This window comes from Puma concolor, chromosome D1, assembly GCF_028749965.1.
Source record: "Puma concolor isolate L17-30 chromosome D1, mPumCon1.1.hap2, whole genome shotgun sequence".
NCBI lineage: Eukaryota > Metazoa > Chordata > Mammalia > Carnivora > Felidae > Puma > Puma concolor.
The window spans coordinates 77,270,117-77,552,101 of NC_141676.1; the positions used below are offsets into that span (position 1 = coordinate 77,270,117).

Genomic DNA, 281,985 nt, shown 5'->3' on the forward strand with positions numbered 1-281,985 from the left:
GGTCAGAAGTCAACACGGGCAGCAGTAAGCCTGCGAGGTGAGAGCCTTTAGAAGGAAGCTATAGTGCACACGAGTCCTTGTCGTGTTAGGGAGGAGGCTGCACGTAGCAACTTCACAGTCCGTTAGAACATGAGCTTAAAATGTATGCGGGCTTCTTCTAAAAGAATAAAGACTTCATTACCCTGAATCAGTAGAAGGGAAGAAAAGAGGATAGATGATACTATCGATTCAGTAAAGATCAGGAAAAGAGAAGAGGACGGAGTAAAGAAAAAATGAACAGGCTGAATAGACACATCAGATAAGAAAGGTGCATATAGGGTGGCTCAGTTGGCTGAGCACCCGACTTCAGCTCAGAAGCCGTGAGTTCAAGCCCCACTTCGGGCTCTGCTGTCAGTGCAGAGCCCACTTCAGATCCTCTGTCTCCCTCTCTCTCTGCTCCTCCCCTGCTTGCACTCTCTCTCTCTCTCACAAAAATAAATAAACATTAAAAACACAATGGTGTATTTGGGATGAGCACTGGGTGTTGTATGGAAACCAATTTGACAATAAATTTCATATATTAAAAAAATAAATAAAAAAACAATGGTGCATATACACTAAAAACATAATTCATCTTAACATAATTTATGTAAGAATGTAGTTTCATTCATTATTGGAGATAAAAAATGTATGGTAGAGATTTCAAAATATCATGTGAGTATTATAATACTCTTAAGCCAATCATTATGGAATTTTAAGAGAAAGGTATAATTTTCTAGGAATATGTAAATTAACATACAATTTACCCAAAATGAAATAGAGAAATTTACTATACTCTAGTGGTTAAGAGCATAGATTCTGCAGCCAGACTGCCTGGGTTTGATTTTGGCTCTGCCTTTACTGTGTGAGCTTGAGCAAACTACCTAACCCCTCTTTGCCTCAGTTTCTTCATAAGTAAAATGGGAATAATAATTGTAGCTAGGTCATAAGACTGTTGATTAAATAAGAATTAGTTGTCGAAAGGCAAGGATGAGAACAGGGGGCTCGCACTGTGTGTTACCTGCTGCTAATATGGGAATAGCAAAATAATGAGATTGCATCAGCGGTAAAAAATATCTTCCCTAAAAAGAAAACAGAGCCAGAAAGATTTCTAGCTGAGTATTATTATGATCACTAAGGAACAGATAATTCGTATCTTATACACACTGTTCCAGAGAATAGACAAAGAAAAAAAGGCATTCAATTTATTTCATGAGACAATCTGAGTCCAAAATGTGTTAAAGACAGTATAATCCAGAAAACTACATGCCAAACTCACTTATAGATATAGATGTAAAAACTCCAAGTAAAAGACTAACAAATCCAGTTTAGGACCAGAGAAGAATATGTTTTAAAAATAAGACCAAGCCTGTTTACCCCAGGAATGCACAGAAGTTTTAACTGAAGACAATCTATCAGTGTCATTTACCAAGTAGCAGATTGAAAGAGGCAACCCACGTGCTTCCTGCAATAGATGCATTCCAAGCATTCAGGAAAATTTACAACCCATCCGTGACTTACAAAGACAGTTCTTAACAGTTTAAGTACAAGGGAAGCTGAACACACTGGACTTTAAAAGAAAAAAGGCATCTAACAAAAATCTCTATCATATCAAAATACATTTTGTCAAAGATCCTAAAATAAGTATTTAGTCAGTAAGTATGAAAGTCAAGAACAGGACAAAGACGGGGCGCCTGGGTGGCTTGGTCGGTTGAGCGTCCGACTTCAGCTCAGGTCATGATCTCACGGTCCGTGGTTTCGAACCCCGCATCGGGCTCTGTGCTGACAGCTCAGAGCCTGGAGCCTGTTTCAGATTCTGTGTTTCCCTCTCTCTGTGATCTCCCCCATTCATGCTCTGTCTCTGTCTCAAAAATAAACGTTAAAAAAAAAAATTAAAAAAAAAAAAGAACAAGACAAAGATATCCACTACCCACTGGTGATACAGTTATCAGCACTGCAGTAGAACTTCTAGCCAATAAGGCAATGGAGAAACATGGATCTAAAAGGAAGCGACAGGGGCTCCTGGGTGGCTCACTCCATTAAAAATCTAACTTCAGCTCAGGTCACGATCTCACGGTTGGTGGGTTTAAACTCTGCGTCGGGCTCTGTGCTGACAGCTCAGAGCCTGGAGCCTGGAGCCTGTTTCAGATTCTGTGTCTCCCTCTCTCTCTCCCCCTCCCGCACTCATGCTCTGTTTCTCTCTGTCTCAAAAATAAGTAAACATTGGGGTGCCTGGGTGGCTGAGTCGATTAAGTGCCTGACTTTGGCTCAGATCATGATCCCGCGGTTCGTAAGTTCAAGCCCCGCATTGGGCTCTGTGCTGACAGCTCAGAGCCTGGAGCCTGTTTCAGATTCTGTGTCTCCCTCTCTCTCTGCCCCTCCCCTGCTCACACTCTGTCTCTCTCTCTCTCTTTCAAAAATAAACTTAAAAAAATTTTAAATAAATAAATAAACATAAAAATTAAATAAATAAAAGGAAGAGACAAATTATCATTATTTGTGTGGTATGATGGTCTATTTAGAAAATCTAAGAAATCCTACAGAACTAATAAAATTATTCAACAAGATGGATCATATAAAGCTGCCTTCAAAAACAAATGGAATTCTTACAAGCTAATATTTGCACAAAGAAATTTAAAAAATCTAATGTAGCAATAAAAGTAACTTGATGCCTAAGAATAAATAAAACAAAAAAAGTAAGATTTTTTTTGCTGAGAAAATTTCAAAACCTGTATTGAAAACGTATCTTAAAAAAGAAACTGTCTCATGAATAGAAAGGTTCAGTATGGTAACGATGGTGATCTTCCCCCAAGTAGATCTGACACTAGTGCAATTCCAATGAAAACTCTAACACGGTTTTCTACAAAACTTTGCAAAGTTGTTTTAAAATTCACCTGGTAGAAGAAAGTGCAAAAAAATCCAAAGAATTCTGAAAAAGAATAACAAGAAGGGAATGCTGATTTTACCGGGCTTCGGAGTTTATTATGAATAACTACTAAATAAGTACCACAGTGTGGCTTTGGCTGATCCATAGATAAGAGTTGAGCAGATTAGAAGTTCCAAAATAGGTCACTGCATATATGGACACTGACATTTTTTTTTTCAACGTTTATTTATTTTTGGGACAGAGAGAGACAGAGCATGAACGGGGGAGGGGCAGAGAGAGAGGGAGACACAGAATCGGAAACAGGCTCCAGGCTCTGAGCCATCAGCCCAGAGCCTGACGCGGGGCTCGAACTCACGGACCGCGAGATCGTGACCTGGCTGAAGTCGGACGCTTAACCGACTGCGCCACCCAGGCGCCCCATGGACACTGACATTTAATGGAGCTGGCATTACAGTTCAGAGAGGGAAGGATAAACTACTCGATAAAAGGTCCTGGGCAGCTGGGCTTCCTGCAGAAAGAAAATTAGATCTCTATCTTATGCAGAAAAAAGAAAAGGAATTTCATGTAGGTTAAAGACCTACCAATTAAAAACATAGAAAAAATTATAGCAACTAGAAGAAAATAGAGAATATTTTTAGGATATTAGGGTAGGAAAAAACTTCTTAAGCAGTAGGATACAAAAAGCATAAATTATACAGGGATAGAATGATAATTTTGATTATGTCAAAATGTCAGATTCTGAATGACAAGATCATCGTAATACTAAAAGACAAACAGCAGACTAGAATAATGCATTTGTAACATATACAAGAGGAAGGGATTATTACCCAAAATAAGTTTTTAAAAATAATTCTGGGTTGAGGCTTTGTGCATGTTCAAACTCTAGTCTAATTTGATGTTTTCTCATATTATAAATTGATACATGCCGGACATCAGGGACATTATCAAGACCTGGTGTTGTTTGTTCCTATCTGCACTTGGGAATTATTGGGCCCATCCTCCTAACACCTGTTTCCTAGATTTGCCTGAGGTGCTGGCTGAAAGTGCGAACTCTAAGCTCTCTGCTAGGAATTTCTGGGAAAGAAGCTTGAGAATTTCTTTTTTTTTTTTCATTTTAAAAAATGTTTATATATTTTTGAGAGAGAGACAGAGTATGAGTAACTAAGGAAATCTAGATAAAATATGGATTTTGTTAACAATAATGGATCAATACTGGTACATTAATTGTGACAAATGGGAAGCTGGGTGTGGGGTCTATGGGAACTCTTTGTACCAACTGTTATTTAAATCTAAAATTACTCTAAAATGAAAAATCTTATTTAATAAACACAATAGGTTACAGAATCCTCCCAATTTTGTGTGAGTATGTGAGTGTGTGTGTGTGTGTGTGTGTAAAAACAGGAAGACAAGCAAAATATTTAGCAGAACTATCAGATAGTGATTAGGTCTGGATGGTGGGACTGTGGGTGGCTTTCACTTTCTCCTTCATTGTTTTATTTTTCTTTATTTTCTCATTTTTCTAACTAGTTTTGATATCAAAAAATATCTATACATTTTCAAATTCCTGCCATCTATTATATTGCAGTCATGATAAATTGATACATGCCAGACATCAGGGACATTATCAAGACCTGGTGTTGTTTGTTCCTATCTGCACTTGGGAATTATTGGGCCCATCCTCCTAACACCTGTTTCCTAGATTTGCCTGAGGTGCTGGCTGAAAGTGCGAACTCTAAGCTCTCTGCTAGGAATTTCTGGGAAAGAAGCTTGAGAATTTCTTTTTTTTTTTTAAATTTTTTTTTTTCAACGTTTATTTATTTTTGGGACAGAGAGAGACAGAGCATGAATGGGGGAGGGGCAGAGAGAGGGAGACACAGAATCGGAAACAGGCTCCAGGCTCTGAGCCATCAGCCCAGAGCCTGACGCGGGGCTCGAACTCACGGACTGCGAGATCGTGACCTGGCTGAAGTCGGACGCTTAACTGACTGCGCCACCCAGGCGCCCCTTTTTTTTTCTTTTTAAAAAATGTTTATATATTTTTGAGAGAGAGACAGAGTATGAGTGGGGAAGTGGCAGAGAGAGAGGGAAACACAGAATCCAGAGCAGGCTCCAGGCTCTGAGCTGTCAGCACAGAGCCCGACGCGGGGCTTGAACCCATGAACCGTGAGATCATGACCTGAGCCGAAGTCAGACGCTTAACCAACTGAGCCACCCAGGCGCCCCCGAGAATTTTTTTTAACAAGCCTCCAGATGATTTTTTTGTGGTGGCTGTTCGGATGAGTTTAGGAAACAGACTCAGCTAGTTCTCAAACTGTAAAACTCTGCTCAGCTGGGCTCGGCTCTGCTGACAAGCTTTCTCTACCCATGAGAGGCACTTAACGACCTCCCCTCTCTGGGGCCTCACTGTACCGCACACAGAGATCCGTCCTCGCCCTCCCTGCAATGTACCGCAGTTAGCTGATTACACATTTGTGGCTCCGGCTGTTCTGCTGTTTTTTTATTTCTGTGAGAGCTTACGGTAGGCTGTCAATATGTGTTGGATGCATCCATGGAAGGATAGGTCGATGAATGGCTGCTTTTAAATTGGGCAAGTCTGAGAACTTCACCAGCATCCGCCTTAGGCCCTGGCATCCCTAGTTGCTTTGTGATGGGTGGGATCTGTCTCTTCTATCACTCTGCAGAGCGAAGCATGGTAATATTTACTTTATTCTATTCCATTCTATACTGCTTTAGACTTGGGTAACAGAGACACTTGGAGGCATAAACATGTTTCTGCATATCTGGGAAATTATCCAAACCCGAGCTCCCATTTGGTGAGTAGAGCTTACGTGGGGGCAGGCTAGTCAGTGCTTAGAGCGCACTATTCAATATGGCAGCCTCTGGCCACACGTGGCCTCTGAAATTTGAATGTGAAGTGATTAACACTAAATGAAATTTAAAAATTTGCTTCCATGGTCACACATTCTCAAGTGCTCAAAGGTCACATGCGGTAGTGGCTACTGTGTTGGAAAGGGCAGGTATAAGACATTTCCGTGATCACAGGAAGTTCTGTAGGAGAGGGTTGACAGAATATTCCTCTTCATCCTTCAAAATCCAAATTAGAGGCCTTTCCTCATCCCTCCAAGCAAAGTTCTGTTTGCTGTACAGTTCCAGGCATGTACTTGGCACTGGGAATTCAGAGATAAAGACAACATGGGTGCTGCCTTGCAAGATCTTAAAGCAGGGCTTCTTAGCTGGGGACTTTTGTTGCCCAGGGCACATCTGGGCCCAGAGATATTCCTGGTTGTCATCACTGGCGCAAGTTGTGTGTGTATGTATGTAGGCATGTGTGTGTGTGTGCGTGATACTGGCAGGTAGAACATAGAGCCCAGGGATGCTGTTAAACATTCTGTAATGCACAAGACAGGCCCCTCTCCCATCAAAAATATATCCGGTACAAAAGGTCAATAGTGCTGACGTTGAGAAACCCTGGCTTAAAGCCTTGTTGTGGGGAGAGACCCCAGAGCAGACAGTGCCAAGTAATGTGAAAAGGGAAGAGAGAGGGGAGGTTACGGAAATGGGGTCAGGATGATTCCAGAACTGAGTCTGGAAGGAGCTAGATGGTTAGTCGGTCCTTGTTCTACGATCCCATAACGCTTTGCGTGTTCCTCCGAACAGCACTGAACACCGCACTGTACTTTAACCGTTGGTTCGCACATACTTCTCCCTGTCGCACTGTGCATTCTTCAAGAGCAGGCCCTGTGTCTAATCCACTGACGTGTACCCATGGTCTTGCTGAATGACTGGGCCACGGAGGAGAAACCTGAGAAAATTTGCACAGGTGAACAAATGGTAGGTGGGTACGGTCTCCCACACCTCTCCCCAGACAGAAGTGCTCACACAAATCATTGTGCTGCCTGTAAAAAGCATTATCTAAAGCAAGGTGCAGCACTCCGTTGAGTAAAAATTGTCATCAGAGCTTATGTTTTCAGAAAGAACCCTGTCCTCAGGCAGTTGTGCCTGAGAGAGGAGTTGGGGGATTTAGTTCACATAGTTTAGCGGCTTAAAATGCTGCACATATCCGCCTCCCTGACAATGTCAATTCATCATGCAGTACATTGTCAAGTCAGAACAGCCAACGCTGAAAACAGCAATTCCATCTCATGATGCAGTCCATGTGGAGCCAGGGGACAAGGGGACAGCAACTCCGAGGAGAAGACGAGCCTTAACTTAATGTAGCCCCTTTGAATTTTATACACGTTTCTGTTAATCTCCAGTACTGTAGGGGGAAAATATCCCCAAGTGAGCAAGTACAGCCTTGCCTTTGGTTGGTCTTTTCCTTTTCTTTGAGGATGATTAGGCGTATTCGGATATTTATAAAACCTCATCCCAAGCTGGTGAGAGTTAGGTTACAAATCACATTTTATGCAAAAGTCTAACATCTGGAATAAACATACAGGCTTACGAATCATAAAGGAAAAGAGAAACAATTCAATAAAATGTAGGCAAAGGATGCAGATCGGCAATTCACAGAAGGGGAAACCCAATGGCCAATAAATATCTGAAAAAGATACTTGCCTTCATTAGTGATCCCCAAATGCCAACTAACGCGATAGGATGATACAATTTCACACACATTCTGTTGGCGAAAATTAAAATCTGAAACACTGAGAGTTGGTGAGGCTAAGAAATAGCAACTCTTGTGTGTTGTTGGTAAAAATATAAATTAGTACAACCGCCCTGGAGAGTAATTTGGCAATTTCTAGTAAAGCTGAGAATGTTTAAACCCTGTGAGCCAGGGCGTAAAATTGCTCATTGCAGCACTGATTGAATAGGGAATATTGAAAACAATGTAAATATCCATCAGCAGGAGAACAGATAGAGTGGAACACTATTCAGCAATTAAGATGAACGGAACATATTGATATGTACTGACATGCGCATATCTTCAAAACACTCCACCGAATGAAAAAAGGGAACTATATGGGGGCGCCTGCGCGGCTCAGTTGGTTAAGTGTCTGAGTTTGGCTCAGGTCACGATCTCATGGTTCGTGGGGTCAAGCCCAACATCAGCCTCTCTGCTGTCACCATGGAGCCTGCTTCAGATCCTCTGTCTCCCTTTCTCTCTCTGCCCCTACCCCTCTCACACTCTCTCTCAAAAGTAAATAAACATTAAGAAAAGTGAATTATATGTAGAGCATGAAAACATTTATACAAATTTTAAGATGTCAACATAATGCTATCCAGTGTTTATTTTTATATAAGTCACAGAAGTAAAACAAAACCAAAAACAGAACATGGCCACAAAGGGCATATGCCAAATTTATAACATTGGTTATCTTCGATGAGGGAGGGGAGTGGAATGGTGGGGTGAACCAAGGAGACTTTCAACTCTATCTGTAAAGTTCTATTTATTTATTTTTACATGAGAAGCAAAAATAACAAGCTGTCACCACTTCTTAACTCCAGATGAGGGGTTATGTGGGCATTCTCTGCCCTCAAGAAGCACGCTTACCTTCCTCTTCTACCTACTGTGGCCCTGGGGGCTGCCCTCTCTGCTCGGCTGCCCAGCCCTGCAGCTCCCACTGAGTTTAACCAGTTGGGAACGGGGCAGAGATGGAAGGGAGAAGTGAGAGAGACTCTGGGTATTTATTCGCCCAGTCCCCTCCCGCTCTGTGGAAATGGAGGCTCCTTTCAGGAAGTTCTATCTTGTCAAATTCTTGACGGCTCTCAACCTTGCCCCTTAGAGATGCTAAGGCTCCTGAACGTGGGGGTACGACACTATCTCTTGTGGGTTTCCTACACCTCGCTCATTCCTTTGCCATATATTTCCCATCAGGACCCTTCTTGATGCAGGGTGTAAAGTGTTTGCTAGTTCTCTGCAATTTTTGCATTTCTAAAACACACAAAAAAGAAAAGTATTAGAGATGTAAGGAATTGAGAGGGAAGAAGCCCAAGAGTATGAGAAGCTGCCCAAGAACCCGGCGTGCCTTGAAAAACTAGGCATTAGTGGAAATAAGACCCTTTCGTGCTTGTGCTTTAGGTGAATCGTTCCCCACACCACCCCCTCCCTGCCCCATCCACCAGATGTGCCACACAAGAGTCCTGCCCTCCTTCAGAGACACAGCCTGGGACATTTGCCCCCACCCTGTCGTCAACTTGACACGTAACAGATATTGCAATAAGCCAGCAGTTTCCTCTCCCTGTTTGGTTTTGTTCAACAAACATGACTGAGCATCTCTGTTCTGTCAACCAATGGGCCAGATGCTGCAGGTGCAGAGTTATCACAGCTGTCCCTGCTCTCCAGGGCTTTACTGCCTGCTGGCAGAACATTGCCCTGAAGGATGGCCATTTCAATATGAAGCAGAAACTTCTATTTTATTTTGTTATTTTATTTTATTTTATTTTATTTATTTTATTTTTATCATGGTATGAACACTTAACATGAGTTCTACCCACAACAAATTTTTAAGTACCCAATGCATAATTTTACTCCATAGGTACGATGTTGTACAGAAGCTCCCTAGAGTTTATTCACTTTGATTAATTGAGATTTTATGCCCATTGATTAGTAACTCCTCTTTTCCCCTTCCTCCCAGGCCCAGCAACCACCATTCTGTTCTCTGATTGTATAAATGGAACTATGTTAGGTCCCTTATGTAAGTAAAATCATGAGGTATCTGTCTTTCTGTGACCTATTTCAATGAAGTCCTCTAGGTTCATCCATACTATTTTATGTGACAGAATTTCCTTTTTTTTTTTAGTGTTTATTTACCTTTGAGAGAGAGAGAGAGAGAGAGCGGGAGTGGGGGAGGGGCAAAGAGAGAGGGAGACACAGAATCTGAAGCAGGCTCCAGACTCTCAGCTTGTCAACCCAGAGCCCGACGCGGGGCTCGAACTCATGAACTGTGAGATCATGACCTGAGGCAAAGTTGGATGCTCAACCGACTGAGCCTCCCAGTTGCCCCCAGAATTTCCTCTCTTAAAAAAGACTGAATAGTGTTCCATTGCATGCGTATATCACATTTTACAAAATCTATTCATCTGTTGATAGACATTTAGATTGTTTCCACACCTTCGATATAAGTGAATAGGGCTGGAATGAACATAGGAGAACTAATTATCTCTTCAAGATCCTGATTTCAATTCTTTTGAATAAGTGCCCATAAGTGGGATTGATGGATCATCTGGTAGTTCTATTTTTAACTTTATGAGGATCCTCCATGTTTTTCATAGCAGGAACTATTTTGTAAGGGTTCCAATTTTTTCACATACTCACCAGTGCTTATTATATTTTTGTTTTCTTTTTTTTGTTTTTCTGAATTTTAATTTTTGACTTTTATTTATTTTAATTCCAGTACAGTTAACATGCGGTGTTCTATTAGTTTCAGGTGTATAATACAGCGATTCAACAATTCTATTTATTACTCATTGCTCATCACCATAAATGTACTCTTAATCCCCTTCACCTGTTTCACACCACCACCCCCCCCGCCCCGCCTCCTCTCTGGTAACCATCAGTTTCTCTCTACAGTTAAGAGTCTGGTTCTTGGTTTGTATCTCTTTCCCCTTTGTTTGTGTTTTGTTTCTTAAATGCCACACATGAGTAGAATCACATGGTATTTGTCTTTCTCTGACTGGCTTATTTCGCTTGGCATTACACACTCTGGATCCATCCATTTTGTTGCAAATGGCAAGATTTCATTTTTTTATGGCTAAATAATATTTCATTATACATATAATAAAAAGATGTGAGACATCGATATGTATATCATCTATATCTATATCTATCTCACATCTTTTTTATCCATTCATCCATCATGGACATTTGGACTGCATCCAAACTTTGGCTATTGTAAACAATAGTGCAATGAACATAAGCATGCATATGTCCCTTCAAACTAGTGTTTTCATGCTCTTGGAGTAGATACCTAGTAGTGTGATTATGGACAATATGGTAGCTCTATTTTTAATTTTTTGAAGAACTTCCATGCTGTCTTCCATAGTGGCTGCACCGCTTTGCATTCCCAGCAACACTGCACAAGTGTTCCCTTTTCTCTACATCCTTGCCAACTCCTGATGCCTCTTATGTTTTTTTTATTTTGGCCATTCCGACAGGTGTGAGATGATATTGCATGTGGTTTTGATTTGCATTTCCCTGATGATGAGTGACACATCTTCTCATGTGTCTGTTGGCCATATGTATGTCTTCTTTGCAGAAATGTCTGTCCATGTCTTCTGCCCATTTTTTAATTGGATTATTTGTGTTATTTGGTGTTGAGTTGTGTAAGTTCTTCATATATTTTGAATACTAAACCTTTATTGGATGTGTCATTTGTAAATATCTCCTCCCATTCAGTAGGTTGCCTTTTAGTTTTGTTGTTGTTTCCTGTGCTATGCAGCAGCTTTCTGTTTTGATGTAGGCCCAATAGTTTATTTTTGCTTTTGTTTCTCCTGCCTCAGGAAAGATTTCTAGAAAATGTTGCTATGGCCTGTGTCAGAGAGATTATTGCCTTTGCTCTGTTCTAGGATTTCTATGGTCTCAAGTCTCACATTTAGGTCTTTAATCCATTTTGAGTTTATTTTTGCATGTGGTGTAAGAAAAATGGCCCAGTTTCATTGTTTTGCACGTAGCTGTCCAGTTTTGTCAACACCATTTGTTGAAGAGACTTTTTTCCATTGCATATTCCTGCTTCTGTTGTCAAAGATTAATTGGTCATATAATCATGGGTTGTTTCTGGGCTTTCTATTTTGTTCCATTGACTTATGTGTCTATTTTTGTGCCAGACCATACTCTTTTGATTACTACAGCTTTTTAATATAATTTGAAGTATGGAATTCGGATACCTCCAGCTTTGTTCTTCTTTTTCTTTTTTTTTTAAAAATTTTTTTTTCAACGTTTATTTATTTTTGGGACAGAGAGAGACAGAGAATGAACGGGGGAGGGGCAGAGAGAGAGGGAGACACAGAATCGGAAACAGGCTCCAGGCTCTGAGCCATCAGCCCAGAGCCTGACGCGGGGCTCGAACTCACGGACCGCGAGATCGTGACCTGGCTGAAGTCGGACGCCTAACCGACTGCGCCACCCAGGCGCCCCTGTTCTTCTTTTTCAAGATGGCTTTGGCTATTTGGGGTCTTTTGTGGTTCCATACAAATTTTAGGATTGTTGGTTCTAGTTCTGTGAAAAATGCTGTTGGTATTTTGATAAGGATTACATTGAATCTGTAGATTGCTTTGGGTAGTATGGACATTTTAACAATATTGGTTCTTCCAGTCCATGAGCATGGAATATCTTTCCATTCGTTTGTGTCATATTTAATTTCTTTCATCAATATTTTATGGTTTTCAGAGTGCAAGTCTTTCACTTCCTTGATTAAGTTTATTCCTAGGTTGTTGTTTTTTTTTTTTGATGCAATTGTAAATGGGATTATTTTGTTAATTTCTCTTTCTGCTGCTTCATTATTATCATATGGAAATGCAATAGATTTCTGTACATTGATTTTGTATCCTGCAAACTTAACTGAATTCATTTATCAGTTCCAATAGATTTTTGGTGGAATCTTTGGGGTTTTCTATATAGAGTATTATGTCACCTGCAAATAGTGAAAGTTTTACTTCTTCCTTACCAGTTTGGATGCCTTTTATTCCTTTTTCTTATCTGATTGCTGTGGCTAGGACTTCCAGTACTATGGTGAATAAAAGTGGTGAGAGTGGACATCCTTGTCTTTTTCCCGACCTTAGAGAAAAAGCTCTTGGCTTTTTACCCTTGAGTATAATGTTAGCTGTTGATTTCTCATAGATGGCTTTTAGTATGTTGAGGTATGTTCCCTCTAATCCTACTTTGCTGAGGGTTTTTTATTATGAATGGATGTTGTACTTTGTCAAATGCTTTTTCTGCATCTATTGAAAAAAATAATAATATGGTTTTTATCCTTTCGCTTATTGATGTGGTGCATCACATTGATTGATTTGCAAATATTGAACTACCCTTGCATCCTGGGAATAAATCTTATTTGATCCTGTTGAATGACTTTTTAAAATGTGTTGTCGGATTCACTTTTCTAATATTTTGTAAGGATTTTTGCATCTATGTTCATCAGAGATATTGCCCTGTAGTTCTCTCTCTCTCTCTTTTGTAGTTTTTTTTTTTTTTTAATTTTTTTTTCAACGTTTTTATTTATTTTTGGGACAGAGAGAGAGCATGAACGGGGGAGGGGCAGAGAGAGAGGGAGACACAATCAGAAACAGGCTCCAGGCTCTGAGCCATCAGCCCAGAGCCTGACGCGGGGCTCGAACTCACGGACCGCGAGATCGTGACCTGGCTGAAGTCGGACGCTTAACCGACTGCGCCACCCAGGCGCCCCTGTAGTTTCTTTATCTGATTTTGGTATTAGAGTAATGCTGGCCTCATAGAATGAATTTAGAAGTTTTCCTTCCTCTTTTATTTTTTGTAATAGTTTGAGGAGAATAGGTATATTAGCTCTTCTTTAACTGGTAGCATTCACCTATGAAGCTGTTGCTTCCCAGATTTTTGTTTATTGGGAGTTTTTTGATTACTCATTCAATTCCATCGCTATTAATGAGTCTATTCAAATTTTCTATTTCTTTGTGATTTCAGTATTGGGAGGTTATATGTTTCTAGGAATTTATTGATTTTTCAAGGTTGTCTAATTTGTTGCTATATAATTTTTCATAATATTCTCTTACAATCTTTTTATTTCTGTAGTTTCAATTGTTATTTCTTCTCTTTCATTTGTGGTTTTGTTTGAGTTGTCTCTCTCTCTTTTGATTAGTCTGGCTAATTTTATCAATTTTGTTGATCTTTTCAGAGAACCAGCTCCTGGTTTCATTGATCTGTTCTACTGTTTTCATTGATCTTTTCTAATGTTTCTATATAATTTATTTCTGCTCTAATGTTTATTCTTTCCTTCCTTCTACTGGGCTGGGTTTTTGTTTGTTCTTCTTTTTCTACCTACCTTAGGTGTAAAGTTAATTTGTTTATTTGAGATTTTTCTTTCTTCTTGAGGTAGACCTGTATTGCTATAAACTTCCCTCTTAGATCCACTTGCTGCATCCCATAAGATTTTGAACCACTGTGTTTTCAATTTAATTTGTCTCCATGTGTTTTTTCTTTCCTCTTTGATTTCCTGGTTGACCCTTTCATTGTTTAGTAGCATGGTACTTAACTTCCATGTATTTGTGCTTTTTCCAAATTGTTTTCTTGTGGTTAATTTCTAGTTTCATAGCATTATGATCAGAAAAGATGCATGGAATGATTTTGATCTTTTTGAATTTGTTGAGACTTGCTTTGTAGCCTAAAATGTGATCTGTTCTGGAGAACGTTCGTGTGCACTTGAAAAGAACATGTATTCTGCTGCTTTAGGATAGAATGTTAAGACTATATCTGTTAAATCCTTCTTGTCCAGTGTGTTATTAAAAGCCACTGTTCCTTGTTGATGTTCTGTTTGGATAATCTATCCATTGATGTCAGTGTTAAAGCCCCCTACTATTAATGTATTACTATCAACTGGTACCTTTATGTTTGTTATTAACTGTTTTATGTATTTGGGTGCCTCCATGTTTGCTGCATAAATATTTGCAATTGTTATATCTTCCTGTTGGATTGTTCCCTTTATGACAATACAGTGTCCTTCTTTGTTTCTTGCTATAGTCTTTGTTTTAAAATCTATTTGGTCCCATATAAGTATCACTACCCTGGCTTTCTTTTCACTCCCATTTGCATGATAGATGCTTCTCCATACCTTCACTTTCAATCAGTAAGTGTCATTAGATCTGAAATGAGTCTCTTGTAGGCAGCATATAGATGGGTCTTATTTTTTTTTTTTTTTTTTTTTTTTACCCATTCCATTATCCTATGTTTTTTGATTGGAGCAATTAGTCCATTTACATACAAAGTAATTATTGATAGATGTGTGTTTATTGCCATTTTGTTGCTTGTTTTATGGTGGTTTTTGTAGTTTTTCTCTGTTCCTTTCTTCCCTTGCTCTCTTCTCTCATGATTAGTCGACTTTCTTTAGTGATATGCTTGGATTCCTTGATTTTTTGCCTATCCATCGCTGGTTTTTGATTTGTGGTTACCATTTAGTCTGTATGTAACATCTTCTGCACAGAGCAGTCTATATTAACTTGATGATCACTTAAGTATGAACCCGTTTTTTACCCCTCTCTCCCCCACGTTTTAGGTATATGGTGTCATATTTTACATCCTTTTATTTTGTGAGTTCCTGGACTGATTTTTACAGGTACCCTTAGTTTTACTGCTTTTGTGCTTCCTACTTTTCTTGCTCTTACTTGTGGTCTTTTCTTTCCACTCAGAGTCCCCTTTAACATTTCTGGTAGTGCTGGTTTAGTGGTCATGAATTCCTTTAACTTTTGTTTGGCTGAGAATCTCTATCTCTATTTCTATTCTGAATATTAACCTTGCTGGATAGGATACTCTTGGCTGCAGGATGTTTTCCTTGCAGCGCTTTGAATATATCATGCCACTTCCTTCTAGCTTGGAAAGTTTCTGCTAAAAAATCAACTTTATGGGGCGCCTGGGTGGCGCAGTCGGTTAAGCGTCCGACTTCAGCCAGGTCACGATTTCGCGGTCCGTGAGTTCGAGCCCCGCGTCGGGCTCTGGGCTGATGGCTCAGAGCCTGGAGCCTGTTTCCGATTCTGTGTCTCCCTCTCTCTCTGCCCCTCCCTGTTCATGCTCTGTCTCTCTGTCCCACAAATAAATAAACGTTGAAAAACAAAAATTTTAAAAAAAATAAAAAAAATAAAAAAAAATAAAAAAAAAAAAAATCAACTTTATGAGGTTTCCCCTATGTGTAACTGTTTTCTTTTCTCTTGCTGCTTTACATTTTTCTCCTTATAATTATTTTTTGCTATTTTAATTACTATGTGTCTTGGGTGGACCTCCTTGGGTTGACTTTACTGGGCGGCTCTCTGCCTTCTGGATCTGAATTTCTGTTTCCTTCCCAGCTTTGGGAATTTTCAGCTATTATTTCTTTGAATACATTTTCTGCCTTCCTTTCTCTTTCTTCTCCTTCTAGGTTTCCCATATTGCAAGGGTTATTATACTTGATGATGTCACTGAGTTCCATAAGTCCATTCTCATTTTTATAATTTTTTTTTTTTAAAGATTTTTTTTTTTTTATTTTTCAACGTTTATTTATTTTTGGGACAGAGAGAGACAGAGCATGAACGGGGGAGGGGCAGAGAGAGAGGGAGACACAGAATCGGAAACAGGCTCCAGGCTCCGAGCCATCAGCCCAGAGCCTGACGCGGGGCTCGAACTCACAGACCGCGAGATCGTGACCTGGCTGAAGTCGGACGCTTAACCGACTGCGCCACCCAGGCGCCCCTTTATAATTTTTTAAAATTTCATTTATTGTGTTCTTCATCTCTCATTGGTTCTCTTTTTATTTCTTTGGTAAAGGTCTTACTGATGCCTTCCATTCTTTTCTCCAGTCCAGTGAGTATCTTTATGATCACTACTTTAAATTTTCTATTAGGCATATTACCGAGTTCTGTTTCGTGTAGTTCTCTTGCTGTGATTTTTGTCCTGTTCTTTCACTTGGGACATACTCTTCTGTCTCCTCATTTTGTCTAACACTCTGTGTCTTTTTCTATGTTAGGAAAGTCAGCTATGTGTCCTGCTCTTGAAAGTAGTGGCCTCATGAAGAAGAGTCCCGTAATGTCCTGTGGTGCAATGTCCTCTGTTCACCAGAAACTGGGCTTCAGGGGTGTCTCCTATGTGTGTCGCATACACTCTGCTCTTGTGACTGAGTCACTTTTTCCTTCCATCCAGTCATCTGCGGTGGCTTTCTTTGCCTGTCACGGGCAGTGTTTCATCTTTTGATGTTAGTGGGCCAGTCTGGGCCGCCTGGGGCTCGACTTGAGCCAGACCAGACCATTTGTGACATGCCGTAGCACCAAACTCCAGGGTGCCTTCCCTGTGTTGTCACCTGAGAAGCTCTTATTGGCGGGCAGGACCTACCGTCAGACTGCAGCCCCAGCGGTGGGCTGGGGCAGACAGCTAGTTCTGACTGGTCTGTATGGTTAACTTCCCTCTCTCTGGGGCAGGAGTCTCTTTGGAGTGGTGCTGGCCCCTGTTGGGGCTGCTTGCACTCTGCCAGGCTTGTGGTACACTTTGGAAGGTCTCCAACCAAGAGCATATTGCAGGGGTCAGATCTGCAGTGTGTGCAGGGGGCAAGAGGCACAGTATTTGCAATGTTTATGCACTGGTCCTCTGTGACAGGGGACATGCAGTGCCAGGACTGAGATAGGCCTGGCTAGAGGAGGTGGATCTGCCAAAGCTTGAGGAGCCAGATACTCCGTGTTAGCAACTTAGGTAGTGAGTGTCCGTGCTGCACTGGTTCCTGCAGGTGGTTGTGTGTTTATGCTGGGTGTGGGGGGGGGGGGGGCGGGTGGGGGAGGAAAATGGCGCCTGCCACCTCCTTTGTTCTTGGAGAAGTCCCCCAACAGTCTCTGTCCCTCCAGGATACATTCTAAGATGGGTAAATAACTTTCCTTCCCATATGCCCCAGGTGTTTTTCAAACTGCTATTTCTCTGCTGCATTTCCGCAGGCTATTTATTGTGTTGTCTCTTTAAGGGCAGGGACTCAGGTTCCTCTTGCCCTCTTAGCTCTCCCAGAACAGAGTTCGTTGACTTTTAAAATTCCAGGTTTTAAATCCCACTGGTTGCAAGAACTCCTAAAATTCAGCCCCTCTGTTTTTTTTTTTTTAATAATTTATTTACTTTTTAATTTACACCCAAGTTAGCATATAGTGCAACAATGATTTCAGGAGTAGATTCCTTAGTGCCCCTTCCCCATTTAGCCCATCCCCCCTCCCACACCCCCTCCAGTAACCCTCTGTTTGTTCTCCATATTTAAGAGTCCCCCTCTCTGTTTTTATATTATTTTTGCTTCCCTTCCCTTTTGTTCATCTGTTTTGTATCTTAAAGTCCTCATATGAGTGAAGTCATATGATACTTGTCTTTCTCTGACTAATTTTGCTTAGCATAATACCCTCCAGTTCCATCCAAGTAGTTGCAAATGGCAAGATTTTCATTCTTTTTGATTGCTGGGTAATACTCCATTGTATATATATATATACCACATCTTCTTTATCCATTCATCCATCGATGGACATTTGGTTCTTTCCATACTTTGGCTATTGTCGATAGTGCTGCTCTAAACGTGGGGGTGCATGTGTCCCTTTGAAACAGCACACCTGTATCCCGTGGATAAATGCCTAGTAGTGCAATTGCTGGGTCGTAAGGTAGTTCTATTTTTAATTTTTTGAGGAACCTCCATACTGTTTTCCAGAGTGGCTGCACCAGTTTGCATTCCCACCAGCAGTGAAAAAAAGATCCTCTTTCTCCGCATCCTCGCCAACATTTGTTGTTGTCTGAGTTGTTAATGTTAGCCATTCAGACAGGTGGGAGGTGGTATCTCATTGTGGTTTTGATTTGTATTTCCCCGATGATGAGTGATGCTGAGCATTTTTTCATGTGTCAGTTGGCCATCTGGATGTCTTCTTTGGAGAAGTGTCTATTCATGTCTTTTGCCCATTTCTTCACTGGATTATTTGTTTTTTGGGTGTGTTGAGTTTGATAAGTTCTTTATAGATTTTGGATACTACCCCTTTATTTGATATGTCGTTTGCAAATAACTTCTCCCATTCCATTGGTTGCCTTTTAGTTTTGATGATTGTTTCCTTCACTGTGCAGAAGCTTTTTATTTTGATGAGATCCCAGTAGTTCGTTTTTGAGCCCCTCTGGTTTTCAAAGCCCAATGTTATGGGGATTCATCTTCCCTATATAAGCTCCTCAGTATGATATTCTGTTTGTATCCTCATTCTGTACCTTTGGGTCCTTCCCTCCTGTGGATACCTGTGGGCAGTGCCACAGGTTTAGCTCTCAACCACATCTCCACCCTTCCTATCCTCTCCAATGTGGCCTCTTCTCTACATTTAGTTGTGGAGTCTGTTCTGCCAGGCTTTGGGTCATTTTCTGGGTTATTTACACTGATGTGAGTATTATCTAGTTGTATCTATGAGACAAAGTGAGCTTAGGGTCCTCCTACTCTGTCTTCATCCCAGTAGTCTTATCTTTGTTTTCTTGATAATGACCGTTTTGATGGGTGTGGGGTGACATTTCATTGTGAGTTTGATTTGCAGTTCCCTGATGATTGGTGACGTTGAGCATTTTTTTCATGTACTTGTTGGCCATTTGTATGTCTTCTTTAGAAAAATGTCTGTTCAAGTCTCTAGCCCATTTTTAAACTGTGTTATTAGGTGTTTTTTTGTTTTTGTTTTTTTGTTTTTTGTTTTTTGTTTTTACTATTGAGTTGTAGAAATTGCTTATATATTTTGGAGATTAACCCATTATCAGATCACATGTAGTTGCAAGCCAGGTATACAATTTGCAGATATTTTCTCCTGTTCTATAGGTTGCCTTTTCACTCTGTTAAATGTTTCCTTTGCTGTACAGAGCTTTAGTTTGACATAGTTTGATGTTTAGTTTGGTTTACTTCATTTTGATGTTGAATTTGATGAGACAGAGTTTTGTCCCAGTCTCAGGAACCCTAGAGTAGAACTCGGTGAAGACTTCCATGCAGAAATGAAGACTAGGCTGAGATTTACCAGGAGAGTATAATTGTCATTAGTTTAAGAAGTAGTTCTTGAACACAATGTTGTATAATCTTAATACAGTTTCTCTGAGGGGTACTGATGAAGTTTCCACCTTCCAGAGCAGCACTGTTCCAAAGAACTTGTAATGACGATGGGAAAATTTTTCTTTGGCACCATTAGCCACATGTGCTTATTGAGCACTCGAAATGTAGCTATTGTGATGAAAGAACCGAATTTTTAATTTTATTTGATTTGAATTAATTTAAACATTTTATTAATGTTTATTTATTTTTGAGAGACACAGAGTGTGAGCGGGGGAGGGGCAGAGAGAGAGAGAGAGACACAGAATCCGAAGCAGGCCCCAGGCCCTGAGCTGTCGTTACAGAGCCCTATGTGGGGCTTGAACTCACAAGCAGTGAGATCATGACCTGAGCCCAAGTCGGATGCTTAACCGACTGAGCCACCCAGGCACCCCAATTTGAATTGATTTAAATTTAAATTTGAAGAGCTATATGTGGCTAGTGGCAACCATATTGGACAGTGCACTTCTAAGGGAATTTTTTTCATATTTATTTATTTATTTTGAGAGAGAGTGAACGTGCAAGTGGGGGATAGGCAGAGAGAGGGGGGCAAAGAGAATCCCAAGCAGGCTCTGTGCTGTCAATGCAGAGCCTGACATGGGGCTCTCTCCCGCACCATGAGATCATGACTTGAGCCAAATCAAGACTTGGACGCTTAACTGACTGAGCCACCCAGGTGCCCCCGGAAGTGCATTTCTAGAGGGTCACGATCTATTAGGACAGATAGCAGGCGATAATTATAGTTATTATAGGACATGGAAATTATAAGTAATATTTTTCATTCAACAAACAATTTCTGAGAACCTAATATGTGCTGACATCACAATATGGAGATGACTAGGCCTTGATTTTGTCGCTAAGATGTGCCCAATATAGATACAGGAGTACTGATGCATAGGGGCACTTGTACCCCAATGTTTATAGCAGCACTCTCAACAATAGCTACATTATAGAAAGAGCCTAAATGTCCATCAACTGATGAATGGAGAAAGAAATTGTAGTTTATATACACAATGGAATACTATGTGGCAATGAGAAAGAATGAAATATGGCCTTTTGTAGCAACGTGGATGGAACTGGAGAGTGTTATGCTAAGTGAAATAAGCCATACAGAGAAAGACAGATACCATATGTTTTCACTCTTATGTGGATCCTGAGAAACTTAACAGAAGACCGTGGGGGAGGGGAAGAAAAAAAAATGGTTAGAGAGGGAGGGAGCCAAAACATAAGAGACTCCTAAAAACTGAGAACAAGCTGAGGGTTGATGGGGGGTGGGAGGGAGGGAAGGGTGGGTGATGGGCACTGAGGAGGGCACCTGTTGGGATGAGCACTGGGTGTTGTATGGAAACCAATTTGACAATAAATTTCATAATAAAAAAATTAAATTAAAAAAAAAAAAAAGATGTGCCCAATATAGTGGGACTCTAACACCGTCAGATCAAATCCCCACTTGAGAATTTTTTTTGTGGCATGTAGAATACCTCGCTGAAATAAGCCTCACTGAAACCAAGGTCTTTCAAGGACATGGGGCTGGGAGTATTTACCTGATTTGGCCTACTCTGAGCGTCAGAATCTTGAACTATGATCATCAGTAGAGACCATCTGGTCCAGGTGTCCACATTTACACAAATCTGACAACACTGAAAATGGTCTTTAACTTTGACTATAGTACAGCCACGGAAGAATTTGATGGTAACGCACCTACGTCCTAGGGTGAAAACGCACACCCAGTTTACGCATCACTGCATACATTTAAATAAGACAACTGTAAGACCCACAAGGGATTCTGATACCAATTCCTTATAAATACAATCTGGTAAGAGATCTTGAAGAGTGTGGCTGAGTTTTAACTACTGGCCCTGTCTGGATTATCTTCTGTGTGTTTCACTGTGTTCTTATCAGAACATAAGCAATACAGTCTGTGCTGGAACATTCAGGGCTTTTGCTTACCCAGACCTCTTTTGCTTTATGCACTTACTCGAAACATGCTCTTCCTCAGCCATTTCTAGAGGAGGTTTTGCAAGATGCTGCCGTACTTCTGTCTCTAAATTGGGCCCTCTGCTGCTCTACCTGAGTTCTCTGTGGCCGCTGAATTCTTTTGGGGGAAGACCCTGCTTCGAAGTGCCGTGGGGATGGGAGCGTAGTTTCAAACCCATTTTGACAGGAAAAGTCACTTCTGGCTGAAAACACGTCCCTGATTATACAGCACATGGCACCATCTGTGGGACACCACCAAACGTATCTCATTCTGTTCCCCCCACTGCTAACTGAAGGGCTTTGCTGCTAAACCGCATACAAGATGGTGTGGAGGATGCACATTCTGGCCACTGACGATGATGCCTTACACTGCGCAGTGGACGTCTCTTGGGACTTCACCCTCTTTCTAGGATAACTAGCTCCCCCCACCCCCCCACTACATGGTCATCATGAGTGGTAACTATGCTTGTAGCATGTGTCTTTCCCATTCTTCCAGAGATGACTGCACTAGAGATGAACACCTGGTCCAAGATTCCTTCTCTGAGAGTTTAGAACTGTGTGAGAGAGAGAGAGAGAGAGAGAGAGAGAGAGAGAGAGACTGATTCTATCTGAGACAGCATGTGGCTGGAAATGTAGAGCAGTAATTGCAGATCAGGTAAGGTTGATCCACAGATACAATGATGAAGCAAATGCTTTGGTCCCCAAGACATCCTTATTTCCTTAAAACAAATTTTTCTGAGTTTGCTTAGGTGAGTTGGAACAAATTGATTTTTGCTTACACACACACACACACACACACACACACACACACACACACAGTAGTGGCTCAGCAAATGCAAAGTGTGGCAGGCAGAATTTTAAGATGGCCTTGGTGACTCCTATCCATGCTTTTGTATAATCTTTCCCCTTAGGTTGTGGGAGGGAACTGTAACTTGCTTCTGATCCATAGAGCATAGTAAAGTGAAGGGAATTTTCAATCATTAGTCACTTGACTTTAATAACCAAACAAGAGATTATCTCGGGCTGATCCAACCTAATCAAATTTTTTTTTTTTCAACGTTTATTTATTTTTGGGACAGAGAGAGACAGAGCATGAACGGGGGAGGGGCAGAGAGAGAGGGAGACACAGAATCGGAAACAGGCTCCAGGCTCTGAGCCATCAGCCCAGAGCCTGACGCGGGGCTCGAACTCCTGGACCGCGAGATCGTGACCTGGCTGAAGTCGGACGCTTAACCGACTGCACCACCCAGGCGCCCCTGATCCAACCTAATCAGGTGAGACTCTGAAAGAGGGTCTAGAGGTCAGAGATTCAGTCTTTCCTGCTGGCCTTGGAGAAACAAGATACATGAGTTCTGCCTGCACCTGCAAAGAACTGAATTTTGCTGACAACTGCAGTAGCTTGGACAATGACCTGGAGTCTGACTTGACCCCGGGTGGCTGACATATCGATTATATCTTCATGAAACCCTAAAAAGAGGACTCAATTATATCATGCTTGGACTTCTGATGTACGGAAACTATAAGGTTTAGCCTGTTTGTGGTAATTTGTTATACAGCAATAGAAAAACCATAGAGAAGGTGCATGAATAGCTGTGTTGTTTATTATTCAAGCTCCCACCCTAACTCCTTTAGATAATAACTGACATTCTCTTTCAGATCTGATCTGTAATGACTCCAGTCCACTCACATAGATGGACCCTACAAGGTCAATTAGCTGTATTCCTACTTCTCACTGTTTATCCTTTGGCCTTTTATCCCCACAAAATCTTGTGAAAACCATCGCTCAGCTCTGATTTCCATGGGATTGGTGACTTGTTATAAAGAATAGCTCAGCCACTGCCACAGTGAGGACAGAGGTGGAGAGGGAGACTTATAGGCATGCCTGGCCCCAAGGACAAAGCACGTGTGAAACTGCACTGGCTCTGACATGAAATGTAAGCACAAGGCTCACTAATGGAACTTTCCTCATCTCTATGTGGACATGGGCCTCTCAGGAGGAAACCTGGCAGAGATTCTGCTTTGGCAGGAAGCACCCAGCTCGCTTCCCTGTTGGCCAGAGTCCACAAGTTTAGGCATCAGCAGGCCCCTGGCCATTCAGAACTTTTCTGGAAAAATCGAAAGCGAAGATGCTTGAGATTTGGGTGCTGGGCTCTTGAGTCATCCAGTAAACAACCCAATTATAAAAGAGTAATCATATACGGCATCCACATAACATTTTGTAGGTTCAAGGTTGCTCTAAGCTCTATTTATCATCTGGTTCTCTCGATAGTCCTGGAAACAAAGCAGTTGTCATCATTCCTGTTTTGCAGATGTGAAAATTAATACAGGGAAACCTCACTAAAATGGAGTGGAGGGGTTTGACAGGGGGAGCTCCCATGTCCTACTTCTTGAGGTCAATTGCAAATCCCATAGGAAGAGACAGACCTCCCATCAGGAGGAAGAAAGGCCCTCGCAACAGTCCAGCCATTGGGAGAGAGCCACAGCTCAGCCAATGAGAAGCCACTATACTTCCAACTTCCGGTTCACTCCAATGGACTTTTTGTTTATAACAGCCTTTTAAACTCCCTCCTTTCCTCTATAAAAGAGTGTGACTCTCCTTTGTTCTTGGGACTTGCCTACAGTTTTGCTGTTATTTTGCTTGTCCCAGATTGACTCCTCTATTATTGCCGGGGCGGGGGGGCGGGGGGGCGGGGGCATCTTTTGCTGGTAAAATAACGGGTAGTTTTATTTTTTTTAATTTATTTTTTATTTTTTTAATGTTTGTTTTATTTTATTTATTTATTTTTTTTAAGAGAGAGAGTGAGACAGAGCACGAGCGGGGAAGGTCAGAGAGAGATGGAAACAAAGCATCTGAAGCAGGCTCCAGGGCTCGAACTCACAAACCATGAGATCATGACCTGAGCTGAAGTCGGATGCTTAACCATCTGAACCACCCGGGTGCCCTGTAACTGGCAGTTTTATTTTTGAGGTTAACACTGATGAGGAAACTGAGGCTCAGAGAGATTAAATGCCCTGCCCAACATCCCATAGCTCAGCGAGTGGCGGAACCAGGCCTGGAAGCCAGTCCTTCCTCTCAGCAAGTCCCTCGCTCATTCTTTCCTTCCATAAAGATATTTCCAGAGTACTTCTAGGTGCCAGGCACTGTAATGTGCCCTGTGGTGAACAGGGCAGGTGACCCTGAGCCATCAGCTAAACAACCCCAGAAATAATTGGTGAAAATGTGATTGTAATGGAGATATGCAAGGTTCTAGGAGAGTTTGTTACAGGGTTCTCTAACATAGCTTGGAGAGTTGGGAACTTTTCTTCTGAAGGAGTAATATTTAAGCTGGCATCTAAAAGCCAAAAGTTTTGTTGATCAGGAGAAGGTCGGCAGCATTTAGAAAGATATGTTCATATGGCTGCATATGAACATAAGGGAGGATTGGGCAAGATGGGACTGGGAAGTCTGGCAGGGGCCAGACCACTAAGTGCCTTAGAGTTCTGGTTAAAGATTTTTGTAGTGATTCAAAGAGCAATAGGAAGCCTTGACGGTGTTTTGTTGTTGTTGTTGTTTGTTTATTTATTTATTTTGAAAGAGAGTGGGGCGGGGCAGCGAGAGAGGGAGAGAGAACCCCAAGGAAGCTCCCCGCTGTCAGCCCAGAGCCCAGCATGGGGCTCGACCTCCTGGACTGTGAGATCACGACCTGAGCTGAGATCAAGAGCCAGAGGCTTAATCCTCTGAGCCACCCAGGTGCCCCACAAGCCTGGATAGTGTTTCACCTTGGGAAGTGCACATTCAGAGTCGTGTTTTCAAAATATCACTCTGCCTGCCACGTAGGACACCGGCTGGAGGTGGAGGAGGGCAAGAGTGGAAACAGAGAGACAAAAAGAGGAGGTCACGGCCACAGAGCCAGCAGAGGATCTGGTGAGTGTGGCGGTGGGGATGCAGGAAAGTGGACGGGTTTCATGACTGGATGTGGTGGTAGTGAGGCAGGAAGAGGGGTCAAAGACCTCCCTCTTTCCATGGTGTTCATTATCTCCCAGGCTTAGGCTTCTTGTGTTTGCTTTCCTTCTTATGGAACAAAGACAAAGCCAGGGGCTTCCACACCGCAGCCGGCACACAAAGGAAGGCCAGCCAGGCCTCAACGAAGTCAAAAGCTCTTAGAAATAACTCAGCTTGGAAGAACTCCCCAAATATCGCATTGTTAGGGATTCCCACAGGATCAGGAAAGCGGGCAAAACGTTCCCACTCGATACTCACCTGTTGGATCAGACTTTTTAAAGAAGGCATTGAACTTCTCCCCAGGGAGGAAAAATAAATAACTTGTCAGATAACACGAATGGGTGAATGTCGTGTTACATAAAATCTTCCAAGTACTATATTGAGGTTTAAGCCCGTTGGGTTACCACAGTTTCTGAAGCCCAAGATGGCGGCTCTGGACCATGATTTGTCCAGAGATTTGTTTAGAATTTAAAAAAAAAATTGTTCTTAAATTTTCTCCTCAAAATCCTGAGGGGAGGGAGTGTTTATAAACAAATAGAGGACGCTACGGAGAGTGACAGACAGGAAAGAAGAGAATTCTGTGATATTCAATTCATGGCTGGTGTCTTGCCATGTGTTGAAAAGGGTAGTAGAAAACACGCGGGCTTTGGAATCTGAGCTGGGCTCAGAACCTGCTTAGTTCATTTCTCAGCTGCGTGGTGTTGCATATCTGAGTCACCCCTTCTGTATCATACGGTTATTACGAAAAGTAACGCCATGCGTTCAAAACCAACGCAGAACCCGGCACAGGGTAAACGTTCAGTAAGGCTAGTGGCCGTGTCGTCCGGGGGCCTGTTACTCAAAACCCATTTTTCGGCACGTCTGGGGACTCTGACACTGAATGAACCATTCTTCACTCTCAGTAGCAATAACGGAATTTGAATTTTTTCAATTTGAAATCGAGGGCTCCTAAAAGAAGTAGCCTGATTTAAGAAAAAAATCACCAAATTTTGCCTGAGTACTATGTGCCAATCATTTTGCAAGGTGATGTGAGAGACCTAAAGAGGTGTAAGACACAAATGTACAGACTTGGGGGGGTGAGACACACGAAAGACCTAGAAAGGAAGCCAATCAGGCTTGGGTCAGCTGAGCTGCGGGTGAGGACAAAGAGGCTGTATGCTCTCATAAACGGGATTGCTGCCTGGCAAGGGTAGCCGGGCTGGGACAACGGCTGGCAGGGTCTAGATGACCAGACCCACTCTCCTCATGTCTGAATGCAATCCCTAACTGCTGGTTCAGAAAGAGTAAGAAAGAACATTTTTTTTTTCCCCAAGCAATTCAGAGTTGGTGTGGAATGGGTCTGAATAAAACATGGTGGCTTCCCCATGTGTGAGATGACTGCCCTGACACTTACCTGCAAAGCCAGCATCATTTGTCCTATATCCAAATGACGGTCAATGGATAACTCAAGGAGTTTTCAACAACAAAAATCTGCTTTCAAAATTGCTGCCAGAGGAAGACCGTCCCCACCGGGAGAGATTTGAGGGCGCCAGCCAATTTTCAACCCAATTCAAAATCACGAGTATTTTCTGAATATCTACTTTGTGCCAGTCCTGTGGGCCACAATGCTCTGTTGACCGTCTCACAGACTAGTGGAGGAGACAGGCATGTGAACAAATACATTATGAAACAGCATCCTGAGTACAGGGGTAGAGATGTGCTTTGGGTTCAGAAGTCCTCCGGAGGAAGGACGATGTCTGAGGAGGGGGAGTGGGATGTCTGAGCTGGGGTTGAAGGGTGAACAAACAGTAGGATTCAACAGAAGGGTGTGGGAGCGTGGAGGGGTGAAATGGCTTTCAGGGTATCATAGGCTGGGAACTCTAAATGGGTCTCACCTCGGGGCGGGCCCGGCTGACAAGTGAAGAAATCCGTGGCCAACGTTTCATGCTTTTTGGTTTACAGAACATCGGCCCACCTCTGTCCCAGATACCTCCTCGCCATTGTTCAATGCATCTACTTTTAGCTTAAAGTTTTGATCCTTGTTCAAAAACACAGACATATTTTAGGTTGTTGCTATTCATTTATACTTGAACGAGGATGAGTTCCGTGTGCTTTATCGAGAGATGGTTTAAGATATTTAAAGAACAAGACTGTTTGAGTGCCCAAGTAGAAACCTGGTTATGTTCAGCAGCTCCCTCGCCCTCAATCCCATTGGCTTCAAAGCCTTTGTCCGCAAGGCCAGCTACTGATGACTTATATATTTGAAGACCTACAAATATGCTGGCTTTTAGTGATGCTAACTTCTCTATGTTGGTACATTTTATTTTTCTAGGATACATCAGTGAGAACCTCTGGCAAGTATCAAGATGGGTCGCCTCCTCTTAATATTAGCCACAAGTCGGCCTTTAGCTACAATCTGCTCCTTCCATTCAGGTACAGCATTCTGAGAAAGATGAAGAAAAAGACTTCTTTCTTCCTTTTCTTTCCTTTAATTAAACTTACCTGGAAATGCCCAAACCGTGCTCCAATTCCTCCCGTGGCTCGGGCCCAGATCCTCAGAGGAGAGTGTGCGTCTGTCTCTATTAATTGCTTATGTTCCCGTGTGAGTCCCCAGGCCATTCCCCTGGCCGTGAAATACACATTCTGTGGACTTGCCAGGTATCGTCAGATATTGTTCTTGGCAAAATACTTTGTTCCGTTATTTTCCTGCCTAGAGGCAGAGAGGAGAGAAGAGCCTCTAGAAGGTCAGCCTGGAATTCTCTTGCTCCACATAATGGTGGGAGGTTCTGGGAGTAGGTAAAGCGTGTAATCAAAATTGCACCTTCCCTAAGACGTTCAGCGGAAACCAAGTCCTGAAGTTCTCGGGAGACAGGAATCTTGGGATGCCGAAATCTCAGCAAGCATGACTATGTCTAGGAAGTGACTGACGCCAGTGTTGCCAGCTTGAGACGGGGGCACAGAGAAGGGACCGTAAGCTGGCCTTCGGTGACTCGAAATATGGCCATGCATTTGTCTAATAATGGGAAGAGTCAGAACATAACTGAGATTTGGCAGAAGAGGAAAGGGGCAAGACCCAGGGGAACTGACCTTTAATAGAAGGTCCAGAGGGTCTAGGGCAATTTATTAGGCCAAGGGCAGTGCACCTCTGTTTTCAGCAGTGGCCTGCTGAGGAAAGGGCAGCAGGAACAGCTTTGTCTCTCTCTGGGACTAAAGAAGGTACCAGAATGCCCATATAGAGGGGCAGGGCCTCTGACAGACACACACTTGACCCCAAAGCTGCTGCTCTTTGCATTCCATAACACCTCATCCTGGGAGGAATGATTTCAAGATGATTGTACTCTTTGAACCCTAAGAAGAGTCCTTTTGGGGGTCGTGATCCTCACCCAGCGGTCTCTAGTGACAGGTACAGCATGCCTAGACGGGGGGTTGGAGAGGAGAAGGTATCCATCATGTCATCTGTTACTCCAGGTGGCGTCACTGACTTCGGAAAAACTGTCACCATTATTTGGGGTTGGGGGGAAATCATTGAATACCGACGAGTAAGATTAAGGAAATCTCGCAGGGTAATTCCGGTGGTCTCAGAGTATGTGGAAAGAACAAGAACAACATAAAAGAACAACACAGTGGGAAGAGGATAGAGCGATGACATTTGAAACCGGGAAATGTTTTCAAGTGTATGACAGAAGAATATCAGCGTGACATCCATGGAGATTGAAGAAGAATGGAATATGTCACCCCCAGAGAACTGGAATTGATGTCAGCAGCCTTTGGTCCCACTGTCCTCCCCTCTCTAGACCATCTCACGGTCTGCCGTCCAGGATACCAATCCGGACATGCCGCTTCCTACACAAAGCTCTTCAGTGGTTCTGGTCACTTCCATTCAGGAAAGCTCACCCCTTGGCGCTACCCTCAGGCCCTCACTGATGGTGTCGCTGCCTTATTCGCTCACTTTGACCTCTTCCTCATTACCCACTGCCCCCTCCCCACCCTGGTCCTTTTGCCCTCTTCTTTGTTCTGCATGTACTGCTGTGTAAGTACCGCACGCTAACGCTAACCGAGTGCGCGACTGGAGCTCCACCCTCTTCTTTGTTCTTAATGAACTATTTACCCACAAACGCCCTGCTCTTTAAAGCCTGTTCACTTGCACATGCTGTTCTCTTGGCCTGGAGTATCTTTTCTTTTCTTTTTTTTTTTTTTTTAAGTCATCAATACTAAATGCAAGAGTCTTCTGGGAGAACCCACTCAAGGAGAATTAATTGCTATACCCCTCTCCCTATTTGCTCCTTTTTGCCACCAATGTACGCAGTGTCACTGATCCTTATTAATAACCGCAGATGCAAATTCCACGGGTTTCCACTGCTGTCAAACAATTGGAACGTCCCTGACATGTAAGAATTTGTCGACTTTCCTGAGGCTCCAGTCTGTATCGCGCGTGCTGGGAGGCACGTTTCGCGAAAGTAAGCGACTAGCTCGTGAGGGAATTTCGTCAATCGCCCAGCGTTTCCCTCTCGGAGTGACTTGTGTCTTCCTTGCCTTTGGTCATGCAGTCAGTAATTTCACGCAGTCAGTTTTTCATGAAAAACTTTGCTTATCCCTACCAACAATGTCACCTACTCAGTGTTACACAAACATCTTCTGACTTAACCCTTAACAAAACTCCCATGAGTTCTTACTAGAATTCCCATCTTACAGGTAAGGAAATTGAGACTTGAGTGGAGCAATTTCCCCACATTTACACAGCTAGCGAGTGAAGTCAGGAATCAGTCTCAGGTGCAAAATCAACAGAATGGAACAGAAAACACGACGAGCACCCCTACTTTCGGCCGTTGGTGAAAAGGGACAAAAAGACTCTGAAGAAATTTAAGAATGTGCTTATTCTTGGCTTTAAAAAAGTTTTGAACGAATTAAACAGGGAGGAAAATTATGTGAGAGAAGAATTTGCAAATTCCAGGATTCTTCATGGTATCATGACAGATTTTCTGGACACAAATCTTTAGGCATACCCCTTAAGTTAAGGATCTCTTAAGAATTCATCACTCTAGGGGCGCCTGGGTGGCGCAGTCGGTTAAGCGTCCGACTTCAGCCAGGTCACGATCTCGCGGTCCGTGGGTTCGAGCCCCGCGTCGGGCTCTGGGCTGATGGCTCGGAGCCTGGAGCCTGTTTCCGATGCTGTGTCTCCCTCTCTCTCTGCCCCTCCCCCGTTCATGCTCTGTTTCTCTCTGTCCCAAAAATAAATAAAAAACGTTGAAAAAAAAATTAAAAAAAAAAAAAAAGAATTCATCACTCTACTATGGCCTCTGCAGTGCTAAATTCAAAATTCAATCCACAGACTTCTAGAGCATTTTGATTTTTTTTTTTAACGTGTATTTATTTTTGAAAGAGAGAGAACATTGAGAGCACCCTGGCAGAGTAAGTCACATTTCCTCCTTTTTTGGCCTTGCTTCTGGGTCACAGGCTCACCTGGGTCTCCTCCCCCCCTCACTGGCAACTCCTCAGTTCCCTTTGCTGGTTCCTTCTCATCTCTCCAGCCTCCAAATGTCAGAGTGCGTGGACACTCCTTGGGTCTATTCTCATCTACATTTATATCCTCCTGATGATTGTATCCAGTCTCCTGACTTCAAATTTCGTCCATATGCTGACAACTTCCTTTGAACTTTAGACATCTCCACGTGGGTAGGTAGAAGACATCTCAAACATGAAAGGTCTCCAAATGTTCCTCTTCTCCTTCAACCCTGATCCATTTGTAGTCTTGTACATCTTGGTTGATGACAACGCTTTCTAGTTGTTTAGGACAGAAACCTTGGAGTCATCATTGATTCCTTTCTTTCCCTTGTGCCTCACATCCAATCTATCAAGAAACTTGCGTTAGCTCTGACTTCAACACGGACCACGGCCACTGCTCATGGCCCCCATTCCCGCCACTCCGGCCTAAGTCATCCTCCCGTGTCTCTTAGATATACAAGATCTTTCGGTTCCTTTTTGTCTACTCTTGCCACACCCTGCCAACCTGCACTTACTCTCAAGACCCTGAGAAGGGGTGTTGGTAGTGGAAGGAGAGCCTGGTGTCTGTGGGGCCGTGAAGAGCCTTGGGTCTCCTGCTTCTAGAAGAGCTTCTTCTTCTTGGTAAAAATGGGTTCATAGCATCTGTGTCAACAGGGTGGTTGAGAGTATCTGAGAAAGTTAGTTTATATCAAAGTGATTTGCAAAGTATAACGTGATGTCTAAATGTTGGTCTCCGGCTAAGCCGTAAAACATTTTCATAAATCAAGATGCCCCATAATCCTCTCAGAACTTACCTCCCTCGTGAGTTTGGATTTCACGTGCTAATCTGGGTTAAATTTTTGCTCATGTTTTATTTTTGTTTATCGCCACTTCAGTTGTGAACACTGAAGTTGTGTCTAGGCAGCTCATCATTTGGCTTGATCGGTTTATTCAAAGAATCAGGTGTTTTAGGTCACCAAGTGTTTAGACCGATGGCTTTGTGAATGGCCCAAGGGCTTCATCAAATTGCAGTTGAAAATCGCTCACATTGGCTAGTTGTATGGGTCGAATTGTGTCCCCCGAAAAGATACGTTGAAGCCTGAACCCATAGTCCCTGTGTGACTCTATTTGGAAACAAGGTCTTTGCAGATGTAATCCGGTTAGGATGAGGTTGTCAGGTGGGCCCTAAATCAATGTGGCCACTGTCCTTACAAGAAGAGGAGAGACACAGTCATGGAGGAAAGACCAGGTGACCACAAAGATTGGGGTTATGTGTTTATAAGCCAAGAAATGCCAAGGCTTGCCAGCAACAGCAGAAGCTAAGAGACAGGCATGGAACAGAACGTCTCCTGGAGCCTTCAGAGAAAGCCTGGTCCTGCCGACACTTTGATTTTGGACTTCTGATCTCCAGACCTGTGAGGGAATCCATTTCTCTTGTTTCAAGGCTCCCAGCTTATGGTACTTGGCTATGGTGGTTGATTAGCAAACTAATGACAGCCAGGTACCCCACAGGCGCATTTGAGATAGGCCTGGTCACTGCAATGAGGACCATGACTTATTTTTCTCTCTACATTTGGTAAATGAGCTGCCACCCACCCACAGGGTTGGTAAAACACCAGTGTGAAATAAAAGAAGTGGTCGGGTGTGACGATTCCATCCATGTGTGTGCCTGAAGGAGCAGGCAGCAGCTAACTGTGGGTATGGAAACAAAACCCTTGTTGTTCCCACCCCCCTCCCCCCCCCCCCCCCCCCCGCCTTCCCGCCCAACACTTTCTTTCTGGTTCATTTGTGATGGCTTGAAAAAAAAAAGCAACCGCTGTTTTTCATTTTTTGTATGATATTAACGTTTTATTAGTGAAAGCGAAATGAGAGGGAAAGCTCTATCAGGCTTATCTCAACCTGCAAGGTGTACTGCCAGAGAAGAACGCGGAAAGTGACTTAGCGACCTCCTGGTCCAGCAGTCCGCAGTCCTGGCTGTGCTTCCTGGTTAGCTGGGGGCCTTTGAAAGTAGCATCATTCGATTCCCACCCCTAGTGATTCTGATGTAATTGACACAGGGTGGGGCTTAGGCTTTGGTGTTTCGCTCTGTGCCCCAGATGGTTGTAACCTGTAGCCAGAGGGCTGGTCCGACCTTCTCATTTTACAGAAGAGAATATTAAGGCCGAGGCAGGTTAGTGACTTGCCCAGGATCAAAAAGCCAAGCGTCTTGCCACCGCGTGTGCCCCCAGAGCGTCCTGTCCTTCCTTCACCTGGATCATGCCTGGTTACTTACCAAGGCTTAGCTCAAGTGGTGACTTCTTTTTGGGGCCTCTCTCCTGTTCCTTAGCCCTCCTAGTCTCTGCCCTTATCACGCATACTGATTCAGGGGGCCTTCTCCTCCACTACTCAGCTCCTGGTGGTTTCCCACCAGGAAATAGCCAGGTGGGAGAAAAATCCTAAAAACTTGTTCCAACGTCAAACAAAGCAGGATTCTAAATTACTTGCAGTGCCCTAATTTGTACATAATTCTTACTGTCAAATTCATCAGCGATCACTATTAATTTCTCTTGCTCTCTTGCCTGTGCTTGTAGTTGACCCTCGAACAGCAGGGGTTTGAAGTGTGCGGGTCCACTTACAGGTCGATTTTTTGCGGTAAATACAGTGTAGTACTATAAATGTATTTTCTCTTCCATGTGATTTCTTCATAAAATTTTTCTTTTCTCCGGCTTCCTGTATCGTAAGAATACAGTATACAATACATATAACATACAAATTATATGTTAATTGGCTGTTTATGTTATCGGTAAGGCTTCCAATCAATAGTACGCTATTAGGAGGTTTGGGGAAGTCAAAAGTTATATGCGAATTTTTGATGGTGCGGGGGTTGGCACCCCTAACCCCCATATTGTTCAAGGTAATTACTAACTTTTATTGGATAGTTCCTAATTTTTATGATGGTTAGAAATTTGGAAATCATTCACAATTACGTAGATTAATTAAAATTCACAATTACGTAGATTAAAATTCACAATTACGTAGATTAAATAAAATTCCCACAGAATCACTACCTGAAGGCTGGTTGTTGATATGATTTCTCAATTAATCAAGCATTAATTGAGTACCTATTACATGTTATTTGGTGTCAGAACACCTAGGTTCAAGCCAGCCCTCAGCCTCTGTGTCATCACTTTCTTTCTTTCTTTTTTTTTTTTTTTAATAAAATGTGCTTTATTTGTAAAATGATCATTCTCACAACAGTTCCATAAATTATTATATTCCCACGTGAACAAACTGAGGCTTAAAGAGATTTTCTACATTTCTTAGTTTATAAGTGCCAGCCCTGGGATTAGCACCTAGATCAGGCCGACTCAAAGCCCATGCCTTCTCCTCTATTACTATTCAGTTGCTAAGCTCTTACTGCTTGCTCAGTTCAAGCAAGCAGTGAAATTCTGAGCTCTATTAGTTACCATAAAAACACGTTATTAAGAATGTGTAACCAGGGCCGTCAGGGACAGCTGCACAGGTTACGCACTGTCAAACCAGGACGTGTCATTCACATTACAGTCCAGGATGAACAGATGTTCCAGGCATTGTGTGGTGACGTGTACTCAGGGGCTGAGGGTCAGCACTGCACACAGGCCTGTGCCCCTGGGCTGAGCCTGGAGCGTCTGCGGGTTGTGGAGGATGGTCAAGCCACATTGCACGCCGAGCCACAGAAGTGCAATGCCACACTCACAGAGGCCTTCCAAAATGTTCTCTGAAATGACCTCAGTGAAGCACAGCAAGAGGAAGAGGGCTGGACAGTGAGCTCTGCGTAGCAAGTCAAAAGCCATGTTTACTGATCCTGGGGAAAAGCGCTTCCTCTGAGAGCAAAGTGAGACTTGTTAACGGGTAGCTTGCAGGAGAAAGACTCTGGGGCCGGGCCAAGAAAGCACAGTGGGGACTGCTCCCCGGCCAGTCCACTGGCAGCAGATCCTTCAAGGCCAAACCGAGGGCTGCTTGGGAAACGTCCAAGCTGCTTCCTGGGCATCTTGGGAAAGTGAACAAAGGTGACCCAGCTTTCTTCTCAGCAGAGGAGGTGGGGGGGGGGGGGGGGCGTGTCTCTACTGAACCTCAGAGCAAGAGACTAAGGAGTCTCCCACAGCTCAGAGAAACCACAAGGAGGAGAGGTACAGGTGGTGGGAGGAGAAACCAGACAAGCCTGTAGGAGAGGCAGGGTGCAGAGTATCAATCAGCAGTGTCACCACGGGGCAAACCCTGGCATTTCTGGGGCACCTGCAGAGCATTTTCGTATGCGTGTTCCCATTTGGTCCTCACAGCCGCCCTGACAGCTCGTTGTCATCACCATTTCACTAGTGAGGAAACTGAGGCTCAGAGAGACCTACGATCCAGCCCGTATCTGCTGAGTGGACTTGACCTCTGCCTGTAGCCGGGGCTCCTGATGATGAATCTGAGCTCCCTTGGTAGGGAAAAGCTTCAAAACCATGGGAAGATGTCCTCGCTTGCCTCTGGGAGGAATAGTTAGGAAGATGCTGTAGGGGAGGACCGGTGACTCTCGGCAGTCTGGTCCACTTTAGTCTTGCAGGGGGCGGCCTCTGCCTACCCTCCAGTCTTTACCCTCTGTTGCCTCTTGTCTTTGGCACTCCTGACTCCCCCCATGCTTAGCCATTAGGAGCTGCTTCTCTGCTCCGCTGGTATGGAAGTAATTCTTCCAGCTCTTCCCCCGACTACTTCCTTTTCAGCAGTTGCCTCTTCCAGGAAGCCCGCCCTGATCCACAGACTGAGCACCCCTGCTTATCTCACAGCAGAGATCGATTGACTATTTTCTTAGCTATCCCGGTAATTCTGTCAATGGCCGCCCTACTCCCGCCTGGCCCTTGCAATGACAAAGCCTGGCGTCTCCTGTGTCAACGCCTGTCCACCTTAAGCCACAAGCACCCATCCGTCTCCTTTCTACACTGCCCACTGGGCCGGGCAGCATTGAATTCTGCTGCACGAAACCTTGGAAAAGGAGGACACCCACACACGCATACATATTCCAGAAAAAGAGAAGAAAATGGGCCAGGAGATCACTCCAGGCTCTTGCTCCAAGAGAACAGTTTCTTCCCCCTTAGAAAAAAATGTACTCACCAAGGCACAAAGCAGAAGGAGCCTGGCAATTCCATTTGAAATGAAATCCTTCTCCTAAATTATCATATTTCAGATTGGAACCACATCCTCCCCCCATCAGCCCCTGCCCCATTGCTCTTTAGTCTGTGTGGAGACGCGGTGGGGAAATGTGAATTCTGCTGATTAAAAGGAGCCTGTGACAGGCCTGCCACCAGCCAGTTCAGAAGAGACACATCCAATTAAAACAGACAACATTTTCAGAGACCCCAGGCGGGCATTTCATCTTCTCAGTACTTTCTCCAACGTGTCAGTGTTACCTGAGGCAGTTCTTCCTCTTTTTTTTTTCCTCCCCCACTATGAAATTTAGGTCAGTAACTGCATAATCCACGAAAACAACCCTGGCTGCCTCCTCGCCTCCTCCCCCTCCTCCCCCCGCTGGGGCTGTTTGGAAATACATAATTGGGCCCAAATGCTTCCCCCAGCTGACTTCAGTGTTCGGGGCGAGGACTGGGCTGCGACCGCCCAGGTGCTGCTGGCCCCGCTGCACCTGCACGCAGGACCCGCGATGACAGAGGAGTTGAGGGTTGGCTACGTGATTCCATAGTGGAATCGAGCTGAGCTCTCGGCCCGGGGGGCCGGCCGAGATGTCTGGCCGTGCCATCGAACTCCATGCCCTGCCCCGAAAATCAACAATGTGGCCTCAGGAGAGCGACCGACTCTTGGGGTCCAGCCTTTCATCCCTAAAAGGACGTGAGCCGGCTGGATGTCTATCCCGCCTCTCGCTCTCGTGCTAACACGTACCGGCTCCCGCCGAGCCTTTTCGAGGGAGGTGCTGTCTCAGGAGGTGCAGGTCTGAGCGTGCATCTGTGTCCACTTGTTTCTCTGGATGCCTTTGGGAGAATGCCCAGATCCCAGGGAGATGGGGAGGTGGGTGTCTGCAAAGACCATCCCCACTCAGCCAAATGAGGCGAGGGAACCGGCTTCCTTCCCACACTTTAGCTGGGACACGCATTGTGCTTGCCACAGAGACAAAACTGTGTGCTGAAACAGGAAAGCAAATTCTGTGCTTGGAGAAGCAGGAGACAGAGTAGGCTGGCCAAGCCGGGCCCAGCAGAGGACGACCTAAAAGAGCAGTTCCTCACGTTCCCGTCTCTGGCCGGCCTGGCCTGTATAAGACTTCTGGCGTTTGCCGGGTGAGCTCGGAAAACCGTTTTCACCCTACATGTTTCCATGGGACAAAACAGGGACACAGACATACGAACAGCCGCTTTGGTCTTGTCTGACAGACCTTCTGCAGGGTACTGCGGTCCTGAAAAGGCACACGGGGACCTTTGGGGTGAGCTGTGGTCATCCATCCTCTGTGGGGCCATACTTGGCTGCAGGGACATCTCACTGGAAGGAGCCTTACGTGTATCTAGTCCAGCGTGTTCAATCCGCAGAGGAGAAAACCGACCCAGACAGGGGAGGTGGCCTGCCACACTCACTCAGAGAGATGCCCGCAGAGTTGGTGGGCCGGGGACCCCTGACTGCCAGGCTGAACGCAGCCCTGGCATCTTATGGTCTTCCTCCTGTCCTAGCTTTCTTCTTCCCTGTTTGAAAAATAACTCAGGGGCGCCTGGGTGGCTCAGTCAGTTAAGTGCCTGACTCTTGGTTTCGGCTCGGGTCATGATCTCAAGGTTCGTGAGTTCGAGCCCCACATCCGGCTCTGCGCTGACAGAGCGGAGCCTGCTTGGGATTCTCTCTCTCCCTCTCTTCCTGCCCCTCCCCTGCTTGCTCTCTCTTGCTCTCAATAAAAGACAATCATTTTTTAAAAAAAGGAAAATAATTCAACACAGTCCAGCAGGTGATCAGAAAATCTTCCTTGTTCCAGGCACTGTGCTGGGCACTGGACATAGAGAAGTGAGGTAAGCCACCTGATGAAATTCACCATGTGGTGGAGGAGAAATTTCTGCAGGCAAGGAAGTAGAGGCCAGCCCAAGATGATCTTACCTGAGTTCCTGGAGCACCTGTACCCCCTCCCCAGCCCCCCCAGGAGTGGTACTGACTACAACGAATCATCAGTGACGTCTACTCAATACTGAGATTTGGAAGGACAAGGACTAGCTGATTGACTTTGTATCCCCAGCGCCCAAGACAGTGTATAATACATGGTGAGTGCCTCGTAAATATTTCTTTAGGGGCACCTGGGTGGCTCAGTCGGTTGAGCATCTGACTTCAGCTCAGGTCATGATCTCACAGTTTGTGGGTTCGAGCCCCGCATCAGGCTATGTGCTGACTGCTTGCTCAGACCCTGGAGCCTGCTTCGGATTCTGTGTCTCCTTCTCTCTCTGCCCCTCCCCCGCTCACGCTTTGTCTCACTGTTTCTCAAAAATAAATAAATGTAAAAAAAAATTTTTTTTAATATTTCTTTAAATAAATGAGTAAATATTTCACTTAAACATAGTAAATGGACAAGTTATTCCTATGCCTCAGTTTCCTCATGTGTTAAATAGGGATAAGTACTTTAGATTTCCAACTCTGGCAGACTAGCTCGTACGGCTGTCCCCCAATTATCCAGTGGTTTGCTTTTCTCAGTTACACATGGTCAACCGAAATATGTCTATTTAAGAGTACATATATAAATATATATATGTACATAAATATGTAAATATATACTTTAAAAATAGTATATCTAATATATATTTATAAATATATAAAAATTATATATAATTGTACATATAATTATGTATTACAGTATATTATATACTTTTAAAGTATATATAATTACATATACTATATATATATGTTATATATATAATTTTTAAAAGATATTGACAGGAATAGGAAAGTGAGGACTTGAATGGTCAAAATCCCCAAAGAGAAGGAAAAAGAGAATTTGGTCTTATATTTGGGGTCAGTTTTCCCTTCCAGATATTTTCCAGATATCTGCCAAGAAGCTGAGCAGAGCTGCAGTAGTTACTTCGATAAAGAAAGTTAAAAATTGGAATTAAGAGCCCATCGGGGTAGAAGGACCCTGATAAACACACTGAGAAGCAACACACTAGGAGCAAAGATGAACTGGAAACACTCGTCATCACAGACTGAGGCACATTTCAGATCAGCTTAATCTTTTTTTTTTTAATTAAAAAAATGTTTAATGTCTATTTATTTTTTGGAGAGAAAGAGAAACAGAGCGTGAACAGGGGAGGAGTAGAGAGAGAGAGGCACAGAATCAGAAGCAGGCTCCAGGCTCTGAGCTGTCAGCACAGAGCCCGACACGGGGCTAGAACCCACGAACCGCGAGATCATGACCTGAGCCAAAGTCGGACGCTTAACCGACTGAGCCACCCAGGTGCCCCTTAATTTTTTTTAATGTTTATTTATTTTTGAGAGAGAGAGGCAGAGAGAGCGAGCAGGGGAGGGGCAGAGAGAGACAGAGACACAGGATCCAAAGCAAGCTCTGGGCTCAGATGCTCAGCTGACTGAGTCACCAGGGCGCCCCAGATCAGCTTAATCTCGTAATCGATTAACCTGATCTGTTTCTCTCTTAGCTGCCTTCAGAAGCAGAAGCAAGTCCTCTCTGGAGAATGATAACATCATCTAGCACCTTGAAATTCCTCTACCAATCATTGTCCACACACAATTACTAGCATTCAATCCAAAATCATCAGACAGACCAAGAGGAAAGAACAAAAACGGTCAAAGCCAAGAGAAAAATTGACAGAAGTAAACCAGTAGGAAACCCAACTATTGGAGTTATCAGACATGGACTTTAATATATAAAATAGGGGTAATAATAGTACCTACTGAATGAGTTTGTACATGTTTAGCGTTCAGAATAATGCTTGGTGCGTAGTAAGCTTAATATAGCTGCTTGTTAAATATTAAAGAAATATTTAGGAATCATGGGGTTTCTGTAGGGGGAAAATATCAGTCATCCATTCAGCAGACACTTCATCAGGTAAGGACTGTGCTAGGTTCTATGGATGCAGATAGGAAGAAGACCCTGACCTCAAGATGCTCACAGTTAGATGAAGATAGAAATTTCTCAGCGTGGGAGGATCTTATAAGGCTGCTCTAATGAAAAGAGGGAAAAGAAAAATCATAGTATAGGGGACAAATGGATCTCAATAACTGGAATATAGAGGTAAATAATGTGGTAGGCACCGGGGCCAGGGAAATGGCCAGCTGCAGTGTGATGCCTCCCCAAAGACTTTGGGCATCATCTCCCATTCTTTTTTTTTTTAATTTTTATTTTTTTAACGTTTATTTATTTTTGGGACAGAGAGAGACAGAGCATGAACGGGGGAGGGGCAGAGAGAGAGGGAGACACAGAATCGGAAGCAGGCTCCAGGCTCCGAGCCATCGGCCCAGAGCCCGACGCGGGGCTCGAACTCCCGGACCGCGAGATCGTGAGCTGAGCTGAAGTCGGACGCTCAACCGACTGCGCCACCCAGGCGCCCCTATCATCTCTCATTCTTGAGGCAGCTATGACAGTTATGGCAGAAAACAGAGGCCCACAGAGGTTAGGGGATTTGCGCCGGGTCAAAGAAGAGTTGGGATTGGGATCAGGATAGCCTCCCGAGTGCTCTGTTCCTTTCTCCATTATGGTACTCTTGCAGAATATGGGACTCAGGTCAAAGTGAAGGAAAGACGCATATAGCAAGAATCTCTCCAATTGTTTTCTCCTCTATTGCCCCGGCATCCCAGACCCAGCTCCTGAAAGGCTAGGACCCAGACTTCTTCCCAGTTGAGGGTCCGCATACGTGAGGATCCCTGCCTGAGCCTCCTTCCGAGCAGGAACCTCTCGGACGGGACCCACAGCTATGTTCCAGGAGGCCAGGTGTCAGAGCCGTTGACCCTCTGCAGCTCGCTTCAGTTTCACAGAACGTTCCCGCAGTCCGGTGGCTATTGGAACACAGACCTGGGCCCCTGGATCTTTCCCTACTAGTTTGCCGCTCGAAGGAATGGCCAGACTGCAGCTGCCAATTTGTGGCCTCCGAGGCCCGGAGACTCCTTTCTTCCCGGCCCACGTGACCTTTCCCATATCTGTCTCCACTTGCTCTTGGCTTCTTCCCTTGGAAAAAAAGGGGAAAAAAAGAAAGAAAAAAACAAAGGAAAAAAAGGAAAGGAACAGGAAAGGAACAAAGGAAAGAAAAAAACAAAGCTGCCCAGGGAACTCCGCTCCAAAGGAGGACAGGACAGCTCACCACGGCACCACGGCGCACCTGGCCAGGGTAAGAACAACACGCCCCCAGAGTGGCACTGGTAGAAAGTTAAGCCTATTTTGAGTAGATGCCTGCCGTACCTATGAGATAATCTTCCCCCGTGGGGCCAATGCCAACCCCTTCCAGGTAGCGAAATGTCAGCCAGAGGGCTGAGCTGGGGGAAGCTCTCCTCGGATGGCAGGCGGGAGGTGGCTCCAGGGTGGGCGGATGGAAAGGAAGAGTCATCTCGCCTCTATTTAGGATACGACAGTAATATGAGCCAGAGGGACAGAAGAAATGCCGTGTGAGGTCACACACATGACCCACCTATACCAGCCTCTCTGACATCTGTTCCTAGGGACTTGCTGGCCACGAGCCGTGTCATGAGTCAGTGGTGCTTTCCCACACAACCTGGGGGACTCCAGGCTTCGAATCCCATCCTCACTGCTTCCCTGCTCCCCGGCATGAGTCCTGACCTCTCTGAGGTTCAATTTCCATCCTGTGAAATGAATATTAAGATACTTGCCCTGCTGACTTGATAAGATTTTTCTGAGGGCCAAAAACCCCTTGAGTTTGTATGAAGGCCCTCGGGAAACTGGGAAGCAGTGATCTGGGTGGTAGACCAGCTGCCCGTCTACAAACTGTCTGTTGCTGAGTCCACGGAGGAGCTTGTGCCAAAATGTAAATCAGTGCTCACTAAACACACGGTTTAGATCGGAGGACAGTTTGTTTACAGAAAGACTTCCTCACCGAAGGAGGCAGTGCTGGGAGAGTTTTTTATCTCACTGTGGATCTGCACTTTGACTAGAACTGCTGTGAGCACTGTATGTGTGGCTATGTCTCCCCTCAAATGCCCTTGTCCCACTGCCCAGCTCTCTCCTGGCCCCATAGCCTCGCCCCCCATCAAAAGCCTGTTCAGTTTTCAAGACGCGGCTCCAGCATCCCCCATGCAGATCCCCACAACAGAGCCTGTCCCCTCTTCCTTGGGCCTCCACTGGATGGCAATTATGAAGGCAAGATCTGTTCCCCCATGCGGCTGGGACATTCTTGAGGTCACGTTCATCTCTAAGACTGGGGCACCGTGTATTTGTCAAGTAAAAAAGGTTAAAAAAAAAAAACATGAGGGGCACCTGGGTGACCTAGTCGGTTAAGCGTCCGACTTCGGCTCAGGTCGTGATCTCACGGTTCGTGAGTTCGAGCCCCGTGTTGGCCTCTGTGCTGACAGCTCGGAGCCTGGAGCCTGCTCCGGATTCTGTGTCTCCCTCTCTCTCTGCCCCTCCCCTGCTCATGTTCTGTCTCTGTCTCTCTCAAAAATAACTAAACATTTAAAAACAAACAAAACAAAACAAACAAAAAAACATGAGGTGTAGCTGCCTCTCTGCCCGTTTCGTAGGTGGGTGCCATTAAATCTGTTCAAGAGTCTCAACAGGCGCCAGGTGTGGTGGTTGAGATGCAGTCCCCCCCGGAGGCTGAAAAATACATGAGGCAGTGACCTTTGAAATGGAAAGATTCTGTGGAGCTTTATTCAGTCCATACACAGTTACTCGTCACCTGCCATGGCGTAGGCATTGGAGATACAACTATGAACTAAATGCAGCATCTGCCCTCTAGAACCTGCAGTACATAGTCTAGATAGGTTGGTACTAGCTTGTGGAATTTGGAGTAAGGCCTGTCTTTGGTGCCTGGAAGCCCATCACTGGCGCATCCACCCTCGATGTCAAGCTAGCCCGCCTCTCTGTAGGCTGAGTGTTAATAGCACGGTGTTGATCCGAGTCTTGCTTTCCGAAGAATCCCTCAGGGGCTCACCTGCAGGTGAGAAAGAGGATTGCTATTTAGAAAGGAGGGAAGGGCGCCTGGGTGGCGCAGTCGGTTAAGCGTCCGACTTCAGCCAGGTCACGGTCTCGCGGTCCGTGAGTTCGAGCCCCGCGTCGGGCTCTGGGCTGATGGCTCAGAGCCTGGAGCCTGTTTCCGATGCTGTGTCTCCCTCTCTCTCTGCCCCTCCCCCATTCATGCTCTGTCTCTCTCTGTCCCAAAAATAAATAAAAAACGTTGAAAAAAAAAATTTTAGAAAGGAGGGAAGGCAGAGGTAAGGGTCAGGGAAGGGAAAAGAAAAAAGGCAGAGTGGAAGGGGAGCAGCCTGACTTTCTCAAGCCACTTTCCCTCGATCTACTTGGTACCCCGTGTCCTATCTCTAGAAGCAGCCTCTGTACTTTTTGGTCCCTCCCTCCTTTGGGCCACCTCCCTCTGCATACAGTTGAGGTCACTACGGCACCTACCGAGCTCCTTTATAATTGTTTATACGTCTGCTCCTCCTCCCGAGCTGTGAGCAAGTCCCATTCTTTTTATCTTTTGCCCAGAATGTTTGTTTCTTGAGTAAATGAACACATTATCTCCATTTAGACAAATGAAGGCCCAGGTTCAGAAACACAGTGTCCTGCCTACTGTCACAGGCAGAGCTAAGGCACAGCTAAACCTTCTGTCTCCAGCCCTGGGCTCTCTCCCTGAGGCCCAGCCACACCAGCAGGATGGCCCTGGGGACTATAATTAGAAAGTCACTTCTCTAGATCAACTTTCCTGTTCCGAGAAGTAGAAGCAGAGACCTAAAGGGGACAGGGCCTGTGTTCCGGAAGTTGGAAAATAATGGCACCGTGGGGGCCTGGGTGGAGTTCTCCAGCCTCCGGGTCAGCAGATCTGAAGTCACTCTTGACATCTTCTTCCCCTTCGCAAGTCACCCAGTTTCGAATTATTACGGAAGCCAATGGATTCTGCCTCCTTAATACTTCGGATTTGTCCCAATTGCCATCGTCACCGAATCCATTCAGTCTTCTAACTACTCGTCCTCCCCACTAATGACCTCCGCTGCGTATCCTCCATGCTGCAGCCAGACTGTTCTTTCTAGAACGCACGGGCCGTCAGGCTCCTTCCCTCACTGAAACCTTCCCGTGGTTCCCAGTGTCCCAGCAAGGAATCTGTGTCTTTCGCTTCTGACTCCTCACCTTTTTTTACCTCTTGCTCCTGCTCTCAGGGAGTTCCCCAGGCTACTCTCTTCATGACCAACTGCAGCCTGGAAAATCCTCTCACTCTGCTCTAGGGGTCCCCAGCTTCAGTCCTTAGGCCTTGGAACCAGATCAGTCCCTCCGAGCTGATGAACTGGCTGCACATCTGGCTTTGGTTGTCATTGCTGACTCTCCCTGTTGCCTCTGACAACCCCTGTGGGTGGTCCAACAGCGTCCCCATCCCTACCTTCATCCCCACCCCACTCTGGCCCTCAAGTTGCTGGTCTGGGTCTGAACGTTTCAGCTCCCACTGGTCTGGAAGGGTAATCGGAATGAATGAATGAGTGAATGAATGAATGAGTGAATTTCCATACTTCTACTTTTTGCTCAGACACCCAGGGTCCTCGTCCTATGCTGTGGTTCTCAGACACGTCCTGGTGCACTTTCCCTGACCCCAGGCCTCATCTCCCCGAAGTGGCTTGTTCTCCAAAATAATCTCAGCCTTCCTTTCTCTATCCCCCAAACCAAAATTTCTCTCCCCATCAGGGTGGCCGACATGGAGAAAGGGTATAATCATGGGCCTCAGCAGGCATGGAGTTCGGTCATCTCTTCACATCTCTTAACCCCGTCTCTCAACTCCTTGTAGCTCGTCAGTTAATGGTTTCTCCCTTCCAGAGCTGTGTGAAGCCAGGTGAGGTCATAAATGTAACAGCCCTCTGTATAAAAGCTCAAGGCCCAGAGAAAAGCTGAAATTGTGGGAGATGGCATTTCCGAGCAAGACTTTCCTCCATCCGGATGCCCTAGACCCTCCTGTCTTCCTGAATTGAAGACCACCGGCCCACTGCTTCTTTTCTGCTTTTCTCAATCCCTATGCCCAAACTGGGATTCGTAATATAGCCATCCCCATCAGAGCTGCTGATGGAGCGGGTCCTCGCGGCAAGGCTGTCCTAGGCTTACACTAAGGCACTTGGCCTTAATGTCTCCTACGTGATCCTTGGAACATCTTTCGGAGTCAGGCAGAGCAAGTGTTGATATCCCCATTCTACGGCTAAGGACACCAAGTTCAGAAATGTGGAAATACTTGTTCATGATCACAGAACTGAATGGCGGAATCAGGGTTCAATGCCAGGTTTCTTGAGCCTAAAACCATGTCGTTGCCCCCTTGTAGAAGGTAATGTAATGGGCCAGGGGCCCTTATACCGTCACTGATTCCCTTCCTTCCTTCCTTCTTTCCATTTATTGGAATGCTGGGAATACAAAGGGACAGGCTTGGAGGCATGGGACTTAATCCAAGGTGAGAAGAGCTGTCATTGATGGAGACACAGACCACACAAAGGACTTCTGGGTCCCAGGGCAGGGAGCTGGCATTCTACTGTGTCTGGAGACAGAAACGTGCATCTTTCAAATAGACACATAAGCCTTATCCAAATAAACAATAAATGTGCAAGGGGAGGGAAGCAATCATCACCTCTAGAGGAGAACGTGCTTCAATTTGCCTGTCTTGTATTAGACGCTGTTCAAACTCAACGTGGAAAGCTCCTGGGGGTGAAAAAGACAGCAGGTGCCCACTTCCAGTACTTTCTCCCCAGGCCTGTCGGCAATAGCATTGGAGGATGAGTGACATCGCTCCCGTGGGCTAACCGGAGGGGTCTAGACCTGTCCCAACAGCGCCTGCAGAAGAGACTGGGGTAGGCTTGTGCAGACACATTCAGGCCGGCTCCAGGCACCTCTTAACGATGAGTCCTCCAGGCACCAAAGGGAGGGACCAGCTCAGAAGTTCTCCTTTTCCGAGGGATCTCCCCAGCACCACCTCAGCCCCGGCCCCCTCCACACTCACTCTCCTGCAGCCCTGAGAGCCGCCCCCACTTGGCTGGCTGGCTGGGAGGCTGACGTGGAGCCCTCAGCCTGTGTAAGCCAGTGTCCCCTGTCTCCTTTTATGCTCGGATCTAAGGGGCCCCGGGAAGAGCAGCACTAGCCCCGGACCAGTCACGCACCAGCTTCACTTCGCTGCACTGGCCTCCGTTTCCCCAGCTGTAAACTCACGGAAAGGCTAAGCCTACCCAGCCGGTCTCCCCGGGCTGTGGTGAAGCTGAGGTGAGATCATGCAAGTGACAGAGTTGTGCAAATTCTGGGTCTACGCTGTCGCTGCTTATCGGTATTATGGCGCTCACTGCCCGGTTTGGGCCAGGAGACCCAGGGGATACATGCGGGTGGAGTGTGGAGACAATTTGCAGGAAATAAGCCATAAGGGTCATCCGGATGCAAGGATGAAAATGTCCCTGACTGCCATCTCGGGGAGAGAGGGAACAGGTGGGTGTCCTCTCAGAGACGTATGCAATAGAGCATTTCCAGCCGCCCTTTCTGGAGGAAGAGAGATGTCATAGAAGCCCCGCGGTAACCAGCTCCCTGCCCGCCCGCATGCTGCCAAGTGCAGTCCATGTGCCCAGGAACAGCACCTGCACTCCCAGCTGACACCAATCAGTTCTCAACCCAAGTTTGGCAGCTCAGCACAATCACTGAATGGCTGGGACGAGCTCATGTTTCCGAGCCTCCCGGAAGGGGACTCACAAAGGGAAGGAGGCTAAGAACCATTCCCATGCCCCTGGGTTTCCATTTCCAGGGCTGGGCCCACCTTACCTACTAGAATAGGGTCCGTCTATACAGTAGGTAAGGCCCCCCAGTGTAAGAGGACCTAGAAATATCAGCTAATTCCATAGGTCGTGGGGCCAGCTTTATGAGCCACGCCAAAGTGGATGGATCCAAGGACCAACTCAAAGCAGGCTTACGTTCAAATACAAGTAGGATCTCCTAGAAAAGCAGGCTCGGTATTCAGGCTCTAGGGTAACATACGCTTGGACTCAAATTCTAAGCCATCGATTCCCAGTTCGGGGGATCTAGAGCCATTTTTCCATCTGCCAAAGAGTAAAAGTAGTACTACTAACCCTTTGGGCTGTTGGGAAGAATGAATGAAATGATGGAGGTACCTGGCAAGTAGCTGGTATTCAGTAAAATCACGTGGTTGTAAAATCCTTGATGCTTTCACTCTAGAAAGGAGATTAAACCAGGCCCAAGAGTGTAATCATTTCTCATAAGAACATTCATCCAATTGCCCAAGCTAGAGTCCCAGGCATCACCCTTGACCTCTCCCTCATTCTCATCCACCAAGGCCACTTTGCTGGGTCTAGCTCCCAAAGGTCTTTCCTATCTGTTCCCTTTTCAAGACCTCAAACCAATTCAAGCCATTACTGTGCCACCTATATGGCAAGATCAGCCTCTTTGTTGATTAGTTTATTCATCAAAGGCAGGTGCCCTTAACAATGAGAGTTCGTGATATGAGGGAAGCAGTGTTCCCAGAGCGAACAAAACGATGCGGTCCTAGGGCAGCACTGCCCTAGGTAAATGCACCATCTCAAGTAGACTTGTTGAAATTGCTGACCATGGCTTGAGGTCTCCTTAACTTCTGGGATAAGAGGCTCTTTATGGTCTGGTTCCTGCTTGTCTCTCTGGTTTTCCCTCTTGAGTCTCCCAACGTGATACATCGGCACGAAACAGAATTATTTTCTCCTTGCTGGACAAGCCATGCTCTCTCTCTTTATACGTGTTCCCTCAACTTTTACTACCTTTCACTTCTTCACCTGGGAAAGCCTACTCATCCTTTGGGCTCAGCTGAGGAGTCACTTCCTCTGGGAAGCTCCCTTTGGCTTCACCTACCCTTTTCACCCCCCACCTCAAGGATAGGTGAGGTACCCTTCTCCTCAGCTACCAGGACATCCCTTTAAATATTTTATAACCCTTGTCACACTCGGTGGCCATTAACTTTTTGCTTGTCGGTCTCCTGCTATAGACGGTGAGCCCCCTGAGAACAGGGATACATCTTATTAATCCTGGTTTGTGTACCACCCTCAGGGGGGTGGGACAGGTGCCGCTAACCGTGTCTCATGAAATCGCTAAGTTTGGGGAAAAGCACAACAGTTCTTTTAGAATTCCTGCCAAGGGCTGCCTTCTTGAGGTGCCTTAGAGCCTCTGCTTATTTTTGTAACGAGAGGTCAGTGGGCAACAGTGACCCACTGTGAGCTTATAGCCCAAATGACTTCTCTAGAATAGTCTAGACAGAGATTGGACGGATTCGAGGCTCCATTTCAGCTTTGTAACGTTGGGTCTATTTCTAATTTGCCCTTCTTTCTAGGCCATGGCTGTGGAAATGGCAAATGGAAGCCTACGGTGTTTCACAGGTTCCCTTCTCCTCAGCATGGCAAGATTGTTGAGGTCTGCTCAAGTTCTCAGCGCCTGAGGATGCTTTCTCCTGGCGATCAGCATGACTCCATGCTATTCAGAAGTAGACAAGTGCTTTGAGAAGCACTTCCCTGTGTTCCCTTCTCTTTTCGTCCTCTGTTCCTGGCTCCCTCGGTGGCCTCAAACTTCCATTTATGCTAGAATCTCTACTCAGCCACAGCTTTCCACGTGGTTTCTCCGTCTTTCATCTCAAAATGGTTATGAGCTGGAAAATTCCTTGAGGGGGAAAAGCAGCCTAAAGCGTCAGGCTCACCTTAATGAGTTTCCTTTCTCCTCAGAGACCTTGGCGCCTCAAGTCCAGCTCCCCAGATAACACTCTAATGCCTTCTACCAGTTTTAAAGTCTGGCTTTTCTGTCATCTATTTGTCTTTCAGTGGCGGGGGGGGGGGGGGGGGTGGGGGCGGTTGGTCTGCTGGCAATTATTCTGTGTTTTTTTCTTTTTTTAATTTGTCTTAAAGATGGTTTTCACCTGAAGAGAAATTCGGGCTGGGTTTCAAGATGATCACCATTTATCTGAATGATTATATAGTAAAGGTTCATTATGAAGCACATCCAGCCATCTTTACTTGAGGTTGGAGCAAGAAAGCAACCACTTAACTATTGTGGGTAATTCTGCTTCACGAACATCCTGCTCAGTAGAGCTGTGTTCTAGAAGGAACGTGAGGTGGGGGACGAGGATCTCATGGTCAGCTTCAGCGAGAGCTACTTGGTACTGAATGGGATTGTAGAATAAAGGAGACGGCACGATGTTTGTGCAGCATGGCCCCTAAAAGCCAGCGGCCTTAGCTGAAGAAATGGTGGTACAGATTGCGACCGTCACCTTTGGCTTATCGAGAAACAGTGTGTCAGTCTCCAAAATGATACCTTTATAGGAGATTTTCTAGGCTGTTTTTTTTTTTTTTAATTTTTTTTTTTTCAACGTTTATTTATTTTTGGGACAGAGAGAGACAGAGCATGAACGCGGAAGGGGCAGAGAGAGAGGGAGACACAGAATCGGAAACAGGCTCCAGGCTCCGAGCCATCAGCCCAGAGCCTGACGCGGGGCTGGAACTCCCGGACCGCGAGATCGTGACCTGGCTGAAGTCGGAGGCTTAACCGACTGCGCCACCCAGGCGCCCCTAGGCTGTTTTGAATGCTATGCAATTTTCACATCTCATGCTACCTCTCAAGGCCCATCTCTGTGTCAAATTTAACTCCACTCACGGGGCACCCATTTTTCTGCTCGAATTGCTTCACGGGCCCCGTGCTGGCGAAAAGAACCTTTATGGGCGAGGGGTCAAATGCCTTTTTAGAAGTCTGTGAGGTGTCAGCCACCCTCAGGAATAAGGGGAGAAGACAAAAGTCCAGAGGCACTTTCTGTTCTCATGTCAACATGGCGTCAGGAGCTGAAAAAAGCCTCTGAAAGATACCTTAATCTTTGTTAATTCCCCACATTTCTCTTCAGCCTGTTTTCCTTGGGTGATGAAAATGAAACGGGCTTCTCTGGATGAAAGAAGAACCTCAAGGTTGGCAAGTGGCAACGCTGAAGAGCAAGGGCAACGCGCTGAGCGTCTGGGACCCACTGTGAGACGGAAGGAAGGGAAGGAAGCGTCAGCAGGAAGCCTGGGCTTCATCACGATCTCCCCTGGAGATTTGTGGATTACACTTTTATAAAAGCGTACTTAAAAAATAACATTTTATAAGCTGTTTCAGATGGGAAGGAGACCCTTACGCATCATACAAGAAGATAAATTTGCCTTTCTCTGAGGGAGGTGGGGGAGAATGAGGGGGGCAAAAAGAGACAGCAAAGCGGAGAGAGCCTGGGACCAGGAAGGTGGAAAATTCTGGGCTACTCCATGCTGGGGATGCTGAAGGAGGCTTTGTAATATTCCCTTTAAAACCTTTGTATTAGGGGCACCTGGGTGGCTCAGTCGGTTGAGCATCTGACTTCAGCTCAGGTCGTGATCTCACAGTTCGTGGGTTCCATCCCCGCATTGGGCTCTGTGCTGACAGCTCAGAACCTGGAGCCTGCTTTGGATTCTGTGTCTCCCTGTCTCTCTGCCCCTCCCCCACTCATTCTCTCTCTCTCTCTCTCTCTCTCTCTGTCTCAAAAATAAACATTCAAAACATTTTAAACCCCTGTATTAGTTTGCTAGGACTGCCATCACAAAGTTTAAGGTGGCTTAAACAGAAATGTCTTATCTCTCTGTTCTGGAGTCTACAAGTCCAAGACCAAGGTGTTGGGGGAGGGGTTGGTTCCTTCTGAAGATTGTGGAGAGACTGTTTCCTCTCCTCTAGCTTCTACTGATTTGCCGGAAATCTTTGGCCTTCCTTAGCTTGTAGATGCATCACCCTGATCTCTCTCTTCATCTTCACATGACCTCTCCTCCCTGTGTGTAAGTTTGCCTCCAAATTTCCCCTTTTTATAAGGACACTAGTCATGTTAGATAAGGACCCACTCTACTGACCTCATTTTAACTATCTCAGTAAAGAACCTATCTCCAACTGAGATAGCAAGGGTTGGGACTTCAGCATATGTTATGGTGGATGGGAGACACGATTCAACCCATACAGGCTTCCTCTTACTCCTTACAAGTTGCAAGGGCTGTGAGAATTGGATTTTGGCAGAACTCCCATGGTGAGGGCCGTGTGCAGCTGGAGAGGATACGGGCATAAACGGGAGCTTGGGGACAAAAGAGCCATGGACTCGCAGAAAATGAGGAAGGCTTCCCATGCCTTTTGACCACCCGCTCTGGGGGTTACAGACAACTTTTGAGAAAATTCGGTTGAAGGCACCTGTCAATGTTTGACTACAATCTTGCTGCAAGTGAAAAGGCTTCCAGCAGTCTCAAAGATTCACTGCTGGTAGGGACATCTTGCAGGAAAAGAGATCAGTTAGCTCATTATTAGCCTAAGATACAGAAAGAAAAGGGATCGGCTGCTTAAACAATTGACTGACCACTGAGGCAGTTGACCGACAGCAGGTAGAGGGCTTCGGGCGATTAGATTCCCAGAACAGAGCTTAATCTCTTTAAAGTTGCTCAGAAAATGGATTGGTTGATCATTTCATCAGGAATGCTCATTTCGTCCCAGAAGTCGGTTTTGAATTACATCGGTCAAAAAAGGCTCTGTCCTAGACCAGATTTAAAATGGACTTTTCTCGGGGCGCCTGGGTGGTGCAGTCGGTTAAGCGTCCGACTTCAGCCAGGTCACGATCTCGCGGTCCGGGAGTTCGAGCCCCGCGTCAGGCTCTGGGCTGATGGCTCAGAGCCTGGAGCCTGTTTCCGATTCTGTGTCTCCCTCTCTCTCTGCCCCTCCCCCATTCATGCTCTGTCTCTCTCTGTCCCAAAAATAAATAAACGTTGAAAAAAAAAATTAAAAAAAAAAATAAATAAATAAATAAAATGGACTTTTCTCTTATGAGGGCTCCCACCTATCTGGCCCCGGCTGGCATCTGGGCTGCATTCTAAGGATCCGTGTCCCGAGGGCTCCCGAATCTCAGACCCTTCACCTGGTCTGCCCTCACAGTTGGCCCCACACTTAGGACCCCCATGTCAGCGGCTCCTGCCCTGCCTGGCCTCGACTCCAACAGATGGAAATCACTCTCCCCTTAGAAAATTCAGCCTCATCCTCGAGGCCTTGTGCGTTCCTGCCTCCCCCTGCCCAGCACCACCCCCCCCCCCCACCTTATTGCAGTCCCCCTCCTCTGGGTTCACTGTCCTCCATCCACGCTGCTCTCCTTCCTGTTCTTCAGACTGGGCAAGCTCCTCGCTGTTTGGGGGCTCTTAGTTCTTGCTGTTCCCTCTGCCTGGAATGTTCTTCAGAACTCCTTCTCACCAGTCAGGACTGAGTGCCAACGACACCTTCTCACAGAAGCTTTCCCTGTCCAAATCAGTCTCCATCCTCTTGTCTTGTTGGTACTCCTCACAGCACCTAGCACCCTCCGTCTTTACAGCGTCCTCTTCTCCACTCTGCCTCCCCACCAGGTGAGAAGCTTGTCTGTTCACTCCAGTATCCAGGTGGCTGGTGCATGCAGTGGGTGCTCAACACATTGTTGGTGAAGGTTGAATAAATTCATGTTCGTGAGTGGGGAGTGAACATGGGGGGGGCGGAGACTGTGGCTTAGAGTAATCAAGTCACTTGCGCGAGATCACGCAGCATTACAATTTCTGTTTTTTAAGTTTTTATTTATTTGACAGAAAGTGCGAGCAGGGGAGGGGCAGAGAGAATCCCAAGCAGGCTCCGTGCTGTCACCACAGAGCCCGACGCGGGGCTCGAGACGGTAAACAGTGAGATCATGACCTGAGCAGAAATCAAGAGTACGATGCGCAACTGACCGAGCCACCCAGGTGCCCCCGAGATCATACAGCATTAAGTGGTGGAATGGGGAACTAGTTTAACTCACTCCAAACTGTCTTCACTACTCCTCTTTGTCTTGTTTATCTCTTAATGGGGCGGTGGCCGTGGCGGGGGGGGGGGGGGGGGGGGGTTCCTGGTTCAGCCCTTCTTTGTTGTTAGTCTATAGTCCTGATCACAGAAGAGCTAATTTGCCTCTTATCTTTCCTTGACCCGGAGGATACAAATCCCTTCAGTTGCTGTGGGGCTGGTTTACACCCAATGTGAGTTAGTTGCCCTTCCTTCCAAAGCACAAGATACTCACTGGGCATCCTCAATGCATCTGCTCTCGACCTCAGAAGCCTTTCATTCCGCGCTCATGCAATAAGCGGTCATTAACCCACCCACTCTGGGCCAGGCCTGTTCTGGGAGCTTCCATGCCATCCCCGCTTCCCTCAACCAGGATGTCACCACACAGCTCCGTCTCCTTTCCTTCTCAGCTCCTCTAAAACACAAATACATCAATAACCGCGTCTATCTTTTCATAAGCCTCTTTCCTGCAGAGTCTCAGGCCCAGGGCTCTGCTCACACCTGTCTGATCCTGTCCCCGAGGTAAACACTAGCTAATAATCCAACCTAGCTCAGTACAGACATTAGCATATCAAAAACTGTGATTTATATTGTGGTTGCTCCCACTCAGCACGGCACCTGAGGCACAAATCCAAATAGATTTTGAGGCAAATAGTTTAATACATTTCCAAATATAGGAAAAGGCTCCTGGCATGATACAGGTACACAAACCCCGTGGCAAAAGCTCCCTAACCCTTCTCTGTAAACTCCAACCCAGATATTAAGGGGCAGGTTGGACTTGGTTGGCCTCGCCTTTTCTCGGATGTTAAGCCAGGACAAGGCTAAAATTAGCCCCACCCCCTCCTGGTGCTAACACCCAGCTGGAGCAACGTGGGGCCAGTTGCTTTTAGAAACCATCCCTTTGGGGCTTATTGCTGAACAACAGAAACAGGTGATGGAAACTGGGCCCGGAACCTGCAAGGCAGGAAAGAAGAGCCGGATCAAGTTCAGACGCTGGGCTCAGAATGCCAGATCCAGGGACCGAGGCTGCGAATCCAGACCAACATCATGGTCACGGTCAGATCAAGGAGAAATAGCACAAAACCAAGCCAGAGCTTGCCCATAGCTCCTATGGCAATGCTAAGGTGGGGTGACAGCGAGGGGTGCAGGGAGGGAAAGGAGTCGAAGTTTACTAGGTACACGTTGTGTGCCGGTTCCTTTGTACGTGGTGCCTCATTGAGTCTCAGTGGTGGGTTCTATTATTTCACCTCTTTTGCCGTTTAATTACATGGAATGTCAGATGTGTTCAGTGACTTGGTCAATGTCGCCTAGCTAGTAAATGGCAAAGCAGGGGGTCAAACCCTAGCCTATTTAACATAAGGTCTGGCACTTTCCTCTATGCTGCCTCCAGAGTAGTAGGAAGGGAGATTTCAAACCCACTCATAACCCATGAGAATGGACGACCAAGTTGCTTCATTGGTATTTCCTACCCTGAGTCAAATCCTAATTTTCTTTTTTTTTTTAATTTTTTTTAGCATTTATTTTTGAGAGACACAGAGAGACAGAGCGTGAGCAGGGGGGGAGCAGAGAGAGAGGGAGACACAGAATCTGAAGCAGGCTCCAGGATCCGAGCTGTCAGCACAGAGCCCGACGCGGGGCTCGAACCCGTGAACTGTGAGATCATGACCTGAGCTGAAGTCAGTTGCTTAACTGACTGAGCCACCCAGGCGCCCCTCAAATCCTAATTTTCTGGGGAGCTTTCACAAACATACCAGTGCTCGGGCACTGCCACCCAGAGGTTCTGTGTTCATGGTTCTTGGGTGGGACCCAAGAATAGGTACTTCACAATCCCTTGGGAACTTCTGTCGTGCTGCCTACGTCAAAAACTAGGCTCTTTGCTTTGTTTCTGATCAGTTCCCCTGGGGTGAGCTGGAGAAATAGGGTGGTGATAGATGTTAATGTCCAACTCACCCAGGTTCCTCACCAGACAGGCAGGCCACCTGGCCAGCAATGGCACATTCCCATAGAAGATTTTCTGGTCGAAGGTGGTCTTCTCAAGTTCTGAAGTCAGGTAAAGAATTAAAACGGCATTCCCACAAAGAGAAGGCAGAGGCCAGGAGCCTGGGGACTTAGCTGGCATATTTAACTTCAGCTTCCATGCATCTTGTCTCTTGACTACATATGTTTGGTGTCCTTTTGATTTTTTTTTTATGTTTATTTTTATTTTTGAGAGACAGAGCACGAGCAGGGGCAGAGAGGGAGAGAGAGAGAATTCCAAGCAGGCTCTGTGCTGTCAGCGGAGAGCCGACGCAGAGCTCACACTCATGAACCATGAGATCATGACCTGAGTCAAAGTCAGACACTTAACCAATTGAGCCACCCAATGTGCCCCCATGTGTCTTTTTGATTTCTAATTGTTTCATGTTTAATTGCTTCAAGCCCTGCCCTCTCTGAACTCTCATAGAAGGCAAGGACTATGTTATCTAGGGGACAGAAAACAACATCTGAAAAAACCTCTGATAGGCTGGGACATCTTTAGGTCTTCTGACTGCATATTGGCATCATCTCTGGAATTTTAGAATGCTAATGTCAAGGTCAATCCCTGAGACTGTGAATAAATTGGTCTGGGGTGTGGCATGAACAGACTTTTCAAATCTGCTCAGATAATTCTAATAAGCACCCAAGGTTGAGAATAAAAATTTGAAGGGTAACAAAAAGCCTTGTGAAAAAAAATGCAATAATGGTTATGTCTAGGGGGAAAATTAGGCGATTTGACTTATTTTATTTCTGCAAATCTGTGTTCTCTATTTCTTTCTTCACATTGATTACATAATTTTGAAAAGTAAATCTCAAACAAACATTAAACTGGATTCTCATTCACTCACCAAATATTTATTGAGAGCCTGCCATCTCACATGATAGACACTGGACATAGGAGAGTAAATTTCACAGACACATTTCCTGCTCTCATGAAGTTTACATCTAAAGAAGAAGATTAACTATCAGACAAACAAATATGGTACTCTGATTTAGGGAGGTGTTCTAGCAGGCATAAATTGCTGAGTGTTATGCATTGTTTTGTAAATAACTGTATCAGAAATGACAAATATTGGGTTTACACCTCCCCTCCTATGTCAAAGGCAGACATTGCTTGTTGTCTTTTCTGCTGAAGCTCAGTATCTTCTCAACATTGCCAATCAATCTGAGGTGGTGCTTGAAATGAAACATATTTAGTATCCTAAGAAAGAGCTATGAATTATCATGTTGAGGGTCAGCTAAATGACTCAAAAGGTAACTGAAGCCTTCTGGTATGGCCAAGTAGCTCCTATCGGACCATACCTGTTATAGGTAGTAACTATAAACTCTGGACAAAATATAAGAACAATTAGTTTCAACTGGTACTGCAAAGAGAACAAAAACTGAAAGAAGCCAGAGGAGAGCGAACCACTGGAAGAAGAGACAGACATGGGATGAGTTTCCTGATTTATAGCTTTTGTCCTCAGAGTAGGGCCCTGTCTATGAATATGCAGAGCAGAGGGGAAGCCCTATAGCTCTATGTATAAACTCTACCCAGATCTCTGGTTGACCTTTGAACTACCTATGCAAGAGGCAGATTTTAAAAATCCCAGCTACAGCTGAAAGAGCTGACCTGAAATTCTAGATGCTACACGGGAAGATAAGGTCACAATTTGAATTCAGCCACTTTTTTTTTTTTTAATTTTTTTTTTTTAACGTTTTATTTTTGAGACAGAGAGAGACAGAGCATGAACGGGGGAGGGGCAGAGAGAGAGGGAGACACAGAATCGGAAGCAGGCTCCAGGCTCTGAGCCATCAGCCCAGAGCCCGACGCGGGGCTCGAACTCACGGACCGGACCGTGAGATCATGACCTGAGCTGAAGTCGGAGGCTTAACCGACTGCGCCACCCAGGCGCCCCAGAATTCAGCCACTTTTAAGGGCTTAAGTAAAGAAAAGTCAATACTTCTCAGAAGAGCAGAATAGAATCCAGATTTTCTGCAACATACCATTCATAATGACCAGGATACATTCCAAAATTATTCAACATACAACAAAATGGGAAAACATGACTACTTTTAAAGAGAAAAGACAATTCACAGAGACCAGCCCTAAGATGATCTAGATGATGGAATTAGCAGACAAAAACTTTATGGAAGTTACTGAAGCTATGCTCATGTACGTAAAGGAAAATATATTTGTAATGAATGAAAGTATAGAAAATCTTAGCAGATAAATAGGAACTATAAAAATGAATTAAATGAAAATGTAAGAACTGAAAAATAAACATCTTAAATAAAATTTACTGGATGTTTTTAAAAGCACAGGGAGATAAAAGAAGAAAAAGTCAATGAACTAGAAGATAGATCAATGGAAATGATCCAGATTGAGGAGGAGAGATTTAATAAGTGTTCATAGGCTCATAGATCTTTGCAACAATATCAAAAGGTCTAATATACATATAACTAGAGTCCTAGAAAGAGAAGAGAGAGAGAAAGAATGAACCAGAAACTTATTTAGATAAATAATGGATGAAAAGTTCATAAATTTGGCAAAAGACGTATATTTATAGACTTTAAAACCCTAGTAAACACCAAGCAAGATTAATATTAAGAAAAAAAAAAAAAAGACACAACAAAACAGGGGCACCTGAGTGGCTTAGTCGGTTGAATGTCCGGTTCTTGATTTCAGCCCAGGTCATGATCCCAGGGTTGTGGGGTTGAGCCCCACATTGGGCTCCATGTTGAGCATGGAGTCTGCTTAAGATTCTCTGTCTCTCTCTCTGCCCCCCTCCCTGCTCACGTGCTCTAAAAAAAAAAAAAAAAAAAAAAAAAAAAAATCCCAAAAACAAAAAACAAAGAAACCCAACAACAACACTTAGGCAAACCGTAGTCAAACTGCGAAAATCAATGACAAAGAGAAAATCAATAAAAACAATGCTGTGAGAAAATTGAAGATGTAAAAAGTGGCAAGATACACCAGGTTAATGGATTGAAAGACTCAGGGTTGTTAAAATGGTAATCACCAACCTTTTCTATGGACTCAGAACAATCCTAATCCTATGATGCTTTTTAGTCAAAATTGACAAACAGATACTAAAATTTCTGTACACCTGCACGGAACTTAGAATATTGAAAGAAGTAGTGAAAAAAGAAGTCAAAGTTACTTCAGCACTTTACTTCAAGACTTACCCTAAAGCTACAGTAATCGAGACAGCGGGATACTGGCACAACGATCGACAAACTGATTGGTAGGACAGAATAAACACCCCAGGCAGAAATTGACTCATGCTTCTATATTTATTTTGTTTTTCACAAAGTTTTCAAAGAAACCCAATTGGGAGAGGAAAGGTTTTCAACAAAGGGTGTTGAAATAACCACATATTCATATGGAAACAAGTCAACCTTGCCCTAAATCGTACCATCCACAAAAATCAATTTGTTATGGACCGTAGGCATAAACATTCTAGAAGAAAACATAGGAGAATATCTTCATGACTTGGGGGAAGACAAAAACCAAAAAAAGAAAATAAATCAACTGAGTCAAAACTAAATACCTATCCACCAGAAGAAATGTCCTCAAGAAAATGTACATAGGGCAGGAGAAAATATTTGGGAAATGTCTCTGTCAGATAATTGGTATCCTGGATATATCAAGAACTCTTAAAACTCCTTAATCAAAAGACAAACACCTCAATTTAAGACACTTCGCAAAGGACGGTAAAAGCATGGCCCATAAGCATGCGAAAAAACATTCAACAGCTTTAGTCAACAAGGAGATGCAAATTAGAACCACAATGAGATACCACTCCACATTCATGGGCATGGCTAAAGTTTCACTGATAGCACCACATGTTGTCAGAAGTATACAAAGCAACTAAAACTCTTATACATTGTTGGTAGGAGAAGAAAATGGTATGAGAACATTGGAAAAGATCTTTTAATTCCTTACAAATTAAATACCCACCTACCTTAAGGCCCACCAACTCCACTCCTAGGTATTTACCCAATGGTTATGAGAATGCATATCCACAAAAGTATGTGTCCAAAAATGTTCATATTAGCTCTATTCCTAATAGCCTTAAACTAGACGATCAGGTGTCCATCACTAGAAGACTGGATAAACAAACTGTGGCATATCCATATAGGAAAATACTACTCATCAATGAAAAGAAACCGACTACTGATAGAAGCAACAACACGGGTGGGTGAATCCTAAAAACCTGCCGGATGAACAAAAATTTCCACAAAAGAACACAAGTTTTATGATTCTATTTATATGAAGCACCAGAATAAGTGAAACTGCACCATGGTGAAAAAAAATCAGAAGATTCATTCTCTTTAGGAATGCTGAACCAGGAGTTTGCTGGGAAGGGACATGGGGAAACTTTCTAGGGTAATGATTATGTTCCGTCCCTTGACAGGGGTTTGAACTGCACATATATATGTATTTATAGGAACTCATCAAAATGCTATGCTGACGACTTCTGCATTGCACTGTATATGAATTTTATCTGAAGAGAAATTGTAAACAAATGTTGGAATTGTCAACAAATATTGAATTTTTGTTAGTCATATTGAAGTATTTGGGGGCATGTATCGATATCTGCAACTTTGGAATGCCATAAAAATGAGTTGCTGGATGGATAGAGGAATGGATAGAGAATCAATATATGATAAAGCAAATATAGTAAAATGTCAATTGAAGGAACTACGTTTGAAAATTGTATGAAAGAATGTTGAGAACAAAAGAGAGTTGAGGCTAATTGGCAGGCTGCCTATAAGAGGGAGTCCCGGGCCTGGACACTAGAATATCGCTGATATATAAGGGACAGTGTGGGCAAAGGAGGCTGCTGGTTCCATTTGGCTTTCTTTGTTCTATTCTGACTTTGGCAATGAACCTAGGAGCTGAAGCAAAACAAACGACCCAGTTCGTCTTGCATTCCCTAAGACCCACTGGCTCATACTCTCAGCAGCTGCCTAGCTTACCAGACGGTGACTTTAAGAGTTCTCAACAGATCTGTTCTAGAAATCTGGAACAGAGAGGGGTTGTCCGACACCATGTACTATCTACTGAGTACCTACTGTGTGTTAGTCTGTGTGCTAGGCTTTAAGGATACTAGGATGAACTGAATACCAATGGATCCTGCCCCCCCCTTTTTTTTTCATCTTACTATTGATAAAAACTCTGCTCCTTTTCTACTTCTATCATTATTTACACCCCGACCCGAATACTTGCAAATTCCTTTCATAAGCCTTATTGGCATTTCTTAAATCTCTCAGATCAAAAACCCCTTTCTAATGTTGGCCCTGAGCACCTCTAGCTAAACAGAAAGAGATCTCTTCTTGTTTGACTCTCTCGGGAGTGAAACCTAACACAAGAAGAGATCTCCAAAGCCTCAAAATAGCTCAGCAAAAAGTTGGACACATGCTGAGTGACCCAACGTCACCTTCCACTCTCCTGAAGTAGCGGTGTGAGAGAGAAAAGGTAGCTGGCTGCTAAGCACGATCCTCTGCCCCCCTTCTTCCAACAGAAGTCACCCCCACTACCATTCCTTGCCCCGACACCAAGGCCCGAAGTCCTGCCCAAGGTTTGGCCTGAGGACACGGCCTCAAGGAGAAGTGACTGGCCTCCTCAGTAGCTTGACATGACCTTGAATCCCATGGTACAAATCTGATCCCTCCAGCCTTACCTTTAACATACAAAAGAGAAAATCCCTCACTTAAACACCTCTTTTCCCAAATCTTCTTGGTGGAATGTGGGCACGTTTTGAGTTATTTATGTTAGCAATGACCCCAAATTGGTTGAGTGGTACCATATGCGATAAAAAGTAAATACAACTTGGTTGCCTTCATTAGAAAGGCTGTCACACTTTCTTTCCATGCAGTGACTCATTCCTTTGCATAACTGAATACTTTCCCCTCTGCGAAGTCCAGACTAGCATTTGTCACCTTTATGTGCTTACAAATCCACCAGCTCTGAAAACCTCTTAGCAAGGTGACCATTTCCAGCTTTCGCCCTGCCCCTCCTCCTGACTGAAATATCTTTGTTTTTTTTCTCTCTCCCTTCCGTCCCCGGGAATTTTTACCTCTCCGAAGCTTAAATATCTCTTTTTCCTTCCCTAGAACGCTATTTTTCAGACAGCTGGATCCTTGGGGAGATAATGATACGACTCAGGGAAATAAGTGCATGGTTTCCGTATCCCTGGTGCCAGCTAAGGTGATTGGTGTTCAGGACTTTCGGAAGCTCTTTGAAAACAACAGGGCTAGTCAGATTCCAGCAATTTACCTTCTGAAGGCTGAGCGTGTCTGGGCAGTGGCTGCATAATTTGGATGGAGTCATCACCGATGAGACAGACTTGGCTCAGCCAGGGAGCACTCGTCGCTCTTTTAAACTCCACGGCACCAGGGATGAAGTCACCTTTCTTCTTTTAAAACCAACAGATTTGCCCTGTAAGTCCCTGTCGCTTCTGTTAGGACTTGGTGGTTTTTTCTACTGCCGGTCGCCGGGACCTTCTCTCAGGTAAGGAAGCTCTTCTTTTGTGGGTTTCCATCCAGGAGGGCTTGACTGGAGGGGGATTTGGGAGGGGATCCCTGGGTAGAGCTGGAGTCAGGTCAAGGGACGCTCTGAGTGAGGAGGACGGCTGGTTCCCAGCCAGCTGGTCTCCACCTGGTGGGCTGGCAGGCCCTGGGCTGGACGAGCAGAACCCCACTCAGGCTCAGGGTTGCAGCGTCAGGTTCTCAGAGTGGGCATGGAAATCTAATCCTGGCTTGGTTTCGGGGGCCTATTCTAGTAGTTGTATAACGAACACGTTGGTGAAACACTTACAAGTGATCTCCTTCGGTCTGGGGCTGTCCTAACTTCTTTGCCGTCCTTACAGCTGGCATTGTGTTTTGGGTAGAACCCTTGTAGGGTCTCATGATAAAAGCTGATGTGCAGGAAAGCTGCAGCTCTCTGGCGAGCCTTCATTGGCTCCAACGCTTCCCTTCTTCCTTAGAATACAGCTGGAGACAAAGAGGCCCGGGCTCCTTGTTGTAACACGCAGGGACCTCGTGTAAACAACGGCCGTGCTGCTGTGTGCGGCAGAAGCGTGCAAACACGTCTTAGTGCCTGTCCGTACGAATTCTAAGAAAATCAGCAGGAGTTTTGACGTGTGCGTGTGTGCAGGCAGACCTGGGGTCCTAAGGACCCCTGAAATTTCCCTGTAGCACTTCTATGAGTTATATGAGGCACAGTCACCGATTGAATCATACAGCTCTTATTAGCTTTGGAAGTCTCAATAAAGACATCTCGATTATGACAGAGGTGCCTGCAGGGTGATAAATGGCTTTTGGAGAAGGGGTCGAAGCACTGTGAAGTGAAAACATGGAGAATTACAGAGCCCCTCTATTACTTGGCACAGAACTCTGCCACGCATTTGGGTATTTGGGTATTTGGGGCGTCCATCTAGCACCTTCGAAGGGGGCCAAGAATCTCATTTAGATAAGAGATGCTTGTTTTGTTTTAAATGCAATTGCACACTGGCTGCCAGCACTTGCTTACATGTTCGCCTCAAACTTGGCATGTCCCGAATTCATCCTTATCTGAAATCTGCTCCCCTTTCTGTGTCCCCTAGCTCAGCCAAAAGCACCTGGTTTTCCATGACAGATTTCTGGACTTTGTCCTTGACCCCTCCTTCATCCTCACATTCCCACATCTAGTTTGGCAATACATCCAGCAGATCCTACCTCCATTTTATCTCTCAAAGCCATCCGTTCTCCTACTTCCGTGGCTCTTTTCCTAGTCTAAGCCATTACCACCTCCTTCCAGGAATATGGAAACCTCCCATCCAGGCTTCCCCTCTCTTCTCACCTTTCTGGTGCAGCCAGCGTGATTCTGCAATGGTTGATCCGCACCTGCTCAATCCAGTCAATCATTAGTCTGGTGATCCTGTCTTCTTTTGAGAAAGAGAGAGAGAGAGAGAGAGAGGGAGAAGGGGAAGGGCAGAGAAAGAGGGAAAGAGAAAGAATCCCAAGCAGGCCCTGGGCTGTCAGCACAGAGTGCGACTCAGGGCTTGAACTCATAAACCATGAGATCACAACCTGAGCCGAAATCAGATGCTTAACTGACTAGCCACTCGGGCGCCCCTGGTGATCCTGTCTTCTTCATATCCCTCAAAATTGTTCATGTCTTTCCCTCTCGCCACCACTACCTTGGTCCAACCCACCAACACCCTTTGCCTGAGTTATTATGTTTGTCTCCTGCTGACAGGTTCACTCCCTTCCCAGTGGAAGACACTTCACGCTTTTTGTGTTTTCAAGCTTTTAAAGGCTATTTCAAGAGTGGAACTTGAAATAGTTATTACTCTGTCTGAGGTTTGAAAACATCAGCATCTGTATGACTTTTGTAGATGCTTCAAGGAAGGAGGCAGTGAGAAGGGGGGAAGGTAGGGGGTGTATGTTGCGGTGAGATGATGGCCTGAAGAATACATAAAGCTCATACATTTGAATCCCATCTCCTCTTCCTAGTGTGGACTGGGCCAAACTGGTAAACCTTCTTGAGACTCATTTTCCTCAACTGTGAAATGGAATGGAATAAGGCCAGCATCACTAGGTGAATGGAAGAGTTAAAGGAGAAGGCTGTGCAACGTAGCAATGAAGAATTCTTAGTTCCTTTTCCTCTTTCCATTCCTTTTAAGGCTTATAATCTCTCACTATCATGTATCTTGTAAGTATTCATGTGTATGCATACGTGTAATTATCTGTTTGGGGCACGGTAGAAAGGAGGAATAACAAAGAAACACACAAGAACTCTCTTAAAAGAATTTGCAGTTTACTTAGGGAGGAAGCAAAGCAAACCTCAATGGTATAAAAACATCTATAAAACAAGCATTCTGCGATTGACATGTGTACAATACAGTTGAGTACATAAGCGCAGAGGGCTTGTGGAAACGGGTCCGTGAGTACCTGTGGACCGAGTGTAAGTAGACCTATGTCAAGCGATTTTTAGATTTAGGTTCTTTGGGGACTTAAAAAAAGCATTGGCCTCTCTGATGTTGAAGCAAGACTTCCCAGGAGACTTTATACTTTTTGAGTGATTTTAAGGGCATAGAGATTAAGTGACACACTCATGTAAGTGACTTTACTCATTCATATATTCATCAAACACTTATTGAGCACCTACCCTGTGCCAGATCCTGTATTGTACAATTTCTTTGCAACTCCGCCACGGGACACGGATGGTAATCCTCTTGAATCACAGCCAGCCTCCGGGAATTGTTTGGCCAATAAAATGAGAAGAGAGTGACGTTGGGGACATCCATGACTAGATTCTAAGAAGCCTTGCAGCTTCCTCCTAGGTTTCTTGGCTTAGCCTGGGGGAAGCCAACCATTATGTAAAGTCGTGTGCTGGTAACCTGGCTCTTGGGGACGGGGTGGGGGTAACCCTGACTTTGTAGTGTTTTTTCTAGATAAGTACTCCCTCCCACCGTGGCCGGTTGCAAGCTACCAAAGTGACAGCACTGGATGCAGCACTGGAAAGAAATACACAGAATCGCCTCGTACAAGTTGGTACGAGCCAGCCCCAGGGCATGGCTGCTAGTTCCTCTGAGACTGCCATGCTGCGTGACAGCGAGCTAGGTGGACAGGCCACGTGGAGAGAAGCCCAACCAGCCCCAGATTCCCCAGCCATTTGAATTTAGGCTCCAGGAATGGAGCCTTCGGGCGACCCCAGACCCAGCCACTAGCTAAGTGCAGCCGTATGAAAGACCCTGAGCAGGGACTGCTCAGCTCAGCCCCGGCAATCCACAGAGCCCTGAGAGATAATAACAATTTATACTGTCTAAGTCTAGAGGTGGCTGTCACACAGCGAAAGATAACTGGAACAAGGTGGTAGTCTTGTTTCTGCAAAAGCCAGCCTGGGGATGAAGCACCCCAGGAGAGTGTGGAGGAGTAGAAGAGTCTATCCGGAGAAGTCTTTGTTTGTGCCTAGTGTCAGGCCTCACAACACAGAGGAGAAAATGTTTTGGTTAAAAAGGCCCGGAAAAGAGGCTCATATACTTTACCAACTGGTTTTACTGTTATAACTGAAAACAATTCTCTTACTCGCGCGCACACACACACACACACACGTGCACGCACACACACTTGCGCGCACACAGGCTTCCTTCCATCACTGTCCAAAGCTCTGACAGAAGATCACTAGCTGCTCTTTTGGCTCTGGTCCGTCCTCCGCATGGGATCCGGGGAGCGGGAAGAGGGAAGCAGGCAGAACAGAACAAACAAGAAGTCAAGGAAATGCCCAAGCCCTGAGGTCTGGTAGAGAGCCACTGAGACCTCTAGAAAAGACCAGAAAAAAAAAAAAAAAAAGAAAACAGGAGGCTTGGGGAAGACACAGGGATTAGTGGTTAAAGCACGAATTTTGAAACCAAGTGACCTCGATTCCAATCTGGATGCTGACATTTTCTAGTTGGTTGACCTTGGAAAGTATCTCACCATCCCTGTTCTCAATTTCTTCATCTTTAAAATCTGGATAATAATAATGCCATGTCACTAAGTCCTCGTGGAGATTAAATGAGATGATGTTTGTAGAGTGCTCAACCCAGTACCTAAGGATGTTGCACTTAGTAGCAGTAGGAGTCACACTGGCGGTGTTATTGTCACAAATTCCAAAGCCACAGGCTCCTTGGTAAGCCTTGAGCTTCAGCTTGTCAGTCACACAACAGGTGCCCGAGGTAAGTGTTCAACAAATACTCAAATTAGACTGAATATCTATATTTGAAATATTCTACCACGATTTTTTTTCTTACTGTCTCCCGGATAAATTTCCAAGGGCTTAAAAAACTTAAGTGGACATTATTTCTCCTTTCGGTGTGCCGTACGAACCAAGACCCTATTTTCTCATTTCTCGTGAGTCCTCGTCATACCTTCTGTTCAGTAGTTTATTGCTCAAAACATTTAAACTATTACTATTTTAAAAACTCTATTTAAGGGGCGCCTGGGTGGCGCAGTCGGTTAAGCGTCCGACTTCAGCCAGGTCGCGATCTCGCGGTCTGGGAGTTCGAGCCCCGCGTCAGGCTCTGGGCTGATGGCTCAGAGCCTGGAGCCTGTTTCCGATTCTGTGTCTCCCTCTCTCTCTGTCCCTCCCCCGTTCATGCTCTGTCTCTCTCTCTCCCAAAAATAAATAAACGTTGAAAAAAAAAAAATTAAAAAAAAAAAAAAAACTCTATTTAAGGAGAAATTGAGGTCGGGTGACTTATGCTGGGATCCTGAGCCCAGGGTGCCCCAGAAATCTTAACGTTACCAGTTTACAGATGTCACCGCTTTGGTAGGACAGTCAGGGTGAAGGATACATGATTCTTGAGAGCAAAATGTGAGTGTTAAGTTCTCTTGCTTTATTTATGCTTTGTGAATGAGAGTTATTAAAACTTTAATCTAGGAACTGACATTAGGCAGACGTGTCTCGTGAAATTTATGGTTTGTCTAGTCACATGGATTTTTAAAACAAAGAATAATGCAGACATTCCATTAAAAACAGCTGAGTTGTATGTTTTTTAAAAAAAACTTGTATTATGAAATATTTATAGATTCATGAATGTGTGCCTGCTCACCCAGCCTTTCCCAAAGTTAACATTTTGCATAATTATAGCACAATATCAAAACTAGGTGACAATGGTACATTCCATAGACCATATCAGTTAGATTTTATCCATTAGACATGTACTCACTTGTGTGTATGTATGTAATTGTACGTAATTTTTATCATGTTAACTTCACGTAAGTACCACCACAGTCAAGATACAAAACTATATCATCACCACTTGTATACCTCCGTGGAATCCACCTCCCATCCCTAACCCTTTGTGGCCATTAGTCTGTTGTCCATCTACGTAAGAATTTTATTTCAGGAGCATTATATAAATAGAATCATATGCAGCACTTACATGCATGAGATTGACTTTTTCCACTCAGCATAATTTCCCTGAGATCCATCCAGGTTGTTGCACGTATCAATCGTTGGTTCTTTTTTATTGCTGAGTGGTATTCCACAGTATGGAGGCACCATGGTGCGTTGAATCAGTCATCCATTGGAGGACATTAGGGTAGTTTCCAGCTTGGGGCTGCCACAAACAAAGCTGCCATGAGCATCTGTATGAAGTTTCGGCATGAACATAAATTGTCATCTCTGGCATAAATGCCTGAGAGGGCAGTACCTGGGTCTTACGGGAGTCCATTTACAGTTTGAAAATGAATTGCCCAGCATTTTTCTAGAGTGGCCATATGTTTTGTGTCACCACCAGCAACGTATGAGTCACGGAGTTTTTCTGCATCCTTGTCAGCATTTGGTGTTATCACTATATTTAAACCACTCTAATAGGTGGGTAGTGGGATCTCATTGTGATTTCAATTTGCATTTTGCTAATGGGTAATGGGGTGGAACATCTTTTCGTGTGCTTATTTGCCATCTATGTGTCTTCTTCAGTGAAATGTCTCTTAATTTTTTTGCTCATGTTCTGATTGGATTGTTTTTTTTACTGTTGAGCTTTGGGAGTTCTAGAGATATGTCCCTTTTCAGATGTGCAGTTTGCAGATATTTTCTCCCTCTCTATAAATAGGATTTTTCATAGAGCAAAAGTTTTTAAAAAATATTTATTTATTTTTTGAGAGAGAGAGAGAGAGAGCATGCACGAGCAAGGGAGGGGCAGAGAGAGAGAGGGACAGAGGATCTGAAGCTGGCTCTGTGCTTACAGCAGAGAGCCTGATGAGGGAACTCACAAACCATGAGATCATGACCTAAGCCAAAACCAGATGCTTAACTGACTGAGCCACTCAGGTGCCCCCATAGAGCAAAAATTTTTAATTTTAATGAAGTCCTACTTATCAATTTTTCCTTATATGGGTTGTTCTTTTACTGCAAAGTGTAAGAACTTTAGCCTGGTCCCAGTCCTCAAAGATTTTATCCCATTTTTTCCCCCTAAAAGCTTTATAGTTTTACCTTTAAGTGTGTTATCTGATTTAAGACAAGTTTTGTATATGGCGTCAGGTTTAGTTTGAAGCATGGTACCAAACCCAAACACTATATAGGAAAAGACTGGAACATTTACACATAAAATCTTTGCTTTTCATTTGTTTAATGTTTATTTATTTTTGAGAGAGAGAGAGAATGTGAGTGGAGAGGCAGAGAGTAAGGGAGACACAGATTCCAAACCAGGCTCTAGGCTCTGAGCTGTCAGCACAGAGCCCAACTGGGGGCTCAAACTCACGAATGGTGAAATCATGACCTGAGCTGAAGTGTGACGCTTAACCGACTGAGCCACCCAGGCATCCCAATACATAAAATCTTATATAAATGAAAACCGTATAAATGAAATCAAAATACAAATGGCAGATAGAAAAGTTATTTTTAGTATCTATGTAACATAGTAAAATATATTTTCCTAAATGTAAGTTTCCTAAAATTTCAATAGTACATTCCAACCGAGTAAACATGGACCGAGTACATGAACAGGCTGTTCAGAAGAAAAGAAATACAAATGGCCAAAAAACTTAAGAAGGAAGAAAAGCCCCCAATTTAACAAGCAAAATTAAAAGTGAGAAAACTTGCTTCTTTTTATTATTTAAAGAGTTACAAAATTAGCACGCGTTGTAAAAAAGGCAAAAAGCATTAAAAGTATATAATGTTAAGTGACTCTTTCCTTCAGAGCCTCATTATACCCTCCCAAGCCTGAAATCTTTGTTTCTTCTTTCCCTAGAAATAATCTCTATTAAAAGTTTGCTATTACTTTGAGCCTTTTCTCTATATGATTAGAAGTGTGCTTGTGTGTATGGGTGTGTATAGTGTATGTGTGTGTATTTCTTTTTTATGCATATGGATCCTATTTACAAATTGTTCTGCACCTGGCTTTCTACAACTCACATCATCACCATGACTTTTCATATTGATTATTATAGTCACCTTATTTGTTTAAGTGGCTGCATAGGATTTACAGTATAATTATACCTTATTTTATTTAAGTCTTTATGAAGAGGCATTTAAAGGTTTCCTTTCTTCTTTCATTACAAGGAATGCCACACTGGATACATCTTTGTGTTCACCTGTTTTACAATCGTGTTCTGTAGAATAGATACTCTGAAGTGAGATTGCTGGATCAAAGGACATGGCAATTTTATATTAGACAATATGCCAAATTGCCATGTTTTAAAAAGTTTATTTATTTTGAGAGAAAAGAGACAGAGACGGGGGCGGGGGGGGGGGCGGAGAGAATCCCAAGCAGGCTATGCACTGCCAGCTCAGAGCCCAATGTGGGGCTTGAACCCATGAACCACGAGACCATGACCTGAGAGGAAATTAAAGTCTGCTGTTCGACTCACTGAGCCACCCGGGCACCCTGCCAAATTGCCATTTTAAAAGCTGTATCAATTGATTCATCTACCAAAATGTGAGAATACCTATTTTTCCAAAAAGTCACCATTTCTTGATATTAACCAATGTTTTCTAAAAAAGATTTAATTAATTAATTAATTAATTAATTAACTGTGTGTGTGTGTGTGTGTGAGAGAGAGAGAGAGAGAGAGAGAGAGAGAGAATGCATGTGCAGGAGGGGCAGAGGGAAAGGGAGGTCGAGAGTCTTAGGCATGGAGCCTGACTCGGGTCTTGACCTGAGCCAAAATCAAGATTTGGATGCTCAACCAACCTAGCCACCCAGGTGCCCTTTAAGCAGTGTTTTAAAACACTCATGGGGCACCTGGGTGGCTCAGTCAGTTAAGCATCTGACTTCAGCTCAGGTCATGATCTCACGGTTTGTGGGTTTGAGCCCCCCATGGGGCTCCATGCTGACAGCTCAGGGCCTGGAGACTCCTTCGGATTTAGTGTCTCCCCCCTCTCTCTCTCTCTCTCTCTCTCTGCTCCTCTCCTGCTTGTGCTCCTGCTCTCTCTCAAAAATAAATAAATAAACATTTAAAAACCTAAAAATAAAAAAAATAAAACACTTTGACAATGTGATGAGTAAAAAAAAAAAAGCCTGCTTTATTCCAAACTGCATTGAGTATTGAGACTGAACATGTTTTTATACATTTATAGTTCATGTTTGTGACTCTGGTAATTGTCAGTTTATAGCTTTGCCCATCTCTCTGTTGATTGTCATTCTCTTATTGCTATGTGAAGCTTTTTTATAGTCTGGATATTAATCTTTTTATACATGTTGTAAATATTGTTTTCCTTCACTCGTTTTTATTTTGCTTTTCTTTATTGTGTCTTTCTTTTTAGAGAAGTTTTAATTTTATGTAGTGCAATCTGTCTATCCTTTATTTTATGACTTCTAGACTTCATATATTAGCAAAGTTTTCCCACACCAGGATAAAATTATTTCTTCTAATATGCTTAGGGATTTGTTTTTATTGTTTAGATCTTTTATTTATCTTGAATTTATATATACTGTGAAATAGGAATCCACCTTAAAAAATAGCCAATTTGGGGCACCTGGGTGGCGCAGTCGGTTAAGCATCCGACTTCAGCCAGGTCACGATCTCGCGGTCCATGAGTTCGAGCCCCGCGTCAGGCTCTGGGCTGATAGCTCAGAGCCTGGAGCCTGTTTCCGATTCTGTGTCTCCCTCTCTCTCTGCCCCTCCCCCGTTCATGCTCTGTCTCTCTGTCTCCAAAAATAAATTAAAAAAAACGTTTAAAAAAAAAAAAAGCCAATTAGCCCAATACTCTTTATTGAATAGTCTGTCTTTTCCCCACTGGATTGAAGTGCTAATTTTTTCATATACCAAATCAATTTCATTGATTATTTTTAAACATTTTTTATCCTATTCAAATAAATAACTTATCTGTTCCAACAACAAAATCACGTCGTTTTAGTTACTTTAGCTTTATAATTTGCTGTATTATGGAAAGGAGTTATCCTGTCAAATCCTGTCATAATTTTTCTATATCAGAAATGTCTAGGTTAGGGGTGCCTCTCTCTCACTGTCATGCCCATGCACTCGGGTATGTGCTCTCTCTCTAAAAAATAAATAAATTTTAAAAAATAAATAAAAGTAAATATCTAGGTTAACAACCAAGGTATGTTAGTAAGAGAAAGATACACAGGAAGAAAAGATACATGTGTGTGTGTGTGTGTGTGTGTGTGTGTGTGTGTGTATTCATATGCATGTGTGTCTATATATAAGCACATTCATAAAAATATATGTATACACATGTAAGTATATATGAAAACATGTGCATACGTATATACATGTGTATACTTGTACACATACATATTTGTGCATAGGCACAGATAATTCTTGGTAGGGCACACCCAAAACTATAATAATTACCTCTAGGGAGTGGGACTTTTGGAGATTCTATTGATGAATGAGGTTTACTTTTCAGTGTGTATCATTCCCTACTTTTCACGTATCCTTAAAAAAATTTGCTTTTCTTTTATAATTAAAAACAGTATATGATTTCTCTGCCAGAAACCCAAGCCTGAACAAGGGCATGTTCTGTATATCAGTGTTTCTCAGTAAAAGCTACATAGTAGAGTGACTTGGGGAGCTTTTAAACAGCACAGATGCCCAGACACCTGCCCCCAGAGGTTCTGTGTTCATAGGTTTGGGAGAGGGCCTGGGCATCAGCATATTTTAATAGTGCTCCAGGGGGTTCCGATATGCAGTCACGGTTGAGAACCAGTGTTGTAGATGATGTGAGGCCTAAAAGGGTCCCCAGAAGGCCACTGTGATGAGGTCTTTTCAGAATATGATTACTTGGGAATGCAACCCAAAGTAATCCATCACTTCTCTGTCAGGCTAAGTGTTGGCGTGAGACTGAATACAAACAGGTCCACAGGGGAGGGTGGAAAAGAGCGTTCTGGCATGTGTGTGAAGGCATCCGTCTCTGTGGTAGTCCTTTTTGTTGAAAGGTTTAGACTCATTCGGGCTTCCTCAACACATAAGGGATTCTTTGAAAATAATCATGACCATAAAAGATACAGGAATCTCATGGAAAACCAAACACAGCAAAACAGCTGTGCCTCATGAGCCCAGAATGTGGTTGGTACTGGAAGGTTCCAAGAGAGCTCCAGGAGCTAGGGTTACTTGGAGACCCTCCCATAGGAGACTTTCAGGATTCTTTCATCTGGAGAATTGCTTTGTTAAAATGAAATGGTTTTTGGAAGCCTAATCTGGAAAACAGATCAAAGAGGAAATTAAAGAAGCCTAAGGATTGACTGGAAACCCATATCACTGTAGCTCTTCTTCTTCCATGTGTGTCTTCCTCTGATGCTTCTCCCCATCCGTTGTCTGATTCTGCCTCTGTCTTCCTGACAGAGGATCTGACTGGCCCAGTTAGTCCACAATGGCCTGTGCCTGGTTGGATGGGCTCTTCCATACAAAGATGGCCTCCAAGTGGTTCATGGAGTCATGTGCTCACCCCTGGTCACCCAAGCCAGAGAGGGCATGGGGAGGAACAGTGAGTGCATGAAACTGCCTTGGGGTTGCAGGGGGAAGGGGGGCGAGGCAGTTTCCCTTAGAATGAGAGAGTGGATAGAACATGGATTGTGATTGACAGGCCACACGCTGAGTCCTCAGTGAACGTGGAATTGGAGGATGGTTTCCAACAGGGTGTGAAGCTGCTTAAATTCAAGCCAAGATGCAAAGAAAAAAATCCGTCAGGAATGTATAGATGGTCCTTGCACTCTGAACATCTCTAAAGGTCTTTTTTAGCTCCACTTATTTGGGCTTTTAAAAGATCTTACCAGCCTAGGAATTCAGGAGAAGGCAATTCATCTTCCAGTGGAATTAGGTCTGTGCCCTACATGGCTGTGGAGAACTTTAGGTGCGACTAGTGCAAATTGGCATCTGCTCTAAGTCAAAACACACACTGCATTCTGCAGGCTTTGTATGAAAAAAAAGAAGTCTAATATTGCTATTAACACTTTTTTATATTGATTGCAGGTTGAAATACTATTTTGAATAGAGCAGATTAAATAAATACATCATTTAAATTAATTTCCCCTGTATTGCTTTTATTAATGGGGTATTAGAAAAAAAATTTTTTTAGTTGCACATGGGGCTCACATTTTCTTTCTAATGAACACTTGGATTAGAGATGGTGACTCTGATGTTTTCCCCTGCACAAGTGTGTAAAGATCTGTAGATGGACAACAGCCCTTTGCTGTGGGGCCCACTTCAATACACAGTTCTTTTATTATTATTATTATTATTATTGCTCATAGACTTATTCAGAACAGTTTTAGATTTATAGAAAAAAATTGCAAAGACAGTACACAAAGTCCCCATATGCCCCACACTCAGTTTCCTTTAGTATTGACATCTTATGTTAGTAAAGTAGATTTGTTATAATTAATGAATATTGATACAGTACGTTATTATGAACTGAAGTCTATACTGTATTCACATTTCCTTACCTTTTACCAAATGGCCTTTTTCTGTTCCAGGATCTGTCTAGGATACCACATTATACCTAATCTTTATGTCTTCTTAGAATTCTCTTGGTTCTGACAGGTGTTTTCTGTAAATATTAAATGATTTAATTTCCTTAAATATATTCTTTTTACATTTAAATCCAAGTTAGTTAACATATAGTGTAGTAATGGTTTCAGTAGAATTTAGTCATTCATCACTTACAGGTAACACCCAGTGCTCATCCCAACAAGTGCCCTCCTTAGTGGCCATCAGCCATTTAACCCATTCCCCAACCCAACACCCTGGCAGCAGCCTTCAGTAGGTTCTCTGTCAATACCCTGTTCTCGATCAGAGCTGTGGCACTTTGGTTCATTATCAGAGCTTTGGTCACTTGTCTTATTCTGGCTCTTTGTCTCTGCCTCATAGAGTGCAGTTCAATTCCTGTTCTGAAATAGAACCACTTAATCCTCTCCTGTGGTTTCACAATATCCCACGCGCAGACGACATCGTTTATGGCTCTGCCTCAGCAAGTCCTTACGGAACTTTTCTCTGCCTCTTTGTCTCTCTTGCTCCTTCCTGCTTAGCCCCCTTCCTTTCTAGGACTGGCACACAGCCCATGTTTCACATGTGTACTGGAGGCCACTTTTTACACATGTCCTTTTCTTGGAAGTGGGGTCCAGCCAGCAGCCTTGCTCCAGGGACAGATGACTGCTTTCTAATGCTCCATCACAGTTTTCCCCATGGAATGGACTTTGCAGGTGGGACTAAGTCACTTGCAGAAGTATATCTACTCCAGGAGTTAATAATGATTTTAATAAAAACAACTACTATCGGGTGCCTGGGTGGCTCCGTTGGTTTAAGCGTCCGACTTTGGCTCAGGTCATGATCTTGCGGTTGGGGAGTTCGAGTCCCACGTCAGCCTCTGTGCTGAAAGCTCAGGGCCTGGAGACTGCTTCATATTCTGTGTCTCCCTCTCTCTCTGCCTCTCCCCCTCCCCCACTCATGCTCTGTCTCTCTCTTTGTCTCTCTCTCTCTCTCTCAAAAATAAATATTAAACAACAAGTACTATCACCATTTATTGAGTTGTATTACCAGCTAGGATCTATATGAGGTACATTACAGATATGTCTCATTTCATTGTTACAGCAACCCCACAAAGTGTGTGCTGTGATCCCCTGTTAGGGGGAAAATGAGGCTCAGCAAGGTTATACGCTTCGCTCTTGGATCACTGCTAGGAAATGGTGGACCTGGGATTTGAATCTAGATCTGTCCCCAAAGTCCTTGCTCTCACCCAAATTTAGACTGTACATTTATACTGCCTCCCACATGCTATGTCAACTACAAGTTGGAATAGCAACTTGGGCAACTACAAGTTGGAATTCAATGCTGCATAGCAGGTGATATCTCTCAGCAAATTTGCTGAATGATGACAGTGCTATGTGTTTGTATACTGTTGTGATGATTCTCCAGTTGACATATGATTTTCACAAAACTCTGTTAAAGATAGAATAATGGACTTTATAAGCTCTATTTCATACACTAGAAAAACTGAGAGCTCCAGGGAGATGAAGTGATTCGTCCAGGGTCACATGAGAACCCAGTTTTCTTGAAGTATTTATCTTCCTTTTCCCAACTTCATCAGCATGGGCTTAGGCATTGTGCTGCCTGGATGGCAGAATATGATGACAAATCTTTTGCTGTGATTGCTGGTGGAACCCTGAGTTATGTGAAGAGTTTGCAGGTACAGACTCATTGAAGTCTCTGCTGTAGGTACGTCAGTCTCATTCATCCAACAAGCATTGCCTAACCCCACTTCCAGCCAGATGTAGGGCTACTGGGCTAATGGTGGCAATGGAAGGGTGGATAGGATATAACTTTGTCCTGAGGAGACCGCCTCCCACTGAGCATGACAATCATCTTGTAAAGAGAGTACTATCATCCAATGGAAAAGCATTGTCCTAATGGAATACAAAAAGTTCTGCAAAGCACAGAGAAGGAAATAACTGCCTGGGAAGGTTTCATGGCAGATGGGACTTCTAAGCTCCGTCTCAATGGACTGACTTTAGAGATGAAAAGTCTGAGTCACTGAGAGTTCTGCAAGGAACCTCACAATTTTATAACTTCATTAGGTTTCCTAAAAATATGCTTGTTGCCATAGCTCCTTAGAGTAGTAGCATAAATTATTTATTGGAGTACTTAAAATATTAACATCAATAAACTACACAGTACCTTCACAAATACTCTGCTTAGTTGGATGAGCCTATTTGAAATAATGGTTTTTGAGTTACTCAAACTTTCCAATTCTACAAAGCTGGTAAGAATACTTTGGAACAAATAAGAATCCCAGAAGAATCATGGCAACTCTAAATATCAGCCATTTCAGACAGAGGAAGACTCTGCCTCTAGCATTTCATGTCCCTTTATTCACGTGAAGAGGTATTTTCTTACACAGGATACTTAAGAGCATTCTACTCCTCTTTTTCCCAGCTTAAGAGTCTTGTCTTGTATGTGTTGCTGAATTTTATCACTTGAATACTAGGAGCCCAAATGTAGACTCTGATGTGCTTGGTTTATCTGGAGATGGAAAGAAAACAATCTTCCAAATTTAGAAACTGAAACTCATCGGAGCCAAACTCTTGGGGCAGCCCAAGAGGATACTGCCCTCTGTGCTACCCTGGTCCACAAGGTTGCTGGTGATTGGATTTCTCTGATAGATGATACTAGTACAAGAGACCGAATATTTGTGTCCCTCAAAATCCGTATATTGAAGTCCTAACCCCCCAATGTGATGGTATCAGGAGGATCTTTGGGTGCGATTAGGCCATGAGGGTGGAGCCCTCATACAAGGGATTAATGCCCTCGTAAACAGGACCCCAGTGAACTCTCTAGCCCCTTCTGCCATGTGAAGATGCGATGAGAAGTCAGCAGTGTACAACCAAAAGAGGGTCCTCCCCAGAACCTGACCATGCTGGCAGCCTCATCTTGGACTTTCAGCCTCAAGAACTATAAGAAATAAATTTCTGGTTTTTATAAGCCACCCAGTCTATGGTACTTTGTTACAGCATCCCATACTGACTAAGATACCTAGAGCCCAGGTAATGCAGGTGCTAGCCAGAAGTTCCTAGTTGAGAAGAAGATCCCATCATGGAACCTCTTCCCTCTTGCGCTGTAACTTAGCTGTTTGGCCTGTTTTCTGGGTGTGACAAGATAGATTTATACCTTCTACTCAGAACCAATATGGAACACTCCTTCTGATTCCTGACTTGTTGAAGAAGGAGGTTCAGATCTGCAAGACTCGGAGAACATCAGAACTAGGGTCAATTTTTGATATTCCTGGAAAAGTATCACATCTTTAAGCAGCCTTTGAAGAACAGAACAAGGGGTAGGAGTCCTAAAATAGCTCAGCACCAATATTTATTGTTGGTAAATATCAATATATGAAGAATTTTAAAATGAGGTGCTTGACCAAAGTGTTCACAAATATCACGGGCTGCCTGGAGAGAAAGGGAGGTCCTTCCCACTGATAGTATTTAAGTTTAAGCCAGGTAGGCATATACTGGAGAGGTTATACTCATGCATAAGGCAAGGGTTGGACTAAAGGCCCTAAGATTCCTACCAAATTCTAGATTTTATTATTTGCTGATCTTTGATTTACCTTGTGCGTGCCTCTATGCTTGCACTTAGTACGTTATTCTGTAATGATATGTCTAGATATCTGTCTCCCAGACAAGGTTGAAAACTCCTTGAAGAAAGAAAGACATTTACCCTGTTCTATCCCAAGCATTTAGCACAGTAACTAAAACATAGGAGATACCAAGTAAATATTTATCAAATGAATAGATTTTGTATAACTATATTAATATCTCTATATACATCTTGATTCATGGTATAAGTTATGTATATTTTGATTTGTAGTATAAGTAATCAGCAAATGGACTTCCTTGCTGTGAGGGTGTTCATATTCTTTACAACCCCTTGTTGCTCGAATACCTAGATGATGCAATATACCACATGATTCCCCACATACGGCACGTCTACATAATTTATTCCTTCTCTACAGTTGGAACTATATTATGGCAGTAAAGGCAGAGTCAAGGTTATGGCCAGGGGTTTTCTGAATTTGTATTTCTAGATCTAGCCCCACTGGCAGAAAAGACTCCAGAGATATTGGTTAGAGGTCTAGGTGTGATTCGGCTGTATTAGGTGGGCAGGTATCTCCTGTGGATAGTCACGTGTAGTTTCATCCCAAGCTTGGAGAGGGAGGCAGGTGTGTGAAGGGCAGGGGCTCTAGTGGCATGCTGGGCAGAGGAACAGGTATGCAGACTGAAGTGGGAGTATAAGTGGGAGAATCTCAGCAGGTTAGACTGGATGAGAAGGTCAGGATGGGGCCAGGAAGCAGAGGCAGATAAGGTGTGGCTTTTAAGTGGAGAAATTTCCAAAGAAGCAGAGGAGGTGGGTGAGGTTGCAAAGAGAATACTTTCCAAAGGAACATGCTAAAGATGCTTGTGCCAAGCACCACCATTCATTCATTCATTCATTCATTCAACAGATATAGGTTGAGTGCTTACCTTGAGTCAGCCCCTGTACAAATGCCAGGGGTACAAATAAGTAGGATCTCTGTTCTCAAGGACATAAATTATGAACTAAACTCTACATATTAACAGACATTTACAGTACAGTGTGAAACACGTAATGAGGTAAGGACAGGGAAGTCTGTGGGAACATACAACCATCTCTAAGATGAGATGTGAAGGATAAGTTGCAGTTAGCAAGGTGAGGCAGGAAGGCAGTCTTGCTAGAGCTCTAGAATGGCCGGATGAATACACAAAAGACCAAAGAAGGCTGCTTATTCAGAGACTGTAAATACTTTGCTATAGTTGGGCCTTATGTATGAAATGGTCCAGACTTTTCCCTGAGAATAATGAATCACTGAAGTATTTTAATCGAGGAGTGACGTGATCAGATGTATGTTTTAAAAATGTTAATACAACTGGGACGCCCAGGTGGCTCAGTCAGTTAAGCGTCCAACTCTTGATTTTTGGCTCAGGTCATGATCTCATGGTCATGAGATCAAGCCCCAGTTTGGGCTCCACGCTGACAGCGTGGAGCCTGCTTGCGATTCTCTCTCTCTCCCTCGCTGCCCCTCTCCCCCATTTGTGTGCGCCCTCTCTCAAAATAAATAAACAAAAAATTTTACAAAGAAATTTAAAAAATATACTACACAACAAAGTGTGGAGACTGGGTTGGAGGAAAGGAAGGCCAGGGACCCACTGAAATTGCTGTAGTATTTCAATGGAAGATGGTAGTGGCTGAACTGAGAACAGAGGGAAGCAAATGTATTCTTGAGACACCTGAAAGTTAGAATGGACACAATGTGGTGATTGATCAGATGTGCGATGTGATCAATCAATCAAGGATAGTCTGTTTCTGGCTCAGGCAGCTGGGAGGATGGCTTGCTCTGGAGACAGCTCTGAAAAGAGAGGAGGACATGTCTGTTTAGGTTGAGTTCTGGTCGTCAGGGAGTCAGAGTTAACTTCCTCAAGTCCAAAGGTCCATTGGGCCCCATACCACTCTCTTGGAGCAGGAAGGTTTCCTTTGCCAGCTTAACAGTAGCTGATATCTGACTAGGGTCCTTACAAACACTGGTCATTATCATTTATGCGTCTGTTCAATCAACCAATGTTTATGAAAGATCAATTATGTATTCACAGTATCCTGCATCCCATACACCCCAGTGTCCAACGATGCAGGTGGCTTAGTGCTCCTCTTTATTTTTCCTATGTTATTTTTTCAGCTTTATTGACGTTTAATCGACAAATAGTATCGAAAGATATTTAGGGTATACACTGGCGATTTGATGTATGTGTACGTTGTGAAATGATTCTTCCCATCTAGTTAGCATATCCATTACCTTACATATTTACCTATGGGGGACAACGCTCAAGTTCCACTCTTTTAACAAATGTCACTTATACAATACAGGGTTATCAGCTAGAGTCACTGGGCTGTACATTAGACCCTCAGACCTTATTCGTCTTACAGCTGAAAGTTTGCACCCTTTTACCAACCTCTCCCTATATTGTCCAACTTCCTGCCCCTGGCAACCACTTTCCTATTCTCTTTATCTAAGAGTTCTACCTTTTTTCTTTATAGATTCCACATGTAAGTGATATCAGGCAGTATTTACTGTCTCCCTCTTTGGCTTCTTTCACTTAGCATAATGCCCTCCAGATCTACTATGTGATTGTGTATGTTTAAGTAAAACATCTTAATCCAATCAGTCATTCATTAATAAGACACCTTGTTTCCATATCTTGGCTACTGTAAATAATGCTTCAATGAACGTGGGAATACAGATAGCTCTTTTTTTTTTTTAACATTTATTTATTTATTTTTTTAACATGAAATTTATTGTCAGATTGGTTTCCATACCACACCCAGTGCTCATCCCAACAGGTGCCCTCCTCAATGCCCATCACCCACTTTCCCTTCCCTCCCACCCCCATCAACCCTCAGTTTAGTCGCAGTTTTTAAGAGTTTCTTATGGTTTGCCGCCCTCCCTCTCTAACTTTTTTTTCCCCTTTCCCTCCCCCATGGTCTTCTGTTAAGTTTCTCAGGATCCACATAAGAGTGAAAACATATGGTGTCTGTCTTTCTCTGTATGACTTATTTCACTTAGCATTAACACTCTCCAGTTCCATCCACATTGCTACAAAAGGCCGTAATTCATTCTTTCTCGTTGCCAAGTAGTATTCCATTGTGTATATAAACCACAATTTCTTTACTCATTCATCAGTTGATGGACATTTAGGCTCTTTCCATAATTTGGAATGGGAAAAGATATTTGCAAATGACATATCAGACAAAGGGCTAGTATCCAAAATCTATAAAGAACTCACCAAACTCCACACCCAAAAAACAAATAATCCAGTGAAGAAATGGGCAGAAAACATGAATAGATGCTTCTCTAAAGAAGACATCCAGATGGCCAACAGGCACATGAAAAGGTGCTCAACGTCACTCCTCATCAAGGAAATACAAATCAAAACCACACTGAGATACCACCTCATGCCAGTCAGAGTGGCTAAAATGAACAAATCAGGAGACTATAGATGCTGGAGAGGATGTGGAGAAACGGGAACCCTCTTGCATTGTTGGCGGGAATGCAAACTGGTGCAGCCACTCTGGAAAACGGTGTGGAGGTTCCTCAAAAAATTAAAAATAGATCTACCCTATGACCCAGCAATAGCACTGCTAGGAATTTACCCAAGGGATACAGGAGTGCTGATGCATAGGGGTACTTGTACCCCAATGTTTATAGCAGCACTTTCAACAGATAGCTCTTTGAAAAATGCTTCTCAAAGTCAGTTACAACTGTAGGATTTGAACAGGCTTTCCCACTCACGCCACCCCACCTTATCCTTTAAAGTATTTCCTCACTCCCCGTTCCCAAGGTTGCATTAATTTTGTCTTTTAGGAGCACTTGGGTGGCTCAGTCGGTTAAGCGTTGGACTCTTGGTTCCAGCTCAGGTCATCATATCTGATATCTGCTATCATGATATCTCATGATTCATGAGTTCAAGCCCTGGGTTGGGCTCCATGCTGATAGTGCAGAGCCTCCTTGGGATTTGCTCTCTCTCCCCCTCTGTCTCTCCCTTGCTCTCTCTCACTCTCTCTCAAAAATAAATAAACTTTAAAGATTTTTTGCATGTTTTAGTTTCTTCTGTGCAGACTTAGTCTTTGAGACATGGATAGAGGTTCACCACTCTATAGAAAACCTTGAATAAATTATGGCCAGAGGCCTGGAAAATGTTTCCTAGGCTCCACAGTTTCACGAGCAACGCTGGGCCTTCCCGTGACTGAAGTGATAGTGTTAGGGTGTCAGTAACAGATGGGATTGATCAAAGTCTTCCTCGAAATACTTGTGCTTGATGCAATTTCAGTTCACATTTTGTGTGTGGCTTTCCCAAGCTGGGGTGTGAAATTCAAGCATCAGAGAAACCAGCGGGGTTTGTAGGTTGAAGTTAATAAAACAATGTGAGCCTATGTAGCTCAGATTAATAAAATAAATACACAGATGTGAGAATCTAACCTCACACATCCAGGAGAGATCATCCTACAAATCTGGTTCCTTGGTGGGGCAGGGGGTGCCTAGATCACTGGGCCAAGAGCAATGAGGAAAACTACTGTCCAAGTAATCAATAAAGCTCGATTTTTGCCAAATAAAGCTATTAGAATCTCCAACTCCTCAAAGATACTGCAAGAATTAATGACGAAATGGTTTTGAATGGCCAGTCTACTGTAAATAAAAGTTGCTTTTTAAGGATGTTATTATTAATGTTATTTCATGACCGGTGAAGGTACAAGATGTTGAATACTTAGGTCGTTTGATTAAATGACGATGCCGGCGTGATCACGGCTCAGGATTGGATTTCTATTCCAGACATGTTTTTAGTTTTGCACAGAGAGCATGTCTTGTTCTGATGGCAGATTATCTCTAGCCTTGATCAGCCACCTCTCATGTGCTCAGGCTGATGTCTCAGTTTGCTAATGGATAAATAACACAGCTTTCTCCACCCACTGATGTGGGTGGATAGGTCGCCTTTGTATGTAAAGCATATTATTATAAGCTGCAAGTTTTGGAAGACTGAACAAGCCTTTGCCAACATCTGGTCCTAATTCCTTCATTTAAAGTTGGGGAGATCAAGCCAGAGACAGTAAGTGGTTTGCCCCAAATCACTCCGTTGTGCCAGAGCCAGGGCTAAAATCTGGATCTATTCGTAAGTCCAATGTTTTTGCTGCGTCATTGTGCTGTATCCCCTCTGGTCTAGGATTCCCTTCTAAAACTTTTGGGTGCTTGGATTGAAAACAAATCCCTAGGGAGCCAGTACCCAGTAAAGTACAGCACAATCTTTGGTACCACCTGGTATTTTACGAGAGATTTTTCGTTATTCGTTGCAATTTCCAAGAGCACCAGACTTCGCCAGGCAGACAGCCAAAAGACAACAAGTCAATGTGCCGTGCCTGCAGGAAACTTCAAGGCAACTTTCGACAGTGTTCTAGAGATCAAAGCAAGCCAGCTGGTCTGATTGCGACAACTGATAATTGGTGGCCATCCCAGTTAGGCTGACAGGGTTTCTGACATGGTGGATAGCCTACGCACTGCATTTCTAGATTAAGTCAATCAGTCACGTCCAATTATTCGGCCACGTCGATTTGAGAACCTGCTACATGCAGAGCTTTATGAAAACCTCTTTGAAATGAAAAAGCAAAAGATTGGCCATGAGTTGTAATCTTCCCAGGTACAGGTAGAGATTCCCCAGGCTGGACTTCTCAGAGGTACCTGGTGAGGTGACCTTTTCGTGAAAGCCAGGACCCCTCGTGACATGTGACTTTCTGTCATGGTTTTCAAGGGGAAATGAAAAATTGGTCTCCATGATCCTTCTTAGCCCTGGTATTTTTCTCTCAAATGACACTTACTGTATACATTTTTCAGACAATCAGAGTAATGCACGTTTATTGTGGAAATACAGAAAATTACACAGAAAATAAGCACTCATAATTCCAATGTATTAGTAGCTGCCTCCAATTTTCTGGTTCAAAATTTTTCCAGTCCGTGTTTTAAGCATATATAGAAGTATATACCGATTATTTTTATGAAATTGAGATTCTACTGTATCCTACCCTGAAATTCTAGAAGTCTATATTATGTGCAGATCTCAACACAGTAAGTTTCTCGCTCAAAGCCTGGCATGTAATGGTTCCTCCATAAACATCTGTTAACTGAGTGGGGAGGGAAACCATGGTTTGCAGATCTGAGTAGCCTCATTGGAAGATCTCATATTTGGGCCGTGCCCAGATCTTGACCACAATCTCTGCATGCTAAAGAAACATACTGAACTGGAAATGACGACTTTCCTACCAGAAGGCTTCTCTGTCCCAGGAGAGCATCAGTGGTAATTCATCTCCCTTTTTTTGTGCTCATTATTTATTTCAGGAGATTCCAAGAGCTGCACATACAAAAGAGCTGTTGGAAACATGGACCTCGGTGAAAAATGGCCCTTGGAGGAAGGAACCTGGTTGTCTCATGCTGGAATTCATCACTTTGCCAACACCAGAGGGGGTATGGCTGCTTTTGATGTCCCTGATACACGTGGTACTCTTCAACTCCTGCATTCATTGTGTCAACCCAGCTGTGCTCAGTACGTGCCCAGTGCTGTTTGTCTTTTCAAAAAAAGCCAGGAGGAGAGGAGAGGAATGGACTTTGGAGTCAGGCAGACCTGGGTTCAGATCCTGAATTTCCTACTTATAAGCCACGTGGCCTGCGAAAGCCTATCGTATTCTCAGCTCTAACATGAGAGTAAGAATGCTTACTTCGTAGGGCTGTGATAAGGACTATGAGTAATGCGAGCTGTCATTTACTGAGCCCTTACCCTAGCTAGGGAGGAAGTGAGTCACACATCTCTGGGCACCTAACATGTGTCAGGTACTGTATTCCTGCTTATCTTGTCTCCTCTCCTCTCAACAGCCCTGCAAAGACTGGCATTGAGGATAATGCAACCAGTAGAAACAGAGTAGGTCAGCTCACTTTCTCTTCTTTTTTTCTTGCCTGACATCTGATTAATGCAAGTCAGTGTTAAGTGATGGGGATGCTGTAAGTTTCCTGGAGTGGCGCATACAAATGTAACCCTCACACAGACTTGTGGGCCTCTTTCAGGTCTAAGAACCACCCCCCGCCCCATCCTCCAAATCTAATGGAGATCTACTTTGGTGGTAGGAACCATTCTGTGGATAAGGAGATAAAGGCCCCTAATGCACTCACATGAGGTTTTTAGTAAGGTTATTGTCCCATTGTCCCATTGTCGTTTATACATTCGTCCAACCAGGATTGAGTATCTACTATGTGCCAAGCACTGGGAACACAAGGGAGAAAGATGGTCGGGGAGATCACCAGACCACACTCTGCTGCACCCCGTCTCTAAAATGGGTAACTTATAGAGCTCTGCCCCAGGGTATATCTTCCGACAGGGCCTACCACACGCAATGGGAGACTGCCCAAAGGGAAGGTCAAAACTTTGAGAAAACTTGGATGTTCAGCCAGAAGCCAACGGCTGTTCCCTCCTGTGCCCTGTCACGCCTCCACCTAACCACTTGTTAGAGGTTCTTATGCCGGTGTCTCCTCACGGCCCATGAAATACAGTTGAACCTCCCTTGCTCAACACACAGCCTTCCCTGATCAGACCTCTGCCTGTCTCTCTAGACTCATCTCCTGCTGTTCATTACTAAAAGCAAACCCCTTCTGTTGATGCACTGACCGGTCTCTGGATCCTTGGACATGTCATGCTCTCACACACCGTGAGCCTCTGCACGGGCTGTTACTACTATTTGCCTTCCGCCCGGCAGGTTCCCACGCATCAGTGAAGCCTCAGCCTAAGTCATCTATTCTGGATCTCTCCCTGCTGCCACCTACCACTCCACCCTGGTCTGACCGAGAGGTCTGACCTCAGCGCGGCCACGGAACTTACAGGTTCCCGTGTCCGGCGCCTGCCTTACCGTGTTGTGACGGTGCATAGCTTGGGCAGCCTCTGGGCTTCCTGAGGCCTTGCTTCATTGGCCTTTGCATCCCTTTCACAAGCAGCCTAGCGAATACTTGATGCATATACATCCAATGGCAGGCTGGCTGCCTGGCTCAGCGAATGAATAAATGGGTAGGACCGCATCCTGTGGGCATCTCTCCTTCGCTGAGAGCCACCTTTGACTGTGGTGACCCAGCTGGTCTGTGCACACCTCTCCCGGCACCATGGCACCACTTCATGGTACTGTGAGCACACCCATAGCATTCCATTCACCGCTCCAGGCTCGTTCACCAAAGTCTGAAGTCAGAGGAGAGAAAGGAAGTAGATGTGCTTTGTCTGCCGGTGCTTTTGTAACCTAGGCAATAGAATCACCTGTCACAGAATTTTAGAAGCTTTCAGGGCCATTGTGACAAGCCGGTGGCTAAAAACTGCTTGTTGCCACCAACTCCACAAATGACCACATCCCGCTATGAGTTGACCCTGCCGTGGATCTCCCATCTTCAGGGCACGGCTGGCTAGTAGGAAGGGAAACCAGACCGGTGTCTTAGAACTGCCTAATGGGGAGGCATTGGTCTCAGGTAATTGATAAGCTTCGGGGGCTGATGGAGGAGTTTAACTCTAGTGGGCAACAGATACCGGATATGTGGTCCCAGTTCGGACCCTCAGTAGGTGATGATGGAGGTGTCCAAGGCAAAGGATGGCAGTGGTGTGGTATGTGGGTGAAACACAGTGACAAAGAATCAAGGGAGCTGAAATCTAGAAATCCTTATGGGCAGCTAGTATTAGGGTGGTTCTCAGAGGCCTGGGCTGTGGTTCAGGGAAAGGGCTCAGGTCTTAAGAGGACTAGAGAGGTGGTCAGAATGGGAACTTGCACTCAGAAATAAAGTGGAAGCCCCGCTGGGCCAAAGCTAAGTCACAATTGGTGTCATCACCAAAATAAATAAAGAGCAGTCATTCACTGGGTATATACATTGCACCAGACATGATGCCGAGCCTTTTTTATATAGATATAGATGATCTCAATTCATTCTCACAACCTTCTTCTCATTTTATGAATGGAGAAACTGAGCCCGAAGAGGCTGACAAGAGGCTTGTGCAAGATCCTTCAGCTGGGAAGTGGCAGAGTGGGTATTTGAACTTCGATCTGCCTGACCCCGAGCCACTCTATGGCTATCGCTCCTCGCTTTACCCTCCAACACCCCCTTCTCAGTTTAGGCCTCTGGTGGGCCAGTTTCAGACGTTTATTGCCAGTCATTTCATTGTCATGGAAGAAAAGAGCCGTAGCTCGGAGCAGGGCCAGAAAACCAACAGTGCTGTTGCAACGTGTGGATTATCATCCAAGACCCTCCCACGGCCACTTCAGCTAATGCATTGCCTAGGCCTTGACCCACCTGCTTCTGAGCATCTTTCCTCCATGCCCTGACCCCTGTCCCATCTCTCCCACCCATTGTGGGATGCCCATTGTGGGCTAACAGAGTTTCCATTTCTAGTGAAGTACCAGGGAAAGTCCTGGAGTGTCCAGGCCTTCGGGTTTTGTTCTTGGCTTCATGGAATCCTCTGAGAACCGTGTTATCTGCCAGGGAGGCTCCGTCATCCCGGTGAGTCATCGGCCTTGGGGCAGGGCCAGATCCACGCAACATCTGCCTCTGTGTTATCGTCAGGGCGTCGCGGGCGGCCATTAGAGTAGGAACAGCCTTCAGGAAGCTGGCAAGGAGAACCCAGGATGTCTGGGGGTGAAATGAAGTTTCTGGAGGAAAGTCCCTCTGCCACTCTTGCTTCCTCCACTGCTAAAAACGCCCTCGAGGACCTGGGCCGGTGGTTTTTCCAACTTATTTGAAAGGGCTGGAACCCATTTTCCAAACGAAGCTGTCTGCAGTGCCTGACGCATCAGACAGAAGGGACCAGCATTTGGCCAGAGCTGTTTCCGATCGCTGCGTCACAGGCTGATGTGGCTGCTCCTTGGATTTGCCAGCTAGCACACCACACATGTGGGGATTTGGTGCAGGAGGGGCGGCCTCCGCAGCCCTCCTCGGCGAATCTCCAAATCCTGTTACAAATGCGTTCGCTCAGCCCTTCGGGAACCCTATTGTCCCTTCTTCCCAGTGGAATCCACCTGCTTATGTGTCTCCTCAGGGGAGAGCCAGGAAGTTTGGGAACCCTAACCCGGTAGGCCAGGCCAGGTGTGCGACAGAAATGCCGCGGTGCTGTCTCCATTATGGTTATAAAAACAGGAAGGAGCAGATTTCCCTTCCGGTTTCTCTCAAGGTCAGGGAGAGTTTTCACATCAGGCAGGAAGGAAAGGAGGAACGTTTTCTGAGAGCGCTGTGTGCGCTGAACGCTGCTGCGGGCGTTTTTCTATCTCCTATCGATTCTCACTGAAATCCCAACAAGGAGTTATTTGCATCATCCGCATTTTGCAGACGAGGAAACGGAGCCTTGGAGCGGCGAGATGGCGAAGCCAAGGTCGTACGGCTAAATGCCAGCAGAGCTCACGTTCGAACTCGGGCCTTTATCCCGCTGGGCTATGCGGTGTCCATTTTACTTCTTTGTTCGGTTTCAAAGGACATCGCTGTGTGGCATCTCCACCTTTCTGTGAGGCTTGTTTCTTTTTTGCACGTTTCTCTTGCATATGGCGCGGTAAAAAGACTAACACGATGGAATCTGTTATCCACAGTCCTCTGCTGGCACTTAAAAAAAGGGTTTTTTTTTTTTTTTTTTTTAATGTTTATTTATTTTGGGGAGAGTGCAAGCCGGAGAGGGGCAGAGAGGTGGGGGACAGAGGATCTGAAGCAGGCTCTGCGCTGACAGGCTGACTGCATGCAGTGAGCCCGATGTGAGGCTCGAACTCACCAACCGCGAGGTCATGACCTGAGCCAAAGTCGGTTTCTCAACTGACTGAGCCACCCAGGTGCCTCGATTTTTAATGTTTGTTTATTTTTCTGAGGCGGGGGAGGGGCAGTGAGAGGGAGACAGAATCTGAAGCAGCCTTCAGCACAGAGTCTGACGCGGGCCTCAAACTCTACGAACTGTGAAATCGTGATCTGAGTGGAAGTTGGACACCCTACCCCTGAGCCACCCAGGCGCCCCCTCTCCTGGCATTTGTTTTAACAAGTTCCATAAATGTCTTTTCGTGTTACAGAAGAGTTCACGGTCTGGGCAGGTTTGGACACTTCCCAAAGACTAGTGGCAAGACCAGAGCTCGCACCTTGGCCTCTACTGTTCCTTCCAGTACCTATGCTGTGTTGACTGCCAGGGCCATATCCTCTTGGAAATGCCATTCCAGTGTGAAAGGCAAGAGGCCTCAGGCAGGCTGAGAGGATTCTCTGCAGTCTCTGAGAGAAGAGAGTTCCTCTCAGGCCACAGTCCAGGATGCTTGGGTGGAAAATTCAAGATCAGGGCAGGTCTCCGCATCTCAGCGGAGACTCACATGCATCCTACGGATTTCTTTTGTCGCAGTTTGGTCACAGACTTCAATTGCAGCAAATGTTTTTGCCCTTAATCTCAACACAGGGTATTTTGTCTGATTTCACCCGGTAGATCCAACTGGGTGTGAGTTGGAAGTGTGTGATTTTCCCCTGCAGGGACCTTCTTCTGTGTGTATTTTTGGAATGGTTTTTTATTCTGATTCATGTCCACATACACCTTCCAGTAGCTTCTTGGCTCAGCCAGAGTTTATCTCCTTTGATATGATGTTGAGTGAGGAGTCTTTTAAATCTTCATCTCTGTTCCATACTTAGTAATAGGAACCCTAGCGGGCTGGATGAATACAATTGGCTTATGCATTTTGTGAAACACCTTGCTTTTGTTAGTAGCACCTACTGCATTGGTATTTGGATTTTTCGGAGAACATATTTAGCATTTTTAGAAAATGAATCCTTGGCTTCCTGGCAGACTTAGCAGCATCTCATCTCTTGGTTTGTATTGTTTCTGCTGAGGATGATGACTTTTTTCCAGGTGTGAGATAGTTGCTTTTCTTGTAGAGCCCATTTCTTTCTTTTGGAAGTTATAGAACGCCTTTTTTAGAACAGTTGTCCGAAGTTTTGATTTTTGTTTAAGGGAAATAAGGCAACTATGTATGTTTATATACATATATACTAAATATATGTACAAATATTAAACCCTAGGAGGAGGGGAGATGGCCTTTGCGCCAGTTCGGCCCTGGAGCTAATGCTGTGACCAATTAAGTGCCAGCTTCTTTCTGGTGAAACCTTACGGGTGGGCATACATTTGTCCTTGGTTGGCCTGTCCTAAGAGGACACAGATAAGAGACTGTATAACAGAAGAGAATCGTGCTGTGCTCAGGCAGCCACGGCCCGCTCTCTCCCCCTAAATCCAGTCCTGCCCATGCTCCCCAGGGAGAAGGGGGGTGGGGAAGGGGGGCGGGCATTGCTGCTCTGCTGTTAACTAGCAGAGAGCCTCCGGGAGACAGAAGGCTACCTGCAGAGAAGATGAGCAAAGGGCAAGGCCGGCGAGGAGAGGAAGGCAGAGGGAGGGCTCAGCCCACTTCTTTCTGTCTTTCATGCTTGAAATCGGTGTCCTTCCAAGGCCCGGGGTTGGGAAGGCTGTGGACAGATCCTAGTGGCCTCTGGCTATTGCTCAAACTTGGTTTTGTTGAATTGGTGCAGCTCTTCCTTGCAAAGGTAATTGATAACATACTTCAGCTGCAAATCAGTCTCCCCACGTGGCATTCAGCCCCTCGTGCATTTCTTAGAGGAAGAAGCTGTGTCTGTATAAGACTCTCATCTCCTCCTCTTCTCCACTGACCGAGCAGCTGTGTAGACCCTGGGGACCCCAGAGTCAGAGCAGCCCATAAAAGGCAGGCTGGAGACAGCAACAGGGTCCCACCCTGTGGCCTTTGCCCCAAATGGAGCCTGCAGTCCAGGCCGGCCTGCCGCCTGGACAGCAGAGTAGGCCAGGGGATGAAGGCATTCCCAGACTGCAGCAGGCATAGCCCTGGCCACCGCTGTATCCCCTGCACCCTCAGCAGGCTATCCGTGATGGCCACTGTGCTCCAAGCACTGTGCTAGCCACCCCACAAGCTTCTGCAGTGTGCTCTTAGCTCGAGAGATGGGGCTAAGAATTCCTCTGATCCTAGAGTTATAGCCAGTGGTGCCATTTGGCCACACTTCATTCACCAAGGAGTGAGGAGTCTCATGGAGCTTCCCAGATAGCCAAAGTATCGTCCTTCCAAAGTCTACATGTTGTTCAAAGTTTTACTGTTTTCCACTAGTAGATAAGACCTTTTATCCGTGGTTTCTGCACGCTTCCTTGCCCCAGCTTATGATTGGAGCTGGACCAAAAGTTCACTTAGAAACTTATTGCCTTTAGTTTGGAATCTGGAGTATGATATGTAACTTTTTAAAACAGTTCATATACCCATTTGAATATGCCTAAAATAATCTCTCCCAGGACGCCCAAGAAGCTGTGGATGGTGTTTCAGTCTAGGGATGGGGACTGGGATAGGATGGGAAAGAGGAACTCATTTTATAGTTTATACTCATCTGTACTAAATAATTTTTCCTTTACCTTGAACATGTATTATTTGTTTATATAGTAACATGTAATTTATATATATGAATAGAGGTAGAGACAGAGATAGAGATTTAGATATAGATATTTAAGAAAGAGGTCGGATTCCCAGACTAGCTCCCAAACCCCATTCAACTCATGATGTAGCAAGCAATAGTAATAGTGGACATTATTAGCCCGCTGTGTCATCTGTTTCTATGGAAAACCCGAGTTCTAGAAATAGTTCACCCTGAGCCCCAGAAATATCTCCTCCCTGCCACTTTCTCTCCACATGTCCCACCCTCTAATAAATGCTGCCACAGAAACAGAAGGAAGAGCTCCTTCTTCCTGTCTGCAGGTGCCACGGCACAGAAGGATCACTCTCCTCCTAGCGGACTCTGGCATGGTCGGGCCCTCTATGTGGGAGAGAAGTTACACTTACTAAGCATCCACTGTGCCAGGCACACTGTGCGGTCTGTCTCATACTTTACCTACTCTGCTACTGTCAGGAAACCCAGGTGCTGAGAGGTTTAGTATCATCCTGAGAGTGCTTTCTAAAAATGGACAGAGCTCAGCTTCCAACTGATAAGCTTGTGCACTGTCCTTTATAGATCAGTGACCCTCCAGCAGCACCATTTCTTTATAAGAGGCCTGTAAAGGTCAAGCCTAGGTAGGCACGTTGGACACTGCCTGAGGTTCAGTAAGATCCTCTGTCACGGAATCCCTTATTAGACAGTAAGTGACCGGAGGGCAGGAGTCTGTCCTGACCACCTTTGTATCTGCAGTGCTTAGCACAGTCCTGGAAGTATGGTAAATTCCCCATAAATGTTTGTTTGGTGAACAGGAAATACTATTGTTTGTTCTGCTCTGCTTCCTAAGATAGGAAATTGGAATCATATATTTAATTGTTTTCAACAGCAAATGATGAAATAAAAAATATTTTCTCATTAACCTTCGGGTGATTAAGAAATTCAAATAACTGAAGTGCTATAAGGAAATTTTTTGGCTTACAAGGCATCCATTTATAGGTACAAATTGAAGGGATACCATTGTGAGTTAGAACAATCTGGCAGGCTCCAGAACCCAGTCGTCAAGTAGAACATTTGTATTGCTCTTCCCTTGGGGAAAACCTTCTCCCAACTCCATGTAACCAATCTCCAAGCCAATTCTTTTAGAACACAACCAAAAGTCAGGGCAATGTGACATTGCCCTTAATTTGAAGCATATTCTGTGGCTGGTGACTCCTTTCAGTAACTCAAAGTTGTTAAAAGAAAGAAAAGAGCCCATTTTTTTCTCAGCTGTAAAGGAACTGGCCATCCCATAATAACTAATTTTACCTGATTTTCACAATGTGACAGTCTCTCTTCTGGGGGGGTCTACGTGCATTAGTTTACTGCACTCTGAACACAACCTTATGAGTTAAGTATGATTATTTTCTCCATTTTTAAAGGAACTGAAGCTTGCAGAAATGAAACTACTAATTAGTAGCAGAACAGATATTAGAACCAAGGTCTGGCGGACCCCAAAGCACTCATAGATGGCCTCCCTTACAACACAAAGACTAATTGCTTCTCAATAAGATGAGGAGAGGGAGGAGACTAATCCCGCAGACAGTCTACACGAGTCCATCCACACACGGGATCGGTGGATCAACAGTTGCTATTAGAACCACTGGAATTGGCAATAGCAAAGCCAGTCTTGACCACGGCAAGAGCTACTTTGGAAGAGTGATGAACAGAAGTTTGTTTGCCTTTAAAAACAAAAGGAAGAAGTGGACACAATGAGTGTAGACAATTCTTTTGATGAATTTCGTTGTAAAGGGCAGCTGAGAACTGGCGGGAGTTGGGGAGAGAGGTGGGGGGAAGAGATGTCATGAGATAAGCAAATCATAGGTGCTGCTAAGGTCAGAGAGCCATTGGATTAAGATAACAGAGTAGACTGGAAAAGTAGGAGGTGGTGGGTGGAGGGTAGAATGTTTGACATCGAAATTATGGATGATGTCATTGTGAAAGCAGGGAGCCTGGAGAGTTGGACGAGGTCAAGGAAAGGAGAGGACGCCGAAGAGCTGAGAGACCAGAGGACAAGAAGAATCCACTGTGTAGATTCAGAAATGAGAATTATAACAGGACTGGTATTGGGGAGAGTGACAGTGATCCAAGTACCCACATCTTCAAGGAATGAGTTGGAATAACCCAAGGGTCTATAGACGGCTACAATAAGTAGGAGTGGTGGTGATGAGCCATGAATTCCTGAGGGCAGATGGGGGGATTCTAGGAAGTGGGAGGGCTTGGAGTGACACATGCAAACATTCACCCAAGCATGTTCCCTTCATGCACTTGGGAGCTCCCGTTGTCAGGAGTGGGGGGAAAAGAGGAGGACAGAGAGACAGGCCAGGCCGCTTATGGATGAAGCCCCAACCTGCTGCTCCAGCATTCCTGCGTAAGCAATGCTGGCCACAGTGGCTTCTTTCTGTCCTCCCAGGTAATTTGTAAACCAAAAGCTGACAGTGGAAAACCCAGAGATGGCTGAGTGTTTATAGAATTAGAGCACACTGGCACAGATCCAGGGGCCCTCCAGCTGCTGCAGCTGGTGAGCTGGTTGCTCTGAGACTGTAGACGGCTCCCAGGAGGTTGCCCAGACTGCGGACTCCCACTGTCAGTCTCCAAGGCCGGGGACAGGAGAAGGGACAACCATTTTCTCAGTTTTCTCCTTCTTTCCTCTTAACTCCTTCTGGCATCCATGCGGGCTGGCTCTCTGGAGCACATCCCCAAAGCCCAGGGCCCTCCCAGGCAGAGCAGTCAGGAAGTCCTGGGGGGGAAATACAAAATGCATCTGCCCAAGTTATTCAGGCCAGTGACACGGAGAGGGAAGTTCCTGCAATCTAACATGAACTGCTTTAGGACCTACAACATGGACTCTGAGACCATAACTTCTGAATCTACATTCTGTATTTGAAACCACTCAACTTTTTATGTAGAAGCAGCTCTGCTCTGCTCTCCTTAGACGGTCACACACACACACACACCTCACAGTGCTGTGCAGTCATCCCTAAGTTACTTAACTTCGGAGGCTCAGTCTCACTACCTGTGAAATGGAGACCTACTAACCTTCACCATTCGAACCAGGTGGTCTCTTAAGGGGAGGAAATATTGTTTGAACTGCAGTTAGAATTCCTGTTCAAAAGGAAGGAGGGGTTGGGGGCACACGAAGCTACTTCTCCCCTGGTGCAGGACATATTCAAGCTCTGAAAATCCGGCATCTCCTCGTGAGAAGCACGGAACAAACGATTTCCCAAGCATCGGGGTAGGGCAGACGTAATACAAGAAGGCAGGGATCGTTTTAGAACTGGTTATGCTCCAGTTTTTAATAAACGGCCAAAGGGGTGGGGGCGGGGGAGGACACCCTCCAACAGGGAGTTGGGAGGCAGCGCGCGCGCCGCTGCCGAGCGTGACGGCCACGGTCGCCTAGCAACGGGCGGCGGGGATGCGCGCGGGGCGCCCGGCCTGGTGGGCGCGGGGAGCTCGCCGCCGCCACCGCCGCCGCGCGCCCGCGGGCCTCCGGTACCCGCCGCGAAACTTTGGGGCTTCTCGGCGCCGGGGCGTCGACGTGAGCCCGGGGGACGCAGCAATGCGCCTCGCGGGCTGAGGGCGACAGGATGAGGTCGCGGCCCGGCGCGCCGGGCCCGGGGATCCGCGGGGTCGCACCCGCGGAAAGTTGGCGCGCACCTGCCCGAGCCTGGGAGGCGCGCGGTCCCGGGTACGAATTGGCCCGGCAAGTTTCTTTGGCAATTTCTTACCCCCTTTGGATCCGGTGTACCGAACCCCGCCTGGCCCCCGGGTTTACGGACTCCGATCTCTGCGAGAGAGAAACCCGCGCTTTTCTAGGGTACCTGCGCGGTAGCAGATGCTTGATCGATTTGCCCTGAGTGATTGCGATTCTGTTTTTGTTTTCTGTTTTGTCTTTTTTTTTTCCCTCTTACTCCAGACAGTGAGTTTGTGGAAGCCTCTCCCGAGCCCTACAGCCCGGAGGAGTTAGGTAAGTCTAGCCCTTTGCCTCTTCTCAGAATTCCGCCCAAGAACGGAGAGTCTGGGGGTGCCAGGACTGAATCAGCTGGAGGGGAGGAGGGATAGGGTCAGGAGGCACCCCCCAGGAGTGCTTGGGGGTGACAGGGGAAGTGTCAGATGTGGCATGGGGGGGGGGCGGTGGCGAGGAGCGAGGCTTAGCAAACTTCCCGACCTGGGGCCTCTGGAAGCAGCTGGACTCATCCTACCTGTAAGGACACATTGGTGGCTGTCTCTGCCCAACCAAGGACCTTGCCCGATTAGGACCTCGTGAGGGTAGTCCATTACTGAATTGAGTTGAGCGCCCCCAAGGGCGGTCTAGTCACCACCTGGGAGCTGTGTCCCTCCCTGTAGGTGTCTGGGAACCGGGGGCATTTCGTCCTCCTGTGCCTGAACCTGTAAGTGTAGACTTGTGGTGGGTGAACTGCGACCCTCCTGTCACAGACAGACTTCCTTGTGCGGAGAGAAGGAAATTTGCATTGTCAGGATCCCTCTCAATATTCCTGCCACCCAGTCTCACTTTGGTGGCTCAGCGATGGGTTCCCTTTTCTTTCTTTTGGTCCTTACCAAATCCCACTCCACCTGAAATAAAACTCCACCTCAGCGATGACTCTCATGCACCCAAAATAGGTCTGCATGGAGGATGGCATTCCGAGACAGGGGAGAGTGCCTTGTTTTATTCAGAAGGTGTGTGTCTGACAAGTTGCGAGGCCATCATTATCTCTGTAAATGGAATCGCAGATTAAATGCATAAACAAAACTAGCTTTTAAAGGCTCACTATAGTGAATCCTTTTATGGAATGAAAATGACATCTACACCACAGGTTTGCATGAAGTGATTTATTAAGAGGGCGGATATGCGGTGAAGGGCTCTGCTCGTGTGTAATTGTGTATTAATGACACCAGCCCTGGCACTCCACAGTGTGACAGAAGCTATTTGGTTCTCTTAAATTATAGATCAGCATAAGCATTCTATATGGGCTGAGCATTCCTTGCTCTGAGAAACCTCCTGTATACCTACTAAATTGTTTGCAGTCACGGAATGATTTAGGCACCAGAAAGGGCCCGGGTGTTTGACCCTCTTTTGTCTCCATATCTACTTCCGGCAGCAACAGACTGGACTGCCCTCGGTGCTGAGGCACTGATATGTAAGGGGAGCCCTTCAAATTAGCAGTAGAGGATAAGGAAGCAACCTTATTTCTCTTCAGCTTCCCTGGGGGAAAAGCGCAATTTCTCATGAGGAGATATAGGAGCCATGGGGTTTCCTCCTGGGCTCTGAGATTGCAGGGTGACTGAGAATAGAAAACACAAGTCTGAGAGCCTGAGACCAGGGTTCTTGATAAATATGTTAACTAGCCTGTTTTCTCATCTTTGGAAAGCTGGGGTTGTGGCAGGTGACCCCTAAGGTGTCATCCAGCTCCAGTATCCTGAGATGCTGCCAGGAGCCTTGAGCCAAAGGAAGTACACAGCTATGGGTGTTTATTATTGATATTCATGGGCCATGCTATTTGCGTGCATGGTGTCTCCAAAGGGTTATTCTCTCCCTGTCAGAGCAGCTCACTGGATGGGACTGCGTTGCTTCCTTGCTGCTCAGATCAAAGACGAAGCTGGCATTTCTCCCTTGGAAAGAGTCATGATAGTTTTTGGTGCTTTTGTTAGACACACAGTGGGAAAAATGCCTCTTACGGCAGTTGATGAGCTTGTCAAGAAGCCATTCTTTCTGGAACACAGATGAGCACAGATTCAACCCCTGGCCTGCAGATGAGGGACCTGAAGAAGAGGTAGAGGGAAGTCATAAAAACTTCGTTTGAATTCTATCATTGCATTTACTTGTGACTTTGGGAAGGTGGCTGAACCACTCGGAGCCTTGGTTATCTCCTTGGCCCAACTGGAGACCTTGCATGGATGTCATAGATGGTGTATGGAAAGCCCTAGTACCTGAGTTGTATACTCAGGTCTTCAGGGAGTGCTCACTGTTACTATTATTCATTTGAAAGGTACTTATTTCCTGTGCGTGAAGGATGGAATGGCTCTTGTCAATTGTCCCACCTATTAACCGATACCATTTTTATTTCTAGAAATTTCTCTGCAACTTACCCAGTCTCCAAAAACAGATGGTCAGGGATGCTGATCCGGTCAATTGAGTTATTTAGTGATTTGTCCCTGCAGTAGCACATGGAATGGTTTTCCATCTGAGATCTTTGGTGACAGTCCCATTGCTTTCTTGTGGCACGATTGGTAGTCTGTTTCACCTCCAAATTCTCATCTGAGTCTCCAAGTGCACTGCACTGGCCCTTAGCATTTTATCCTCAGTGTTGCAGCAAGATCATGTAATGAAATTAAGTTACAAAAAAAGGAGGTTTTGAAAAGACAGTAGAAATAAGAGTCTTATCTCTAGACGAATGCTGTATTGAAGGCTGCCTGTGATGGAGAATCCAGAAATAAGCCCTCTCTCTCTGGTGGTGCCATTTTCTTCTTTCTTTCTTTCTTTCTTTCTTTCTTTCTTTCTTTCTTTCTTTCTTTCTTTCTTTCTTTTTAGGATTTTTTAAAAGTTTCTTTATTTTGAGAGAGAGAGAGAGAGAGAATGAGCAGGGGAGGGGCAGAGAGAGAGAGGGAGAGCGAGAAACCCAAGCAGGCTCTGCACTGTCAGTACAGTGAGCCTGATGTGGGGCTCAAACTCATGAACCTTGAGATCATGACCTGAGCCGGAACCCAGAGTTGGACACTTAACCGACTGAGCCACCCAGGCGCCCCCGTGGTTCCATTTCCTAAGGAGGCAAAGCCCACACCTCTTCATAGCCTTTCTATAGTCCCATCCCTAGGCAGAAGTGATAGCTCTCTAAACCCAGAGGTGACCATGTCTGCCCCTGTCTAGTAACTTTTACTGACTCCCTACTACTTGGAGGATGGATGTTTGGTTAGGCATGGGAAGACCTCCATGATCTGCATCACCCCCACCCACTATAACTTTGTAGTTGTATTTGAGCCATGTGGCAGTCCTCTAAATTCAGCCCTGTTCCCCGTGCCTACGTGCCCTCCCTCCCTCCTTTCCTCCTTTTCTTCCTGGCTGGCTCCTACCCTTCGTTCAACACTAAGCCTAAGTGTCCTGTCGTCCTAGTGGTTCTCAACCCTGCACGTCAGAATCAGGGTTGCTGTTAAAAGTCCTGAAACCGGGGTGCCTGGGTGACTCAGATGGTTAAGCGTCCAACTCTTGATTTCTGCTCGGGTCGTGATCTCACGGTTTGTGTGTTTGAGCCCTGCATAGGGGTCCCGCTTGGTATTCTCTCTCTCCGTCTCTCTGCCCCTCCCCTGCCCATGCTCTCCCCCCCCCCCAAAATAAATTTTAAGAACTTAAAAAAATAAAAACGAAAGTCCTGAAACCAAGCCTTCACCCTGACCAAGGACATCAGAATTTCTAGAATGTGGCCCCAGGCGGCAGTGTGCTTTTAAAAATCACATTTCCAGTGATTCCAGTGTGTAGCCAGGTTGTGAGTTACTGGCCCAGATGGTGGCCACCTCATTCTCTGTAAATCTAGCAGCCAGCACAGAGCCTGGCATCAGTAAATGCTTGTTGAACGAGTGAGTGATGGCGGACCCTGGGATACTGTGTCTTTTCAGATACCTGTCTCTAAGATTGGATCCTCTGCTTGTTATCACCATGCCTTGGGGACCGAATCCTTTGACCTGTGCCTAGATCTCTCTCCTTTGTTCATTCGTTAGGCTTATCCAGTTTATTTTCTACCTTTCTTAAAAATTGAAGTTTTAAAAACATTTTTTAGTATAAAGGTAACACCTGTTTATTTTAGGAAATTTGGACATTATAAAGAGTGGGGGGAAGTCCCCTCCTACCACCCAAAAGCAGACAGATCCCACATTCCCTTCACTTTTCCTGATGTGCTGCCCTTTGGGATTGCTTGACCCTCTGGCGTGCCTCATTGAGCTCAGTTGTTGCTGTCTGTGCTCAGACCCTGCGAACTTTCCTCTGAGTCCCTAAAGGAGTGCCCTTGAAGATGGCATTCTTGGAGGGTACCTGGGTAGCTTAGTCGGTTAAGTGACCGACTCTTGATTTTGGCTCAGGTTATGATCTCACAGTTCATGGGATCGAGGCCCACATTGGGCTCTGGGCTGAAAGCACAGGGCCTGCTTGGGATTCTCTCTCTCTCTCTCTCTCTCTCTGTCTCTCTCAAAATAAGTAAATTAAAAAAAAATTATGTATAAAAAAAGAAAATACCATTCTTGGGAGCCATGCTGCTGAGGGCTGATATACCATGAGAAGGAGTTTTCCTTGTGCAATTCTTATTCTCCTCATTCAAGCAGGATGTATGGGCTCTATTAGAATAAATGATGACATTTGTGTAACGTCTTTAAAATGATAACTTAAATGTTTACCAGCCTCCCCCCTTTCCTTCCTAAAATAGGAGATGAGTTCACAGCTCTGGATAATATAGTATTTCTGTCTGTCAGAGTACAGCAGCTTGTTCAGTATAAAATTAGTCAGGATGGGCTAACTGCTGTAACAAACACACACACATGTCAGTGGCTTAACATGATAAAGTCAGTGTTTCTTGTTTGTGTTACAGTCATGTTGACTTGTCTCAACCTGGAGGTAACATACTCACTTTTCATATTCCCAAGGTGAGAACTGGGCCCGTAGCCTCACCTAGAAGGAAGGAGGCTAGGCAGTGGAGTCTAGTAATATTCCAAGAAGGAGAGAACACATACACTGGGATCATCAGCAGTCTCTGCCAGTCATATTGCTTCAGCCACGATGGCTGAGCCATATCCTGGCCATGTAGGTGCCAGGTCTTTGTATTATTTAGGATACTGGTTTGGCTGTTATAACAAAAGCTAAAAGGACAGTGACTTAAATAAGAAACAAGTTAGTTTCTTTTTCACTTAGAACATAGGCAGGTACTGTTATGGTGGCTTCTCTGTGCTCCGACATCTTGAAATATTGCTTCCACGCAGTTCAGGGTGGCTGCTTCAGGCCCCACCATCACATCCACATTCCGGCCCATCGGGAAGACAGAAAGGAAACGGAGGGCACAGCCTGAAAGCTGCACACATCATTTCACCTACGTTCCTTTGGCCTGAGCTTTAGTCCCATGGCCATACCTAGCTCTAAGGAGGCTGGGAAATTTGGGTGGGCATAAGGTGGAGTCCATCAACAGCAGAATGATTGGGTAGGGGGCAGACAGAAAGAGGTGCTGGATAATTAGTAATCTTTTAAATGAATTATAGGAAGCATGCGTTAGTGGTTAAGAACATGTACTTTGAGTCGTACTGTGTGGGTTTAAATTTTACTTTCTTCCTGACCTTGAGCAAATTACTTAATCTATAGCTTCATTTCCTAGTCTCTAAAATCCTGTGTCATCTATTTTCTGATGCTCTGCCAGACCCAATACCATCTTTGCCACTCTGCTGTGTGCCCTGGAAAACGTACCTTTCGGAATATATCGTCTGGAATATATCCAGTTGGATTCGGCAGGATAGGGGCGGGTGGAAAGAAAAAGAGCCAGGGCACTTATTCCCTTCCTGGCAGGCTGTGCTGGTCCAGGCCACAGCTCCTCCAGAGTCCCCCTCTCTTGTAGCATCACATCATGCTGGATTCTGGAGTCCTCTCTTCTGACCCAGGGTGGCAGCAGTTCCCCACTTTGCCTCTAGGGGGCTTCCTCACCAGTTTTCCCTTAACCCTGCTCGGCACACTTGAATCAGCGGTGCCTTCATCAGACTCTCTTCTGGAACCATCTGGGCACACCATCCATTTCCTGCTCGCACCCTGGCTGACACGATGGGGATGCTAATAGGACGTGCTCCGACCATGGGGGTGGGAAGTAAATGCGTTGTAGGACTGACGCTCAAATGTAGCAGCCGTCCTTAAATGTTTACTGTTTTCACGTCCCTAGGCAATTGCTCTGATACCTTCAAGCGTGGTCAGAACCTTCTGAAAGATTTCATTTTTGGCATATGAACCAAATAACACTGCCACTCATCTCCCCTCCCCCACCCTATGTGAGGAGGATACGGCAAGACTCGAAAGTTGGGAGCAAATCCGTTCCAAGTCAAATGTCTCCTGCATCCAAAGTTTCTTCCTTCCTGTTATATGGGGGTGAAAACCAAGAAAGATGTTGCGCTGATTATTCACCTACTGTGATGGGTGCTTTACATACACAAACTGTCTACCCAGCTTCCCAGCTTGGAGTTTGAATCATTCACCCACATTGATACCCTCAAATATAAAGACTTCTGAGGATTTGACTGTCCATATTATACACAGATTAAGTCTTTCTCTAAAGCTACCCTCAGTTTATGTCCAGGAATTCTCAGGAGTTCTTATTTGCAGCCCGAGTCCGTTCTGGCGGCTCTAGCCCTTTGCCAGGGGATCTAGAATTCAGATACACCTCACTGAGGCCAGTGGACACCATGATGTCTGCTCTGTGTCCTCGGAAACCGGTGGCCACACGACGCTGGCCATGGCTGCTGCTGCCCTTGTCTCCTGCTCATACCAGAACCTGGAGGCTTGGCATTCACTTGCTGCAAGCCTGGTTGGTTTCCCAGCATCCTACCCTCTGTTGCCCGGGGGGTTGAGGGTACCACGCTTCTCTATGCCGTTTTAGCCTCCAAGTGGGCCTGGGTCCTTCTCATTACTGTACAAACCCAGACCCATCGAGGGGCTGGCATCAGATTGGCTACCTGCCCCACTCTGGCTGGCCTCCAAAACAGCTAAGGCGATTCACCCCAGCCTGGGATCCAGCCAAGATCTCTGACCCTTGGAATCCTATCCAGTCCGGCCTTCCTCCTACCTAAACCCCAAACATAGCTGCTGAGAGAGAGGGAGTGCTCACCCTGTTTTAGCTTTCTCAGGATGACTGACATCGGGAAATTCAATTCCCTTCACAGGAAACCTCACCCTGCCGCAGGGTGTGGTCAGGCCTCCTGGCTCCCAGACAACGGCCACGGAAGATTCGTCAGCAGTGTAGTGCCCTAAATCTGGGCAACTCAGTGTCTTCCATGATTGATCTGGTTGGGGATATCAGCTCATTTCCTCCTCAGAACAACTCCATGAGCAGAAGGAATTATTTTCACATTATGGAGGAGGAAACAGAGGCTCTCACTGGTTAAATTATCTTCCCCAAATCACACAGCTAGTTAGAGGCAAACCTTAGACTGAAAAGATCATCTTTGGCTCCAGAGCCAATGTCAGTTTCCTGGGGAGGAGACTACACAAGTTGCCCTCCTCCCAGGGGAATTTGGTTGCGGGTGTAATACAATAAATTATGTAAAAGTAACCAGCACAGGGCTTGGCAATACAGTATATGGCTGTTGCATGCATATTTGTTGAATAAATGCATGAATGGTAGGTGCTCTTAACCATATACATACCATATACACACACACACACATATACATATACATAATATATAGACTATATATATAAACAAACATATATGTATATGTTTGTTTGAGACCAACAAATAACGATCAGTATGCTCCAAAGGAATTTTCCATAATAGGATCTGAAGCAACAACCAGAAAAACGCCTCCTAGCTTCCTTCATTCGCTTCCTGCTCTTCCTGCTCTGTATTACAGCCTAGCGTCCCTGGGACAGGAAACCTCTTATGGTTTCCCGATGGTGCTCACGCTATTTCGAAAGGAAATTAGACCTTTGCAGCCGCAGGATTTGGAGCAGGACAGTAGGAGCTTGGAGAGGAATCTGAAAATGGAACTAAAGGCAGGTGGACTCAGGCTCAAGTAGAAAATTCATCACCATGTTCCTGATGTTCGTTTGCGAAACGATACTGTGCTTTGCCAGGGAGATGAAGCTTTACCTCAGGGTGTTCTAGTTCGGAGAGAGAGGGAGCAGGAAAGGGAAAATGACAATAAATTCTGGGGGATAAATGGTTATCTACCTTGGCCAAACAGAAGAAAGGGCGAGGAAGGAGATCTAGAATAAGGGGATAGAACACACACACACACACACACACACCACAAGAATATGGAAAAGGCATTTTCCTTGCCAGCAAGATGTTTTTACTAGAAATATATAGGCCTGTGTTCACTTATTCCTGAATATTAAACACAACCTGACTACTTATAAGCAATGATATTTCATCAATTGTTAAGTGCTCCTGGAGTCTAGAGAGTGTAAATAACCAGCTTGGTCTGTTCAGGAATCCTGTGGTTATGATTTCTGGGTCACGTTCCTACTGGGTGATCGTTCTGGAGTATGTTCTTTGTGTTTTTCTCAAATCAGGTTTGCTCAGGGCTCAGGCACATTAAAATCATTTGGTGTCCCTTGTGTGCTCTCTTTCTCTCTGTGTTCCTCCTGCCCCCTTCCTCCTTTCTCCCTTCTCACTCTCTGTCTCTCTCTCTCCCCAGCCTCATCTCTACCCGTTTCCCTATGTCTGTCTCTTCCCCCTTCCTTCTCTTGTTCCCTCCTTCCTTTTCCCATCTTAAGTTGGAATATGGACAGAAAAAGCAGTGCTTGCCTTCATAGGGCCCTCTGCCAGAGAATGGAACAGGTCAAATTATAAAAGAGGATTAAAAAAAAAGAAAGAGTGCTCTTTGGCAAAATGGGGGAAACAGATGTTCAGGGGCGATGTTGCTGTCCCTAGCTGCTGCCTGCGGAAACACACTCCTTAAAGGCTTGCTAGTTATGGACGTTCGTCATGGCACACATGTGCGGTTAGTTTCATGTCAAATATGCATGTGTATTTATCTCTGCTTAATTTGTCTCTCTCTGTGACCTCTGTACCCCCAAATCCGGAGTTGGCAAGATCACTGACCACCTGGTAGCAAGATTTATTTTCAAACTCAGAGGTTTGGGAACCGTGGACGCTATAGCTGCTTTCAGGTCCCTGTTTAACGGTAAACACTTGATGGAAACTTCGGGTTTTGAGGAGAAGAGGGAAGGACCTGTGGGTGCAGAACCTGGTCTGAAATGAACGCTACAGAAAGTCTGGGGTTGGAGGGGAGCTGAATGATGAAAGTCTCCTGCTGAGATTTGTAACCTGCCAGGGCATTTGTGTTTCTGTCTCTCACACTATTCGTTGGCTCTTGACCAAAAAGAAAAGTCCATTATTGTAGCTTTTGTGGTTGTCCAGCCAGAGAACTTGAGACTATCTCCTTAGCAAAAAAATATTTCCCTTTTGGCTCTAAGAGCCATTTTCTCCCCACTCTCAAAAGAGGGATTCCAGATTCCAAACATTTGCTATGGACTAAGGGGTATTCCAGGTGATTTTTTGGTCCTGTGGGACCCTTGTGTGGGTTAACCTCATGTGACCACCTGCTTCCTTCACTCCAGTGGTTCTCCTGGTCGTATAGGAATATAACGAGATCAAATGAGTTAGCACATCTAAAACACTTAGGGCAGTGCCTGACAAATGACCAGCATTTAATAAGTGTTGCTCTTTTTTGCTGCTTCTGCCGTACCCCCATCTCCCTCATCACTTTCAGGTATCTCTTCCTTCTGAACTCCATTCTGTTTCTCCTCTCTTATTCTGCTCATCTAGTGACAGTGAAAGAAGATAAAAGGGAAAACAATCAACCACAAAAGTATGAAGTTAAAGCCACCACAAGCTCAAACAGTGCCTTTGAGCAAATTAGAAAAAAACTAACCCCTCCAAGTACATGAAGAGCAGAGCCAGTATTCCCAATTTAGTGGGCAGAGTGCAAGCTGGATTTCAGCCCTCCACCTCTGCCTCATTCACTCCCTCAGCCTGGCACCCTTGTGCAGTGAACAGCCCACACAACGGAACATGGTAGCCCGGATTCCACACTCCCAGTGTGACCTTCTCGTGGATATTTCTTTCTTTTTCTGGGAAGTCTTCTAGTGTTGTGTACATACTAAAAAGACTAAACTCTCCTTTGATGAATTCTTTAAAAATAAGTCTCCCCCATGGGGCGCCTGGGTGGCGCAGTCGGTTAAGCGTCCGACTTCAGCCAGGTCACGATCTCGCGGTCCGTGAGTTCGAGCCCCGCGTCAGGCTCTGGGCTGATGGCTCAGAGCCTGGAGCCTGTTTCCGATTCTGTGTCTCCCTCTCTCTCTGCCCCTCCCCCGTTCATGCTCTGTCTCTCTCTGTCCCAGAAATAAATAAACGTTGAAAAAAAAATTTAAAAATAAGTCTCCCCCAAATTACTTACACGATGGGGTTTATTTTTCCCAAGTTCGGATCTCCTGAATAAAAACTATATCTAAAACGTGCAATACTTATGCTAGGGGTTAACCAAAATTTATTTACTCTGGTTCAAATGGCAGCTTTAAATGCACTATAATAGGGGCTCCTGACTCAGTGACTCAGTCAGTTAGGCATCGACTCATGATCAGGCCCTGATCTCACGGTTCATGAGATCGAGTCCCGCATGGGGCTCTGTGTGGATACAGTGCAGCCTGCTTGGGATCCTCTCTTTGCCCTTCCCCCACTTGCATGTGCACTCATGCCTGCACACTCTCTCTCTTCTCCCTCAAAATAAGTAAACATTTTTTAAAACTGCACTATATTAAAGGGAGCTGATGTCTGTTGAGTGCTTTCCACGTATTAGGTATCTTGCTAAGACATTTATGTCAGCCATCTTAAAACAATCCTGAGAGGCAGGTACTATTATTTCCCTCCTTTAACAGATAGGAACGGAAGCTTAGACAAGTTCAATAACTTGCCAGATCACACCTGGTGAGTGGTAGAAATCAGAGCTTGAGTCCGGCTCTGTTGTTTACTGCTAAGGTTCTTACCCACCGCCTTCAATCCCAGAGTAAGCTATAAGATCCCAGACTTCTGATTCTCAGTGGCAGATCCATGGCAGGACTGTGATTTGCACCTCGGTCTATCTGACTGTAAACATACGGGCTTCCCTGGTTTATAATACTGCCTACAACTTGCTACACACTGCAGGCTACGCCTGGGGACACGAGGGGGAAATGACACAATTCTTCCCTCAAAGAAGTGATGGTCTAAGTGGGGGAGAAAGCCCAATCAACAGAAAATTCACAGTGTGGAGTTCTGGCTCCTCCAAGCCCATGGGTACTTACTGACTGGGGAGCTTGAGCAGGTTATCTACATTCTCTAGGCCTCGGTTTACTCATCTGTGACATGGGAGTGCAAAACACCGGCTTCATAGGCTAATTGGGAGGGATTAAATAAGATAGTGTATGCAAAGTACTTAGCACATAGTCGGCACTCTGTGTGGGGTTGTAATTATTATTATCACGGTAAGTAGGAAAAGGGAAGTACACAAGGAGAGCATGGGACCCCGGGGAAGAGGAATCTGACTCAGTCATGGGGGTTGAGGGGAGGCCAACCAGGCTTCCTGGAAGAGATCCGTTCTTCACAGCAGGATCTGCTAGAGCAATGGTACCGGGCATGAACAGCATCACATCTGCCTTAGAATAACGAGCCAGCCACAGTCTGCTCCTCCTGTAGGGATCGCGTTCCAGAGTGCTGGGTAACAGCGGATGAACGAAGCTGAATCTTCTCCCTCATCCCAGCCTGAGGTTTAGCGTGGACACTCTACAGAGTAGGACTGGAACCCCATCCACTCCTTCCGCAAATGTGCGCGCGTCCTGATGCCTCATGGAGTCTGTCCCGCTCTCAAAAGGCTCTTACGTTTGGCTCTGTGGGGCTCAGCTAACACCAGGTTCATGTGAATTTCACTCCTTTTGTGATTTTTCGCATCATTATTGCTTTTTGCCACCATCACCTCCTTGGTGCCGACATCTGCACTGTTTACCAAATGAGAGACTGAAGAATCCTCTAAGGCAGATAGATACAGAGACATAACCCAGGGTAGGTAGGGATTTGTCAGAATTAGCAAACAAGAATACAGGATCTCCACTTAACATTTAATTTTAGGTAAACAGAATACGATTTTAAAAGTATATGCGTGTCCTCTGCAATATTTGAGACATACTATACTGGACAAATTCTGCTGCTTTCCTGAGGTTCAAATCCGACTGGTGTCACGTGTTTTATCTGGCAGCTCTAGGTGTGGGAGCAGTGCCTGGGGACTCTCTGTTCTTTGCATTGGATCTTAGCCTGCTCTGGTAGGAGGTGTGATAAAACACAGCTCAGCTCCTATCACCAGGTACTCAATCCCCATGGGACTCCACTTAGGGGCTTCCATCAATGAGGCCTGATTGCTGATGTCTGAGTTGTTTTATCACCTCAATTAGAAAAGGATGTTTTGGAAATTAATCCTACAGTAGAAAACCTAAACAACTTCAGGGAATGGATGCGTGCTCCGTCTGTGTAATATATCAACACAGAGCAACTCCTTCTCCTAGAGAGGCTGGATGGCGTCTGCAGTCTGGATGTTAAGGTTTTGATGTTCGCCATTCTCTCTTGTAACAGAAGCTCAGGTCCGATCTCATTCCCTTTTGGAGAGTCAGCAGATCTTAGTGTCCACACAGGAGTAAGACCCAGGGCCCTCCTTCTATAATGCATCGTCACTCAGCCTGTGTTAGATCATCGCCAGAGGGGTGATATAGGTGTGGGGGTCCCACCACCTGAGAAAATCTGGTTTCTAGTGCTTTGTGGTAAGCATTATTCTAACAGCTTCCTTGGAGGGAGCAAAAACCTGATTTTCTGCCTCTTGTACCTAGTGGTCTGTGTTTTGTCGTCTAGAGTTTTCAACGTTTTTTCCTACTGTGACCCAGTATCAGGATACATTTTACATTTAGACTCACACATACAAATGTTTGTACCTTAATATTCTCCACGCAAGGTACTGTCCTGAATGCTCTCTGGTTTCTCCATGCCATCCTGTCCGACATCTGCTGAGTGCTTTCTAGTGGCGGAACGTTTCACTGTAACCTGGCTTTGAAGGGCAGCGAGGCGCATGGCCTCACATACAGCCTGCGCAGTGCAGACCCCTTGACCTCAACCTCCCATCCACGGTACGATCACTCCATTCATCAATACTCATTGTGTGTATACTTACTGAATATTCGTAATTTACCGAAAATACCGACTCTAGCCCATTTTTTTTTCATTTGGTCTGTAATCTGGAGGTATTTTCCCTAATTGTGGCAGAGGGGGCTCAAATTAAGATGCCCTGGGTCTTAAGATCTCCTGGATCTACCAATGAAATATTCCCAAACTCAAAAAACTTAAACGAAAAGAAACTGTGTGTCTAGCACAACAAAAAATGAAATCTCCTCTTCAAATGACCGTATTTTGAAAGAAAATGGATGACGGGTTAGTAATAACAAGCTAAGAATTATGGAGTATGTGCCACTTGCTAGGCACGGGCTGAGAGTTTTACAGTTTACATGCAACTGACTCATGGATTTCTCATAACGCTTTGAGGTGGATGCTATTGTAATTACTACTTATTAAAAGAAGAAACACTGAACTTTCATGAAGTCAAGTAATTTTAGTTCAAGACAGAACTCTGGGTTTCGATGGTTCTTTTACAACAGGCAAGAGGCCTGTTCCCTCATTTAGGCTGGGATTCGGAGTGCATAGAGACATGGGGCCCCAAAGGTCTGAGACCAGTGGCTCTCAAAGTGTGGTCCACAGACCAGCAGCATCAGCATCATCTGGGAACTTGTTAGAAATGCAATTCTTGGGCCCACCCTGACCTACTGAATCAGAATATGCGGGGTGGGACCCAGCAGTCTGTTTTAACAAGCTCTTCAGGTGATTATGATGCAGCTAAAAGTTCAGAACCACTGCCCTGCTGGCACTGAAGATCCTGGGTCTGTCCCCGTTTTCAGCGGGATTCAATCGAAGCCTCTGGAGAGACGGCACCTCTCGTGCAGATACTGTGACCAAATACACAGACCGTGGATTTCACTTTCAGGTTATTTCCATTTGTTTGTTTCCTTATTGTTTGTCCCAAGTTGTTCATTTTCTGATGTTCCTTGTCTCTCCCACTTAAGTTGAAACTCATATTGTACATACCTTATGTCCTAAGGGTTGAAGAGCAAGGTACTCTTCGCAGACACTGGGTGAGGGAGACTGGTGACATTCCTATGGAACTCTTCCAGGGCCCGTCCCTACAGGCCCTCTCCTCCCTTTGTCTCCTTCCCGTCCTTCCCTCTCACCGAGCTCTTCTCCGCTTCCGCTTACGAATGTTTGCAGGTGCTGTTTTTTCCCAGCCGGGGCGCTCCCCGCCTCTTCTGCCACCACCTTGGAGATGCCTTCCCTTTCCAGCCCTCTAAGTAGCCACCTTCTCCCTCGTTAGCCTCTGTTACTGTGCCCCACTCCCATTCTTCATCACACATAGACCAGTGTGTAAGTACAGATGTATTTGTATACACGTTAGTAGGACAGAGCCCATGCCGCAGTCTTCACGCACCTAGCAGAGTGTGGCTTATTAGTCAATGCGATCAACAATAGGTTTTGAATGAACAAACGAACGAACGCACCATCGCAGCTCTCAGTGGCTTGGCCTTCTGTCAAACGCTAGTGCGATTTCAGTTAATCCTTTCAGTTGGTCCTTCTGTTAAGGTGTTAATTGTTTCTAGTTATTTCTAATTATTTCCCTTTCTACCTTCAACTTTTCTAAAGACTCTGTTCTGCTTAGAGTGATACTGGCTTTATCGCGGACACACACAAAATACTCTCTGATTTCTGGATGGATAACTCATCAGGTAAGATGTGAATTTTAGGGGCACCTGGGTGGCTCAGTTGGTTGAGCGTCCAGCTCTTGATCTCAGCTCAGGTCGTGATCTCACCGTTCGGGGGATTCAGCCCTGTGTTAGGTTCTGCACTGACTGCAGGGAGCCTGCTTGGGATTCTCTCTCAATCTCTCACTCTCTCTCTGCCCTTCCCCTGCTTATGCTCTCTCTGTCTCTCTCTCTCTGTCTAAAAAATAAACTTAAAAAAAAGATGTGAGTTTTAACTTTCCGCCAAGTCTGATTTCATGCTGTAGAATGATATTTTTCTCCTAAATTGAACCACCCAGAATGGCTGAAGCCATTAGGAATGGTGAGAGCATCCATACTTCTCTGTCTTTGGCATTTAAAGTAAGGCATGCCATCTTGAGTGCATATTCTAGAAGGAAAAGAACCAGAACTGCTGTATGGGTTGTGGAGGGACCATCCTTCTCACTGTCGTTTGTAGCTAAGGACATGTTTGCAGAATAAAACACCCAAACATCCTTTTCAGAATGGTGACTACGCACCATCTGGAAGACAGACATTCTGACCTAAGTTATCTCTAGTTACTCTCACAATCCTTGTTTTTACTAGTGATTTTATGTTGCTGTCGTTTTAGAAACTCAGTGTGATTCCAGTTTTAGGGAGGAACATCCCAAATGTGTCTACATCATCATTGGAAATAGAGAAAAACATACCTAGTTTCTTGTTCATGAAAAGAGGAAGAAATTGCCATATTATGATATGTTCCTTGGATGAACAGAACTGAGGCTGCTTCCTATTCGTCTGAAGTTGGATTCCCCCAACAATTCAACAGAATGATCGATACGGTTAGAAGCTTGGGAGCCTGAAAACTGGGCACCATTAGTTACTCAACTCATTCAGTGGTTTCTTAACTGGGGGCAATTTTACCCCACAGGAGACATTTGGCAATGAGTGGAGACATTATTAGCTGCCACCACCTGGGGTGAGGTGTGGTTGCTCCTGGCATCTGCAGAACAGAGGCCAGGGATGCTGCTAGAAACACCCTACAATGCCCAGGACGGCCCTTAACAACAAAGACTTATTGGGTCCAAAATGTCAGTAGCACTGCCCCTGAGAAACCCTGGAAAGAACCCCAACCAACCAAAAAGTATGAGCTTTCATACTCCTAAGATTTCTATACTAAGCGTAGCGATTAATAATTAAAATGATTACTATTCATTAAATACCTGCTACTTGCCAGCCTCTTTATAAAGAATTCCTAGCTACTGAGTCAGGATCTGACCCCAGGTTTGTTTGAGGCCATTGTCTCCATTCTTCCTCCTTAGCTATTTCGTGTAAGTGCATTTTCCCTGGACATGCTTGTTGTGTTTTATATGGATCAAATTATGTGTTTAGCGCATACTCACTAATATACTCACAGGAGAAAGCCACGGGCAAGAAGAGACTGGTGTCACTATGGGTGGTGAAGCTAAAAGCATCCAGACAGACAGGCCTCAGATCTGTAACTTACTAAACGAGCCTAACGCCCAGGTAGGATGGCAGGCAGTACAGAGCCTGGCCCTTAGTAGGTACTTAATAAATATTTGTAGGGAAATTTTTTCATCACCAGCAGAGTCCTTGGGTAAGCTTCAAATGGAGCAGGGCTTCCAAATGACCTGTTCTGTTATATAACTTTGAGTTTCTCCGAGGAGCCGTTCCCTCATCTCTAAGGCACCTGGTATTCCCAGAACTTCAGAGGTGCTTCAGCTTGTGTATCTTCCTCTTCTTTGTTCTTCGCTCTTCCATTCTTAGTCAGTCTGGCCTGGCAGGGGCTCATCCCTTGACCCCTCCCTGTCTGCACACAATATTCCTCTGCCCCTCTACTTGAGGCCCTCCCAACAGTCTCCTCATTTTGTTCCTGCCAACAGTTTGCAAGATGGGGGCAGGGCAAGTGTCAGAATCTCTGGAGGAAGCGTGTGCCATGTGAGAAAGCTTATTCGAGAACATGATTTTATATTTGGAAACAAGCAGGGGAAAAAATTACAACTATTGTCTTCGTAAAACAGAGAACTGAAAGAAAAGCTTGGAAGAAATCCTCTTGCCTGGCGATAATATGGCGATCATCATATCTGGGGGTGGGGGCATGACCATTTATGTTTATGAAAAGAGGAAGAGGTTCAAAGGAAAGGTGCTGGGAAGCACGACAATGTGTGCTTTCCTTTCCTGTGTCCATAACTATGTTAGTAGTGTCCTCGTTCTCAGCACTTGGATTTCTCCGAACCCACCCTTTGCCTACTGTACAGAATCAAGTCACTCCATTGTGCTCCCATAATGCTTTACTTTTATCCCCTGATATGTCACCCATCATCCTTTACCTTTATCATACTAAGCTCTGATGTAGGGGTGCATGCTTCTGAAGGAGAACCATGAGAGTACCATGACCCCAAGGAGCCAGTCGGAGACCGTTGTTCATGGCCCTCAAACTTCAGTGTGCCGGGCATTAGAGTGAATTCTAGGACGTCACCCTTGGAGATCCTGAATCTCTAGAATTTGGAGGTGGGGGGCATCAGAAATTTAAACGTATACATCTCTGGGTTATAAGTCACACCTTGGGAAGTACTACAGAACTTGGGCTTAAAAAATGTCCTTACATGTTCTTCAAGCAAAACAGGCATTTTGCTAAGGACAGCCTGGCTACATTCAGCCATTGGTTTGTGCACTCACCAGGCACTGATTGAGAACTGTGGAATGTAGCGTCATCTGTTGTAGGGGATGCTGTGCAGTAGCGGTCTCTTTTGTGGTCATGACCACTCTCCTTTTGCCGTCTGTTGTTTCCCTGCGAGTAAGCTCAGGACCATTTGTGGGGCACATCCTAGCCAACGTGGTAGTTGATAAGGACTTTAAAGGGTGTTTGGAGGGTGCAGAGAAGAAGCGTGAGGGGAATGGAGGTTTGCATTTTAATAGAGAATTTCAATCCCTTGGTATTTCAAATCACTGGAGGAAAAGAAGAAGGGTTTCTTTTCCTGAATTTCTTATTATGTGTCCAGCCCTTGACATGTATTACCTAATTTATTTAAAAAATATATTTTTTTTAGTATTTATTTATTTCTTGGGAGGCAGAGAGACAGAGTGCAAGCAGGGGAGGGGCAGAGAGAGAGGGAGACACGGGATCTGAAGCAGGCTCCAGGCTCTGAGATGTCAGCACAGAGCCTGACCTGGGGCTTGAACCCACGAAATGCGGGATCATGACCTGAGCCAAAGTCGGACGCCTAACTGACTGAGCCACCCAGGCGCCCCCATGTATTACCTAATTTAATCCTCATAATCAGCCAATGAGGGAAGTGTAATTATTCCCATTTTACAGAGGAGGAAGCTGAGGCTCATGTTACGTTACTCTCCCTAGCTGGAAATAGGTGGACACAGGACTAGAACTCGGGCCTCACTCTCAAGACCGTGTTTATTCTCCTCTCCCTGGATGCCTCTGTCACCTCATTCTTCTGCCAGTCTCTGTGCTGGTCTGGAACATCCCAGTACGTGCCCTGTTTGGCGTTAAAGACTGTCCTTTGAGCTGTCCCTAAGAGTGCTGAAATTGTTCCATCGCCTTTTTTTTTTTTTAATTTTTTTTTTCAACGTTTTTATTTATTTTTGGGACAGAGAGAGACAGAGCATGAATGGGGGAGGGGCAGAGAGAGAGGGAGACACAGAATCGGAAACAGGCTCCAGGCTCCGAGCCATCAGCCCAGAGCCCGACGCGGGGCTGGAACTCACGGACCGCGAGATCGTGACCTGGCTGAAGTCGGACGCTTAACCGACTGCGCCACCCAGGCGCCCCTCTATCGCCTTCTTAACTTTCCTAGGAGTGAGTAAAAGACAACTGGGTCACTTTAGAAAGAACGCTGACCTTTAAGTGGGTATACAGATCCAAAGAAAATACAGACGCCTCCTGGTTTGCAACCTTACTGCGAGTAAAGCTGCCTTCACTTTTTTCTTCAGGTTTTGTTGTCGATATACCTTGTTTCTATTTGCTCCCAACCACATGTAGGAATCTGCAGCCAAATCTAGTGTAAAATGTTATCGATGACCTCTTGCTGGTCCAATTTAAGTCTTTTTCTCCGGGCTTAGTTCCTGAACAACAGATTCAGCTATGTCTATGTTTTTCATATTTGATATGGAAGATTATTCATTTTTTGTATTTGATGTGGCGATTATTAATCGTTGAGGAAATTAAGGTGCATGGAGGGGACAAATTGGCCTGCCATGCATTTGACCCTGGTATTATTACTTGGTATCAATTTGAAGAGCCCAGGCTGGGTCCAGTCACTCCAGTCAGCAGATTGTCGAGCCCGCAAGTGGTGGCCTGCCATTCCACGGGAAGTCTGGGAATCTGTAGCCCTTGATAGAGGGACCATCTCACAACTTCCTCTGGCTTCCATGCCTTCTAACCTTCCCACTCTTCTACTTGTCCGGCCTTTCCTCTTCTTCCTCCTCCTTTCCCTATTTTTTGCCCTGGACATTGTCCAAGTAAACCGATCTTCATAGCTTCATTTCTGTTTTTCTCTACACCTCTGTTCTCCGCTTCTTCCCCAGTTTCTTGTTCCATATTTCCTCTTGCCCAGAGGACAGTAAGTCTTTGAACATCTTTCTCAAACCAGTCCCCCCTCCTAACTCAGCTTCTCCCAGCATTCGTCCAGTGACCCATTGGCCATTCTTCCTATGACCCAGGCTCAAAACCTGGGTTAACTTGCTTACTTTGTTCTTCCTCCTATCTAGTCACTGGAAAAAGTAAAATCTTGCTTCAAAGATTTGGTATCTTCCCTGTATTTGGAATCTTCAAAGACTTGGTATCTACATGGTATCTCTCTTCCTTTCCATCCCCTTTGCTCCAGCTTCACATGTCATTGATTCCTGTGACCATTTCCCAGATTGGCTCCCTATTTCACAGGGCTATCGAAGGGTTGCTGGAATTAATAACAGCAAGTATATGTTCAGCACTTCTATGCATTATGCTAAGTAGTTTACATTTTTACTTCATTCCATCCTTACTGCCACCGTGTGTGATGGCTATTTCTATTGCCTTGCAAATGAAACTGAAGTTTTGTGAAGTAAATGACTTGCCCAAGGTCACACAGCAAGCAGGTGAGCTATAACTCAACCCATATCTGTTTTGCTCCAGTGGATGCTTATAACTATTGAATTTCGCTGCCTCCTAGGGTATAGTGTGTTATCTAATGGGGGCGATTAGTGTTAGCTTCCTTCCTTCTTTCCCTCCCTTTTCCATCTATTATCTCTTCCTCAGACTATACTAAATTCCTACACATGCTACCTCTGTCTGAAACCCACCACCCTTCAAGGCTCTCCTTTCTCCTGCACGTAGTCAGTTTTCTCCACACTTTTCAGGCTTCTCCAGCGCTTTCCGGTTTTCTGGTTGCGTATCTTATGTAAATAAATCCTTAAAAGGCCAGTTAGCTGTTGTTTCTTTTTGTTCCATTTATGTGCTATCAAGTCCTGGGATAGCTGACTTTAAACGAAGTAGGTATCTGGTAAATGATTGTTAACCTACTGCATTTGGGTTTTATCTTGAAAGTAGAGGTTAGTGAGCCATCAGAGGAATCAGAATAGTCTGGAATCAGGATATATAATCCAGCAGAATTGACTGGAAAGGTAGGGCTGCTCCAGACTAGTTGGGTAATTGCCACAATCCAGGCAGGAATCCCGGAAGAAATCCTGGTCTAGTGACCGGGCAAAGAGAGGAGACACGCGCCAGGTAAGAGGCGTGCTATGCACTGACTGTCCAGGTAACGTCTTCCACAACAACTATTCTATTCCCTGGCTTCCTCACCTCCAGAGTAGCAGAGCTAGTCCCTGAGAGCTTCGGAGAAATGTCATGGTCCTGTGGTTCCAGGTCCCCGGATCCAGGCTCCAGAGGTCTGCCCAGGATAACTGAGTGTAATGGGATGGGTGAGTAGGATTTCTTAGCACAGCCTGATTTAAGAGGTGTGGCAGAATCGGCACCAGTTTTCCAGAGTTACTTTCTGTGCCTCCACTGGGGCAGCCTGTGGGTTTGTGACCACAGGATGTACAGTCTGCCAACACATTTACCTTCTGAGGCTGTAAGATCTGTTTTGGCCCTTCTGCCGGTCAACAGAGTCGAATGTAGCTGCTGGCCGCCCAATCCCAGTGCGTGATCGACGCACCAGGGCCTGGGGAATGCACAGAGAATGTGGCCGCTTTTCACCTGGAAATTCCACTTCAGGAGAAAAAAAAAAAAAATCCTAAACATAACCTATCTGGACTTTGAGAGCAGACCGGGAAACCGATTTCTGCCCGAGTTGGCCTGGTGGGAAGGAAGAGAAAGCCGAAGGAGGGAGAACTGTTGAGTCTGACATTAATTAAACCGCGGCAGGGAACGCTGCGACGGCGGCTGTCGCCCTCCTAAACTCCGAGGGAGACACGTCAGCTTGAGCTCGGGGCAATTTCAGAGGGCGACGTCCCGGCCCGGGAGGGGTGGCGGGCGGCTGCAGACGGGCTCTAGGGCCCAGCGGCCGGGCGCCGGGGCGGGGGTGGAGTGTAGGGTTACAGTGACGGGCGGGACGACCCTCCCCGGCCCGAGCGCGGGGAGCGGGGAGCCGGGAGCCGGGAGCGCGGGCGGCGGCGGAGCGCGCGGGACGCTCTAGGACCCAGCAGCGGCTGTCGGCTTCGGGGCTGGAGGTGAAGCCCTGGCGTTTCTCTCCTTCCTGTGTGAATGGGGCTGACTGTCGGGCGCCGCTTCCCCGCGCTGCCCCACGCCATGCCCTGCACGCTGCCCGGCGGCCGCCTTCCCCAGCCGCGCCACTGAGCTAGCCATGGTCGCCTCATGTGGAGGGCAAAGTTGCGCCGGGGAACTTGTGAGTCTGCCGTGAAAGGTAACCAGTGCCCGCTCCGGGCGCGGGGAGGGCGCCCCCGAGTCTCCCACGCGAGGGACCCAGCCGACCGGTACTCCTCCACCCCTTGCTGCCCCGGGCACGGGTCTCCTTCTCGGGGCCCCGGGGCTGAGATCGGCCCCGCTCCCCAGCGACTCGGGCAGCCGATTGGGCGCCGGTGGCCCGGAGTGTCCGCCACCGCAATCTTGCTCTCCCTCACCCAGATATGTTTTTTTTTTTTTTTTTTTTTTTTAAAGAAAGAAAGCAGAACTCTGTTTCCGAGCCTCCCTGCAGGCCCCCGGTGCCGGCGGGCCGGATCGCCGCGCCGTCCCGCGCCCCATCCGAGCCCGGGAAGTTGTGTGGGCCCGCCGGGCCGGGGCCCCGGGGTGCGGATGCGCCCCCCGAAGCGAGGCTGGCCTTACCGGAGGGGCGCTGCCATATGGCTGCACTCTCCGAGACGCGCCCGCGCGCGGGTCCCCCGGCCGCCGAGGGAGGGGGCGGAAGCGGGTGGCCGGTGACCGCTACCCTCAGCGCGAGACAAAGGCGCGCGCCAGGGCCCGCCCCACGGGATGCGGCGCCCCGGCGGGACCCGTGCTCCTCGCGGGGAAGTCTCGGCTCTGGCGGGTGGGGGCGGCGAAGGGGTCGCGCCCCAGACCCCGGGGCTCGGATCGCGTTAGCTGCTCCTCCTTTGTTCTCCCCAGACAAGTTTCTTCGACAGAAACTGGGGAGTTAGACTTAGCTCTCCCTTGCTGTTAGTGCTGCCTTGAAAAGAATCTGGTTTCATGGGGGAGAAATTAAACTTTCCAAGTGGAACTGGTTTTTCTTGGAATGTGACATTTGTGGCAGGAGGGAGATTGGCACGTCGGCCGATGACAGCCAAGCGGAGCCGGGCGCCCTGCGCTGGGGCAGGGGCCGAATCTGCTCCGTAGGCTGCAGGGCTGGAGGACCAGGCAGCGGAACGCACGACGCAGCGCGCACCCACCTCCAGGGCCTCAGCCTCCAGGACTGAGCTCGCGGCGACGTTTCCAAGTTTCCCCCTTAGGAGCCCAGGCCGAGAATCCCGGCTCCCCACCCGCAGCTCCCGCGCCGCGCCACGCCACGCCCTGCTCTGTAGTGTGTTGATTGGTGGCGGGCAAGACTTTCCCTTTCCATTTTTGTTTGAAGGTTTTTTGCTATTTTGGCTTGGGTGTTGGTTTACTGTCTTCAGATGGCAAGTGCTTTGGAAAATGCCCGGCTAGTGTACGGGATCACCTACCTGGACTGGGGCTTCAGTAGACGGGCGCCCTGATCGTGCGGCCTCCTGAGGCTTTGCGCTTGGGACCGAACATTTTGTGTCCTTGGTGCCTCATCTCCTTTGCTCAGCCCTGATAAAGTGCGGACATGGTTGCCCATTTCCTTCTTTTGAGGCATGTTAGGAGAATCGAGCTTTTGTACTGCCTATCAAGTCCTTGGTGACGGCGTGGGTAGGCGGTCGCGAGAGTCAGTTGTGTTACCCGAAGATGCTCTTTGGAACACCCCAAACAATAACGTTACTTGCCATAAGCGAGTAAAACCAGAATAGAGGAATATTAATAGCTACTATTCCAAAAAACTTCCTTCCTTTTCGGGAAGTGAAAAGTCAAGGCTTGAAATGTTGAACAGACATGGGTCGGTCCCTGCCAAACTGACTTAAGATTTCCCCTGGCTGCCCCCCCACTGCTGGCTGTCCCCAACTGCTGACTGCCCCCCCACTCCTGGCTGTCCCCAACTGCTGACTGCCCCCCCACTCCTGGCTGTCCCCAACTGCTGACTGCCCCCCCACTCCTGGCTGTCCCCAACTGCTGACTGCCCCCCCCCTCCCCTTCCCCCCCCCACAACCCTGGCTGCCCTCCCACTCCTGGCTGTCCCCAACTGCTGACTGCCCCCCTACTCCTGGCTGCCCCCCCCACTGCTGGCTGTCCCCCACTCCTGGCTGCCCCCCCCACTCCTAGCTGCCCCCCATTCCTGACTGCCCACGGCTGCTGGACCCCAGTAGCTCTCTGTAGATGTCAGATCCAGGGTAAGGATTAAGGGAGCTCTCTGGATTGCAAGTTCTTGAAGAATCTAGACCAATGTGAAATTTATTTCCCAGGATGGGGTTCTGAGCATTGTAGTGCATCTACTACGACCATTCTTTATGGGAATTGTGTGGTAACAATATTTGAATACATTTTGAGCTGTTTTGCAGAGGAGTAAAGGGTTGGAAACCACTGATTTGACCACAGTGAAGAGGAGGAAGATGTCCAGCAGAGGTTTTAGAGATGCCTCCACTCTCCCTGGTGGGGTCTGGGGGGATGTTTAGTTTTTGGATGGGTATAGTTTGGCTTTTGTGAGATACATTTCTCAAGATAAATAAGGAAACCTGGTAAACCCTGCAAAGGGGATAGGAGGGCGAGAAGGTGCTGCACTTATAATTATTCTCCCTCCCTCTTCTTTTTAAAATGCACAGAAGTCTTGGTCTTTTAGGTTCTGTGCTGATGGTGGAGAGCGAAGAATACTAATGTACCGAAGGGCATGTGGAGATCAAAGCATTTAAAAATACATCTTTTCATGGAGGCTAATGGAGGACTTTCAGTTTAAATGAGATTTAAAAGTGCTGTCGTTAAGAAAAGCACATGAATGCAGAAATGTGAGTAATTTTATGAGAAGGCACTCTGCTGATTAGACTTGAGAGTGTCTGCCCTTGGCCAGTGAGTCCGGAGGCTTCTCTGGGTAGAACTATGCTTTCCTTTTTTTTTTTTTTTTTTGATATCTGCCCCTGTGGAGAAGAGCGGACCCAGGGCCTAGGGGAAAGATGGCCGAACTAATTGAAATTGGAAGGCAGCCTGGCTGGTGAGCGTTTAGCGGAAAAGTGCAGCCCCTAGGTACCAGTGTTGTTTTTCTCCATAGTAATTTGTGGAGCTGCTTTGAAAACGATAAAGTACTGTATCACGTAAGGCTTTTATTTTCATTTTTTTAAAAAAATAATGACTTCTGAAATAAGGGACTTGCTAGTGAAAATTGTAAAAATCTGAAAGCTTTTCCAGGCCAATCAAATAAAAGGAAGTTAACTCCATAAGACCTGTTAGTAGTTCTGATATGCAAAATTCTCCCCAAGTAGCACCCCCGCCCCCCCCAAACCTCCCTGTGGCTATCTGCATTTCAAATGCATACGGAAGCAGCTCTGGTCAGGAAATTCTCCAGCGTTTTGAATAATTTTTCTCCTCCCATCTTTTCATTAATTTTGGTAGGCTCTTGTGTCCCAGAATTCACTAGGCAATAGAATACTTGAAAAGCAAGGGGTATTTTGGAGGTCAACCAAGGGGACATATTTAATTATAAGGTTGGTTGGAAATAGTCTGAGGTTGTTGAGGTTTTTGTTTGTTTGCTTAGTGATTTTTTTTTTAAATTTTATTTTGTTGGTTTGACTTTGTTTTGTCTTGGAAGAAAGGCAAAATTTAAATCTTGGCCATTGTGGGTAGGTCAGTACTGTAGTTTTGCTGAAGGAAGCCACGCCTGGGCTTGTGTGTTGGCACCCTGCCGGGTTTTCTAAATTGTGAGGCCCTTGGCCTCTGTTCTTGTGAAACAAGGCCTGTTCATTCCAGGACAGGATAGGACTCCTGGTTTCCCAAAGGGGTTCACACATCAGGCTTTTTTTTTTTTTTTTTTTTTCCTTTTTAAAAATTATTTTACTTTATTTTATGAGGGGGATAGGGAGGTAGCTCTAAGGTGTTAGGAAACGTATCCCTGTTAAGACTGTGGAGAATTGGATTTGACTTCAAAAAAAAAATGAAGTCACATAGTCCTACTGTGTGCGTTTAAATCTGTGTTTGGAATCTCACTGGCCAGTCCACCTCTTTTTCTGTCATTTGGTTTTGCTTTTAAGTTAAATGCCTGTAGTTCACTTTGTTTAAAAAAAAAAACAAACTTGTGGGGCGCCTGGGTGGCGCAATCGGTTAAGCGTCCGACTTCAGCCAGGTCACGATCTCGCGGTCCGTGAGTTCGAGCCCCGCGTCAGTCTCTGGGCTGATGGCTCGGAGCCTGGAGCCTGTTTCCGATTCTGTGTCTCCCTCTCTCTCTGCCCCTCCCCCGTTCATGCTCTGTCTCTCTCTGTCCCAAAAATAAATAAACGTTGAAAAAAAAAAATTAAAAAAAAAAAAAAAAACTTGTAACTTTGAAATGATTATAGCTTTATGGAAAGTTGCAAAAATAGTAGAGAGGTCCTGTGTCCTCTTCACCCACTTTCCTCCATTGGTAGCAGCTTACATAACCACAGTACAGTAGAACTGGGAAATTGACATTGGTACAATCCACAGAGCATCGTCAGATTTCACTGGTTTTACATGCACGCGTTTGTGTTTGTGCGTATGTCCTTCTAAGCAATTGTTTCACACGTGTAGATTCCGGTAACCACCATCACGGTCAAGATACAGAACTATCTCATCACCTCAAGGATGTTCCTTGTGCCACTCCTTCATGGTGGCATCCACTCTCTCCTCCCCGCACCCATCTCTAAACCCCGATAACCACTAATCTCTTCTCCATCTCTATCTATCATTTTGAGAGTGTTACATAAATAAAATCATGTGGGGAGCGCCTAGGTGGCTTAGTCAGTTGGGTATCCGACTCTTGATTTTGGCTCATGTCATGAGCCCAGGGTCATGGGATTGAGCCCCGTGTTGGGCTCTGCGCCGAGCATGGAGGCTGCTTGGGATTTTCCTTCTCTCTCCCCCTCTCTCTGCTCCTCCCCCCTGCTTGTGCTCTCTTCCTTTCTCTCTAAAAAAGAAAAAAACATAAGTTAATAAAATCATGTGGCATATGACCTTTTGAGATGAGGGTTTTCACTCAACAGAACACCCTTGAGATCCACTCAAGCTGTCACATTATCAAGAGTCTGTTCCCTTTTATTGCTGAGTAGTATTCCATGGTATGGTTATACCACAGCTCGCTTAACCGTTCACCTACCGAAGGACATTTAGGTTGTTTCCAGCTTTGGGCTCTTACAATTAAGAGTTGCTATGAACATGTGTGCACCGGGTTTTGTACAGACATGTTTTCCTTCCTGCGAGATCAATGCCCAGGAGTGTGATTTCTGGATTTTGAATGGTTAAGTGTATATTTTGTGTTCTCAGAAACTGCCAAACTTTTCCAGAGTGGCTGTACGATTTTACATTCCCCCCAGCCATGTAGGAGAGATTGGGTTTCTCTGCAACCTCACCAGCATTGGTTTATTATTGTAGCTGTCCCAACAAGTGTTCTAGTCTCATCCTGGCTTTAATTTGCATTCCCTAATGGCTAATGATGTTGAACATCTTCTCATGTGTTTATTTCCCATCTGTATCTCCTCTTTGGTGAAATGTCTGCTCATGTTCTAACTGGATTGTTTTTTTCTTGTTGTTGTTGGTTTCTTTTTTACAGTTGAGCTTGGAGAGTTCTTCATATATTCTAAATATGAATCCTTTGCCATATATATGGCTTGTATATATATATATATATTTTTTTCCCCAGTATGTAGTTTGCCTTTTTTATCTTTTTAACAGGATCTTTTGTAGGGCAAATGTTTTTAATTTTGATGAAGTCCCACGTATTGTTTGTTTTTGTTTTTGTTTTTTTCCTTTTATGGGTTGTGATTTTGGTGTCAAATCTAAGAACATTTTGCCTCGGCCTCCATCCCAAAGATTTTCTCCTACGTTTTCTTTTTTTGTTTCATAGTTTTATATAGTGTATTTAAACTGTAGTTCACTTTTACCCCCTCTTAAGAATGTGTATGTCCTGCTGCCCTTCTTGAAAACCATCCCTTAGGTGTTTATTATGTATTTAGCGTTCTAGAAGCACACAGTTGAATCAGGCATGTTCCCACTCTTAAGAGCTCACCCCTTAGTGCAGTCATTGTGTGGACATTTCCATGTATTATGTACAGTAAAGGAGATAAGCATGCTGTGCCGTGGAGCACTGAGCTGAGAGGACTCGCTTTGATCGGGGGGTCAGGGCTTTCCTGGGCACGTTGCCCAAGCATGGTGGGAATGAAATCGATTCTTGCCTTTGATCCAGTTTTTGGATGTCTGTGTTGCCATGAATTCTTCAGTGTGAGTTACCCCGGTTCTTGAGCACACACTGAAGGACTTGGGGTAAACTGGGCGGTTGAGGGCTTTTTTGAACTGTACGTGGCATAACAGCTTAAAAAAATAATAACGATCCAGCACTGACAACTCACTAACATAAAGAGTCTGAATGAAGTTAAACAGCTTCAAAATCAGAATGTGTTAAAATGGAAAAGGAGGTAGTATTTTGGATTGTTTAGGAACAGTAGACCTGGCTTGCTTCCTGACCCTCCTTCCTCCTTGCTGTGTAATCTCAGGGCATTTGACCTGTTAAAGCCTCATGGATGAAATGGAAACAGTTGCCTCCTGGAGTTGCAGGAGAAACAGTGCCTATATACCATGTTGGGCGAATTGAAAGCATTCAGTAAACATTTGCTGCTATGATGATGATGATGATGATGATGATGATGATTATTACAGACCCATGGCTTTATGATGTTATGTGTATTTTCATCTATCTCCTTTTTCCGAGAAACTGGAATCCCAGTTTTTACTCATAGAAACGTAGCTCTTCACAGTTGGGAACATTGTTATTGTGTACCAAATATTATTTATTGAATGAGGTTAGAAGGTAGGGTACTCTATGCCCGATCTAGTACTGGCTATAAAATAGACCTTTTTTTCCTGCCTATAAACCCAAACTTTTGAGTAAAGAACAGTTTTCTCTCTGCCCCAGCCACGGGAGGTGGCAGGAGGTCTGTGTGCTGGCTGGAGTTCACAGTGCCTGTTAGCCTAGGTGTATGTTAGGTCAGGGCTGATGTCACCAGGATGCTTCACACCCGGCAGCTCCCTTTCCTTTCCCTTGATGGCCATGTTGTTTGTTTCCCAGAGGAAATGGAATGGACCTTAGATACACACTTCTAGAGCAATGGCTCTGAAATGGGGGTGATGAGGTGATGCTGTGTTTGAACAAAACAGTCTGTGAGCCCCGCCCCCAGAGTTTTGTTTCGGTTAGCTCTTGGAGGGGCCTGAGAATCTGAATTTCTCACAAGTTTCCAGGTGATGCTGTTCCTGCTGGTCCCGGGACCACACTTTGGGAACCAGTATTTTAGAGCATAGTCTCCTTTTCATTGGACCTCGACTGAGGTGCTTAACTCTTTGGAACTGCATGTGTTCATGTTTAAACGACGGAGACTGAGCTAGATTGATTTCTAAGGTGATGAATTGATCTGCATAACCAAATGCTCGGCTCTAATCATTCTTCTGTGCCTTCCCCCTTTCCAGGCCGACTTTTCCTTCCCTCTGTTGTCTTTTATCCTCCTCGGTCCTCGGGAGATATTCCAAGTTACCGTGTATTGTTACCATCCACAAGCCATATTGCCTTGGCTAAGTCACTTAACCTCTGTAAAGTGAATGTGCTGACTCAGTACTTCCATCGAAAGGTAATTGTGAGGCTTCAGTGAGATAACACATACGAAAGGACTAAATACAAGGTAGAGCATGGTTCAGAATTCATTTGTTACTTGGAGCGTCCTTGATTGCCCTTCAGGACAGTATCCTTGGACGTGGGGATGAACTGCTTCTCTTGATGCTGAATTTCACTGCTGCTGCGGGGCTTGTAAAGACCGCAGGAAATCCGCAGGGCCTTCGTGGAGAAGGTTCCCGCAGTAAACGGAAGGTGGGGGTAGGGTCTCTGAGGGCCTTCAAAATAGATACTTGATGTGTGGACGTGGTAATGACCAAAGAAGGGTTCAGTGCTGGAAAATAGCTTGAACAGATGCTGGACTGTTAAGAGTCCACTTCTTCACGGTAGAGAAATACAATTCCATGAAGTTTTGTTTTTTTTTTTTTTTTCCTGGCATCCTTGGAAGATGTGATCTGTCCCCCGTCTGTTTCTTGTTTTTTTGTTTTTTGTCTTTTTTGAGGGGGCGTGGATAGGGAGAGGGCAGAGAGAGAGGGAGAGAAAAATCTTAAACCCGGATGTGGGGCTCCATCCCATGAACCACGAGATCATGACCTGAGCTGAAATCAAGAGCCAGACCCTTAACCGACGGAGTCACCCAGGTGCCCCTGACCCCCGTCTATTTTTATTTTGGGTTCTGGGTCTACACTGTCCACAGTAACCACTAGCCACATGTTGGCCATCAAAGTTAATTAAAAGTAAATGAACTAAAAATCCTCAGTCCTGTTAGGCACAGTTCATATGCCAGCAGCTATTTCTGTCCTTGCAGTGAGTTCCACTGGTCAGTGCTGTGCTAGAGACATGATAGTCCCGGTTTGATTGACAGCAACATTATGGGGCTTCATAGGATGGGAAGGTGACACAGTTTTGACTGAAATGAATCACTTCCCCGTTGAAGTCCTGTGTGGACTGAATGGGAGAAAAGACCACAGGGCAAACCCTCTGCCAACCTGAACCTCGTATTTGTTTTTTGTTTTTTTGTTTTTTTTTTTAAATATTTATTTTTGAGAGAAAGAGAAAGAGAGACAGAGTGTGAGTGGGCAAGGCGTAGAGAGGGAGACACAGAATCCGAAGCAGGCTCCAGGCTCTGAGCTGTCAGCACAGAGCCCGACGCAGGGCTTGAACCCACGAACCGTCAGATAATGACCTGAGCTGAAGCTGGATGCTTAACCAGCTGAGCCACCCAGGCGCCCCTGAACCTCATCTCTGGAGGCTCATTTCATTTGGAGGGTGGGTCAGCGAGGCATTTGGGGTATGCCGGGAGTAGGTAGAGTTTACCAGGTTAGGAGGCTCTTACAGGAGGCTGTTCCCAGGGATGTTTGTGGCCTTGATTCCGTTCCTGGGATTCTCCCAGGTCCTTGAGAGAAGCAAATGGAAACGCCAGTGCAGAGTTAGCACTGAGAGGTTCTCCTGGGGAGATCTCGAGCCAGCCTGGACTCCTCCGCCTTGGGTCTGTTCCACTGTTGAACCAGCCTTTGTCAGTGCAAGGGGAAGGGGGGGGGGGTGTGGCGGGCCTTTGCTCATCCCCGCCGGTGTCTGGGCTTGCTCAGATACCGTTCCACACTGCATCATCCTAACTGTTGCCTCCTTCGAAAGTTCTGTACACTGTAAGGTTCCTTTCCCTGCCTCACATCCGGGTCCCTGTGGTCGGCTTCCCAAATCCGTCTGGCGTGCCTCACCTTCCTTTGCACATCTACACCCCAGCTAGTGAGGCACTCATTACCCGGGAACCCGTGCTTGCCACACAGCAGGTCTTCCTGCTTCTGTTGTTTCGCACCTCTTCTCATCTACCCTGTCTTTCGCTTCTTTCCTCCACCCTTCTCAGAACAGGCAGAGCAAGAACAAGGGTGATAGATATCTTGTCTTCCGGCTGCTGTGCTTCTTGCCTTAGGTGGGGCTGTGCTGTGCCCTGTGGCCCTGGGCCAGGGAGGAAGGAGGCATCTCACATGTACCTGCTGCTTCTCAGCTGTAAGGGCTGCTCTGGGTAGTGTGACCCCGGAACGTGACCCCCGAAGGCAGGTGTGAGACAGGCCTTTCCCTTCCGGACAGGAACTGCACCCTGAAGGCCTCTGGGCACCAAGTTTTTTCTGAGTAAGCTCCCTCTGTCTGGGGGGTTGAGGGAAAGGGGTAGGTGTGAAATTCTCTGGCAAGGCCCTGTTTCCCAAGGGACCAGTCTAACTATCGCTGCAGTTTGGTTGATTGCTCACACTGGTGATGTGGGAAGAAGGGCCCCTAAGATCGCCTGCCTGGGATCTTGTTTTTGAACAATGGGGTTTAAAAGAGGAGGAGAAATAGACAAGGTGCTTTCAGAATTTTGGAAACCAGTGGATGCGGTACCTAGGAGATAGCATTAAATTCACAGCGGAGTGCATGTAACACCAATTTAGCTCCTTTATCTAGAAGAGTGGAAGGAAATGCCTTCTGAAATCACAGTAGCTTAAATTAAGAGACCTGGGGAAGTAATGTAAACAGCATCACAAACCTTAAATGTAATGGGAGTGTCAGAGAAAAGCAGGAGGTTTGCTAAAGGACATAACCCTTTAGGAAACCTGATAGACTGGCCTGATAGATCATACATGAGCGGCAGGGGGATGAAAAGTGGGGAGTACGTTTACTTGAGCTGACTTTGAGATTTGATCCTGTAAAATATTCATCCAAACAAAAAATTAAGACTGTAAGATCTAAAAAGGTCTACTCTGAGATATGGATTATCTCAGTCCCGAGCTTAGAAGTAAAATTTTCTGAAAGTCTGAAGTTTCTTACCTTCAACTTTCTCCAAAATGGATTCTGGGAATTGGGAGACAACAATTGGAATGAATGCAGATATTAACATTTCAATGGCCTTTGTTAAGTGACTAAGATCACTTTATTAGTTTAAGAACCTACAATGTGTTATATGTAATTAAACTTGCTCGTAAAGTGAACAGATTTTGTAGTGTTAAGTTTCGTAGTTAGGCAGTAGTCACGAATCTTCTAATTGAAACTGCTTTGAAATATTTTCAGCTTCTCTTAAGGAAGGTACATGTTGAACCTCAGGGATCATGACATTTCTCATTTGGGGGCAGACTATACATTAGGCAGACATTGGGATGCAGAGCCTTGAGTGACTCTGGACCACGCAAGTCCATACTGAGGTGGAGCATTTGCTACAGTGGAAAGATGCAGTCCTCCGTCTGCTATTTGAGGCTCTGTCGCGTGCCTGGAACTGGACTAGGCCTGGGATATCTGCCCTCTGCGCCCATGGAATTTATATTCTACAAGGCATGTAATGGAGTGTGGTGTTCGAAAACAGAAGGCAGATGAACTGCGTTTGTTCTGCTATGAGGACAGGAAACAATTTATAATCGCCTTCCAAGGATTTTATCTTCACTGTGAGCTGATTAAGAGGGAGTGGGTTTAAATTACAGATACCATGACTTCTAGAAGCATGGGAAGAGTTCCCTGATGGGGGGCTTGGGAGGACATGAGGGTTATAGATGCAACCAAGGAATTACAAGAAGCGCAGGGGTGTCTCATTCTAGAAATCTCTTTACATTGAGTGAGTGCGGTTTAGTGTCCTGCAGGATTGTGGGAGGTGGGTCTAATGGCACGGCGGTGTTCATCTGCGGAGCTTTTGAGGAACTTCAGGAAGCTCGCGTGGCTGGAATGGTAGCTGGCGCACATAACCAGGACCAGATCAGAGTCAGTAGGTTCTCCCAGCTGAGGGAGAGGAGCCCTTGGACAGCTACCAGGTGGGGGTGTGGCAGGGGGTCATCGGAGACACGTTCTGTGGCGGCAGCGCAGATTGTGTCTACATTTGCCTTTCAGTTTCCTCTTTGATTTGAGGGGGTTGTACAATCTGGGAAGAACAATGGAAAATTAGTGCTAATTATGCATGATGATTTGTTTGCAAAGTCTGCCTTACTTAATCATGTAGAAAAAGTATTTAGGACTCCATGATGTGCCGTGTGCTCGTTCAGTTTAAGAAGTTAAAAAAACAAAACAAAAACCCGGACTCTTAATTCTGTTTATCCTGCAACTTTTCTGAATTCGTGTCAATTTTTTTTTTTTTTTTGGTGGAATCTTTAGGGTTTTCTCTATATAGTATCATACCACCTGCACATAGTAACAGTTTTACTTCTTATCAACTTGGATGCCTTTTATTTCTTTTTCTTGCCTGATTGCTGCAGCAAGGACTTCCAGTACCGTATTGAATAAAAGTGGTCAGAGAGAGGACATTCTTGTCTTTTTCCTGATCTTAGAGGAAAAGCTCTCAGTTTTTCACCATTGAGTGCAATGTGTTGATCAATAACTATATATCTCCATTAAACAAAGCTTACAACTCATCAACACAGCAGTGAAATCCATGCTTACAGTGATGACCTTTGTGTTTGATTCAGACCTGAGATTCTCAGTCTCCAGAAACGTTCCTTATGGAACAGTCACCGTGGAGCAAGAGGAGAGGTTTATTTCTTCTTATTTGTAATGCTTAGAAGAGAGGACAAATCGTACTCACTCCCCTGTAACCTCCTAATAAGTGTCCCCTTGTCCTTCTGGCTGAAGAGGAGTTTCCCTAGGCAGCTGAGGGTATTCAGGTTAGAGCCTGGTACCTGATACCTTCTCCAGGTCTACCTAGCCCTTGACTTGTATGCGCAGGTGGTAGACAAGTTAGGAATTTTGGAAGAGCCTTTGGATAATGCCATGTATTCTTTCATTTTGGTCTGTGATAGTAGGACGCACCATTAAGCTTATTTTCAGAGAAATTGTGTATATATATTTTTAATTTTTTTTTTTAACATTTATTCGTTTTTGAGAGACAGTGTGTGAGTGGGAGAGGGGCAGAGAGAGAGGGAGTCACAGAATCTGAAGCAGGCTCTAGGCTCTGAGCTGTCAGCACAGCTAACAGAGATCATGACCTGAGCTGAAGTCAGACGCTTAACCAACTGAGACACCCAGGCGCCCTGAGAAATTGTATATTTTTTAAATGCTTATTTTTGAGAGAGAGAGAGAGAGAAAAAGTGTGAGCGGGGGAGGGGCAGAGAGAGAGGGGGACAGAAGATCTGAAGCAGGCTCTTTGCTGACAGCAGACAGGCTGATGCGGGGCTCCAGTGCACCAGCTGTGAGATCATGACCTGAGACAAAGTCAGATGCTTAATGGGTTGAGCCACCCAGGTGCCCTGGAGAAATTGTATATTTTAAGGCTTCTCAACCTAAGTGCTTAGAAAATTGAAAGTGTAATTTTAGTCTAGTTTGTCAATCAGCTGAACAGTCTGACAAAACTTTAAATGTCTTCATCTTTGATCTGCTTGAGCATCTTGCTGTTTTTAAAAAGCTCACGGATTTGATCATTTCTTGAAAGGGAATTTTATGTCATTGATTCCTGTTCCATTTCCCCACTCCGATTAAAAAAAAAAAAAAGCTAAAATTTACTGAGCACTTATTATGTGCTGGAATACCATTCATAGCCCTTTGCATTATCGTATGTAATCTTTATAACGGCCCTAAGTAGGAGGTCCAATTACTGTCTCCCTTAACTGATAAGGTGAAAGGAAGCAAGAAGTTAACTCATTTGCTCACAGAGCCTGGATTCTTAGATTGTTTAAGAAGCAGATTTGCCAAAACAAATCAAAACAAATTGGCCCGTTTTTCCCCCTTTCCATTTGGTGGCTGTTGTCTCCTCTACCTTTGTTGTTTCTTTAAATCTTTTAATACTTTGGTCTTTTGGCTTAATAGCATCACTGTCTTCTCTTCCGTCATCATGTCTTAACATCCTTCCTTTTGTCCCAGCATTGCCCGACTTCCTGCCGGGCAAGTTATTACAGTTTCTTTTCTCCCCACCTCCTAAAAGTAATCTCATGGAGCCTTTTCCTCTAGGGAAATATCATTGTTGATTTGTATTCCCTTTTATAAAAATCCCTCAAGGGCAAGAAGGTGTATTCACGGGCAGGTGTTTTCTAGAGAGGCTGCCGCCTCTCCTCTGATACATTTTCTTTAGTTATTGGAGTCCGTTGGTCTGACAGGTAGAGTTCAAGCCGTGCTTCACATCAAAGGGTCTCTGTGTGCCTTCAAGGCTCCCCACTTCCAGGGGCAGTAGGCACCTCTCTTTGCCCAGGCGGGGAGGCAACTCCCTCTCAGTTATAGCTGGTTTTGCAGCCATTTTCATCTTAAAGTTCTTTTTCAGTTTCATGACTTTTGGTCCCTTCCCCACAGAAGAGGCTATAGAATGGAAAGCCATGTTTCTCAAAGTGTGCTCCCTGGAGCCCTGGGGGGTTCCTGAGACCAAAACACGATCTTCATAATAACACGAAGACACATGACCACCATACTGACATTTGTACTGATGGTACGAAAGCAGTGCTGGGGAGAACTTTGCATGGATCAAGGCAAGGGCACTGACGGTACCAGTGGTCTGTCTGCCCCTTACCAGCGCACACGGTAGTAAATCTCCAACCTCAGGTGCACCTTTTTAATGCCTCGCATGATGAAATGGAAAGCACACAGGATGTGCTCCTGCTGCAGACCGAGGCGGGGAGCTTAGCTAAAGGCTCTTCTCGTGGGACGCCATTTGTAGTTGAGAGAATGACCCACAAACCGTGGTAATTCCGAGTTCTTGGTTTATTGGGTATTTGCTAGATGTTTTCTCAAAAACGAATGAAGGGAGCCTTCACTTTAAGAAAACCAATGGACACTCTTTGTTGCCAGTGATAAAACTCAGGCTTTCCAGTAAAAACTGGAATTTTGGAAAACTTGGATTTGTCACTGTGCACTTGACAACTTCCTAAAATGCCAAAGACTTTCCTGACGATTGCAATCCATTGTATATTAACAAAGGTGATTTTGTTGATATGACATACTTGAAAAATTTGCATGTGCAGAGGATTTGCATGGTGCAGTGAACCATGATTTTCCAAATGACCAATGTATGAAATTATGAAATCATGGAAAAGAGAACTCCCTCCAAAGTGAGAGATGGACCAGTAGATTTTAATGTACTAGAATACATTACATTCTAGATAGATAGATTACATTACTCTTGGATAGAGGAATATCCAAGGCAGGATCACTGATACAGTTTTATAGTTCATACTGCAACCACCTTTAAGAAATTAGTACTTGTTGGGGCACCTGGGTGGCTCAGTCAGTTAAGCATCTGACTTCAGCTCAGGTCGTGATCTCATGGTTCATGAGTTCGAGACCCATGTCGGGCTCTGTGCTGACAGCTCTGTCTCTCTGTGTCTCTCAAAAATGAATAAACATTAAAAAAAAAAAAAAGAAATTAGTACTTGTTGACTTTTGGTGTACCTTCAAAGAACAGTCACAATTATCTGGAATGGCTATCATAAATAATACTCCTCCTTTTTCCAATTACATGTTCGAATGAGGCCACATTTCCTTGATCTTCTTCAATAAAAATCCTACAACAATAGATTGACAGCAGGAACAGATATGAAAATCCAGCAGTCTAGTAAGCCTTACCTTAAAGAAATTTGCAAAGTTGTAAAATAATACTGTTCGCACTGCCTTTTGTCTTAGAAATGAGTTTTCAGGGGTGCCTGGGTGGCGCAGTCGGTTAAGCGTCCGACTTCAGCCAGGTCACGATCTCGCGGTCCGTGAGTTCGAGCCCCGCGTCGGGCTCTGGGCTGATGGCTCGGAGCCTGGAGCCTGTTTCCGATTCTGTGTCTCCCTCTTTCTCTGCCCCTCCCCCGTTCATGCTCTGTCTCTCTCTGTCCCAAAAATAAATAAACGTTGAAAAAAAAAAACATGTTAAAAAAAAAAAAAAGAAATGAGTTTTCATAAAAATGTTTCGTGTAACTGAGAATGGGTCCACTATTGTTGTTTTGAAATGAATTAGCATATATTTTAAGATTTCTCAGTTTCCATTTCTGATATGGTAAGGAGGGTTAGATACGGCTCACAGAAACAAAAGCTTATTGGGTCCTCTGTAATTTTTAAGAGTGTAAAGAGGTCCTGAAACGAAAAAGTTTGAAGACCGTTGGTGTAGTGGTAAACACTACATGCTCTGGGGCCAGACCAGCTGGGCTTGAATCCTGGTTTTGCCCTTTAGTAATTGTGCAAGTTATTCTCAGTGCCTTAGTTTCTGCACCTGAGAAGTGAGGATAATCCTCCTAGAGTTGTGAATGCCACGAAATCAGTGTGTATGCGTTCTTTTAGACCTAGGGAGAAACTATGTAGCTCTTGATAGATTGTTTTAGAGAGGTCCATGATCCAAAGCATTGAGGCCTAAGAGAAGAAAGAGGTAAGCATAGCCCCTTAGCACAGTTACAGATCTAGGTGTGCGTGTCCCGAGAGGGACCTGAACACTGGTGTCCCTGCTCGCCAGTCCGTGCTACCTTGAGCTTGCCTGCATCACCTCATTGGGCCACTGTTGGGCAGTTGTCTGCCTTAGAAGTCTGGCCTGGCAGATTTGGGTTCCCGTACCGGGCACTATCTTTCCCCTGGCAGATGCTTAATGTCACAGATGTTTGTGGAATGAATGAGTGATTGAAAGCACGGACGGATGGATTGACAGATGGATGAAGTAGCGAGTACTTCTGCATTTTGCTGCCAATCAAGTTCACCAGACCCATGATCTTTTGTAACGTGTAGGAATTATAAGAAACCAAATACTACCACAAGTACCTAGGTGTTTTAAAATACCGCTTAAATTCCGTGGAATGCTTTGGAACAGTCAAAACCGAATTTGCGTCTCAGCCTTATGGCTGTGAGCTGTGTGACCCAGAGCGTGTCATTTATGTTTATGTTTAGGTAAAAAGGAGATAATGAGACCTAATTCTCAGAGATGTGAGAATTACCTGAGATAATGTTGGTATCGTGTATTGCTCGATGAATGTTATGTTCTATGCCTTCCTTCCCTGTAAAATTAGCTGCTTATCTTACATGACTGTGACGTAGTGGCTGTGTGTTTTTTGAGTTTCAGATTTAGCAAGCATTTGTCTTGTAATATGGTAGGCATTTTCTCAGGCTTTATCTTATCATGTTGAATTAGATATCTTTGTTTTTAATTTTTTTTAATGTTTATTTATTTTTGAGAGGCAGAGTGCGAGCAGGGGAGGGGCAGAGAGAGAAGGGAGACACAGAATTCGAAGCAGGCTCCAGGCTCTGAGCTGTCAGCACAGAGCCCGATGCCGGGCTCAAACCCACAGACAGTGAGCTCATGACCTGAGCCGAAGTTGGCCGCTTAACCCACTGAGCTACCCAGGTGCCCCTGGATGTATTTTTTTGGTATAATCGCTTTATTGTATCTTTAGAACAATACTTGAGATGTAGCTGAAATAGCCATATTCCCTTACCTGGTCATTCAGGTTAGCAATTAGAAGGGCACTACAATTGCTGACTTTACTCTGAATTTATGAAAAAGTAACACGTTTACACAAAGAATTCTTTACCAGAAGAACCGATTCAGGTTGATTGGTTTGTTTGTTTTAGGAAGAGTTGTTTACTCATCCGTTTGCGTTCATCAGATCCGTCATGTTTTGGCTTCAAGTGTGATTGATGGACAAGATTTCAGTTTATCACAACTTTTTTGGAGTGCATGTGTCATATCAGAACTTGTATGGCAGAGAAGCGTAAGCCTCCTAGACGTGACTCTGTATTCAAATCAGCTGTCAAGTGAGGCCAAAATACATTTGGTCTGCACATGTGGAGATCCTGACAGGCCTGACATGGAGCTTGGAAGTGACATTTTTTTTTTTAATTTTTTTTTTAACGTTTATTTATTTTTGAGACAGAGACAGAGCATGAACGGGGGAGGGTCAGAGAGAGAGGGAGACACAGAATCTCAAACAGGGTCCAGGCTCTGAGCTGTCAGCACAGAGCCCGATGCGGGGCTCGAACGCCCTGAAGTCAGACGCTTACCGACTGAGCCATCCAGGCGCCCCAAAACTCTCCTGATTTTAATGTAAGAAATTAGTCAGGAAAAGAGGACTCAGAATTAAGTGTGCGTTATTGCGGAATTTTTGGAAGGCAGAATGACGTTGCAAAAAAACCTTTGATTTTGTCTGTGCTGCTGGCTAGCTCTGGGCCTCTGGGCATTACTTAACCACTGTGAGCCTAGTCCCTATCTACAAAATGGAAATAGGGTGTTGACAATTACACGTGATGATTTTTATATCGTCCCTACACTCAATAGGCCCTCAACAAGTGGTAGCTCCTTCTACTATTGATTATACTCTTATTACTAAGGGGATGTTCAGTTTTGGGGGAACATTGGTTGATTTGAATTATCGTGTCCAGTTATGAGTCAACATTGACTCCTGAGGGAGGTGAGTACAAGAAGACACAGTGAGTATAAGGAGACGGGGAGGGCGGTGGAAGGAACCTGATGGCAGGTCTGAGCTGCTCTTGTCCTCTGTGGCGCAGAGAGGGAGCCTTTGAGAAGCATAATTACGCATTTATGTTGCCATCTTGTGTCCTGGGGTTTATTTTAAGGTTTCTCATCCTGTTCGTTTTCCTTTGTTCAGAAAAGATTAAGTACTTACTGTCTGCCTGCAGTGATAGAAACACATTTGAAAGCAATGGAGCTCACATGCCAGTAAGTTTTTTTTTTTTTTCAATGGGAACATCATGTGTGCCAGGGCCACCCAAACGGATACGTTTCTGGTCCTGAAATTGATTAAAGATTATTGAAGTTTCACTTATTTAATTAAATATAGGGCTTATTTATTAAAACGCACCTGAGTGCATAGTTCTAGAGATGGACTATATACTGTAGTGCCTGTAGCTAACAATACTGTATTTTTTATGCTTAAAACATGCTAAGAGGGTAGATAGTATGTTAAATATTCTTATCACACACACACATATTAATAAAGGAGGTGGGAGAGGACTTAGAGAGGTGATGGGTATATCTGTAGTCTCGATGATGGTGACGGCTTCATGTGTGGATACTTATCCCCCAACTCGACAAGTTTCTATGTTAAATGTGTACATTTTTTTAATTATCCATTTTTAAAAAAAATATTTATTTTGAGAGAGAGAGAGAGTGCGTGTGAGCAGGAGAAGGGAGAGAGGGAGAGGGAGAGAGAGAATCCTAAGCAGGTTTCATGCTGCCAGTGCAGAGCCCGATGCTGGGTTCAATTTCATGAACCCGGAGATCATAACCTGAGCCAAAATCAAGAGTCGAACGCTTAATCCACTGAGCCACCCAGATGCCCCTAAACATGTACATCATTTTCAATGTCAAGCATATCTTGATAAAAAAAAATTTTTAAGTTATCTGAAGTAAAGAATTCCTGGAGTCCAGGTACTTCTAGTTTTAGATAGGTTAACTACCAAATATATCTACCTGATATAAAAATTATCATATTATGTACAATTTGAGTCAAGGTAGTTAACCAGCCTTTGGATTTCATGTTAAAATCCAAAATTAAAAGATGATTTTCTCTTTGTAGATAAAATCTTTTTCTCATGGGATACTCATGTGTGCTTGTGGTGACTCTGCGTGATAGGTAGGGACTAGGATGATTCCTTCTTCTTATGGTGGGTGACTGGGCACCCCCAGAGAGAGGTCTGTTGACTCTGGTCCTGCTCCCAGACCTTTTGAAGAAGCACGCGCCAAAGCCTGCATTTAGGGCACAGTCCCAGGACACAGGGCTCACCTGCAGGGGTTGAGCAGAATGAAAGAGCACCTTCCTCTAAGAGCTGGCTTGTGTTCTCCCTGTGCAGACTCCCTGTGATGTCACTTCAGAATCGTGGACAGAGCCCCTACAGGAAATGGATCATAGTATGCTTGTAATTAACGTGTTTTAGCACTAGGTGGCTTTCTCTCGTTTTTGTTCCCCAGTAGCTTTTACCAAGCCTTGGTCTCCTGATTGGTTTGAAAGAGACAGAATCATCTTTGAGCTACTTTCTGTAGAATTAAGAATATGCTTATAACTGGTTATTTAAAAATGTATCTTAATTCCATCAATATATATTTATTGAGTGCCCATTATGTGCTAGAAACTAGCACGTACTGTGAACATACGCAGATGATTCATTGATTCAATAAACGTGTTTGGAGCTGTTACTGTGATTTTATTTCTGCTAGACACTGGAGAGACGAAGGTGAATAAGATATGGTCTTCTGCTGCTGATCAACTTACGAGTTAACAGGGAGAGAAAAATACGAACTAAATACATAGGCAGTTTAATAGTGGCGGAAACATGCATGGAATGTGATGGGAGCACAGATGAGTGGCATATAAACATTCGGGGGGCAAGGGATAGATGACTTCCCAGAGGAAGTGGCACTAGATAGAGCTTCAGAAAACTTTCAGACTATTTATTATTTTGAAAGAGAGAGAGAGCACTAGCCGGGGAGGATCAGAGAGAGAGAGGGAGACACAGAATCCTAAGCAGGCTCCAGCGTCTGAGCTGTCAGCACAGAGCCCGGCGCAGGGCTTGAACCCACGCACTGTGAGATCATAACTTGAGTCAAAGTCAGATGCTTAACCGACTGAGCCACCCAGGCGCCCCGTCAGCATACATATTTGAGCATTGAGTGAGTATGTGCCAAGGAAAGAGTTCTCCGACTTGGCGAGAAAGACCTTCCAGACGAAGGAACCTTTGAGGGATCACAAGTATTTCTTTGGGGTTTGTGCAAAGGATATTTGGGGCAACAAGGCAGATTGTGCTAAGTCATGTAGTACTTAGGATACAGACAATGCTGAGTTTTTATGATGGGAGTCAGAACAATTAATTTTTTTTAAATGTAAGTCTCTATCAGAAGTTCTTGATTATAAGCACAAAGTGACTTCGGCTAACTTAAGCAAAAGAGGAATTTATTGGAAGTATATTAGGCAGCTCACATATTAAGAGGAAGGCCCAGAAAATGGGCAGGAACCTAGGTGAAAATACACCAGGAACCCAGCCGGGGACACGGTGTTTGTCTTGTGAGGACCGATGGCTCCTGGAACTCCTGGTGATACTGTTACCACAGGTAACTTACCTGAACCTTTTGTCCTTGTGTCCTTTCCTCAAGACTCACAGTCTTTGGCTAGAATATCCAGTTGACTTGAGCTTAGGCTGTTCTTGCTGCTAGAACAGAGAAGGGTACTTTTGGCTTCCGTGATGGGAGCCAGAACCTACCCCCAAGGTTTACACAGTGAGTTCAGGGTTTCCTAACACTGAAAGTATTTTAGAGTATTGTGATTGACTCTCAGGAACATGCTGGGTAGTTGAATCACCTATTTTCGAAATTATTTTGCATTTCTCTAGTGTTACGAAAATAACGAACTAAAATTTAAAAAGTTTATTAGAAAGCTCCCTTAAATACTGGCTTCTGAGTCGTCCTCCTCCTTACCCATATCCAAGTGACACTGAACTCTCCATTCCTTAAAGAGATGAAATACTTTCTTCTTCTTCTTTTTTTAATGTTTATTTTTGAGAGAGAGAGAGAGAGAGAAAGCATGAGCCAGGAAGGGGCAGAGAGAGAAAGAGGGAGAGAATCTCAAGCAGGCTCCACGCCACCGGCACGGAGTCCAACACGGGGCTCCAACCCATAAACTGTGCGATCACGACCTGAGCCGTAACCAAGAGTCAGATGCTTAGCTGACTGAGCCGCCCAGGCGCCCAAGATGAAACACTTTCATGACTCAATCCCTGTGCTTCTCCTTTTACCTCGCTGTGTTGACCTCTCCTTCTTAGCACCCTCTCCTCACCCCACAGCAGGTTAATATCCTCCTCACTTTTTTCTGCTCAGCTCACCTGTCTCTTTCTTCTTGTCATTTCAGCTTGCTATCACCTCCCTAATCAACAGGTAGTGATGGATTACTTCTGGGCCCCCAAAGCTTTGTGTCCCTTTAGTTGAGCACTTACTCTGCAATGAAATTTGGGTGTGCACGTGTGCACGTTGGTCTCCAGAACTAGAGCATGATCTCCTGAGGCCAAGGACGGTCTTACTCATTTCTTGTATTTAGAGCTCCTAACACAGTGCTCTGTTGACTGCATTGTTACTTGAAAGGGTAAGCATACGTTCCGCGTTTTGGTTCCCACTGATGATGTCTCCGATATTCCTAAAAAAGCATTACCAAGTTAAGCTTGCCTTTAAAGTTATCAATCACAAGTTCCACTTCGAGAAAGTCTAAATTAAATAGCTATTAGTGTATTTATTATTTTATTTGTTCGCTACAATAGACAAGATTGGCCCGGGGATCAGAATTCACACTGGGTGCTGAGGTGGACATTAGGGGTTGGGAATCTTGGAAACCTTCCTCCCTCCCACCTCTCTCCGTCCCCATCTTGAGTCTCAAATAATGGTTCCTTGGGTGAAAGAGATATTCCAATGCGTGGAGATTCCTGTTTCCTGTTTAAAAACGTGTGTTGCAGGCACGTATTCCTAGAAGAGGGTGCCCTGACCTGTCCGTGCTTCTGCACTCAGGTCTCAGGCTCCTGGAGTGTGAACTGGCCAACCCACCTGGGCTAGCTGGGTTTCGCAAGAGTTCTTGTGAACAGACTTGCCTTTATTTTTCAGGCACTGGTCATGGGTTCTCCAGGCCGCTTCAAAACATTGTTTCCTAGGGCATCTGTCTCCCTGAGCAGAGTATTCCACTCCCCCGGGAAAAACCTCCAGTTCTGCCAGAATCAAAAGGCTTGGTTGCTTACATTTGACTTTGAGGCGGCTGGCACACTCAGCAAATTCCTTAGCTCTTTGAAAGGGAAGGTAGAGGCCACAGGATTGTTTGTTGCTATGTTTAAAATTTCTGTTACAAAGTTATAGGAGGCTAGACTAATCTAAAGGGCGAAGTGGTTTTTAAATGCATTAGGGGGTTTGGATTAGGTGGGCCTGGGAGAAAAGTTTTGGGCTTTGGGGAAAGAACACCTGGGAGTTGTTTTGCAGTTGGTGGAGGGTTTGAGGAATGGGCCTCTGGCCTGCAGGGGAAAGCAAGTGCCCCCCTCATGTTAGGCAACATTTAATGGAACATTTAAAGGAACATTCCCTCATTTAAGGAAAAGTGCAAGGGGTCATGGGGAACTCCCGGAGACTGGCTTTGGGGGGATCTTTGACCTTTCCTTTAAACTTGGGCCCATTCCAGAGGACGGTGCCGTGTTCTGCATCGGCCAGCAAGGAGTAGGAGGGGTATCCCTTACAGAAAGGGGTATTTCCTTGCAGAAAGTGGCAAGTATGTGGGTGGTGCCTGCCTTCCAACTTCCCCAGGACGGTAGCACCAGACTATATTAAATGGCTGCTATAAACTACGAGACAGTTGGAGGGCACCTGTGTGGCTCAGTTTGTTAAGCGTCTGACTCTTGATCTCAGCTCAGGTCTTGATCTTGGGGTCTTGAGTTCAAGCCCCACCCAGCCTTGGAGCCTCTTACAAAAAAAAAAAAAAAAAAGGCAGTTGATGCTTAAATGCTAAGTTGTGAGCTCACATCATAACTGGTACCCTAGGTGAGGGAAGGAAGGCCAGTGTGTGTGTATGTGTGTGTGGGGGGGTGTCTACAGGAGGTGGAGTGAAGAGGTTTGTTGGGGTGAACTGTAAAGGACCTGGGGAGAGGAGTGTGCAGGCAGAAGGCATTCCCGGCTGGAACCTGGAAAATGGGGGTGACATGGTCACAGGACGCTGGGATGCTGAGTAGAGCACCCAGGCTGTTGACAGCAGAGGAGCAGCCAGATGGCAGGCGGCCTTGAAAACGAAGCAAAATTTGAACTTGAGACCCTCTCCGAAACAGCTATGTGCAAGCGAGTGGCCTGCCGGAAGTGGGATTTGAGGACAGGAGCTTTCCTAGTTCTGTGAGTGTTGAATGATGATGGGGTGGCAATTTGAGCGTCCTCCGGTGTTTAAACGCAAAGGACACTTCTGAGCCTGTTACATTAGCCTCTTGACAGATTCACGATCTGATCTCAGGGAAGGAACTAGCTACAATGGAGGTGGAGCAGATGAGAGGCGATCGCCAGGTTTCTGCGCCCCGTGCCCACCCCAGAAGACTCACTTCATTTTACCTTAATTCATTTTAACTTCAACAGTGATGCCCTTTGTTAGTGCTGTATTGAGTAAGGAAAACAAAAAGTCTTGTTCAGGGTCACATTACCTAAAGGCCTCTGGACGGTTACAGAGAAAGTAACAGCATAAAACCATAATGGGAAGGAAGCTTCAGCACTTTTAGAAAGAAGCAGTCACGCTCATAGAAGCAAAAGATTCTTCTGGTCGATACGTGACACGCAGGGTTTGTAAAGAAGGGACCGGTTTTGGTGAGATGGATCACAGTCACTATGAGGCAGGAATGGTGACCCCTCAAAGCAGAATTCCAGAACCTCACCCTTTGTGGAGTGCAGCGCGAACAGATCCCTGGCTTTCCTTCAGGGCACGAGCCATAGGAGCTGCCAGAAGGGGGCCCTGTAGACGGGGGACTCCTTTACACTGGCCTTAGCTGGTTTTCCATCGCTTTTGCCGGTTTCCCCATGCAGACTAAAGCTGTCAGTGATAATTCTGGGACAAGGACTGGTTTGAAAGAAGCAGGTGACTGCAAATTGGTAAGTCGGGAGGACCCGGTGTGGAAACAGTCTTTATGAAGCCCCTGGGGCTAGGCATGTGCCTATCACACACCTTGGAGCAGGATCCTTGATTGGCTGCGTGCTGCCCTAAAACACGCCCTGTTCTTGAGCCCCTGGGCCGGAGCCACGCCCTAGAGGCGGGGCTTCCTGGGTGGGAGTGGTACCTGGGAGTGTCTGTGGCTTCTCCTAGTTTTGCTCCTGGGTGTGGAAAACGCTAACAAAGCCAACAGCATTCCCCCTCGTATGTTGTCCTATGTCGTGTAACATAAGTCACATGTTTACTTCCAGTTTCTCATGTGAGAGAGCCTTGACCCCATTGGGTAGATCTTGTACCCTGCGTTTCGCATAAGAAAACACACCCGCTTTGTGCCATAAAGAGTTCCTAGTGGAGATTCTGAACTACAATAGGCAGGGAAGGATTATGTGTCTGTGGGATTAAGGGCGAGGCCTCCCTTGCATTTTTGGTCTGCAGCCCAGCAATCCGATGCAGACCCAGTGACACACATTCTTGTCGTTTTACCTTGTCTTATAGGTGACGAAGCCACAAATAGCACGAGCCCTGTAGGGTATGTCCGTGCTGGGACCTTCTCTTGGTTCTCTCGGTGGAGCTGTGATACCAGGCCTGTCTGCCTACCAGGCCTGTCTGCCTGCCAGGCCGTCTGCTCATCTGCTGGGCTTTTCTTTCTTCAGCTCCTAGGAGTGGGGGCAGCGGTGGGAACGTAACTCTCCAAGAATGTGTGGGACACCCCAGCGTACAAAAAGAAAGAAGCCTTAAATGATAGTTGATATGTATCTCTATACGCTCTGTGGCCTGGAGCCCGTGAACCTGTTCTCATGTGGCAGGCCATTGGATAAAGATGTGGAAAATCAATTTGTACCAGTGTTGTTACTGGGGTCGGGTTCTTGGGGCTCCACAAGGATAGAAACTTGAGGCTGGACCCCAAAATCAAAGGCACAGGCAAGGCTCTACTGGGGCTACAGCTTGAGCTGAAGGAGACTCAGCACTAACAGAGAGTGGTTAGACTGGCCTGCTGGGACACAAGGGAGTAAAAGTTCTAGAGCAAAAACTCCCCCTCAGGTTCCCACTCTGGCTTAATATGCTAATGAAGGGGGGGGGGAGTACTTCATCTTTTCTTTTTAAAATTTGTTTTAAGTTTATTTATTTTGAGAGAGAGAGCACACAAGCAGGGTAAGCTTATTTATTTTGAGAGAGTGTGGAAGCAGGGTAGGATCAAAGAGAGAGAGAGAGGGAGAGAGAGAATCCCAAGCAGTCTATGCACTTTCTTTGCAGAGCCCCAGGCAGGACTCGATCCCACCAACCATGAGATCATGACGTGAGTGGAAATCAAGAGTCCCTTGCTTAACCGACCGAGCCACCCAGGTGCCCCCAAACGTGTTTCATCTTGATTGGTTGGAAGGGCCTCGTCCTGATTGGTTGATATTGGCAGGCAATTCAGGCAGCTCATTGGTTGGTGCTTTTAGGAGCCAGGGTCCTCTGTTTTAAGTCCAGCTTGTACGAGGGGCCGCATCTTGGTTCTGCTCTCTAAAAGAAGCGATTTAACAGTAACCGCCAACAGAAGGCCCCCGAGGTACGTAATGTTTTTCACGTGGGGCTTGTTCTCATGGTCCCTGTCTCATTGTGGTGATGAGAATGGCTTAGTGTAGAGGTTTTAATTAGGTTCTTAGGTTGAAAGCATATGTCTATACAGAAACACACACACACCCAGCGCACTCCTTTGTATGCATCTACAGGTACACATATATACCCTTAATTAGGCCTCAGTTTCATTAGCAGCTTGCTCTCGGTTTTCATTTAAAATTTATAGTCCCGTGACTAGACGGTGTCACCCAAAGCGACATGTGCTTGCACGTGGCCATTCCTGACCCAGATCCACTATGAGAAAACACCACTCTTTGTTTTGTTGAAGTACGTGGGTCCTCAACACCTCTCTGGCGCTGATTGGGGGGGGGGGGGGGGGGGCGCGGAGCTGAGGGCGCAGAAAGGTGTTTTCGTGTTGGGGGATTTTTGCCAGTGTGCACTGTTCTCCCTCCAGCTTAGGGCATCCGACCTTTGGCTGCACACTGGAATTGGTTGAGGAGTTTTACATACAGGAGCCTGGGCCCTATCCCCCGAGATTCCAATTGACTAGGTCTGGAAGAAGCCTGGGTATTAGGATTTTAAAAGTTCGTCGGCAACTGTCATGGCAGCCAGGGTTGCACCCTGCATTTCTCTCATTTTCCACCAGCATTTTCCACCTGCTGAAGTAGAAGCCAGGTCAGAATTTGCCTTAGGATCTAGGTCATCTGTGATTCTTAATTTTAGCCTGAGACTTTTAGATTTATAGATGCAGAAGATGAGGCCCGGAAAGGGACAGGTTTCTTCCAGGGTAGTCTTTGCAGTTTGGCCAAAGAGAGAACCCTGACAGGTAATGTCATAGGCATTGGAACTACAATGTTAGACTGATCTCCATGTACTACACCATTCATATTTGGTTTATATTCATCTTTAGGTTGAGAGGCACTACTACATTATTTTAGCTTTACAAGATAAATATCCTAGCTGTCAAAACCTTTTTTTTTTTTCGCTCTAGTCCACACGTGCCTAAGATATATGTGAGCAGAGTTGCAAACCCTTCCTTGTGTGTTGAAGAAACTGAGGAAGATGATGACTAAATCCCCATCTATGGCCTCAATAACTAGTTACTACTAGCTTTGGCCTTGTGAGAAAAGAGCTGATAAAAAAACCCAGCAAGAAATTTCAAATTACTTTCAAATTAGTTTGAGGTTATAGCTGAAAAACATTTTTGTTCTAATGGAATTATCATTTGGTCAAGGATTTTAATTTAAAAAGAAAAGCATGATTCTTCCCCTGGAGTAAACTAAGCTACTTTTTTTCCCCCCAGGTTTATTTATTTTGAGAGAGAGAGAAAGAGAGAGAGAGAGAACGCAAACAGGGGAGGAGCACAGAGAGAGGGAGGGAGAGAATCCCAAGCAAGCTCTAAGCCATCAGCACAGAGCTCAATTCGGAGCTCCAACTCACAAACTGTGAGATCATGACCTGAGCCAAAATCAAGAGTTGGATGATCAACCAACTGGGCCACCCAGGTGCCCTGTAACTAAGCTACTTTTGCCAAAAAGAGCCTTAAATGTGGTGTCCAAGCAGAGAAGTCAGTGCAAGGAGGGAAGAAGAGAGCAGGGGCCGGGCTGCTGAATGTTCCCACGATGTTGTATGTGCCTATCAGTGTTATTGTAGTGGTATCTCATGTTCAGTGCCCATAGGATTGAGTACTGTGTCACATTTGATTGGAACAGGAAGCGCACTCTGGTTTGTGTGTGACGGAGATAAGGTGGAAAGGCGGTGCTTGGTAGAGGGCCGGAACCCATGACCCGGACCCACACTGCCACATGGGGCTCCAGAAACCTTGAGCGGAGCGCTCTGTCCTGGGCTGGGACGTGCTCGTGCTGACAAAATGGTCTAGCAAAATGGCCAACCCCTCTCTGCATCTTTTAGGTATTCTCCTCTCCCCGTTTTGGTATTTCCTTTGCTGGCCTCCCCACCTCCCTCCTTTCTGTCCCCCACCTTGACCAGCCCAAACTTTGGGACTCATCCAGTTCTGCAGAGGGCTTGATTTTTGTCAGTGTTGCTGCTGCTGCTGCCCTTGGAACCGGGTTGTGTAAAAGCGTCATGACTTTACTCAGTGTCTCTTGAAGATTGTTATTCTGACCTCATGGGTCATTTTGGTGGGTGGCTGGCCTTGCGATAATTCTGAATGGTAACTCTGGAATTTTATGAATCAAAAAGGCAGCTCCGAGTCGAATGTGGGAAAATGCCTCGTGGGCTCTCATGAGTCACACAGGAAGGAGGGAGAGGAGGATTTCGGTGGCACTAATACGCACATTGCTTTTTCCCCAGGACCCTCTCCTGTTTGTTACCGCTCCGGTAGTCCCACCCCGATTCTAGAAGACCCCAACTACTTTTTCCCAGATTTCCAGCTCTATTCTGGGAGGCGCGAGGCATCTGCTTTGACGGTGGAGGCAAAAGGTGGCATCAGGGAAAAAGTTGGTAAGTTCTTTTACCGGCATTTGGTTTGGAAAAGCAAGATGATCATATGTTTCTGATTTTTAGCCTTTTTTTTGCATAATTTTTTCTGTAGCCTCGCTTTAAGAATCAGCCAGTTGTATTATTGATTGTCTCTTTATTAGTAGGTGCCTTATTTTTAATGGTTTTGCTATGGCGTCAATAGACTATTTTACGATATCATGTGACTCTCAGCAGAGTTCTTATTGCAAGACTTGAGAGTTACACCATTTATTCCCTAATTTTTCTCTGATTCCTAAATACTTTTTTTGTACCCTTTCCCAGAATCTTTTTTCCTTCTCTGCTTTCACTTTGATCTCTTTTTTGCAAATAATTCAGAAGCTCAGAAGAAATCCAAAACCATAGTAGGGAGGAAGCTGTTTCCTCTATGAAAACTTCCTGCCTATTTTTGAGGGCTTTTGAGATTGGTAAAACTGGAAGGGAATCTTTAAAATCACTGTAGGGAAGGATCTCACGGTTCTTGGCAAATGTGCTTATGAAAAGGGAATTCAGCAGTTTTCGTGCTTGATGAGACCCCATTCCTTTTATTATTCATCCCAAAAAATCATTTTCTTTTGGAAATATATTTTTATTTAAATTTATATTCAAGTTATTCACAGCATTCATTTTTCTTTGAATTTGCTTTCAAATTTCAGAGCAGTTATTCTGAGGGTAAGGACTGTGCTCTCTTTACCTTCTGCCTCGGCACCTGTCAGAATGGATGTAACAGATTGGCACTCAGGATTTGCACAGTGAACGTGTGGCCCATTTCAGCCCGCATGGATCTCTTCATCGCTTATTACAGTTATTTGGCAATTCATCTTATGTGGACTTCGAATAATCTGTTTTTAGTGTTTAAAATTTTTTATTGTTGAGCTTTGGGTTTATATGTCAGTTATAATATACATTCTCTGAAGGTAGAGAATAAGTTCGCTTTTACTGCACATGTGGTCTTGCGAAGCAGATATGAAGCCTGCCCATTTTACAGAGGAGAGAGGTTCAGAGAAGCCAGAAAACTGGCGTGAGATCTCATAGGTGTGATTTGGGATTGTGGAGGCGAGGCAGAGTGATATGATCAGAGCTGAGCTTTAGGAACCAGCCTGCACAGTTTTTGAATTTGCTGGGCAGGTATTTTCTGAATGCCTTCTGTGTGTCAGGGTTGTATTATAGGCACTGGGGATACAGCAGGTGAATATTAACAGATAAAGTTTCGCTGTCCGGTTCTTGAATTCTAGTAGAAGAAGATAGATAAGAAATGCAGTGTGGATAAGAAATGCAGCGTGGATCGAAGAAAGAGATCAGAGGCAAGTGATATTAGGAGGCTATTCAGGACATCTAAGCAAGTGGTAAGGAGAGCCCAAACCCAGGACGTGGCTGAGGGCATAGAAGTTAGGGTTGCGGTCTTTTGCTGTCTCAGAGACACTAAAAATGTCATCTAGTGCCACCTTTTCTCATATTTTAATGCCAAAAAGAGTAAAAGTGATGTAACCCTTGACAGCCCATGCCAAAAAAAGGCACAAAGCCAATGACATATATCTGTATATATGCACATGTGTACGTGCAAGTATACGTATATCTATATATTTTGTAAGCATACCCCACCACCGTTATTTTTTCTCATTTCACTGTGGACTGAGAAAAACCAGCTTGGCAGTTGATCAAATGTGGGGAGAAAAGGAGACAAAGGGCCAAAAGTTCATCTGAAATTTCTATCTGGATGACTCATAGATGATAAGGATGTCACTTAGAGAAAAAAAAAGAAATCCACAAAACAAAGAGGCAACCGTGGGGAAGAAAGATGTTTTGAGGGGAGATGATGTGTTCTCCGTACATGTAGAAACGCAGAGCCATCATTGCATGGAATCGTAGAACTGAGGCTGTTTGGAGATGGTCGAGTTCTGTTCTGTCAATTTGCAGAGGAGATTGAGCTCAGAGACAGTAAACGATTTGCTCAAGGTCATGCCAAGGTCATGCCGGTAGTAAGAGCTAGAACTTTTACTGTCCTCATGCTGTATAATTTCCTCAGTACACTACTTATTAGTATTGTTGTGAGATGGATACATTGTATATTTCTTGGCATTCATTAGGTATTCTTTGCTGCTTAAATGTTTGCTCCCCCATTACGTGCTTCCCTGGGTTGCGCACTAGGGAGAGCCAGATGAGGTGGCATGATCCTTGCCTTGAAGAAGCTGAGAGTCTTGTGTAAATAAACCATTTCCATCTACCATGATAATTGCTGTAATGGTGATATTGACAAATGGAGTGGGACTTAGGAGAAGGAGGGCTTCAAGCCTGCTGGGCTGCAGAAGGACACGATTAACTCAGAGGCAGCTGTGAAGCAATCACGTACAGCACATCTAGGAATGTCCCAAGGAGACATGGTGAGGTGCACCTTTCTAGGGAGAGGGAGCCAAGGCCTAGAGGCAGGAGGGAACTGACATGTCTGGGAAGTACGTGGTCTTAAGTGCTGGTGGCCTGCACTGTTGCTGGATAAGTAAGGCCATACCTGCTACATCCTAGGGTAGAATGTCAGTTTCATCTGGTAACTAACCCCTGAGGAATCTTGTGCAGGGGAGTGATATTATTAGGTTTTCGTATTCGAACAGTCTCTCAGGGTAATGTGGAAGATAGGTTGAGGTCTAAGGGGTGGGTTTGGAGGTGGGAATGAGAGGCGTGTCAGAGAACTAGATAAGGAGGCTGCTGGAATTGTCTGGGTATGAGACACCAAGGGCTTTGCAGTGTTGTGGAATGAACACAGATTTTGTTGTAGAATGAGTCAGGTCCTGGTTCTGGCCTTCGCTGCTCCTGTGACATCCGTCATTGCCTTCTCTGAACCTCCCTCCTCATCTGTAAGATAGGGGAAATGGATATCTGTGTCGTATGATTTTATGTGCCTCATACGATTTTATGTGGAATAAACAAAATAACGTATGGAGAGAATTTAGCACAAAACTTGACACATCATATACACTTTTCAAATGGTTCTTGGGGTTATATTGTGGTTATTAATAATAAACTTGGAGATTGGGATGGGAATGAAGAAGGTTGGGAGAGATGTTCAGGAGGTGGAATTGACAGGCTGACCCTGGATGTTGGAGGTAGGGGAAAAGGAAGGAATTTTGGAAAACTCCCAGGTTTCTGGCTTGGCAAGGAGTAGATGAGGCAGGGATATGGGGTTTGGTGAGGGTGAGGTTGGGGGTGCGGAAGGCATGCTGAGTTTGAAGAACTAATGGACCGTCTGCTGGTCATTGTAGGTGTGGGTCCTGAGTCAGTGGTTGAAGACCAGTGGCAGGTGTGATGATGGAGGGAGTTCTGTTGAGTGAGGGTGGAGGGCATTCAGGGCAGAGTTGTGGGAAACACCAGAATTTAAGGAGCAGGTGGAGAAAAGGGAGTCAGAGAAGTGCACGGAGAGGCAGGGGCTGGAACCAGGGCGGGTGTTGGGAGTGGGAGACCTGGATGCTGAATTAGGAGAGCATTTCCAGAAGCAGATGATCAACGTGCAGAATGCTTCAGAGAGGTGAGGTGCATACTACAGGAGGTGGAAAATCCTCATTGGGCTCGGCTGCTAATCAGAGCAGTAGGGAGGGTGTTGAATGGAGCATCTGGAAAGTGGAGACCAGCGAGTGCAGATCGCCTACTGAGGGCAATCAGAAGAGAAGGGGAGGAGAGATACACGGGCGGCAGTTGGGGGACATGGGTAGGGCCAAGAAAAGGGGATTGCTTTTTGCTTGATCTTGGTTTTTGGCTTGCATTTATTTTTATTTTTATTTTTTTTAATTTTTTTTTCAACGTTTATTTATTTTTGGGACAGAGAGAAACAGAGCATGAACGGGGAAGGAGCAGAGAGAGAGGGAGACACAGAATCGGAAACAGGCTCCAGGCTCCGAGCCATCAGCCCAGAGCCTGACGCGGGGCTCAAACTCACGGACCGTGAAATCGTGACCTGGCTGAAGTCGGACGCTCAACCGACTGCGCCACCCAGGCGCCCCGGCTTGCATTTATTTTTTAAGATGGGGAAGATTTGGCATGTTTGTGTGCAGATGGGAAGGGGCCGGTGGGGAGTTTAGAGGAAGGGGAGAGGGGAAGGACAGAGCAAGGTCCAGCAGGAAGCGGGAGGCCTGGCAGTGGAGAGTGGTAGAGACGCTTTGAATTGGAGAAACACTTCCTGAGAAACTGCGGGGTAAATCGAGGTGGCAGGGTATTTGAAATCTTGTCTTTAAGTGCTACTGTGGCTCGAATGTTCATTATTCACCATGCATCAGCAGGCCGGTATTCCTGTGGAATATCCTGATACCTTTTCTCCCGCGTTTATCTTTCAGTTGAGGATCCTCTGTGCAGCTTCCACTCCCCAAACTTCCTGAGGATCTCAGAGGTGGAAATGAGAGGTTCCGAGGATGCGGCAGCTGGAACAGTGTTGCAGCGGCTGATCCAGGAACAACTGCGGTATGGTACCCCGACCGAGAACATGAACTTGCTGGCCATTCAGCACCAGGCCACAGGGAGTGCAGGACCAGCCCACCCTCCAAACAACTTTTCTTCCACGGAAAACCTCACCCAAGAAGACCCACAAATGGTCTACCAGTCGGCACGCCAGGAACCGCAGGGTCAAGAACACCAGGTGGACAACACGGTGATGGAGAAGCAGGTGCGGCCCACACAGCCTCAGCAGAACAATGAGGAGCTGCCCACTTACGAGGAGGCCAAGGCCCAGTCCCAGTTCTTCAGAGGGCAGCAGCAGCAGCAGCAGCAGCAGCAGCAGCAGCAGCAGGGGGCTATCGGCCATGGCTACTACATGGCTGGGGGCACCAGTCAGAAGGCCCGGACTGAGGGGAGGCCCACGGTGAACCGCGCCAACAGCGGGCAGGCACATAAGGACGAGGCGCTCAAAGAGCTTAAGCAGGGCCACGTCCGCTCACTCAGTGAGAGAATCATGCAGCTGTCCCTGGAGAGGACCGGAGCTAAGCAGCACCTCCCTGGCTCAGGGAGCGGAAAGGGGTTCAAGGCGGGAGGGGGCCCCTCCCCCGCCCAGCCCGCAGGCAAAGCGCTGGACCCCCGGGGTCCTCCGCCTGAGTACCCCTACAAGACCAAGCAGCTGATGTCCCCGGTCAGCAAGACCCAGGAGCATGGACTTTTCTACAGTGACCAGCACCCGGGGATGCTCCACGAGATGGTCAAGCCATACCCTGCTCCTCAGCCTGCGAGAACAGAGGTGGCCGTGCTGAGGTACCAGCCGCCCCCGGAGTACGGGGTCACGAGGTGATTATCAAGCCCAGAGGTTTTAGTCTGGCGCGTCAGAATTCAACCCATTATGTTCTTAGTGCTTGTTATTTTCAAGGCATGTTAGGTTTTAGCCATCAGTTTTTTTTTTTTTTTTTTTCCTGTGCATAATATTTAATAAGCCACTTCTTGGCCAAAATACGTAGAGTGAAACAGAACAGAGAGCAACTAGGGATATTCTCCAAATGTAACAGAAGGCAACTGGGGATTTCTGAGTCGAGGGGAGGAGACTCCGTTGTTGGCTGTCCTGGGGAGCTGTGCCCAGTGGCCAGGCAAGGCAGCAATATTCCTGGCTGGCTTTGTGGAGAGCGTCCAACTCCCGGAGCATGTTATTACCGTGGGGTTTTATGGAGCCTTTCTTCATTGTAGATTGGAAAGGAAAACGTAGTCTGATCGCTAGAACCGAGGAGTTAAAGAGGCCATAGAAATCATGTAGTCTCCCCTCCATATTGAACAGATGAGAAACTAAAACCTGGAGAGATTCATACATTTCCACAGCCCACAGCTCCGAGGCTTCTGGAGCTAGGCTCCCGTGTCCCGACCGTCAAAATCTCTCCCCTCCGTTGTGCTAATTCTAATCCCTCTTCTGATGACCCGGTGCATTCAGCAGCACTTGCTGACTGTAAACTCTGTGCAGCCTTGTACCAAGTTCAGAGATAGAGAAAGACTCCCTGCCCTCCAGAACCTGAGGGTGCTGTCCCGGGGGAGCCAGCCTCTGAGTCCATCGATGCCATGCAGCATGCTGTGTGCTCGGAACCAGGGAGATAGTATGACTCACAACTGGAGGGGCGGTGGAAGAGCCCCACAGGGGAGGTGACCTCCAAACAGGGTCTTGAAGGACGAGCAGGAGCTGTGGGGAAATCATGCGAAGAGAGGAGGTAGCAGAGCGCACCGTGCAGGGGGCGCGCCGTGCAGGGGGCGCGCCGCCTGTTTGTCTCGAATGAGCTGCAGTGTCGCTGGTGGGGGCAGTTTGGCCAGCAGTGGCAGAGGTGTGTTAGAACAGGGAGCAGAGACCGACTGGTAGAGGGCTTTGGGAGTCCTACTCTGGAGTTTGGAATTTAGCCATAAGCGATCAGGAAAGCCAGTGTTTTCAAGTCGAGACTCTGGTGATGTTTATTAGGCTGACCTCAGGGGCAGTGAAGGGTGGTGATGAAGCAGAGGAACAGGACTGGGACCAATGCGGACCTTTAGGAACAATTTCAATGGAATCGGGGAGGACGGTCCAAGTTTGAGGCCAGAGGGGTAGGGGAGCGTTATATACTGTGAGAGGCGTGGAAGCAGAATTGGTGGGATTTAATGACTGATCAGGTATGGAAGCTGAGGAGTCGTAGGGCAATTGGAAACCAAGCTCTCAAGGGAGAAATTGGGTCCGAAGATACAAATTTGGGAGTTCCCGGCATTTCGACGTTGCCGAGCTTCTTGGGGAGAGTGTGGAGCGTGAGAAGAACAGGCAAGGGGCCACTGCCTGTTATTGGCTATGTCTTCGTTTTCACAGAGGGCCTTATTTATCTGTTTCTAAATCAGACGAGTCGAGTTTTCCCTGTGCGACCCCAGCGACTGGGCGCAGGGCATACCTTGGCTGTCCGTCTTCCGCAAAGGGTGTGACTGGGCCCTGGCAGGAAGAGAGCCGGCCGACGTGCCCTTTTCTTCCCAGCTGTTGACACGTTTCCGTGCACTGGGCCAGAAATGCCAGCTTGGGAGCAGTACGCCACCTTTTAGACCTCTGACGGGCTGCAGAACTCATTCTTCCTAAAGGGGGCACAGCCTGACCCCACTGAGGAATCCAAGATGGGGCCCACGGGGCTCTTGCCTCTTACCCTCTTATAGTTCCTTAAGCCACAGGAGACATTTAAACTTCAAAAGCACCAGGTTTGAAGAAGGGGGGAAAGAGTCTTCATATCTCCAATTGGTGCCACATCGATTCCAGAGACTTGTGTAAAGTAGTCTGTGATGTTTACCGCACGATCATATCAGAGTTCGGTTTGTGATACTTCACAGTTTTTCCTAAACATTTAACTTAGCCTCTAGAGCTTGGTAGAAGGTGGGAATGTCCCCACATCAAGCCACTTCCCTTTGGCTTTACAGCAGTGCCTAAAGTGGGTCATTCTGCTTTTCATCATTTGGCAGTACGTGCGATATGGAGTGGCGAGATATGGGAAGGGGAGGAGGGAAACGCCAACAGGAGATGTACCCAGTTATTTGTGGAAAGTGTCATTTGTCTCAAAGCTATGACGTTAAAAAGAAGAAATGTATGAGGGATTTGAGCCAATTGCCAGTCTTGGCAGCCGGATTGACGTGGCACATCAAAATGGCGCAGGGGACGTAACAGACAGACCATTGAGGCTTGGCCCCAGAGCTACAAGGGCCCTTTGTGAGCCTGGCCATGGCGAGCCAGCATGGCTCCGGCGGCACAGCCCTGGGCTGACAGAGTAAACAAAGTTGTATCCACACCAGCCCTGCTCCAGACACATCTACCGTGGTCTGAACTTCAAGGGTTGGATCTGAAACTCAGCAGCGTGTGATGTTCAAGTTTTCTTTGAGCCAAGAGATGAGCAGGGCTCCTTTTAATTTCACGGATACATTCTCTTGTGCCGAAAGGGCTATCTGTTTGTCATTTATGGCAATGGTTTCAGAAGCCTGATGAGTCAATACATAATAGACTCCTGGACGTGAAGGAAAAGCCACTGAGTGAGATCATGGAGTCCATCGCCTTGCCTTGTGATGCAAAAAATGGGCTCAGTATGTGGTGAAGATTCATTCAGTGGTTTTGTCCAACCCTTTACTTTGTTCAGACTTCACTGATTTTTTTGCCTAGAGGTGGAAAGGTCCAAAAGACGAGTGAGACAAGAGTGTAGAGCTTATGATAAGAGGAGTATGAACTTGGAGTTCTGGCCTTCATAATACTGACTCACCATAGCTTATAAATTCACCTGCCCTGATCTGCTGAAGACGGAGATGTGTGGTAGTCTGTTGTAAAGGGTGTCAGTCTTCTCTGGTGGGAACCCCCATGGAGAGCCTATCAGTCAAAGCCTCCTTGAATTGTACCACCTTGGCCCTTGTTGTGGGTGAGGCTGATGGAGACGGGGAGACCGAGGTCCTGCTGAGGTGGCTGGGGGGGACCTCCAGGGAACAAGAGCCAGCCATGGATGAAGGCTCTGGTTCTTTTTCTGCTCCATACTTCTTACCCTTCAACCCAGAAGTGGAAATGGACGGATACAAAGGAGGACAAGGTGAAAATTGGACAGGCTGTTCTATGTAGAATTGTGCTTTAAAAAAAAAAAAAAAAAAAAGGCAAGCATTTGGGTGTTCATTCTGACTCAGTTTGTGGAAACAGGACACTTCTAGAAGTAGTGACTTGGGGTACGGGACTGTACTGTGAATGGAAGCGAACGCGTGAGTGGGTTCTGGTGGGTGAGCTGACCTCTGTCACAGCGCTTGGAGTACGTTAATCAAATGCATGTTTGCTTTCCAAAGAAATCCGACCGTATTTCCAAAAGTGGAAACCGAAGATGCCAAAGAATTACTCAAAATATCCTACTTTCTTAATACAATTACTGTTAATATTTTTCCTATACACATTAAGTTTTTCACGTGTTGTAATCCTAGATTATATTTAGATTAGTATCATAGCTTTTTTTAGGTAGTTTTGTATCACATTCTTTTTGCAGTGTGTAATTTCCATAGCCATCCTTTTTATTGCTGTGTAATATTTTATAGAACATATAACTTACATCATTTTTTCTATAAATAATGTAATGAACATCATCATGCATATCAAATTTTTCATGCCCTGGCCCCTAACCCTTAACCTCTGACTCTAATCCTAATCCTGACCCTGAAACTAGCCCTGGCCCTTTTGAGGGGCTTCTGGGCTGCAGGGTGCCGGGCATATACCTTATCCCTCACCCTGGCCCTAGCCCTGACCTTGGCCTTGACCCTGACCCTAACCCTGGATCTGGGAGAGTGGCTTCCTGAATGCACAATGGAAGAGGCTGAGAGGCAGCCTCACTGTTCTGGAGAAGAGTCCAAACATTTAAGAATTGGTAGTATTTCAGGGCGCCTGGGTGGCTCAGTCGGTTGAGTGACCAACTCTTGATTTCTGCTCAGGTCATGAACTCACCATTGTGGAATTGAGCCCCCAGTCAGGTTCTGCCATGACAGAGTGTAGCCTGCTTGGGATTCTCACTCTTCTTCTCTCTCTGCCCCTCCCCTGCTCTCTCTCTCTCAAAATAAATAAAACTTAAAAAAAAAAAAAAAAAAGAATTGATAGTATTTCTGAAAATGAGTGTGAAGGTGGAGATAAAAACAGAAGGACCAGTTGAAAGTCTGTTTAAAGAGTCTTTGGAGCCCAGGTTCCCTCCTTGCTTCAGCTCAGTGGATGGTTACCCTATCTGTTCTCACCCCACCTGTTCTCTGGAGGGGGTCTCTGAACTTTTGGTTTACTTTTTTAGGAATCATTGTTTAGAGTTGAAATTATTGGGTACATTGTAGCAAACCTTTAATGACTTGTGATTCCAGATACCTTTGTAAAAATATGATAGTGCCTGTATCACTGCCCTTTGACCAACATTAGTCACTACAGTTACAAAAACTTTGCTAATTTAATGAGCAGATGGCATTAATGATTTTAATTTGCAATTATAAGCTAGGTTATTGGGGGGTTGTTTTACTAGTTAGATGGATTTGGTCTTGAAAATCAACTGTGTTTTTTGTTCGTATGATCTATACGTTATAATGGATTCAGAGTACACTAAAACCTGTTTCCTCTAATGCTTGCCCTGATTTTCCAGTTTCTAGAACTCTGTATGCTGGGCCTGCTGTGTAGGTTACCTCATCCTCGCTCTCTCCTTCAGTTCTGAGGGGTGGGTGGTGTCACCGTCACTGTCATATGGTGTGGGGGGAGGTCCATGATGTGCGTGGTAAACCCTCAGGCTTAGAGGTGACTTAAAGTAACGTAGTCCCAGGCACCAGCGTGGGAAGTGCAGGAGCCAGTGAGCAAACCTGGGTTTCTCTGCCACACGCTGTAGCTCCCAGAAAGTGAGCCCTCGGCCACCCCACTGTATGTTGCAGTAGAGGCAAAAATACGGTTTTTATTTGGTAGCTCTCCTCTGGCGAATTTCTAACCAGATGTATATATCACACCTGATGTCCAGCCTGTGCTCTGCCCACTTCTGTTTTCTGCAGGAGGTCTAGAATACTGATGACGTATTCCAGACTCTAGGGGGAAAGGCCTCCAGATGCCCCCTTTGTCTCCAGGTATCTTAGAAGGCCTAGGAGCAAACTTAAGCTTGCTGACGGCTGTAGCTCTGAGCTACGGCTGGCTTCTGGCTTACTTTCATTTGGAGGGGGGGACCGAGGCAGTGTTGTCTGCCTTAGCCTCTTTTTTAGCAGAATGCTTCAGTTACGGAAGAGAGGGTACTATTTTAATGACTAACTTTTGGGGCGCCTGGGTGGCTCAGTCGGTTAAGCCGCCGACTTTGGCTCAGGTCATGATCTCGCGGTCTGTGAGTTCGAGCCCCGCGTCGGGCTCTGTGCTGACAGCTCAGAGCCTGGAGCCTGTTTCAGATTCTGTGTCTCCCTCTCTCTGACCCTCCCCCATTCATGCTCTGTCTCTCTCTGTCTCAAAAATAAATAAACGTTAAATTTTTTTTTTTTTTTAAATAATGACTAACTTTTATGGCTCAGACAGTATCGATTTGGAAAAAGACTAAAAATGACTCCTGTCCACGAAGAGAGCACTCTCTTTCCACCTGTCCATTGCCCTTTTTTGTCCTGTATCTTGGCTGATTCGCCTCATCAGCATAGGGGGTTTGATTTCCTAGCTTCCCAGGAGCAGAGAAAAGAGTGGTGACTGTTTACTAATATTTTATTCATCTGTGAATGTATTAATTTGATATTTAGTATGTAGGCGGATACGTTATAAAGGCCTGAAATGGTGGCGTTTGACCCAGCCCGCTGTCCGAGGCTGATAAAAGATGATGGAGCAAGAGGTGCTGTGGACTTCTTGCACAGAGAAGCTGGCTTGCTTCTCCCCAGGGGCCCGTCATCTCCACCACCCTCTTCCCAGCAGGACAGGGGCTTGCCATTTCCTGTAGTCAGAGAGGGAACTTGTGGGTGTAACTAATGTCCTAAACCGCTCATGTTTTCCTTAAAAAGTGCACTGTGCATTCCCCCCCCCCCACCCCTCCCCCCGAGAAACCTCCAGGGCTGGCTTTATTTAGGATAGATGACATTCTCTGGGAACATGCCAAATGAGGGTTCAGGGAGGAGGGAGGGAGCAAGAGGGGACACAGCCAAGGAGCACATGTGGCAAATGAAAGAGAGAGAACACCTCTCCCCAGGAAACGCCTGTCAATCCAACTGTGCAGCCAGAGTGCAGTTTAAAACACAAACAAGCATAAAGATTCATGCTAAAGAGCAGGGCTTACTTGGTGGGCTTGGCTTGAGGTTTGGAATGTGCCATATTGCAAGAAAGAATGTTTGGTGGTCCCATCGTACTTTGAGTCGGAAATGCCTGGAGGAGGAAGGAGAATTTGCAGAGTAAGTGTGTTTCCAGAGTGGCGATTTGTGGTTCATCCAGTTATGAAAATGAATTGCTATGTAGGACAAAAGGTAAGCCAGATCCAGAGTTGTTGGATTAAAGACTATGCATTGCCCTTAACAAAAATGAGGCTATGGAGCCTCGTTTAAATTCCACCAGCTAAACGTGTGTTTTGAATACCAGCATTCGAATTTAGGAGTTTCTACAGTTTTTAAGCTGGATTATGGCTGGATGAGCTAGGTAAAATGCTGTTTATTCTGAGAAATGGCTCTGCAGTATGGGAATTTCAAAGGCTAGGGTCAAGTTCAGGTTACTTTCTCAGGAAACCTAACACAATTCCAGCTATGATGCATTAAACAAGTGACTTCTTCAAACAAGAGGATTGTCTATATCCATCCTGCATAGCAATAAATCTGATCTTAGTTTACGCAAAACTGGAGTCTTAATTTGGGCATTTACGAGTCTTACCGGTGTCTACACAGCCAACGGGTCTGGGTGGGGAGGCTGTGGGTTTGAGAGAAGATTTGAGGAGTTTTGAGTTCTGGCTCTTCTGTTTTGCAGTCAGTTGTGTTAAGTTCTTTGAGCCTCAGTTTCCTTATCTGCAACTTGTTACGGTTGATGTTTTCTAAAACTAACTGATTTTTCACTGCCAAAAAAAGAAAAAAGAAGGAAAATGTAAATTACCCGCAGTCCCATTATCCAGACTAACCATTGTTAAATACTCTGTTCTCTGTGTTGCTTTGAGGGTCAGAAAGTTGTAAGAAACTACTGTTAGGTTGGGAAATTCTATGTAAATAGGTATTTTTGCTTAAGGAGAAGTCTTAAAATTTGAACCTCTTCACCATGAGCCAAGAAGCTCTTTATTATTTCATTTCATTTTTTCATTCCTTTACCTCGTTTTGTTTACTTTCTGATTATTAAAATAACAATGCAGATTTTTTGGTTTATCTTTATTTTCTAATTTTTGTAAAGTTCATGTATTCCTTAGACAATGAATTTTTGTTTTAAGTAGCCATACATGTTCGTTGTGGAAATTATATAAAGAAAAATAGGACAAGAAAAAAAAATCCATAATCCCATCACTTAGCATTAGTCACTCTGACCCTTTGTTATAATTCCTTCCAGTCATTTTCCTGCATGCTGTTTTTCACACATACTAGGTGAAATTCGAATATGTGTCTTATCTTGAGAATTTAAAAAAATCCTGGGGTGCCTGGGTGGCTCAGTCGGTTGAGCATCTGACTTAGGCTCAGGTCATGATCTCACAGCTTATGAGTTGGAGCCCCGCGTCAGGCTCTGTGCTGACAGCTCAGAGCCTGGAGCCTACTTTGGATTCTGTGCCTCCCTTCTCTCTCTGCCCCAACCCACTTGCATTCTGTCTCTGTCTCTCTCAAAAATAAATAAACATTAAAAACAAATTTATCAAAAAACAAAAATCCTTTCTTAGGGACTCAGTTAGAACTTGTTGAACTGAATTGTTAATGTCAGTAAACTGAAAAAGGTTATTTTGATTTTATTTCTCTATTAATAACTTTGCTTTGGAAAATGTATTTAGCCGTCTGCATTTTCTCTTTTGAATTCCTTGATTACATCCTCCATCCATTTATCCACTGATGTTTATTTTCGTATCATGGTTTGAAACATTTTGTCCATCACACAAGCCAGATTTATAAATGTTCGCAGGATGGCCTAATTGCAGATGAACATATAGTTTCATACGTTGGATATGGCTTGCTGATCACCCTTGCTGCTTGGGGATGTGGGGACCGCAGAGAGGGGACTGCTGGTCTGTTTGCATGAATTGCTCTGACAGTCACTGAATTCTGGAATTATCTCCAAAATGAGGCCTTTTGGTGAACGTATAGCAGGGTCTTCAGCAGTGCTGTCCAGTAGAAGGACAGGGTGAGCCACACGTGTCTGCTTAGAAATGTTCTAGCAGCCATGTTTTCTTAAAAGTTAAAAGAAGACAAGTAAAGTTAATTTTCAAACCTAGTTTAGTTAACCCATTAAAAACCTATCTTTAAAAACATGTTTTAGTTAGTTAAAACTGTTGTCATTTCAACAGATAACCAACATAAAAAAAAAAGCTATTAATGAGCTCTTTTACATGCCTTGTCCTAAGTCCTCAGATTTTGATACACGTTCTACCCTTCTTGCGCATTTCAATCCAGACTTGCCACATTTCAGGTGTTTGGTAGCCCATGTGGCTCCTGGCTACTCTTTGGGACAGCACAAGTCCAGAAGGAAGGAGGGCCGTGTCCGAGAGAGAATGTCCTGATGGGTCCAGACACTGCCTTGACATGATGCTCTCATTCTGCATCCCGCTGCGGGACAGCTGCTCAGAAGTCGGAGATTCTGTGGGCTGGAGTGTGCCTTGATCCCTTACTGAGCTTGAGGATTAGGGACCGTGGTGTTTGAAGGCGAAGGGACATTCAAGGGTGGTACCTCTTGCCTTTCTCCTAACACCTATTGGCAGTGCGTGATAAGAGAGGCTAACAGGTATTAAGTACTTCCCTAAAGAGAGACACTGTGTGCAATGCTTTGTATTCCTTATCTCACTGAATTCTCACCACCACCCTGTCAGGTGGATATTATCATCATCACTTAAAGGTGAGGAAGTTAAAAACTTTTCCACGGGTACCTGGTTAGAAAGAAGTCGAAGCAGAAAAAGGATACCCCATACTAAAGAGCAGTGCTCTCTTGTACTAACATGGGAGTTAGCCCTCGTGTGGTGCAAGGAGGGTGATTTCAAGCCCGGTTCAAAGTCCATTTTTTGGCTTTCTAAAGGCCTTGAAGTCTCTGCTTTGTGAATCCTGAAGGTTGCATACTTTAAAAGTAGGATAATGTATGGCATGAGATCAGTGAATGCCCAAGATTGTAAGAATTAAGTGATGCAGTTGACGTAAAATGCTAATGTGGTGCATTTACGGACAGGTGTTAACAAATACGAAAGTTGAAATAAGCTCGTCTGTGAAAGTTTGCAGTATGCACAGAACAAATGGATTGTTGATTAGATGCCCTCAGTGACCTTGTTTCCGCAGTCCAAATAACATCGTCGCTCCCATTTTGAGCTGCATTTTGTGACCCCAAATAGGTAAGAAGGGCAATAACACGGAGCCATGTTATTTATTATATTGGCAATCTCATGATTTGAGATTCTGTCATGAACCAATTATCCAGAGCCAATCTAAACACCAGAGGTCTCCTCTTTAATAGTGTAATGTTGAAGGTTTAGCCATTATTTGAAAGCTCATCAAGCATATATGGTCTCCCAACTTGCTCTTGGGCTTAGGGGTCAAATCAGTTGACACAAATGTATGGAGTACCAACTTAGTAGAAGTCATAATTTTCTACCCTCAAAAAAGATACATGCTAAAAACTTGGGAGAAAAGGCTCATGTATGAAAAATTAAATAATAATATATTTAAATAAAAATTCGGGAGAACAAAAGACGTGATATAGTCCAGTGATTGTAGGTTGTCAGGATTGTGATTTAGGCATGTTGTAAGCTTGGAGGAAAGAAATGGGGAGCAAATTCTGGGGTCAGGCTATGGGCAGCATGGTCCAGAGTCATTGATGATGGAGGACCAGTCTACAAGGCTTCCCTACATGACCCTTCTTTTGTCAAGATGTGACTCTTTAAATGCTATGATTCTTTTTTTTTTTTTTCTTTTTTTAATACATCACTGTGGACTTGGGGACAACAGGCTTTTTCAGCTTTGCTCAGACATATTTAAGTAACTGGTCGGTTCAGTGGCAGATGGAAAAAGGTCACTTTCTGTGGCGTTCCAAGGCTCGTTGCATTCCTTCAGAAAGGAGCGGGACCTGGTTCGTGGTACTGGCCTCAGTTTTTGTGAGCATTAGGTGATGAAATGTGGTGCCTCCCAGATAGCCTAGGCCCCCAATAAGTAGAACGCTCTCTGTAGACAGGACATTAGCCCGTGGAAGCTAATAATGTTGAATGTAAGGAACAGTCCAAGAGAACAACTCAGAGGCAGATTTCCAGCCTTCCTGCTTCCCCCGAGGCTGCTCGAGCCTACAGAAGCTGTGATGCTTGGTGTTAGGGTATGGATCATGGACACCCCATGGTGTGGTTGCTCCGACAAGGCCACGGGAACCCAGGAGCAAAGAACCAAAGGGTGGTCGCCTTCCCTCCCTGTTCTCGCCAGTATAGGGAGAAATAGTGAACTGCATGGACTCTGGAAACCAAAAGCCTGGACTTGGGTCTTCTTTATGTTCCTATTATCTCTGTTATATTTTGTAAGTTACCATCCTGCGCTTTGTTTTTCTCATCTAAGTAGTCTGACATTGATACCTATTTTATAAGGCAGTTATAAATGCAAAAAATGCTAATAAGTATTAGCCATAACAGAAAAAAATTTATTGGGACTTACGCATGCATTGCTTGGTGGGAGGATTTGTATTAGGGGCTGTGGGATTCAGGTGATAATAGTTAATGGTGATTATGACTAACTGTTTGACCAGTACTTCCTTTGTGCCGGGCTTTGTACATATTATTAGCTCCCTAAGTCCTTTAGCATCGAGCTAAGTTGTGCACTGTCCCAGGAAACCCAAGACGCATGGTGTCAAATAAGCTAGCTCTCTGACTTCACAACCTGCAGGGGAAAGAGGCGCACAAATCCCTGTAGCGTCGCATTCTGTTCACAGGTGTTTCTCATTTAACTGTTAGTTCCCATCTTGTCTTTTTCTCTTTTCTCTGTGTCCCCGTTGCCAGGGTCACGGCCAATCAACAGCATTATCTTTGTAAGCTAAGGGTAGGTGGTTTTTAGTATGATCTCATGTGACATTTTCCTGTTCTGTCCCAACACCGTGTCCCCCTCATTCACACTAAACCCACATCTGCCTTGTACAGATCGTTGAGCCCACCAACGCGTTGGCTGAGTAGTGGAGCCAATGAATAGAAGTTTGCTGACCTGCCTGCACATCATCCATTGTAATGTGGTGTTTATCGAATGTGTAACGGAGTTATTTATGCGGCCAATGTTCTCTTTAGTAGAAGAGTTCCCATTTTGAAAAAGTAAGTTCTTTCCTGTCGCCTGACTTTGGCAAACACCCTTTTCCTGCATTGCCACTCAGGTAACTAGTCACCATCATGGGTAACTTAGGCTGGCATTCAGAAAACACTTCCTTTTTGTTATATATCAGAGAAAGATGAGAAGATAAGCCTACCATTGACCATAGTGAGTCCCAAATCCCAGAGCTTAATAAATGTTAAAAGATAGAAGCCCTAGTCCAAAGCTGCCTGGGTCAAAGGGAAGCCCCATGGTTTGGAGAGCAGGTGATAGGTTCATCTGTACCCACCTCAGCTCCAAGGAGACACGCCACATGTGTCCCTTACCTTGGATGAAGCGGGAAGGGAGTATGACACTCAGAGCCTTTCCACTCTTGCCACGGAGTTGGACCTCATACACACAGGACGACACATAGTCATATACACGCTTCATTGTGGAAGGGGCACAAATTCATCAAAACGCCGAAGCGTTTTATTTCTGAAGAGACGGGCAGGTAGTTATGTCACAGGTATGGAGAGGGAGGGAGGAGGGGTGGTTTACATCCCCCCCCCCCGCCCCCCGTGACAACACTCCTTCTGAACTCCGAGGATGGCTGGAAGGTGGAGCCCGCTTAAGGAATAAAGAACCCAACTGAGCTCCATCGTTCTCCACCAGGCGTTGCAGAACTCAGATCCCAGCCATTTCAACAGGAAATGGAAGGGGCTCCCTGACTGAAGGCCTAAGGAAACCTAGTTGGGCAATCCCTCCCGAGCCTAGGTGCGAGGCTCTGGTGTTTGTTACCAGAGCGAGGCCTGTGATAGGTCACGTTGTCGGGCTCTCCTGCATTTCTTCTGAGGTCATCTTTACGAACGTCTGCATATCTGTGCAGGGAGGGCTAAGGTGGCCCTTCTCAAATTTTCTTCTAGAGTTTGACATTTAGGTGCCAGGAGTCGGCATTCAGAGGGCTCCTGACTGTACGATACGCTTACAAAATAAACGGCACGGAGCCTGACAGGGTCCAAAAACATTCCAGCAAGTATACCTAAAAGGAAAACAGAAGGCCACACAGTCTCCTGGGGAAAGTGGGGGCTTTGGCTCCGGCTGGCCAGGAATAAGGGGAGGTGACAGGGGCTGAGTGTCAAGGATTGGAAAGTAGCGGGATCTCCAGAGGACTCTGCCCTGGGATACAGAATGTGGGTGGTTTAGGGTTGCTGACCATTCTGCTCACTCCAGTTCCCAGACTGAATCCTAAAGGTTAGGGAGGTCAACAAGAAAACTTGTCTTCCCCAGTCTGCAGAAGAGAGACAGCCGTAGTTGGAGAACTGGCCACCATGACTGCCTTTGGTGCTAATACCTGCGTGAGTTGTTGGTAGGAGCCCTTGGCTTAGGCTGAGAGAAAATGCGATGATTCTTACGGAACAGAGAAGTGAGGAGGGGATTGTTAGGGAGTGAAGTCAGAGAGGGCAGCCCAAGATTTCAGATAAGCTAGTGCCTGGGCTTGGAACCATCTTTTTTTTTTTTTTTTTTCCAACGTTTTATTTATTTTTGGGACAGAGAGAGACAGAGCATGAACGGGGGAGGGGCAGAGAGAGAGGGAGACACAGAATCAGAAACAGGCTCCAGGCTCTGAGCCATCAGCCCAGAGCCCGACGCGGGGCTCGAACTCACGGACCGCGAGATCGTGACCTGGCTGAAGTCGGACGCTTAACCGACTGCGCCACCCAGGCGCCCCGGAACCATCTTTATTACATGGCTAAGATCCCCAGACCTCCTCACCCTGGCAAATCAAAACAAAAGATTTGTCCCTTCCCCAAGACTTGTCCATTTCACTGGATGGTACCTCTGTCCATGTGTGTAAAGCCCCAAATCTAGGAGTAATGTTGTTTAACCTTTATTTATGTTGAGAGAGAGAGACAGCATGAGAGGGGCAGGGGCGGAGGCAGAGAGAGAGAGAGAGAGTCCCAAGCAAGCTGCATGCTGTCAGCCAGGAGTCCAATGCGGGGCTCGAACCTACGAACTGTGAGATCATGACCTGAGCAGAAATCAAGAGCCAGATGCTTAACCGACTGAGCCGCCCAGGCGCCCCCAGGAGTAATTTTTAAATTTTCCTCACCTTCTCTCTCCCTGTCCATGATTTATCCAGCCATATCCCCAATCCATCCATGATTTCTCTGCTGCTGCCGCCCTGTGAGACTTCGCGGGTCTCATCTAGACCACGCTCAGGCCTCCCTGCGGGCGCCCTTCGTGCATTTTGCCACTTCATCCCATCTGCAGACCAGTCAGTGGGGCAGCTCCTCTGCGGCCGCGGTCTACACCAAGGGCTGGCCTTGGCTGACAAAGGCCTTTGCTCATGGCTCTGGTCGTATCTCACACTACTTGCAGACTCTACTCGGTATTTGCGTGTGCGCTCTCTTTCGTACTCATTGGTGCCTGTGCTAAATCCTGACCTGGGCCCCGTGCCCTAGCTGATCCCCCTACCTGGGAGACTCCTTTTCCTCCTCCTTTCCCCAGGGTCCTTCTTATCTGTCATTCAGACTTCAACGCAAGCACCCACGTCTCCCTCCCTGACCCCTCTGTAGAACTAGGCACGTAGCCACTCACAGTCACATTACTCTGCTATACCTGGCCGATCAGCGTGTCCCCGAACGTGTAAGCCTCACGAGAGCAGGGACCTTGTATCCGCCGCGACCAGAACAGTGCTGATTAGAGGGAGAACCCATTAAATGCCTGTGGGTGAAGGACCCAACCTGCTCTACTGGCGCCAGCACCCAGATGTGCGCTGATGGCCTCTGGTAGCCCAGGCCAGTCGCTAGGACGCGTCCTGTTGTGACTCCCTGCCCCCCTGCTCCCCTGTTTCTCGGGTGTGATGACCAGTGTCCACTTCCCTTGCAGCCGCCCCTGCCAGCTCCCTTTCCCGTCGACAGTGCAGCCGCACAGCCCGATGTCCTCCCAGAACCCCTCTGCTGGCGGGCCGCTGCACTCCGTGTCCGTGCCGCTCGCGCTGCCCATGACCCTGGCGGCCCCGCAGCCCCCGCCCGCCGCCTCCCCCAGCCAGCAGCTCGGGCCGGACGCGTTCGCCATCGTGGAGCGAGCCCAGCAGATGGTGGAGATCCTGACCGAGGAGAACCGCGTGCTGCACCAGGAGCTTCAGGGTTACTACGACAATGCCGACAAGCTCCATAAGGTAGGTGACTTCCGGAGGGAAGGAGAGGGGAAGGGGCAGAGTTGTTTCCCTGCTGCTTGACTCACTGGCCAGCAGCGACCCCCGTGTATTCCAGGCACTGTGCAAAGCTTTAGGGAGACGAATAAAGAGGACACAGGCCCTGCCTTGGAGGAGCTTACCGTCCAAAAGGGGGAGGGTTGCCTAAGCTAACACCTGCTGTAGGGTGTCAGGTGGTTATAGAAGGTACAGTGAGGGTGGCCCTGGACCTGGGACTCAGAGGTGGGTAGTATTTCCCCAGGAGGACAGCGGGAATATTAGAGGGTGTGGCCGCCTTCATTCTTAGGGCTTTATTCCGAGAGCCACAGTCAGGAAGACTTTATGCAAGATGAACTGTGGTAGGCAGTGATTTAATGGCGACCGCCCACCCCCATGTGTCAGCACCAGAAATGCTTGTGGTAGAACAGAAGAGGTGAGGGGGCAAAGGGCGATAGGATGTTTTAGGGTAGCAGAGCCACAGGGCACTAGCTTCCTTTCTGGAGGCGAGGGGGCATGTGTGGTAGAAGTGATCTTGTAAGAGTCTGAGTCCCTGGCTCTGTCCTGGACAATCAGGGGCTTTTATAAATAGAAAAGGTAGGAATATAAACCCTGCCTGACTGCAGGAGCCTTGCCGTTGGGTTCCACATGTCAGTTAATGCTCCCGGTTGGCCCATTTAGCGTTCACCTCTCAGGTAAGGCGGAGTCTTTGTCACTGGTCCGGTTTTCAGAGTAGTGGGCGCCTCTGATTTCCTGGCGGTACCCAGTGGGGAGCAGTGGGTTTGATGGTGCAAATGTTCACAGACAGAATCTGCCCCAGCACGTTTGTGCAGAGCTTCCACTGGAGAGGTCTGGAGCTCCCTGGAGTCAAGACCAGACTTGGTCCAGAGAGCTCCGGATGCCTTTCCTGGAGGGAGAAGATGAGAGCCAAAAACAAATGGGCTGCCTGAAGGTGGCGGCCTCACTCCCACCCTGCTCGGACCGTAAAAGCTGGGAAACCAGCATGCTGTCTCGTGGCCTTGGTTGTAAGTCACTGCTCAGGCCCAAACTTGTGTCTGACACGTCCTGGGGCAGCTTCCTTCCGGGTGCAGTCGAACACTGGGAAGGAGCTACTCAGCCCCTCCTGGGAAATAACGAATTCTTCTCCCCAACGAAGCCGTATGGCAGACATGTCCGGGAGTTACGCAGACCCAGCTGAGGGCAGTTTAGTTCTGGGTCTTTTCGCGTGAAGATCTTTGTGGGTTGTTTTTTTTTTTTTTTTTTTTTTAATTTACTTTAGAGATTTAGAGAGAGAGAGAGAGAGAGGCAGAGGGGCAGAGGGAGGGAGACAGAGAAAGAGAACCTTCAGCAGGGCTCAATCCGATGACCCTGGCGTCATGACCTGAGCCAAAATCAAGAGTCGGACACTCAACCGACTGAGCCACCCAGGTGCCCCACGCACATCTCTTTCTTGATGTCAGCGCACATTTCTGTTTTGAAAAACAAAATCAATCTCCCGGTGACTCAGTTTCCCTGCACAGGGGGTGATTATTAAACTTCGCAGCCAAAAGGATTCTGATGACCAAGAAAGGAAAAATCAAAAGCTCTTTCCTTTCTGGAACTCAAAACTCCTTCAGTCCCTTGAATATTGTAAATGGTTCTATAATTATTACGTGCCCTTAATCAGCCATATGTCAAACTGGAATTGCCAGTTTGAACACCCAGATTTTGGTGGATACTTGCCGTATTCATCACGAGTTCCCCAGCTGTTGTCAACAACTGGGACTGAGAGACAAAAGGGCTGCCTGCAATCTGCACCTTAACATTTCGTGGCTTGTGTCCCCGAGGTCGGCCTTGCCCCAGGTGTTGCCTCCGCATCGGCCGCACTGCTCGGCTGTGTGTCGGCAGGCCTGGGGAGAGGACTGTCGGATGAGGTGACGACCTCACTTGGCAGTGAGGATGACCCAGCTTTGGGTGGAGACACGAACTGTGCCGGAGGCTGTGGGCGCCCTGTGCCGACAGGAACATCCATCCCGGGGCCCTCACAGCGTTGAGAGCGCTCGCAGAGATTCATGGTAAGGGCAAAACCAGAAATAGATGAATTTTTAATTACAGGGCTTACCCTCTGCATCCCGTGCCAGGAACACAGCAGGGAAGAACAACTAAACGCAGAGCCTGCCGGAGCGCGGCCTAGATAGGAAGCCCCTGTTTCCAGAGAGGCGCAAGGTGGTGATTATCGCTGTTGGTGTTGGAATGATGGTTGAGGACCCCCAGAAGGAGTGGCTGTTTTTAGTTTTTCCTCTGGGTCGCTCATTTTGCTTCTCTTTCCTCCCAGTTTCCCTGAAACCTAATTAATGGACAGGGTTTCTAGCAGGACTAGACTGTGGGCTGTTGAGAGGGTTGGCCTCAGAAGCCGTCAGGGCACAGATGGGCATTTGAAGGGAAAGGGCCAGGTATTTATGGCTCCCCCAGGCTTGCTTTAGGGGAGACCCTCTTTTGTCAGCGCAGTAGCGGTGGCTTTGACTGGGCCGTCTGCCTCTTGGACGGAAGGCCAGTCTTTGTCCTGTGGGTCTCTGGACTGTGCACGTGAAGGGGCACAGGGAAACACCAGTATCTAGAGCTTGGAGTGGCTGAGATTTTCTCCGGGCTTCTCACTCTGCCCATAGTTCTGTTCCTGGGGCAAGCGTCTCTCTGTGTGCTTTCAGGGGCTCTGCGGCTTGGCCTAAGGGCTTCCTGACATCCAGCTGGAAGGGAGAATAGGCGCCGTGAAGGCAAACCCAGGGCTGTGTTCAGAGGATCGTACTCGGACCATCACTAGCCCAGGTGTTTGCATAGCCTGTCCAACCTTCCCTTTATCTTTAACAACTATCAGGGGGATTCAGATGTTCTGGACGCGGTGGGTATGGGATTCCCGTTCTGAAGGAGTGTGCAGTCAAGTCATAGAGCCTTAGACTTAAAATTCTTAACATGATTCTAGTCTAGCTTCCCACTCTTGAGGAATCCTTGCTTCATGTGCCTGAAAGGACAGCTCTCATTTTTTACTTGAATGCCTACAGAGGAGAGAAGCTCCCTACCGGGCGTCCTTCTGGAAAACGTAGTTAGGAAATAATCCCTTACGTGGAATCAAAAGCTGCGTCTCTTGAACTTCCTGCATTGAGTCATAGCTCTGTCCTCCCTCACCACACTGAAGGAGACTAACGTCTCCATCAGGAAATACCTTGTACTGAACTGAAACCCTTACCCTTTCTCACTTGGTAGCTATAGTCAAGTTAACCGTATCCCAGTTCTTCACTGTTTTAGTATTTAAGGTAGCAAACCACGCTGTCACAGGGATCCTACAGTTAGTTTCCTTTTATAAGTATGCAGAGGGCAGCTCTTTCAGTGAAAGGAAAGAATCCACGATCGGGTATGGTTCATCAGTGCCCAAGTCTGTCTTTGGGAACTTACAACATTTAAAGATTCATGGATCAGTCTGTATTTTTGTCGTGGGCAGGGCAGAGTTTTAGGGCGGTAAGGGCTTATTTTCTGCACTCGAGGAGCTGACAGTCAAATCGGGGATGTAAAGTACACGTGCACAACCGAATTCCAGTCAGATGAATCCTGCAGATGGAAGTCCGTGAAATCAGCTGGAGCGAAGTTCCAGTGGCCGGTGTAGTTGAGGACAGTTTCTGGCTTGACTTCTTCGTTGTCCTGGACTTGAAGCACTGAGCACCTCAGGGGGGATGCCTCCCTCAGGGTCTATGCTGCCCTAGGCTTCCCAGCACTAGATGATGCCCTCTGGCCCTCAAGGGGACAGTCCCTGAGGCATGCCCATCTGTCTGAAAACAAAGGCCATCTTTTATAGATGAAATTAGCATAGAAATGGTGATATGTTTCAAAGCCGACTCTTTTGCAAACAAAATTAAAAGGAAGGAACATAATTTGGGGGAGGGCTAGGAACTGGAGTCAGGATGTGCCCTTCTCTGGCTGCCATATTCCCAACAGTTCACGAGATCTTGGGAAGAAACAGAAAGGCCTATTGAAATGAGGGGACTCTGAGAGAATCGACTCTGGTAGCCGGAGGCCTTTGGGAGAATAACACGGTGCCCAGAGGGGCCTTGGCATTTGGCTCCTCCATCCCACAGAAGCCCTGATGCTCTCCACACCTCTTCACTGGCCTCTTGTCGGACGTGTCTTCTCGGCTCCATTGTAACCTCTGGGGCACCGACCACGTTCTCTCTTCGCAAGATTGTGGCACCCCCAGCTTCATTCTTGTCCAGTGGCTCCTCTGCCCCACGTACTGCACAGGGTTGACGCCCCCTCCTTGGCCCTGTCGTCTTCTGTCAATCTCCCTAAGTCGTCCCCGCTGTATGACATCAGCTGTCATCGGGACCCAGCGAGCGAGCCGCTCTCCGGGCTCCCAGACCTGCATCTCTACCTGCTACCTGGAAATCCTTGCCTGCTGTTCTGCAGGGAGGTCGGTGCCTCCCAAACCAGGCCGCTTTCCTTGGCTTTGCTAAGCCCGTTTCTCTCAGAATCACTTACTTTGGTTAAGTCTTACTACTCTGTCTTCCCAGATCCGAATGTCTACGTTGTCTTTGATTTCCTTCTCCTTTGCCATCCCGACCACTCCCTGTGCCCTGTAGACTCCACTCCTCAGTGTCATTGGAATTTGTCTTTTCAGTTGTCATAGTGCCCTACCCTTGTCATCTGTCATTGAACTATTTACGTTAGCTTCTTACCTGGACTTGTTTTCTCCTGTTTCCTCTCCCTACACTCTCCCCCACCCCCTACGTCCCCCCACCCCCTCTCCCTTTTGTATCTCTATAAATTCTCAGATAAGGTCATGCTGCCCAGCTGCTTAGATACCCCTCCGTTCCCCAACCCTCCTTACCCCTGTAATTCCCCCTCACCCCTGAAGTCCTTCCTTCGGGACTAGCTCCCGCCCTCATGTCTGGCTCTCATCCCTGGACTACCTGTCATGTCAGAGACATGCACTTTCTCTTGTGGCCCTGTGCTGTGGCTCACGCCCTGTCTTCTGACCACAACGCCAAAGCCATTTGGCCTTTTCTGCTTGGGCAAACTCTGTGCATCCTTCAAGACTCATTTTAAGTGGCATTTTCCCTGATATCTTTTTTAAAGAAACCATTTCTCACCCCTGCAGAATTAATGACTTTATCGCTAGGCTGTCAGAGCATTACAGAACCACCCTCTCCCCCCCCCCCCCCCCCCCCCCGGTTCCCATTGCGTTGGAGAAGTGCACGTGCCTGGGGAGAGGCCGACACTAGACTGAGCTCCCAAAGACCGGGAATTATCTTACTAATTTCTGTATCCTTGGCACAAGGACACATCGAAAATGTGCGAGAGATATGTTATGTCAGGACGTGCATTATTTACAGGGGTCCCAGCAGGGACTTTCTGATCGGAGCAGCTGAGGTACCGGCAGTTAGGGTGCCTGGCTCATGGTGACACAGGTCTCGTGTGAAGGGACCGAAAACACAATGCAGGTCTCTTGGTGCCCAGTGAGGGGCGCTAGTGCTTCAGCCCTCCCCACTGGGCCTCTGCTTCTTCTGACTCGGAGCAGCAGTTCATCAAGGTTCCGTGTTCCCTTCTCCTGCATGCATGTTACACAGCAATAAAATGGGGGTTGTTGACACCTACCTGGAAAGCATGCTGTTAGAGGAGACTCCTGTTAGAGCAGGTACGGCTCCTTGTTATAGATTTACCTGCGCCCGAGATTAAAGGCACACCTCTTGACTTCTTGAAAAATGGAAAAAGAATGGTTTTAACCCCATATCTTTCAATTCCTTCACATAAAGAGGTTTCCTGTGGTGCATTTGTATATGATTAGATCTGAGTCCTTTGTCCTTATGCGGGTAAGTTCACAGACAAAGGGGTCAACATGCTGAGTAATGATCCCTCTCCTTGCGTGGATTTGATGTTCCTTTGGGGCCGGGTAGGAGGGGCTCTGGAAGACCACTGCACTTGTAGCCTGGAAATGTGGCTTCTAGCTGTGGCCCTTTAGTTTTTCTGTACCTGAATACTTTTCCCTTACCTAAAGTGAGAAGAAGAAAAATAGTTGCAAATTGCCACACAAAATATAGGAGGTTGAAGTTATGTTTACATTCACCCCTTCCTGGTAAGTGTACCGAGAAACTTCTACAAGGTGACATTAGGCAGTCCAGCCAGCCTTGTGAACCTGCTGTTTACAGGGTCCTAACATGGCCCTTAGAAGGCACAGGGGGAGTGGAACCGATTACGCATTTGGGGAGGTGTGCGACTGGAGGGGCAGACAGACTGCACCCAAGACAGAGCCTTCACGCTCGGAATGCTGAAGAATGAGTGTCACAGAGGCACCCGTGGGCATGCCAGGAATCCGACTTTCATGCCACTTCTTTCTTTCAGTTTGAAAAAGAGCTTCAGAGGATTTCAGAAGCCTATGAGAGCCTGGTCAAGTCTACTACCAAGCGAGAATCGCTGGACAAGGCGATGCGAAACAAACTGGAAGGCGAGATCCGAAGACTTCATGATTTCAACAGAGACCTGCGAGGCATGTCCAGCCCCACCCACACACTCTCTGCCCTAGACTCCCTTGTAGCGGGCTGCCTGGCCTCAGGTCCACACTGTCCGATGGTCCTGGAAAGTCCAACCACCCGGGGCAGGGGCACTCAAAGAGCAGGATTGTTCCTTTCTCCTTTGTAGGTTGTGGGCTGTGGGTTGCAGCACTGGGTCTGAGAAATGGCGGCCTCCGTGCACGAGCCCATGAAAGGGAGGGAGTGTGTGTGCAGCTCCTTCTCCGCTTTAAAAGTACTTGCTAGTCCATGGCAAATTTATTCAGTAAGATAAAAATAAAAACATCACTTCAAAATTTAAAAAAAATAATAAAATACAAGTACTCAGTGATTTGTGACTACGCAAAGGCGAATGTTTGGATGCACAACCCTTCCCACATCGGGCTGAGTCATTGGGTGGCATTCTTTGAAAGCCACCGCTCCGCACTCGCTACATATAGTAGAGAAGATGGAGCTAGACAGCATCCCTCTTGGAGGGAAAAAAAAAAAGCCCACCGTTGTGATAAATGTAGATATATATAAACTCCCCGAAAGCTGGAAGCCACCTGCAGCGGGATCTTGGCAGTCTCCAACACGCAGAATGATTCAACCCCTAAAATTTTCCTTGTCTTTCAGTCAACTAAGCCATTTTTCAGTTGCCTCGTCTGCCAAATAATGTCCTGATGGCGGTCTCCAGGACCTAGAGCCTCCCTTTCCTATTCCTGCAAATCCTTTTGTCTTGGGACTCGTGCACGTCCAACAAAGACTTCTTCTGAGTTATTTCACTGAGAAAGTGAAGACTTAACCAAGCAGTTTGAGCAGACATGGAACTCCGTAGGTAGACTCTTTATCCATTAGGTCATTTTGACTTTTTAAAAAAAGTTTGGTATTTCTTGAATTGTTATTTCTATTTTTTGCTTCCCAGCTACGGGCAGCTGTCCCTGGCTAACCACAGGGCTGGTGGTGAGGGATAGAACTAGGGCTGGGTTGGAGGCCAAGGAGACTTAACCCCTTTTCAGGGGCTTCAAAACAGAGGTTTGCCGGCCTTGCAGGCAGTGATGAGTGATGCAGTTCTCAGAACCTGTGCTCGGCTGCCTCGCGCCGCTGCCTACCCTGACATCAGATGGCATGAAGGCACACAGCGTGCCCTCTGGAGACTTTCCTTTGGGTGTTTGGGAGCACACTGCCCCTCCCCAAGAGTTACTCACTTTGGGGCCCCTGCCTGAGCATCTCTGCATACCCAGCTCCTGGCACCCACGTCGTTTCTTGTTTGGATGGTGTCTTAGATCCATATGCATTTCTTTGTGACCATTTCCTCTTTGCACGCAGATCGACTGGAGACCGCCAACAGGCAACTGTCCAGCAGGGACTACGACGGGCACGAAGACAGAGCCGCAGAGGGGCTTTATGCTTCCCAGAGTGAGTCTCCAACATTTATCTGTCCCGACATTGGTATTCTTAAAAACTGGGGGCCTGCGGAAAGAATCTTACTAGTTTTAAGCAGGTTTGTAAGTAGGTCGTTGGCTTCTGGTTCGTTCATTTAGTGAATGAGCTGTTGGGCCTCGGAGGAGGCCCTTCTACGTCTGCCAGAGACGAAGCCAAGGTTGATTTGTTTTATTTCGGCAATGTGTATTCTGTCCTTCTGACCTACAGTTTGTCTCTAATATCCTCCCGGAGAAGCAACATGGCAGTCTTTCCTGACACTCACCACTTTCAGTCAGGCGCAACTCTTTTGCTCCATGGAGAGGGAAGGAGGCTCGTGGCGGGATTGGGTCCTCCTGGCGTGTTCTGTGCTCCTTAGGTTCAGCACTTCCGGCCTGGCCGCCTCTGGCAGCATCGAGTCACCGAAGGGTCTCACCTTGTATCTTCGTATGTGGTGCATGTTTCCAAAAGCCACTGAGCCCAGCGCAGTGCAGAATAAAATCTTCAGTGGCTTCCTGTGCCTTTGGCTTCATTGGGAGAATATTTTATTCATTTTACCAGAGGCCAAAGATGGAAACAAATGGGTTTTGAGAAACCATCGGTCATGGTTTGAATTCCTGCAAATCCATTGTATGTCAGAAATGTAAAAATCCAGGTCTTTTTTTTTTTTTTAAGCTGTTTAGAAAATCAAATTTATTTCTGTATCATAATTCTCAGTAAGTCCTGTGTATCCAGACACTGGCCATCCCTTGTATAATGATGGTGTTCTGATGCTTGGGTCCTGAGTACAGCCCTACGTTTTCAAGGCTGGGAAATAGTTGGTTCAATTTTCTAATTCCCAGTACTCTTTGGTTGGGTTCAATTTCCGTTGTTTCCCCCAAATTTACTCTTGGGACCACTCCATTTATTTGTCTCAGCTTCAGTTTTTTAATTCTGTTTTGGGAAATGGACACTTAACCCCGTCAAGGGATTTTGCCTCTGATTCCTTGGGTGTCTGGCAATAGGTGAATTGGCTTGTGTTCCAGATTTACATAAAAAAAAAAAAAAAAAACTATGTCAGCATCTTGAATTACTCGCTCTCCTAACAAATATTATTTCTTCTAATGGGTGCAGTCCATCTCTCATCTGAGCTTTCGTTAAAGAAAAAAAAAAAAAAAAGTCACCTGTACTATTTGCGTTTAGGATTGTAACACCTTGCTTTTGGATGACCGTGTGCCTAGGTGGAGTGCGTGTCTTTGGCAGTCACGTGAGCAATGTCACCCTGCTGGTACCCTGCCTTCTTGTCAGGGGATATTATTTTGTCACATAGTTTAAGTGAAAATGGAAAAGCCAATTAGTTTCATCTGATGGGCATTAAGCTCCAGCCTCCCAGCCCAGACTGTGCTGATGGAATAATAAGATTTGGTGCTGTGTGAGCTGAGAAATGTTCCTGAAGACTTGAACCTCCTGGCTGAAAGCTAAGACATTAATAACACAGGCAAAGAGGGCCTCTAGCTTTACAGGGAATGATTTGTTCTGTGCAAACATGCTCCACTGTGTTCCAAAGGCATAAACAAGAGCGTCCAGAGACATTTTTCAACTGCTTAAAGGTATCTCAGTGTTGATGTGTAATGTAATTGAATCAGGGCATTTGAAGCAGGTTTGTTACCAGTGATATCTAACAAAGTTTTCAAAGCCTACTCTTTATAGGACACTTGTGCCTTTATCACAGCTTTATAATTATTTGCGTTAGCTTTTCCTCTCCTGGTGTGGCAAGAGATGGACTTGAGATGTTATTTCAAATTTGCAGGTAGGTTTTTTTTTTTTTCTTAGTGAGTTGTAAGAACTCTTTGTAAACTAAGGAAATTAGCATACTCTACATGTTGCCGATATTTTCCTCAGTTGTTTTTTAATCTTCGATTACAGTGTTCTTTATGTTACAGGAGATTTTTAAAAAAAAATTTTTTTTTCAACGTTTTTTTTATTTATTTTTGGGACAGAGAGAGACAGAGCATGAACGGGGGAGGGGCAGAGAGAGAGGGAGACACAGAATCGGAAACAGGCTCCAGGCTCCGAGCCATCAGCCCAGAGCCTGACGCAGGGCTCAAACTCACCGACCGCGAGATCGTGACCCGGCTGAAGTCTGACGCTTAACCGACTGCGCCACCCAGGCGCCCCTACAGGAGATTTTTTTAAGTAACCTTATTTATGCCATCAAGGTGTTATATCATGTTTAGAGATGGTTGTCGCTCACCAAGATTATAAAAATATTCACCTGTGTTTTCTTTAGATGTGTTTATGATTTCACTGTTTGCAAGGCTTATTATATTTTGGAAGCTAGTTAGGGAGGCACAGTAAAGGAGAAATTCACGAAGGACTAACCTAGAGGTAAGAAGACTAATTTCCAGGTATTTTAGGATCTAGACAAGAGGTCCTGAACTAAAACAGAAATAGTGATGGAGGGTAGAGGAGAGAGAAGCAAGTGACGAAATTAGTAGGATTCGGTGACCAATTGAGTAATGGCAGTGAGAGCGTGAGAGAAAGGGGTGACTGAGGAATAAGATGGATGGTCACCCTTTACCAGTAAAAAGCAGGAGTAGCATGTTGGGATTAGATAATGAGGAATGGTTTGAGCATGTTGAGTCATCTCATGCTGCGGCCCCTCGCTAAATGAGCAGGTGTAACAGTAGGGGCAGACATGCCCAGAAGGCTGGTGATGGGCACTGCCCCCTGGCAGGCTTCAGCATGTGAGCACAGAATGGCAGGCATGAATTACTACCCCTCCTCATCGTTATTAATGTGTTCCATTATCCGTGTATTGTTTTAGAAGCTCTATTATTGGAATACTTCTTAAGTTTTTTTTTTAATGTTTTATTTTTGAGAGAGAGAGAGACAGAATGCGAGCAGGGGAAAGGCAGAGAGAAAGGGAGACGCAGAATCCGAAGCGGGCTCCAGGCGCCGAGCTGTCAGCACCGAGCCCGACGTGGGGCTCGAACCCACGAACTGTGAGATCATGACCTGAGTCGAAGTCGGACACCCAACTGACTGAGCCACCCAGGCGCCCCTGGAATGCTTTTTAAATGCTTAGTAATCATAATTATAAGCATTGCACACACAAAAGCAGCCATCCTTTTCAAATGAATCTTTTGAGATTCTAGCCCGTGGCTAAGAGAAAGCAAGACTGCAGACCAAATAGTAGTGACTTCTCTGAGTAACACAAGCCAGCGAGCTAAGGCTAAGTCGCCAAGCCCCTGACAAACACCTTGACCAATGGAGACATTGGAGGGAAGGGGAAAGTAGAGTCTGGTATGTTTGATTTGATTTTTTTTTTTTTTTTTTGCTAGGTGTTCTTGTTGGATCTAGGAGTTCAGGTCCAAGAACACCCAAGGAACTCTTGCAGTACATTGGTCAGTAGGATTTCTGTAAAGCTCTCTCTAATAATAGAGGGAGAAACTCCTTCCTGGCCAGATCACTAAATCTCTCTGCTGCCCAGGGGAGTTTTCCTTTGAGGCCTGAACTCTCTGCTCTTAAGTTGGAGCCTGATGAAGACCTCGGTGGACTGCCAGGGTGGTCACTACGTAGCTCTTCAGATTGAAACGAACATTAAACAGGGTGATTATTGAGCCTCCCTTGATCGTGAAATCTGTCGGTATTAAAAACTGCACTTAATTAAGTGCTTAGGAGTTTGGTGACTGTGCGGAGTTGTTTTTCTCTATCACCTCACGGTGTTGCATCCCTGTCTTTGGAGGAATTCAGAGTTTTATTTGGTTGATTTCTGGGTTTGCTCGTTTATTTTTCTAAATGTTTTTGCAAACAAATTCTCCTGAAAAACAGGGCATCTAGCCAATCCCTATTTTGTCTGCGCAAAACTGGGGCTTCTTTGTCCTGTTTAACGTCTTTAACTTACTGGGACCCCTGGTCTTCCCATTCATGTATTTGTCTGTGTCACGCACATGCACTTGTGCACATCCTCACGCGTGTGCGCACACGTACAGCAGAGGCGGGCCGCTGCCCACCAAAGGCAGAGCCCCGGGAATGTTTGTCGTCATTCTTAGCTCTGTCTTCTCCATAAGTACAACGGCTTAACTGTTTTTTCTCTCTGAAAATTGTTAGCTCTGCAGAATTTCCATGCCATTAGGCCAGAAAACCCAAAATGAAATATTAGATCCACGGAAACTGGACTAGTAGATATGATCTCACTACGTTCTCGGGTTGAGTGGGAGCTGGTTAGCTCTGGCATATGTGTGTTATTCCAGGATGAAACCAGTCATGTCCCATGGTGTGCGAGAACTTATCTCTGCCCCTCCAGGGTTCTTTAGACCCTACAGGTTGAGCATATTTGGTTAAATTTCAGTCTGTTGTAAGTTAGATTCTGGCTGTTAAATGGTGTCCCTCTCTTAAAAAAAAAAAATAGGTTTTGAACACTCCGTTATTTGTCCAAGTTGTTGAAAAATGAGTGTACCTAAGTCAGAACCATATGGATTTGATTTTTCTTACAATTCTCATGGGTTTGGAAATTAACAAAAAAAATGTGTGCGACCAACGTATTTTAGAAATAACAGTAATTTGCCATTTTCCATGTGTCTCGTAATCATCATCTTACTCTTAAATCCTGTTTTAGGTACTTTGATTTTCTGTCTTTTGTAACATATAAAAGAAACTACCATAATTTCCCGCAAGAACATCCCTCTGAGATGTTTGTATTTCCTGCAAGGGCTTGTGTGAAACACCAAGCAGAATTTACAATGACAGAAACATTGGTTCAGCTGACCCACGTAGAGCATGAGGAGATTGTTCTGAATCCTCATTGGGTTTCATTTCCTCGTATTGTGAGTTCCCATCAGGTTTCATTGGGAAAGACAGGTTAGGTTATGGGTGCACTGGTTTACCCCTCCTCTGGGCCTGCCGGTGCCCACAGCTTCTCCTGAGCCCCTACTGCAGTGTTTACTCTATTGGCATTCCATATGGGTGTGATTTATTTGCATGGATCTCCACTTCTAGGTGGGAGAGCTGTAGGCATTCTCTACCAATAGTCAACAGTACCCATCTCCAACCCGCACTACAAGCCCTTGAACCTTTTTATGTTCCTGGCACTCAATAAGTGTGTATTGAGGGAATGAATAAAAGTGGAAAATCCTTGTAGCATTAGGCTGGAAATTCTCCTGATGGAGCATCCGTATCGAAATGTTCTTTTCAGCTATCTCCCAGTCATGTTTGGAGATAACCTGGGTTATCCTCAGTTATTTTTGAGACATTAGGCAAATTATTAAAAAGAACTATCAGAATAGGAGCAATTTAAAAATGCTCAAATTCCCTTTTGGCCTTGTTCTTTCCCTCCTTCCTTGTTTTCCAGGTAGGAGGATATCCAGGTAAGGGGAATCTTTTACTAATAAGGACAGTAATATTTAATAGTATTTTTCCTGAACACTGTAATAGAGTTGACTTTGGTTCCCTTGACTCCTTCTCTTTTACTCCGTTGTGGTTGTGTTGGAGATGAGAGTTGACCATTTTGTAGCAGTTGGCCAGATGTTTATGCTGACCAATCCGTAGGCCATTCCAGACACCACAGATCAGTGCCTGCGTGAAGAGGAAGGACTTGTCCATGAAACCTGCCAAGGCAGTGTCATTTAAGTTGAGAAAATGGTCCTGCCCTGAATTAACCGATGCTCCTTAGAGACGATCCCTATGTTTAATAGGACTGTGCAGGGGCGCCTGGGTGGCGCAGTCGGTTAAGCGTCCGACTTCAGCCAGGTCACGATCTCGCGGTCCGTGAGTTCGAGCCCCGTGTCGGGCTCTGGGCTGATGGCTCGGAGCCTGGAGCCTGTTTCCGATGCTGTGTCTCCCTCTCTCTCTGCCCCTCCCTCGTTCATGCTCTGTCTCTCTCTGTCCCAAAAATAAATAAACGTTGAAAAAAAAAATTAAAAAAAAAAAATAGGACTGTGCAGTCCTTAATGTCAAAGGTTTTGTGGGTACAAACTCACGCAAATAATCGTGGATCGGGTGCTGCATGATCTGAATCCTGGTCTCTCACTAACGTACTCAGTGACTTGAAGATAGATGCTTAATCTCCCTGTACCTCCATTTCATCTAAAGAAATAGAATAAATCTAATTCAACCAACAGAGCTCTGTGGGATAACCAGTGACGGGAAATGCAAAGACTTTATAAAATGCATTTATTCTGCATTACTTCCGTGGCGCGTGCATCTGTGCATCCTCCATCAGTTCCGGCACTCGCATTCTCTGGAAGGACCTGCCAGTTTTCAGGGCAGGGCGATGGGCTGCCTTCCCAGAGAATGCCTGCGTGGCTCACCGAGCCTTGCTGAATTTGGAAAGCAGAGCATGTGCATGCTCACACCACTCGATCAACCTTGACAGGCAGCACTGAGAAACTTCAAACCTACATGACAACCAGCAGCACGCCCAGGCTGCAGGGCATCTGTTGACGTTCAATCAAGTCTCCCCAAGTGTGAAAATTAACATTATTCAATTTGGCTGATTTTCTGTGCTTAAAGAACCAGAGCTGATTAAAGAACTGCCTCTTGATCATGTGTTCACACCGGCCTCTCACAACTGAATGTGGGTTAGGAGTTTCACATTGTTGGTTTTCAAGCCGTGTAGCTCCTTGGCATTCCTGTTAGGGGACTGAAAAATCAAATGTCTTTGACTTTATTAGGGTCCATGTTTCTTGTACTAATACGTAGATGGACGGATGGACTGAGCACAAAACGAAAAACATGCTGAAGTCCATTTGCATTTCATGTGCCATCAGGAAACCCTCACTTTCCCTGGCAGTTCAGAACCAGGAAATCCAGGGTCTCAGGTCTCAGCTCAAAAGGCAATTGCCAGTGAAGTCTTTGAGAATAGGGTGAAGTCTTCCTTTTATATCCTCCTCCCACGCCTGGTACTTTTCCCTTGTAAACGCCCATTACGGTTGTACATAAATAACTGTGGGGATGGTCATGGTCTGTCTTCCCTTCCTAAACTGTATGCAGCGTGAGGGTTGGGGCCCTGTCAGTCACCCTCAGTGTTGTAGTCCCATCTCATTTATCTCCAGACCCTGGTACAGTGCCTGGCACTTAGAGTCATTTAATAAATACTTGTTGATGGGGCACCTGGGTGGCTCAGTCGGTTAAGCTTCCGACTTCGGCTCAGGTCATGATCTCACAGTTTGTGGGTTCGAGCCCTGCGTCGGGCTCTGTGCTGACAGCTCAGAGCCTGGAGCCTGCTTCTGATTCTGTGTCTCCCTCTCTCTCTGCCCCTCCCCTGCTCACACTCTTGTCTCTTTCTGTCTCTCAAAAATAAATAAATGTAAAAAAAAAAAAATTAAAATATTTGTTGGCTACTGAATAAAATGATGATGATTCTCATTTAACTAAGCAGTTATTGGCTATTTCCTCTGTACGAGTTGTATTCTAGGCCACAGGTCAGCAGACTCTTTCTGTAAAGGGCCAGATGGTAAATAATTTTAAGCTCCGGGGCCACAACTGCTGCACTCTGTGCCTGTAGTCTGCAAGCTGCCATAGATGGTCCATAAGCACGTGGGTGTGGCTGAGTTCCAATGAAACTTGATTTACAGAATGAGGCTGTGGGATTTGGTTCATAGGTCGTAGTGTGCTGACCTCTGTCCCAGGTATTAGTCATGGAAGGAAAGAAAAAGAAGGAACCTCAGTAAAAGGAGCATGGAAGGGGCGCCTGGGTGGCGCAGTCGGTTAAGCGTCCGACTTCAGCCAGGTCACGATCTCGCGGTCCGTGAGTTCGAGCCCCGCGTCAGGCTCTGGGCTGATGGCTCAGAGCCTGGAGCCTGTTTCCGATTCTGTGTCTCCTTCTCTCTCTGCCCCTCCCCCGTTCATGCTCTGTCTCTCTCTGTCCCAAAAATAAATAAACGTTGAAAAAAAAAAAATTAAAAAAAAAAAAAAAAAAAAAAAAAAAAAAAAAGGAGCATGGAAAATGAAACCCTCCTGAAGCATTCCCTAGATCTCACTTTGTGAATTGCCCTAACTAATAAATCAAGATGTAATTGTTATTTGCTTTCCTGGGAGTTTCACAGTCCTCTTTTACTTAATCCCGAATCAGGGAAGCATGATGATTATCATTTTAGATAAACCGAGACACGTAGAAATGCAGACACAAGGCTTAGCTCCCAGTGAGGATCAGGAATTTGATAATGATGGAGGGCTGGGCAGGATTAGCCGTGTGGTTAATGGTAGGTAACTGCCTGGATAGTGAGGTCTTAGGGGTGCCTTTCCCATCAGTGCCAGAAATTCCTGCCCTAAGCAGCCTCCTGGGAGATGAGGTCTGCAGATCTTGGAGAGGACCTCGAAGGTCACAAATCTGGTCAGGAGCAATGCATGTATCCTCTGAACCGAAGCTCATTAAAAGGCCATCTGACTGCTGCTGTGAGTGACAGGGTCTTCAGAGGCTGCTGAGCTGACGGTTAAAAGTTTATCCTCAGGTACGGGTGCAGTTTGCCCCCTTTAATCTGTCCTGCGGGTCCTGGTTCAGGCCAGCCTGTGTGGAAGAACAGTAACAGCTGCCCGCGTTAATTGAGCACTTACTGTGTGCCACGCACTCTGCTAGCCTCTGTAGGTACATTGGGTATTTTCATCCTCCAAACAACCTGTCAGGTCTGTATTCTAGGTATTTTGCAGATGAGGACCCTGAGGCACAGGAAGGTTAAGTAGCTTGTCCGTGGTCATACAAGGTGGTAAGTGGGGCAGACAGGTTTTGAACCCAGGTCATTCTGAGTCTGGAGCCCAAACATACTGAGCTGGCGTGGGATGCCCTTCTTATATACTGGGAGGCGGAGAGAGAGGTTGTAATGTGAAGGGTGGCAGCGGGGGATTCCCAGTGACTTTAGGACACATTGAGTGTAGCCTGCATGTTTTACTAACGAAGAAACCTCAGCCAAGCACGGTCCAGTGGTTTGCCCAAGGCCCCGTAGGTGTTTAATGGCTAAACCACGATGACAATTAGAGCTTCCTCGTTATGTTTTTTCTTCCCCTTCTGCAAAGGTCATCTCTTTTGGCCCTGGGGGTGATGAAAGATTTCACATTTTTACCTCAAGAAGAATCCGGGATAGTAGGGCAGACAAACAGTCCCTTTCTAGAATTGTTATTTGGTCACAAATTATTTAGCCCAGCACCGTGACTTATGATAATAATGTTTGGGTCTTCTCGAGTAAGTTCTAACTACTGGAATTAATCTTCTGGACTTCCGACTTCTATATCTATCTTTGAAGCCCCGCCAGTTATAACAGAAGGCCTTGTTGGATAATCCAGAATCTCTCTTCAAATACAAAAACAAAAGAATCATTGAGACTAGAATAGAACTTAGAGTCTAAAAAAAAAAAGATATCTCAAAATATCTATGAAATTAAACTTTTTGTTCTTGAGATGATACAAAATAAGCAGCATAACAGTGGGTAATTCTGCGGTGCATCTCCTGACAATTCGTTTTCAAAACTATTTTTGGTCCATGAATTGTAGTGAGAGCATACAGCTGGATCTCAATGGAATCAGAGAACTTTGAGGGGACAAAATGTTTGTTTTAAGTCCAGAAACTCTGGTCTTAGACCATTAAAAATAAGGAAGGCAGAAGATGTAATTGCAGGCAACACATTTCTTTCCCCTCGATCAGTCCTAGAATGGACCACTTGATTCCCCAGGGAAAACAACTTCCTCAGCATAAATGCCCGCCTGGGCCAGGCCTTGGTGTCTTATCTGCCATTCAAAGCATCCATTAAAAAAAATTTTTTTTAATGTTTATTTATTTTTGACAGAGAGAGAGAGAGAGACAGAGCATGAGTGGGGGAGGGGCAGAGAGAGAGGGAGACACAGAATCCGAAGCAGGCTCCAGGCTCCGAGCTGTCAGCACAGAGCCCGATGTGGGGCTTGAACCCATGAACCACGAACCTGAGCTGAAGTCGGACGCTTAACCGACTGAGCCACCCAGGTGCCCCCCTAAAGGGCCCATTTAAAACCATAGCTTTCTATATGTACATGTTCTAATGATGCTAAAATTAATGTCTTAATTCAAACAGACATAAGTATATAATGTGTATATATATATGTATAATAAAATTTACACATTTCAGGTGTATCGTGTGAGGAGATGAAGCAACCACCTCGGTCAAGGTCCAGCACATGTAGACCTTGTAGTCCTTTCCCTCGCCTCCCCCCATGTGTCTGCTTACATCCCTTTCCACTGCATTCACATCATTGCTCTCTGTGTTATGTCCAGGTTTTATGGATGTTTTCTACACGGGGAGCCACAGTGAACAGAAGCGTCTGTGGTTCATCTTTTTATATTAAGAAAAGACAAAAATAAGAAACGGACTTCTGTTCTCTGGTGGTTAGAGAAAATTTGGTTTATAATTGATTCACGAAATATGCGTGCAGTCAAAACCACACGCCTGGTGTATCCTATATTTATGTGGCATTATTCATTGCCGAATTTGCCGTTTTGCCATCGGCTGCCATCGGCAATGATACAGGAGCAACAGTACATTTTTATTTCAAGTAAAAAAAAAAATAAAGTGGCAAGTTGAACAGTACATTTGGAAGCTGAGCGGATGCAGGGGTGTTTACTCAGTCAAGCAAGTTAGCAAGCTGCATGGGTCATAAATTTAGGTAGGTTAAAAAAACCAGCACCTGTAAATTATACCTAAATGTGTAAGTACAGTTTCCAAGATTGAAATGCAACAGGAAGAATGACTATAGTAGGGAACATTATATTTTAAGAGATTATGTTTTATTTAAGAGGACTGTATTTACAGAAAATTATATTGGGGCACCTGGGTGGCTCCGTTGGTTAAGCTTCCGACTTCGGCTCAGGTCATGATCTCACAGTCCGTGAGTTTGAGCCCCGCGTCGGGCTTTGTACTGACAGCTCAGAGCCTGGACCCTGCTTAGGTTTCTGGGTCTCCGTCTCTCTGCCCCTCCCCTGCTCGTGCTCTGTCTCTCTCTGTGTCTGTCTTTCTCTGTCAAAAATAAACATTAAAAAAAAAAGGAAAATTATATTGAAAAGGACTACTGATATTCAAATATTTTTACCACATCATAGCTAAGGTAGCTTACTTTCGGCGCTGCAAACTCACTTTGAGGCCTGGATATTAACGTGCAAGGGATAACTTCTATAAAGTAACAAAAATTTAAGTATGTTAAGACCAAACTGTATTGTTTTCCTTCATTAGATGAATAGAATATTTTCTGGTTAGGTTTTGTCTCCTTCCAGTGAGAAGTATCTGAAACTTTCATTTTTTTTAATGTTTAAAAAAATTTTTTTTAACATTTATTCATTTTTGAAAGGCAGAGAGAGACAGAATGCGAATGGGGGAGGGACAGAGAGAGAGGGAGACACAGAATCCGAAGCAGGCTCCAGGCTCTGAGCTGTCAGCACAGAGCCCGATGCAGGGCTCGAAATCAGGGACCACGAGATCATGACCTGAGCTGAAGTCGGCCGCTTAACCCACTGAGCCACTCAGGCGCCCCCATTTTTTAAAAAGTTTTAAAGACTGAGTTAGAACTTGATCGTGTATCAGAAGCATTGTCTTGCTCAGTAAGCTGTTGCCTAAACCTGCCACAGCTCTTTACCTAGGAAACTTCTGTTATCTTAGGTTCTTAGAATCCTACAAAGGTGGTACAAAGTAAGCCTGCTAGGAAGATTCTAGACAGACACCGGCCACTGTGTGTGGACTACAAGGCAGAATATGGTACGGGCTCATTAAGACCACTCCCCACACCTGCTGCCCCCCACCCCCGCCCTTCTCCCCTCCCTCCCCCCCCCCCCCCCAGCAAAGTGTATGTGTTCCGGCTCTCTCGTTTAGGAAAGATCTGTTTTATGGAAGGAATCAGAAAAGCTTCATGCAGCCTGTAACCTTCAGGGTGGGCCTTGAAAACTGATTAGTATTTTAGAGTAATTTTGCTGCCATAGTACAATGTGAAAGGAAAACTGTTTTTCCTTGTAAATTGAAAGAAATTTAATTAAATTGGGACGGGGTGCCTTCTTCAGAACCCCCTCCTTCCTACTTGGCCCCCCACATCCCTTCTCTCCCCTCCCCATCTCTCTCTGCCCAGGCTCTGCAGAACAGTGGGGTTTGAACTCCCGATCTTAACTTCCCTATTGAGAATTCATTTAAAAACAGTTCACTGTCGGAGCCATGTAAAACAAGCCCCCACTGGACTGTTCAGTGTGTGTGTCAACAGACCTACTTAGCCGCCCACTCACACCCTCTCTGTCTCCAGTCGCCCGGCGGAACCATGGCAACCCGCACTTGCACACTGGGGCTGCCAGAGCTGAAGACCCTTTCCTGAGATGACAAGTTTCCTTACCTGAGAAACCGTATCAGCCGATTTTACAAAGACAGCAAAAAGCCAGAAAAGCAGCTTATGGGGTCAGCTTTGCATTGCTTTTTCATCTCTGAATTAGTTAGCGTGGCTTTGAAAGGGGGATTATCTTTCATCTTTTTTTGTTTTTAATGTTTATTTATTTTGAGGAGAGGAAAAGAGACAGAGCATGAGCGGGGGGAGGGGTAGAGAGAGAGGGGGAGACGCAGAATCCGGAGCAGGCTCCAGGCTCCGAGCTGTCAGCACAGAGCCTGACACGGGGCTCGAACTCACGGACCGCGAGATCATGATCTGAGCCGAAGTCTGATGCTTAACTGACTGAGCCACCCAGGCGCCGCATCTTTCATCTTTTACATCAAATAAGTCTCATGTCAAGAGCTCACTCTTCTATAATGTAAATAGTACCCTGTTTGGCGGGGGGGCGGGGGGGGTCCCTTTCTGGGTTCATCAGTCTGACTCTCAAACTGAGGTGAGGGGGTGAGGGCAGATGTCAAGAATGCACTCCCGTGTAAAATATCTCTGAGGCAGAATGAAGCTGAATAATTTGCAAATAGGGAACTAAATGAAATACCTTCTGTTGTCTTTGCACTCACACGACCTCAGAAAAAAGAAATTACTCTTAGCGTCAACGGGACTTCCAAAAGGATTTGACTCTTCCCTTACCTCATAGCTTGTAGCTGGCCCTTGAAATAGAGTTCTCCCCAACATCTGTTCAGTGTTCATAAGATACGGGGCCAGGGAATCCAGAGCTGAAGCATCCTAGAGGAGAAGAAACAGGCGAAGAAACTTTAGGGAGAGAATATGGCAAATAAGTATTTGGACACGTTTTCGCAAGAGGGAATCTGTTTCATTAGCGGTGCAGAGGAGTTTCTAGTTAACAGAATTGACGCCATTACTGTTAGTCAGCATCCTCCTAAGGTGTTAACCAAACTACCAAGTCCTTTCTTGGTGGAGAAGGGTGTAGATGTATAAAGAAGAGTAGTGTCTTAGCGATCTTTCATTATGAAAAGTAAAATGTGCCTGAGCTAGTAGCTAAAGCCCAAATAAGAGGGCTGTTTTCTAAGTGCATCTGTGTGCAATGGAGCCCTCAGGCAGGAAGTATAGTCAGTATTGTCTGTACAGCTCTGTTTTCCTCCCTCTCTCACCGTGGATTCTCATCCACTCTTATGTTCACCTGCTTGATTCTTCATTCTCTAGAGAATGGCTTTCTCCGTGTCTCCAAAGCACGTGCTGGAATAGCCTAAGAGCTGGGTTACCACATCAGCATCACGCCTCTCCATGGCTCCCACTTGCATGTTCCCGGACGAGAGACTCTGACTGGCTTAGGTTGGGCGCGTGGCCCTTCAGGTTTGACCCCCTCAAATGGGGAGTACTAGGCAGGGACAGATGAGGGGGGCTTTGTAGGGCACTCATGGCAACTTGCCAGATTAGCTCTGTGGGTAGAGCACTATAGTAATGGCTCTTCTAAACTGAGTGTTGTCTAAACCAGGTCTCTGAAAGTTGGCTGCTCCATGGAGAGCCAGTGAGGAAGCACTTGCCTCTTGCAGGCCCTGTCTCACGGGTGCTGGACGTGGGCCCTCTGCTGTGGTACAGAGGGCCTGGGGACTGTTAGCCCCATCTCCTCTGACTCCCACTGTCCATGGCCTGTTCTCTGGTAGCGTCCTTTACATTCTCGTTACTCAGAGCAGCCAGATGCTGTACTCCTACAATCAGTCTCATCAGTCAGAACGAGAGTGCAGGTTGTTGGCATTTCAGAGGGTGTGTTGGGCTGTGCCTGCCTTCTCCTCCCTTTGCTCCATCAGCACTGCGTCCTCTTGCCACATGCAGGGCAACAAGAATCTTCCTTGAGAAGTACCAGGGAAATAACCGCACAGAACCAGCCAGTTAATGGGCTAGTTGTGTGCGTCTGTGTGAGCACATGGGATCTGGAACTCGAACAGAATTGGCTTGGTCTGTGTTTATATCTATGCACATACACACACGAATGTGCACCCAATCCAGGACAGATCTAAATCCCCATAGAACCAGCCAGGGAATGGGTTAAACCTTGGTTCTGGCTGCAAGGAGAGAATGGAGAAAGGAAGACTTATCTTTTACCTTCCACACCTTCCAGTAAATTAGTCAGCCCTCGGCCACGCTGGCAGCAGCTGGTCTCTCCTGTCCCTCCAGCTATATTGGCTTCAGGGTAAAAGCTCATCAAAAACCCATACATCAGGAAAGGCCTAGAAATTAATGCCTGTTGAGAAGAGCCAGGTCACAGCTTTGCTCCCGCATGAACTCCAGACATAAGTTGGAGCACCGAATTCTAAAATAGCAGTGTGGCACACGGCGCCCTGGCATCCCCACTGTCAGGCCCCACCCACGTACCCCATCCTCTGTATTTCCCAACACACACTCACCATCCCATGGCTCAGTCGGCTGTTGAGCTGACTCAGGTAGCAATTGCAGAAACACTTTCAACAGACCGTCCACTTTGGACCTTCCCTAGAACTGGCAGAGGAGAAGGTAAGATGGAGAGGAGGGAGCATCTTTGAATTATTGGGCCAGTTCTAGTTTGCATCCACATTTGCACTTTCCTTAGGAAAGACACTAACCTTGTGGGTGGCGGCAAAGAAGCGACTACCGTTTGATCTGTACTAGTGTCACAGCTCACTTGGCTTTGGTTTTCTCAGTTGTCGAACAAAGTTGTTAGGAGGATTCAGTGAGGTCCTGCTATAAAGCAGAAGACATGGTGCCTGAGACATGGTAAGCCCCCAGTAAGACGTCAGCTTGTGTTGTTACATATCGATACCTGTTATGCGCCAAGCCCTGTGGGAGGTATTTTGCGGATAGCCACTCTAATCCTCACATCGGTCACGCAAAGTGGATCTTGTTTGTTCCTTTTGAGGAGATGGAGTCCAGGACATCTCACGTGTCCAAGGTGAACCAGTGTGTGAAAGTGCCGGAATCGAACCAGGTTAGCCTGGCAAAGCCGTGCCACGGCTGTGGTTTCCAGAGTAAACAGTGTATGAGCAGACATCCTCTGTGTAAATGGGCTTGGGGCCATGTGCTAAACAACCCGCTGCTCCACGCAGTTCAGGGTAATTCATATCCACTGAGTAAACGGACCATTCTGGGCAAGAGTTCTCTTGTGTCAACTTGCCTGTTCTAGGAATTCTCAGTATATACATTGGAGCCCAACCAAAAATTCAGTGTGAGGCTGGTATTTCTTGAGATACCCCATGGGGCTTAACTAATAATAAGCTGAAGCGACTCTCTTATGCAGTGGTTTCACCCATGGGGCTCTTCCTTGGCATCTCCCAAGAGAGGACCTTTTAGAATAGCTCTGACACCCCTCAGTCCTGTGTCTCCAGGGGCACAGCCAGCACGCGCCCCCACAGGCTCACTGCCTTGATACCCCTCTCCTCACACACTAGCCTGAATTAGATGTTCTCTCTGTTCTCACAGCACCTGTGCAAGCATGTTAGTGCGACCTGTCACATTGCCTTTGCGTGTGTCCTTGTGTCTTCCTGCCTGACTGAGAGGAAAACGCTACAACCTACTCATCTCACAGCCCCCGAATTTATCACACTTTTAGGAACACCAACAATAACCACAGCATGATCATAGTTGACATTTAATGGGTACTTACTTTTTTTAATGTTTGTTTGTGAGAGAGAGAGAGAGAGAGAGAGAGAGAGAGAGAGAGAGCGCGTACAATCAGAGGAGGGACAGAAAGGGGGGTAGGGAGCAGAGGATCCAAAGCGGGCTCCAGGCTCTGCACTGACAGCAGAGAGCCCAACGCAGGGCTCAAACTTACGAACTGTGAGATCACAAACTGAGCCGAAGTCAGATGCTCAACTGACTGGACCACCCAGGCGCCCTGCGCCATACCATATGCATTTTCCATGTAGGTACTATTGTGATCCTCACTTTAAAGGCAAGGAAGCTGAAGCACAAAGAGGTTCATTTACCCCCAAAGTCTCAGAACTGTAAGTGGTAGATCTGGACATGAATCCAGGCAATTTGCTTCTAGAACCAAGCTTTTCACGGTACTCTCTGACGCCTCCATGTAATAGATGCTTAATTAATTAATATTTACAAATGGATATACATGTGGATGGGATTTCTGTGTTGGGAGAAATGTGATATGGTCTGTGACATACTTAAGTGTCTTCCATAATGAGTATCATGGAGCTCTCTGGTACTTTCTGCGTCTTGTATTCTGCACTTCTGTCTGCCTGCTTGCACAGGCGAGGCACATAGCACCATGCTTGTGAACTTGAGTTCGGCACAAAAGCACTTTCTGCCTCAGCCGTTGACAGAGTCGTCCCGCTCCTGTGGGCATGTGACTTACTTGGAAAGTGGAAATAGTAACGGGAATAATAATTACACAGTAAATTTAGAATAATGGGAATAGTTAGAGGGAATTAAGTCCCCATTCTTGGAACACAGTTCGGGTTCAACAAACATGAGCAGAGTTTGTTACTGTTGCTGCTGTCGAGAACATTGTCCTATCAGTGGACAAGAAGTTCTGAGCCAGTGTGAGTGATACTAAGTGATATTGCTACAGCCTGAAATTTAAGGTCATCAACCTCATAACAGAGATGTTTCGACCTGTGAGTTTCAGAGGACAGCAAAGCAGTCCAGAGCTAACGGAGTCTTCATTCAATACCTACGTCTTAGTCCGGTGGTGCAACCTGTGGGGTTCAGGGAGCCTCAGCAGAGAAGGGAACCAGGGACATCCATGGTCAGCATGGCTTCAGTGGCAGAGTGGACAGCTGTGGAACAAGGGCTGTCAGGAGATAGCTAGCAGCTAACGAGAACTAACTACCGTTTATTATGCGGTTGGCAGTGAACTTGGCGCATAGTAGAGATTCATCCATTCATTCAACGATATTGAGCCAGGCACTCTTCTAGGCTCAAGGAGTCAATAATGACCAAAACAGATATCTAGGATATTCAGGCTTTATATGCCTCATCTCTACCAACAGAGTCATGTTTGATAACACTGTGATATAGATGCTATCTCTCTCGTCGGATAGTTCCATTAGGTGATTTGATTACATGACGGAGCTGAGTCTCAGAGAGAGGTTAACCATGCTTGAGACCTCATAACTGGAAAGTGGTGAACTTGGGATTTGAATCTAGTTCTTTTCTGATGTTGAGGCCCATGCCTTAACCACAGTATGATGTCAAGTAAATAGTAAATGCTAGAATCCAGTGTGTCTGCCTCTGTGTGTGTGTGTGTGTGTGTGTGTGTGTGTGTGTGTGTGTGTCTGTAGGAGGGGAAGGATACTTAATCAGAAATATGAATAGCTGTCCTTGTGACACAGAAAAAACTGTGATCATCAATTTGCCGAACTCGAGCGGCTTCTAATCTTGAGCTCAGTCTATCGTTTTACTCTCTTCTGGTCAAAATCAACATGTCCTTGGCTGCCCTCAACAAAGAGAAAAACTTTTACGCTTAGGCTGATAAGCAGACAGAAGCCCTGAAATCCAGCGTTTCATTCCCAAGCATGCTGAGTAACTCCTGGGTGCCCTCCAGAGCCTGGACAAGGCAAGTGGGCACCCTGCCTGTTGAGATGTTGCCCAAACCCGTGGAGCTAGTGTTCAGATGTCATTGACTTTGCATAGAAAGAGTGAAATGCTCTGGGTTGTTCAGGGCTGTGGATGGTGGGGCGCAGAGCCAGTGGGCTGCTACTGACCCATTCGTTTGGGCCTTTCGCGTGGCCGTTCTCCACGGATTGGGAAAGAAGTGTCAGATGCCGCTGAAAGGGAGAAGTGGGGAGGTCAGTTGCCCATTGCCAGGAGGCACACAAATAGCCCACAAGTAATTCTGTGTTCAGGGTCAGGATCTTCATGGCTTCATTTTGTTTCCAGGGGATGCCATTGTTTCTGCCACTTAGCTGTACAAGGCTACCCAGGCTGCCAGTTCCAAAGCTGTTCTGCTTGCACTCGGATCCTGTCACCGTGACCTCACAGTGCAGGGGCAGTGTAGTCAAGGGGGAAGGACATTGTGCTGAGACATCAGGAGACCCGGGTTTGGGCTCTCTCTGTGCCAGCTGGCAGGGGGACCTTGGACAAGTGCCTTCGTTCTTGGGCTTTCCTTTTTGCACTCATAAAGTAGCAGGCAGAACCAGAGGGGGTATTTCCTATGATCCCTTCCGGCTCTAAAATTATGAGTTTGTTAATGCTTATTTGTAGGCTTAAAGTGTCTTTTTTATTCTCCTGCCCTGTATTCAAAAGCACGTTTCCTGCTCCTTAAGCACAGCATTTTTTCCATTGCTTCCATGCCCACTGGGCTGGTCCTTAGTGTTTGATAACTCTTTGTTGAATTAATGGATGACTCTACGAGGAAATATGAATGAGTGAAACCATGGGCACCCGCTGGTGTAGCTTCCGGACCATGGTTGCCGAAGGACCCCGATAACCCATCTGAAGCATTCGAGTGACGCGGGCCCATTGAAATCAGCTTCTAACTCTCGCCGCTGCTGTTGCATATGCCTTGTTTTTCACAATGATGGAATAGCATGAGTAGGGTTTATGTAACCACTTTTTTTCAATAATGAAGTGTTTTTCCGTGTCACTAATAATATCTTTTTTAATTTTTAATGGATGCAACCTAGGCTATTGGAGGGTTTTAAGTAGTTTATTTACCCAATCCCTTAATCTTTCACGTTGAGTTCATTCAAGTTTTTCCATATTACGTACAACGTGACCAAAGATTCGGATTTATTTTCAAAATAAAATGTATTGCTTTTGTTAACAGGGAAAATGTCTCCGGTGAGTAATACTGTTCCCGTGACACCACTGGCCATCCCTGCTTAAACTAACATGGTGGTCAGTCTACCGGAAGGTGGTGTGGAAGCTACTGAATGCAGGGTGGCCCTTTGCTGTCCGTGTGCAAAGAGACAGTGATTGCCATCAGATACATTGCCACTGAATGAGAAGAAAACAGTTTCCTAAATCCAAAGCAGTGTCCCTAAATCCAAAGCAATTTCCCTTTCCCCTCTTGAACAGAATTAGGAGAAAATGTGGGGGTCTGGGTCGTACAGGAAGAGGATCCAGCCCAAGATTGGAGGCCTGGGTTAGAGCTCCCCTCTGTTCTTGGCCTCAGTCAAAGAGCTGAACCCTCTGGGCCTTGGTTTATTTTTCTGTGAATGAGAATATTAGTATTATTGTTAGCCCTGCCTGCCCTTTCATCACTGGTTCAGAAGACAGAAGCAGGGGAGGTTTGAGCATAAAATGAAATCGTAGGTACAAGGCTAATTTGAAGCAAAAGTAAATGTTGTACAGAAGTGAGTTACAGAGAATGTGGGTCACTGGTTCTTTGTGTACCGTTCATCTCTGGAACTGTGAGTCGAAATGTATCGAGAGTTAACAGCGGTTTTTGAGCACTCCTTACCACACACATCACCGCTATTAAGAGGGAGCAAAAGCAGTAATTCAACCCTCTGCTCTCTGCAGGCTTTTTTGTTTCTAATCCTTGCCAGATGTAGACTGGCCGTGAGCCCAGAGGGTGAGTGCTTTCTGATAGAGGTGGTTTTGTTCTTGTCTCCCTTTTAGACAAAGAATTCTTGAAGGAGAAGGAGAAGTTGGAAATGGAGTTAGCAGCAGTGCGGACCGCGAGTGAGGACCACCGGAGACACATCGAGATCCTGGACCAGGCTCTGAGCAACGCCCAGGCCAGGGTCATCAAGCTGGAGGAGGAGGTGAGACGGGGTGAAGACATAACCCTGAGGGCCTCTGCTTCGTTTTCCTAACCAGCACCCCTGCCCGGAGCCAACTCCAAGGCGTTAAGTCAGGGGGAGGGATGTAGGAGGCCTCCTAAATAAAAGTTCATACAAACACAGTTTATACAGCCCAGAACTAGGCAGAGTATGAAAGACAGCCGTGAGAGAGCACACTTTCCGCCTGAAAGCCAGCCTGCCGCCCATTGGTGGGCAGGTGTCCAGGGCTGGAAATAAATGGAGGGATTGGAAACCACTGCTGCCTGTGGAGAAAAGAGACTAACCGTTTAAAAAAAAAAAAAAAAAAAAAAGAGTTTATCTGCTCTGTCTCTGAGCTTTTGATTGCATTAAAAAAAAAAAAAAGGGAGGGGGCAAAAGTGTCCCCCCAAAAGTGGAGGTGGCATTCAGCAAACCAGGCTCCAGTTTCCAGAAGTTGGCTCAGCTGGGCAGTGACTCCCCTAGTGCAGGAAATTTTGAGCCCTCTCAAGCATTATGGATGTAGCAGTCTCTGATTAAATCAACCCTTTAGATTAAGTTTTGTGAGGTAGACTTTGCTTTCCGGCCTACTGTGGAAGAACTTGAACGGCCATTTCTGAGGTTCAGGACTTGAACGGCCATTTCTGAGGTTCAGGCTGTGGATGCGGTGGCAGGAAAGGAGAGGCCCGGGCAGGTAGATGGGAGCCTTCTGGACCACCCCTGTGGGCTCCCTGAGGTGGCAAATCCCCGCTATTACGGGGGCTGTCCTGCCCAGAGCCACGTGGAAAATAGAAGCTCATATTTCACACAAAGTACTGACCTGGGTGCTTGGCACGCAGAAAACAGTGCTCTTGTCAATCCAACTGTGGCTGAAAACGAAAAGCTGCTCCTTCAGAAGACATGTCCTGGCGCTGGGTAACCCGGGTGTCCCAGCACCTTCGGCTTCAAGGTTCAAGCAGCTGAAGGGGGAGACTGTTAAATCAACAAAGGTCTTGCCCACTAGAAGCCTTTTAAACCCATGAATCCTAATATAGAAACTGCAATTTACAAAAATGTTTATTTTTGAGAGAGAGAGAGAGAGAGCAAGTGTGCACGTGAGAGAGGGTGGGAGGAGGCAGAGAGAGAGAGGGAGAAAGAATCCCAAGCAGGATCAGTGCCACAGAGCCCGTCTCGAGGCTCAGTCTCATGAACCGTGAGATCCTGATCTGAGCTGACATCAAGAGTTGGACGCTTAACCGACGGAGCCGTCCAGGCGCCTCTGCAGAAACCGCAATTTTAAGACTAGCATGAGGACCCCAAGCAGCAGTCCCAGAGGATTCTCTGTTGCCACTCATTAAGTAGGAAGTACATTTGCTGCAGACAGCGACCTTAATCCCTCAAGGACACAAGGTCTGTTTGGAGAAAGGGAGGCCAGGACTCCTCATTAAGGTTGTCACTGAAATTTCTTATTCAGGCTCCATCTCCATATATGGAGCCAAAGAGAATTAAATTTTTTTAAATCTCTTCATTTTAATATTTCTAATAAAATACAAGCTAATTGTGAGTTCCTTAAAGACAGGTTTTTTATAATCACTGGTATGGATCTTTTCTTGTTGTTACAGAAGGTCTTTGATTGCATGGAGCTCCTGCAAAATCTCTTTGTCCCCCTTCCAGCATGACTCCCTGTTCTCATTAAAGTTTCTTTTGAAAGGTCTTCATTCAGTTCAGATAGCTCATATTGAGTGCTTACCCTGACTTCTTTGACTCCAGAGCCAGACTATGGTGAATTAGAACCCTGACCCTATGATGTGTCAGTCTGTGACCTTGAGCAAGTCCTGTGACCTCTTCAGTCCTCAGTCTTCTCTCTCTTAAATGGAGATAATACAGCAGTTGTGTTCTTACTGTCATCAGGAGGATTCAATGAGATAATTGCATGTAAAGCACATGCTTGGCATGGAGAAGCTCCAAATATGTTGGCTGATAAAACTGTTATTCTTTTTTTTTAATGTTATTTATTTAGTTTGAGGCAGAGAGGGCAATGGGGGAGGGGCAGAGAGAGAGGGAGAGAGAGAATCCCAAGCAGGCTCTACACTGTCAGAGCAGAGCCCCACGTGAGGCTCAAACTCATGAACCATGAGATCACGACCTGAGCCAAAATCAAGAGTCACTCGCTTAACCGACTGAGCTACCTAGGCGCCCCTTAACTGTTGTTCTTAATCACACTCAACCTAATATCCTCATTGCTAGACTTAAGGCTGATACAAAGGTGAATGAGACAGATCCGTGCCTTCAAGGAACTTGCTATTGATTAGGAATAGCAATTCTCTGTTTAGCAAACATTTGTTGAGTACTTTGCAGGATGTCAGGTACTGTTGCAGGCATTAGGGACATACTGTGTCCTCTGCCCAACAGGGACCACAATGAACAGATCTCATGGCCCTTCTGTTCGAATGGCTGCACGCGCAGAAAACTGTATACAGTGTAGGATGTGCTGTAAGTAGTGTATGAATGATACTCACAAAATGTTTCCTCAGATCAGTCCTCTTCTGGCACAGGAACCTGCAGTTAGTGGGTCCTTCAGTGTCTGTTTGGTTGAAACAAGTCATCAAAAGCACAGTGAAGGAAAGAGTTTGATGGACACTGATGCCAAGAGCAGGTTTAGAGAAGGCTGTAAGGTTGCTGCTCCCTACCCCCCGCCACGAAAGGTCAGAAGCACCTCCATTTTATTTCAGTGGCTTTGGCTGGGATACAGGTATAGCTCAATACGGTGCTGTCTGCTAAGTTGAGAAACCGCCTTTTGCAGCAAGCTCTTAAATCACTAGCATGTTCCAGCTTGCCGGTGCAATCGTGGGTTGAACTCAGGATCTGAATCACCTGCAAGGCATCAGCACACCCAGGTGCAGACAGGAAATACCATCTGGTGTCTTCTCACCCACAACCAGATCAAGTCAACACCTCAGCCTGGTTTTTGGCATGAGCCAGTTCCCAGAAAGTTAGAATTGGGCCTGGGATTTGTGGACATGGGCCAGACTCCTAATTGGAAGAAAACAAAGTTTTCATGATTCTGAATCTGTGCCTGATGGGACATTTACATAAATCCTTTTTACCTTAGTTTCCGTCTCCTCAGTTTACGGTAGTCTTTGGGGCTGTGAACTACTCCTCTGTAAAGGGCTCTGAAGTCTTTTAGGAGAAAGTTACTCCACAAATATCTGAATAGGAAATTTTACATTTATTCACACACAAATGGGTACACATGCATGTATACATACACCTACAGTTATTATAGAAGATTTGAAAATTGCAGAAAAGAATAAGGAAGATGAGAAGCTACTGTTGTGCCATACACATAAACATGGTGATGCTTTTAAGTAATTTCCAGTCTTTTTTTAATTAAAAAAAATTTTTTAACATGTATTTATTTTTGAGAGACAGAACGAGACAGGGCACGAGTGGGGGAGGGGCAGAGAGAAGGGGGTACACAGAATCCAAAGCAGGCTCCAGGCTCCGAGCTGTCAGCACAGAGCCCAACGCGGGGCTCGAACTCACGGACCGCGAGATCATGACCTGAGCCCAAGTCGGCTGCTTAACCGTCCAGTCTTTTTTTTTTTAATTTATTTACCTATTTATTTTGAGAGAGAGAGCAAGCATGAGTGGGGGAGGGGCAGAAAGAGAGGGAGAGAGAGAATCCAAAGCAGGCTCCAAGCTGTCAGCACAGAGTCCAACACGGGGTTCCATCCCACGAACCACCATGAGATCATGACCAGAGCCCAAATCAAGAGTGGGACGCTTACCTGACTGAGCTACCCAGGTGCCCCTTCCAGTCTTTTTTTATGCATAGACAATAGACAGGTGGGCAGGCAGAGTTGTGAGCACATATATAGTTTTTGATTCTGGGTTTTTTACTTCACGTTATAGAACAAGATTTTCCTTGTGGCACTGAAAACTCTTTACTGGCTTCCTTTTCAGTGTCTGCAAATGCTGTGATCGTTAAGCGATTACCAAGGATGGAGCTCAGAGCTATACACGCTACTGAAAGCGGGCGCCCTAGTAGGGTCTTTAATTCCTGGTGGCCTTTGTCTGAACCCTTTCTGCCCCAGCACACCAGGGGGATGGCGGTAGGGAAGGCACATGCACTTGCAGTTCAGATAGGACCCCAGGTAATCCAACCCCCCACCTCCACCCCAGCTTTGAGTACTGCCGGTCTGAGTTCTCTGCTGCTCTTCACTGTCCCCTGCTCAGCTACGAGAGAAGCAAGCCTATGTGGAGAAGGTTGAGAAGCTCCAGCAGGCCCTGAGCCAGCTGCAGTCTGCGTGTGAGAAGCGAGAGCAGATGGAGCGGAGACTGCGGACCTGGCTGGAGAGAGAGCTGGATGCGCTGAGAACGCAGCAGGTGAGGCCGGGGACCCAGCAGGTGAGGCTCAGAACCCAGCAGGTGAGGCCAGGGCCACACATCCACCCAGCACCTGTTCTGCAGCCAGCACCTGCTGTGCTTCAGGCTGTGCACTGTGCCTTGGTGAATGACAACTCCATCCCCAGCGAGCCAACGTAGCAGCCAGCGGAGGAACCAGGCAGTCCGCGCATTGCAGTGACGAAAGAGAGAAAGTGGTGGCCACCGGGGGCGCAGGGCACGGCGGAATGTGGCTGTAGACAGCCTCACAGAGGGGAACCCTTGAGTTGGACTTTGAAGAGATGAGTTCGTTGGACATTCCGGAGAAAGAACATCAGAGATAGGAGGAGGATTTTGCATAGGGGAGAGAGGTACGAAACAGCGGGGCGAGTTCTGGACGGCTGGGTACAGCTAGCTGGGGGAGAATGCAGCGAGGTGGCTTGTGAGGGGGCATTTGGTCAGGTTGAGAGATTGTACTTTTTCCTGTAGTCAGCAGAGAACCAGTGACTGGAGGGTGTTTAAGGCAGAGAGGAACATGGTACAAGACTGGAGAAAGAGCCCTCTGGGAGGGTCTGGAGGGGTGAATGCTGAAGTTAAGGGAGCCAGGCTATGGGTGGGACTCTAAGGGGGAGTCAGTAAGAGGGTGAAATTAGTAGGGCGTGGTCACCGGTGAGTGTTGGGAGGAAAAGAGAGGAAGGATTCAGGACTATCACTAGACTATAATATTGGCCATAAGCTCCCAGTTTTGCCTTTCCTTCTTTCTGCCAATAACAGCTGTCCATATGACTTTGCTGTTAATAGCTTAGAGTACAACGCACCAGCCTAGGGCCCGTGTGTGCCTCAGCAAGGGGAAAAGTCATGCCGGAAAGTTCTGCAGCTGGGCCGGGCTCCATTACACGCTGGTCAAAGGCCCCCGGCTCCAGAGAGAGCCTGGGCTTGTGTGTCCTCAGCCAGTGGGCTGAGCCCTCTCTGCAGCTGGTGAAGGGTGTGTTCTAAGTTGGGAACCAGGGAAACACTAGACAGGGCTCCATGGAATTATCTACTGGATAGAGCATAGTGGTTGTGGTTGGAATACTTGAAAACACTTGAAAGCATCTGTTCAGTCCAGCTCAGCTCTTTCCCATGGCAGGCGCACACATTTCCCTCTGGGTGTGTGTACTTGGCCAGGGAAGGAGGTGTTAGTGAGATTGCCCAGAAAATTAAGGAACCCACCCAGCCTCCCGCCATCTTGGCTTAGTTGATGGCTCATAGGAAGGGTGAGTCTGTCTCTGGACTTCCCATCCATCTAACCTGTGCCATATTCCCTGGTACTTAAGGTCCACCCTTCAGTTCTTCTCAGTTACTGAGATCTTAACCTCCCCACACTGCGGGCAGGCTTCTCTGGTGCCTGGTACTGTGCTGGCACCCGGTGGATACTTATGAGCTTTTGGCTGACAAAAAGGGCACGTCTCAATACTCAGAGCAAAAAAGAAGTTTCTTTTTCACTTAATGTGCCACCCACACCCTACAGTTAGATTCCTTATCCTTGGATCTTCTATTTTGAGTGCTGTGAAAGCAGACTCAACTCCATTATCTTTGTTATTATAAGTACTCCCTCTCCACCTTGGGAGGTAAAATAGTACTTAGCATCATTTGAGGCTGAGACGAGGTAAAGGAGAAATGAAGGTAAGAGGAAGGGAAATGAACATTTTTAAGAATTCACAATTTTATCTTTCTTGCAAAGAGCTCAAAATAATTTTCACGTCTTGCTACCACAGCAGTCCTAGGAGATAAAAGAGAGAAGTTGGGGGTGGGGGGGGGGATGCTCTTGAAGAGGAAAATTAGGCACAGAGCAGTTAAGAGGCCAGCCCAAGGTCATTAGCTAATTAGGACATTCCTCCCAGGTGAAAACACGAAGGACAAAGGATTGTATGTGTATTGTTCGCTGTGGTATCCCCAAGCAGAGGGTACATGTTCAGTAAATATTTGTGGACTAGTGAGTGGGCAGCAGAAGCTGGCCCACCTGACCCTCAACCCGTTTTTCCGGCCAGGATATGTACCCATTAGACCATGCTATCTCTGTGTTCTTGAACATTGAAATTCATGCATTTATTTAGATAACTCTTAATGACCTGAATGAAGGGCCCTGGGAAGAGGTGCCGTGATCTCATGGGAGGTCAGAAGGATGTTGCAGAAATAAGCCAGCTGCGGTGACGTCAACAAGGGATTTAGAAAATGACAAGCAGAGATAGCAGCTTAGCCAGGCTGTGGGATATTGTTCTTAGAGAGTTTCTAACAGCAGGGGAGCCTCTCATCTCGAGGGACGGGTTCATTTGTCCCCCTGCTTGAGGCCGGTGCCTGGCCAGACCGGGGGGGGGGGGGGGTGGTCAGCGGCTTCCTGTACAGGTTGATGAGGACAGTTATGTGCTTTCTGCTCCATTCTTGCCTAACCGTTGGTTACTGGCAAGCAACCACCAGATTCTAGAATATTTGTAATTATAGCTTTAAAAAACTGACCAGAAACATATGGGTTCTAGAAAGCCCCTGGGCCCACTTGCTGTCACCTCTGTGGTAGGATTGGACTCTTGTGACTGCAGCTCGCGTGCGAGCTGTTGCTCTGGGTAATGGGTGTGCCTCAGGGTAAAGTGTTCAGGTACCCCTCACCTTGCAACCAGCCCTGCCATTTACAGTTTGTGATCGCTGGAAAACACGAAGGCAGTGTGCGTCCCAGGACGTAGAATAACTGGGGCGAAATTCTCTCCTGAAGGCAGAACTTCCTCAAAACCCCGCCGTCCTGGAAGTCGTGCTGTTCAGAGGAAATAGTATCCCTGAATCAAAAGGGGGGGGGGGGAATCTGAAATGTCAGTATCCTCGGCTTGTGACCACCGCTTTACTTCCTGTCTTCCAGACACAGATGAAAAGAAAGGGCTGACAAGCTCGACTTGCATTGGAGGTTTCTGGTAGCACTTTACTTTGTCTGGCCCTTTTAGATTCATTAAGTGCTTTCATATGCACTATCTTATTTGATTCTGAGGCCCCTCTGTGGCGCAAGCACTCCTTGCTTTGTGTCCCAGATGGGAAGTGTGGGGGGACATGTACCTCAGGGCATCTGGCTCCCCCTTCCTTTGCCTTTACATCTTATCTCCCAGCCTCCAGGGGCAACAGACAGTGGGAACCACTTCCTTGGCCCCCAGGGAAAATGCCCTAGCCCAGCAGGCCAAGCCCTAGTTCCTGTTTTCGCTCTTGGGATAAATGAACGGCAGGACGCCGGACAAGCCGCTTGTAGTCGTGCAGAGCTGTGTGGCCAGACAGTCCCCCCCCGTGCGACCCTCCTCCTGAGTAGCTGAGGGATAACCGAACAGTTCATTTCGCCTCTCAGAGGCCTCGTTCTGTCATGTCTAACGCTGGGAGGATGTTGTCTCCCAGGCTCTTCCGTGAGAGTGCAATGAGATGGAGACTTTGGGAGGTGAGGCGGCCTGGCGGTGGGAGCTGTCGAGTCCGGGTTACCCGCGCCTGAGAGGCAGCAGAGAGCGTGAAGGCGGCGTGGGAACATGGCGTGGGAACGTGCCGCAGGATCGGCGCGAAGCGTGCGCGCTGCGCACCGTGTGCACGGTCTGGCCCTTTCCTGCATCCAGGTGTTCTTTCTCCTGCTTCTGCAGAAACATGGGAACGGCCAGCCAGCCAGCGTGCCGGAGTATAATGCCCCAGCCCTCATGGAACTTGTGAGGGAGAAGGAGGAGCGGATCCTGGCCCTGGAGGCCGACATGACCAAGTGGGAACAGAAGTATCTGGAGGAGAGTACCATCCGCCACTTCGCCATGAATGCCGCAGCCACTGCCGCGGCTGAGAGGTGAGGCCGGCCTGCGGTGCGGCCGGGGGACTCGTTCACACACTGCAAGGACATCCACGCAGCGGAGAACTCTGTGGGCCTCCAGTGGGGTGTTGCGAAAGGGTATTTGAGGCTGTTCTCTAACAGGGGGTGTGTTTCACGGACCCACCGTCAGGCTCTGTGCTGGCAGCTCAGAGCCTGCTTGGGAGTCTCTCTTTCTCCCACTCTTTGTGCCCCTCTCCTGTTCATATGCTCACTCGCTCTCGAAACAAATAACCGTTTTTAAAAAATTAGCTCAGGATGCTCTATAATTCCCGAAGGAGTCCTGTTGAACCGTCAGCTTGTCTGTATGAGCAGGGGCTCACCTGTGCATGTGGTAGCCCGGACCTGAGTGGCTGTGCATCCCACCACCAGCCAGGGCCCCCACTGCCTCCCCACCCCTCCCCCGCCAGTTTTTTGTGGGCCCGTAGATGCTGTGGGCGTTTAATTCAGAGTCATTTGGGATTTTTCCACGTTTAGGGTCAACATATATGGAAGAGATCCTCAAATCGCAAAGGAGCACCCATAGAACTGGACTTGATACATACAGGCTGTTGTTATACCATCTGGGAGGGTGGGATCTGAACCAGGTGAGGAGTAAAGACTCGGGATGCAACCCGATCATCTGGTCAGTCCCACATTTGGGGGGATGTGCTATTTCTTCAACGAGGGAGAGAAGGCCTGTCGGGGTGGAGGGCATATGGGGGTGCTCTGTAAGGTCTCATAACTCATGTAGAGAAGACCCCCCCCCCAGCACCCCAGATGTTACCTCCAGGGACTTGGAGAGAGAGCAGTGCCACCCACAAGGACACAGGTGCCTTCACTGGGTGCCACACACTGGTACCTGGGGAGACCTGCAGACCCGTGTGGAAAATGACTACCAGGGGTCATTTTCTAGGGCTCACGTGTTACCTACGTATGTCTGGGCCATGAGGGAAAAGAGCCCACCTAAGCCCCTCTGAGTGAGACTTGGGAGCGGGAATAGACCAGCGCGAGGCACGTCGTGTGACGGAGCCCGAGTCGTGGCCTGACACCTGGAGGAATCTGCAGCCTCCAGTTCAGTCCTCGTGCCCATGGGTGAGAATCGCGAAGCCTTGATTTTTACGTAGTTGAGAGGCTTTTACGTTCAGCCTTTCGTGTTCTGAGGCACTGCTGAGTCACCTCTGTATCTGGAGGAAGAACGCAGACCGTCGTTAAGCGACAGGGGGATTTGGCCTTCTCTGCCAGATTTGGGCTAACGCACAGCTGTCAGTGATTGCCCTGGGAGTCGTTCACGCCGTGTCGTTTTGACGGAGAGCACGCCGCGTAGGCAGGACACCCACATTCAAGGCTTCTGCCTCGACTGCTGCCCGTAGGTGTGATTCTGCCTAAGCCTTTCCAAGAGTCCTTACTTCATTCAAAACTCACCCGATCCCCGGAAGGGAAATTATAATTCTTGGCTACTTACGAGCAGAGAGCCACGGCACATTCCGCTGGCCGAGGACACCAAAGCCCCACAGCAGGGCACGCGTGAGGACCCCACAAGGGTCCATGTTGTCTCCGCTTCTGCTGTTTTATCAGGTTAGATGTGTGTGTGCGTGGGATCCTGGGCCCTGAGAGGACAAGTGTAACTGGGATGTCAAATCAGAAGCGCCCTGTGGTGGGTACCAGAGGGGGACCATTGTGGGGGGGGGGGGGTGTCGGACCAGAGTCCACCTTCAGCCACTCGCCTGTGCTAGGCCCTGCCTTACTCGTCATCGTCCAGGCAGGAGAAATTGGTCTGTTGCCCTCAAAGAACGGAGTCCCGTGGGGTTTACCAGCCCCGCCGCTGTCTTCTGCCCTGTTTGGAGTCGCAGATGGGCAGGTGAATCAAAGCTCCTTCCACCATCCCTCCATTCCCCCCTTCTTTGCTGCCAGAGGTGTGTATTTACTGAGTATCTACTAATTCTGTGGAAATTACCTTCCCTTTCCCCCCCACTCCCTCCCACGGCCTTGGGGAAAGTCAGTTCAGAGGAGGTCAGGTAGTCACTCCAGTCTTGATGTTCTTTTCAAGGAAAACCTTTGTAATTTCGCACTGCTTTCCTCTTGATAGAAAGGGAGAAAAGGAAAATGAATTTTTGAGGAAGGCCAAAATTCTGAGCTCTTGTCTTGATGCTGAATGGCTGCCTGTGAACCGGTAAAAATGACCAGCCGCTGGTATTGTAACCTGCCAGCCTCTGAGGCATGCTTCACATTTACAAAGCAGTGACTTTTTAAAAATTTATTTTTGTAATACCGAGTGATTTTCCCATCTTGGTGCATTTTGGCACCAACGATCAGAATTTTGAGAGGTTGGGCCTTTTTATGGTTTTGAAGCTTTTTACAGATTTCGATGCAACGAAGTATTTTTTTCGAGAGCCTTGTAGTGTGTTTACACTTTCTAACTTGTTTTGATCTGATTGTTCTTGCTGTCCTTACTTGACAGTATAAACACAAATGTTTTAATTTGTCTCTGGCTCTGTACGAATTTGCCCAAAGCCACTCGGTTGGAAATGCTTCCTCGCCACCAATTTCTGTGTTGATGACTTTTGTGCACTCCAGGGTGAATCCATAACCTGCAGAACTGGCCTCAAAATTCTGCCCATGTGACGACACAGCAGAAACCCCCCACCCATCAACCCCTGGTGCTCCAGAGCCCTTCTTCCCAAGTGCTCTTTTGTTTGTCAGTTTGTTTAAAGCTTTTGCTTATTTTCTGTGTTAGTTGGCCCTGTGGTTGTTTTCAGCCACATTTCGCACAAATGCCACGCACTGTCATGTTTATATTCACTGGTTTATATTCTCTTCATGCCTTTCTGCTGGGGCCTTCTTCACAAAGATGCGGAAGCTTTGGTGGTGTCGAGTGGTAGCTGAGGGCATGGAGGGAACCATCGGGATTTGAATCCGGCTCCACCTTCGCTGAGTGTTCTCACAAAGTCACCTAACCTATTGGTTCACCTGTAAAAGGACACAGTCATCCCAACTGCACAGGTTGCTATAAGGACCATGTGAGAGGCCGTGTGCAGCGTGCCTTACCCCGTCCCTGGCAGAAAGGAAATGCTCATCCGTTGCTAGCTGTCGTCACAGAGCTGAAAGAAGGCGTTCTCGTTGCTGGTTTTGAGTGTTCTAGAAAAGAGCTGTTCAGATTTTTTTTTTAATTTTTTTTTTTTTCAACGCTTTTTTTATTTTTATTTTTTGGGACAGGGAGAGACAGAGCATGAACGGGGGAGGGGCAGAGAGAGAGGGAGACACAGAATCGGAAACAGGCTCCAGGCTCCCAGCCATCAGCCCAGAGCCCGACGCGGGGCTCGAACTCACGGACCGCAAGATCGTGACCTGGCTGAAGTCGGACGCTTAACCGACTGCGCCACCCAGGCGCCCCAAGAGCTGTTCAGATTTTAAATATGACTGTGGCATTGGAATATGAAGCTAAAGAGATGTGAAATCTTCGGCTAGATCCTTTCTTATCAATGTAACATTCACTGATCGGAGACATTACTACACCTTTCGGTCTGAGATATACTCAGATGACTTTCAGGTGGCTCAGTTATCTTTTTCTTAAATGTTCATTTATTTTTAAGAAAGAGTGCAAGTGGGAGAGGGGAGGAGAGAGAGGAAGACAGAGGATCCGAAGCGGGCCCTGTGCTGACAGCAGAGAGCCTAAGGCGGGGCTCGAACTCACAAACCGTGAGATCATGACCTGAGCTGAAGTTGGACGCTCAACTGACTAAGCCACCTAGGTGCCCCATCAGTTATCTTGTTTTTACTGATCATGGTTAATTAGGAGTAATAAGTTACCAAAACCAGTGACAGGAAGAGTGATCTTTGACCAGTTGTTTTCAGACAGACACCTGCTTCTAGCATTTTCATTCACCTTGTCTGTCCCTCCCCTTGCTCACCTTCTTTTTTTTTTTTTAATGTTTATTTGTTTTTGAGAGAGAGAGACACAGAGTGTGAGTGGGGGAGGGGGAGGGTCAGAGAGAGAGAGGGAGACACAGAATCCGAAGCAGGCTCCAGGCTCGGAGCTTGTCAGCACAGAGCCTGACGCGGGGCTCGAACTCACCAACTGCAAGATCATGACCTGAGCCAAAGTCAGCCACTGAACCGACTGAGCCACCCAGGTGCCCCGCCCTCGCTCACCTTCTTAATTGGACTTTCTGAGGACAGGCGTGTGCCGCCTTCATCCTCTGCCCTGCTCCCCAGCACGGCTGTCACACTGAGCGGACCTGAATCCTAGGCAGAGGCTCAGAAAACTAGAAGTGAGCTAGCCTGCAAGCGTGAAGGAAGATTCCAGCTGAGCCTCACCATCTGGGAGGACCAGCGTCCGTTTCATGTCTTTGCTGAGTCTCCTTCTTACTGTAAAATACGGAAATCACTGCTGGGTGGGGGAGAAATGGAAATAAAACTTTGCCTGTGATTGAGAATGCATAAGTATGGAAGAGAATAAACGGAGATACACCAGTACAGTAACAACAGCACCCGATGTCTGGGGTCCACTCATGCCATATAGCTTAATGCACAATGCCGTTAGTAGAAGGGGCAGGGAGTTTTGATTTGCGGACTTGATTTCGTTTTCCCTGGACACTGTCTTCATCTGTCGGGTTTAGGGGGAGCATTGGCCAGGGTTTAGGAGAGGACTTAGGTGAAGGAGTTTGTGGAGAGAGACCTTCGTGTGGTGCCCTCGGGCACCTCCCCGGGGGCACCTGCCTCACTCTCTGTGTGTGTCCTGTGTTCCCAGGGACACCACGATCATCAACCACTCGAGGAACGGCAGCTACGGCGAGAGCTCGCTGGAGGTGCACATCTGGCAGGAGGAGGAGGACGTGGCACAGGCCACCAGGAGGTGTCAGGACATGGAGTACACGTAAGGGACAGCCCTGTGCCTGGCTGCGTCACCGGGCTCCCCTGTGGCCACTCTCCTCAAGGTCCCCACCGGGCCCACCGGCCCCTCCCTGTTCTGAACAGCTGACAGGCCCAGTCACGAGCCGAGTCACGAAGAGACACCAAGCACTTTCTGACCCTCAGTTCTGGCCATGAGGGGAGAAAATAGCCTTTTCCCAGAAAACCCGTCCATCTTTTCTTTTCGTTCCTCAGAAAATGGGGAAATTGACTTTAGTGGAACGCCCACCCTGGGTAAGGCTTCAGGGTTTCCGAGTTTCCCTGCTGCCCCTCCCGCCCCTGCCACCGGGACCCAAGACCCTCTGACTTGGTCCCTGAGCACACCTTGGCCTTGGGGGGGAGTGGGGCTGGGAGGCCACAGCCATTCTGCCCGTCTGTCCTCGGATCCCAGGAGGGCGCAGAGTCCCCTGAGAGGCCAGAGAAGGTGCACCTTCTGATCTACCACGAAAGGTCCATCTTCTACCATTTGCAGATCGTAAGTGCCGAAGACTCACCATGCACTTAGCTCTTCGTCCCTGGGTTACAGTTCGAGTCCCTGGGGCAGCCTGAGAGAAATGTTTCAAATTCTTCCAGCCAAATAGCTTTCGATTATGACTGTTTGGTTTGGTTTTGTTGTACAGTATCAAAAATCTCCATGCCAAAATCATAGAGAAGGACGCCATGATTAAGGTCCTTCAGCAGCGATCCCGTAAAGATGCCGGGAAGACGGACTCCTCGAGCCTGCGGCCTGCCCGCTCCGTGCCGTCCATTGCTGCGGCCACCGGGATACACTCCCGCCAGACTTCCCTCACCAGCGGCCAGTTGGCCGAGGAGAAGAAGGAGGAGAAGACCTGGAAGGGGAGCATAGGTGAGCCCCGTGCCTCCTTCGGGCCAGGGTCGGAAAAGCAGGAGCTGCAGAAATGTGGCGAGGGTAGTGCATCCGGAGGAAAGGGTCCTGACCCGTTTGTGGCACGCTGCCTCTGCCCCTCATGGGACACAGAAATGTCAGCGAGTATCTCTGAGTCGGTTTATTCGTGTGTGAACTGGGGAGGATAACCACTCCTACTTGTTTGGAGAAATTAAATGAGCTGTGTGGAAACAAAGCTGTCCTCCAGGGGTAGCATTTAGCCATGGGTTGATTCACGTCATGATTATCATCATTATTGCTGAAAGTTGAAGTGACCCCTTACAACACAACGCGTTCCAATGGGAAAAGCCCGGGGCCGTCGGGCCTTGAGGTTGGCTCCACCTCTGCTCCTGCGTCTGGGAAAGCAAGGCCTTGTCTGCCCTGCTTTGTGCCGTGCGGCTGAGGTGAGGGCCGGATGGGAGGAGAAGGGGGAGACGGTGCTGTGGAACGGTGCTCTCGCGCGTACGGGGTGGGTGGTGGTAGTTTTCGTGGTGCTGTGGTTGCACGGGCACAATTTCGGGGCGACTTCTCCAGATGTGGTCTTAGCCACAGCAGGGTTCCTAGGGTGAGGGCAGGCCCGCTGACTGAGGTAGCTGAGGCTGGAGAGGAAGCAGCAGCACCCCCAGACACCCGTCCTCCTTGCTCCTCCCCGGCGCTCCGGCAGCTCCCAGGGTCTGGCCCTTTGATGCCTTTCCCTGGGTCCCGGTGTGTTTTGTTTATCTGTGGAGCTGAGAGCCAGTTTCCCTCAGCATGGAACCCCAGAGGAGCCTGGCTGCTTTGTGCCAAGGGGAGAGCTTCCAGGGTGGGCCTGACAGAGTCGGGGGATCAAAGGTGCCCAGTCAGAGTCTCTGTTTGAAGTCCTTCCACAAGGCAGTTCAGCGGCCCCTGCCCTCCAAGGAAATGTACTTCAGAGAGGATGTGTGGACAGCAGCTAGGATCACCAAAGACCGTCCCGAGGACACGTAGCTCCCTACCCCAGTTACAGAGCCTGGGGGCAGTGCTCTGTCAGGTCTGGTGAAGGAGTCTGAGGTGGGCTCGGCCGTGACGGAGCCCTTGCTGGCACAGGCAGTTGGTGACATCCAGCCAGGCAGGCGTTTTCCTGGTGTCTGTGCCTGTGGCCACTGGCATTCGGCAAGCCTAAACCGGGCCCGGGAGCCTGAGGACCCGGCCCACAGGACAAGTTGCTGTGTTCTCCGCACGGGTATTCTTCCTCATTGTTGTGATTGGGGTCACATCACAGGAAAACAGAAGGGGCCTCTCAGAGGGGCTGGGCAGGGGCATGCATTCACAGTTCCCAAAATCTCTTTGCCCCGTGGGCTCTGGAAGCAGGTGGAGGTGACGGCGTCTACCTTCCTGCAGGCTCGGGGCTCCCCAGCGGGGTGACTGGTGAGCGACTCGGTTCCACCAGAACGTCCCCCATCAGACTGTGGAGGTTCGACAGGCAGGGTGATGAGCGGGGAGGAATGCACGTTGGACTTGAAGTCAGGTCCAGCTGCACTTGAGTCCCGTTTCTGCTGCTTCTTAGCCATGGAGGTGTTAATTTCTCCGAGCTCCCGTGTCCTTTTCTGTAAAACAGAAGAAAACAGCAGGACCTGTGTCAGAGGAGCGCTGTAAGATAAAAAGCCGGCTGATGCGTGTGAAGCACCTAGCCGAAGACGCTTGTCCCTCAGAATGCAGTCCGGGGACCAGCAGCGGCCTCTGGTCGGGTCTCTGAGGGGCTCCTCAGGGAAGCAGAATCCCAGGCCCCGCCCAGTGAACCAAATCTTTATCTTAACAATGTATCCAAGTATTTGCCATGCACATTGCATTTGGAGAAGCACCGCTGTGGGCAAACTGAATTGCCCTGCGTTGTGTTATGAGTGGGCACCTTGACATAGCCCTGGCGAACAGATCCTTGAGTGTGCTCACCGCCTTTTCTATAGGCTAGTGTTGTGGAGTGCCAGCACACTCCTGAATGCGTGCTGTATTTCACCGTTAAGGAACACAAAGGTTTTCTCTTGGCCAGCACGTCCCCTTTCCACCCCAGCCTGCTGTTGGGACAGACAGGAGGAAGAGGGCTCCGTGGCCCTGTCCAGGGGCGCCTGGGTGGCTCAGTCAGTTAAGCGTCCGACTTCGGCTCAGGTCATGATCTCACGGTTCGTGGGTTCGAGCCCCGTGTCGGGCTCTGTGCTGACAGCTCAGAGTCAGGAGCTCACTCTGGATTCTGTCTCCCTCTCTCTCTGTGCCTCCCCTGCTTGTGTTCTGTCTCTCTCTCTCTCTCAAAAATAAATAAAAAATAAACTTTAAGTGGCTCTGTCCAGAAGCCTAGCTGGCTTCCTGCTTCCTGGGGGCCGTGGCTGTCCCCTCACTGCAAGGGATCGCCTCTGGGGAGTAATGTGCACAAGTGTTGCCCTGACTGGGAAGCATGTTTGTTTTTGAACCTGGGCCTGCCGGGGGCCACCAAGAGTGGGGCGGTGTTGTGGACTGCTCAACAGAGTGCGGGTCACCGAGACCATGTGTCAGATCAAAGGAGCCTTCAGTGTTTCCTCAGCACACACCTGCTGCTCAAGGCGAGCCCTCCTGGGCCTGTTATAGCTTCGTTCTAGAAAGCCTTCCAGGAATGCCCATGTCCCTCAAAACTGGCTATTAGGCAACTCTTTTTCTTCTTTATTTACAAAATTTTAATTTTTTTTTTTTATTTTAAGATTATGTTGGGCATAATTTTATCCTACTGTTCATCATATTACATCATAAGCAGTTTACTTAACAACTTCTCTCCTCCCCAAAAAACCTGTATAGTTTTAGAGAAGGGAGTAGTTTTTTTAATCTTTTTATTTTTTTAATTTTCTCAGCGCTTGTCATTTGATCAAGCACATAAGAAGTGCTTATAAATGCATTTGGTAAATGAGTAAGTGAATGAAAGAAGCAGTCCTTAGTCAAGAAGGAAATCATGTCCAAGACTTGGGGTTTTTTTTTGTTTGTTTTTGTTTAAAGAATGGGATTGAGGGGCGCTTGGGTGGCTCAGTAGGTTAAGTGGCCGACTTTGGCTCAGGTCATGATCTCGTGGCTCGTGGGTTCGAGCCCCGTGTCGAACTCAGAGCCTGGAGCCTGCTCCGGATTCTGTGTTTCCCTCTCTCTCTGCCCCTGTTCTGCTTGTGCTCTCTCTCTCAAAAATAAATAAACATTAAAAAAAAAAAAAAAAGAAAAGAAAAAGAATGGCATTGAAAAAGCTGTGTTTGCGCCCTCAGGGTTGCTGCTGGGGAAGGACCACCCTGAGCACACTTCAACGGCCTCCACCACGGCGCTGTCCCCCGCAGCCTCCACCGCCTCGGCCAGCAGCGCCCACGCTAAGACGGGCAGCAAGGACAGCAGCACCCAGACGGACAAGAGCGCCGAGCTCTTCTGGCCCAGCATGGCCTCTCTGCCCAACCGTGGCAGGCTGAGCGTCACCCCTTCCAACAGCCCGGTCCTGAAACACCCGGTGGCCAAAGCACCTGCAGAGAAACCAGGTAGGAAGTTCTTAGCTCCGCTTATCCTTAGACAAGCCCACAACTCTGGCCTCAGAGGGAGCCAGCCTTTGGTTGGGAGCTAGGGAGGGAGCAGGGCTCTCATTGGCTCTCGCTCTCTGGGGTTTTTGAATGATTATGCTTACCCTCATGCACTTTGTTCTTACGGGAATGAAATGTGTGTAGATGCTTTTAATTTATGACCATTTACATGAGTACACAACTTGAATGTACCCTTTTAAATTTTTTTTTTTCAACTTTTTTTTTTTTTTTTATTTTTGGGACAGAGAGAAACAGAGCATGAACGGGGGAGGGGCAGAGAGAGAGGGAGACACAGCATCGGAAACAGGCTCCAGGCTCCGAGCCATCAGCCCAGAGCCTGACGCGGGGCTCGAACTCACGGACCGCGAGATCGTGACCTGGCTGAAGTCGGACACTTAACCGACTGCGCCACCCAGGCGCCCCCTGAATGTACCCTTTTAACACACGCTTGTGATCAGTCGTTTCCCAGAGGGGTGAAAATGGACCCACCGCGGGGTGTGAGGGAATCAGTTCCCCAAAGCCTGTTTGGGAGCTAGCCAGACACCCGGTACATAGATGTTGCCTTCGAGAGGTTTACTCATCAGGGATTCAAGGTTGGGGTACTCTCCTGCCTGAAGGAGAAGGCAGATTTAACTGCAGGGCAGGTCGACTTCTGGCCCATCACTCAGGCCAGCACTAATGAGGTGCTTTAAAGTAAAAGACAGCCTGCGTGGGGTGGGCTGGCCCTGAGTCCAGAGGCGTCCGGGCAAAGACCAGACATGCCTTTGGACCAATCTCAGTCATGGGGATAGTCCTCTTGCGTTCTTTGGGGAGCGTGGGGCCCTCAGGGGCATAAAGTAACCATGTCCTCCATGGGGCTGCTTTCTTTGCATCCTCCAAACTAGGCGGGTAAACACAGCATTGTCATTTTTCGAACATTCAGTTCTCAAGATGTACTTTTCCAAGGAAGGCAAGGAACATGCGAAAGGACCTGGCTTGTAGGTGCAGCACTTGGTGGTTTTGCATAGAGTGGAGGGAGAGCACCGTGGGGGCTCCGGGCACACAGCCCCACGCCCGCTTCACCCACTTACCCCTTCCCATCAGCACCCTGGCTCTGAGACTTGCGTCTGAATCCCGGGGCCCATCATTCTGCTTTTCTCCACTAGGGGCCGGGTTCTGTGGCCTCACCTACAAACGCTGGTGCTGAGTGTGGGTATTGGTAATGCTTTCCTTTTAGAAAGAGCCGGCCTGGCCCGGCCCCTCTGCAGGGCAGGCTGCTGATGTCCCCTTCTGTTTGGCAGAGAACCCTCCTGGCCACGGGAAGTCCCCCGACCACAAAGGCCGCGTCAGCAGCTTGCTCCACAAGCCCGAGTTCCCTGACGGAGAGATGATGGAAGTCCTCATCTAACACTGGCGTCCCCGCGGAATTCTGTAGTGGGACCTTGACGAATGAGGAACGTGGCCGAGAGGGAGGAGACAGATCAAGAAAGTTGTGGATGGAAAACCAGGAATGAGTTGAACTGATAAAGATTTTAAATTTAGTGAGGACGCTTTTTATAAATGTTAAAAAAAAAAATTCAGAAGACCTACGTGAAGACACTCGTATGGATTTGTATTGCCTATGGTGGGAGAGAGAAGACACGTGTAGGTCTGGAAACAAGGAAGTCACAGGAAGTGGGATTTTCATTGTATAGAAAATGTATCTCTTGGGGGGGGGGGTCTGTGTTCACCTGCTCTTTGGTTATAAACATATAAACCTGAACGTGGATCTTCCTTGAAACAGCCCCATTCTCCTTGCCTCTTAGCATGTTTGTTTTTATTAAGAAGAACCTCCTAGAAGTCTCAGAGAGCCCATCTCGGCATAATGTAACATCACCTGCGCCATCCAGGGTGTCCTGTGAATGTGTGCGGGTGTGGCAGTGAGAAGAAGTGTCCTTGGGTGAAGGGAATTAAGAAGGCGGTTCTCACCCAACTATCTGCTTGGTTTGGGTTTTCAGGAGATTCTGGGGCTTCTTAGCTTTTCTGGATTCTGTTTTGTAAAAATACAAAACAGGATGGGAGCATTATGATTTTGGTGCTCAAACTCCCTAACTGCTCTGAGTTCATCTCTTCCTCTGCTTCATTCTCTTTCACTTTACTCTTCTTTTCATTCATTTTTTTTTTTTTTTCTTGTTAATAAGACACAGCAGAATTCCTTAGGTCTGGGATTTACGAGAACAGCGTCATGATCTCTGTTTAATAGTGACCAGTGGGACAGAGCCGTATGCTGGCTGCCTGGCTGCTTTCTCCAGTCTGGAGTCTTTGGGCTGCAGCCCTTAATCTCACTGTGACTGTGAACTAGGTAAGTTTTGATGAGCCGCAAGATCCCATGGTCCTTGTGACACATCGCATTCAGCTCGAGGCCCTGGCTTTTCTCTCTCACATCAGCTCCCTTGCATAGACCTTGCCGTCTCCACCCCGTTGCTCTGTTGGGCTAAGACTTTTCAGGACTGCCCTCCAGGAAATGGAGGACTCTTGACTTGGTGGCATCCAGAGTCTCACCAGGCAGCTTGTCCCACTTTCTAGAATTTGTGGCTCGTGCACATACTCCCCATCGTCTCCACCCTCTCGCACCCTTCTGGTCGCTGTTGACGAGCACGTAGATTTCCGTGGTGACACGTCAGTGAAAACATGGAAGATGTTCTCTGTCGTGAGCTTGCTTTGTAACCTAACCGGCCAGTATATCTACGGTGCGGGCACGTTTTTCGAGGCTTCCTTCTGGGACAGGTTGACCAAAGTAAGACGGAAGCACTATGTTGAAGAGCCGGGAGTGGGCAAGGTGGTGAGCCTCTGACCCCTGTGTGTGGTGGCATGTCTGACACATCTAAGAGGTGCTGGGCAGGAAAGACGAGAAGCTGATCAGGTTGTCAGATGCTCTTGCGGGGTCCTGATATTTTTCTCCCTCCAGATCAGCTGGATCCTTGTATCCCAGGTCCTTCCCCTTGTGCTCGCTTAAGGGAAGGAAGAAAAAGAGCATGGGTCTGAGGCTTTCTCAAGTCCCACCTGAACGGAGCCCTGAAGACCACACTGCTCAGGGAGTTTTGCTTGGCTGGCTTATTTTAGAGCTGGTCTTTCAAGTGCAAGGTGGGTGGTGTCGTAGCCTCCCCAGATTGAAATGGCGGAAGGAGGACCCGGGTGCGGACTGGAGAGGGGGAGGGAGGAAATCTGTGGCCTCGGCCAGAGGGGGCGTAGTGAGTGTGACATTGCAGCACTGACTCTTCCTGAGCTCTGCTCTGTGCTGGGCTCTGGGCACTGGGTGCTTCCTGCCTCTTGCCTCCTCCTCCTCCTCGAGTCCCGTCCGCCCCGGGAAGCCAGAGTGGTTCTGGGGGCCCAGAGCGGTTCTGGGGGCCGAGCAGCTTGCCTAATGCCCCGGGCTTGTGCGAGTGTGGATGCGGGCGGGGATGGGGCACAGGAGGCACCGTCCCAATCTTTGCTTCCCATCACTTTTTACCGGTGGTGAAGCTTAGGTGATTGCAGCTGTTTCTCTTAAGGATATTTTGAGCCCCGATGAATGTTGGGAACGGACTGGGCATGAAAGAGTCTGGAAATAAGAGGGCGAGTCTTCTCTGCCAGCCTCCACTACCCACACCTGGGCCACCCCAAACTTGGGCTGTCTCCCCTAGACATGGGTGAAAGCGAGAGCCACAGCCCCAGTCTCCCCAAGCCCCATCTTTCTGTTGCAACACACCCTTTGGCACCTGTGGGCACCAGTCTCGCTTGCCCAGATCCAGAGTGTTCATTGTCTAATACAAACGCAAACAACATCACTGGTTTTTTTTCAGCGTGCTGTGGTCTCCGTCAGTCTTATTTCTTCCAACTCGATAAGACTCCTCCGTAAGAAAAGGAATCTCTAGCTTTCAGATGTGGGGCTTTTTTCTTTTCTGGGAGATTTCCTGCCCCATCAGGGCCCCCTGATGCTGGCTTATTTATGTTTGCAGCTTTCTCGAAGCCTTGCTTGCACATAGGAGAAAGGGATTGCAAGTATTGAGCCCCTGCTCTGCGTTCTGCAGTTTACCATCCTTTATCTCATTTGATTTTCAGACAAATAATGCCAGCCCTGTTTTTTAGTGCTGACTATATGCAGGCAGGGTGGTAAGTACCTTTTAACGAGTCTCTGAGCCACCCGGAGAGCCAAGGCTAGTTTCTCCTTATTTCACAGAGGAGGAAACCAGGGCTCGGGGAGGTTCAGTCCCTCCCCAAAGCCTCACAGTAGTGGCGTCTGAACCAAAGGCCTGAGAGAGGAGCTGTGCTCCATCACAGGCTGGACTGGGAGTTTTGCTTGGCTGGGTGGTAGCCATCTTTCACGTCGCGCCTTGGCCCGCTTTGCCTCGTCTGTGATGTGCGCGTGCACGCACACACGCACACACGCACCCCTACACCTGCCACACCTCTTGGGAGCTAAGAAATAGGACTAGAAGCTCAGAACTCCTAGAATTGCCCATAAACACGAGGTACAGAGGGAAGCCTTCATGTTCTATCCCATGCAAGTTTACAAAATCCATCTAAAAACGCTTGGCGCGTTGTCCAGAGGCCTGGACTTCCCAGTGGTGTCTGATTATGGAACTCACGAGTCCTGTCCCGGGGGAGGGTAAAGGCTTTGGCTTTGTGTGAAGACATGCCAGAGTAATTCTGCTTCCTCCTGGAATGGGTTGTCTAGCGGTTTCTGCGTGCTGACCAGGGTATCATATGGAAGAGGTGTTGCTGGGAATCCAGCAACTCATTTCAGAGCAAGTGCATTAGTATTTTCTTCCCTTGGCTTTTCTTCTGCCTCCCAGAGATTGGTTGCCAGTGACTGTTGAGTTTGGCCCGTTCCAGGCAGACCTGCAGGACAAGGCCGCCGCGTCTCACGCAGGGCTTTGGTCCGAGGGCAGAGAGCAGTGGGGCCGTTCTCTCTTCAGTCCTGCAGGGTAGCTCTTGGGAACGCATAGGGCACTTGACTGCACAGGGCTCGGGTCGGATACCGAGAAAAGGCGTGTTTTCCAAAACCAAAGTCCTGCTCCAGTCTGCACTTGGAGTCGGGGGAGCATGCTTCTGTGTGCTGCTGCAAATGAACTTGTACTCCTGAGCGAAGGAGTTCCGTGGCCGTGGTAAGTGGGAACCTGCAGATATTCCTAAATGGTAAAGCCATCGCCGAGCCAGAGAGTATCCAGCCCACAGTTGGCTTCCTCAAGCCAGAGGCAGCCATGGTAGATGCTTTATAAATATTGCTTTTCTTTTCTTCTTTCTTGCTAATTAATCGATGTGTTTAAAATGTCTTTATCCAATGTGAGGTTCGTTTAATCGGCTTGCCTCTGATGCGTGGCTCCGTAGGAGATGGGTGGAGTAATTAAGAAGCTTCCAGAAGCTGACCAACTGGGAGCATGTAAAGGTCAGCATTTCAGTAAACGGATTTCTTCTGGAACTAATGAGCAACTTTCGCTCTTCCTTTTAAGTAGTATATCCTTTTCTTGCTTAGTAATGTAATGATATACGAAGACCTGTGTATATGTCAGTGCGAACATATGAGGTAGGAGCACAAGGTTGTGCGTCGGGTTTCCTTTCTTAAAATCCGGAAGATCCAAATGTTTCATGTCACCCCTTCCTCAAACGGTGACCCTGTGGGGGACTGTACCCATCACCGCCCCGCTGCTCGAGTGGAAACAGTTTGCGAACGCCTCTGTTAGAACGGCCTTTGGGGCCTAGCACGTTCCTTTAATTATCCTTCCAGAGGAGAAATCTTCATCCTTTGAGGATGGATTTAAGTGTGGAAATAATCCCAGTTGAATAAATAAAGATGGGTGATTAAGGCCACAGCATTTAAAAAGGAAATCCCAAAACTGTTCCTTGGAATGAGTCTTTGGACTCCTAGCGCCTCTCCAAGTGGCCTCTTCTGAGGAGGACGGTAGTCATCAGTACGTGTAACTTCTGGTGGGTTTGCTTTTAAAAATCTTTTCTCTTGCCATGCCTTGTTACGCGTTCACATCTTTGCATACACGCAGACGGAAGTGCATATTCCTTAGTGCTCTGTAAAGCCCATGTATACTTAAGTGCATGTTATTGTCGTGTTAAGCAATGACTGGGGTGTTTCTTTGTCATAAAACTTTGCTTCTTCACAGAATTAAACTCCTGCTCTCAATGTAAGGAGGTACATACACAGCATTTTCTTGTATCAGCTCCCAAACTGTTGCTGCCCCAAATTACATGTGATTTTGCCTAGGATTCTGTTTGCATCTAGACACCTGCAAGTATTTATTACTAACCGGAATGTGAGCACATTTATCCACAGTGGTTTTCTTCGAATTAAGGTGTTTTCCCCTTTGGTGGAGGGACAGTGGGGCCCCCTCCTCAAGGGGGCACTGGCAGGATCTGTGTGAAATTCTGTGAAACGAGGGCTGGCACGCACACCGACCTTAGCCAAAACTCGGACGGCCCTAGGGCCGTCACCCTCTCCGCCCGCCACGTACGTGGTTGCTGTGCTTGGTGGCAGAGTGCTCGGTTCCCTCCAGCAGACTCTAGCCTGACATCTTGGCACCTCACTGGTCTATATTGAAGGGGGGGAGGGTACGCAGAGCTGCCCAGCCAGGGGGTCTGTGTATGGGGGTGGGGGGGGGAAATCCAAGAACACAGTGTGTCCCCCACAGCAAACGTTGACACTGTTGGTCAGCCAAAGATTTTCCTATTCTTTGCTGCTTAAACTTGTGCCTTAATATTGTATATAATAAAGGGATAAAATGGCTCTTCTTTCCCTGGCACTTGCTCTTTCCTTTCCCAAAAGACTCATGTACTTGTTGACTTCAATGTCATTTCTCTGCTCGGAGGCAGCGTCACCTGCTGTTCTGCTTCCAGAGGCATCCAGTGCCCCCCCCCCCCGTGGGCCTCGTGCCTCCACAGACACCCGCTCTTGACTCTGAGAAGGAAATGAGTCATCCAGACCACTGGAGCTTGCCGTCCGCCCACTCCCAGCTCCTCCAGACAAACCAGGAAAGGGGAAATGCAGGGAGGCTGGGCCCCGGGGAGGCAGTGTGACTTTGATCACATCTGAGTGTCCTCCCCTGGGGATCCTGGGTTCCGAGTCTGTCGGCGACCACGGTCACTCGGAAAATTAACCCAAACGGCTAAGTCTGGGATGGAGTCGGATGCGTCTTTGCACCTCACGACGGATCTGCCTTGTTTGGGTCTTGGGGTCACAGGAAACTCAAGGGGTCATATGGTGACCTGGTGCCATCCAGGTGGGAGTCAGAGCGGCTGAGGCAGGAGAACTGAGTAAGTGCTGTGAGAGTCCCCACAAGAAGCCCCCTCCCAAGGAGAGAGTGACTCTGGGGACGCTGAGCCAGAGGACCTCTCCTCTGCTTGTCCTCTGGTCATGCCTCTGCTGGGGAGCCTCTCTCCTCACCCACCCTGGGCCCTCGCATGGGAGGAACTTCCTGGAAGTGAGCTCAGGGAGGGCAAGGGACACGCCTCTAGTTCCCCAGTGATGGCTGGTATGACTGAACGTGCATCACCTCCTCAGTCCTCACAACAGCCTGATTATCCCCACTTGAAAGACGAGGAAACAGACTGAACCTTGAGCAAGTAACGTGCAGAAGATTGCAGAGCGGGATTTGAACCCAGGTCCGCCTGACACAGAGTCCGTGCGCTTGCAGTAAAAGGGGGGGGGTAGGTGAAGGGAGGCGGGAGGGCTCACACACACCCCCATCGGCTTGGGGTCTTCCCTGCCCTGCAGAGGGGTTCCCTGCAGGGCCCCCAGACCTCTGCACACACGAGGATAGAAACCGTGCAGCCAAGAGGATAAACTTCGCAGCTCTGTAGCCCCCGTGTGCCTGGGAGGACAGCCTGACGACTGCACCTGATTTGGGGCTCAGATTAAGGACCCTTCGAAGCCCGCATCCACCTCCGCCATCTCCCCGCCCTGACCAAGTGCCGGCAGCTCACGCGAGGCCCCCCCGAAGCTCTGGCCTTTCTCGGCCGCTTGTACGCCGCAGGAGAGACCCCTCCACCCACCAGTTCTATGTGGCTGCCCCACGCACCGTGGTACCCTGAAGGAACGTCGCCCCTGTCCCGAGATCCCGGGCTGGGGCCTCCACACACGGGTAGCAGGGGAACGGTGCCTTTTAGATCGCCCAGGCTCATCACAATCAGGAGTTGGCCCCAAATGAGAAATGAATCAGGAACCCTGAAATTCCTTTTTTTTTTTTAATTTTTTTTTTCAACGTTTATTTATTTTTGGGACAGAGAGAGACAGAGCATGAACGGGGGAGGGGCAGAGAGAGAGGGAGACACAGAATCGGAAACAGGCTCCAGGCTCTGAGCCATCAGCCCAGAGCCTGACGCGGGGCTCGAACTCCCGGACCGCGGACCGCGAGATCGCGACCTGGCTGAAGTCGGACGCTTAACCGACTGCGCCACCCAGGCGCCCCTGAAATTCCTTTCTTAAAAACAGAGTCTGTAACGATGAAATAAAGGGAGCTTTCTATCATTAAACAGTGCTGCTGTTTTGTTGTTTCTGTCACCGTTTTATCAAGCTTAACCGCGTGTTCCCACCCGGCAGACGTCTGATACCTTGCCCAGGTGAGGCTGAGCTCTCTTGACCCTCCGACCTCTTCCCTTCTCTGCCCGGGAGAGGCCCGTCCTGTCTGGTGTGGATTCTGGTCAAAGGGTGCCCCCTCCCAAGGCCCTGATGCGTATACAGAGAATGTAGCTTTCACAGACAACGGCGTCGAGTAATTTGGAGAAACATGATGGGAATCCTACTCCTCTGGTTGGAAAATAAGAATACGTGACTTTACACCTTGATTGGCTTCACCCCTCTGGGTGAGGGAGAGAAGACCTCACGTTTATTGAGTTGGCTTTTGAGTATCACTTAGCCTGAACAGCCCCCAAGGTGGGTGTTCCCATACATCGTGACCGGAGTTTCAGACGAGGACGTGGGCTCACCAGAAGCACAGTGCGTGCTTCTTCCCTAGCATCCGGCCCAGGCCCGCTTGTTTCTACACCCCCATTCTTCATATACTGTATTGTGGCCTTGGACTTTCGTGGCTTTTTATTTTTAACGTCTGTTTACTTGTTTTTGTTTTCAATGGCTCTAAAGAGAATCGGTAGGCACACGGCTAACTGAAAGAAACATTTTGGGGGCGTCCGGGTGGCTCAGTTGGTTAAGTATCCTAGTCTTGCTTTTGGCTCAGGTCATGATCCCAAGGGTTGTGGGATCAAGACCCATGTTGGGCTCTGCACTGACAGCATGGAGCCTGCTTGGGATTCTCTCTCTCTCTCTCTCTCTCTCTCTCAAAATAAATAAATATTAAATTAAAAGGGGGGGAAAAAGCATTTTTGAGGCTCTTTCTGGAAATGTGGTATCTCCGGCAGAAGGCCCGAACCGGACGGAGAGGCTGGATCAAAGCCTCCGGTCTGTTTGTAAGAGACAGACTTAAATCAGAGCGACCCGACTCTGTTAGCACAGGGTGCACTTGGTGGGCACTACAGGGGGAGAACGGACCCTGCAGCAGATGCTGTCACAGGGCCTGCTCTTGGGTTGGGGGTCCCATTCTTGTCTTTTCTCAGCCACGTCCTAAGACCTCAGAATTTGCAGTCCAGAGATGCCGAGCCTTTGTTTTTTGGTCATAGGAAATCCTTGATTGTACTGAATGACTTCTATGCGTTGTGTGGGTTTCCCAGTCACCCGAAACGTGGCCTCAGCCCAAACCTGGCGCCTTCCCTGCCACATTCACTGTCCTGCTTGTGGTCGCACAAGGGTGGGCTCCTCCCCAACCCTCCCTCTTGGCCGGCCAGCCATTCCCCTGTCCTGCCCACTTGCCTTCCCATCTTGTTTCCTCACAGTTCAAGACCTCATGTCTCAAGGGCGCCTGGGTGGCTCCATCTGAGCACCTGACTCTTGATTTCGGCTCAGGTCATGATCACACAGTTCATGATTTTGAGCCCCGTGTCAGGCTCTGCACTGATGGTGTGGAGCCTGCTTGGGATTCTGTCTCTCCCTCGCTCTCTGCCCCTCCCCCGCTCTCTCTCAAAATAAATAAATAAGGATTTTAAAAAAAGACTTCATCTCACTCAGACAGTTGCAGTCACCTCCCGCCTCCCATCTCATCCACTCCGTCCTTGACACGGACACAGAGAAATGAGAGTAATGACTGACATTGACTTATCATCATCATGCATCCAACACTCCTGTCACCCTTGCCTGTATTAGGGACGTTGAATTCTTACAATCACTCTGAGGCTGGCTGTATTGGTCCCTCCCCATGTTACTGTGGGAGACCCAAGAGGCAGGAAAGTTCAGTCTCATGCCCAAAACTCTATAGAGTTTGTGAGCGGCCGGGCTGGGATCCAAACCCAGGCAGACTGGCTCCAGAGACTCTGGGCCGCACCGTTCCCTTCAAGCTTTCTAAAGCTTGTCTGATCACATCACCCCCTTGAGGGAAACAACAAAATTCTGAGTTCTCTGTGGCCTTCAGGATAAAGCTGAAACTGCTAATAAGGCGTCCGTGCCCTACACAATGACCTTGGCCCGTTCCCCGGGCTGGTTCCTCTGCTTCCCTTCCCACCCTGCCCTCAAGTCACTCTGGAATCACCACCGCGGCCCACATCTGCTCTCTGCATCTCCATTTTGGCCCCTGCTCACAAGGTCCTTTGGCTTGGAGTTCCTTCTCGTCTGTCCAAGCCTTATTCATTCTTTCAGGTGGGGCTCGGATGCTGTGTTCCCTCAGGGAGGTGTGCCAGATCACCAGGGTCACAACTAATTGCCCCTCTTCCATTCTGAGCTGAGTCATCTTAACAAAGTTGCTTACGTCCTCAAAACGTCTCATTTGTAAGATGATTTGGAGCGGGTACCGTATCTATTTCTTCACTAATGGGAATCGGGGACCTAGCGCATGTCCTGACACGGAGTGGGTGCTGGAATATTTGCTGACTGAATGAGTCAACCCTAAGGATTGAATGAGAGAAGAGTTGTAATGTGCCTGCACACCAGAGGCCCTCCATGCGCGACAGCCCTGAGCATCGTGGCATCCTCCGGCACGGATGTCTGTCCGCTCCTCTGTCTGGGGTCCGGAGTAGCTGCTCATTAAAATTTGTGCTGAATGTGAATTACCCCAAGCCTCTGATCAGTGAATGTTTTCAGGGAAACTGGAAGAGGAACCTAAAGTAAAATCTTTCTTAAAAATTATGCAGGTAGGGGCGCCTGGGTGGCTCAGTCGGTTGAGCGTCGGACTTCGGCTCAGGTCACGATCTCACGGTTCGTGGATTCGAGCCCCGCGTTGGGCTCTGTGCTGACAGCTCAGAGCCTGGAGCCTGCTTCGGATTCTGTGTCTCCCTCTCTCTCTGCTCCTCCCCCACTCATGCTCTGTCTCTCTCTCAAAAATAAATAAACATTTAAAAAATTAAAAAAAAATAAAATTATGCAAGTAATGCACATTTGTTATATAAACAAATGATACACAAGTGTGCAACATAGAAGTCACTGTCTCTTCTAAACCCCTGTGAGTCACCATTGTTAACTGTTGTATACAACCACAGAGCTAAGCTCATAGCTCTGTATGAACGGATATTAATTTTAAAAATAAGATCATGCTATTTCATCCAACTTGCTTCTTAAAAAATTTTTTTAATGTTTTTTTATTTTTAAGGAGAGAGAGAGAGAGAGAGAGAGACATAGTCCAAGCAGGGGAGGGGCAGAGAGAGAGGGAGACACAGAATCCGAAGCAGGCTCCAGGCTCTGAGCTGGCAGCAAAGAGCCCGATGCGGGGGCTCGAACCCATGAACCGCGAGATCACGACCTGAGCCGAAGTCAGACGCTTAATCAACTGAGCCACCCAGGTGGCCCTCATCTAACTTGCTTTTCAAACTCAACGATAGATCATAGACAGATTTCTCTACCAATTTATACTTTCTTCTTATCTTTGGTGGCTGCATAATGCTCCTTTGTGAGGAAGAGGGGGAGTTTACTGAAATCTGGAGCGTGCTCCTTCGCTGCTACCCAGCTTTTCCACAGCAATTCCCCCAGCAGTTAAAGGAGAGCTAGGGGCGTGAGGACACTGGGGAGACGTGCAGTTTTTCTTCTAAGAGGCCGAAACTTGCAATACACGTCAGCCTTGACCAAGTGCCGTCTCTGATTCCTCCAGTGCCTCGTAGCTTTTCCACTTGCCTGTCCAAGCACAACTGGTGATTCATGTGATGACATTGGGATCCCAAGGACTTGACCGAGCCATGGCCCCAGCTGATGGCTCAGGCCCAGTCTGGCCTGGCCTGGCCTGTTTCTATCCAGAAAACCTCAGTCTCTGACGGAAGAGCTGATTTTCCATCCAATGTTCTACCTTCTGACCTAGAGAAGAACACATTTTCCTGGCATAATCAACTCAGAGCCAGCCCCAGTCTGACTGTGTTCAGTGACGCTGATGGCATCGGTCCCTCCCTTGTCCCTGGCACTTGCGTTTTGCAGACTGTCTTTCAGCTTTTTGCAAATATTTAGCTTTAGGATAGCCTGTAAACAGAACACCGATTCGTGATTCACTTGTCAGTTTACAACGGAAAATTAGTGATGTGCCCAGCCCATTTCCGATCCTGGGCAGGGGGTGGTGGGGAGGGAAGCCAGAGGGTGCAGATTGCTCTGGAGATCCCTGCCCTGAGGAGAGCTGGCCACCTACTGTGTGCCAAGCATTTTACATCCATCAGGACAACAAGTACAGGGAGATCAGGGCAAGGAAGCACATGACCCACGGTCCACACTTACCCACGTAAGCGCCAGAGCGGAGGCTGAGCCCAGGCTGGGGTGGTGAAAAGTCAAGATTTTCCCACGACATCATGCATCCCCCATGTTTGTCTGCGTGAGGTCAGAAGACACGTATAGGAGATAATGTGCTCCTCGTCGGGGCATGTACGCCAAGATCCCTGGACATACCTGTTATGGATACCGCCACCCTCGGCATCCAGAGGGAATTCAGCTGACGGTGCCCAGTCACGCGTGGTGGCCCCCAGCCCCCAAGGGGCGAGCAGACCCAGGCACCGCCGGAGTTTGCATGCGGCGGGCTCGAAGTGGGGACACCTTTAGAGAGCCCAGACCCAATCTTTTCCCCCTCGCGTGAGCTCTAAGAGTGCCACCACCACCAGCCGAGGCCATCTGCTGTCCTGTCCCACTGAGAGCCCCTGGGAGGGGTCCAGCAGGAGCCGGTGGTGGCCTCTGCCCTCCTTTCTCTCTCATCTGCTTATCGTCTCCATCTGATTTTACTTGGAAGGGAAGTAGTCCGAGGCAGTAACTATAAGTATCTTTACTTATGTTTAGAAAGTTGTTTTAATTAGATGTCAACAGTTGACATCCCGACAAACCCCCCTTTCCCATTTCTCCGCTCTGTCCCGTCCCTGCGGCTCCTCTCTGCGTTCGTGAACCCAGGCTCAGGTGCCTGCCACGGCTTGCCGGGCGCGCACCGCCGATGTGGGGTGTCAGTAACGAACGGAAGTCATAAGCAGAAATGCAAAGCCAGCCACTTCTCCAGTCGTGTGCTCTCGATCAAGACCAGCATAGTGTTCTGGGAGGGGCGGGGGGATGAAAGCCCACAGCGTTAGGGCATCTGGAAATGAACAAATAAGAAACACCACCACCGGCATCTGTCTTCTGCACAGAGATGCCGGGCATTCAGTGAGTGACCAGGCAAATGCGAAATCTCTACGCAGTAACAATCCCTCCCCCTGGATGCAATGCCTTCCTTCGAGAGAGCCTAAGTAGGTCTTTTATGCTAGTAACACTGCCTAGGGACAGCTATCATGATTCGTTTCTACACAGCTGGGAGAAACCAGGCAGAAAATAGGGGCAACTTCCCAAGGTCATGGTGAAACGCCCGCAGAGCCAGATTAGAGCTGGGCCCTCCCGCAGCCCTCTTAGCACAGTCCGGCCACCTGTGCTGATGCAGTGTGGGCGTCTTTTCAGAGCCCTGCACCCCTCCCTGCCCGGGTGTCAGTAAACGGAGAGGCAATGGGCTTGGCGTGGGTCAGTCAGGCGCTCACCTCAGCAGAGCTTCGTGTCTGACCTGATGTCTAAAGAGCCAAGAGATTTCACAAAGACATCCCTCCAGACGCGGGAGCTGGAATTGCTCCCTGTGGCAGAGCCAGGAGGGCGGCAGCCAGTATTGTGAGATCACAGTGGGAAATGCTTGGGGATCCTTCTGCCGGCCTCCAAACCCGTGACCTCACAGCAGGGTTGAGATGAGAACGGCAGAGCCGTTCGAAATAGGCAAGGGGGCCTTTCCCCAGGGATGACGGAGCTGATGGTAACCGCGGCTCCCTTCTGCATTTGAGAGTCCAGGGCTGGAGAGACTGGAGGGACGCCGCCCATCGGTCTGCTGGAGGCCACACACAGCAGCTGGTTCCTCAGGTCTCTGGGTGTGCGAAAAGCGTACACGAACGGATGTACATCACAAGTAACTCCTGATGTGAATAACTGCAAATAACATCCCAGGTAACGTCATCAGCATCACAAGTAACTGATGTAAATAACTCACACTGGGCAACACGCTTACCCGTGACACACACACATCACTTCAACGCCCTCTTAGTGCGTTAAACGAAGGGTGCGAGGGGGCACCCGGGTGGCTCAGTCAACCGACCTCAGCTCCGGTGGTGATCTCATGGTTCATGGGTTCGAGCCCCACATCGGGCTCTGTGCTGACAGCACTGAGCCTGCTTTGGATTCTGTGTCTCCCTCTCTCTCTGCCGCACGCCCGCTGGTTCCCTCTCTCTCTCTCAAAAATAAACATTAAAAAAAAATAAATGAAGGGCTTAAAAATGAATAAGACGCTGTACCTGCCATGGCCACCTCCAGCCCATAGTCGGGGTGAAAAGACCAAGAAGGGACCACAATACGGTGTCAGACTCCTGGGTTGTACAGGCTCTTCTTTGGTCTAAAGGAGAGGGAAGCAGAAAAGCAGGTGACCTGTGAACTGACCTTGGATGGATGAGAAAGGGAGACAGGCCTGAGGCCGGGGGGGCAGAGGCAACAGCAGGCACTGAGGCCAGGCTCGCTCAGGACACAACGGCTGTGCTCCGCAGCGGCAGGCGGGCGTGAGGCTGGGTGGCCCTCTGGGTCCCCCGGCTGCTGTGCCAAAGAATCTGGCCTTGGCCTGTGGCCGTAGGGTGTTGGGGGCCGGCGAAAGTGTATTTTAAGCAGGAACGGGATCCAGCCAGCGCTATTTTATGGAAAGATGATGAGGTCTGCAGAGTTCTGAGCATTAGCAAGGGGCATAATGGCGTTGGGTGTTGTAGTCCCCGCGGCCACACGACAATTACCCCCCGAACTTAGCCGCACAACTGCTTCTTGTGCTCAGAACTGCAATTTGGGCAGGGCTTGGGGTAGTTCGTCCCCGCTTGGCTCAGGTGGGGCTCAACGGCGGGGCAACAGCCGTGGGGAGTCCTGGGGCGTCTCCCTTTTGGTGGTCTCCCCACAGGGTCTCTCCGGCGAGGCGGCTTCAGGGTGGCTGCATTTCTGACATGGCCCAGGGTGTCAAAGGCGTACGTGGAGGCAGATGATGGGATTGCCTCTTAGGACCTGGCCTCAGGAGCCACAGTGCCTCTTCTGTTCATCCAGGCAGTGACAGGGACCGGCCAGGGTTCAGGTGGGAGGGGGCAGGGCAGGGTAGCTTGAAACTCCTCAAGTGGAACCGGCAGCGTTCTCGAAGAACATGGGGGATCAGAAATCTCGCTGTTGCTCTGACCACCTTGGAACATAAAGTTCCCCACTGCTACATGCCAGGCCCAGGAGCCAAAGTTTTAAATACATTTTCTCATTTTATTCTCCCCTCTACCTAAGAAGTAGGTTTTTTTTTTTTTTTCTTAAGTTTATGTATCTGAGGGAGAGCGAGGCAGAGAGAGGAAGGGAGGAAGCGAATCCCCACAGATCCCCACACAGGGCTTGATCGCATGAACCGCAGGATCATGACCTGAGCCAAAATCAAGAGTTGGACGCTTAACTACTGAGCCACTCAGGCGCCCCAAGAGGGAGGTATTAATCCTGTCTCCTTTACACCCAGGAAATCCCAGGAGGGCTTGGACAGGTTAAGTGGTCTGCCTAAAGCCATACACCAAGCAGCAATGGGGCTGGATTCCGGGTGCAAGGCCGATGGCCCCCGGGCGTCTTTCCCTCTCCCTGCTGCCACTTCAGCCGTGGGACGGAAACCACGGACGCAGGCTAGTTCAAAGGTCATTATTCTGCCCCAGAATGCTATCACCACTAAAAAGGGAGGGCGATTTATGAGCTGAAGAGGAGGCTGAACCAACAGATCTTAAAGGCCAGATCTTGAAGAGGAACAGTTCTTGAAGATCTTGAAGACCTCGTATCTGCATCACAGGTGACAGGTGACCAGCGTTTCCTGTGGCAGTCGCCACAAATACCCGGGAGTCAGAGCTATCAGCTGGCACTTGCCGAGTGCCAGGCTCTGGGAGATGCACTTCACGTGCCCTAAGTTAATTTCACAATAACCTTGTGAGACAGGTATTATTATTAATTGAATAAGGAATTCAAGGAGTTGAATAGCATTGAAGAGGCGACCTCACCCCGTGGCCCCCACTTTCCTGCTTTTTTCCCCATCCACCATGACAACAGGAACCGATGAATTGATGCTCCCCCCACCCTCACCCCCCGCTCTCATGGGGCAGCACCGGCCATGGGGCGGTTAGGAAAGCCCCCTCGGACAGGCTGGGCTGGAACCCAGCCCCACGACTCACTAGCCGTGTGGACTTGAGCCAGTCACTTAACCTTTCGGTGCCTCCGTGTCCTCCTCTGTAACACGAGGTTCTCAGCAGGAGTGTAAGACAAGCCTGGGCGGTCTCCGTGCACACCGTGGCGCAGAAGCAGCACCTGACAGCCGCAGCCACTGTTTCTTGCCAGGAGGCTGGTGCCAGCGGCTCTGTGGCATTGACTTGTGCACCGGGAGATCTCACGCTCTGGGGATCTGCATCGTTTTCTGCCCAGGGACAAGAGCGGCTTGTTTATACTCGCCTTGTGGGGGTGGGGGCGGGTTACTCCGCCCAGCCACTTGCAGGGGATAAACGAACGACAAAATGGGGAGTGGGGTGAGGGGCAGACGGAAGAGTGTGCAGACACAGTGCAGCTTCATGGACACTGGCCCCAAAGCCAGGGATGCCACCGATGGCCTGAATCGGAGCCCACATGGCTGCGTCCCAGTGATGCCGAGCGGGGCTCTGGATGTAGGCCTGGGCACTTTGGGCTGGAAAAGGAGCTGGAAACGAGGAAGAAGGAGCCCCCTGCAGTGGTGAGCATCTTTACCACCTGCTGGCCAACCCCACTTCTTCTTCGAAAGGAAGCTCGTGTGGTTGTACACAGGGAGGCACCTGAGAGGAAGGACCTGCCTTCGACTCCAAATTAGGCCTTTTTTTTTTTTTTTTTCTTTTTACCAGCTGAGCCCCTGTGCAGAGTCTCCCATCACCGGGGAGAAGTGCCCCGCATGAGGTATCATCCTGCTGCTGCTAAAGTTCCATGGAGAAGCTTCTCCTCCGACCGCAGGGCAAGTGACTGCAAGGAATCAGCCCTGAGGCCAGGGTGAAGGGATGCCTGGAGCTCCCCAGAGGGCTTGGCAGGCTTCATAGACGCTTCCATGGGTACTTTCGGAAGAGTGAGCAGGGAGCCGAGACCCCAGAGCTTGGAAGGGTGGCCCTTCCCTTTGGTTTATGCACGGTGGGGGACGTCCGCTGTTCCTGGAGTGCCCAGGACCCCCTCTTCTGGGGACTCTAGCCCCGTGGCCTGGTGGGGCTGGCATGCTCAGGCCACACCTGCTTCTGCGGCCACTGACCCAGGCTAAGTTCCTGCTCACCTCAGATGACACAGGCATCGGGGCGGGGCCGTTCAGTTACCAAGTCCTCCGTGACATTCTTCACCCCCTCCGCACCCCTTCTCTAGAAGTGGAACTAGGTTCCGGAGGGCAGGTGCCCAGCGTCACGGAGAAGGGCACCCCAGCTGAGTTCCTGCCCATGGTCCCCCACCCAGGGGCACTGCTGTTCTTCTGGTGTTTTGGTGATTCGGTTCTGTGAAATAAAACGTGCCTCCCCCTGCCCGAGCTGGCTGGCTGGTCTGGTCCCCAGGGTGAGCCATCACTCCAAGCCCTGAGTGATGTTCACATGAGAGGGTTTTTGGACCAGCTGCAGCAGCCCGCCTCCCATGCCCCGCAGTGGGGATCCTTAGAGATCATAGCCTCACCCCTCAGCCTTCTGTAGAACCTTCCTTCCAAACACTTCAAAGCCAGACTCTTGGGTGTCCTCACTGTGGACCACCCCTCCCCCGCCCTCCCAGGGTTAAGACCCGCTGAGTGTGAGAATCCCCCTCCCTTCTTCCTATATTATCAACTCCGCCGGCTATCTTGGAGCTAAATTCACTTTTTGCTCCTTTCCTTTCTCTTTTGAAAAACAAAAATCAACATTAAAGGCTACATACAGGTAGGCCTGGCTTTAAACCGCAGACTTCCAGGGCACCTGGGTGGCTCAGTCAGTTAAACATCTGACTTTGGCTCAGGTTATGATCTCACGGTTCTCGGGTTCGAGCCCCGCATTGGGTTCTGTGCTGACAGCTCAGAGCCTGGAGCCCGCTTCGGATTCTGTGTCTCCCTCTCTCTCTGCCCCTCCCCCCTTGTGCTCTGTCTTTCTCTGCCTCTCAAAAATAAATAAACGTTAAAAAAAATTAAAAATAGGGGCGCCTGGGTGGCGCAGTCGGTTAAGCGTCCGACTTCAGCCAGGTCACGATCTCACGGTCCGTGAGTTCGAGCCCCGCGTCAGGCTCTGGGCTGATGGCTCGGAGCCTGGAGCCTGTTTCCGATTCTGTGTCTCCCTCTCTCTCTGCCCCTCCCCTGTTCATGCTCTGTCTCTGTCTGTCCCATAAATAAATAAAAACGTTAAAAAAAAAAATTAAAAAATAAATAAATAAATAAATAAATAAATAAAAATTAAAAATAAATAAACCGCAGCCTTCCTGATGGGAGGCCGTGTCCCTCTCGGGAGCACCATGACAAGGGCAGATCCCTTACTTCCCACCGTGCGTTTCAAGTGGGAGTTTTATAGAACCTGTGTTTACACACAGCTTTCAAAGAGCAGGTCAACTTCATGTTCTGAAAATCCGGGTCAATCCCTTTTCTCACATCCTTGGAACTTCACCAGCATTGATCAGAAGAATCTGAATGTGGGTTTTTTTTGTCTTTCTGACGTTTGCTGGTCAGCTTGTTTTTTTATCTTTCATCTTTCCCACAAGGGTTCCAGGCGGTTCACAGCAAAGCCCACACACACAGAATGGCTAATAAAAGAAAAACAGGAGACCCTTGATAGTTGTGATTTCAAATCCCTACCTTCATCTTAAAAAAAAAAAACTTAATGTTTATTTATTTTTGACAGAGAGAGAGCATGAGCGGGGGAGGGGCAGAGAGAGAGGGAGACCCAGAATCCGAAGGAGGCTCCAGGCTCTGAGCCGTCAGCACAGAGCCCGATGTGGGGCTTGAACTCATAAACCATGAGATCACGACCCGAGCCGAAGTCGGACGCTCAACCGACTGAGCCACCCAGGCACCCCTCCCTACCTTCATCTTTAATGATGCTGAAGATTCGTGACATGGGATAATTTTCAAACCCCTGGAAATTCAAGCCACTCAACCTCAGCCCCATTCCTGGGTGCAGGAGAGGCTGACCACTGCGTATCAGTAAAGCATCCCTGCCTGCTGCTCTCCGAGGCCAGGGCGAACCCACCTGCCTGCCTGCTTCCAAAAGCCCCATCCAAGGCTGTGTTAATGCCAAAGCGGACTTCTGTGGGGAGGGGCAGACGCGTTGATGAATTTCAACGTGTTCTTTTCCTCTTACGCTGCCCCTAATGTGTTTGAGAGTCAGACGCAGCTTCAAAAATAAAAACAATATCTAAATGACACCGCCCCCCACCCCCACCCGCTCCTTCCAAGCAGAAGGCTCCCAAAGCCCTGGGAGATCTCCTTTGGAGATAATAAGCTAGCCTGATACTCTTTCGTGGGTCCTGGCAGAAGACGTGGCAGTCCTGGGTCAGCGACAAAGGACTTGGTTATTCGTGGCACGCAAAGCAGTGTGAGCATCATGTTGGCATCAGTCTCCTCTGGTCCCAAGTCACACAGATCGATGTTGTCCTCGAAAGTGGGTTTGCGTCAAAGCTGAGGATCACTAACCTTGAGGAAGCTACTGCTTTTATACAGAGCGGCAAGCATGCCTGTTCTCCATCGGGAGGGAGACATTACGTCATCCCTCTAGGGTGCTGGCTTGCTGCAAACACAATCTTGAAAAACTGGTCTGGGCAAAGAGCAGTCAGGACCTTGCATTCTTGGCATACTTAGTAGGACTGGACAGGGGTGCTCAGCACCCAGGACAGCTCGTCTCTCTCAACGCCTTGCCTACTAAGAGTTGGGGGTGGGATGTCTGGATGGGCCTTGGTGGAATGAGGCTCGCTTTCGCCAGCTGCCCAGTCTCCTCAGGCTGTGACCAGGACTGCAGAGGGGTCCTCAGCTCTAGGTCCGTGACTTCCACGCTCCCAGCCCCACTCTCTGGGTTTGCATCTCTGATTGCTGACCTGATATCCAATAGCTAAGATGGCGGCTGAAATCTGCAGAGCCCTGACTGTGCCCGGCACTATGTCAAGCCCTCTCTGCATGCTTTATTTCATTTCATACTCACAACAATCTTTGAAAACGTGCAACCCCTCCTTACCCACCATTTGCAGATGAGGAAACTGAGGCTCAGAGAAGCTAAGGAGCTTACTGCCTGCCAGACAGCTAGTAAGTGGTAGAGCCCAGATTTGGTCCACAGTCTGGTGTCAGAATCCATGTTCCTTATTACCCTACTGGTGCTTCTGTTCCTTTCCTGGTCAGTAGAGAATGGATTCTTTTCTTTCTATTATTATTATTATTACCAAATTCTTCTTCACCAAAGGGCATCTTCCTCTGACCTCCAGTCTCTACCCCTACCCAGAGTCCTAGCTGGGATTCAGAAGGTTCTCAGTCGACTTTGGAATTAGCCTGAGCACTAGCGCATGAGGAGGCCAACTGGGCAGGGGCAGCCCTCAAGGTGATCTTCCAGACTTCAGAAACAGCCCATTGGCTCCACTTATAGACAGAGGAATGATTGAAGCCATGCTAGGACTTCTGAGGGCTCAAATGGTAACTTTGACAAATTAGGAAAAGGGTACCTTCACTCAAGACCCTTGATTGCTATTTTTTGGAAAACTATTATATATCTACACATCTAGGGAGACCCCTAAGTGCATGTCCCTTCCCACAATTGTATAATGCACAACCTGTGCAACCATACTGCTCAGGATGAGTCACACAGACCTGGGTCCAAACTGATTCTGTCATTCACTAGCTGAATGATCTGGAGAAGGTCACTGGGCTCTCTGAAGCTCAGTTTCTGATAGAATGGAGGTGGTGTTGTTTCCCTGTCCAACTTGCTCACAGGTTTGAACAGGTAAATAGGAAAGAGCTGTTTCTTAAGACCCAGGGGGAGGGGTTTTCTTCTTGAGATGAGATGGAAATACTGAAAATCAGTGGTGGGGAGGGGGCTTGTCCCTGAAGGACGTGCACCCCCTCCCTCCCTTTCCCTTGCCCAGCCATAAGTGGGATAATGGGAACCCTTTTAAGTCCTGTGTGTTTTTCTCATCACAGTGGAGGAAGAGTTGGACTGGCGCCGGGACTTGTGTTCAGTTTCCTCTGCTCCCCCCTTTCCAGTGACCTGTCCTCCCGTGAATCCTACCCCAACCCACCCTGCATCCGTTCTCATCACTCTCCTAGCCCTTCCTTCTCTGAGTCAAGCTACTCTCAGATAGTGATTGGTAAGCCTTACTGATTCTTTGGAAATTTGCCTCGAAATAACTAGGTCAAAACCTTGAAATTGATCAGTGCATTCGGACGTCGGGAAAAATTATTTTGGAAAGGCATTCTGCCTGCATATGACATGGAAGTATCACCAAGAAGTTGGCCACCTGTTCCGCCTTTAAAAAATAGGTAACTAGAGGAACTGACTGGGCACCCTCAGGGCTTGTGGCTCTGACAGCGGCGCCCTCGCGTGGCAGACCGTGGCAATGACCACCATTCTCTCCCGGATCCTGACCTGGAAACCCTGCTAACCAATGAATGCTTGCTCCTGGCACCTGTCCAACCTCCAACCCTTTATACAGTCATAGCAACCAGGGAAGACATAACTGAGGCCTTGCTGTCATCTTCTGATGTCTGGAGGGCAAAATGGAGGTGACCACAGAAGCACCTCTCTCAGAGGCCCCGAGGTTCATCCAAGTCTCCATTGGTCACTCACTGTGAGTTTTCCATGGGGCTGTGGAGAGACCATATGCCGATGAGAAGGGAACCACCATTTATGGTGCACTGTACATGAATTACTAATTGATTTAAACCGCTCAGTCCTACGTGTAAGGTACAAAACCACCCCCCATTTACAGATGAGGAAATGAGGCAAGGCCAGAGTCACATGACCAGGAACTGGCCACCCTGGGATTTAATCAGGTGTAATGCTCTCTTCCATTACATTATGCCTCCTCTCTGCTGCTCTTGCCCAACTGCTCTAACTCCCAGAAGATGCATGCGATATTGCGATTTATAGGAAATACCTATTTGGTCCCTCAGATGACCAAAATGTATTTCTCACATCACTTGGTCCTCATCCACTGTTCCTGGCTCACAGCTCCCCAAGTCCTTGAGATTGCCTAAGAGATAAGAGCAATGGAAGCATCTTTGGTTTCAATATTTGGTCTCTTGTCCTCAGTTCCTGAAAACAGAGCCGTAAAGGTAAAAATGGGTGTCTTGTCGTTCCTAGCAAGCCCCTTTTCACCACAACTGGGTTTACGTTAATGAGGTGACTTCTGGAAAGCACCTAAGGATGGGGGCTCGTTGCCAGGAGAACCAGTCCGGAGTAGATGGTTGGAACTTCCAGTCCTACCCACTTGACCTCTGGGGATTGACGAGGGGCTGGGGACTGGCTCGTGATGTAATCAAGCCTCCATAAAACCCCAGAGGAGGAGGTTTGGAGAGCTTCCCGATTGGGAACGAGAACATCTCCAAGTAAACCCCATGAGGACAGAGCTCTTTTATTGAGGACCTCGCCTTAAGTATCTCTTCATGTAGCTATTTTTTTCAGTTTATTTATTTATTTTGAGAGAGAGAGAGAGAGTATAAAAGAGGGGGGGCACAGAGAGGGAAAGACAGAATCCCAAGCAGGATCCACCTTACCAGCTCAGAGCCTGACGCGGGACTTAAGTTCACGAACCCTGAGATCATGACCGGAGCCGAGATCAAGAGTCGGACACTTAACCAACTGACCACCCAGGCGCCCCTCTTCATCTAGCTATTGATCAGAATCTTCTAATACCCTTTGTAGTATGTTGGTAATCTAATGAGTAAAAGGTTTCCTGAGTTTTGTGAGTGAGCTGTTCTAGCAAATTGCTTGAGCCCAAGAAGAAAGTCATGGGAACCTCTGATTTAGAACCTGGACGAGTGTCCGAAATCTGCTCTAGCAAACTTAACAAGCCCTAGGAGGGGGTCACTAGAACCTCCAAGCTGTAGCCAGTTGGTCAGAAGCACAAAGTGATGACCTGGGTTTGCGACTGGCATCTGGAGGGGGCGGGGCAGGGGGCGGGTACAGTCCCGTAGGACCAAACCCTCAAACTGGAGTCTGAGTAGTTAGCATCAGAATTGAGCTACATTGTAGGACACCCAGCTGGTGTCCTGAGAATGGCTGGGCAGTATGTGGAAACTAACACCCACGCACACTGGAATCAGTCCCAGAACTTTTAATGCATTTAGCATATTTCAGAAAATCCTAGGAGGCAGGCCTCTAGGACTTCTATACACTGGGGCTCCGCTGACACAGCAGAGCATAGGCCTAGGGCAGCAGCTGCCTCATCCCTACTCCCCTGCGCCCTCCCCACCCTTGCCGTGTCTCGTCTCGCCTCTGAGAGCAGCCTCCGTCCACAAGACAGATAAGACAGGCACTGACTTTGCAAGGTGATTCTACCCGTGGCCCCAGAGGATGGACTATGGCGTCACGCATACCTAGCTTCACACCTTCCTCGCTTTCAAAGTTCCTACAAGGGTTGGGCAACTCAACCTCTGAGTTTCAGCTTCTGCATCTGTTTGGGGATGACATTAGTCCCTCAGGGTTGCTGCTGGCAACCTGCAACCTGTTTACCCAGACAACCCACAGTGAGTTCCCCGGTATAGGCCCGGCACCCACTGAGTACTGAATAAATGTCAGGGTATTATTATTACTAATTTTGTGCTACAGAGATTTGGCAGGTGTTCTTTTAGGGGGAGGGGTGGCCTAGGAAAGAGAGGAGAGCATACAGAGATAAAACAGAAGGTTTTCTCTCTGTGCCCTGATTCTCCCACAGCTACTAAGGAAGAATCCAGGCAGCCTCTTTCTGGCTGCACATTACTTAGGGAAAATGGGCTTAAAATGGCCCCAGAGAGCCCCTTGGCTATTAAAGGAAGTGCTGGAAGGCTTATATATATATATGTATATATATCCCCAGCGTTTCCGTTCCCCAGGGAATGTCTTTTTCCAGTCACTGTTCCGCTTTTATGAGCGTTTTAAAAACTCTTCTTTGAACATATCTGTAGGATAATGTCCCCAGATGTCTTGCCTAGGTGACAAACTTATTTATTAATAGACCCAAAGAATGGCTACACCCACCGCAGGCCTCATTTTAGCAAGGTTCTCTGAAGGATCCACCTCTTTGGAAAAACGCTGCTTCCTGCCGAAGTCTTCTTGAGGCTTGGAAACGCCGATGCTTTCGTTTCATTATCAATGACTGAGCAGGCCAACAGGAGGAGGATCTCAAAGTCATTTATGAATACCAGGAATGGTGGGATTCGGATACTGATTTGCAGCTTCCTGCTCGCCGGGGAATCGTCCTGGGTCCCAAGCACGCCAAGGCGAGCCTGTCTGGTGGACTTCTGGTTCAGTGTGGGATACAGACTCTTACGTCGACGGTTATGATGCAGGGGCGGGAAGGGAAAGTGACACAAAGGAATGAGAAAAGAGTTGTCCTCCAATTAACTAGAAGAGCCATTTACCCAGACCGGGGCCAGAAGGAGGTGTGGGATAATGTATGGGAAACCAGCCTCCACGCTTCGGAAGCAAAAGTTTCAGAGTTTCAGAGCAAAAGTAACACGAAGACAGAGTTTCAGACGAGGAGGAACGATAATAGTTTTATTGCTTTGCCAGGGAAAGAAGGCCGCGACAGGCCAAGGTCTTCAAAACCTGCGAGCCTTCTGGGAGGAGGGGCTCCGGGGAGTTTGACAGCCCGTGGCCAGTTTCAGCAGGACTGTGTACCCACCGCCAGCCCCCTGGTCATTTTCCACGTGGTACCAGGTTCCTGAAGCAAAAGGCTAGGAAGAGAGGAGGGGAGGTGTGAGCAAGACAGGGAAAAGGTTGCCTAGTCCAAAACCAAGCCTCGTTGGAGCATTAGTGCAGCCATTTTTATTTTTGTGCAACGTTATGCTTTTGAGCCGTTTCGATGAGACAGGATGGCAAGTTGGGTTCTCGGCCACAAGACGCTGAGACGGAGTTTAGAGCGCAGGACGTTTAGTGGGATGACAATTGTGTAAAGGAGACGGGAGAGGCGGGATTGGGCCGAGGCAATGCAATGCCAACAAAGCCTTGGCCAGCCGGGCGTGGGACTCTGGAGAGAAGACTGCCTGCCACAGGGCCCCAGTCAGTGGACACTGCTGGGCCTTCCCCTGCCTCCGCCTTGCTCGGCCACTAAATATGGAGGCTGCAAAGAACTGAGAGCTGATGCTGTCTGCAGATGCATCACCGTGACCAGTGGCAGGACCTTCCTTGAAAGGGGATCTGGGTCACCCAGTGCCCAGTCTGCCTCTGAGGGAGGCTTCCTGGAATAGATAACACCTAAACCGAGATTTGGAGAGATGGGTGGGGAGTGGGAGGAGGTGGAGAAAGCCCCCGGGAGAGCTTGGAGGAACCAGACAGGTTCCAGGGACAGAAGCAGGCAGAGCCAGGGGAGGGCCAGGGTGCCGTGTGGGAGATGACATGGGGAACGTGGAAAGGGCTCCGTGGGCCACACCAATGGGTCTGGACTTCGTCCTAAGAACGATGAAGTTGCACTTACAGACGAGCAGGAGAATGTCTGCTTTTGTCTCTGTGTCAATGGGCAGGTTGAGAGTGAGTTCACGTGGGGCTCAGAGGGAGGGAGTGGGGGCCCTGTTGGCAGAGGGTGGGTCCCCAGGGACCTCCCCTCCACACGGAGGGTGGACTGGCCTCCCAAGCTTGGGGAAGGAAGGCCTGGCCCCTTCTGTCTTTGCACCCTTGGATCAAACCCACCTCCTCTGTCTTTATCCCTTCATCCAGATCCTCATCGATTTCCCCCTTTTTGGATCATCTTGAAGCAACTCCCAGACATGATGTCATTTAATCCATAAATATTTCAGGATGTCTCCCTGAAAGATAAGGATATTAAAAAAAAATACAATCACAATACTAATATCACCTAAAGAATCTCTGTGGTTTCCTGATACCAAATGGGAAGTGTTCAAACTTCCATTTGTCCCAGAAATGTAATCAATGTTTATTTTTTACCGTTGGTTTGAACCGGGGTCCAAGCAAGGTGCACTCACTGTGATCGGCTGATGTGTTTTTTTTAAAAAAAATTTAACGTTTATTCATTTTTGAGAGACAGAGAGAGACAGAGTATAAATAGGGGTGGGGCAGAGAGAGAGGGAGACACAGAATCCGAAGCAGGCTCCAGGCTCCGGGTTGTCAGCACAGAGCCCAACACGGGGCTCAAACTCACGAACCATGAGCTCATGACCTGAGCGGAAGTCAGACACTTAACTGACTGAGCCACACAGGCGCCCCTTGGCTGATGTGTTTTTAAATCTCTTAATCTACATGTTGCCTCCCCATCCCTTCTCCCCCTACCCACCAACCACCCCCAATCCAGCAGCTAATTTTTTGAAGGAATTGGGTCATCCATTTTATGTGATTTCCTTGGCATCGAGATTTCACTTATTGCATCCCCAGAGTGTGGGTTTTAACATGTTCTTCTGTATTTTTTCTAAGTCATGAATGAGTCATAGAAAATGACGGACGGTGGTAACAAGAAGGGCAGGAGAGGAGAATAGTAAGGGGAGTGCTGGGGCATGAACGGAGGAGGCCAGGCTGTAAGACATCTGAAGCAGCATCATGGATATTTTTATGTTCATTTTGGAGTAGGAAGGGGTTCATCCTTTATCCACAGGCAATGGCGAATCACTGGATATTTTAAAACAAAGGGAGAGCTTCATTCATTCATTCATTCAGTCAAGGAATATGGAGGCTTCTCACCTGTGGGAGGCTTGCCTGGCCCGGTGCTGGACCAGCAGCAGAGAGTGAGAACAGGAGGATTCTGCCCTCTTGGAGCTTATGGTCTAGGGCAGGACAGCTTTCAAATACCGCCCCTGCAAAGGAGTGTAAAAATCCCACCGTGAAGGGCACTGGGAACGAGGAGGCCTTTCAGGGGCTCTGAGATACTTCTCTGGGAAATTGGCAGCGAGCTAAGGTGGATGAAGGGTGAGTTGGGAAAGACCAGCCAAGGCCACAGGAAGCCTTTGAAGGGGAGGTGGGAAGTGGGAAGCATATTCAAACTGTTAAAATTGGGAAAGCCACACTGAATTTATTTTTTGCTCAAGCAAGGGGGGACTAAAAGCATTAACACAATCTCTCTCCGAAGGAAGAAACAAGGAGGATGACATCGGTATGGTGCTTAGGTTAACTTTAAATAAAACAGCATTGGGGCGCCCGGGTGGCTTAGTCAGTTAAGCGTCCGACTTCATCTCGGGTCATGATCTCACGGTTTGTGGGTTCAGGCCCCGCGTCGGGCTCTGTGCTGACAGCTCGGAGCCTGGAGCCTGCTTCAGATTCTGTGTCTCCCTCTCTCTCTGCTCCTCCCCCACTCATGCTCTCTCTCTCTAAAAAATAAACATTAAATAAATAAATAAATAAATAAATAAAACAGCATTGTGACTGGTGCAAAGAGAATTGGCTTTAAGAGACCAATCGTCAAGAAAATGACTTTGGGGTCCTATTTTCTTGGAAAGGACAGTTAAGATAAATGTGGGATGTTGTATTTATTGGTTGCCAGTGAAACCCTATCTACAACCCTCTACCAAGCGAGCTTACAGGCATTGGGGGTAACTGATCTGATAAAAGACTGGGGGAGTGCTGTGCTCTGAATGTTTGTGTTTCCCTCAAAATCCTATATTGAAACCTCCCAAGTGATGGTATTAGGAGGCAGGGCCTTTGGGAGGTGAATTAAGTCATGAAGGTGAAGGTCTCATGAGTGGGATTAGTGCCTCTTAGAAAAGAGACCTTAGACAGTTTCTTTGCCTATTCCACGGTGTGAGGACACAGTAAAAAGGTGCTATCTATGGACCAGGAATTTGGGCCTTACCAGACACTGAATTTGCCAGCAGCTGGATCTTGGACTTCCCAGCCTCCAGAACAGAAATAAATCATCCAGGCCATAGTATTTTGTTATCGCCGCCCAAAGAGATTTAGCGAGACGTCTAAGCTGTGGGTTTTCTGTGTCGGAGATCCATAGAGCTCAGATGCTTCCAGCAAGAGTGGAATACACCCTCCTCAAAGGCCAGGGGGTAGAAGACAGCATGTTACACTGAATAAACGAAAGAAGGCAAGGAAGGCTGGAGCTCTGGGGAAAAGTTTGTGCAGAGGAAAGTAAGACCCCAAAAGCAGGCAGGACCCAGGGCTGTGGACACACTGCAGGTCACATGGGCCATTTTAGAGCCTGAAACTTGTTGACAGTGAGAATTACTGGGGTGGTTATTTAGTAAACAGATTATTAAGCTGCTATCCTGGAGATTCTAATTCCATAAATCTGCATTGGGTCCCCAGAAACTGTTTTAAAAGATTTTCCAGGTGATCTTTATTTTCAGGGAGTCCTGGGGAAAGATTTTTCTTTTTAATAGTTGTTGAGAGTTGGTAACCTGATCAGATCTGCAATTTAGGGGGAAAAATGGAAATCTGTTGAAAGGCTGTTGTAATAGCCTAAGAGACAAATCACAGACATTTGCTCCAGAGCAGTAGTGATGGAGAAGGAGAGGAAGCTTGATGATGGTCGGACATGGGGCTGGAGGGAGAGGACTGTGCTGGAGGTGACAGTTGGGTCTCGCTCCTGCAGCCAGACGATTGGCAGGGTCATTGGCTACAAGACTGAAAAAAAAAAAAAAAGGTACCATGAGTTCGTGTTGAATAAATGAAGGTTGAGATGCCATGGAAATATTTAAGTGAAGGCCTCAAGCAAGCAATTGAATGAGTGCATCTAGAGGTCAGAGGAGATATCTGGACCAGAGTTAGAAATAACTGGGTCACCTGTTTGTAGGTGGGAATTAAGCCTCTAGATATACTTGAAACTATTGGAGGAGAGCACAAGGAAGAAGTATTGGAAAGGGCTGAGGCCGAAGCCCTGATGCACTCCACGGAAAGGGCTGATGACAGAGGTGAGATTTTGATTGCAACAGAGAAGGAAAATCAAAATGGTAGACGGAGGGGCACCTGGGTGGCTCAGTCGGTTAAGCGTCTGATTTCAGCTCAGGTCATGATCTCATGGTTTATGAGTTCAAGCCCCACGTCGGGCTCTGTGCTGATGGCTCAGAGCCTGGAGCCTGCTTCAGATTCTGGGTCTCCCTCTCTCTCTCTGCCCCTCCCCTGCTCCTGCTCTGTCTCTCTCTGTCTCTCAAAAATAAATAAATGTTAAAAAAAAAAAGGTAGAGGGAAAACCAGAGGAGCAGTGTCCCAGGAGTCAGGATTGGATCTGTTTTAGAAGGATCCCTGTGGCCATTGTATGAGAGATGATTAGCATCAGGGAGATGGGTGAGATGTGTTTTGTATATTCTTTTTTTTTTTTTTTAATGTTTATTTATTTGAAGGTGGGGGAGGGGCAGAGAGAGAGGGAGAAAATCCCAAGCAGGCTCCATGCTGTCAGTGCAGAGCCCAATGCAGGGTTCGATCTTTCTAAGCTGAAATCAAGAGTCACCCTCTCAACGGACTGAGCCATCCAGGCACCCCTCTGCTTCATATTTTCTAAATGCTGACTTCAGCCAGAGCAAATGGGGAGCTCCAGCCTGGTGAGAGCTTCTGGTTTACCCGTTCACTGATGTGACTGAGGTCTGCTGCCTGCAGGAATGTGACTCCTAGCAAACTACTGTTCAGTGAATCACTCAAAAGCATTCTTGATCTTGTGTTTCTCTTTCTTTGTTTCTTTCAAATACAACTTTGCTACACCGAACCGGTGTAAAAAAATTGTTAGACCTTTGGAAAATCAGGACTAGCAGGGCCCAGGCTCCTTTTGCCTGAAACCTCTATTAGTTTGTTACATGAAACAGTAGCAATTATGCTTTTATGGGTCTTCCCAGTTTTCAAAGTACATTTGAAATCCCCTCATACTGAAGATGAAACGGTTAAGCTGAAAAATGAGGACGAAGCTACATTTTATTGAAACGGAACAAGGTCTTTTTAGCTCTAGCTGCAGCATTTAAGTACGTTTGATGCCCAGGGAAGAAAAAAGTCTCCTGAGACACCAGGCAGTGCCGAGAAGTCTAGGAAACTTCTTCCACTATAGCTGCAGCAGACACTTGGTGCGGGTATTTGTAAGCATTTTGTAGGAGGTAGTTTGTTCAGTAAATATTAATGGAGCACCTCTTTTGATCCAGGCCTTTGGCAAGGCACTAGGGTGATTGAAGGCATCTCCAACATTGCTTTTTATTTATTTATTTTGTAATGTTTACTTATTTATTTTGGGAGAGAGAGAGAGAGGACGAGCAGGGGAGGGGCAGGGAGAGAGGGGGAGAGAGAATCCCAGGCACCCTCCTCACTCAGCGCACAGCCTGCCGCGGGGCTCGATCTCACCACCGTAAGATCATGACCTGAGCCGAAATCGAGAGTCAAATGCTTAACTGACTGATCCACTCAGGCGCCCCTCCAACATTGCCTTTCAGTGAGTGGCTGTGCAGTTGCAAACGGGAAGGGAATGAGCCAGAGCAATGGAAGTATGTGCCATTGTTAATGTCGGCACAGCAAAGACAGCAAACCATTGACTGTCCAAAGACCCCAACTATCTGCAGCCGCCGACCCACCGTGACTCAAGGAAGTCCTCCCTGCTGCGGACGGATGTGTTCCAGGATGGGGTCTGGCCTGGTGAGGGACCCAGAGACAGGGTGGACGTGCGCACCCTGAGCCGCTTGCCTCACCAGGGGAGGCTCGTTTCAGAGGCTTGGAATTTGCCCTCTGCTGCTTGTGCGCTGAGTGCAGATGTCTGTACATTCCCACGATGACCGGGGATGCTGACCCGGCTAAGAAATGCACCGACACTCTCACGTTTAATGCTCACGGAAGCCCTGTGAAGTGGTTACTATCAGCATTTGCATTGTAGGGGACAGGAAACTGTGACCTAGGCGGGTTGGTCATTTGCCTGAAGACATGTGATGGCAGGGCTGATACTCGGCCCGGGCCTGCCTGACTCCCGGCCCGTGCTCTGAGCTACCACGCGATCGCCAACCCAGATTTCATAAGCCAGGCCACAGTGACTCCACAATACAGGCTTGTTTCTGCTCCATTGGTCCCTTTGCAGTTCTGAGGACATCCTGAACTTAAAAGGGCCGTTTCGGGCAATAGGCAGGAAAAGCCTCTCACAGGACTGACAGGTGCAGGCCCCGACCACCAGCTGGAGTCTCCATGCCAGCGAGGGACGGGGGCAGACAAGGTGAACCATCCCGACCACGCCCACTCCGTCACTTTCACATACATTTCATCCTCCCAAGCTCCATGAGGTCGACAGTACTATCGCTAGTGTGATGCCACACACCCGGAGCCTCGGCATATAAATTTCACAGCTGGGGCGCCTGGCTGGCTTAGCTGGCTAAGCATCCAACTCTTGATCTTGGCTCAGGTCATCATCTCACGGTTCATGGGATCGAGCCCTACGTCAGGCTCCACACTGACAGTGCAGAGCCTGCTTCGGATTCTCTCTCTCCCTCTCGCTCTGCCCCTCCCCAGTTCTCGTGTGTGCACATGCATGCTTGCTCTCTCTCCCTCTTAAAATAAATAAACTTCAGGGGCACCTGGGTGGCTCAGTCGGTTAAGTGTCCGACTTCGGCTCAGGTCGTGATCTCGCGGTTTGTGAGTTCGAGCCCCGCATCGGGCTCTGTGCTGACGGCTCAGAGCCTGGAGCCTGTTTCAGATTCTGTGTCTCCCTCTCTCTCCGCCCCTCCCCCGCTCACGCTCTGTCTCTGTCTCTCAAAAAATGAATAAATGTTTAAAAAAAATGTAAAAATAAATAAATAAATAAATAAACTTCAATCAATCAATCAAAACAAATGCCCCACCTGGTGAACAGTGTAGCTGGGTCACAGGCTCACGTCACTGCCTCTAGGCTGCCCCTTCGCACATGGTGAATAACTGATGTGGGTCATTACGTGTGTTCCGTTTGGGGAGAAAATCCCCACGCATCCAGCCAGGAAGGCTTTCTTTTTGCTTGTTTCCTTTAAATCTCCGAAATGGGGGCACCTGGGTGGCGCAGTCGGTTAAGCGTCCGACTTCAACCAGGTCACGATCTCACGGTCCGTGAGTTCGAGCCCCGCGTCGGGCTCTGGGCTGATGGCTCAGAGCCTGGAGCCTGTTTCCGATTCTGTGTCTCCCTCTCTCTCTGCCCCTCGCCCGTTCATGCTCTGTCTCTCTCTGTCCCAAAAATAAATAAACGTTGAAAAAAAAAAATTAAAAAAAAAAAAGAAAAAAAAAAAAGAATATGTTAAAAAAAAAAAAATAAAAAAAAAATAAATCTCCGAAATGAATACTTGGAATTTCTCCTGAATCTGAGCATGAATGAAGCTTTGGGAGACATGGGTTTTTGGGGGTTCAGTCGGGGCACTGCTGGTTTCACTGAGGCCAGGGTGTCTGTGCTTGGCTGGTTGTATAATCTTGGTAAGTTTAAGTACTAGGTGTGCATGTGGGAGCCTGTGAATTATGGGTGTCCTATTTTCTAACTATTTAAAAACATACCTCTTGGGGTGGCCAGCACTTTCCCCGGATGCCTTTCCTGCAGTGTGTTTTCCCTGGCTCTGTGCAGAGTTTGGGGCCTGTCCTGAGGCCTGAAGTCCTCTCCCGACAGATTGATTCATTCAGCCGATTGACTGGTCACCGGGTATTGACTGAACAGCTACTCGAGACCATGTGGGTGCACGCTGGAGCCCTTCTGCCTGGGCTGGAGTGTGGGCTTGTCTATCTACCAACTGTGAAAGTTGGGTAAGTTGCTTCAGTGTCTTGTGCCTCAGTTTCCACACCTGTAAAGTGGAGATAACAACAGATCCTACCTTGTGAGCTGGTGGGAGGATTAAATGAGTCACTATGGAAGTGTGCAGAGCTCTGCCTATGCATGGGCAATGTGTGGGTGCCTATAGTGTCTGTTGCTCACGACAAGCTCTGAGTAACACAAATAAATGTGTCTGGAAGGGTGTGAAGAAGAACACCACAGCGTTCCTGCCTGATCCCACACAGGGGGGTCCTGATCCAGCTGCAGAACTAACCTGATGTAGACGCTGTAATACAAAGTCAGAGCAGTGCACATCCCATCGGGAACAGCAGAGCATCCTGGGGGGATGGGGGAGACTGGACTTGATGGACTGCTTCCTTTTCTAAGATTTTTTTTTCTTAAGTGTTCTATTATTCGTCGGTAGTTTCCATAATGCCATTTTCTTAAGGACAGCTTTCCGGATGTTTAGAAAAAGCTGCTGATCTCCCAGGCCAAGCTCTTTATTTTCCAGCTAAAATAACTGAGGCCCAGAGAGTGAATTGCCCAAGGACACAGAGCTTTGGATGGTAGAACTGAGTCCCGGGCTGCTGAGCTTTTCCATGATTTCAAATGGCTTTTTTGTATGCTGAATCTTTAATGTATAGGGCTCAGAGCTCACCTAACTAGCCATCCGTCAGTGAGGGTATAATATTGGGGGCGGGGGGATACAGATTTTTAAGATCGGTAGAATGTCTATAATCCTCATCTGGATTCAGAGGTTTACCATCACCCCAGGGAAAGCCTTTAAAAAAAAAACTTCCTAGGACAGAGAGGACCCTGGAGGGGAAGGGGCATGCATATGTATGCCAGCCTGGAGGACGTATAAAATCGTGTTCAGTGGCTACAAAGGCATGGGTACCCATGAGTTTTCATAACTCAACTAGTTGGCAGTGCCTGCTGTGACCCAGGTACTTTGCCAGATGTTAGGAATGCCAAGGTGAACAAGATAATTATAGACCCTACTTTCATACAGCAGTGGTTCTCAACAGGGGCCATTTTGCCTCCCAGGGCACATTTGGCGATGTCCGCAGACATTTTTGATTATTGTGACTTGGGAGGGGGCTGGTACAGGAATGCTGCTCGACATCCTGCAAGGCACAGGAGGACCCCCCCCCCCCCCCAACAAAGACTTATCTGGTCCCGAATGTCAACAGTGCTAAGGCTGAGAAGCCTGTCACTGAGCATACAGGCTGTTAAAGTAAAGCGTGATTAGAGACATGGGAGAGGAAGTGCAAGGCACTGTAAGAACTTAGAACTCTGAGATCTTAACCTAGAGATTAGGGCCAGCCTCTGAGCACATGGGGATATTTAACTCCTCAAGGGTAAATGGGAGGCTACGACTCAAGGGAGTGGGACCCGGAGACCCAGGAAATGGGGCACAGCTCTCCGCTGAGGAATCAGTGGTATTTAGCACGGCTGGAGTGGTCTCAAAGTGAAGTCAAGGAAGATGTCTGGAGGTTCCCATAGGACAGCCCTGTACCATGCGGTAGGGGTCTAGCCCTGTTCTCATGCTGGAGAATTCTACTTGAACCAATGAAAACCACTGCCCTGGAGGACCTTAGTCCAGAGAAGTGAAGGATTTTGACTTTTATCCTGAGGGCAACGGGAAGCCATGGAAAGGTTTGTATCTAGGAGATAAGATTAGCATTCTGGAAAGAATGGAGAGGATGGATTTGAGGACAGCCAGAGTGGAGGACCAGTTGGAGGCTGTTACCATACCCAAAATAACAAATGAGGATGGCCCCAGCTAAGAGAGACATGTGTTTGTGGATGAAAGACAGATTCTGGAGATAGGAGGTACCTACGAATGCGTGCATGTGCATAACAACCGGCTAAAAAATACACTACAAGAGGGGCGCCTGGGTGGCTCAGTCGGTTGAGCGGCCGACTTCGGCTCAGGTCATGATCTCGCGGTCCGTGGGTTCGAGCACCGCGTCGGGCTCTGTGCTGATAGCTCAGAGCCTGGAGCCTGTTTCAGATTCTGTGTCTCCCTCTCTCTGACCCTCCCCCGTTCATGCTCTGTCTCTCTCTGTCTCAAAAATAAATAAACGTTAAAAAAAAATACACTACAAGAATGTGACTGTTTCCAAACTTAATGGCCACCCTGACTTTGCAGAGGAGATTAGCTGATCGCATTTGTTGGTGAGTACTGACCACAGTTGCCTCCCTGAGTTGTTCTGTTTTCCCTCCCCTACTGTTTGCACAGATGAGGAGAGCCACTTGATACTTCTGATGATGGTGAGCGTTCTAAAAAACCTCAAGGTCATGTTCCCCTTCCCTATCCGTGCCCCTCTGCCTTTCTGTGGAAAGGAAGCTCCCGAGCACTGCGTGCTTCGCCCAAGGTCCATAGCCCAAGCGTCCTTTCCCTGGTCCAGCATAGCCTTGCTCATTCCAAGGGGCCCGTCTTGCCGTCAGATGCCAGGCACATGGAGGTTCAGAGTCTGATCATTCACCGATGGGCCCTTGTTGGCTGGTCCCTTTGCTTCTGTGACAGTGGCTCATGCCATAACTGAAAATCAGTCCCTTATGAGTCCCCTAATGCTGCTGTAACAAATTACCACGAACTCGGTGGCTTAAAACAGCACACATTTCTTCTCTTACTGTTCCGGAGGTCACAAGCCCAGAACGAAGGTATTGACAGGGCTGTGCTCTCTCTGCGGGCTCTGGGGGAGAATTTGTCTTCTCGCCTTTTCCAGCCACTAGAAATTGCTTGCAATGTTCAGCATGTGGCCCCTGCTTCCATTTTGTCATATTTCTTTATCTTTGTTTTCCTCTCCTTCTGTTGTCACATAACCTTCTCTGACTCTGATCCTCCCGCCTTCCTCTTATAAGGACTCTTGTGATTGTTTTGGGCCACCAGGATAACCTAGGATGATCCCTCCCCCGTCTCAAGAGCCTTAGTTACGATTGCAAAGTGCCTTTTGCCATGGTAACATCTTCATAAATCCAGGGTTTGGGGTGTGGGCATCTTTGGCGGGGGGGGCATTACTCAGCCCACCACAGGTCCCACACAGTTGCTTCTTTGCATCCTTGTTCATAGCTGTGAGGTCTGCCTGCCTCCCATCACTGGTAGGTGAGCCCCGCTGTTTCTTCTGGGAAGGCCAGACCCACCCCTCCCGCCCCCAGTCATTCCCTGTGGGAGCTTTCAAGATACGGCTCTTTCAGTTCCCACCAACAGGCTCAACGGTTTTTAAAGGTATGATCTGGGGCGCGTGGGTGGCTCAGTCGGTTGAGCATCCGACTTCAGCTCAGGTCATGATCTCACAGTTTGTGAGTTTGAGCCCTACATTGGGATCGCTGCTGACAGCTCAGAGCCTGCTTTGTGTCCTCTGTCCCCCTCTCTCTCTCTCTGACCCTCCCCCACTCATGCTTCCTCTCTCAGAAAAAAAATGAATAAACATTTAAAAAAAAAAAAAAGCATGGGGGCGCCTGAGTGGCTCAGTCGGTTGGGTGTCCGATTTCACCTCAGGGCATGATCTCACAGCTCGTGAGTTCGAGCCCCGCGTCGGGCTCTGTGCTGACAGCTCAGAGTCTGGAGCCTGCTTCTGCTTCTGTGTCTCCCTCTCTCTCTGCCCCTAACCCACTCGCATTCTGTCTCTGTCTCTATCAAAAATAAAATAAACATTAAAAAAAAAAAAAAAAGCATGTTCTGAGTCAGGGGATTAAATCAGGGGTTTCCAGGCTCAGATACACATTTGTCACCAAGACTCTATGCCTGGGTATTGAGACTCACCCTTCCATTCGTGTATTCCAGAATTCCATCTATGGAAGAGGCTGGAATCCAGTGGATGTTTACATTTGTTAAAACAACAACAACAAACATACAAACAAAACCCCTCCGACTTAAAATGATCAGTTATGCTTCTTTTAAGGTGACATTGTTGCCATGGTGACCAGAGGCTAGTGAAAGAGACTCTCTCCTCTTTCCCGTTCCCCGCCCCTCTGTACATTTCCTTAGCAAAGCTCCACTGTGTCCATTTATGGACATCTCAGGGGAGCTCTCTTACCTAAAGAAAATCCTCTCTCTGCTTTCTGCAAGCGGGCACGTCTGTGGGCAGCGAATCAGCCCCCAGGGCCGATAGGGCAGAGGTTGGCACATCTTGACCTACCCTCTCCCGGCAAATGGAGTAGAAGGAATCTGCTGATGTGCTCGCAGTGCATAAGTAATAAGCATCCTGCTGTCTTGTCTCTGCGTGCTGCGAGTGTCAGCGCCTGCCACAGGGAGGGATCGAGGGAGAGCAGTGCTGATCCGGGTCCCAGAGAGAACAGGGAACCCCTGAATCCACTCTCTTCCACACTGTCTTCTACACTCCTCTCCAGGATGACGCATCAAGTCCCATGGTCACATACCCCGGCACCCTCCCCCCCACCATCGTCTGAGGCCTAGTCAAGGCCTCGGAGGCTGGACTGGAGGCAAGGACGTGTAATAGAAGATCTGGGATGGAGAGATGTGATTTTGCTACCAGCTGTGGGACCTTAAGCAGGGCCCTCTCCCAAATCACAGCTCCCTCATCTGTGAACTGGGATCAAGACCTCTCCCCTGTCTGGTCTGTGGGATCCTTGTGCGGATCAGATGGGATCACCGCTGCGGTGTGGTGCCTTCTGAACTCGGTATGGGCCTGCAAACATGATGATGATGATGATGACGATGGCAGCGGCGATGGCGACAATGTCCTAAAGTTGGACTCGTACGGCATGCAGCCTTTGCGGACTGGCTTCTGTCACTTAGCACTCAAGGTTTCTCCATGTCCCTTCATTGCTTGATAGCTCATTTCTCCTTGTGGCTGCGCTCTATTCCACTGTGTGGATGTGAAATGGTTTTGTTTGCTCAGTCACCTATGCAAGGACATCTTTGCTGCTTCCAAGTTGAAAGCTGCCATAAACATTCATGTGCAGTTTTTGTGTGGACATAGTTTTCACTCCTTTGGGTAAATATCTGGGAGCCTAATCATGGCTGGATCATATGGCACGCTTATGTTGAGCTTTGCGAGAAATTGCCAAACTGTCTCCTAGAGTGGCTGTACCATTTTGCATTCCCAACAGCAATAAACGAGAGTTTCTGTTGTGTCACCTCCTTGCAAGCATCTGCTGCTGTCAGTGTTTTGGGTTTCAGCCATTCTAATTGGTCTGTAGTGCTATCTTATTTTGAGTTGCAATTCCCTAGGGATATATCATGTCGCGCGTGTTTCCGTATGTTTCTTCCCCATCGGTATGTCTTCTTTAGTGAGGTGTCTATTTAGATTTTTGGTCCCTTAAAAATTAGATTCCTCCCTTGTTGTTGAACTTTAAGAGTTCTTTGAGTATTTCAGGCAATGGATATGCATTTTGCAGAGATTTTTCTCCCAGTCTGTGCTTGTCTTTTCACTCTCTTCACAGTGTCTTCCACAGAACAGAAGTTTTTGGTTGTAATGACCATCTTTTTGTTAAATCGTTTAGGAATTGTGCTTTTGGTGTCGTATCTACAAAGTCAAGCCCAAGCTCACCCTGATTTTCTCCTAGGCTATCTTATGTAAGTTTTATAGTTTTGCATTTTACACTTAGGCCTATGACCTATTCTGAGTTAATTTTTGTGAAAGATGCAGTCTACTTTGGATCCATTTTTTTTTTTTTTGCATATGGGTGTCCCATCATTCCCCACTATTTGTTCAGAAGACATTCCTTTCTCTGTTGAATTGCCTTGCTCCTTTGTCAAACATCAGTGGACTGTATTTGTGTGGGTCTATTTTTGGCCTATTCTGTCCCATTGATCTATTTTTCTGTTCTTTGTATCAATACCACAGTCTTGATTGCTATAGATTTATAGTTAGGCTTAATATTGGGTAGAGTTGGTTCACCAACTTTGTCCCACCTTAGGATTGTGTGGGCTATTCGCAGTCTTTTCCCTTCCCATATAAAGTTGAGAATCAGTTTATTGATATGCACAAATAAATTGCTGGGATTTTCACTGAGATTGCATCAAATCTATAGATCAAGTTGCAAAGACCTGACATTTTAACATTATTGAAGACTTCCTACCCATGCACATAGCGTATTTCTCATTTATTTAGTTCTTATATATATATATATATATTTTTTTTTTTTTATTAAAAATTTTTTTTCAACGTTTATTTATTTTTGGGACAGAGAGAGACAGAGCATGAACGGGGGAGGGGCAGAGAGAGAGGGAGACACAGAATCCGAAACAGGCTCCAGGCTCTGAGCCATCAGCCCAGAGCCCGACGTGGGGCTCGAACTTACGGACCGCGAGATCGTGACCCGGCTGAAGTCGGACGCTTAACTGACTGCGCCACCCAGGCGCCCCAGTTCTTATATTTTTATCATCTGCATTGGGTGATAGATGCATATAGATCTTTCACAAATTTTGTTATATTTACAGCCGAGTATTTCCTTTTCTTTTTTCTTTTCTGTTTTCTTTCTTTCTTCTTTCTTTCTTTCTTCCTTCTTTCTTCTTTCTCTCTCTCTCTCTCTCTTTCTTTCTTTCTTTCTTTCTTTCTTTCTTCTTTTCTCTCTTTCTCTCTTTCTCTCTTCCTTTCTTTCTCCCTTTTTTTCTTTCTTTCATGCTAATGTAAATGGTGTTCATTTTTAATTTTAAAATCCAATCATTTATTGTTACTATATAGGGAAGCAATTGATTTTGTACCCTGCAAGCTTACTATAGTCATTTCTTAGTTTCAGAAGTTTTTTGTGGATTCTGTGGGATTTTCTCCATAGACATCATCTGCAAATGAAGAAAGTTTTCTTTCTTCCCAATCCGTATTCCTTTTATTTCCCTTTCCTGCTTTATGACTTTAGCTAGGACTTGCAGTGCAATGTTGATGGGAGTAATGACTGAGGACATCCTCACCTTGCTCTTGATCTTAGGGGGAAAACATCTAGTTTACCGTTAAGTCTGATGTTAGTTGCAGGTTTTTGTAGATTTTCTTTATCAAGCTAAGGAAGCTTCCCTCTACCATTAGTTTTCTGAGACTTTTTATCATGAATGGGTGTTGAACCCCAAAGTGTGTTGTCAAACACTTCTCTGCATCTCTTGATAGGATTCTATGATTTTTCCTCTCGTTGTTTCTAGCATGTGGAATTCATTTCAAATAGTGAGTTGGCTTTGTATCCACGTGGTTGTGGTGTGTAATTCTCTTTATCTCGTGCTGGATTTGATTTGTTCATACTCCATGGAGGATTTTTGCATGTATGTTCATTTTTTAAAAGCTCCCCTGGTGAGTCCAATATACAGTTTGGTTGAGAGACCCTGACATAGAGAAACACTCAGCCTTGTATTCTGAGAGGGATGTCCTGGGATATTCATTGCAGTATTACTTATAATAGCAAAATATTGGAAACCACATGAATATCTATTAATGGAGACCTAGTTAAATCCACTATGGCCTCTTCACACTGTGGAATACTGGCATTTACCATGGATCGGGCAGACCTATGTGTATTGACTTGTTAAGATGCCTGGAAGACATTTTTAAGTGAAAAAAAGGCATGTTGTATAGCAGTTAATAATACAATTCTGTTTTTACGTACTACCTCAAGAGTATACACTTCTCTATGTTTGTAGGTGAGGTATGTAAACCACAGAGAAAGGCCTGGAAGTATGTATACCATATTGATTACTCAGGGAAGGGTAGTGAGATTGAATTGGGGTCAAAAAGGAATTTCTTGTTATCTTTATTGCTTGAAGTTTTTGCAGTGAACACATGTCAATATAGTATCTGTGCACTAACATATGTTTTTAAATTAAAATGGCACCTAGTAAGTCCCCTGAAAAAGGTTGCAGAAGTCCCAAAATCTATGCACTATATTGTCCCTGTCCTAAAGGGCTTATAATCTGATGGGAGAAATGGGTCTGTAAATACAAGAGAAATAAGATATTATACATATTATGGTGGAAAGCTGTACAGGCCACAGTGGGGGCTTAAGAGGGAAAGAATCCATTCTATCTTTGAGTGAATGGTGAGATAAGGAAAGGCATCAGAGAGGTACCAACCCTTGAGTCGAGCCTTCAAAGATGAGTGGTGTGGTATTAATAAAACCGAGAGGCCATTAGACTGAGATGGCCCTAAGGTTGTGGAGTTCTAAGTAAGCAAACCAAAATCTAAGCCTATCACTGCCTCAAGGTTATGAAATCAAAACCTAAGGGCAAGTGATCGCGAATAGCCAGCTAGGCTTTAAACTAGAGCCAATCAATAATTTCCCTGCTTTGCTTCTGCCTTTTCTCCATTAAGGTTTTGCCATTGGCGACAACATGGATGGAACTGGAAGGTATTGAGCCAAGTGAAATAAGTCAGTCAGAGAAAGGAAAATACCGTATGATTGCACTCACATGTGGAATTTAAGAAACGCAACAGATGATCATAGAAGAAGCAAAGATAGATAAAAACAGAGAAGGAGACAAACCATAAGAGACTCAAATACAGAGGAACAAACTGAGGGCTGCTGGTGGGGGGTGGGTGGGGGGATGGGCTAGATGGGTGATGGGTATTAAGGAGGGTACTTTTGGGGATGAGCACAGGGTATTATATGTAAGGAGGGAGGCCGGGTGGGAAGAAGGGCTGAGAGACAGGTTTGCTGTGTTTGGGAATTCCGTGACTCTCCCAAATGTTCAAGAACAGCAAGACAGAAGACCAGACGGAAGAGGCAAGTCCAGAGCGCGGGGCAGGGAGAGTGTGCTCTCATGTTCAGAGTACTGCCGGGAGAGGCGGGCCGGGGGGGGGGGGGGGGGGGGGCGGGGTTGGGGTCAGGCACCATGCACAGTGCTGGGTTTGCATATACTTCAACGAATACCCAGAGAGACCCTCAGGAGAAAGGGGTTTGCTTTGAGTATAGAGTTGAAACTAGACACGTCCTAAATCCAGCCCTTTCACTTCATAGTTGTGCCCTAGTCCTCACATTATACCCTGCCCAGGCCTGAGCCCCAGTCTCCTCATTCTGAAATGGGAGCAGATCCAGCTGCCCCGTAGGACCCTTGTATACAGCATGGGACACGAAATAACACGAGGCAGCCAGCCTGCTACAGCACAGAGCAGTGAATGAGTTCCTTGCTTCCCTCTCCCACACCCCCTCCTCTTTCCCATGGGCAGAGCATTTGGACACACACACCCTCCGCCTTCTTCCTCCCCATCCCCGGTCCAAGATCAGGAGGCCAGAGGAGACCCTGGGCTCTCCCCCCACCCCCACCCCCGCCCCCGCCGCCCCTGCCGCCTGGAGGAAGCAGAAAGTCAGTGTGGGAAAGGGCCAGGCGGGACAAGGATTGCCTGACTCTGGGGATGAGAAGCTGGTGGCAGCAGAGATCTGGGCCGGCTTCCTGACCCAGCCCCACGTCCCCTGGGAGCTCCGGTTTCTCCTCTGGCTGTTTCTGGGAACTGGGCCTGCAAAATATTTCTCTCTGTGTTCATCTGTGCTTTCAAAACCTCTGCATTAAACCGTTCTAAATTACTGTGAACTAAGAACCCAGCTGGCTGCTTGTTTAAAGGTCACCTTAAAATCCTGACAAGCGAAGAAATTCAGCTTTCCTCTGAACGCTGTGCCCTTAATCACACTTGTGAGTACTTGATCTTAGGGGGAAAACATCTAGTTTCTAGTTCTAGAAATGCCATGGGTCAGTGGGGACAACCCCCTCGGGACAGGTACAGTGCAAAGGGAGCCCCGGCCCTAGAGGCAGACGGTGCAGACGGGCCCATATCTGACTCCGTCACCTGCATTGTCCTACAGATGCTCTCTACTGTTGTTTTCTCCTTGTGCAAGGGGAACGCTGCCCAGCGCCTAGCTCAGAGAATTTTTTAAAAACCAAAGATGATGGCGACGGGGGTGCTTTCCAAATATGGTCAAGCAGCCATGTGGAGGCATCGGGATGGTCTGGGTGTCCCGGATGCCGTTCTCAATAACAAGCTGCTTTGCTGGCTCGTTGGAGGACTGAGGATATGCAGAGAGCCTGGTTCGGTGCCTGGCACATAGGAGGGCCTCAGTAAGTGGCAGTCGTTTTCATTACGTGCTGTGCGGCTTAGTAATCCCCAACTTGGCTTCCAGCCTTCTGTCCCCCAGAACCGATCCAGGATCCCCAGCACCGGCTGGGTCTCACAGCTGAGCTCCACAGAAAAATTTGGTAATGTAACAATTTAACAAAGTCCGCGAAACAGTGATCCACACCCCAGGCCTTATAGAGAAACCGGCTGACCTGAGGTCGGGGCAGCTGGACTCGGAGGGGAGTCGCCTAGCCTCGGAACTCACACGGGGAAATACTGGTCCCATTCAGTTCCTTGCGATTTGTGAAAACTCTCTGTCCTCAGTGCTTCATCTTATTTCCCATCTCCGGGTCTCATTGTGGCTCGTTGGCCTCCGTGGCCTGGGGACCAGGAACAGAGTGAGCGTCTGAAACACAAATCCATCCCTCTGGCATGAATGCTTTTACTATTTTGGGAGGCTCTGAAATTCTGCACTTAAATGAGGCTTGGGAACTCTCTGGACTTTTCCCTATTCGTGCCCCAATTGGCAGGGACAATGAAGAGTTGTTTCGGTTTGCTCCCCCTCAGAGCCAAGCTGGAGGCATCCCCTAACACAGTTTTGGTGATGTGATTTTCACTGGTGGGAATGGGCCTGTTCTCCCGACATCAGTATTGAAGGACTTTCACTCAACACTTATTTAAATTGTTTTTAAAAATGTTTATGTATTTTTGAGAGAGACACAGACAGAGCACAACAGGGAAGGGGCAGAGAGAGGGAGACACAGAATCCGAAGCAGGCTCCAGGCTCCGAGCTGTCAGCACAGAGCCCAAAGTGGGGCTTGAACCCACGAACCATGAGATCATGACCTGAGCTGAAGCTGGTTGCTTCAACGACGGAGCCACCCAGGCGCCCCCAACACTTATTTACTGGGCCCTGCTGTGAGCTAGAAACTAGGCTGGGTGCTGATAATATATCAGTAAAAATAGGGTTCCTGACCTTAAGGAATTCATAGTTTATTCCAGAATGGCAATAATTAACCAGGCAGGTATAATTCGGTGGGTTGGGGGCTCTCGAAACAAGGGAAAGAGGTGTCTTACTTAATTTGGGGGGTGGTGGGATGTCAGGAAATACTTGGGGGAAGAATAAGAAGGAGAAAGGTAAAGATAGGATCCAATGGGGGCGCCTGGGTGGCTCAGTCGGTTAAGCGGCCGACTTCAGCCCAGGTCACGATCTCGCGGTCCGTGAGTTCGAGCCCCGTGTCGGGCTCTGGGCTGATGGCTCAGAGCTCAGAGCCCGGAGCCTGCTTCTGATTCTGTGTCTCCCTCTCTCTCTGCCCCTCCCCCGTTCATGCTCTGTCTCTGTCTCAAAAATAAATAAACATTAAAAAAAAAATTAAAAAAAAAGATAGGATCCAATGGAACATTTAGGGGACAAGCAGAGCTAAGAGGAGCCCGACCAGTAGCAGTAAAGCTGGGAGAAACCACAACATATAAGCAAGGAAGGACAGAGAATTGAAGGGGAAAGAGGTCTGCAGGGAGCTACAAACTGGAAAGTGTTTGGTAGACTTGGCTGTCAGGTCGATGGAGACACCAGAGGATCCAGTTTCACTGGAGTAGTGAGGGGGAACCCCAGATCTCAGGGGTTATGGAAGGAGGGGGTCGTAAGGACCAGTCACTCTTTCGAGAAGCCTGGCTGGAAATAAGATGGTGCATGAGTGGACAGCGTTCTAGTCTGTTTGAAAGGCTTTATAATCCTAATGTGATTGTATTGGCTAAAGGAAGAAAGGGCAATAGGGCAGTGGCTGGGTTGCATGGAAGATGGGGCAGAAGTCTTGTTTTAATGGAAGAGGTTTGGATGTATTGAAATCCGGGTGGGATGGGAAGAGAAAGAACTAGAAAGATGGTTCAGGGAGGAGGAGGGAGAGGGAGAAAGGGAACCACAAACACAGGATTTGTTCTAATGAGTAGGAGAGACGCTTCTTTTGAGAACGGAAGAAAAAGGAGAAGGGCGAGCGTGCATGTACAGACAGATTTGTTAAGAATGGGGAAGAGAGGGGCGCCCGGGTGGCTCAGTGTGTTAAGCGTCCAACTCTTGATTTCTGCTCAGGCCGTCATCTCAGTGTTTGTGGGATCGAGCCCCTAGTCGGGATCCTTGCTGACAGAGAGGAGCCTGCTTGGAATTCTCTCTCTCCCTCTCTCTCTCTGCCCTTCCCCTATGCGCACCTACAGACATGTGCTCTCTCTCTCTCTTTCGAGATAAATAAATAAAAAAATGGGGAAGGGGAATTTATGGGGAGCATACTTGGTGGTCTCTACCCCGTCAAGTAAAGGCAAGGTTGTCAGTGGAAGTGATGGCCAGAAGAAAGTTCTCAAACAGCTACTGAAGGGACTAGAAAAGGCAGAGCAGGGGCGCCTGGGTGGCTCAGTCTGTTAAGTGTCTGACTTCGGCTCAGGTCATGATCTCGTGTTCGTGGGTTCCAGCCCCGCATCAGGCTCTGTGCTGACAGCTCAGGGCCCGGAGCTGCTTTGCATTCTGTGTCTCCCTATCTTTCTGCCCCCGCTCACATTCTGTCTCTCTCTGTCTCTCAAAAATAAAGACAGATAAATAACTTTATTGAACTTAACTTTTAAATAAAAACGTTAAACAATTTAAAAACATAGAAAAGGCAGGGCCAGTGCAGGTGTGCAGGTTTGAATTTTGCAAAGATATTCTTCCAAAGCAATCCCAGCCCCTCACCCAGCCCTACATTGTGCGTAGCCCATAAAAAGGGGCGGCTTTGTCATTTGTACCAGCGTTGCGTGTGGGAGGGCTATGGCCTGGGACTGAGCTGCTGACTAGGGGCCTGTAAAGGCCTTGCCAGATAGCACCGAGGCCCTTCCGAATAGGGAGACCTTGTATTCATTTGCAATGACCTCAATCTGCACTTGAGTATGACGGTCTCTTGCCATGTTCTGAGGTCTGAGAGTAAGAAAGGGGAAATCAGATGGACCGACATCATCCAGAGTCAGAGTTCTGCCAGATGAGTGCCAAACTAGTGTCAACGGTCAAGTTAGTGACGGTCCACAGGATCAACACCGCAGTGCAGGGGACAGGGGACATGAAGACGAGCTGAGAGATGGGAGGTGGGGAGAACACAGGAGTGTGGACAGGGAGATTTTGATGAGGGCCGGGACAGGTGAGGCGCATGCACGAAAGCAAAAGTCCAGGAAGGAGGAAGATTGAGATGAGGGGTTACTGTGGGGTCGTTAACATCTAGGAGCCATCGCAGTCCTTCTGTTAGCAGAGCTCCAGATCACGACAAGGCCTCCGTGTGGCCGTGGTGGAAAGGGCTCAGGTGGGGTGGAGGTGAACAGAGACAAGACTGTTAGGGGTGTGAGTGGGGGGGGGGGGGGGGCTGGCCCCCCTGCAGTGACCCTGAGCCTCCCTGGTGGTGGCCCGATGGGAGTGCCGAGGACACGTGGGCTCGGATGACAGTGTGTGTGTGTCTGTCTGTCTGAAGCCCATATAAAGGCTGAAGGTGTTCCTTGTCTTTTTCATGGCAAAATGATGTTACTTGATGTCGGCCGGTATTTCAGAAAAGTGCAAAGCAGGAAAAGCCTGTCTTTGGAGTGCTCTGCTGTTTTCTGTGCAGCGTGGGTTTTGACTATCGTCCTATATCTCTGACCTTCATGCAGAAGTTAGACTGCGGACATATCTATTAATTCACTACATTTGACTGGCTACCGGAGGCTAAGACAGAAGTTCGAGCATTTGGGAGAGGGGCGGGATGAACTTGACGCGAACAGCCAGCTAGTCCACAAAACAAGGCGGGGACGGAGCCTCTGAAGACCCTTCAGCCAGGCTCATAAGACTGTCTCCTGCCACAGCAATGCGCACCTCGAGCCTGGGATCATTGACGTCCTATTGTGCCGGCTCTGGTGACATCCCCATGAGGACGCAGCAGAGGAACCCCAGAGCTCCCTCCCGTTTGTGAGGTTCTGTAAGAGGATCCTTCCAGGTCCTGGCACTTCTGAGGTTAATGACCTAACAGATCAGGCATCGGGTGAACGAGGAGCTGACAGCCCCTATGTTTGCCACCTCTAGCTCAGGCGAGGATTCTGAAGGGGGAAATTCACTTCTGGAAAGGGTGTTGAGGCCGGGCGGGCCCTTTCGGCAGCCCGTGCACAGCAGGGCCCTGCTGCTGGGCTCCCCTGCGGTCTGAGAAGCGCTTGGCACGGCACACGACCTCGTGCTGCTCCCCAGAGCCGGCGGCGGCAGCGGGGAGCCTGTTCGAGATCCCCAGGCCCTCCCCAGACTCCCTGAATCTGGGCACGGAGAGCCCGTGCCTTTCTGGGCACGGAGCTCAGAAGCTCTGGTCTCAGCAAGGCTTGCAGGTGAATCCGGTGCCCGCTACTGACTGGGGCTCGCTGACACAGTGATTCAGAGCTCGGTCTTGGGTGTCACGTGTACCCGAATTCGAATTCCAGCTCTCTTGCTTGTGCCACTCTGGCCACGTTACCTAAACCGCTCTGAGCTCTGGTGTTCTCACAGGTAAAATGGCAATGGCTTCTTGCAGGTTTGCAGGGAATTCAAGGAGGAGATGTTTGTAAAGAACTTGGCACAGCGGCACCGGGTACGTGATGAGCGCTCAAGAAATAACGATATCCGTAAACGCTATTATTGTGAGGCTGCTAACGGCCAGTGATCTCTTCCACACTGTGCACTTAGATTGGCCGTCTTTGGGGGCGCCTAGGTAGCTCAGTCGGTTAAGCATCTGACTCTTGGTTTGGGCTCAGGTCATGATCTCACGGTTCGTGGGATTGATCGAGCCCTGCGTCGGGCTCTACGCTGACCGCACAGAGCCCGCTTGGGATTCTCTCTCTCTCTCCCCCTCTCTGTCTGCCACTCCCCAGCTTGCTCTCTCTCCCTTCTTCTCTCTCTCTCAATATAAATAAATAAACCTAAAAATATTTTCTAAAAATGGCCACCTTTAAATCTGTGGTTTCCGCTCCTGGGTTCCCAGCTTTTCTATACCCCTGGCACTGCGTCAGGTGAGGTTTCCCGGCTGATGCTCAGCCTGTCGATGCAATCCTGCCCCAGAGGCAGCTTGACCGATTCCATCCAGAGAATGGAGAGCTGTCGGACTGACCTGGCCCAATCAATTTGTTCTCTGAGGAGCGCCTGGGAGGCTTAGTCAGTTAAGGGTCTCGATTTCAGCTCAGGTCATGATCTCACGGTTTGTGGCTTCGAGCCCCACATCAGGCTCACTGCTTTCAGCCCAGAGCCTGCTTCAGATCCTCTGTCTCCCTCTCTCTGCCCCTCCCCCGCTTGTGCTCTCTCAAAAACAAATAAAATTTAAAAAAAATTTTTTTTGTCAGTGCACTCTGTGCATAGACTGACTCGGGTTCTCTGCAGAGTTGCAAGCCAGCTGTGTGACTCCAGACCCAGTAACCGGCATGAGCGGAACAGCAAGGCCAGACTGTGTGCCTTCTGGGCCATCTCACCGCTGCCTGCTCAGAGAGTGGCATTTGCTTCCTGCCACCAGACTGGCCACCGTCTGTTTTAAACAACATGTTTTCTTTGAGGGATGCGAAGTGCTTGAAAATCTTTTGTTTATGTCACGCGTCCACAAAGAACGCTGCACACGTTTCCCCTCCGGTTCGATCCTCAGCCTGACTGCTGCACAGGCCGTGTTTTCTCCCACCAGTAGGTGAGGCACTGAGTCCTTGGGAGGGTAAGAGACTTGTCTAATCTCAGGCTGCTTGGCTAGTAATCGGCACTATACCCCACTTTTCCTGACTCCTGGTCTAGTGCTCCTTCAAATACACCGCATGGATTTCCTAAAAAGGCACAAAAGCTCCTCCAAACCAGGTGACTTGAGCTCCAGAAAGTCTGCATTTTTGTCTGAAAGTCCCTTCTCTTGACTGGAAATCATGTCTCTGGCTGCTAGTTGACCTAGTTTTCTCTGGCTCAGCTCTCAGTTGAGGAGAAGAAGCCCTTGGGATGAGAAAATAAGAAATGCCTTCCCTGCACCTCGAGTCTGGGTCACCATCTGGTCCCCGGACCCCATAACCCTTGACTCCCCGGAGAGCTTAGGATGGGTCAGGCCAGCCATGGGAGACGGGGCAAAACCAGGAGCTTCTGGCTACTTTGCAAGGGTTCCGCTCTGATATTTCTGTGTGAACTCAGCATCCACAGTGGATAGAACCTTTTTTTTTTTAATTGGGTTTACATCCTCATTTTCTCTTTAAAGTAAATATGGTAACAACCTTTCTGGCCTGCCCTCATGCCTGCCTTGATGTGGGGCTCTGGCTGGGTGGCAGGGCTGAGGGGTAGGGTTTGACCTTGTGGTGACAGAGGGGGATGCTGTCTCTTCTTTGGAACAGATGTTGGCATCCGGCAACGTGCCAAAGCCACATTCGAGGTTCCCAGCCTCCCTACAACCCACAGGGCAGACTGTGGGGAGGAAAGGCAGGGGCTGAAAATTGCTGATGTTGTATTCAACCTCTTCAGACTCCTGTTTCACACTATTTGCTCTTTGGCTCAAAAAGCCCAGGAGAGCTCAGCTTCAGGTTGTTCTATAGTGAGGGTCTGACGTAGGTTGGTGGGGGGGCAGAGCGGACCCCTGAGATCGCTTGCAGGCCTGAATGCCATGGTCTGGCTTCGGCATGACAGTTCTGGTCAGCAGGCGGTCCTGTGGCAGGGACGGGGGAACCTGTGCCCAGGCCTCAGCCCGGGCCTGCGTGGCGACTGCCATAGTGACTAGTCCCTATGGCTGCTAAGAAAACCCAGGCCTGCTCCTATGCAGTCCAGAAGGAAGGCAGCTTCGGAGGTGGTCCCGACTCTAGCCTTCTCTGTCTCACTCCAAACGTTGTCCCTCTCTTAGTCGGCACAGACTGCCATAACACGCCAGGATGGCTTGAACAGGAAGTTATTTCCCCCATAGTTCTGGAGGCTGGGAAGCCCAGGGTGCTGGCAAATGCCATTCCTGGTAAGGACCACCTTCCTGGCATGTAGAAGGCCTGGCTGTGTCCTCACGTGGTCTTTCCCCAGTGAGTGCGCTTGGGCAGGCAGAGAAAAAAAAGTCAGCATATGCATTTTGAGGGACACAACGTTCAGTCCATGATAGTCCTTAACTGCCGGGGTCCTTTCAAGCTAGGGAAGGAAATGTGGGTGGGGAGGTTTGTCTTCTATCATCCAAACTTCACAATTATGTGGACATTATTGAGAACAGCTGAGCAAATGTTAAAAATGCCAACTTGAAAAATAAAACCTGATTGCAGTCATTTATTCATCTTCCAATGCACAGCAAAGCCCTTAATATGTATCTGGATGAAAGAGACAGTGCTCTGTTTTAGGTCAGACACACATCCTCCCTGTGGAAGGAAACTCTGTCACGGGATATGAAGGGGAAAAGGGAAGCAGCCTACCTGGTCAGATGAATTCAATGCAGCTGATTTTCACCTTGACCCTCAATCGCCCCCTTCCTTCTCAGAGTCCTGGCACTGAAAGGCAGCTTAAATTAGACACACACACACACACACACACACACACACACACACAAAGCAAATGTGCAGAAAACTGCAGCTCAGTGGCAAACTTGTAGCCAACGAGACTTGATATTCTGAGTCTGGGGGTGGAGGTGGGGGCGCAGTGAGACCTACTTCAGTGCCATTCTGCGTGGGGTGTTAGCGGTGAGGTTCATTACCCACAGAAGCCTGCACCTTCCTGGGCTCTGAGATCTGTCCTCCTCTGCCTTTGCAGCTGCCCTGGCCAAGCAGGAGGGAAGGAAGGCCAGGAGCTTGTAGGGACTGTGAAGGATGCCCCCAACCCCCCAGGAGGTGTGCTGTCCAACTGAGCTGTGCGCTGAGCCCAGCTACCGGGACCCACCTCCAACTGTCGGCAGGGCTCGCCCAGCTGAGGTGCCCCTTCCGCCGCCACGATTGATTTGGTCATTCTGTAGGGATTTCTCGAACATCTGTGATGCAGCAGCACTGGGCTGGCATTAGCTGAGTGCACAGAGCCTGTCACCAAGGGGTTATGGTTTTGAGAGGGCAACATGTCCACAAGCAATTTAACAGAGTGCAGAGATAGACACAGCAGGAGCAAAGGGAAGGAAGGGGCAGCCAACCTAAGGGAAGACTTCCAGGAGGAGGCAACCCCTGATAGGAGTCTTCAGGGAGGGAAAGGCTTTCCAGAAGGAGCAAAGGGAGAGGGGTAAATAACACCATGGTGTACAACTTTGGGGCATCTTTTAAATGCAACAAAATGACTTGGGGCGCCTGGGTGGCTGAAGTTAAGCGTCCGACTTCAGCTCAGGTCATGATCTCGCGGTCCGTGAGTTCGAGCCCCGCGTCGGGCTCTGTGCTGACAGCTCAGAGCCTGTTTCGGGTTCTGTGTCTCCCTCTCTCTCTGCCCCTCCCCCGTTCATGCTCTGTCTCTCTCTGTCTCAAAAATAAATAAACGTTAGAAAAAAATTAAAAAAAAAAGAGAAAAAAATAAATGCAACAAAATGACTTGTTGAGAGGAACTGAACTCTGAGGAACAAGAACCATAACTAGTTTTCTATACAATGTGTGTGTGTGTGTGGCTGTGTGTGTACGTAAGCACAAACTGTGAAATGTCTCCCCCCAAGTCCTCTCTAATGCAAGGCTGTCTAGGAGAAGTCATCCAAACTGATGGGGTGCCCACAGCCATTCTGGTGCTCTCTCTCCTCGTCACTTCCTGCCTCCTGGGGGCTTGACTCGCCCATGGTCTCTGTGCGGCCACTCACCTCGCTGGCCTGGGCATTGCATTCATACTGGGTCAGCTTCCTAGACTGACCGAGCTGCCCTGTACCCTGTGTGATGGCGCCCCCTGCAGGTGCACGGGGCAGGGCCCATTCCACCCGGGCTGCCCTATTTTGTCAACATTCTTCCAATGTTACTGACAATCAAGGGCTCTGTGAATGGCCTTATGGAATCACAGCTACAAGGAAGAGAAGCATGCGGCTTCTCCAAGACAGGGAAGGAGCAGGAGGCCTTGGGTGCCCTGGCCCCCTCAGCCGCAACTGCTCTGTCTTCTCTGTTGAATACGACTCCAGACAATTCTCCTTCTCTTTGTTTAATATTTTATTTTTGAGAGAGAGAGTGTGCGCACATGTGCGCATGAGCAATCGGGGAAGGGGCAGAGAGAGAGGGAGACACCGAGTCCAAAGCAGCTGTCAGCACAGAGCGGGAAGCGGGGCTTGAACCCATGAACCACGAGATCACAGCCTGAGCTGAAGTCCGATGCCTAACCCGCTGAGCCCCCCCAGGCGCCCCCACGGACAATTTCCCCTGAAAATCACAGCTCTGCTGTGGAACTAGAAGGATTTTACAAACCTCCCTGATGCCAGCCAGAAGAATAAGCACTTCTGAGCTGACAGCTGGCCGGAAGATTCACTCTCAGCTCTGTCCCTGTCCTTCTGGCCCGTACCTTTTCACCCTGTGCCCATGCTGCCCTCACTCCTGCCAGTCCCTTATTATCTACAAACACTGTATTCTAGGAATTTCAAATAGCCTTGTAGACTCACTACAGTGGCTGAAGTGGAAGACTGTTCATTCACCATTTCACTGTTGCCATGTAACCGTTTCATACCTGCGTCTGGGTGGTTTATATCAGTGGCTCTCAAACCGGAGTCTGCATCAGAACCATCTGGAGGGCTTGTTAAGACACAGATTGCTGGGCCCCACTCCTGGAGTTGCGGACTCACTGGGTCGCAGGTTGGGGCTCATGAATTTTCTTTCTTTTTTTTTTTTTTTTTCAACGTTTATTTATTTTTGGGACAGAGAGAGACAGAGCATGAACGGGGGAGGGGCAGAGAGAGAGAGGGAGACACAGAATCGGAAACAGGCTCCAGGCTCTGAGCCATCAGCCCAGAGCCCGACGCGGGGCTCGAACTCACGGACCGCGAGATCGTGACCTGGCTGAAGTCGGACGCTTAACCGACTGCGCCACCCAGGCGCCCCAAATTTTCATTTCTATCACGTTCCCTGGGTGATTCTGCTGCTGGTCCAGGGAACCACCCACAGAGAACCGCGAGTTTATAGGGATACCATCTAAACTTCGCACAAATCATTCCCGAGACGCGGAGAAGACAGACGAACTCAAAAACGCAAGGAAAGGGCGATGGTGAGTGGTGGATGATAACTGGGCTCAGCTGGAGGTGGGCCGAAGAAAATGAATCGGTGAGTACGAAGAGGGGGGCCAGTAGAGATAGGGCCCGCCGGGGTGGGAGGCAAGGTTAAAGAGTACATGTGACCTTACACAGGGAGGGCCTGCTCGGTGCCTTTCACGTTGTGGGAACTCGGATTGTGTTAGGTCTCACACCCCTGTCCCGAAACCATTTAGCGCTAGAGGTGATTTTCAAACGCTATCATGTATGTTCATTCACTTGTTCATAATGTGTCTGTGTCTAGCATTCTCAAAGCACCGGATGGGGACACTGTGGATGCAAAGACAGGTGTACCCGCCCTGCCTTTGACTTGTGCTTTCTGTAGTAGGTGAGCCAGGTGGATGAGCCAAGGCAGGGCGGTGTGGCAGAAGACGTGGTGGTGGTGATGCCTGTGGTATTGCTGGTTGGCCATAGCGGTAGGGTAGTGGTAACTCTCTCTACCAGGCCCTACCTGTGTTACAGACATAGGCAGAAGCACTTGTTTATGAAGAAGCACTTGTTTATGCAGAAGCACCTATTTACTCCCCAGCAACACTAAGAGACAGATATTATTATCTGTCTTTTATGGATGGAGAACCCAACTCGTCCACAGGTCCTCGGCTGAAAATTAAGTGGCAAAGCAAGGTTCACACCCAGGTCTGTCTGCCTGCAGACTCCCAGCCCTTCCATCCCGACTCTGTCAACGCCCGCCCGTGCCGCACCAGATGTTTGCTATGGGGACAGGGCCTCAGATTTTGTCTCGGGAAAACTTCATGGTTGGGTCAGGTCTCTCCCAGAGGATGTACTACTGCTTGAGAAACAGCCATGATGGACAAGGTGGAGGAAGACGGCCCTTCAAAAAAAAAAAAAAAAAAAAAGCAGCATTTAGAGTTTGACACTTCGGTCTACATAATGAAAGGTGCTCCTTCTAGAAAGTGAAAAGGTTAAGGAATGCAAACGTGGCTTGGCCCCCCAGCACCGGGGTCTTTGCAGAGTCCGCTTCAGCGCCTGCCCAGGGAGTTCCTGGTGGGGGGAGCGGGCGGGGGTGAGGAGCGTGAAGTTGGCCAAAGGCCAACTGTGCTCTCATGAAGAACAACCAGAGCATCCATCAACACAGATCCTGCAGTCTTGGAAAAGTCCAGAATTCACAGTCATAGGAGAGTTGGTGGGGCATCGGCCAAAGAAAATCATGATTTGAAAGGACTCCAGACGGAAAAGCTGTTTCCAAAAGGTGGATTCCACAGGTGGATTTGCTGAAGCACTTTCATATTCGCAAGTGGAAATTCTGTTACTATGGCCACCTGAGAAATCGCTCCAACCTGGTGACATAAAACCACTATTTATTACGCCCGCAGAGTCTGTGGGTCAGGAATTTGGACAAGGCATGGCAGAGACAGCTTGTCTGTGTTTCCTGATGGCCTCAGCTGGATGACTCAAAGGCTAGGGCTTAAGATCACTTGAAAGTTCTTTCTTGTATGTGTCGGGGGGTGATGCTGGATGGGGGCCCCGGTTCCTCTTCACATGAGTATGTCCATGTGACCCTTGCTGGCTAGACTGGGCTTCCTCGCAGCAAGGGTCTGGGTTCCAAGGGTGAGCCTTCTAAGAGGGAGCACCCAGTAGAAACCATACTGCCTTGTCTGGTTTGGTCTTAGAGCTCCCATGGCGTCGCGTCTGTTTGTCGAGCAGAAAGGCCGGCCCAGGTTCCAAGTTTACTTGGCACAAATGGTAAGATTCTGGAAAATATGCAGTGCTGGAACTACTGCTTTGGTGATTTTTGGAAAATGCAGTCGGTCACCATGCACAAAAGAAGTAGACCCCACACCAAAATTAATCTATAAACATGCTTTAGTCCTTCCTCTGACTCGGCCTAGCTGTGGGGTCATGATCTGGTATCCTGTAGACAATATATATATTCTGGCTCCTGCCCTCATGTTTTGTTTAGGCCGCATGAGAATCAAGATTGCAGGTTATCTTAAGGAATCAGAAGTTCTAGCAATATGAGCTGGATATTCTTGGATGTCAGCATTTGCCAGAGCAGAGTATCAGCTGCGCTTTTCAAACCGAGTATGTGCTCTCTCCTTCACTATAGACCCTATCACTTGGGTGTTTTCCATGCATTTCAGCCTATTTCATTAGGTAGCTTGTCCCCACGGATACGGAGTTTCGGACCCTTGGCATAGAGGATTTGACTGCCCCTAGTCTAACCATCTTCTGGTGACTAGCAGAAGAGATCACATCTAAGAAGGTATAAAAATAGGTGAAAGCATTCCATTTAGTACACAGTTACCATGTCACCATGTCTGCTTGTGTTTGTCCTAAGTTTGCCTCCCTGAGAGCTTCTAATAAAAACATTAATTTGCTCTTAGCTCAAATTATCTTTGATTTGAACAAAGATCTAAGCAGGGTTTGGGGCCTGGGGTAGGCAACTGGGTTATTAAGACCTCTGTGTAGCCAGAGGTGAAGGAAACTCATTAGATGAGCCTAGAGTAAGGCTTTACTCACCTGGGATCAAGTCTGCGCCCCCCCCCCCTGAAATTACAACTCATAACTGTATGTGTGTGCATTGTGCACATGGAGAGCATACATATTTTTATACAGGTTTCTCCAAGAGTCCCTGACCCCAAAAGGTTAAGAATCTCTGTAATGTCTTCCAAAACTTTCAGAGACAGAAGTTCAGGGTGGTGACAAAGGATTTCAAGGACTTTTGTTGCATCGGAAAGCTGAGAGTGAGGCCCAGGAAGAGAGCAGAGGCCGGAGTTGGCAAAGGGCCAGCACAGGGCCAGTGTGGGCCCAGAAGTCAGAGCAAACTTCCCTGAAACTGCTCTTGTCAAGATCACCAATAACTTCCATGTTGCTGAATCACTTGGCTGACCTCTCGGTCCCCACCATACTTGACCTGCCAGCCACCTGGCCCAAATGAACACTCCTCCTCCTTGAAAGGCTTCCTTCCTTTGGCCTCCGGAACTCCGATTTTCCCTGGATTTGCCCTGCCTCGATGGCTACTCCTTCTGAATCCCCTTTGCTGGGTCCTCATCTTCGCCCTGACTTCTAAACTTTGGAAGGTCCTAGGATTCCTCTTCCTTTCAAACATTTACTTCCTGGGTGATATCGTCCAGTCCCATGGATTCAAATAACATCTATATCCTAAAGGTTTCCAAATTTATCTCTCTTTATAATATCTGACCTTAACTTGTTTTTCAGAACTCCTATTTTAACTAGCTATTTTAACTGCCTGTCCTATGTTTCCACTCGGATGATTTAAAAGGAGTTTTCCACTTTCCCAAGCTGAACTCTTGTTTCTTTCCCCTGACCTCCCCGCCCCCAACAAATTCCTTCCTCAGGCTTCCCCATCCCGGTGAAAGGGGAGAGCCCTTCTTTACCTCACGTGGCATCACATGCTTCCCTGAATCTTTCCTACTTTGGAATCAGGACAGCCATGATCAAATCGGGAAGCCTAAATGGAATCACCTGGCTAGTCCAGTGCCTCCCACGGGTATTAAAGGTAGACAGAAACCCCCCACCCCTGAGTTTCTTGCTGTTCCACAAAATGGACCCACCCAGTTGAAATGGCGGCCAAGGACCAGCACATCTTACTAGAAACCTCGATCATGGCAGTCTCCCAGAGAAGGCTTTAAGGAATAGAAACTCAAGGGATGTGAGCCTTCAGATTGCATTTTTTTAGGAGAATCCTAGTGGGGGGCATGCATGAAGTAAAGGTTGTGAAGGTAGAATATGAACAAATGAAAAGAGCAATGCAATTCGTTTTTTTTTAATTTTTTTTTTTAACATTTATTTACTTTTGAGACAGAGAGAGACAGAGCATGAACGGGGGAGGGTCAGAGAGAGGGAGACACAGAATCTGAAGCAGGCTCCAGGCCCTGAGCTGTCAGCACAGAGCCCAATGCGGGGCTCGAACTCACGGACCGCGAGATCATGACCTGAGCCGAAGTCGGATGCCCAACCAACTGAGCCACCCAGGCGCCCCAAGAGCAATGCAATTTGAAGCAAATTCAGGCTGAACAGGAGACAGGAAGCAATTCTCCTGAGGGACGGAGTCAGGCCGTTAATGGGGCACTGGCACCTCGTGCAATGATTCAATGATTCTGTTAATGAACGGCAACCAAAGAAAGAGAAAGGCCTTGACGTGCTTCTCCATGAGTCCCAACAAAACACTGAGATTGTTTACAAAATGCTTAAACGGACCAGATGACAGGCTGGAAGCTATTATTGTTTCTGCTTCTCTGTGTAGTTCTGCCATGGGTATTTATAATATAATCTGAGAGGCAGCTGGTTTCTGAAAGCAGCCCGTCCCCGAAGACACACGTAGTAACACCCACCCCAGGCCGGGCTGTGGTTGACGATGAGTATGATGCGCAACATCCTTCCCTTTCCAGAGACTTGTGTCCGTACATCAACAGGCCCGGTGGGTCTGGAGCTCAGCATTTAGAGGAACCAGGTGAAGGATCTATCTTTCCTGAACATCCTCTCTCACACCAAGCTGGAAGCACCACCTCCGTCTTTTCCACTCTCTTCCCACTTCATCCAGCCCTCTACTAAAATTCTCGGGGAGGGGAGCCTGGGTGGCTTAGTCGGCTAAGCGACCGACTTCAGCTCAGATCACGATCCCACGTCGGGCTCTGTGCTGACAGCCGGGAGCCTGGGGCCGGCCTCGGATTCTGTGTCTTCCTCCCTGGCTACCCCTCCCCTGCTTGTACTCTGTCTCTGTCTCTCAAAAATAAAAATAAATAAATGTTAAAAAAAAAAATTAAAATTCTCATGACTTTCTACCCTTCACGATACTTACGTTGTGTGTTCTCCTCTTAGAGTTTGGTCTTGTGGAGGACAAGAGCTGCGGCTGATTAATCTTTGGTTCTCTGGCAGTCAACAGTGCCTGTGACATTCACAGATGCTCAACGACTGTTGAGCAAAGGAAAAAATTGAGGCAGAGACTACCTTCCACGGTGCTCATGGTAAAAATAGCTACCATTTTGGGTGTTTGCGATGTGTCAGGCTTTGAGCTCACACCTTCATGTCTGATTCCAAAGCCAGACAGAATAGATGCCAGCCTACAGGAAATGGTATGAAGGGCTCCTTGAAGCTTTCTGCCAGTCTGTTTGAAATGCCTGCTGGAAGTTTTCAAATAGGATCAACTGAAAGGCAAATTTCGAAGGCAAAAGTGGTAATGGGAGACGCATCCTGTTACTATGTAAATTTTGACTGAGAACTTACTAATTTTTAATTAATTAGTTAATTGTTGACTTAGTTCATTTGGGCTGCTAAAACAAAATGCCAGAGGACGGGTAGCTGGTAAACAACCGAAGTTTGTTTCTCAGCAGTTCTAGAGGCTGAAAGTCCAAGATCAGGGTGCCAGGTGTGGGCCCCCTTCAGGGCTGTGGAGCTCTTGTGTCCTCACAGGGCAGAAGGGAGCAGGGGAGCTCCCTGGGGTCTCTTTTATAAGGGCCCTAATGCTCTTCCTGAGGCTCCTCCTTCATGACTAAACACTTCCCAAAAGCCCCACCTACTACCATCACATCAAGGATAGATTTCTTTTTTTTTTTTTTTTTTTTTCAACGTTTATTTATTTTTGGGACAGAGAGAGACAGAGCATGAACGGGGGAGGGGCAGAGAGAGAGGGAGACACAGAATCGGAAACAGGCTCCAGGCTCTGAGCCATCAGCCCAGAGCCTGACGCGGGGCTCGAACTCACGGACCGCGAGATCATGACCTGGCTGAAGTCGGACGCTTAACCGACTGCGCCACCCAGGCGCCCCTCAAGGATAGATTTCAACACACAAATTCTGGAGGGGACGCCCATTCAGACGAGAGCAATTGCTAATTAACACTGCCGAAGAACTCATTTCCAAAGCTGTGTTCTAAGTGCTTTATATAGAGCATTTTTCTTTCTTTCTTTTTCTTAAGTAGGCTCCACGCCCAGCGCGGGGTCTGAACTCACAACCTTGAGATCAAGCCCCGAGGTGAGATCAAGAGTTGGACGCTTAACCGACTGAGCCACCCAGACGCCCCTAGCTGCCACATATTTAGATGTCCCCATGCATTCATGCTGAGACCGTGCCCTCCCCAGGCTGTGCCCAGCCCGTGACTAGGCACAGAAGGAGTACAACAGCCTGGCCGTCCCTGTCCAGCGCAGGCCCCTCGGGTGGGAAGTGGTTGCCCTGGAGCTCCCGATTGGCCTGGCTGAGGTCGGAGGCTCCTCTTACCCAGTGCTCCTTCCTTCCCCCTCTCCTTCATAGGTGTCAGACCTGCGTCAGGGAGCGGGGCCCTCCCTACCCGCTCCTGCTCCCTTGTCCCTTTAGCCTTCACAGGTGTTCCCCCAGTACATCCCTTGCATGTCTAATACCGTCTTGGCCTTTGCTTCTCAGAGGACCCAAAGTGACCCACTGAGAGACATAAAAGACGTAAGAAAAAACTTACCCTTGGTCTGCCTGGGCCGCCCTAACAAAATACCACGTACTGGCTTACACGACAAACATTTGCTTCTCACAGTTCCGGCAACTGGGAGACCAAGAGCAAGGTGCCGGCAGATTTGGTGCACGGGAGACCCCTTTCCTGGTTTGCAACAGCTACCTTGACCTAGACATCGTGTCTCATGTCTCTTATAAAGGCACTGATCCCATTCATGAGGGCTCCGCTGACATGACCGAATCACCTCCCCAATGCCCCACCTTCAAATACCCTCGCACTGGGCCTTAGAGCCTCAACAGATGACTTTTGGAGGCATGTGAACATCCAGCCACATCACCCTCCTTCTCTTCGTCTGGCCGTAATCTACCAAAGAAGATTATATGGACAGACAAGAAATGGTCAAGAAACCATTCAAGGCATCCTATAAGTTCTGGAATGTATTTACAACCCCCCTTCTTTTTTTTTCCAGAAAGGTTATGCAGGGCTTACAAAGACACCTATCACCCAAAGGGAAAAAAGTAAAGCGTGGAAGGGATGGATCCAAGCAAAGGGAACCCAGGTCTGGAGAGTGACTAGCAAAGGAAACGTGGAGCCAGGGAGAGGAAAGGCGTGCAGATCTGCCTCCGAACTCCCCAGGGACCAACCACAGAGGAGCTCCTGGCCTTCACGGGACTTACCAAGTCTGAGGTGAGACCAGCCCGGCTCCTCCAGAAGACTCACTGCTTCTCTAGTTGCCAAGACCCGGGTGCCATGAGGAATGCTTCCGCGGCTCCTGGCAAGGAGGCTCACTGTGATGAGCTTTGGGGGACCGTGCGAAACAGTTCCCTGTAAAAGCTGCCATCGGGTGTCACTGAGGGCTGCTTCCAATGGCGCTCTGCCCGGGGAACGGCCCATTCAGAGCAGGGGTTCAATGAAAGTGAGTCTACGGGGGTCAATAGCACAGCTATTGCACGATCTGGCCCATCCAGCGATAAAACCCATAACACGTCGATGTCGCTCATCCATCCGTAACCACGGTTCTCATAAACCAGGCTCTTATAATGACTGGAATCAAGAGTTGGCAGGTTGTAGCCTTTGGGAGGACCGGGAGAGGGCAGGGTCCAATTTCTCCTATGAAAATTAAGGGGCTGAATCAGGCCAAGAGCCACAAGTGGAGCAAGGGGAGATAATCTCCAAATAAGAACTGAATTACGATTCCGGGGGATGTGAAGAGAAGAAAAAGGGAAGGGAGAAAACTTAAACCACCCCTGTCGCCCACGGGCACTGATTCCGACAACCTTGGTCTCATGATTACCCTTCTGCTTTCACGGTGGCCCAGCGGCCGTGTGCCGCCTGTGGTCCCCCAGACACGACAGAGCAGACACGACATCTGGCCAGTGTTCTTTCCACTGCGTTCATCTGAGTGATAAGCTTAGGCACCCGCCACTCTAGGTTATGCTGTGGGCTCACGTTTCAAGACTAGCTGAAGTCTCCGCTAAAAATTTGGCTTAACCTGAGGAGAGCAAATTGAGCCTAGTGGAGAACTCAGGGAAGGAAAGCAGTGGCCTCCTGGGGCAACTGAGTCATTGCTGTATCTCCTGAAGCGTCTGACTCGTAATCATATCAATTCTACTTGCCTCTGAGGCCCCACTCCTCTGAACGGAGAGAATTCAAATGGAGGGTAGTTTTTCATGGAACATTATCTCCACACGAACCGTTACTGTCATTAATCTCTTTTCGTGTTTTAGCAGTGGAAAACTGACACCTCCTTCTTTTCTGTAAAGACTGAAGGAGACGCAAGCGGGAGTTTAAATGATTGCCCGGCTTTTAACCCTCTTTCCCAGAGCCAGAAACCTCAGGAGAGGAAACAGGCTTTGTAGAAGTGGCAGGTCCCCGGGGGCAGGGTGGGTCAGCAACCTCAGGGTCCTTTCTGAGCCCCATTAAGGGTACCAGGGGCAGCGGGCTAAGCCCACTCCTGCCCTTCTCGGAGCCCTGAGGGCTTCACAAGGAAGACTTTGTGACACCAGATGCCTCTTCCATCAGCCTCTTCCATCAGCCTCTTCCATCGGCTCCACACTTGTGGAGCACTTTGCATCTGATGGGATTCGCACGCCATCCTGAGAGGGAGCTGTCGTCCCCCACCGTGTCACAGCCGAAGAGACTGAGCCCAGTCCCCACGGCCTGTCCCCCTGCTGAAGGTCGCCCTGTTAGTATGTGCTGGGGCTAGAATTTGAACCCAAATACGCAAAATCATGCTCCTCACTACCGGAGATGTTTTGGGGTTATCGTGAACAAATGAGCAAGACAGAGACTTGGGGAGCTCAGACTGTGGCCAAACCTTGGCCCACAGTCAGTCATTACATAAGTCATACTTGCAAAGCTCTTTTCCAGTGGACCCGCAGTATGGAGAGGCCGTGGGAGACAAACAGAAACTGCTTCAAGTTGCCTTTGGGTTTTGCTCACTTGTCTTCTTCTGTTCTTGTTTGTTTGTTTTGGTAGGGGAAAGGGTAACATTAGTACCTTGCCTTATTCAAGCAATTAAAAATCAGGTATTAAGCACCCATTATTTTTTCTGAGGGTGGGAGGAAGCGAGAATAAATAGCACAAAGCCTCTGTGAGAGGGCAGAGGCCCCTATCACTTATGGGAGAGTCATTCCCGTGAGATGTGAGATATCTCGTACACCTAGAAGGAAGACGCTGTGGAAAGAGGAAGAAGGAAGTGCCGATTGCACCTGCGGGGATCCGGGAAGCTTCCTGGCGGACTGAAGCTGGCCCAGGAGGGATGGGCAGAAACTAGAAAGCCGGTGGGGGAGGGGGAGAAGCAGGGAGAGTGCTGGAACATTTGAGACACTACAGGCAGACCAGCATAGGGGCTGAGGTTGGCCTGAGGTGTTTATCATTATCTTGAACAACCAACTTCGCACCCTTACTTAAGGAGTGCGACATTGCAAATGAGGCTTGGAATGGCCCCGAGTGACAACCACGGACTCCCTTAGGTGACTGTTTCTTTTTTCTTTTTTAAGTTTGCTTATTTATTTTGAGAGAGAGAGAGAGCACGTGTGCGTGCAGTGGCATGAGTGGGGGAGGGGCAGAGAGAGAGGAGAAAAGAGAGAATCCCGAGCAGGCTCCTTGCTGTCAGCACAGAGCCTGACGCGGGGACCCAAACTCACGAGCCGTGGGATCACGACCTGAGCCAAAATCAAGAGTCGGACACCTAACCGATGAGCCACCCAGGTGCCCCTTGGTGACTGTTTTTTTTTTTTTTTTTTAATTTTTTTTTAACGTTTATTTATTTTTGAGACACAGAGAGACAGAGCATGAACGGGGGAGGGGCAGAGAGAGAGGGAGACACAGAACCGGAAGCAGGCTCCAGGCTCTGAGCCATCAGCCCAGAGCCCAACGCGGGGCTTGAACCCACGGACCACCAGATCGTGACCTGAGCTGAAGTCAGACGCTTGACCGACTGAGCCACCCAGGCGCCCCCCCTTGGTGACTGTTTCTAATAGAGCAGAGTTCTCAACATCAGAGCCTTCAGGGTTGGAAGCCTGGAGAAGGTGTCTCTCCCCCCTGCCAGCATGTGGCGCCTCAGCTCCCCTCCGGGAACTCGGGCTCTAGCTCACCACCCTCCCCCACCCCCCGCCGCTGCCCCCCGCAACCCCCCACTGCCCTCCACAGCTCTGCCAGCAGAACACAGTCCTCCCACCCGGCCGGAGCCTGTGTAGGTCCAGACTCATTGAGGCTCATTCCTCACCCACGCAAGACCCTTCTGCACGGATGAAGACAGACTTCCCACCCCTCCTTGCCAAACACCAAACCTTCTCTTATCTGGACTAAATGTAGGGTTCTTTCAACGGTTCCCCCTCACCATTCTTGTTTCTCCTTGTTCGGTGCTGAATGTGGGCATTTATTTCCCCTAGAGCACAGCTGCGTACTCTGACACCCTGCCAATCCCCCACCCTCCCCGTGTGCCAGTGTGCACCCCTCTGGGCAGTGAGGAAAAAAGCTTGTTGATAGGAGGGGTGGGAGAACGTGGGGGTGGGGGCAGGAGAGAACTAAGGTTTATTGATCACTTGCTATGTGCCAGGCATCATGCCAAGAGCTTTACACATGTTATGTCTTATTCTTACAAAATGGGATCATTATCCCCATTTTGCAGATTGGCAAACTGAGGCTCAGGGAGACGAAATGACTCAAGCAAAGTCAAGTAAGTGGTCTCTGTCTGACCCCAGACTGGCAGACTCATATGTCAAAAGGTCAGCACTGTTTCCTGAGCATCTTTGACCCCTCCAACCTTAAAACGGTGTCCTGCACCGGGGCCCCTGGGTGGCTCAGTCGGTTAAGCGTCCGGCTTCGGCTCAGGTCATGATCCCACGGTTCACGGGTTTGAGCCCTGGGTCGGGCTCTACGCTGACAGCTCAGAGCCTGGAGCCTACTTTGGATTCTATGTCTCCCTCTCTCTCTGTCCCTCCCCCGCTGTGCTCTGTCTCTCTCTCTCTCTCAAAAATAAATAAACATAAAAAAAAAATTTTTATAAGAACAAAACAGTGCCTTGCACAGAGTAGGTGCTCGGTGTTAAGCACGTGTTTAGACCCACCCGCTAAAGGCACTGACTCACTATTATAAGCAAAACACATTCTAGCTTTATTTCTTCCAATTTCTTTTTTGGCTTCAAAAACCACAAACTTTTCCACATGAGCGATCTTTCATTTTTCCTGGTATGCTGCTGGACCGGGGTGCTCGGGCTTCTGACAGCCTATTAAATAATTATGTTCTGTCTTCACATGTTTTATGAGCTTTTTCCAGTGACCCCGCTCAGGAGATAATGGGAGGATGGATGTAGCAGTGTTCGTCCAGGGTTGATGGATGCGCCTGCTTTGGGCAATTTTCCAGTGGAAGAGAAGAAACTCAAGGAAACATTTTTTTTTTTCTCTGACTTGGATGCTCTCAACTAAATTGCGTCCTCTGCCTCAGCCTGGCCAGGGGTCTAAGGCGACTAAGCAGGTCTGGTGAGCTCTGGACTAGAGCCCCCCTCGTGGCTAGTGACAGCAAAGCCAGAGTGAGCCCGGGCTGCCCCTTCTTCGGCACCCACCTCATCTCGTTTCTCATTAAATCGTGGTCGATAAAAAAGTGGTAAAACGTCAACTCCGAGTGTCCCTTTCCTCCGGAGGCTCCCATGCTTGGTTTCTGTCTAAAGAACATTTTCTTTCTTCCTTTCTTTCTTTTTTAAGTTTATTTATTTATTTTGAGAGAGAGAGAGAGAGAACAAGCTGGGGAGGGGCAGAGAGAGACAGAGGATCCGAAGCAGGCTCTGTGCTGTGGGGCTTGAACACACGGACCATGAGATCATGACCCGAGTGGAAGTCAGACGCCTAACCAACTGAGCCACCCAGGTGCCCTTAGAGATCACTTGTACCTTTACGTGCAAGCGCGTTCGCTTTGGCAACTCTATGAACGTTCCTTTTTCATCGAGACTGCTCTTCCTCCAGAAAAGAGAGAAGGAAGGACAGGGAACCGGTATGCCGTGACACCCAGGCTTTCCACATGCACCTTGTTTAAACGCCACGGAGAGAATGGCTCTGGGAGACGCCACGGAGAGGAATGGCTCTGGGGGAAGTGGCAGCCGGCCAAAGTCGTGGTGTGGGCAGAAGGCGGGGAAGGAACAGAAGGGGCTCGAGGCTGGAGATATTTATTGAACGGGAGGCGCTGGGGTGGGGGGGGGGGGGCGCGCGGGTGGAGATGCTCAGCAGGCACGGAAACATCCAGGAGCTGGGGCCGGAGACAGAGTCCGGAGATCAGCAACATTAAGCAACCATTGCTTTCTGAAAGAGCAAGCGAAACCAGCTCTTCCCCGCCTCTACCCGGTGTCCACACTACCCGCCATCCACAAGTTCCTTAGGGAGCAAAACCCAAGGGACTGTGCCTTTGTTACTCCATGTGGGTCTGCCTCAGGATGTAAAGGCTAGAGGAGGCGGCTAAGGACAACAGGCAGGAAGGGTGTAAGCAGAGGAGTCTATGAAATGGAGGCCAGGATGAGAGTCAACACCACGGAAGAGCCTCAGAGGAAGTGTCCACATAGGGCGTTCTTGAAAACGGAGCCGGCAAGGGAACAGCGAGGCAGCTGCAGTTGGGGTGCGATGCCCGACACCCCCCCTGCTACCCTGTCCAGCCAGGACTCAACGACTGTGGGCCAGCTGCCCCAACCTGTTCAGCACCGCTCAAATCCTCGGAGTTTATTATAACATGGTTCACAGTGGGGGGAACAGAAAACAAATAGAAGACAGAAATAATATGAACAGCCAGTCAAAAGGTGATCACACTCGTATCAGTTATTGTGAACTGTCACCAGAAGGCCCTGATTGATACCGTTTGCCGGTTTCTGTGGTATAAATTCTCCCACGATGGACAATTTCAAGCTACTTATGACTTATAACTAGCCTACAAAATTTCTGGATATTGAAATACTAGCTCTTAGGTGAGTACTAAATCCGAGATGGTTCCAGAACACCACTAAATCTTGCCCATCTCCATTAAGAAGAACGATTTAGAATTATACTAGTTACCTTGGAAATATTTCTATGCAGTTTTGCTGAGTAAGAATAACAGAGGCAGGGAATTAGATCATATGATCCCATATACGTAAGACGAGTAAGTGTTCGTGTGCAAGCGTGCGTGTGATCATAGGAGCGAAGGAGAGGAACATGGACGATACACGTTAGGCTGTTGATATGGGTTCTCTCGTGGGCGCTAACACGGAAGGAGCAGGGAAAGAGAGAAAAAGGAAAGCAAGAAACAAAGTAGAAGAACGCTCAGTCTTTTTATCTTAGTTTTTCAAAAGCACACATGGGGCACCTGGGTGGTTCAGTCAGTTAAGTGTCTGACTCTTAGTTTCGGCTCAGGTCATGATCTCATGGTTCATGAGTTCAAGCTCTGCGTCAGGCTCTGTGCTGGCAGCATGGATTCTCTCTCTCTCTCTCTCTCTCCCCCTCTCTCTATGCCCCTTCCACTTACTCTGTCTCTGTCTCTCTCAACATAAACTGTAACAAATTTTTTAAAAAAGTAAAAAGCGGGGCGCCTGGGTGGCTCGGTCGGTTAAGCATCCGACTTCGGCTCAGGTCATGATCTCACGGTCCATGAGTTCGAGCCCCGCGTCGGGCTCTGTGCTGACAGCTCAGAGCCTGGAGCCTGCTGCTGGAGACTGCTTCAGATTCTGTGTCTCCCTCTCTCTCTGCCCCTCCCCTGTTCATGCTCTGTCTCTCTCTGTCTCAAAAATAAATAAACGTTAAAAAAAAATTTTTTTTTAAGTAAAAAGCACACATAATATATGAAATAAAATGAAATTCATATTACGTGAAATTACATATACGTATCAAAAATTTTTAAGAACGGTGGCAAAGTGGGGCAAAAGCAATGTAAACGTGGTCAGTGGTGAACAGTATATATATACTGACATATGCTGAAACTTTATATGATAATTGTTGAAAAGGAAGAATAAATAAATTATGCATTAATAAAATAGTACCTTAAATTAACTTTTTTTTCTCATTAGGTAAAAATGTGTATTCCGCTTTGGGAAATAAGGGGACGGTAAGCAGGGAAGTAGGGAGTGGACAACTCTGTCATCTGATGGATGTTGACCTTGTGTTCACAGTGGACCACCAGGTGGGGACAGGATACGTATGCAGAGGGTTGCTCTCCTGGAGAAGCAGTAAGACAAACGCTGACTTCCTCTGCCCCAAGGGTGGCCAAAGAGAGGAGGGGTCCTACCACCCAGGCTAGCCAACTTGCCAGGAAATAACTTGTACACTGTTAAATGCACCATAACATTATTTAAACATACATTTGTGGATATGAAGACTCAATCCATGTAGTCAGAGAATCACGAAATTCAAGAGCCAAACTTCTTGGAATTTAGATCTCTTCATTACAGTCTGAGCGAGAGAGCACAGCAGCAGTTGTTTCCCCCTGGCATCAGAACAGTCTCCCAAGGTCAGAAGCATAGAACTCCCAACACCTTTGGGCTTCTCGGTGAATCTAGAATTCCGGCACCAGACGTCGTTAGCTTAGCTCTGGCCAGCCTACACGGGGGTTAACCCATGAAACGGCTTGAAGAACGCCTCAGCGTGGATTAAAAATATGACCAGAACTTGTACGTTTTACTAACATGATGGGGCGCCTCATCCTCACCGTTCTGAAAATAGGCTATAAATACCAGAGGCGCCTGAACTGGGGGAAGGAAAGGCAGAGAGCTGCGTTTGGTTTTAGACTCGCCAAGGGCAACCTCATCCTCTGTCCTGGGATCTGGCAGGTCCCTTCTCCCTGCCCTTTCTTAGGGAGCTGTTAGCGCGGCCATGACGTGTGCAAACCAGATCACAGAGAGGCAGCTGGGATGGTGACAGCTTCATGCACGGTGGAAATTTGGAACAGGTGGAGGAAAAAAGATGATGTGTGCCTGCGTGTGCAGACATGTCTGTGAGGGTGTGTGCACACACAGGTGTGTGTGAGAGAGAGCAAGTGTGTGTGTGTGCTTGGCTGTAAAACATTTTATAACTAGTTTGCCCATTAACACCTGCCCTGATATCTAGACAGAAACACACAGACTTCAGCTTGGAGGAAATGACTGTGTAATGTACCATGCTGGGAACTTGACATGCATGATGTGCAGTTCTCCTTTCCAGAGGGAAAAATACAGTCTACTGGAGGGATCAGACAAAGGCACGAATAAACTTTTATAAAAGACAGAATATATGTGTTAATAACTGTGCTGTATCTGAACGAGTGACACATCACTTCTAAGCATAATGGAAGCTAAGAGGAAGAACAAAATGGCGGTGCCCCATTTCATTTTGACATTGAATAATTTATTCAATGAGGTGCCTCAGTTTAAAAATAATGACCAAGCACTTTTCTCTCCTCTCCCAAATAAGCAACTTAAGAAAGAGTCAAAAGATATTGCATGTATAAACCCAGGTCTGAAATAAAATTGCATCGCCTAAGATTAAATTTCTTCTATCTGTGAGGATAGGGGCTGGAAGTAGAAATTAAATCGAATTAAATTGAATTAAAACAATATATATTTATGCATATCTGAGTCTGTAGCCTGAGAATTATATCTGCTCTATATAGGGCAGGAATTAAGTTAAGTAGATAGTCTATCTACCTATCTAGCTAGCTAGTACATATACATGGAATATATACAGAATATTAGATATTAATAATGTTAAAGAATACCCAATATTAATATAATATTGAAGAAAAAGATACTGCGGGTATATGCAGTGGTTCTCAAACTAGGATAACGGTTTCTATCAACTGGAGAGCTTTAGAAAATGCGGATGTCCCAAAGATTCTGATTTAATTGGTTGGGATATGGCCTGGGCATCGATGTTTTTAAGAGTTTCCAGGTAATTCTAATGTGCAGCCAAGGTTGAAAACTACTGGGAGCAGGAGAGAGGTTAGGAGAATAAAAAAGAGATTGGAAAATGTTAAATATGATTGCCAAAATTACACAAAAATTCAGCAAAATAATTGAAATGAAAGGGGGCAAAAAATTCTCTAGAAAGTAGAACAAAAAGAGAAATGTGAAGAAAAAAACAGATGGAAGGGTAATTTACCAATCAACTGGTGTTCTGAACAGAGACTAGAGGAAAGAGAGGGGAGAAATTTTTTACCAGAATTCAAGGCTGGGAATCACCATCAAAGGACGCACTGAGAATCAAACAAAATACAATGGTAATAGACTCACAGCCGGTCTATCGTTATGATCTTGTAAACCAGCCAGAGAGAGAGACGGAGAAAGAGAGAGAACATGCCAAAAAGATCGTAGACATTAAAAACAAAATACTAGGACATATATAAAGGAATATAAAGGAGATTGATATCAAAGTTTTCAGAAGCAATAGTGACATTTATTGAACATTGTTTTAAATGTTTATTTAGGGGCGCCTGGGTGGCGCAGTCGGTTGAGCGTCCGACTTCAGCCAGGTCACGATCTCGCGGTCCGTGAGTTCGAGCCCCGCGTCGGGCTCTGGGCTGATGGCTCAGAGCCTGGAACCTGTTTCTGATTCTGTGTTTCCCTCTCTCTCTACCCCTCCCCCGTTCATGCTCTGTCTCTCTCTGTCCTAAAAATAAGTAAACGTTGAAAAAAAAAATTAAAAAAAAAATAAAAATAAATAAATGTTTATTTATTCATTTTGAGAGAGAGAGAGAGGCAGAGACAGGAAGAGAGAATCCCAAGCAGGCTCCCTACCATCAGCGCAGAGCCCCATGTGGGGCTCGATCTCATGGTTCGTGAGCTGAAATTGGGAGTCCAGCAGTAACCTGACCGAGCCACCCAGGCACCCCAGCAATCCTGGAATTTAGAAAAAAATGAAGCAAACCTTTTAAATTTTAAGAGACATTTATTTTAAACCCACACTCAGGAAAACTCTCAATGGTGTGTGTGGGGTGGCGGTTGAGGGGGCAGGTGGGGGTGAGTCAGCGGGTGGGGGCGGATAGACTAAAGCTAGATGTAGACATACAAGGACCCAGACGTGCTATCTCTCATTCATCCTTCCCTAGGAAGTTACTGCAGGGTGTATTCTGAGAGATAAACAAATCGAGGAGAAAGACACGGGACCCTGAAAATGGGAGATTCCATGTGGGAGAGCCTTAAAGGCTAAGACTATTCACCTAGAAGGGTATAGAGAGAACTTGCCTGCTAATCTCATATAATGAAATAACTTTTCAAAATAAAGATAAATAAAGACATTAACGAAAAAGAGAAAGGTAATCAGAAACTCTAAGAAAATAAAAAAGCTGTGTCAGCCAAGGAATTGAATCACAATATTGGTATTTTAAACTCATTGATCTACAAAATCTTCTCATAGAATCAATTTATCTGTTTTCTTTTTCTTTTGTTATTTTCTGCTTTTGCTATCACGCTCCGAAAGGCCACCCCAGCTCAGGATTAAACACGCGTTTACCTATATGTTTCTCTAGTATATTTATTTGTTCTTTTCCTTTAAATCTTCAAGGAGAGGAAATGTCCCCCAGAGGACTTCTGAGGGAACAGCTCTGTGCGGGCAGCCAGACCTCACAGGCACCTGCACCGGCCCCCTGCGCAGGAGCTGAGCGCAGCTGATGCGAATCCTGGCAGGACGCCTTGGGATCTTTCTGGACTGGGGAAAACGGGAGATTTGCCAGGAGCAAATCGCTGTCTCCTAAGGATTCTCTCAGGGACAGCTTCCCATGGCCTTCTGGTACTGATGTGGTTGCGGCTTTCTACCTCCCTTGGGGTACAGCAGAAAGCTATGCAAATTAGCAGCAGCCTTGGGGCGCCTGGGTGGCTCAGTCAGTTGAGCGTCTGACTTCGGAACCACAAGATCAGGACTCGATCTCAGAACCACAAGATCAGGACCTGAGCCGAAACCAAGAGTCGGACACTCAACCGACTGAACCACCCAGGTGCCCCAGATGGCCTCTCCTTTCTTGACTGGCCAAATCGATGAGTCTTACATGGCCCTTGTGCTCAACGGTAGCAATGTATTTTCTACCACATTGTTGGGAAACTTTCCTGACACCATTTACGGAATCGTTTACGCTTTCCCCATAGCTTTTCTTTTTTCCTGCTTCTTTACCTTTAAAAATTTTTCTTATATGTAAAATTTTTTCACGTACTTGCATTTGTTTCTGAACTTTTCACTATGTTCCGTTTGTACAAATTTACGTTCATAGACAAGTGTTCAACAATTTGGTCAAGACATTCGTTAAAAATAAAATCCCAACTTGCATGTCCACAGTGTTTCAATTAAAAATGAGTAAATAATAATGAGATAAACGTAAACATCCCAACCTCCTGGAATTTTATCGTTTCTTTTGGGTGGAGGGCTGGTATCTTCCCACCGTTGAGCCTTCCCATCCAGATATAGGTTATTTCTCCCCACGTATTAACCTTTTCTAACGCCCCACAGTAGAGTGTTAGAGTTTTCTTCAAAGAAGTCCTGCACGTTGCTTACGTGTGTGACTATATGCCTTAGATTTTGTGTAGCTCTCATGAATGGGATTGTTTTCCATTTTATTTCTTTTGTTTTTTTTTTTTTTTTTATTTTTGGGACAGAGAGAGACAGAGCATGAACGGGGGAGGGGCAGAGAGAGAGGGAGACACAGAATCGGAAACAGGCTCCAGGCTCCGAGCCATCAGCCCAGAGCCTGACGCGGGGCTTGAACTCATGGACCGCGAGATCATGACCTGGCTGAAGTAGGACGCTTAACCGACTGTGCCACCCAGGCGCCCCTCCATTTTATTTCATAAATGGTGATGGTTTGTTGAAGGGGGTAAGTAGGGAAGTGACCTTGTAGCCAGTGACTCTTTGGGGGACGGGAGAGGGGTGCCTGGTGGGGCTGGGCCTGTGACTCTGTGGGGCCACTGCCCAAGCATTGCCGCGGGCCTTGTCTCAGTTCTTCTCCTCATCCCCAGCCTTTTGTGCCCTAGTGGTCTCCTCGAAGTACATGCTCTCTGAGAGTGACTAAGTCCCAGCACTTACTTAACTCACCTTCTAGAAATAGGCCTCTGGGACCAGGACTTAGAGTTTCTTTTTGTGTTGTTGTATCATTTTTTTTTTAAAGTT

General features: G+C 47.2%; 1 protein-coding gene and 2 long non-coding RNA genes across 14 annotated transcripts; 1 reads left to right on the forward strand and 2 right to left on the reverse strand.

The window, feature by feature from the left end:
* Positions 1–61,316: 61,316 nt before the first annotated feature.
* Positions 61,317–216,246, forward strand: AMOTL1 (angiomotin like 1). 11 transcript variants are annotated; one of them, XM_025928430.2, is made up of 15 exons: positions 61,317–61,509; positions 83,368–83,572; positions 94,439–94,489; positions 143,862–144,011; positions 148,346–149,282; positions 163,749–164,040; positions 170,416–170,560; positions 171,891–171,980; positions 191,856–192,001; positions 196,214–196,363; positions 199,999–200,189; positions 204,940–205,065; positions 205,721–205,947; positions 209,214–209,474; positions 210,794–216,246. In XM_025928430.2, the coding sequence occupies exons 2-15, from the start codon at positions 83,458–83,460 to the stop codon at positions 210,898–210,900; spliced, it is 2,988 nt and encodes a 995-aa protein (XP_025784215.1). In that variant the 5' UTR covers positions 61,317–61,509; positions 83,368–83,457; the 3' UTR covers positions 210,901–216,246. The 11 variants fall into 11 exon arrangements, with proteins under 11 accessions (XP_025784215.1, XP_086534720.1, XP_086534721.1 ...); XM_086678594.1 differs by having other exon boundaries at positions 61,324–61,509; positions 83,368–83,493; XM_086678595.1 differs by having other exon boundaries at positions 61,324–61,509; positions 83,368–83,493; positions 94,443–94,489.
* On the reverse strand, positions 66,183–73,472 carry LOC147576824 (uncharacterized). Its single transcript, XR_015241182.1, has 2 exons — positions 73,373–73,472; positions 66,183–67,084 (listed from the first exon to the last, which is right to left on the reverse strand). It is a non-coding gene; the product is annotated as an uncharacterized LOC147576824 (long non-coding RNA).
* LOC147576825 (uncharacterized) lies at positions 78,642–93,814 on the reverse strand. Of its 2 annotated transcripts, none has more exons than XR_015241183.1 (3): positions 93,562–93,814; positions 83,293–83,397; positions 78,642–78,840 (listed from the first exon to the last, which is right to left on the reverse strand). It is a non-coding gene; the product is annotated as an uncharacterized LOC147576825 (long non-coding RNA). The 2 variants fall into 2 exon arrangements; XR_015241184.1 differs by lacking the exon at positions 93,562–93,814 and adding an exon at positions 84,924–87,444.
* Positions 216,247–281,985: the final 65,739 nt, after the last annotated feature.

Bases quoted from the DNA above. Each gene is read 5' to 3' on its own strand.
- AMOTL1 (XM_025928430.2), top strand. From the start codon at position 83,458: ATGCTGGAATTCATCACTTTGCCAACACCAGAGGGGGTATGGCTGCTT. The intron at 164,041-170,415 runs GTAGGTGACTTC...TCTTTCTTTCAG, and splicing joins ATGCCGACAAGCTCCATAAG to TTTGAAAAAGAGCTTCAGAG. The intron at 192,002-196,213 runs GTGAGACGGGGT...TCCCCTGCTCAG, and splicing joins TCATCAAGCTGGAGGAGGAG to CTACGAGAGAAGCAAGCCTA.